Source organism: Pseudonaja textilis, chromosome Z, assembly GCF_049901715.1.
Source record: "Pseudonaja textilis isolate UNSWEBS1 chromosome Z, rPseTex1.2, whole genome shotgun sequence".
In the NCBI taxonomy this organism is placed as follows: Eukaryota; Metazoa; Chordata; class Lepidosauria; order Squamata; family Elapidae; genus Pseudonaja; species Pseudonaja textilis.
In genome coordinates, this window is record NC_142008.1 from 135,548,874 (window position 1) to 135,825,881 (window position 277,008).

Here is a 277,008-nt window from a genome sequence, read left to right on the forward strand (position 1 = left end):
GTAAGATATGGAATAGAATATAAAAATGAGCATGAACCTGAATTTGTGTCTGTACGAAGAAATGTAACCCGGGATTATGCTGCTTTCAAAAAAGATGTTTTATTTGTATTTTTTTTCTCTTTGTGAAAACTCAAATAAAATTTACAAAAAGAAAAAGAAACAGGCTGATGGAATGACTGCAAAGCAGAGTTGTTCTGACAGCAGCATCTCTACTTTTTCAGCTTCTTTTTCTGTGAATGTGCAAGTAATTAATTGGGCTCAGGAGGGAGGTGGGCAAAGATCCAGCAACCTCCCACCCTGTGCCTCCAATTCCAAGGCCATTAGAAATTTTCATTGCATCTTTTTTTTAACTCAAGGAAAATGCATAAGTGGCTTATATATCTTGTGTGAGATTGTGTTCTGCAGGAATAGTTAATTTGATTACCTCTGCATCGATCAGGATCTTAGTTCCCCAATCATGCTTCAGGGTGACTTAAATTCAACAGATCATACAGGCATAGGCTTATCTAATATACTGTAAGGGAGACTCTAGAAAGGAGATTTTCATTTCATACTTTGCTTGTATGCATTTAGGTCAAGCAAAATATGAAAAAAAAACAACTTTGATACCTTTTCTTAGCACCTAATAGCATACTGATTTGTGCTAGCTTTTCCCAACCTGATGTCTCCTCAGGTGTTAAGTAAAAATTCCAAGCCAGAAGAGCCATGCTGAAAGGATTTACTTAAGCATATAGCTTTACCTTGTGCCTCTGATTTATCTAAATTGGCCAAGAAATTGGCCAGTTCTTTAATTAATCCCACACTAAATGCAAAACTTTTTCTCTGAGCAACTAGAATTGTACATGGAGCATCTTGGATATCCCACCTTTAGGCCATTCTCCATACGGTAAATATAGTATTTTTAAAAATCTTCTCTGCATCTAATGACAATAATTATGAACTTTTAAGTACAAGATTCGATCTGTTCTGAATCATCTGGCAATCTTTAGATATACCACAAGATTTTCCTTTATGGGAACAAGAGGAGAAAATACCAGTGTTCTACTAAAGTCAGAGAACAAGAAGGGCACACCGAACCCTGTTGCTAACTACTCTTTCCTGATTCATACATATAATTTTATCCTAAATTCAGTGGTGGATGGTCTACCTTGAACTGCAACTCCTTTGTTCTTGGGCTGCTGAAGTTAAACAAATCTACAGGAACATCTTTGTGACCTAAAGCAAGATTTGCCTGGTACCTTCCCCTAACCCGATGATACATTTGGACTACAACTCCCATTCTGACTGGGGATCCTAGGAATTGAAGTCCCCTATTAAGGATTTCTGGTCTCTTAAAAATGTAGCAATGGAGCTCTTTTATTACAGAGGGAGTCCTTCTCTGCAAGAACTGAATACACCTTTTTGTACTCAGGGGCCATCACGTTAATTTTAAAAATTAATAATTTTTAAAACTACTGTTATCTCTTCCAAAGCTTCCAGTCCTGAAGAAAACTAGAAACCCACCACTGGTTGGGACTAAAAAAAAAAAGTGACCGAGATGCCTTGTGCCAAGTAGATCCTACTTTGTCTTACTCAAGGCGGATTCTGGGCTATTATCCCCCCCTTTCCCCCATCCATCTTTCCTGTACCCACTTTCCCCGTGCGACTGCCTGGCAAAACCCAAATGCAGGTTCAGAAGATGCGTTTGAGCCTCTTCTCTTTTCTCTCCTCCGGAGAAATCGACGTCTAGGTTTCTCCAGGACGAGAAGCGTGTTTCTAAGAAAGCCCCTCTCTTCCCTTCGGCGAACAGCCCACCCACAGCCCTCTCCATGGCGCATGAGGCGCCCATTCATTTCTTCCCTCAAGGACCCAGGTATTCTTCTCCTGGCGCCGATCCAGCCTCCTTCCTCTCCGCCTCCTTTCTAACGGACCCGGCAGGACTAGCCCTGTTTCCCGGGGTGTAGGGGAGAGGATGGGGGCTCCTCGCCGCCGCCCTCCTTCCACCCCGAAGAACTGCTGAAGTTCTGATCCCGGGCTCCGAGTCCCGTCCCTCGCGGAACCGCCTTGGAGCTCGGGCTCCCTCGCCTGCCCTAACGGACCCGCGCCAGTCTGGAGAAGCGCCGAGTCCGCGTGCGAAGCTCCCAGATTCCCCTCCGGCTCAGCCACCCGCCCGCCCGCCTAAAGCCCGGGAGTCCCGGCTCCAACTACTTCTCCGCTCCCCCTTTGTTTCCTCCGCCCGCCCGCCCGCCTTTCTTCGCCCGCCTTGGCGCGCCCCGGGCCCGGCTGCGCTACCTGGGCCGGGGCGCCTCCAGCGCGGCTCTCTTTTAGGGCTCTTGTGGCGGCGGCAGCAGCGGTAGCAGCGGCAGCAGGAGAAGCAGCGGTGGCGGTGGCTCCGCCTTGAGTTCCGCGGCACCCATCATACCCTGGCCGGCTCGGCCCGCCCCAGCCCGTGGCCTCGCCCGCTGCGCCGCGCAAGCCCTCCTCGCCTTGCCCTGCCCTGGAGGTGACCACCAGGTTGGTTCCCGGGCTGCGCCGGAGAGGCTGGGGTTAGTCCCCCCTCCACAGGGCAGGCAGTGGCTGCGATCCCTGTCAGTCAGCGCCGAAAGGAAGGGGAAGCCGGCTTGGGACAGCCCCTCGCCCAAAGGGGGAGGGGGAGGCTGGGGAGGGTTGCCTTGCCACGATTGCTCCATGGAGGAGTCGCCGAGCCGGGCCCTTCGCTGGACGATTTCCCTCCGCCCGCTGGGATGCGCCGGGGCCCAATGGCGCGCATCTGGGCCCGCTGCTCCTTCTCCTTGCCCTCCCGGGCCCCTTTTCTCTTTCTCAAAAAGGGCTGGAAGGTATCCAATTAGCAGCATGCTTGGAGATGAGTTTGTGTGTGTGTGTGTGTGCGCGCGCGCGCATGGCTTCTGAGTATGTGCAAAGTGTTCCTCCTCCGAGGGAAAGGAATGACCATCACTAGCGAAGAAAGATGGTAGAGGTAGAAAGAGATAGAAAGATGAAAGGGGAATTTCTGGGTTTCTATGGCCCAATGGAAAGCAGTGCTGAACACGAATTTGGAAAAAAAATAGGTGGCATCAACCTGGACAAGCCAAGATGAGTTTCAGGATTTCATTGCAGACCAAGAACTGCGGGACTGGGTTAGATGGATCAGTACTTGATAACAGACTTGGGTCTTTTCAGGTGGGATTTTAATCTTGCACTTACTTACTGGCACACTTACTCTCTTATTACTTAATTTTCACTAGGGTTCCAAGTGATGTTGTGGTCCTTTGTTAACCTCCAGTATTTGCCATTTACTACTTTTCTTTTTAAAAAAATGATTCAATAAAAAAGACTCACTGAGGAGAAAGAGGTGGACTAAGCCTTGTCCAAAAAAAAAACAAAAAACCCCTAGCCCTTAACTCTTGTGGTTTAAGATAGCATGAGACAATGCCTTTTAAAAGGAGCACGATATGACATGACATCTTGTGGCACAAGAGATTACTTACTAAAGTTAAGTTAGGAACATTAAACTTTGCCTGCACTTAGGAATGGGTTTACCAAGCAAAGAAATATTTTCTACCTACCGTCCAATCAATATGTATAATTCATAGTGACTGGCTTAAATTTGAAAACCTCCAAAATAAATTTTTTTTTTTGAAAAAATAGCATTTACAAGTAGCAGACTGAAGAACTAACGAATTATTTCTTAACCAGAGATCTCAAGGAATCCTTACCCATGCCTGGTGAACCTTTTTGTCAGAGTTTTCAATTGACAGGATCACTGCAGAAGAAGTCAATCAGAACTTGATCAAAATAGAGCTGGAAAAGATCTTGTAGATCTTCTAGTAGTCCAACCCCCTGTTTAAACAGGAGACCCTATACCATTTCAGACAAGGGACTGTCTGGTCTCTTCTTAAATACCTCCAGTGATGAAACACCCACAATTTCTGAAGGCAAGCTGTTCCACTGGTTAATTGTTCTCACTGTTAGGGAGTCTCTCCTTAATTCTGGAAGACTGAATCCTGGAAAACTGCCCAAACTTCTGAATGATGAAGCATACTGACCTTGTACTATCCTTCTTAATGCCTTATATGCATACATCGGCTGTGATAGAACATCCATATGCTCTGCACTGTGATTTAATGTGGGTTAAGGAGCTGTCTAAGATCAGGCAGGCTCATCCTTGAACCCAGAAGCTCATTGAATTATTTGAGGCTCTCTGCCTCACAGGGTTGAGAAGAAATAGGATCTAGGACTATAGATGTCAAAATTCTTCAAGGGAAAACGGGATATAAATTAATCAATAGCACTACTGGTAAAAATAGTAAAAAAACCCGAGGTCTTAATTCTTGCTTTGGTGGTTGGATAGAAAATATGGTCATTTGGTAATCTTATTAGCAACTCAATATTTTGATAAGCATGAAGGGTCAGAAATGTGTAGAACTATTGTTATTTTTTAAATTTTTAATTCAAATTTTTTCATTCTGCCTTTGTTTTATAAGTAACTCAAGATGGCAAACATACCTAATACACCTTCCTTTTGCTATTTTCCCCACAACAACCCTGTGAGGTGGGTTGGGCTGAGAGGGAGAGCTTTAATGCCTAAGGTAGGATTGCAATTCACAGTTTCCTGTTTCTAGCATAGTTCTAGCCTTAACCACTAGACCAAGCTTGTGAAAAAGACCCTGGGGAAGTCGGTAGGGCAGCTTTCCAAGAAGTGATATCTGAGCTGGAAATCTAGGTCTTTTAATCCCAAAACTGGTTATGTGATGGGATAGCAAGATTCATTGCACTTTGCAGAGTGCAATTACCTGAGGAGAGAAAAATTTCCCTACAAATGGTCTCACAACAACAGTTTAATATTTTGTTTGGCCTCCGGGCCATTCATAACGAAGAGTGCTCCCAAACCATTGAATACATACCTACTTGGTTCCCTCCACCTTTTCCCCCTAATAACACAGAAGTTTCATCTTTACAGGGCAGGGGGAGGTGTGAATACTTTTTTTAACAATTAAAGGTGACTTGATCATGTCCAGTTTTCCCTACAGTTATGGTGCAGGAAGCAGTGGCAAGTTGTGATAAAGAATTCAGATAGTCCTTGATTTATGGCCAGTTGGTTAAGCACCATTCAGAGTTACAGTGAACAGTCTCAGAAAGAGTACTTTACAGTCCTTCCAGATGTTGTAAAATGTCATGCTTCACCCATCCGCCCTGTGGTCATATGGCCATATTTTGGACATTTGACAACTAGCTCATACTTACAACAGGTTGCACCACCAACAGTTACATGACTGTGATTATTTTTGGCAAAAACTGCCCATTTATCAAATGAGTTTGCACTTAGGATGATAGGATTTGAATAATGCCTGCTGTAAAACCAGTTTTGAAATCAGGTCCAGTCACATGCGGGCCTCAACTTTCAACTGTCACAGATTACAACCAAAATTTCAGGCCCAATTGCAGTCTTATAGGTACCTATAAGAAAATCAGTGGATGAGGATAACAGAATAACAGAGTTGGAAGGAATCTTGAAGGTCTTTTATTCCAACCCCTCTGCTCAATTATTCTGTTCGTTGAAATGAATATTAGAGTCTGCTTGATTGGGTATTAACTCCAATGATATGAAGTCATGGAGCTATCATTTCCATCATCATCATCATCATCACTTCCCCTCCCTCTCTTCCTCCTTCCTCCATCCCATCCAGAGGTGGTATTCAGCAGGTTCTGACCAGATCTGGAGAAACGGTAGTGGAAATTTTGAGTAGTTCAGAGAACTGGCAAATACCAGCTCTGACTGGAGATTTTAAGTATCCTTCCCCTATTCACGCCCACCAAGCCAAGCCCACAGAATCGGTGTTAAAAAAATTTGAATCCCACCACTGATCCCATCTATATTTGGTAGAACAAAAACACCAAAATCAAGTAGCGGTATGAAAGAGGAATTCTTGTTATTCTGTGTAGGGAGTCATTATTAGTGAAAGACAACAGACATGAACTCACATCTATGATATTTCTTCTCTCACACTTTTTGGTTCTATTCCCGAAGCTGAATGTGGGTTGCAAATAAACCTGGTAACTTTTCAATGTCCATACTGAATCTTACTTTTTGGCACATCAGATAAAAATCGATGCTGTGCTCTCTCTAAGTTGGAGCTGAGCCATAAGTTCAACTGGGTTAATTGTTTCTCAAAAGAAAACTGGGAATATGGGGGGGGAATGAATAAAATCTCCTATTAGAGCTCTCTAACTTTCTCATACACTTTAACAGAATTCCTTAGAGATTGAAGGAAGTCTAACTGGTCAAAACAAGTAGCATTTCTGGCAAACCAAGAATTGGCTTTTTTAAAGGATACTCCCGTGAATGACGTTCCTGAAAAAACCACTAGATGGCAAACCGAGCATTAGACAAGAAAGAGGCTTTTATTCCCATCAAAGATAATGAATAGTTTTTCTCCTCATCACTCAAAACTGGTTCTTGCCTTGCAAAGCTGTGAAAGAAAGGCCTGCCTGGCTTTTGGCATACCAGGTGTTTTGCTCAAAAATGCTGTTTGGAGAAATTCTGGAAAACTTAACACACGGGGCAAAGAAATGCTGAGCGTATTAAGGAAGCTGTTGGTGCTTAGCTGCCCTCCAGGTTGGAACCAAGCAAAGGCAGACAAAATATGAGGTGATTAAGGATACCACTGTCTCTACAGTGACCTTGGGAGGAAACTAACTTAGTGGGAATTATATCATTGGGGAAGAGAACCCCAACAACTCAGATTTGATATTTTGAGTTAGATCGAATATAGTGATATCAGTTGTACCTTTTCAACTTGTCAGAAGAAAAGAACATGGATGCCAGTAGGAGAAAATTGTAAAATTTATCAGTAAACTTCACACCTTTAACATTTACTTATTTGATTTATATCCCACATTTTCAATCAGCAGTATACACAGCACTCCCTTGTCTATTTTTCCCCAGAGCAACAATAGGTAGACTGGATTAGGAGAGAGTAGCTGGCCTAAAGTTACCCCGTGGAGCAAGGCTCAGGGTAGACTAGAACCCAGAGTCTACTGATTCTTACATAATAATACTTAACGATTGGCTCATTTGGGAGTTTTACACATTTGAGATGCGGCTGCTCAACTCCAATGGTTGTCAAGTTAGGAATGTAAAATTTAGCAGAATTAAAACTGAGCACTTCGTGCAAGTTTATTAACCTCTTATATAAAGCAACTATTGAATGAAAAGATGGTTGGAGGATCAGTGCTTTTACTACCATAGGTAAATACTATTGCCTCACGTGAACTATAATTTCTAGGAGCTAATTGCCAGCATCCCGATCTCAGTTTCAGATCTCTGCTGTCCTACTAACAATATTTATTTATTTGTTAAATTTGTTGCCTTATTGTTGATGACATATCAGGAATGTCCTTAAGAGGTAGCCTTCAATTTGTTTAATGGCAGCTTTGAAAAGAGTGCTTTTCAGACATTTCTAGTCCTTGTAAAATGTGCATCCCCTCCATAGTCACCTGACCACATTTTGGGCACTTGGCAACCAGCTTACAACTGCATGGGGCAGTAAACACAGTTCTCCAATTTGCTATTTCTTGCAAAAAGACCCCACCCATTTGGGAGAAGGGAAACACTCTTATGACTGTGATTTTATTTACTTGTTTGTTTGTATCCTGCCTTTTTATTTTTAGAAATAACTCAAGGTAGTGAACACAGTCAACGCACCCTTTTCCTCCTATTTTTCTTCACAACCCACCTGTGAGGTAGGTTGGGTTGAGATAGAGTGACTTGCCCAAAATCCCTATTTAATGACTAAGGTGAAACTTTTTTTTTGTAAATTTTATTAGTTTTTAAAGACAAACATAAACAAACAAAACATAAAAACATCAAACTTTCTTCCATAGATATACAGACAGTGTGCCGGTTGGTTTACAAATCATTTTGTGCATCCATTTTGTAATCTTCAATTACAGTTACATTACATAAGAGCTCATATTATCAAACAAAAATTAAATACCCTAATATCATTATTAATCATTTGACTATAATTTTATTCATTCATATTTTACGAGATAACCACAATTTACTTAGTTTATTTTATAACATTTCATATTATCCTCCCAAATCTATCCTAAAGACATTTTGTAGATACAATAAAAAAGAAATACATCTTTTATATATTATTTTCAAAAATCTACATATTTCATTACTGTATTTTATTATCTAACCATTGATAGAAAAGTTCCCAAATTTTATAAAATTGTTTATCCTCTTGTTCTCTAATTTCAAATGTCAATCTGCTCATTTCAGCACATTCTAATATTTTCTTAATGATTTCCTCCTGTGGTGGTATTTTCTCATTTTTCCAGTTTTTAGCAAATGCAATCCTAGCCGCTGTTAATACATTTACAATCAGGTATTTCAAATCTTTGCTATATGCTTCAGGTAAAATTTCCAATAAAAATATATCTAGTTTCAAGTCTATATGTTTTTTTGTCATTTTTTCCAACCACATGTGGATTTTAGTCCAGTATTTTTTAGCGTCCACACAAGTCCACCACATATGGTAATATGAGCCAGGTGTCTGATGACATTTCCAACATTTTTCGGATTTGTTCTTGAACATTCTTGCTATTCTTGTCCGGGGAAAATGCCACCTGTAAAACATCTTTTACAAATTTTCTTTATAAGCTGTTGACATTGTCATTTTATAATTTTGAGATCACAATTTTTGCCATTTCTCTAAATCAATCCCATATCCAAAGTTCTTCCCCCAAGCATTCATAGTTTCTTTAACTTGTTCTTCTTCTAGTTTAATTTCTAATAAATATCCATGCAATTTTTTAATCACCATTTCATCAGTACCTGTCAAAATCTTATCTAGATCAGTCAATTTATCATAGAAACCTGTTTTAAAATCTTTATCATACCTTGAATGTATTTGCGCCTATGAAAACCAATTCATCTTTATACCTTGTTCCTCTAGTTTTTGCATCGTTTTAAGTTCACCCTTTTCATTAAATATTTCCCCATATCTAACTGTTCCTTTTTATATATTATAGGATAAGAAATGCTTCAATAGTCGATAACCAGACTGGAATTTTCAAATAACATTGTCTTTTAATGTTCTCGCAATTTAACCACAAAGACTTCCGTATATGATTGTCTTCTAAAATACCCCTGAATTTTAGTTCCCTTGTACCATAAAAAAGCATGCCACCCCAACAACAAATTGTGTCCTTCTAATGTCAACAGTCTAGTATTTCTTAATGTTATTCATTCCTTGACCCACATCAAGTTTGTAGCTTGGTAGTACAACTCCCAATTAGGCAAACCAAATCCTCCTCTAATTCTAGCATCTTGCAAAAGCTTTAACTTTATTCTCGCTTTCTTACCTTGCCATATATATTTCAACACAATTTTATTTAAATTTTCAAAATAGTCTTTTCCAAGCCTAATTGGAATTGTTTGGAACAAATATAAAATTTTGGGTAATATATTCATCTTGATTGTTGAAATTCTCCCTATTAGTGACAGTTGTAGATTTTCCCAATTCGCCAAGTCTAGCGCTATCTGCTGTTTAAGTTTGATATAACTATTCTCTTTTAATGTGCTACATCTTGCTGTCAAATGTATCCCCAAAAGCTTGATCTTATTCGTGACTTGAATTTTCAACAGATCTGCCAATTCTTCCTTTTGTCTTGATAACATATTCTTTGTCAAAATCTTTGTCTTGTCTTTGTTTATTTTCAAACCAGCCACCTTGCCTCTATCTTTTCCAATAGTTTTGGTGCTGTTTCTAAGGGGTCTTCTAAGATGAAAACCAAATCATCCACAAAGGCTTGCAGCTTAAATTCTTCCTTTTTAATTTTCATTCCTTTTATACTCTTTTCAGCTCTAATATTTCTGTTTAACACTTCCAAAGTTAACACGAATAGCAAAGGTGATCGTGGGCACCCTTGCCTTGTTCCTTTTCTTATGTTAATGGAGTTTGTCAATTCTCCCTCTATCATTACCTTTGCCGTTTGTTTGTAGTATATCGCTTCTATTGCTTAAATAAATTTTCTAGCAAACCCCATCTGTTCCAACAATAACATAAATCGCCAATTCACATTATCAAATGCCTTTTGTGCATCTAGAAATATCAAAGCCATTTGTTTTTCAGGATGTGCCTCATAGTATTCCAAGGTATCCAAAATTACTCTCATATTATCTTTAATTTGTCTCTTTGGCAGAAATCCATTTTGATCAGAATGAATAAAGTTATTTAAATATTTTTTAAGTCTTTCTGCCAATATTGAAGCATAAATTTTATAATCTGCATTTAGTAGAGAGATAGGTCTATAGTTCTTAATTTGCAATGGATCATCTTCTGGAATAAGTGTGGATCATCTTTTGGAATAAGTGTGATATAGGCTTCTGACCATGATTTGGGTATCTTCTTCTTTAGCATAACTTCATTCATAACTTCTAGTAATGGGAGATTCAACGATTCTTGTAATGTTTTATAAAATTCTGCCGGGAGTCCATCTGGGCCTGGTGCCTTTCCATTATTTTGCTTCTTAAGTTCAGTTAACTCCATCATAGTTATATTGCTTTCTAACATTTTTTCAGTCTCATTCGGTATCTTGGGTAAATTAGCATTCTGTAAGTACTGCTGAACTCTATCCTCATCAATATTCTCTTGCTTATGTAGTTTCCCATAAAAGTCTTGAATGATTTTCTTCTTCTCTTTACTGCTATGGCAAACTTGGCCTTGATCATCTATTAACTGCAATATTTTCCTTGATTCTTTCTCCTTTCTCAGTTTATATGCTAACCATCTACTTGGTTTATTTGAATCTTCAAAATAGTTCTGTTTAGCACCTCTAATTTTCTGTGCTAATTCCTCTTTCTCTTTTTGACCCTTTTTGTGTTTAATTATATCCATTTTTAGCTTAATGTCCTTTTTCTGTGACATTTTCTGTCTTTTTCAAGTCTTTTATACTCTAGAACCTTAGAGGCTTGCCTTTTCCAAGTATTCCTTTTCCTTGTATAATCTATTATCAAGCGTCTAGCATATGCCTTCATTGTATCCCATACATTCTGAACTGATGTATCTTTTTTATTTTCTCTAAAGAAAAAGGCCAATTCTTTCTCCATCCACTGTGTGAAATCTTTTTCCTTTAAAATAGTATTATTTAACGTCCATCTCGATCTTATTTTTTGTCCTTTCCATTTAATTGTCATTGGATTGTGGTCTGCCCAGGTACTTGTTTCAATATTTATTTCTTGAATATTAGATATTAATTCTGTTGACATCTATATCATATCTATTCTGGACCATGATAAATGTCTGTTTGAATAGAAGGTATATTGTTTAGTTTTAGCATTTTTTTTCTCCCCATGTATCTTTTAAATTTAATATATCAACCATTTTAAAAAAGGATTTTGGGAAAGTCTTTCTGTTTTGCTTTATTGTTGTTGCTGTATAGTCCAATTTATTGTCTACAATTCCATTAAAATCTCCCATTATAACTATATTGGCATAGTCCAGTTCAATTATTTTCATATGCAATTTTTTGTAAAATTCTTGTTTATCATTCGGAGCATAGATTGCAATCAGGAGTGTTTTCATATTATTGTCCATTATTGCCACCATTAGTACTCTTCCATCTTCATCAGTATAAATCAATTTTGCTGGGGTGGTCTCTTTAATATATAAAACCACTCCTCTTTTCTTACATTGGGTCAAAGAGGTAAATATTTTCCCTAATTTTGGCTGTATCAACAATTGTTCATATTAATTTTTAATATGTACTTCTTGTAGACAAATTATATCAAATTTTAATTTCTCTAATTTATGAAAAGTTTTCCTTCTTTTGGCGGCTGAGTTAAGTCCATTTATATTAATTGTTATCAAAAAAATTTCTTCCATGGTTATATTTTATAATTGGGTTTAGCAGCTCTCATAGATCTTGGTTGTTCTTTGGCTCCCTCCTTTCCACCTACTGCGCCTTCTTCTTTTTCAGTCTCCATTTGACAGTCCTCTTGGAATTCAATTAGTGAGATCTCTTTTTCTGCCTCTTCCTCTTTCCTTCAAAAAAATTCTGTATAAAATAATTCTGCTTTCTCAATTGAATCAATTCTATGTCTCTGTTCTTGCCATGTGAACATTAACCCTTCTGGAATCAACCATCTATAATTCACCTCTTTTTAAGTAGCATTTTAGCCAGGAATCGGTATTCTCTTGTCATCTCTCTCACTCTTCTGGGTATTTGTTTTAAGACCACAATCTCCTTGCCTTTGTATTTCAATGTTTTCTCTCTTGCCACTTGTAATATTTGCGTTTTAATGGCTTTCTTTGTAAATCTAATATGAGCTTCTCTTGGTAGGCTATTTCTCATTGCATATCTTGTAAATAAACCTCATCTATTCCGATAAACCTCATCTATTCCATCCATCATCTTCTCTTCAGTTATTTCCGAAGCTTTGGCCAATATTTCTATCATTATCTCAGCTAGATTTTGCCCTTTTTCTTCCTCTATGTTTTGAAATCTAAGATAAAATTCTCATCTGTCCATCTCCCATCTCAGCATACCACTTTTATCTTGTTCAACCACAGTTAGTCTGCTATCAATGTCTCCAATCTTCCTGTCTCTTTGTTTATCTTCTTCTTCAATTTTTTGGAATCTCTCATCATACTTCGACATCATTTGTTGAATGTTCTCCACTTTTTCATTGGTTTTCCCTGTTCTTTGTTCATTGTTCTCTATTCTCTTTTCAATAGTCTCTGATCTTGTTTTAATATCTTGAATTCCTTGCATAATCATCTGTTTTCTTGTTCTTTTTTTGCTTTAACATTGTCTGTATTGTTGTCCTCCAGTTGGTGGAGAGGCAGAAGTGGAAGTTGAGGATCCAGGAGCTGTGAGTTTCCTACTCATTTTAAACAATTCAAAATCTTCAGTTTCTTCTAAACCTTAATCCAATTGTGAAGTAGCCAATTATAACTCAGAGTAAAAAATAAAAATGGTAAAGAGGAAAAAAGCCTAATAATAATAATATAAAAGGGGGAGACAAAATTTCTTCAGGTTCTTGTAAACCTTAATCCAATCAGTCATTAAATAAAGAAAAAGACTTTAAAAAAAACAAGAGAAAGGGAAAAATTCTTCAGGTTCTTCAACACCTTAATCCAATTGAAGGGTCTCAAATATAAAAAAGTGCATAAAAATAAACCAAAAAAGTAGATTAAAAAAAAATGCCAGGGAAGAAAAGGCTTTTAAGGCTTTCTCTTTAAAATAAAAAGTAAACGTGGAGATTGGACTTCCAAAAAAAAGAAAAGAAAAACAAGCTCCAACCAGGCCAAAAACCCAAATAGTTATTACAAGAATAAAGATTTTTTTAAAAAATACAATAAAACTGGTAAGGAGGGGTAGCACAGCTTAGAAAAAATAAAAAGAACACACTGCACTTTGTTTAATTATCCAAGGCTCTTATTATGACTCTCTTCTCCAAAAACTTATTACCTTTTCTTTTCGTAAGCTTCAATGCCAGGCTCCAGCTGTTGATAGAAATCCAGAAGAGCACCTGCAATAACTCTCTCCCATGCTCTTCCCTCTATCTTATCTCAGCAGTGTCCTTGAAAGGGAGTCTCAGTTCGTTCTTTCTCAGCTTTCTCAGCTTCGTCTGGTCACAGGAAATAAAGCATTTTCAAGCTTCTAGTTGGCAGTGTTACAAAATTTCTTTACTCTCATTTTCCCCCTCCTTTCCCAAGCAAAACGTAATAAAGATTACCAAAAAAAAAAAAGGAAAGAAATATAAAAAGTAACTAAGTAACTAAAGGGAGCCTCCAGCCTAAAATATTACAAAATCAAAAAGGAGAAGAAAAGATAGGTATAAATAAGAAAAGAACCAGTCCAGTTTTAAAAATGCAAAATCGCATATAGAAATCCAGGAATAAGAAGAAAAACAAAACACCTTATCTTTGACACTTCTGTTTAAAATCGCTGCTTAATCAGTTCTGTCAAAACTTTTACAGATTTTTTCTTTTCCTTAGGGTGTCCTTTCAAATCTTAGAATAAAAAAGTTCTCACCAAACCAGCACACTTTCTCTTTCTGCTCTCTTCCGTTTTGGAGCTGTCCCAACTTCACAAGCTTTAATGGCTGCCTCTTTGCCGCTGGCAAGAAGAGCTTCTCCTGGATCTACCAGGGACTTTGCGGTGTCCCTGGGATCAGCAGGATGCGCTCTTCACTTTCGCCATCTCTTCAGGATGGTTTAGATCCGTTTGGACCGTCCAGGGGCAAAGATATCGACTGCGATCTCAGACCTCCGAGATCTCATGCTGTATCATCGCGACGCCAGCTCCGCCTCCCCTGACTAAGGTGAAACTTGAATTCATGGTCTCCTGCTTTCTAACTTAGTGCCTGAACCACTAGACCAAACCGATTTACTTAATAACCATATGATTTGGACTTACAGCCATGTGATTCTCTTAATGGCCACCATAAAAACAATTGTAAAATTGGGTTTGATCCGGGGATGCCTCAAGTTAATGACTGATGAAACCTATGAATGAAGTTCTGGTCCCAATTGCGATTGTGAATTGACGACTAGCTGTTTAAAAAAAAAAGTCATTTGATGTTCCTTTTCATTAGTTCTGAGAAATACATCTTCCCCTCCTTGTTAAACTATTGTAATTTGGTATGCTGCACCATTTATCATACATCAGCCTGAAGCTTTCCAGATGTGTTAGGATCTAAAGGATACTTGCCTGAAGAAGGCTATCATTGGACACAATACAAAGAACAGGAGGCACCAAACAAGGAAAATAAACTTCATTTCATGCTAAGCATTTTATAAACTGTCCCTTTATCAACTATCTGTCTGCGCTCTAGTTTTATGGTACTAATTAAGGCTGATAACTTAAGCAATCAAGCAATTATATTAATTAACCTAATCCACAATTTTCAATCAGTGTTGAATTATGAAAAGTTGAATTAGCTAGATTAATACACCTTTATTTTTAGTACACATACTTAAGAAAACAATGATTGGCTGCCTCCGTCTTACAACAGGCATTTCTTGTCACATGTAGAGAAAAGATGGCTAACTTGTGTAAGGCCCCACTATCTTAAATCCCATAAAATGAAAGATGATCTAGTTTTTATGTAAAGCTACAGGTAGTCCTTGTTTAGCAATGTTCACAGTTAGGACAGAAAAACTTTGTGACCAGTTCTCTATGACCTCCACAGCTTTGTAAAGCTGAAGTAAGACCATAAAGTACAGTTGTGGTTCCACTTAACGACTACTTTGCTTAGTGACCAAGGGGCCAGTCCCACTTATAGTCATTAAATGAGGACTACCTGCATTCCGATTCTCAGCAAATCTCACATTTCCAAAGAAATTCCCATTGACTTGACTTAAGCACAAGTAACTGCACAAAAGATTACGCCGTTAATTCATCAACTGATTGCAGATCACATAATTAATAAATTTAAACCAGTGGAACCTCAAGGGAATGTTTTTCTAACTCTCTGCAATTCAGGCTCCTTTAGGTTTCAACACCTCTGTTTCCTCGCTCTGGCCGATTTTGTTCTGCTGAAGGTTTCTGCGAAACTCAAAAGTGTGCATTCTGGCCATAACATGTTTTAAGTAAAATATGGATAGATATATCATGACTGCATTTGTTATCCCTAAAGATCTGGAATGATATCTGCCTGCATTAAGATGGCAAGTTTCACTCCTGACCCGAGGACTTTTCTTTTAGCCCCCCCCCTCTTACCAAACTCAGGTGTCCCCTGCCTTTGCTTTCCCTTTTCCTCAGGCTTTTGTCATTCACACTTTCTCATTAAGCTGCTGTCTCTCTCCTGCCAATTCCAGCAGGCTGGGGCAGACTAACCGGTTCCTTTGCCAGGAGGAGAGGAGCAGCGAGGGAAGGAGGGGGTGCCTTTGTCCTGACAGGGTTCCCCCACACCTGTCAGCCCACCCACTCATTAATCTGCTGAGTGCATGCAACACCCCCCCCCCCACACACACATCTCTTGCTTAGGCTGTCCCCCTTGCATCTTTTGTCATGTACCCCAATATTTTATAGCCTGACCTCTATTCTTAGACTCCTAGACACAGGTCTGGCTGTCAAGGGGCTGTGACTAATTTATGTGGGGAAGATTTCTGCTTCTCCAAGCAGCTGCCAGGGGAAGACAGCGGCAAGAGGGGTTTTTGCATAATGGTAGTAATTGAAAGCGAGTAGCAAACACCCCATTTCTAAAGGAATCTACGCTGCATTAAAATGCCAAAGTTAGCATGTGTAAAATCCCTGTCCGGGTTGCTAGAAATGGAAGAATATTGGGATTAATCTTATATTCAGTTAGGTACTCTTTATTAAGCCCATTTTGAGAAGCATTGCAAAAATCTACTCTCCCCACATAAATCTGGTGGAATAATAAACCGGGAGTTAATTTTTATATGTGATGTCCTTGCAGCAAGAAGAGAATTGAAATTGTCACTTGATTTCATGATATTAAAAGCTCCTCTGTAACTACCATGCAGGACATAAAACTTTCTGAAAATCCATCTTGTTTTACCCACCCCAGCAGTAAATCTGAAATTCTGAACATTAGGAGGCTGTTAATTATATATCTGAAGCTACTGTCAAAGAGTCCAAAATTTTATCTATTTCTTGCCTAAGTAAGGGGTTTAAAAAGGGAGGGAGGGGTTAGGGTTGGATAATAAACTTCCCATTCCTCCATTCACTCTGAAATCTCATTTATAAGGGTAAACTGATCAGATCTGACTGCAAAAATAATTAATAAGTGTTAGTCATATTGAGTAAACTTGTTTTTTTCTGTCTTCCAAAATGATTGCCAGATTTTTATAGCCCAGGTTTGATTGTTCTGAAATGGGAAAAGATTGAGTAAAGAGGTTTATTTATTGTAGTCAAATCCCACTTTGTACTATCTCATTTAGGATTGGTTTAAATGACTTGTGTGATCCTTTCCCATTTCCAGAATCTGGGATATTGATACAAGTATCTGTTCCTTGGTGATTTACAACAATGAGCAATTGCTGGTTTGCCAAGGGATATCACAAGTCTACCATCCCTGAGAGGGCCCCTTGGATCATCTCAGCTCACAACCACAATGCTTTTCTAGCAAGGTCAAATCAATATTTGACTGCCAGTTCAGTTAGACGAACCCAGTCATACATGCAGGCGAACCCAGTCACATATGCAGGCATACATCTTTCCTTTGTAGATCTAAAATTCCTGGGGGTTTTTTGTTTTCGTTTTTTGCACAAAACACACACTAAAGGATAGGGAAAGTTAATTTGTTTATTGCTCCTTAGCAAGCCTGATTAATTAAGTGCCAGGTTAGTTAACAGGAATGTAGAGTTGCTGATTGCATTGAAAAAATTAATTTAAAACATGTATTATAAATCAACCTTACCTTACCTGGGAGTGACAATTGTTATCACCCCATTCTTCTTGGAACTTATAACCTAACATGGGTAGAGACCAGGAAGACAGCTAGGGATGGGAGTTGTAGTCCACCACAAGGTGCTTGATTGGGAAGGAATGGAGATATATAAAGTCCATTGCACTTTTTACCAGTACAGAGTTACATGCTAGATAAGAAAAAAAAAAACACTATATTTTCTTCCCTCTGCTAGTCTTACTTTGTCTTTTTTTTCCAGTCATGTTTACAGATAGGTGATTTTTAATCAGTTTTGGGTTCTGGGGCAGGAGGGGGCACTGTTGTAAGTATGTCGAGGGTGCTGAAAGTCTGTCTAAAATAAAGGATTTGCATTCTGAGGAAAGCCCAACTCTCCCTCTGAAACATGGGATAAAGCCAAGTGCAGCTCTCCCTCAACACTGCCTCCCTGTCACAAGGCCAGCTGGTGGCTTCTGGCCTGCTACACACCGAAGTGGAGCCCACAGCTTCTGGGTTCTCTGGCTTCTCCCATATGGCTATGTGCCCTTCCTGCGGCCCAGCCCCTGGATTGCCTTCCCTCATTCGGCAGTAATGTCAAACAGTTGTCTGTGGTTGGAAAATAATGTTTTTAACTGACAATTTGGAAACTTGTGAGAGTGTTCAGCGTGTGATGGAATGGAGGGAGCAACTGGGAGGTTCCCAGGCTGTGGAAAGGGACATAGGAACACGTACACACAATGCTGGATGATGCCCCTACGCTTAATGCCTTCTCTTTGTCTTTCGAAATGGACAGGACCATTTTTATTTTTAATTGACAAGGAAGTTGGTTTTATAGCACACTGAGTTTCTGCTTTTGACAAGCTAAAATTGGCTATGGTACGTAGTTAATGATTCAGAAATGTTGTTTGAGGCTACCAGAATTCAGCTTCTGGATTACCACCAGATGTGCCAATTGAGATAAAGAAAGTGTAAGATTTGGAGTTTTGCAGTGTAACATCTGTAGCCTTGGTGTGGGAATCCAGCTCTCATTTGGAGACAATCCATCACATTAAGTCACAATATTGTTTACTTGCTTAGGGACAACATGCTGTAAGACTACAATTACATTTTGTGAATTTTCTGTATTTTAAGGTTTAGTAGGTGGTAGATAAACACTACTGTGCTTATTAGAAACCCACTGCAATTACAGGTGGTCCTTGTTTAGCAATCACAATAGGGACCAGCAATTCAGTCATTAACTGAAGCAGTTATTAAATGAAACTGAAACAATTTTATTTCAGCTTTCCTCAGCCCTAACGGATGTTTGAACATCATAAATGTGAAGATTGGTCATAAAGTTATTTTTGTTTGTATTTTTGCTTTGCTGTTGTAATTGTGAACAGCCACTAAGTGAGGGATTCTACTAGGCCTTGTTCTTTGATATTTACTGCATATCTCAGAAAAGCCAACTCTTCATTGGCCCAAATATTTATATGGCTAACTTGAAGCCACAATTGCCTCAGTGCCACCCTGAGCCCTGCACAGGTAGAGAAGTTGGCCATATAAGGCAAACCTTTTCTCTTTCCCTCCTGTTGCCCATTCTGATAGGGCTGCCATTCCACTATAACTCCCTGCATCCTGCAGCCCCTTTCCCCAGCCTTGAGCTTCCAGATATGTTATTTGCTGCCAGTGTTGATTAGGGATGATGGGATTACAGCCCAACCAAATTGTAAACACTGCATTTGGGAAGGCTGTTTTAAGTAGCCATGAGGAAAGCAGGACCCTTATGCAGAACAGAGGGGAACACAATGCAGAAACCCAATCTGATTGTTATAATCTAGAGACTCTAGAGCAGGGGTGTCAAACTCAAGGCCTGGGGGCCGGATCCAACCCGGGAGGTTGCCCTGGAAACAGCAAGGGACCATTGCAGCCAAAAAGGGAGCTCAGGAGCTCGTTTTTCACTGGCAGGGTACTCGGGCTGCCACAGGAGCCCCTGACACAAGTGATGTCCAGCTGGCCATGCCTGCCCCCCACCGCCCCCCCCAAGGTCAAATACAACCCTGATGCGGCCCTCAATGAAATCGAGTCTGACACCCCTATTCTAGAGAAAGAAGGCTTTGTCTAGCTAACCATTGGTTGATTCATAGGCTGACAGTTGGTCATTTCACTTTCATTGCCCCTTTGCTTTGCTGATCGGTCCAAACGATATTGCTGTTCCAAAGAAGAGAGGAATTTAAAGAGCACCATTAATTTGGTTTGCTTGGAGATGATACTTAAAATAGTAGATAAATCCAGGGAATGGTGGAATTAGGAATGACACTATAAGGGAATGGATTTATGAAAGTCTCACTGATGTTACTCTATCTTTCTTCATATAATCCTATCATCGTGGCAAGAGAGTGAGTTGGCTTAAGTGTAGTGGTTAAAGACCTCAAAGTAGAAATCAGGAAACTAATTTTTAATCTTAATTTAAGCCTGAAACCAACTTGGTGACCTTGGGCTACTCAATCCTTCTCAGCACTAAGAGGACAAACTACTTCCGAAAATGCTGCCAATAAAATTCCAGGGACTTGTCCAGGCAATGGCTGGGCAGGTTGGCTAAGTTGAAGGCACAAATATATCTCATCATGATAATTAGTATGTGGATTGAGGTTGTTAACTTTACAGTGTTTCTTAGAGATCCATTGGGTACGCTTGTCCTAGGGCAGTGTTTCCCAGCCCCTTGGCAGCTTTAAATGGGTGGACTTCAATTCCCAATGCCAAGCTAGGAGAACACTCCACTAGGGATTTCTTGTTTAACAAAGCCAAGCTACAGATTTCTCCCTCTCTAGAAGATTATCTCCAAGTCTGGCCCAACTTTTTACAAAATGCCTTGTTTTCTTTATGTGAAAGCAGTTGATCTCACTTCCTTTGGTTTCATTCCTGGTCACGCTTGAGAGTGTGTTCACCGAATGCCAAGAACCGGACATTTGTGGTCTTCAATGCAAATGAGAACTCATGAGCCGTGTATGGAACAGCAATGGAAACAACATTGTCTGCCTTTCTGTCTGGATTCAGCTTCTCAGTTCTACTGTCAAGCTGAAATTACACAGTAAAGACCAACCCCAAAGGGAATAATATCTGTCCTACTTATTATACGTGATGGGACTTATAAGAGGCTTAGTTTACCATTTCCCTTTTCTGAGGGACTGGGAAGGAAGAAAAGTTGATCGCTAGCAACTCTGATTATTTCCTGAGACGAAGAGGATGTTTGTCTAAGGAAACCTATCGGGGTATCTGGCACTTTGTCTTTAAAAAATTGTTTTGGGGGGGTGAAGATTTGCAAATGGATAGAAATCTATTCTAGTGCCATTAAGGAAACTGAGGGCTACAGATGGGACTGATTGAGACTGAGACCTGTTTTTGATTTTTAAAAACATTTAGTGAGATAAGTAAAGGGCAGCATGGCTCAAAGAACTATATTTGCCAATTGCCACATGTCAAATACTACATCAACATGTCTGCATTTATAGTGACTCACAAGCCATAGTAAGAGGCTGCATACACAGACCGCCCTGGTGTGTTCTTTAATAGCATTGGCACATCCACGTATTATGCAGAATTTAACTCACGGATAGGAAGTTGCATTCAAAACATAACACACAAAATGTTGACAAACCTTTGCTTCAGGCAAAATTGTTAGTGTTGTGTCCCCAAACTTTCCTTATTCATCTCTACCAATCTTGGTTTAGCATTTTAAAAAACAACAGTATGTACAGCTATGAACAAAGTAGAAGGTTTTAAAGAGAAAAATACCACACTCAAGTATTAAATCATACAGTATATATATTCTCTCTCTCTCTCCCACTCCCATCCTCCCTCCCTCTCTCCCTCTCTCTCACATACGCACACACTCAGTTGCTTTTTCCAAACCAGTCTTCCCTCCCTCTGCAAACTTCAACAGCTGCCCAAATTGCCTCCGGCACAAAAGCTTCTGTTCTTTTACATATACATATATTATATCACACACGAACGTATTAAGTTTCTTTCTCACACACACACAACTACTGTCCATTTTTAATGAATAAGTAGTGCTGCTCTCACACATGTTAGCCATTATACTTTATACTTTATATTTTTGATTATTTCATTTCATTCATTCATTATTCATCACATTTATGTAGCGCCAAATCTTTTGACTTTCATGTCTGCTTTAAAACTCTCTGAAGCCAGTTTATGTGCTAACTATAGCACAAAACCCACAGTTAATTAGCATTAGTAATAATAAAGGCCATCAGTTGTTAAAATGGAACTTCCACATTCAGGAGCAGTGTGCCAGTGGATCCTAGTTGCTAGAAAATGAGCAATAGTGAGGTGGCTTGTAAGCATCAAATGAGGCTTTGGGACTGATCATCCATAAGCTGCTGGATGAGATAGATTTCTGTGGGATCAAACAAAACTTAAAAAGGAAAACTCTTTATCACTTTATCAATCAGTGTGCCCATTCCTAACACTTAACTTGCATGCATTATTCTCTGTTTGCTGACAGGGGGCACTTAACAAATTTGCCCAACTGCAAGAAACACCAAATAAGCAGATGTCTCCATTGTGGCACATCAATAACTCCTGCTTCGTGCCACTAGTACACGGATGCAGAGAGACGCACATGCTTGACAACGTTTACTGTCTCCGCCTCTGTGAGTGACACATGGGGATGTTTGATACACATCTGGCAAAAGGGTTATGTTACCCCATCTGGAGGGTTGTGTAATGCAGATTCCTCAGACTGAACTAGCTGTTCCCACACCCACCTCTGCTGGAGAGGTACTTGTGCTGATACTTATAGGGATGTGACTGCACAGAAAAGACAAGGCTAAAGCCGTTCCTTTGGATCCCCCTCCATACATGGTGGATAGGGCCCAGAGGGGCATGCAAGAGTGTGAGGTAAAGGCAGAGGAGTTATAGGCCTGTGGTATGAAATAACTGAGGCAACATTTTTACATAGCGGATGTGCAGGATCTGGAGCCTGGTGACCACATCCTAACCTCCGGGGACCTCAGCGCTATTGATAATTTATTGCAGTCACCAGTCCCCAAAAATATTTTCTAATCAAAAGCAACAAGAATGCCTACAGATTGAAATAAAACACATTAAACCAATAAAATGTATGCCAATAAATACAGAAAACCTAGGTTGTGTGTCTTGGGAAAACATTTGGTCTATGATAAGTTGCCTTCACAGGTCTTCGTAGCAAAAAACCAAAAGCAGCAGCTGCTGCTTTCATCAAACTCCATTGCAAAGATCCAACAAGTGACAATTCATTTAACGAGCATTCAAAGTTCATTTAGTGATCATTCATTTAGTAACCACTCAAAAGTTACAACGGCACTGGAGAAAGTGACATATGACTGTTTTTCACAGTTACAACCTTTGCAACATCCCCATAATCATGTGATCAATATTCAGATTCTTGGCCACTGGTTCATACTTATGACCGTTGCAAAGTCAATGGGAAAACCAGATTCGCTTAACAACCAGGTTACTAATTTATCAACTGCAGTGATTTACTTAATAACTGTGGTAAGAAATGTCATTAAAAAGGGGCAAACCTCACTTCACAAATGTCTCACTTTAACAACAAATTTTGGGCTCAGTTGTGCTCATAAGTCACCTGTACCTTCATAGGCAATGCAAAACTCACCAACCGATCTTTCTAACATCAGGAAAGGGCTGAACTGAATTGCCCTGTTAGCGTAACTTAATTACCATTCAAGTTATGAACTGCTTGTAAATGTTCATGAAATAAAAGAAGAACCGACTTGAGGTCTGTCTCCCTCCCATCCACCACTTTCTTGAGGAAACGCCACTCAAAGAGGTACCGTTGGCTAAATGGCACACTGTCATACAGCAACACTATAGTGGCAGGGGGCTAAGAATGCCCCCTGGTGACTTCCGGTTTGCAAGGCTTCGGCGGCGGCAGGAATCCGCGATTGTGCGCAGTTTCTGCTGCGCTCGCTAGAGTGCCCCCGATCCAGTCGGATTTGGAGGCTATAGTTACCCTGTAGGGGTAGCTGAAGATAGGGGAGAACCAGGCAGGGGTCCAAGGGAATCGCAATCCCCCATCTCAGTCAGCTTAACTCCCTTCTCCGAAGGCGGTAGAGCGGCGGTCAGCAATGGCCATCACAAAGAAGCCTTCAGCCGGATAAGAATCGTGCAGGAGGAAGTTTGAAGTGAAAGTTACTGGCTGACCCAGGACAATAAGGAACATCTAAATACCCTGGAATTTAAATTTTATTAAGATACATCGCTCCCAAAGAAGATGGAAAAAGCGGCGAACGAAAGTAAAAGGGAAAGTTTGTTTTTTCTCACTCTCTTTCCTTACGGTGATAGCAGATGGAAATCGGAAAAACCTGCTTTGGCATCAACAGGTAAAGCCAAGGGGACAATAAAGATTTCTAAACACAGGGGGGGATTAAAAAAAAACCTTTTATTGCTATAAGTGGGAAGGGAGAGGAAAAGAATTAATATTAAGATTCTGCTGGAGGAGGCTGCTTGGAACTTATAAGACCAGAGCTAAATTGTAACAAGACTTCTAAAAGATATATTTCAACTGGAACTTTGCAACTGGAACTCCAGGAAGAGAAAGTATAAAAAGAAGAAAGTGTTTAAATGAAACAGTTTGAGTGTATTTGGATTGCTTGGGGACTTGGGGACTTTGGAAATTATTATTTGAAAGACTAAAAACATTTGGGTTGTTTTAAAAAATTTTTCACAATGCTACTACTTGTTGATGATCTGAAAATGAAATTTAAAAAGCTAAAAGAAGAGGAACAAGAAGGGAAGGGCTGTTCTGGAACTGTTTTTCATTTCTTAGAAATGGCGATTTCTACCTATCAGAAACTTCAAGAACAAAGAGATTGGGATGAAGAAGAAGCCATCTTTAATGAACAAGCACTTCTAATTGGGGAAGAAAATAAAAAGAGGGGAAAGAGAAAGGAGAAATTAAGACTTAAAAAAACAACCCAAAAAGGGAAAAATAGGATGAAAAATTGTTACAATGTCAGAAAGCAACAGAAAAGAGGAATACAGAAGAGGGTGGAGATTAAGAGGGTGGAGATTAAACAAGGGGGTAAAAAGACTGGAAAAGAAAGAAAGGGAAAAAGGGAAGAGAAGTTGCAAAGGCTTGAAACAAGATGTAAAGAAACAGGATTCATTCAGAGATAATGGGCAAAAATAAAATCTAAAAAGAGATTCTGCAAAAGTACATAAGATTGTATTGTATTTGTATTTGAAATAATGTTAGAAAATTGGAACATTATATGATTATAAAATGGGATAAAATATTAAAAGGAATGTGTAAAATGTTTAAGATTTAACGATAGAGTTTAATTTGTTATGGATTATTGTTTTAACTACATTATAAATTTATTATTCCTTCTTATTTTAAAATATAGTAGTTTTAGAGTGTACTAAGCAGAATCAGAATGAAAATTATATATTATTTTAAGTGTTATTTAGGGGAAAGATATAAAGGCGTCATACTTCAATCAGTGATTACAGGAGAAATTTTGTGTCAATGAGAAAAGATAATAGATAATTGAAACAGAACAGACAAAAAATAGAAGCATAATGATTTAAATTGAGATGAAATAAATAAAATAGAATTAAGAGAGTGAAAAGAGGGGAGAAGCTATATAGAAAATGTAGAATGGTAAATAAGATATGAAATGGTATATAAAGTGAGCATGAATTTGAATTTATGTCTGCACAAAAAGATGTAACCTGGGACTAAGCCGCTTTCCCAAAAAAAGTTTTATGTTCTTATGTTCTGTGTTTTGTATGTGTATGTTTGTTTATTGAAAATTAATAAAATTCTTATAAAAAAAAAAAAAGAATGCCCCCTGGCTCCCCCAGTGGTTCTTTGGAGAATTGCCCCAAGAGGGACCCAACTGCAATATTTCCAACCTCCCACATACACATGGTATGCTTCACACACACACCCCTCTGGTCACCCCTAACCGATCCCCAAGCATCCATCCACTCCTCTTGACACACTTGTTGCAATTCCCTTTGGTAGCCGGATGCCAAGAGCAGGAGACAGAAATAGCTGTGCTTGGTAGACTATAGGATGAGAGGAACAAAAGGCAGCATGCATGCCTGGAATCTCAGGCACCCTGCTTCAAACAGGAGCCGGATCAGAGCAGGCTCAACATTTGCCAGGTGCAGCTGGAGGCAGATCTGAGCGCAGAGGGGGTGGCGGGAAGAAAGCCATTCCTGGCTGATGCGCTTGGAGGATTCGGTTACTCGGAAGCTGTGGAGGGGGGCACTGGAGAGGGTAAGGAAGGAGCAGCAGAGACTCCCATGGGGCAGAGAGATCCTAATCCCAAGGCATTAACTGAACAATTTGCAAAATCTCTGTTTTCGGATCATCCCAGGATTTTTTTTTTCAGGTTGTAGATTTCAGAAAGGCTCTGCTACCGCTGATGTTGCCAAAGAGGTACAGGTAGTCCTCAACTTTTCAACCACATTTGACCCCCAAAGTGTTTGTTGCTAAGTGAGAAATTGGTTCAGTGAGTTTTGCCCCATTTCACGACTTTGTTTGCCACGTTTGTTAAGTGAACTGCAGTTGTTCAGTTAGCAACACGCCTGCGAAGGGAATCTGGCTTCCCTGTTGCCTTTGCGTGTCAGGAGTTTGCAAAAGGGGATCACATGACCCTGGGACACTGCAACCGTCATAAATATGAACCACTTGACAAGCATCTGAATGTAAATCCCAGGACCATGGGGATGCTGCAACAGTCGTAAGTGTGAAAAATGGCCATAAGTCACTTTTTTCAGTACCGTTATAACTTTGAACAGTCATTAAACAAACTGTTGTAAGTCGAGGACTACCTGTACTAAAAAAAGATCCTTGAAAGTCATTTATGAAGACCTGAACACTAGCTCTGGAGAACGTCAGAAGTAGAGCCATGGGTGGAAGGCCATATTACTGGTGTTTTGGGATTTGCCTGTACACCTGTGTGTGCATATGGCACATTGAGACTAGCGAAAGAGGGGGCTCTGCATTCAGAGGTGACATTCAGCAGGTTCTGACCAGTTCTGGAGAACCGATAGCAGAGATTTTGAGTAGTTCAGAGAATCGGCAAATACCGCCTCTGACTGGCCCCGCCCCCATCTATTCTCTGCCTCCCAAGTCCCAGCTAATCGGCTGGGTCTTCTTTGGTTGCCCTGCACAGGAGAACGGAGCTGGAAAGCAGGTTAGTGGGATGGAGAGGGAATGGGAATTTTGCAGTATCCTTCCCTGCCACGCCCACCAAACCACACCCTACAGAACTGGTAGTAAAAAATTTTGAATCCCATCAGTGCTCTGCGTGCCTAAGGACTCTGATACAAACAGCAGGTCATCACTATTCAAGCTAAGCATTCCTGTTTAGAAACTGATGTGAAAAATGTGTGTCTGATGTTTTGTCTGCTTTCTCTACTTCTGAATGGGTGAATATGACCTGCTGTGTTAAGATAACAGTTTGAGTGAAAAGGGAGAAAGGCTGGCATGACCTTCTGCTTTATGGCAAGTGGACTATAGTTCCTTGTTGAGGAATAGTTGAAAGCATGTCTGTGGTGAAATGATTATTTTAGCCATTATCTACCCACTGCAGGTTGAAGGCCTCTTCTGCATGTTTCCAACCAATACAGTCCTGAGCCTTTTTTCTTTTTCTTTTTGCCAATTGGGCCCACAATACTTGCTGAGATCTTCGATCCATCTTGTTTTAGATCTCTTTCACAGACACTTTTTATCAAGTGGGATCCCTTCTCTGACTGCTTTGGTCCACATGCCATCTGTTCTTTTTGCCCATTTCCATTATTTTTCTCTCTTGATATCGTATGCTTTCGCTTGTTCTCTAATCTACATTCGGGTATCTTTCTGTTTTGTCTTGTAATGCCAAGCATGTATCTTTCCATGGCTCTTTGCGTCACTCAGAGCTTTTGTATCATAAATATATCCTATAAACAGCTTCTTCTATGAGAAGCGAAATGCCTTCAAGGAAAACAGTTGCCTTTTGAAAAAGCAGCTTTGGGGCAACTATGACCTGGATGACTGACAATCTCCATGGCCATATAGGAAGCCTTACCCAATCTGGTGCCCACAAAGTGTTGCAACTGCAACATCCAGAATTCCACAGCTGCCCTGCTGTATGTTCCATCATGCAAGGCAATCTTCCAGCTGTAGAATTCTGGGAGTTGTAGTCCCAACATAACTGGAGGATGCCAGACTAGAGAAGATGGATACTTACAGAGGCACTGGATTTATCATTACTGTGCTTGAGTAACTCTAGCTTCAGTTTTTCTTTAATTTCCACATTGGGGTGGCCTTCAGCAATGGGAGAGGAAGGGGGGGGGGTCCCTCTGCTGCAGCATCAATTCTGGGACTCATCAGGGCCAAATTAAAAGAAAAGGGATGTGGCATTGAGTGGGTAGGAAGTGGAGATTTTTGAGGCCGGTTTTTCAGCTGGAGGCCAGATGAAGATGAGGCCTGTCACATTGTCACCATTTGATTTGCATTCTACTTAATCCTTAATTAATGGACAGGAAGAGGCAGAAATTGCCACCCGCTCCGCACCCCGCACTTGTCCTCCCCTCTGGAACCACCTGTTTGAGTAGGAGGGAACTTCCCCAGGATAGAGTCCTGTGTCCCACATGAGTTAGGAAACAATCTCGCATGGAATTGCCCTCTGCTTGGGTTGCACAAAGGCTAGCCCAGAATAGCTCCAGTTCCCAGCTCACAAGATAAGGCTGGATATGTTTTGATCTTCAGTTCCCACAGTCGTTTGACATTGACCAGGCTGGCTGGAACAGATGGGAGCTGGAATCCTGGACCCTATCGGGTTCTTCTTCCCACTGTGTACAAGTAGTCCTCGGTATACGACCCCAATTGAATACAACATTCCTGTTCCTGATTGAGACAAGTGAATTTTATCCCATTTTACGACCTTTCCTGCCCCAGTTGTCGCATGAATTACTGCAGTTGTTAAGTTAGTAATAGGGTTGTTAAGTCAATCTGACTTCCCTTTTGGCTTTGCTTCTCAGAAGGTCACAAAAGGGGATTGCCTGACCCTGCAACCGTCATGAATATGAGTCAGTTGCCAAGCTTCTGAATTTTGATCACGTGACCGTGAAGATGCCGCAATAGTTGTAAGTGAAAAATTGTCACTTTTTTTTCCAGTGCCATTATAACTTCGAATGGTCACAAATGAACTGCTGTAAGCCAACGACTACCTTCGCTAGGGCAGGAAGGCTTGGGATGATCAAAAATCCATCTCCTCCTGGATTGGTTATGTTGTGTCAACACAACCACAGAACCTAACCTGATTTCCATTCACTTCTGCTCCCAAACACTTTTCCCCACCTGGTATCCTGAGCGTGATTTGGGGCTGCAACTGCCAGTATTTCAGCTTCCCTGGACATTTAGGAGGATTATCTTGACACATCTATAGGGCACTAGCATGAGAAAGCCCACTTGTACCCTGGTTGTGTTCACACAATATTTGAAAGTTAGCTCACGGTTCAGCCAATGGTTTATTTATAGAAGACTGAACCATAAAACCACCACTGGATGGATTCATACAACTCTGAGACATAAACTGGCAAGCCATAGTGGTGGAGTGTGTTGCGGGAGGACAGCCAAAGCTTTTCAGAGTTCTCCCTGTCTGCAGATGGTTAGAGGCCTTTCATACACAAGGCATATATTATCTATCCTTAGGCCACAACTTTTCGGCAAAAAGTTACAATTCTCTCCTCAACATTTGGAGGGGTAGTGAATCTGAACCACAGGGAAAATATATAGTTATCATGTAGTTTGCCTCTGTGGATTTGTCTTATTCCCTTTTAAAGGCCTCCAAACTAATGACCACCACCACATCCTGTGGTAGCAAATTCCACAAATTAATGACGCGTTGTGTGGGAAGATTCTTTTTTCCTTTTTCTTTTGTCTGTCCTATGTTTCCTGCCAAACTATTCGACTGGATGACCCCAAATTCTAACTTTATGAGGAAGGGTAAAATAAAATGTATCATTTGGGTCATTTTGCCCACATCTAACACTCTCTCCCCACACACAAACACATGTGCACACACATACACACACATGCCTCCCAGAGACATCTGCAGAAAAAAAAAAAACTCAAAATGGCAGCCTCAACATTGCAACTGAACCCTGTTTCTTTTTATGTGCATATAAAAAGCTGTGTGGCTTCAATCACACAGTCGCAACTGCTATTTTGACCTTTTGTTTTTTAAGCTGCTCCCCATCCCAACCCACCGTCAACCATGGCCCCACCTTTATAGCCTTAATAGCTGTTGCATTAATGTCAGTCTTTTATAGGACAATCTTTCCACACGTACTGGATAGATTCCAAGACTATGTTCAATCTTAAATCCAACCAAAACAAATAATTGTTGAGCTCTCATAAACATGTTATTTCTCTCCCTCCCCTACCAAACAACTCATTTAACATGGTGGCCTGCTTCAGAAAATATGCTAAGATATTGTCTGGATTCCCACAACTCAGAGAACCACAAACTACCCAGCTCTAATTAGCCTCATCTAGGATACTGTGAGAACTCTGCCAATGTGTAATTAACTGATGGGATTCATTGCTGAAACAGCCTTTAAGAGGATAGGACTAAACCAGATACCCACAGACTCATTATGGTGTTTGCTGGGCTAGCAAAATAAATCCTTCACAGCCACAGAATGAGAAGATGGGCCCCACCAGTGTTTAGGGTGGGGGGAAGGATGGGGGGCAAATGTATGGAGGGAAATCTAGCTGGTTTTCTTCCCAATATTATCTCATCTGGGTTGGTGTTCCAGGTGTTGCCGCTACTGTGTTGTTGTCTGGAGCTCTGCTTAAGGCTATGTGGCTAAGCAGTGGGGGGAGCTGCATGCCCCTAAAATTTTCCTCCCATTAAAAGGATCTGGCTTTCAGGTGAACATCCAGTGGGCCCAATCCTTGCCTTTGGCAGTTTTATTGCTGAAAGTGACTTGTTCTGTTTTTCCTTTAAAAAAAAAAAAAAAAAGCTCCAGCCCATCCCCTGAAAGGCTGATTTGGATTTTTGCAGTACCAATTTGGGAGTTATTCTAGAGTCAGCAAGTGAATGAAAGGAGAAGGAAGAGGCTTGGCTTCTTGCCATCCATCCATCAACTGGATGCCAGCAGAATCCAGTTGCCGATTACTATTGTATGAGTCTCGGGGACGATGTGAAATTTCCTGCGTGTTGGGTCCTGGGGCAATGGTGAACTACTCTGCAGTCCTCATATATTAAAAAATAAGAAAACAAGCTTGTCTCATGTGAGTCTCTTACTCCAGGTCTCTCACTCATAAAAGGAAAAACGATCCTTGGATGCTAGAGGACTAACTTTCCAGTGGTTTGGCAAAGCATGGCAAAGCCCTCACTCATTCTTGTATGCATAAAAAATAGTCTTTTCCTCCCCCTGCCCCAAATAGGCTCTTGCCAACCCTCTTTTCCCACATATCTAACTCTACTTCCAAGATGCTAATTGCTGGAAGGGGCACAAAAGATGAAGGGGAGCCACGATCACATGTTCCATGATCTGGAAGAAGAGAAATTTGAGAATAGAATTCTGTTTTGGACAACTTGAACGTTGAGGTTGGTTGGTTGGTTGACTGGCTGGCTGGCTGGGTCTCTTTTCAGTCCACATTCCTACAAACCTAGCTTTGAAATCTATTGCTAATTATCAGCAGTGGGTTTCAAGAAGCCTTGTTCATCATTTTTCAGAGCCCTGCAAAGCAGACATAATGGCTAGGAATGCTGCTTTTTTAAAAAAATGCCTAAAACCTGGTCAGATCAGTCAGTCTTTCCTAATTTTTTGCTTTGGGGACCTGTTCCCATTTTTTTAAAAAAAATAATGTGTAGAATTCCGAAAGAGGTTTTGTCTGCATGGGATAGATAGATAGATGGTGTCAATACTGAGCTCTGGATTTAATGGACCAGCAGTTCCATCTGATAGCAAGCAGCATCCACTGAGCTCCTGAGTACTGACAAAGGTAGAAACTGTAAATGTAAATGACCTGGGTGCTGACAAATGTAGACGCTGTTTGTTGGCTAACTGTTTGGAGGGGTTATCTGTAGGCTTCGGGTATAGCAACTACAGGGGAGAGTATTTATTTGGTGATAATGTTTGCCCTCCCTGGTTGATTCCTCTATGGAGAAATGGAGAAACACCAGCGTCCAGGCTCTACCCTGTCATCTCAGTAGCTCGCCATTCCAGGCTGCGCTGACTCAATGCAGCAGAAGGCATGCATTCTGCAATGCTCAGGGGTACCCTTGCAAACGGGATTCAGGACTCAAATCTGGTAGGGTTGCTTGCTCCTCAGCAACACTAAGCAGGAAGATCTTCAGATGCAACATTTTGAAGTGTTGGTTCTGTGTAACAAGGCAAGCAGCCTGGACTGGTCATATCACTTCTGGGAAATCCCCTTTTTTCACTGGGGCCTCATTTCACCCTGGGGAGCATGAGGAACAGTAGGATAACAGGCGGTGAAGGGGGGCAGTGACTGCTTGCAGTTTACTGCCCCAGGGGCACTTACTAATTACAGGTATACTGCTTCCAAATGGACAGCCAAAGTAACTAACACAGAAGTGCTAAATCATATGAAACCAGACACATCGTGGAAGCCAAAATCACAAAGCTATGTTTCAGAAAAAACCATCCTGTAATCTGAAACTCTTACACTGCAAAAACATATGGACTACACAACTCGATCAGGGCAAAGCAATAGACGCAATCTACATAGACTTCTGTAAAGCCTTTGATTCAGTGGTACACGACAAACTACTCCTAAAACTAAAATCTTATGGTATCTCTGGACAATTGCATAACTGGATAGAAGCATTGCTGTCAAACAGACAACAAATGGTCAAAATTGGGAGTGTCCTATCAAATTCTGTACCTGTCAATAGTGGTGTCCCACAAGGCAGTGTTCTAGGACCAATTCTCTTCATACTCTACATAAATGACCTCTGTGATCATATTAAGAGCAACTGATGATGTAAAGTTGTTCAATACCACAGACAATACTGCTACCCTTCAAAAAGATCTTGACTATGTATCAGAATGGTCAAACAAATGGCAACTTCAAATCTCAACAAATAAATGCTCTGTCTTACATATTGGCAAAAAAAATCAGAAAATAAAATACAAGCTGAATAGTCAAGACCTTGTTGATGATCCGAGCTCTGTAAAGGACCTTGGAATACTTGTCTCTAATGATCTAAGTGCTGGAGCCCACTGTAACTACATAGCTAAAAAGGTATTAAAAGTTAACCTAATCCTATGTAGCCTTTTCTCTGTTAATATCACACTACTAACTAGAGCATACAAAGCATTTGCTAGACCAATACTCGAATACAGCTTATCAGTCTGGAACCCACATTACATATCTGATATTAGCACAGTTGAGAAAGTCCAGAAATATTTCACAAGAAAACTCCACTCCTCTACTCGTTGTAGAATACCTTATGCCACCAGACTTGAAATTCTAGACCTAGAAAACCTTGAATTACACCGTCTTCGGTCTGATCTAAATATGGTATATAAAATCATATATTGCAACGACTTACCTGTCAATGAATACTTCAGCTTCAACCATAACAACACAAGAACACACATTAGGTACAAACTCAAGGTTAACCACACCAAACTTGACTGCAGAAAATACGACTTCAGCAACAGAGTGGTCAATGTCTGGAATACTCTACCTGACTGTGGTTTCTTCCCCAAACCCCAAAAACTTTACCCTTAGACTGTCTACTATTGACCTCACCCCTTTCCTAAGAGGTCTGAAGGGGGGCGTGCATAAGCGCACCAATGTGCCTACCATCCCTGTCCTGTTGTTTCTTTTATTTTTCTTATATGTACCCATTTCATGTATTTATAACTATGTATATACAGTACTTATACTATTATCTTGTAAGCAATTGACAAATCAAAATAAATAAATATGTCCGGTTTGCTCTGGTCATGGCATACGTGCAAATTCATTGGAGAAGTCAATGATGCTCGGAATGGATAGTGGAAAGAGATGAAGGAGCAAGCAAAAAACACACTGGCTTGATAACATCAAATCTGACACACAAAATGAACATCCAACAATTGAAATAAGTTGTGTTTGACACAGTACAATGGAGACCACTTGCCTAAGAAAGTTGCCAAGAGTAGGAACAATGGAAAGATTAAACAACAACAACAACCTTCCAAATATGGAGGTTCTATGTCCAGAACTTGAGGTTGGGTTTCTTTTAGTAATAGTAACTGCTTCTGATGGTACATACTGATGGGGTTTTGTGTGTGCGTGTGTGTGTGTTTCATCATCTGTTAAAAGGCAGAGCTGCATGTTCCCATCTTGCCATCTTGCACCACAAAGAATGTTCTTCCTGTGTCAATTTAAAAAGTGCAGACAGCCTAAGGAGCTACTAATACACATCTATAGAAGAATTATTGAATATAATTTGTACTTCTATAAGTGTCTGGTTTGATACAGTAACCAAACAGAACAGATTTCATTGGATGGTTAGGACTGCAGAAACAACTATTGCAATCAGCCTATCTTCCATTGAGGACCTGTATACTGCATGGGTCAGAAAGAGGGCTGTGAAAATATCTACAAACCCCCCACATCCTGGACACAAACTGTTTCAACTTCTCCCCTCTGGACGCTGCTATTGAATATCGCATACCAAAACAACTAGACATAGAGACAGGGTTTTTTTTGGGTGACATCCCTATGCTTAACACCAATTCCCACAGTACTGTCTTATGTCTAAGTATATTTACCATGTAGTATGGCAGTATCACTTTTAATCTTCTCATCTATTACCTTCTCTTATTAGTATCATGATTATGATTATTATTACTTTGATATATGATTATTATTATTTTGTTGGTTTTGCATATACTCTAAGAGCTTATGCACCTTTTTATCTAATCATATGATCAAATAAACCTGTTCTGATTCTATTCTGTTCCTACTCTACTCTATCCTGATGCCTTTAAATTGTAGCTGAGGAAAATGTTCCCTGTTGCCAAAATTGAAGTAAGATTAGCTTGCCAGCCTGTTCAAGTGCTTTGTATGAACTGGAATCAGAACCTCTCAAAATCAAACCTTTATTATAGCCACAAGCAGGCATAAAGAAGGTGTACAGTCATGAAAACAATATAATGGAGACATCAGTAGTAAAAATAAAAGTCTGATGAAAGAATGATGAACAACTAAAAGATACAAAGAGTATGAATTTAAAATGAAAAGTATACAGGTAATCTTTGTCTTAAAGCTATTCATTTAGTGACCATTGAAGTTACAACAGTGCTGAAAAAAATGACTTCTAACAGGCTCTTTCACTTACGACCGTCACAGCATGCCATGTGATCAAAATTGGATGCTTGGCAACTGTCAGTTATTTGCAATGGTTTCAGCCTCTTTGGAATGATATGGTCACCATTTGCAACCTTCCCAGCTGGTTTCCAGCAACCAAAGTCAATAGACAGAGATGGATTTGCTTAAGGACCACATGATCTACTTAACAACTGCAGTGATTATTTTAATAACCACAGAAAAAAAAGACTAAATATGAGGCAGGACTCATTTAAACCATCACCTTGCTTAACCAAAAAAAATTCTGCTCTCAACCTTGATCATAAATTGAGAACTAAAGATAAAGCTAAAGGTTCCCTTTGCACAAATGTGCTAGTCAGGGTGTTGCTCATCTCCATTACAAAGCCGAAGAGCCAGTGCTGTCCGAAGACATCTCCATGGTCATGTGGCTGGCATGACTAAACACAGAAGGCGCACAAAACACTGGTTACCTTCCCACCGAAGTGGTCCCTGTTTTTCTACTTGCATTTTTACATGCTTTCAAACTGCTAGGTTGACAGAAGCTGGGACAAGTAACGGGAGTTCACTGTCTTATGCAGTGCTAAGGATTCGAACTGCCAAACTGCCGACCTTTCTGATTGACAAGCTCAGTGTCTTAGCCACTGAGCCACTGTGTCCCCTAAAAAACTGAGGATTACCTGCATACAAAAGTCAAGAATCTAAAACAAAAGGTAGCAGCAGTAAACTCGTATAGCGAGCATAAAAACTTAGTGTGTAGAAGACTGTGGCAAGTTACAAAACACTCTAATGAAGGAACTCAATGCTCATTAAATCTATTTATATAGCACAACTCATCAACAGATAAATTTTGAGCACTGTTGCACCAAACCTGGCAATGTTGTTGTATGTCACTACAGGTTTGGTATGGGAAGCACAGACTGGTATAAAATTGTCCTGTCTGTCCTGGGTATTGAAGCAGTATTGATGAGATGAGACAAGTTAGAGCATCCATCTTGTTATCTCAGACAACAAAATTTCTCGGGCCAAGGTTCAAGCCATTAGGGCATCCGAGGGACAAAATCCAAATAGCAGACCTGCCTATCGTTTTAACACCAATTCTGGCATTAATTACTCAACAGTTTGAAAAGGAAGTGGTCTGCTTTTCTTGACTGAAGCTTTCAGGTTCACAAGTCCTGTCCTGCTTGCATTCTTGATCTATGGCCCCAGAGAGGTGGCCTCTCAGCCTGCCTAGCCAGGCTTGTGAACAACACCAGCCTCACCCTACCATTGAGAAAGGACTTCCTCTACCCTCTCCCCAGCCTTAGTCATGTGATTTACACTCAGGGTGTTGTATATGCCCAAATATGGCCAAGGAATGGAGACTCCACTCATTGGCCCATCCACTGGTGGGAAAAACTAAGTCCCAGAATAGCCCGGATGAAAGCCCTAGCCGGAAGCTATGTATGGTGGCCAGGGATGGACAAGGAGATAGAAACCTGGATTGCCACTTGTACATCTTGCCAAGAATCCAGGCCAGTGCCCCCTGCTGCAAGATCCAGAAAATGGGAAACACCCACCACACTATGGGCCTGAATACATGTCAATTTCACAAGGCCCTGCCAGGGACAGACATTCCTGATAGTCGTCAACACTTATTCAAAGTGGCTGGAGGTAAACCTAATGCAACCCACCACATCAGAGGTGACAATAAAGGCACTCAGGTGCCTGTTCACCACTCATGGACTACCAGGTGTCCTCGTCTCATACAATGGCCCAGAGTTCACCTCGAAGCCGTTTGAGGCGTTTCTAGCTGAACTGGGGATTCAGCATGCACTATCAGCACCGGCTCACCCAGCCATGAACAGTCAAGCAGAGATAATGGTCCGGGCCACTAAGGAAACACTACAGCATATGGGCTGGGGGGACTAGCAGGAGAGGGTCAACAAAATGCTCCTCGCTCAGCACATCACACCCCACACTACAATACACCGCAGCCCGGCAGAATTTTTAATGGGTCGACAGCTGTGGACTGTACTAGACTGGGTCAATCCCAACTACATCACAGAAACACCGCAGACTCCACGGGGAAATGCAGACAATTCACAATAGGGGACCCGGTCTACGCACATAGCTACACCAGAGGACCAACGTGGGTGCTAGTGAGGGATCGTCGAAAACACAGGGCCATGGTCCTATAGAGTAGAGACAGAGGAAGGAAAGCTATGGGAGTCACACATCAATCAGTTACGGGGCCGGGTCCCCAGCACAGACAACTGGCCAATCACCCGACACGCAACAACTGAACAACATAGGCTGCAAACACCAACGCCGCAGGCACAAATCCCTGAACAACAACAACAAAGACACTTATCTTAAGAAGAGGAAGTCCCGCGAGGTCCTTCTGAGGCCTCAGGCTCGACGGTCCCTACCGTGCCAGTAACAAGCTTCGAGACGATTTCACTGGCAGGGACCAGAGCAGTGGCGGACCTGTCCGCTTGGGCCGCCATTCTAGGAACAAGTGAGGTGCGCAGGTCTAGTCGCACCCCTTGGAGCCCCGCCTACTTACATGATTATGTATGATAGGCGGGTGCTGATTGGAGGAACACTAACTAGGAGGGGAGGGGTGCTGTATATGTCCAAATATGGCCAAGGAGTGGAGTCAGCTAATAGACTCCTCTCATTGGCTCAGCCGCTGGCAGGAAAAATGAAATCCCATCAGTTTTGGGCAGCACCGGCTATAAGAAGCTGGTGCTTGCCACGGCTGAGTGACTTTTTCCTTGACTAAGGTTGCTTTACCAGTTCCCACGTCCTGCCTCTCCTTTACTGTGCGGACCCATTGAACACAGAGGCTTGGCAACTGACTCATATTTATGATGGTTGGAGTATCCCAGGGTCATGTGATCCACTTTTGTGACCTTCTGGCAATGTCAGTGGGGAAAACGGATTTACCTAACAAATGTGTTACTAATTTAAGAACTGCAGTGATTCACTTAACAAACGTGATGAGAAAAGTCATAAAGTGGGCAAAACTCACTTAACAAATGTTTCACTTAGCAACATAAATTTGGGGCTCAATTCTGGTCATACATTGAAGACTACCTGTATATATCTCTTTGTTAAATTTCTTTAGAATTTAATAATCTTACATTTTCAAACTAGTGTGCACTGAAATGTTTCAAAAGCGGCTGTTTAGTTTAGTTTAGTTTATTGTCATCGCACCTTGTACAATGAAATTAAATACCATCTTCAATGTACATTATGACCATGAAAATAAACATGCATCCTTCACATTCTATACATTGAATTGAAAACGCCTGATACTACATTAATATTGCACTATACAGCAGAATTCAAAAGAGTTACTGCCCTGGGATAGAAGCTGTTTTTCAGCCTATTTATTCCTGTTTTTATTACCCTCTATCATCTGCCAGATGGTAATAGTTCAAAAAAAAGGTGCCCAGTTCTCCAAATTCTGCAGTTTAGTTTGGTAATAGTTTAAAATAAATTGTGGAGGAAGAGCATATTAGAGAAAAGTCTGTTCAAAAATGCAAATATTGAATTCAAATAATGTACCAAAGATGTTTTCTAGTGAACATTTATTTCATTGTACTAACTATTGCAAAGAAATGAGGGTTATGGTATTCAAAGAAATGTGCACCAAAATAAAACTGGCATTAGCCAGTTTTGTTTGTCTGAATCAAACTGTTTGTATTAAGGAGAAACCTATAATAAATGAAACTGACAGACTAACTCCTTTAAACTGGGTATTAATGCTCCTTACTCACATTCAGAATCCTGAGTATATTGATTCCAATACAGGTAGTTCTTGTTTAATGACTGTTAAGTAATTATTCTAAATTCTAATGGATCCACCAAAAACTATTTATAACCTAGTTATAGAGTTCCAATGATAGCACATAATCCCACAGTCACATGGCTGTATTTTGGATAATTAGCAATTGCCCAAACTTTTTGAAAAGTTGCTGTATTCTGTAGTCATGTAACCACAATTTTTGCCAGTTTCTAGCCTTCGGGTTGATTTTTGTCAAAAAATGCTCATAAGAATACATTGATTCATTTAATGACTGCTATCTTCAATGAATGATCACCACAAAAAATGTTGTAAAACCAGGCCTGGTTGTGTGGGCACCTCAACTTACAACTGTCATGACTCATTTCAGAAATTCCAGGCTCCATTATGGCCACATATCAAAAACTACCCGAGGAAGAGATTGTCACGCAAAAGTCTTACTATTTCTTCCACAGAAATGAATAAAGGTGGAAAGAATATTAACAAGGGCCACATTTGTCTTTAATGGTCATTTTTAAGAGCCTCCCTCTAAAAGTGGGCGGGAATGAGAGGGAAGTTTTACAGAAAGGTTTTATGATTATATCGTGTTTTTTATACAGGTAGTCTTTAGCAACTGCCTTGTTTAGCAGCCATTCATACTTCTGACGGTGATGAAATTGTAACTTTATGATCAATCCTCACATTTACGACTTTTGCAGCAAAGCAAAGCTGATGTAAAGTCATAAGCACAGTTTCAGTTTAATGACTGTTAAATTCAGTTTTCAGTTTCAGTTTTACTTAACTACAGCAGTAGCACTTACACTTATATACCACTTCACAGTTTTACAACACTTTCTAAGCAGTTTACAGAGACAGTATATTGCCTTCAACAACCTGGGTCATTTTATTGACCTTGAAAGGATGGAAAGCTGAACCTTGAGCCAGTCAGGATCAAACTCTGGCTGTGGGCAGAATTCACCTGCAATACTGAATTCTGACCACTGAGTCACTACAGCACACCATGGCATTCACCACCCAGTCCTTAGCAGCCACTTTGCTTTTTGACTCAATTGCCAGTCCCAATTATGGTCACCATATGAGGACTGCCTGACATTTTCCCCTTCAATCGCGCTGTCAAAAGTGGATGACAATTTCTGAGGGAAGTCTCAAATTCCCATTCCAGATTTTGTGGGCTGCAGCCTTGGACAGGGTTCATACGACTTGAAGCCTCTTCCCATGCACCTTGATATTTGAAATCACACACACTTTGTCATCTGAAATGGCTGAATGTAATATATAGTTAAAGTCTGTAGGTATTTGAATTTGATTGTCCTTTTCACTCAGTTGGAGCAGGTTCTGACCGGTTCTGGAGAACCAGTAGTGGAAATTTTGAATAGTTCAGAGAACCAGCAAAGACCACCTCTGACTGGCCCTGCCCCATCTATTCTCAGCCTCCCGAGTCCCAGCTAATCGGCTGGGTCTTCTTTTGTTGCACCGCACAGGAGAATGGAGCTGGAAAGCAGGTTAATGGGGTGAAGAGGGAATGGAGATTTTGCAGTATCCTTCCCCTGCCATGGCCACCAAGCCACGCCCACAGAATCAGTAGTAAAATATTTTTAATTCCACCACTGCTACAATCCTTTTATGAAGTAACCTAGTTCAATCACTGCTTGGCTTCTCTGCAAGTGAAACTGATGGATTATCACCCTTCCCTATCTAACTTTCCTTAGTATAATTTATTGAGAATGTTTTGAAAATATTGGGCTGCGTCTGGTGGAAAAAGGATGCTGAATGAAAGGACAGATGGAATGAACGCGTATTTGATTTTTACAGGTAGTTTTCAGTTTAGAACAGTTTGTTTAGTAACCATTCAAAGTTACAATGGCACTGAAAAAAGTGACTTAATTTTTTACGGTTACAATCTTTGCAGCATTCTCATGGTCACATGGTCAAAATTCAGACGCTTGGCAACTGACTCACATTTATGACGGCCGCAGTGTCCTAACTTCATGTGATCCCCCTTTGCAATCTTCTGACAAGCAAAGTCAATGGGGAAGCCAGATTCACTTAACAATTGTGTTACTAACTTAAAAACTGCAGTGATTCACTTACCTTTGGCAAGAAAGGTTGTAAAGTGAGACAAAACTCACAGTCTCCTTTATCAAAAAATAAATTTTGGGCAATTTGTGTTTGTAAGTTGAGGATTACCTGCACTTCCTATTAAATATAAAATGCCTGAGAAATACAAGATACTCCATCCCTGGGCCTTTGACTGTGACCTCCAGAGCCAAGGAAGCTCCCACCTGTGGGATGAGATGGGAGGTGGTTTGGAGCAACCATGTGGGTGGGCCTTCATCTGTCTGGGGCCTCATCACAGACCAGTACTGGGACTCTGATGTGTCTTACAACCATCTTGCGAAAACCGAGTTTTCTGGCCTTAAAGATATTGTAAGTTTAAGTTAGTTGGCAAGAGAAATTTAATGGTGAAGGGAATGCACTCATCATTAATGATTGGGGGTGAGCTCTTCTCATCTGTCCAGGAAAATGGCTGACTGTTCAAAGAGATGCTAGCAGACTCCATGCTCCGTAACTCTCCGACTCCCACCGGCCCCAGCCAGCTTGAAGAAGAGAGTGGGGAAGAGAGTGGGAGTTGCAGTCCTTTCCAGGGTCATGGATTATCTGCCTTTGCTCTCTCCGCCCCCTCCCCTTTGTGAATGCCTGTATGCACTTGTACACTCTTCCATGTGGCTACCTGCGTGCTGCGCTACTGGCAAGGAATGTGTGTGTGTGGTTGCAAGGGGAACATTTTGGAGCTTGCCTCAGCATTTGAGGGACTTGGTTGCATTTCAAAGTCTGGATTTTTCTATGCTTGAGTGTTCACAGAAGCTTTTGTAGTCGAGGTATGATTGATGCCTCCACAGCCTCCTTCTCATCCCCCTCCCCAATTTGCACCGCTATTGCAGCTTACCACCTGGGGCCACTCCCTGCCCCCCCTTCTCCAACCCTGGGGGGGGGAATTCCAAGCCCCCTTCAAAGGGGGCAGGTTTCTGCAGGCCCCAAATCTTAGCTGGCTTCTTCTCCCTGCACGGAAACCCCCTCAGCCTGCAAGGGGAGCTGCCAAGAGACACCAAAGCAACCCACATCACACCTAATCCCCCCCTTGATCCCCATGAAATTGCTTCCCCCCTCCCCTCCCCCTTGATAGCTTTGAACCTGAAAGAAAACAGCAGATGAAAAGGAGGAGAAGAAAAAAGGTGTTGTGTTCTGGGACTGATAAGCCACACTGCCAATCCACAAGAACCCATTCTGACACAGTTTTGCCCCCTCCGCCCACAGCTGGCTAATCCTGGCATCCTTCTCTGCTATCTCATTGTTCCTCTACACTTAGCCTTCCTAGGAAACTCCACCTGGAACAATGCCCTTCCATCTCTTCACATCTATCTTACCAGAAATTGGCTTAATTTTTATATAGGTTAGGGTCAATGTAGAAAGGTCACTAGTAATCCTTATTTGAGAAGCAGAGTAGAACAAAAACCCTCTCTCACACACAGTGTAACACCCTCAGAGAGTTAACACTCTCAGGCAGTGTTAAGATTTGTGGACTTCAACTCCCAGAATTCTGGGGAATTCATGGCTGGTTGGGGAATTCTGGAAGTTGAAGTCCTCATGTCTTAAAATTGTTAAGATTGAAAAATGCTGTTTTAAGGCAATTTTTGGTGTTGGTCCACACATCTTAAAGTTTCTGAGATTGAGAAACACTGCTTTAAATTATACTTTTTTGCTGTAGCGTCTGCCCTCAACCCACACCCCCAGAGATTAGATTAGCCACAACCTTACTACCTTTCAAAATATCCTGTAAACATTGTTTGGCTAAAAGATAGGAGGACCAGGGAACATCATATAGCCAGCACAGTGACTGTGCTGAGTGTTAGATGCGAGTACCTCATGCTATGTGTTTTTATGTCACAATAACCCTGTGAGAGCAATTAGGCTTATGATTGTGAGTTTTTTGCACAGATCTAGCTTTTTAGGGGGGAAAGAATTGTTTAGAGGTAGTCTTCCACTTATCCCCCGTGATCATGGGATTGCATTTTGGGTGTTTGGCAGCCAGCCCACATTTACGGCCATTTGCAACACTCTGCAGTATTGTGACCGCAAATTATGATAACCTTGTTGGAAACGGGCATTTATTTCCTGTTTCTGGCAAAAAAAAAAAAAAAAAAAAACCACAGAGACCAATGCGTTTAACAACTATAGCATTTAAAAAACTATAGCATTTTCTTAACAACTGCTGCATTCGTTTAAAGGCTTCCATGAAAAAGTTGTAAAATAGGCTCCAGGCATGTGGCAACCCAGTTTATGACCATCCTGACTTACAACCGTGATTGCCAGGCTCAGTTATGGTCATAAATTGAGAATTACCAGTAATATATTTGTTTAGCTAGCAAGTAGTTTGAATTTTATAAGATAGTGATGATGAGACTGAGGTTAATAATAGTATTTATTTATTTAATTAATTTTATTTATTAAATTTGTTTATTTATTTATTAAATTTGTAACCCATCTGGCTACAAGGTGACTGTGGGTGGCTTTCATCATCAAATAATACTTCCATGTATGTCCTTAGAGTGTTCAAAACATTTATGTTTATTATCCTTTGTTGCTCCAGCATTCTAGATAGTGAGCTGATATTGAACCCGAAGGAGAGTAGAAGGCATTTTTTCCTGGCTACAAGTGCATTTCCTTAAAGTCTTCGTGTTGGGAGTGGTTGGAGTATTGGTTGGAGGCCTAAGTTTGCATGTCTTCCTTCTTAAAAGCACATACACATACACATACACACACACACACACACATCCCCAAAGCCTGACTGAAAATATTCAATGCTTCCTTTGCATCTTAGCATTAACTACATGGCCTTTGGTGGCCCTCCAGAATAACAGCTGAGTCGTGGCCTACAGCTCTGTAGAAAATACTTGTCCCTGACTTGATCCCTAGCATGGGTTCTCAGCATTAATCTTACCCAAATTGCTAAATGCTTTGTGGCAGAGCAGGATTCTGTTAGTCCCTTTTATAATCTGCTCAAGCTCTCCAATATTTTGCAACTGAACATGCTGGCTCCATCCAAGGAATTGGAATTACCAACTCTTGAGTATGTCTACTCTGGCACTCTCTAGAAGTGTTAGATGATGATTTCCATAATCCCTGATCATCACTGCCATTGGATCATTAGAATCGTACCACACATTTGGGAATGACAAGTGTTCCTGAGACACCCTCAGGAAGGGGTGGGATTCAAAATTTTTAACATCTGGTTCTGTGGGTGTGGCTTGGTGGTTATGTGACTAGGTAGACATGGCTTGGTGGTCATGTTATTGGTTGGGTGTAGCCAACTCAACATCACTCACATCGAGGCACACATCTCCTCATCTGGCCTGTCATGACTGTGGGGATGCTGCAACAGTTGTAAGTGTGAAAAATGGTCATAAGTCACTTTTTTCCATGCCATTGTAACTTTGAATGGTCACTCCACACAAGCAAAGTACCAGCAAAGGAGGGGAAAAATAACTCCAGAGACGTTCCAGAGACAGGAAGTCTAGTCCTGCCACGAACATAATAAGGGTTAATGGACAGGCAGTTTCTGTAAGCAACAGCAGAATGTTTCCTTTCTGCCTTCCTTACAGGATTAGGCCAGTAATTTCTTCTAATAACCGGTTCTCCGAACTGCTTAGAATGTTAACAACCGGTACTAGCAAATAGGTGCGAACTGGTAGAATCCCACCCCTGTCCTCAGGGATGATCATGGTGCCCAACCTCTATACTGCAATGTGCTTTGGGTCAACTTGATTCTTGTGAACTTCCCAACAAATAATCCTGGGAAGTTTAAGGCTTCAAAAGTGTTTTTAATTTGACAAATTGTTTTACAGTTCCTAAGAATCTTTGAAGGAAATCCACAGTTGCTAAATCAGTTTCCTATACCAACTGAATGTTGCAAGTGTCAACTTTCTTCAATCCAGGGATGGACAGACTTAGGTTTTCTGAATTGACTGTCTTTGCTAGAAACTCCAAATCCGTCTACCAGGAGGGTAGGTGGCAAACAGTGGTTTAGGAGATGAATCGGGATGGGAGTGCTGGAAATTAAGAAGCAGAAGTATCTCTGGATGTAGTTTTTAGTGCTCAAATGACAGTCCTTTCACATGAAACCCCAATTCTGACTTTTTTGTTTCATTTTCTTAGATTTCAGCAACATTGTTCTTAGGGGGAACAAAATTTGATCTTGTTGCTTTTGCTAAATACCTGGGAGTCAGAAATGCATTTCGATCAGTAGAATATTATTAAGAGAATGGTTTAGGTGGAAATGAAAGGAGATGAATCTGCTACACTCAGAGGAAGAGGGCATTTTGGAGAGGATTGCTCTAACCATTAACTAAGTACGGGCTCATCTCTTCCACCTTGGACTGTCTTCCACCTTGGAGTAATTTTATCCCCAAGATTATTGCAAGGAGATGAAGCAGGTTACCATACAAAGTCAACCTTGGATCACACTTCAAATCTCTTTTTACAGCCAAAATATCAGATTTAATAACACGCATCAGTCTAGTGAATTAGGTGACATACACATTGCTATAATTAAAAAAGCATTTGAATATGAACAGACAATATTTCTACTTAAATTAATAACAAGGGAGATCAGGCTTTTACTGTGAATTTCTATCGTATTGAGCCATGGAAACACTCTGTAGAAAATTCTCTTGGATAGTCCCTAAGCTTAGCTCTTTCTGCCTTTCAAAGTAGGGTCCACAACAACCTGTAAAATCAGAGAAACATTTTATCTGGGTTTTTTTGTGACATTGTTTGAAACTACTAGGTGAGATTTGGAGTGTCATCAACATATCGATCACCCTGAGGAAATGGTTGATAGCTTGGATTGTCACTTGGGTTGGTTTAGTTTTGGGCTGAACGAGTGTGAACAAGCAGAGCTAATTTGGAGCTGCTATTGATGAAGAGATAGCTTGGCCCAGGTTTTGATTTCATATTGTTCCAGAAAGAGTTACAGGTTTCTTCTTGGAAATGCTTCTTTGTTCTATTTGGCTTACAGATTTTTGAGTGGCAGCAGTAGAACGAAATTGTCCCACAGTTAAGAGGAGTGCATGAACTGTAAAGTTTTCTTTTAACATTATTCCTCCATACTTTATCCACCGCGATTGGACTTCTGCGGTGAGCTCTAATGTAGGGCTATCCTTGAAGAGTATCCAGAAGGTTCTATTGGTGTGAAAAGTTGCAGTTAGGAGTATCGATTGGGGCAGGATACCTCGATTATATTCTTTCACTGAAATATCTCTGCTAGGTGCCATTGCTTTTCCAGCAGAGTTTAATTTATTAACCTGTAAAAGCTTCCATAGTTGATCCCGGCTATCTAGACTGATCGCTCGCCCATATTCTATGACCTTGTCTGTTATTCATTCCAGACAATCTTGTTTTCTAGGTGCCCATTGACCCAGCTTATGAGAAACGGCATTCTGGCAGATGAATGCCGATCCACCCACCCGCTCTGCTTCTGGGACGATTGCCAGAGCCCGTTTTAAAATTACGTGTTTTTTTTTTAATTGCGGGTCTGTATTTGTTAAAAGGGCTGATTCATTGATTCTGTTGTTTAATGTAGTATTCGTGGTGTTATTTTTGTTCTTTCTAGGTGATCGTTTGGTATCTCATCTGTGATCTTCATCTGCATGGCTTTCTCTTGCTGACGCAGGGCGGGTGTTGAACAAAAGCTGTCGGGCGGGGTGCAATCCACAGCTCCTGTCCTGGCCATCCAGCAACTTCCATCGCGTCCCGCCCGCGTCCCCAAAACTCCGTTTTCTTGTTACGAACCGCCTCCTCTTTCCTTGGCTCCGCCCCGTCTCGGATTTCAAGGCTGCGCGGAACGCTGAGAAAAGGCAGCGACTCGCTTGCAAAGCCGACGCCGCCGAAGAACGGCTTCTCTCTCCCCTCCCTCGGCCCTCCCTCTCCGGGATGGGACGTCCCAGGGGCGGCCGCCGACCAGGGCGGGGAGATCTGTTGGGAGTGGGGTGGGGATGGCGGGGGAGCCGCCTTCTCTTCTGCCTCCGGCTGCCAGGGGAGCGGGCTGGGGGAACGGAACGCGGCGGCAGCGGTCGCGGCAGCTGCAGAGCCGGAGAAGAGAGCCGACTGTCCAAGCGACGTCGAGCCGGGGCGCGCGGCTGCGACAGGTGGTCGTCTTGCTTTAGGACGGCTGCTGGAGGATCCGACCTCTCCCTCACCCAGGCGAGAGGACCACGACTCGGGCTGCCTGAACTGCGTCACCCGACCGATGTAAACAAGCGCCACGGTTCGACTCCCCTCGAATTTGGTCCTTCGGGGATTGGCCGGCTCCGCAGGCGACGGTGGCTGGCAGGATTGCTCTGGACGCCACCATCCAGTAGACGCCGAGCGAGATTCCTCCAGGGATAGAAGAAACTCACCTGAGGATGACACCTGGCGGGGACTGAGCTTGACCCGCCGACCGGTCGGAAGAGGGAAGGATCCGGAAATATCCGGATTCATTCCAGGAGCGAGAGGGGAGCAGAAGGGATTGGTTGGAAGCCAAGAGAGGCGGGGAAAGGAGGCGGAGAGACAAGAGACCGGGATCAATCCCTAAGCATCCTGCTTCTGGCAGGAGATCCAGCCGATTCGAGATCAGAAGTTTGGGAGCGAAGCCGAGAAGGGCGAGGTGCAATCCCGTCTCCGCGGCGCGTCTTCAATCCCGCCGCCGGGATGATTTCCGACCCGGAGGAATCCTAATGTCTCCGGGAAGACGATCCTAATCTGCGGCTGCGTTGGGAGGGCGCTTATTAGGTTCCTGACTCCCGAGTAAAGACTCCAGATGCGCGTCCTTCAAATCGGGAGAAGGCAGCCTCCGTCGCGCTGCCCTTCGGAAACCCAGAGGAGAAAAAGCACAGTTCCCACGATAGACAGAACCACCCTGGACAGTGAAATCAGGTCTGGTACCGTGACAGTTCAGAGAGAGTTTGCAGCTCCAACTGCTAGCTCTAGCTGTCAGTTGGGATCCTGGCGGTTCCTACACACCCCAGCTGTGGGGCAGCCTTGATGCCCAGAGCAGGAGTGACACTGTCCAGAGATGCCCTGGGAAGTCGTTGGTTTCCTGCTGGTGCTCCTTCAACGGTCATGGACTCTGCAGAAAGCAGGTAAGTGAACTGGGAAGACAAGTTTGGGAATGGGGCCCATAAGACCCATATCCTAAAACCTGGGAGGTGGGACAAAAAGTCTGTATTGGCCAGTGATGAGGACCAGACATCCTGACTTGGCCATCTCTGCTTTCCTGAACTAGTGTTACCCAGGCAATTCAGACTACAATGCCCATCACAGTGGCCATTGTCTATTTCGACCCTTTCTATGCACTCCCCAGCAGCATCATGGGAGTTCTAGATCAGAAGATTGAGTAACAGGTTTGATGGAGAGCTAAGCAAACATGCCTTCCATCTCAACGTGCAGGCAGCATTCATACATCACTATATCAATTAAAGATTTACCAGCAGCCTTTCTAATTGTGCCCAGCTGGTTTAGTTTTGAGTTTGGTTTGTCTGCTCATGGCTTACAGGGTTGTGGGAACATTGCTGTGCTAATACGGTACAACCCCGCCCCAAATGGGATCATTCCAAAACCAAGTTGTTGTGTGAACATGTATCTATTTATTCCAGGTGTGTCTGCGGAGGTTGTTGTGAAAGTGTTAGCCACATAAGATTGTTGAGATGCAGAAAGAGGCGGCTGGAAACGCAGCCATAGCCCTCAGCATGGACATGCCAGAGATTGCAAAGAGAAGAAGGAGATCCACTTAAGTGGTGTTGGTATACTTGTCCTCTGCCTTTGGCCTGGAAGGACCCTTTCACTTGGTGCCTCTGCTTGGCCCGAGGAGCCCTCAGCCTCAAAAGCCCCCCATCTTGACCACCTGTCCTGCCATGACTGCAGACAGATGAGTGTCACCAATTTCTCCCTCACCCTGGCAGACCAGACAGCTGCTGGACCACAGCCTGAATGGTGGTGGGATGGGAGGAGAATACCCTGGCAGAGATCTTGCCCTCTTCCCCCCCGCCAGCCCTTCTGAGCCAAAGCATCCTCTGCCTCTCCAGATGTGCTTGACTGGAGTCCAGAATACCTGTGAAATGAGAATCCCAAATGACTGGAGAATGTTGCGCTGGAAGTATTATTGAGAAAAGACTGTGATGGCAGGAGGGGATGAGCCTCACCCACACACCCCAAAACACTCCCGTGCCACTATAATGATAGCAGCTTCAGTGACGGGTTTTCCCAGTTCTTCTTTTTTCTCCTCTCCAAACAAGCTGACCCCTTTTTCAGTTATTTGCAAAGATGGTTACATGAGGTACAGCAAAGCTTAGGGGGGGGGGGCAGCCGTAAGAGTAGAAATGGGAATTGCTTGCTGTTTGTGGAACCTTGGTGTTATTAAGCAAGGAGAAACTGGGGGATTTACGATCTTGATGAGGCATCAGGGTTTTGCTTTCAGCACTCGCAGCACTGAAAAGAATGAAGGGATAGGATGCTGCCCCAAAAGGGCTGTAAGAAAGAAAAACTGGAAAGAGCCAGAGAACTAAAGTACAGCGGTGAGAAAACAGCTCCATATTATCAGGTTTAGAAAGGGCTGCTTTACACAAGCAGGTGTCTTTTGAGATATGTTGTGTTACAGTCCCCATTAGTCTCAAGCAATTGACACACTGGCTTGGGGTGATGGGGGTTGTAGTCTTAAATTCTCAAGAAAAACTCCAGTTTGGGGAAAGCTGGAATTGGATGCGAGGAACCGTAGAGAGTTCCAGAGGTATGGTGGATTAATTAAAGTAATTAAATGGGAGGAAGAGCCTAGTGAAAGGTGTGTTTGCATCCATCATCACTAGAGTCGGTTTGGTATAGTGGTTAAGGCTCCAGGCTAGAAACCAGAAGACTGAACTGGGTGTCTTCTAGACATTCTCTCTCAGAGTTGCTGCTGTTATTTTGGAGAAAATAGGAGAAGGAAGGTATATTCCCCACCTTGAGTTATTTATAAAAATTATAAAGACAGGATGTAAACAAATAAAACAAAATCACTACCACTGTGCCATTTGAGTGGGAAATCAGACCCTTGATGTTTGAAAGGACCCGACCAGGATTGCGATCCCTCCCCAGTGTGCTGATACATTTTTGTACATATTCTTTCCTTTTGGAGTGTTCTTGCACACATTCCAGAGTGAACTTCTCCTTGGGAAGGGATTGTGGCAGCGTGCTAAAGTACCTGCTTGGCATGCTAGAGGTTGGATTCCATTGGAAAAATCCAATTATAGCAGGTGAAGGAAAACATCTCTATTTTACCCTCCGGAGATGGCCTTCTGGCAGAGCAGGCTAACGCAGCCTCAGAGGACCAGTTCATCTCCGCATGAGACGGCTTCATATAATTCACAACCCAGCCAATATAGTTACGTTCTGGGCTAAAGACCAAATAACAAATGCTGTCCAGGTATGCAGGAAGAAGACATTTTTATTCCACACCTCCTTTCATTGTATCTCCCAGGGAGAGGGAAAGATGTCTGGCTACTTTCCCAGCCAGGCAAGGACTTATATCATGGAGCTGGATATTAATCCTTGAGATCTGACAGTTACTAGGGCTGCCAATATTTCCCCCCTTCTCCCCCCTCCCCAAACGCATCTTGGCTGTCCTTCAGTGCCTTTAATGTAATACTTTCCTGAAGTCATCCTACATCTCTATTTATTCCTCTGTTTGGAGACTCTTTGTTCTCTAGCTCTTTCATGGACAAGTGGTGTGGAAACTCTTGGGTGGTATGGTTGATCCATGCATGGATATGCTTGGTGGTGCCACTATTCAGAGGGGTTCAGTATAGGGCTTCTAAGATTGTGGAGGAAGGGAAGACTCATCCAAGAAGATGAACAAATCTTCCATTTTTCTTCTCCCTATTTTGGGCCTCCTTCAGAGTGACAAGATGTCACTTGGATAAGGAAATGTGTGTCTTGAGAAGCATGGAGATAGCCAAAGAGAGATGCCAAAATCAGAATAGCAGTGAAAAGGATGAGGTGACGCAAAGAAGAGAAGTGAGATTCAATCTTCCAGTTTTGCAAACTCCACTCACTGGCTCCACCCACTGTTTGTTTTGGGCTCCACCTACTCTTTTTTGGGCCCTCCCCACCAACCCACTTTAATTTTGCTCTCCCCACCCCCACCTCACCATCAATATTTCTCCATCCATTAGTCATTGTTCAGTTCAGCATGTCATATGAATGGAGCTACCACAGCTTTTTCATTGACTTGCTTAAATCTGGAGCACATTCACTAAGTGACTTGGGAAGATTCATTCATTCTTTTTGAGCTTCTCTTAATCTGTGGTTAGAAGAAAATGATGGGGAGTAAAGAAAGACCATTCAACTTGTTCTTGAGAAAGAGTGGGATTAGGAATATTATGGATAAGGGAATGATTTGGGGGGGGGTACATTTAATTTACCCAGAATTTACCAGTTGGAGAAGGAAAGTTTTACCTATCATGTGATCCAACTTTTCCTGAAACAACCTCTGCAGTTTATGCTCTCTTAGGTTGATCTATTCAGGATGAAACATCAATTCAGCAGATGAAATATGAATACTTGCAGTGAAGCTGTAATGGATCGTGTAAGATTCACCTGTTGAACCTCTGCCCTTTAATGCAGTTAGCAAAGGTGGGGTTATTAGTGTTGACAACTCTTGTGGCTGCAGATCATGAAATACTCCATTTTCTCTTTGTTGTTTTACTTGAATCAATTATAATTTCTTTCTATTTCTTTTGTAACAGGAAATGCCAGTTAGTCTCTTTCAAAGTAACTTTTTGTTTTTCTATGTTCTGAACAATAAGAGAAGAAAAAGCCAGTTTTAAAGCTTCGGGCTCCATAAGGGGGCACTGTGGTCACAGAGGCAGTTAGACCCGTTTGTTTCCTTTTGTTCCAGATAATTTTCAGAATGTCCCTACGCTATTTTGATTTATTTATTTTTAATCTCCGGGTATGATCTTTAATAATGCCTCTGCAATTCTCACTGTCCCTGAAAACATAGTTGCTTTAATTACCTGCTGAATTTCATTTTGGAAACCTGTTCAAAGATGAGACTCAGAAAGAGAGACACAAAAGAAAACAATAAAGCAATTTTCCAGTTTTGTGGAATGTGGAGTAGTTAAGAGTGTAGAACGCAGAGGCGTGACCTTAATATATAATCCGTGCTCCAAAATTAAAGAGTTATCTGAATTAGCGGCATTGTCACATCTTGCTGAAGGAATACCCAGTCATTTCATTATGCTGTTGTGTGGATTTTGGCTAAGCCAGGATTTATTAATTTATGTGCAAGAACTCACATAAGGCTTAAGCCTGCCAAAAGGCTTAAGCCAAAGGGCTTGTATCAAAAGTGCACGCCTTTCAGTTTCTCACAAGTAAACTAGAGACATCCCTATACTTGTAAAACCCATCATTCTGACGCCAGAGCTGCAGTCTACCCTACGCAATAGACCGAAGCTGTCAGTCTTCCCAAGTTCAGTTTCTTCCTCCAGTCAGTTAAAAATTAGGTCTCAGCAAGGGGTTGTATGTCTTTGTTTCCATACACAAATGCACAAACACGAGGGAACATGTAGCCCCTGTCCTGCAAATACAGTTGCTGGGGAGGCCTACTCTGAATTAGGTTTTCCAAGGAACTCTTCAACTGGAAAAAAAAAAAAGTGCACTCTGTTTAAATCAGGGGCAGACAGACTACAGTATTGCAAGCTAAATGAAGACCAGGCAGGACAGAAAATTCAGCAATGTGTAACAGATGTGTTCAAGCATTGGTTCCTGGTAGGCAAACTTGAGTTTTGTTTTTATCCCACCTTTTCTCAGAGAAGTTCAAGGCAGCAAATATAATTTTCCTCCCTGCCATCTCCCCCCACCACAATTCCTCTTGCAGGCAAGTCAATCAGAGAGACAGTAATTAACACACAAGGTCATTTGGTGTGTAATTTAGCTGATTGTGGAAATGTGCCTGGATCTCCTCTGATCACTGACTGCATCAACCTGCTGACAGGTTTCTGGGTCCATTTGCGATATGTTGAAAAGGATATTAAAAAAAATAGGGTTCCAAAGCTAGAAGGGACTTCAGCTACTGAACCTGAAGCCCTCCAGATGTGATGTACTACAGTATGACATCAACTCCAGGCAATAGCTGCTCCAAGCCCTACAGCAGAAGAAACCACCAAGGCCACTGTGAATAGCTCACAATCATCAGGAAATGATTTCTAAGAAGTTAGCTAGAAGCACACATTTCCTTGCATTTTTCTTTTCCTACCCATGGCTTTCAGTCCAGGTCTCCAAATTGCAACTGGGAACTTAGCTCCACTTTATATGTGACAACCCTTCAGGAATTTAAGACCATTGTCATACTTTTGCTTGACCTTATCTTCTTAGGGTTAAATATGCTGAGCTTTTTCTTTCTTCCTTCAAAGGACTTACTTTCCAAACTGGTGACTCTTCTGTGTTTCTCAATTTTGTTCTTGATTTTAAAACATTGAACGCTTTAACTGAATTTTTATGGAACTTGTACATTCCCTTTTTAAACAGGTCCTGTTTTTCTTCAGCTTTTCAGTTTAATTAGTTAATCACTCCCACACCCCTAAAATAGGATAGGATGATGGGATATTAGATTTTTAACCCTGCTGGAGAGCATTAGATTAAGGAACATTGCTGCTTGATATATTTATTTAATTTGCAGCAATAAATGGTTTTGCATTCATGCTGCATTTTGTTGGCTGCAAGCAAAGAGGGCATGTGGTTAGTGAAAAAAATAGGAGGAAAAAGCAATTTTTAAAAAGTGATCTTCATTTTATGGCTGCCTGAGCTATAGCAGCCCAGATAGTATATGCTGCCAATAACATGCATATAAATGGCATGTGGTAGAAATCCAAAAATCATCTTTTTATCTCTTCCATGCTTTTATGGATCACTTGGTAATGGTTTCAAAACTATGCAACAGGAATTATTGTCCTGAAATGTTTAGAAAAACATCACTTAATGTCGTTGAACAGAGACATGGTAGCACCAATTTATCAGTAATGACATTATGGCAAATGTTGAACTGCAGCTTACTCAGATGATATTTGTATGAGTGCGTGTAAGTCATCTATATCACCATCATTGTTGTTGTCATCACCATCATTTTAGCCATTGTCTACTCACTGCAGGATGAACGCCTCTTCCACAATCAATACAGTTCTGAGCTTTCTTTTGCCAACTGGGCCCACAATACTTGCCAAAATCTTCAATCCATTTTGTTTTAGATCTCTTTCATGAACGCTTTTTATCAAGTGAGATCCATTCTATGCCTGCCTTGATCCACATGCCATCAGATCTTACATGTATTTATATATGCATACCGATACTTAAATATATGCAGGGGTTTCTTAACACTTGTCATACAATTAAAGAAAACAAAAACTGAGGAAAACTCCTTTCTCTGAAGAGTCTGATTTATACTGATGTTTTGGGAGGTGGGAAGATGGAAAATTAAAGAGGAATGGGATGGGATATCCTGGAAGAGTTATAAATGGCTAGCCAGAAAACTGTTCCTTCTTTCCTCCTCATACCCTTATTCTTTCCTTAACCACCTCTCATTTGAGCATTTTAATTTTCACATTGTACATGAAGCATCAAAAAGTGCATCACTTTTATTTGTATTACGTTTTTTATTCTCTCAGGTTTCTCAGAATTCAAATTGTTTCCAAATCTCCCATAGCATTCTTGTTGACCTATAGGCCCTGAAGGCCAAACTGGATGTGGCAGTAATAAGAAACCCAGATCCCTTCACGATTTTGTCTACTGACATGTGAAATGAGCAGAGAATGTAGATAGTTTCACTTAACTACTGGTATATAAAATGGTACTGAAGAAGGGGAACCCCAAGCCCTTCAGGATTTCTGGGGTCTTACTATTTCTTTAGTCTGTCACAGTGTTTCTCTGTTCCTTTTCCAGCTCACTTTCACTTTGTTTGAACTAAAAAGAGAACGATGCAGCTAGAAAAACATAGACTGAAATCCAAAGCAATGGTGCTTCTCTAACATGCTCCCTTTACGCTTGGCCACTTCTATATGAACTGTGTGAACATGTGAATGATGACCCTGGTCAGTCTGGCTTGGCCCCAAAACACCTCAGGTCTTCCCTCGGCCTGCTTGATGGGGAAGGAGAAGATCCGTGGGGGTGGAGCAGCTGTCGCAAATGATGGGCCATTTGCTGTAGAGCCATTTGCTATAAAAATGCAGTTATGGCATGAACTCAGAAGGAAGGGAGGGGATGGGTATTTGTGAAGCTTGCATAACAAAAAAAAATTGGAAGAGGGGGTTGTGGACAGGTGGGGCCTCTTTCAATGTAGAAAACAAGAGCTGTCTACCAGGCGTATAGCAATAGCACTTAGACTTATATACCGCTTTATAGTGCTTTACAGCACTCTCAAAGCAATTTACAGAGCCGGCATATTGCCCTCAACAATTTGGATCCTCATTTTACCCACCTCAGAAGGATGGAAGGATGGCTGAGTCAACCTTGAGCCTGGATTCGATCTGCCAAATTGCAGTAGGAGTAGCTTGAAGTACTGCACTCTAACCATTGTGTAACCGAGGCTCTATTATACAAAGACATATTGCTAAGATAAGGAATAGGGCTAAAATAGCCAATAGATCAGGGCTCCCCAATCTGTATAGACCTCTGCCACTACTAGGCCACGGGCTATTCGTATGTGAGTGGATGGTGGTGTGTGCAAGTGCACAACCCCACTCACATGAGCATCACCAGCGCCCAGGGTGTCACTCGTGCAAACATCGCAGGCATTCGGCGTGCCACTCATGCTAGCTTCATGAGCGTTTGCGGTTCCACTTGCACTAGCTTTGTGGACACTTGTGGCCCCACTTGTGTGAGTACCATAGATGTTCCTGGCCCCATTCAAGTGAGGGTCAGGCACACTCTCACCCCACACACATGAGCAATGGGTGCTTGTGCACATGCACACATCATGGTTCTGCCCCTCCCACAAAACCATCCTGTCTTTTCTCCCTCCCCCTTTATTCCAGGCCGCCAATCTGAAAGGGTTGGGGAATTCTGCAATAGAAGCCTTGCTAAAAATCTTATAGGAGGCCTATTAATTAACTTTTAGGAATAGGGTTGAAGTAGAGCCAATAGAATACTTGTTAGATAGCTTTTGAAGTGTTTGTTAGTTAAGACTTAGAAATAGAGATGGCATGGAACCAATATATGACCCTTTAGATAATTTTCAAAAAGCCTATTAAACAATGTTTCTTGAACAACTTGTTTTCTATAAAAGCTTGTTGAATTGTTTGTTCTGGCTCCTGGCATTTTGCTGGCTGGGACCCCTTTTGCTGAAGTACTTCAGCAAAAGGAAATCAACCCTGCACCTTGTGTTTGGATATCTTCATTGGTTTTGGTGCCAGGCTAAGACCCGAATTTGGGGACAACACCCAAAGCAGCTCATCTAATATGACTGCTATTCTCACTAAAGGGGCCTGGTAAGTCTTCAAGGATCTCCAGAGTATCTGGAACAGAGATGCAAGCCCCAGAGATACAGAATACAGGTGTGAATATACCTTTGATTTCTTTTTAAAGAAAGGCATTACAGAAATTTTTGACATTCTTGCCTGTCCTATTTGTCATCCTTTCTCCACAGCCTGTTGGTCTTTCGACAGCTGCAACCTCAGCAGGAGGAAGCTTTCCACAATGGTACCAAAATAGCTAATCCCACGTTTGTTGAAACAGAGCTATGAGCCTCCTGGCCCGCCTGTATGCGTTCCATTACATTCATGTCACAGTTCTTCAGCAATTCGAACAGTGCGGTAACACCAAGGCCTCCTGTACCATTTGTCTAATGCCTCACCCTGATTTTTACTCCCCTCCCTCACCTCCCCAGGGCCATCTCACATTCATGCCCCCCAGATAGGACTCCACTGGTCCTAAGCATCTTCTAAAGGACCAGCTGCCAACACCCACCACCTGCTAGACATCCAGTCTCCGGCCTCTGTAGGCTTCCCTATCCTCCCACGAAGAGCTCTCTTTGCTACCCTCCCCTTCCTAGTCTAGTCTAGTCCTCTTGCTTCATATCGACCACCTGTTTATTATGTTCTCAGCTATTTCCATCTCCAACAACAGGTGGGTCCCATCCCCCTGGGGCTCATGTCTGCTAGGTTTGAAAGGCATCTGGTTACACCAGGAGAGGATTGAACTTGGAAGGTGGGTGGTTGGATGGATTGATGGCAGGAGGCAAGTGAAGGAAGCACAAGTCATGGGTTATTCCCAGCTGTGGAAGGACATTACTATGTCTGGGATAAAACAAGGCAGGCTGGGGGCCAACCCTCTCAAGTTCTTGGCGGGGGCGAGGGGGCAGCCTCTGGATGTCTGATCTCCTTGCCAGCCCAGAACGCAGCTTCCCTTCCCCTTTTGTTTACCCTTGTGAGTTCTACCACCGGCATTCGGCATTATTTAGACTTGCTGAATCTGTGCCATTTTTCCAGAATTAAAAAAGAAGAAGGGAGAGCTACAGATTGGATTCTGCAAGGAAAATGGCCTGCTGCCACTTCTGCAACCTACTTCATGCAGTGCCAAGTTGCACACACGAATGTTTCTGTTCCTTTTTTTTTTTTTTCAGCAGATCTACACGCTTGTGCAAATTGCCCTAATGGCTGGCTGTGATCCTTTTGCTTCCTCAAAGTGTTATTCTATGCCAGCATTCTTCCTTTGCACCCCTTGCAGGGCAGTTCGATGCCAGGACAATCTTCAAAATGGCACAGGGCCACTGGGCTTAGTCTTCTGTCACAGACATCTCTTCAGATCCAGAATGCTATTTTCTTTGCCTAAAGCTGTAATGGAAATCAGTGGCAGGGTTCCAATATTTGTACAAAGCATATACTTCAGACTCTGGATGACAGAACTAACTTGTGAAGGTTCTTGCTATGTAGACACATAGGAATGCAGTGAGGAACATGCTTGTATGACTTTGAAAGAGAATACAAGCAAAGCTAGGGGTTGGGCTAGAACTTTTTTCCTTGATATGTCAGTTTTTACTTGGGTGAAAGGGAATATAGGTTTTGTATGTTTTGTTTATATGCAGGGACATTTAGAAATGACATAGTAACTTGTAACCTGATGTGATGCATTCCTTCGGCCATTTTCATATTTCTACCACTTCAATCAGCTGCCTAGAGTAGTAATTCTCAACCTTGGTCCTTTTAAGATGTGTGAACTTCAACTCCCAGAACTCTCTAGTTTGCATTCTGAGAATTGAAGTCCACACATTTTAAAAGGGCCAGGGTTGAGAACCACGGGGCCTAGAGAGATAAGACTTTTCCCTGGGATTAGTGCTTATGATCTGTGGAGAAAACACTGTAAAAATGGGATTTCTGGGAGAATCAAATCTTGATATTGCAGATGCAAACGGATGGCACTCCACAGTGGGACAAGATACTTAGTAAGGGGCCCTATCAGGGATGGGATCTGACCGGTATAACTACTGGTTCTGTTGCTCTGTGTTGCATGTGCAATTTATGACCTGCTGAGCTGCCTGGACAGCTGAGGAGCGCTGCATACAAGTGTGTAGCGGTTGGAAAAGCCCCTTTTTCCTGCTTTTTCAACCATAGTTGTGTCGCGCAAAGCCGCTGTGGTTGAAAAAACAGGAAATAAAGGTCAGGTAAGAGCCCGGGCAGGCAGGTTCAAAATAGCAGCAGACATAAAACAGGTTCTATGTATGTTCTCTTTCTGCTGCTCTTCAGAACTACTGGTTCTCCAGAGGTGGACAGAACCGGGAGAATCCCATACCTGGTCCCTATGATCACCCCATCAACCCTAAAAGCCTTGGTTGAAATACTTGGAGCCCTTCTACAATTTTTAATTCTTAATGAATTAATATATGTAGTCCTTTAAAAAGTCCTCATGCTTATGATTGTTGTAGCATTCCCGTGGTTATATGATTGTGATTTGGATACTTGGCAACTTGCAAATTTATGGTGGATGCAGTATCCTGCATTTGTAATCACCATTTCTAACCTTCCAAACCGGTTTTGGACAAGCAAAGTCAATGGAGAAGCCCTCAGCAAAAGTCATAAGTTGCAGACAAGTGATGTCTGGCTTAATGACCATAGCTAAAAAGTTAAAATCAGGTGATTTAAACATGTGATATCTCACTTAATGATTGCACTGTTTAACACATTTTCTGGTTCTTATGATGGTTGTAAATCCAATCAACAAATAAGCATAAATAAGCATAAACAGGAAAATTAAATATATGGGAATAATCCTATCATCTTCATGTAAATAAATCAATTCCATTTTAATCCAACTGAATTTAATTCCGTCTTGGTTTTGCCAAGTTCATTATGTCGTCTCTCCCACCTTTGGGGAATTTATCCCTACCTGTAACTCTACTCAAAGACCAAATGTGACTCCCCACCCCAAATATTGCTCATCCTTGGTTTACAAGGACTCATTTTTGACCTTGGTAGAGGTCAGAGATTTAGCAGAGGCTCTGCCCATCTCACTGTCCCCCCATATTCTTTCTTTGTGTTCTGCCTGCACTTGACTGTCTTGGCATGGGTGATTAAATGTGTCTTTGAACTCTTTGATCCTCCTCCAATCCTTCCTCTTCCCCAAATGTGAGATCTAAAAGGGTCTCCTGTGTTTCTCTTGCCTCCAGCCAAATCTCACAGGACACCCTCCACCATTTCCCTTTGAATCTTCAAAGCCCTTGCATGCTTTAACTGATTACACATTTAGCATCTCTAATCTTGGTTTGGCCCCCACCCTGGAGGCAGCCTTGAGAGGAGCCCCTCTTCTTCCAAGCTTGTCTTGTCACGCCTGCTCTGATGTTTCTCCAGCTCCACATTTCAGGATTGGGAGGGGGAGGAAAGAAGGGGCAGCTGGAGGTCTCCTGTGAATTTCCCAGAAAACCTCAAAACCTCTTCTCCAGCTGCAGGTCTTCAAGCATGTACTTCCCTCCAACTTTTTGACCAAAGCGAATTCCCCAATTATGGGTAAAAGAGAAGCAGGATTATCTTTTCCAATTTTCTGCCCCCAAATTATAACTTGTTTTGACAGAAGCTCTTTCTGTGGAGGAACAGAGGGACTTTCCTTCACCAATAAGAAATCAAGGGCTGAATTCAGCCCTTCAGGGTTCCTCTAGGACTGAGAGATTAGCTTTAAGATTGTTTGAAAATTTGAGATCTCTTCCTCATCTAGAAATGAAGTTCTACAAGTCGTAATTATATAGGATGTCACAGCTATCCTGCACAATTTATGCCTGATTGAATATTTGAATCAAGTACCGGTGATAGTCCTAGTTTAACAATCACATATGGGATAGACAATTCGGTCATTAATTGTAACTAAATGACTTACATGAGCTTTGCTAAATAGACCTAAATATGAGGAATGGTCATTAAGTTACTTTTTCATCAACATTGTTAACTGTGAACGGTCACTAAATGAGACAGTGACTAAACAAGGATTAGTATCCTACTGTGCCAGTCTTATAAATGCCACAGCGCTCTCTCTCTCTCTCTCTCTCTCTCTTTCTCTCTCTCTCTCTCTCTCTTTTTCTCTCTCTCTCTCTCCCTCCCTCTCTCTCTGAAAATACATTCAGTGGGATTTCCTGATTATAATTGCGAAGTTCACTGTCTTGTTGACCTGACCCAATTGGGAGCATCGGCTGCATTCACACAACTTAACCTACATGGATTTTCCTGGTTTACACAATACACTGAATCATGCATTAATCAAAGAAGTTGAATTCATCCCATACACCAACTCACAAATACTGACTGAGATTAAAACTAAAACATTTAGTAACTTGTATGTGAATGTGCTATATTTTAATTGACTGACTGAAACTTGTAGTATAGATAGGCACTGATCTCTGAACAAGTACAAATTCACTAGACCAGAAGCCTTAGGTTTTAAAATTGAAAGCTCTTTATTTCTTGATTATATAATTTGTATCCGTACATTTATTTGTGGGTGTATATATGTCTCTTACCAGGAACTGGTAGCCTTCTTGATGTTGCTGAACTATAACTCCTAGGAGTCCCAGCAGATATGGCCAATGGCTGGGAATTAGAGTTTCAGTAATACCAGGAGAGCCACAAGTTCTTCATTGATGAGGAACTGTGGATTGTTTTCTGGGCAGGCTACCATAAGTTCCTTGGATGACCTGGAGCTGGTTACTATATCTCAGTTTAACCAAGCTCTCTGGGTTGTTGTGAGGACAAATTTGTTTGTGTATAACAGCTTCCCGAGGGATAGCTGTGTTACTCTTCTGCAGCAAAATCAAAACAGACTCTTATGACGCTTCAAAGGCTAATTTATCTTTACTTTTTGTGCATTGCGATCCAATTTATCACTTGCATGTGATACAGAGAGAATTGTTGTGACGATCAAGAGAGAAAAAGGAAAGGGGAATTGTTGATCAGAGATATGTCTTGGGTTGGAAGTGATAAAACACTTAGATTTCGTCATAAAGCAGCAATCAAATATGGCTCTGTTGTGAAGATAAGGCTGACTTTGCTAAGAGTTGGGTCTGATAAGTTGAAGTACATCCATGCAATCTTCAAGAGTTGATGATTTATCTCAAAATAATTACTTTGTATGACTTTGTTCTTTAGTGAATGTGGAGGAAATGCACAATAACAACCACCAGTATTCATTTGGAAATGAAATATGCAGGAATAAACATGGAGAAGAAACCTGTCTCTTACCATCTCTTTTTCCCTCTAATTATTCCCCAGAATTATCTGAATGTTTTATGGTGAATGGAGCTGATTATCGGGGACTGCAGAACAGAACTGCTCCTGGATCCACTGGGAAGCCTTGTCTCTACTGGAACCAGACACGAGAACATGCCTATAACACAGCCAAATATCCCAATGGCGAGTGGGGGCTGGGCAGTCACAATTACTGCCGAAATCCAGATGGTGATGTACAACCCTGGTGCTACATCTCGGAGAACGAAGAAGGGATCTACTGGAAGTACTGTGATATCCCAACCTGTCACAGTAAGTGCTGGATTTGCATCGGGGTGGAGGGATCAGCCAGAATTGGATGAAAAAGTTTGGTCCATGCTATAGGAAAGTTAATAACTGGTGGACCTTCTCTGAAAGTTGAACATCCTTTTCTCAATTGTTTGCTGGTTCCGCTTGAAGTCTGTAACCCAGCTTTTCCTAAATTGGTGTCATCCTACTGTTCCTCTTCAAATTGACAAGCATCCATTCTGATAGATAACCAGCTCAGAAAAAAGATTGCTTGCTTTGAAATTTATTTCAAAGGAGAAGAACATTTTAACAAATTTTCAGAGATGGCATGTTATGATTTTGTCTTTACTATGGGACAGCCAAGAAATATGGATGAAAATCCACTCTTGGTCTTTGCTTCACTCAAAGGCAGTCATCCAAAGGGTAGACAGGTCCCTTCTATTGGCCCTTTTCAGATTTTGAAGTTTGATCAGCCAGGGCATTTTTGAAATGAAAGGAACAAAATACAGTGGTAGCACCCTTGTAAGTTTCAAAAGGAATGTACTGTAAACCCAATACATCAAGAAGAGAAATTTGAATAAATTTTGAAGCATTCTGAAAAAAATACAAGAGAACACAAATAATACAGGGGCAAAACATTTCAAAGAAAGCATAAGGCAAAGGTTGACATTAAATCTGTTGAATCTGACAAGCACTATTTTGAGACAGCTGCCTGTGCCTTTCACTTAAAACAATAAGGCAGTGTTTTTCAACCTTGGCAATGTCAAGGGTAGAATACAGCTCCCAGAATTCCCCACAACTGGCTGCTAAGAATCATGTGGCCAGTTTGCATCACAGATAGCCATCACTTATTGACTGCCTTGTTTAGTGATTATTTGAATTGAAAAAGAAAAACAGCTTTGCAACCAATCTTTGAATTTACAGCCACACAGTTTCCCATGGTTAAGTGACTGCCATTTGTGAGCTTCCAATCAGCTTCAAACAGGCAAAATTAATGGAGAATGTGAAAGGGAAATCCCAGTCATGTGATGTTTCACTTAACGACCGTGGTGATTTGTGTAATGACGGAAGCAGAAGATAACATCATAGGTCTAGTGCAATCACGTGACTTTTTTTTGCTTAATGACTGTAGTACTTAACTACAGAGTTGCAAGTCCCAACTGTGGTTGGTAAATGAAGGCTATTTGTAAAGTCCTAAAGTTGTGTAGTGTTGTGATACCTTCGTGCATAAACATTCAAAATTTCTACCCACATTCTTCATTGTTTCTTTCAGTGCCCGGCTATGTTGGCTGCTTCCTGGACTCGGGCACTCCCCCAACATTAAGTGGGAGCAGTGGCACATCCACCAAACTCACAGTACAAGTTTGCCTCAGTTTCTGCCGCAAACGAGGCTATAAGGTATAACCGTCTCTTTGTTATGTGGAACTCGGGAGGCCTTTCTCAGTCCATTGAGAGGTTGCTTCAAAAAGCCTTCCCAACCTGGGGCTGTCTATGTGTGTTAATACTACATCTCCCAGAATTCCCAGATAACAAGCTAGTTACAAATTCTGGGCTTGACTAAGAATTCATGAATTGAGTTCTTGAATGGTCCGGATACAATTAGATGACATTGGTTGAGAAAAAGAGAGCTTATAGATTAATATAAAATAATAAACAAAAGTCAGGGAATGATTCCACTCAATTCCCACATTCTTCTCTCCAGCCTAGGAAAAAAAGCACCAGTAAGAAGGATTTCATTCTTTCTAACCTGCCACACTGGAGTTGTGTGATGCAGCTCTGGGCTTGTTTTTAATATAAACATAGAATCCTGACATTGTTTCAAATACTGTATGCTTTTAGATTCATCTTCTCTAATCTGACTTGGTTTGCAACGCTTGAGAAGGCTAATTTAATGACATTTAACATTGGTATATATAAGGATGTAGCCTGGTTCAAAGAGATACAAAGCAGTGCTCTGACACAGCTAATAAAATTTGCCTGTGTGGGACTGGAGATTATTAAGAGATTTTAATTAAAAAAACTGATGAACTTATGTATTGATTTATAATTATTGGTGAATTAATTTTTTTTGAACACAACAGAGTTTAGTGACTACAGAGTAAGAGAGTTGGAAGCGATCTTGGAGGTCTTCATGTCAAGACCCCTGCTCCTTTATACCATTTCAGACAAATGATTGTCCAATCTCTTCTTAAAATTTCCAGTGTTGGAACATTCACAATTTCTGGAGGCAAGTCCTTCCACTTGTTTGATTAATTGTTCTGTCAGGAAATTTCTCCTTGGTTCTAGGTTGCTTCTCTCCTTGATTAGTTTCCACTCCATTGCTTCTTGTCCTGCCCTCAGGTGCTTTGGAGAATGGCTTGACTCCCGCTTCGTAGTCGCAGCCCCTGAGATATTGGAAGACAGCTATCATGTCTCTCCTAGTCCTTCTTTTCATTAGACTAAACATACCCAGCTCCAGCAATCATTTTTTAAATATGTTTTAGCCTTCAGTTCCCTAATCATCTTTGTTGCTCTTCTCTGCACTCTTTCTAGAGTCTCAACATCTTTTTTACATTGTGGCGACCAAAGCTGGATGCAGTACTCCACGTGTGGCTTTAACCAAGGCATTATAAGGTGATATTAACACTTCACATGATTTTGATTCTATCTCTCTGTTAATGCAGCTTAGAATTGTGTTGGCTTTTTTGTCAGCTGCAGCACATTCATATTTATGTGATTGTCCAAGTGATTCACTATTTCTGTGCCTGGGAACCAAAAAGTTCTAGTTCCCTGAATAAAAAATATCTGATAGAAAGCTCCATTTGTAATTTCAACCTCTTTTTCATTTGTACTCTTTAAACTACTATTCCCATTAAGAACAGTATGATCATTCTTTTTTTCTATTAATGGGTAGCCAAGATGGCTCACCTCTCATATTTCAACAAATACCATCAAAGCAGCAATAGAGGTGCTGCTGGCCACTGATCCATGGTTTTCAATAAAGAGCTATCTATTTAATATTGATATATAGATAGTTTATTTGCCAGCTTTTCTGAACTGTCTTAACTACTGGGCCTTGAGCAGCTGCTGCTTGATTTGATGGGCAACAGTGCATATCTCCATACCATAAAAAGCTTCCCAGTTGATTTGTTTGCTGATCACAGCACCATCAGCACTTTGTAGGCAACTAGCTCTCCACCCTTCATTTGAAATTCAAATTAATTTAAAAAGCAAATCAAATGATGACCAACATCTAACACCCCAGAAGACAAATTCAGGATCCAAAAAGATCTTGACAGACTTAAACAATGGGCCCCATCCAACAACATGAAATTTGATGTGGAAAAAAGCAAGGTTTTACACTTAAGGCAGGCAAAACCAAAGGTATAGATTAGGTGAAACCTGGCTCAAACACAGTAATTGTGAGAAGGACCTTGGAGTCCTAGTGGACGATCACTTAAACATGAGCCAGCAGTGTGTGGCAGTCAACTAAAAATGCTAATAGAATCCTTGGTTATATAAACAAAGGCATAGAATCAAAATCATGTGAAGTGTTAGTACTCTTTTATAAAGCCTTAGAAAGGCCACACCTGGAATGCTGCATCCAGTGTTGGTCACCACATTAAATAAAAGATATTGAGACTTTGGAAAAAGTGCAAAGAAGGGCAAATAGGATAATTAAAGGCCTGAAGACTAAAACATATGAAGAATGGCTGCAGGATTTGGGTTTGGCTAGTCAAGATAAAAGAAGGGCTGGGGGGGACATGATAGCAGTATTCCAGTATTTGAGAGGCTGCCACAAAGAGGAGGGGGTCAACTTATTTTCCAAAGCACCAGAAGGCAAGGCAAGAAGCAATGGATGGAAACTAATCAAGGGAAGAAGCAATCTAGAATTAAGGAGAAACTTCCTAAAAGAGAGAATAATTAACCAGTGAAACAGTTTGCTGTCAGAAGTTGTGGGTGCTTCATCACTGGATGTTTTTAAGAAGAGACTGGACAGTCCCTTGTCTGAAATGGTACAGATCTCCTGCTGGTGAAGGGGGTTCGACTAAAAGACTTCCAAGGTCCTTTCCATATCTATTCCGATTGATTGAACCTCAGAATAAGGCAGAGTTAGCTTATATGGAAGGCCTGAATCCTGATTTTCTTCACTTGCTCTTGGCATGTGTCCTCACTGATCTATTTTTTCCCCTTTTTTGGATTGGTCTTTCTAATCTTCTCAGACAACTGATGGGAGTAGAGTAGACACATATTATTTCCCTTCTCTATTTTCATCCCATCAGCCCAATTCTTGGCACCCCGTGAAACAGAGCTCAGCCATCAAACAGCATTTGTTTTGTCGTTCCAGGCTATCAGTTTTTATTAGCGCAACAAATGCACAGTTGTTATCCATTTGTCACACTTGGTTGAGACGGCTGCCCTCATGGTTATGCTTCTGTTCTGGAGATACTGAATTTGAAGATTAGTCTATTTTTTTTAATACCTGGGAAAGCATTATTCAATCTGGTGGCTTGATTATGGCCCCTGTTTAAGCTTTCCCATTTGAAAATAGCAAGAATTTGGGGTTATCGCAAATAATTTTGGCTCTTTTCCTGTAATCTTCCATAGTCACCACCCCGTTTTATTTTATGGAAACACAAATCTGCTGGTATTACTCCACATAATTGCTCCATAGAAAGTAAACTATTTCTTCTGGCCCTAAAATGGACAACTGGTTCTACAGTTTATCATGCAAATACAGTCCTTAAGATCTGTAAACCATGATTTATGGCCTAGCACATTGAGAGAACCTAATTTGTCTTATTCAGTAAACTATGATTAAATCAGACACAATATGTCACAGGAAGTCTTGAATTTCCTTCAAGACAACTGCTTGTCCTATCTTTGCTTCCTTGTAAAATTTCATATTTCACCATTTTAGCCATGCAGTTAAAAAAATAGTGCCATCTTAAATCGTCTCTTATTTTCCTCTCCCGTTTTGGAAAAGTTTGCTGGCGTGGAAGCTGGTTATGCCTGTTTCTGTGGGCATGAAGGGGATATCCGCCACAGCCAGCAAGTGAGTGCTGTGGAATGTGATCAAGTCTGTTTTGGCAAGTCCAGTGAACTGTGTGGAGGAGATGGCCGGATTGGCATATACAATGGTAAGTGTGAGAATGTGCACGCTCATCTTGGATAAAAGAATGTTAAACGTTGAAGGCCATCCAGCGAGGTTGACGCGGTTTAGAAACAACTTCAGTACACTTTTAGAAAGACAACATTCAAGTTATCTTCTTATTCAAGGATTTGGAATCCAAGGCATCAGAGGTCCCCAACCCCCAGGCCATGTCCCTCCACTGGTCCTTGAGTGGCTCAGAACGGGGCTTTGGAAGTGGGGAGCCCATTGTGTGCATCCCCACTTGAATGAGCAAATGGAGCTGTGTGTGCGTACTTGCCCACTGTTCATGCCGAACCATCCCCTCTCCCCTGCCAGTCTTCAAACCCGAAAAGACTGGGGAACTCTGCCCTAAGTCGCATATTGAACTGCCTCAGACCGTAGGGGTTTCTCAGAAGTTTCCTATTGTTTATACCTGTGTTTCTCGGCAGCTTGAAAATGTACAGATTTTGACTTCCAGAATTCCCTAGAATTCCCCAGCCAGCATTTGGGAGTTGAAGTCCATCCATCTTCAAGCTGCCATGGTTGAGAAACCCTGTTCTATACACATACTGAGGCCATGTTCACATATACAGTAAGTTAGGGGCTGAGATTGTCATTGGCCCTCCCTGTTCCCCATGGACCCTGTGAATTCTCTGTGCGGCTTTGAAAAGTGATCTAATTAATTGCTGGCTCATTTCCTTCTCCAGAGAAAATATTTCTCCTTTTTTCACTTCCTAGATGCTAGAATTTCCCTCTTCTTGCCTCGCCGCCATTTGTTTATCTTCTATACTTGCACCATGCAATGGCTGGTCACGATTGGCTTTTTTTTTTGGTTAATTCTTCTCACAAAAGTGTGAAAAAGAAACAATAGTAAATAGCACTTAGACTTATATACTGCTTCATAATGCTTTACAGTCCTCTTTAAGCAGTTTACAGAGTCAGCATATTGCCCCCAACAATTTGGATCCTCATTTTACCAAACTTTGGAAGGATGAAAGGCTGAATCCACCTTGAGCCTGGTGAGATTCAAACTACCAAATTGCAGGTAGCTGACAGTCAGCAGAAGTAGCCTGCAGTACTGCACTCTAATCTCTGCGCCACAAGGTTCAAACAAGAAAGGTAGAAGAGTGCCAGCTTGCTGCCCTTTTTCAATCTCTTTCATTGGATTGGATCACTTTTCAAAGCCTCAAAGAGAGTTCAAAGTATCATGGGGACATAGGGAGGGCAATGACAATTGGTTGGAAGAAGTGCCAGACAGCTTACAAGATAGAAGGTAAAATCCTTGCTGAATCCATCACGCTGGCATAAGATAAGTTTTAAGATGAACACTGGCATGGAAATGCTGCTTACATTTGGAAGGGTAAATTGCTGGCTATGGAGAAGAGGATAAAGTTCCATGAAATTGGGTGGGATGAAATCCTAAGAAGAGGCATTCATAGATTCAAAGGCATCTGAGGCAAGAGGGATAGGCAGGGTGAAAAAAATGACAAAAACAGTGTCATGCTATCATGATGAACTCTGGTGTGTGTACCATGTGACTTTGCACACATGTGCAGAAGGAGATGAGCTTGCATTGTTGAAGATGCAACTTTGTTTTCCTCATTTAAGATGACAGCCTCCAATCCTGCAGACTCTTCTGCGTAAATTGTGTTTTCTTTTGTGGAAATGTATGCTGCAGCACAACACTATTTTTTAACCTGGGCTTAGAAACTTCCACTGTTAATGATTCAGGGATGTGCTTGAGTTCATATTTTACTATAGCAGAGAGTGTATTTGCAAGTTTTATTTGCAAGTGCCATAACCCTTATTATAAATATAGGAAGGACGCTTTAGGAACGAACTGTTGCACATTTTTTTTTGTATAGGAGAGAAGGATGGTATTTACTTTGGCCGTTGGCTGTAATTTGCTCCCATCCTGCTAGTTTTATGTTCTCAACATCTGGAATGCAGTTATTTATTTATTTTAACTAGTGTTAGTTTTCAGGAATTTTGTTTTGTCTTCCTGTTTATCTAAGATGCAGCTGGACTCTTTCGTGATTTTGACTGTGACAACAGCTTAGTATTATTTCCATTTTAATTTGTTTTTAATAACCATAGCAAGTTAGGACCTACCACTATGTAAGAGCTCTTTAACGTGTGAGGCGGTGCACTGACATTTTTCCATAATACAATTGCAACTTAGAAGGCACATAATAAACACAACAAGGCAGTGTTTGCATTGTTCAGAATATGTGCATGAGATGCACACTGAGTAATTGTGGAAGAAGTGGGAGGTGCTAAAAAAGGTTGTGTGTTTTTTATGACTAATAGTTCTGTAATTGCGAGCTCCAGCCTGGCCTTTTCTATCTGTTTTTCTCTTTTGAATTGTTCTTTGCTCCTTTAAATTTAATAGTTTTATTTTAAAAAGGAAAAGAAAAAAAATTCTTCCAGCTCACCAGTATCTTCTAGAGGCAATGTGATGAGGACTGCTCCTATCTATCATTTCCAGAGTCCTTCCAGCTTGTTCTGCTATGGTATCCGTTTTATATCCTCACCCTAGTCTAGTCAATTTCATATGCCTTTGTCAATTTCACTATACTAACTAGGCAAAGACATATGAAATTGACTCCGCTTTATACCTAAAAGTAAAATCAATAGTACTGCTTTGAAATATATATCACATAAAAACTTGGAAAACAAAAACTAGCCAGAATGGTAGGGAGAACAGTTTTGTTTAAAGAATTAACCAGACAGTTGGTTCCTTCTTTGCATGGTTCATCAAATTAAGCAGCTGAATCCACCTTGCTACTCCCTTCCTTTACCTTTTAAAGTTGGTAGGAAAACTTTTCCCCATAAAGGAGAAAGAAAAACCGAGTGTTTCTGCAAGGCGGGGGGAGAAATAAATCCACCCCTTGCTTTTCTAATTTTGCCACTTCCCTGTTTCCCGTTTGCCAGCACCTCCCTGGGGATTATTTTCTGGTGGTGGGCTGAGTTGGGTCCATGTCCCATTGCCTGGGGTGACTTGTTCTGCACCCACCTGGCCATGCCCACTTGGCCACACCCACATGGTTGCATTCACCTGGCCACACCCACCCAGCTACCCTGAGTCATCTGCACTGAGCTGGCTGCACCTAATTCTCTGCATTCACCTGGCCACACCCACTCAGCCACACCCACAAGATGGCACTCAGATGGCCGCGCCCACCCAGTCATGCCCACCTGGCTGTTGTGAGTCGTCCCATTCCATGTACAGATAGTCTTTGATTTAAAACTATAATTAGGACCAGCATTTCGGTTGCTAAGCGAGGCAGGTGTTAAGTGACTCACACTTCATTTTATGACCATTTTTGCCACGGTTAAGCAAATCATAGCAGGTTTTACATCAGCTTTGACTTGGTATTTCAGCTGGAAAAGTCACAAATGACCTCAGGATAATTCAACCATTTTAAATATATGCCAGTTGCCAACTCCTGAATTTTGGTCACATGACTATAGACATGCTGGATGTTGTATGTGTGAGGACTGGTCATAAGTCAATTTTTCAGTACCATCAAGGACTACTTGTCTGTCTCAAGAGCTGGTATATATTGGCATAAATATTGGGGGAGGGGGAGAATTTCAGGAATGTCAAAGTTAATGACATTGAGGGCCGCATCAGGGCTGTAGTTGACCTGGGGGCTGGGTGGGTGTGGCTGACTGGGTGGGTGTGGCTGACTGGGTGGGTGTAGTCAGCTTGATGCCACTCATTCGGCATGGCCAACTGGGTGTGCATGGCCAATTTGACACCACTCCCCAAACTGCTGGCATGTTTCCTCTTCGCACTGGGTAGACCAGGCCAAAACGATCACTTGAGACTTTCAAGAAGAGATTGGACTCACACCTGTCGGAAATGGTGTAGGGTCTCCTGCTTGGGCAGGGGGTTGGACTAGATGACCTACAAGGTCCCTTCCAACTCTGATTATCTGTTACATCTGATGTGGGCTATCCCCTTACATTTTCCGAGATGGCCCCATTGGCCGGATCTGACCACATTATGGGCCAGATCTGGCCCACGGGCCTTATGTTTTACACCCCTGACATATTTGATCAATCCCTTTGGCTGGTTATAGTTGCTTACTATGTGAATAGGAAATGTAGCTTAAGGTGATCCAGATATTTCACATCTTGTTTTAAACAATTCCAGATTTAATTAGGATTAGATTAAATTAAATTATCTTTTCCTGGACAGTTGCAACTAGATTCAGGAGGAATTAATGGCCAATTCTGAGATCTAGGTGACATCCTAAAGAAGAATAGATTTTCTTTAGCGTCATCTGCATTCTGATTTTCACACAAATATACCTGTGACTACATGGGGTGATTAAAAAGGCCAAAAGGGATGTGAGTGAGTAAAACATACCCTTGTCCACAGGGGTAGGATTCTACTGGTTCTGTCCAGCTCTGGAGAACCAGTAGCGCTGAAGAGCAGCAGACATAGAACCGGTTCTATGTCTGCTGCTGTTTTGGCGCACCTGCCTGCCCGGGCTCTTACCTGACCTTTTATTTCCTGCTTTTTCAACCTCAGCTGCCATGCGAGGCACAGCTGCGGTTGAAAAAGCAGGAAAAAAGTGCTTTTTCAAACGCTGCTTCCCTGCACACAGCACTGCTCAGCTGTCCAGACAGCAAGCTGACAAAGATTTACACACACGCAGAACGAACTGGTAGTTAACCCTGTCAGATCCCACCCCTGCTTGTCCAGCTTCTCCACAATCAGACAATCTAGTTGTGCCTTCTTTGCAATGGCTGCAGATATTTTGCCATGTTTAAACTCATTCTGCCAGTCACTGAGTTCAACAAATCAATTGCCTGGGAGAGAATGGCTTCAGTTGTCAAGAACTTCAGCTTTGGTGCTACCGGAAATCCCTTCTCCTTACAAACATTTGTTAAAGGTAGCTCCAGGTAGCCATTCTCTGACTGAGCATGCTGGTTGAGGAATTCTGGGAGTTGAAGTCCACACATCTTAAAGTTGCCAAAGTTGAGAAACACTGCTCTAAACAGCTGAGTGTCTTCCTAACGTGGACTCCAGTGATCATCTTTTTTCTGCCTTCCAAATTCATGGCCAACTAAGGAGCTCTTCAGCAATTGACATCATGGCAATAATTTCCCACAACTGATTTGCAGTGCTGGAGCACCATGGAGGTTCGGATGGACAGTTTTTCTATACCAAGGACTCTTACTTCTCCACTTGGCATTTGCTTGGAGGTTTCCGCCCCCTTTCTTCTATTCAATCCCACTTGATTTTTAGAGATTGCCTGGACAAGTCGCTACAATTTTCTTGGCAAGATTTTTGGGAAGTGATTTGCCATTGCCTTCTTCCCAGGGCTGAGAAAGAGTGATTGGTACAAGATCATCCACTTGGATTGGTGGCTAAGGTGGGACTAAAACTCATGGTCTCTCAGTTTCTACCCTGATGCCTTGATCACAACGCCAAACTGGTGCTAAGATAGCAATCCTCAAATTAGCCTCCTTTGTGTATTAAATTCCATCTATCAGAGAACCTGGTTTTGGACAGCATCTGGATGAATTGGCAAGAAGGGTCAGATTGACAGAAACTGGGTGAGTGTATCATGATGTAAGTCTTACCTCTTTCCAGGCTCAATTACACTATAAGTCACGGACTACCTATAGCTGACCCTTTTTTCCCTAGCCCAAACCTTTTAGAGGTTACTCTAGTCCTGGATTTTCAGGACTGTTAACATGCCTGCCTCATCTTAACTAGAGCCTGGTTGTTTTGCACTTTTTTTTTTTGGCATCCTTGACTTTATCTTTTAGGCTGTTTCTCAACTTGGGGAGGAGAATTGCATTCCACGTTGACTGCTTCAGCATGCCACCATTATTATACGTCCTTCTGGTTGAGAAACCTCAAAATCTAATGGATTTTGCAACCCTATCAGGGAACCCAATCTTATTTCTCCTAGCAAGTTTCACCATACCGCAAAACTGCCCTGCAATATTTTTCCACCTTCTTTAAACAAGTTTCCACAGAAGGGCAGGTAGCACCCTACAGGATTATGCTGACTTTGAGAATTTACATGCAGGAAAAAAAAAGCATGTACAGGCAGTCCTCGACTTACACTAGTTCATTTAGTGACCATTCAAAGTTACAACGGCCCTGAAAAAAAGTGACTTATGGCCATTTTCCATAGTTATGACCATTATAGCCTCCTCATGGTCACATGATCTACATTAAGGTGCTTGACAACTGATTCACATTTATGATAGTTGCAGTGTCCTGGGGTCATATGAGCCTGTTTTGTGACCTTCTGACAAGCAAAGTCAAGTTTAAGATTCACTTAAAAATGTGTTATTAATTTAACAACTGCAGTGATTCACTTAACAACTGTGGAAAGAAAAGTCATAAAATGGACCAAAACTTATCAACATTTTTTTCACTTAGCAACATAAATTTTGAGGTCAACAATGGTCATAAGTTGAGGAATACCTGTAAAAGAAATTTTCCCTAGTACCAGTAGTTTAGGGATGTTTTTACACAATGCACAACAACAACAACAACAAAAAAGACTGTGTATTTTTTTGTGCTCACCTTTCGGTTAGCTTGAGGGGTTGGCTTATGGTATTCTTGCCTGTCCTCAGAGTTCCAGGCAGTCCCAACAATCTCAGGTCTGTTTCCAAATTTAGTGGGGGTGGGAGAATGGGACTGGGAAGTAGAATAGGTGCTCTGCAAAAGTTCTGTAAAATTGAGAATAGTTTAATCAACGCTTGTACATCCCGTCAAAGGGAGCTACCTACCTATGCAGAGTATTATATTATGCATATAGTTCTTCTAAACAGCTGCATTCCTGGGTTCCACCTTCCTCTTATCTCAGGTTGCATACAGAAATGGATGAGCTGATGAGGCATAATTGTTAAATCTGAGCCAGCTGCAAGATATAAGAATATTGCTTGCATAGGAAAAGATCCAACTGTTTATGTAGGTGAATCTTACCTTTGGCCAGGTTATAACAGTTCCATGATAGTTGGATGCAATGTTTAATACTCCCTGTTAATTGTCTTTAACATTATGATGTGGGATGTAGTACTGTAGCTGTTGACAAGCTTGGTTCAGCCAAGTGCTTACTGCTTAGCCTTAGGCAAGTTGTTCCCATTCAGTTTTCACCAGCCCTCTCTAATCATAAAGGCTATGCAGCAATCCAGGTTCAGAGGTCTACACTGAATTTTGAGCATACTTAGGCATGCACATAGCGCTTGCTGTGAACACCTTTTCCTGGAATTGTATGTGAGTAAAATAGGGTATAAATCTAATAAGTAAGAAGAAGGATATGTCAGGGCAAGAATATAGGTTATATACTAGCGGGAGATGGGATACATTTAAAAATGAGAGGAACCCCTTTCTCCAGTTTTATGAGAATTCAACAGAGTTATTAAGAGAGGTTTAGCAGAAACATGGAAATGTTGGAAATCTCGTCTCTTCTAGGATACTCATATCTGGACCTTACCTCTTGCTACTTATAGTGGCTGGGCAATTCTCACTGGTTCCCAGGCAATACTTTATGGACATCTTCACAGTCCTGTTGTATATGTGAAAGAGTTTTTTCATCACCTATCTTGTCTTGCTGGCAATAGCAATCGGGGGAAAAATTAAATTTTATAATGCAACCTGCTGGTCATGGGGGAAGAGGAAATGACCTTAAGGGATAGGAGGAAGAGGCATAGCAGATAAAACGGGCCTCAGCCCAGAGCAAGAATGTAGTATGTGTAAATACCTCAGGCAGGCCCCCTCCCTGGTTTTCAAGAAGATAAAAAGAGGGAGGGTGTGCTTTCCAGCCAGTGTATGGGGGTTGGATAGTTAGGTAGCAATTGTGAACTGTTTCCTTAAGCAAATGCATCATATGCAAATGCAATGTAGTTAAGGTATCCTGGGAAATGTAGTCCATGTCACGTGATCACATCTGTAATCCCAATTGGTCACTAAATTGACCCTCGATGGGTTGGGGAGTTTTCCTCACTCTTGGCTGAACTCATGGACTCATGGTAACTGTTCTACTTCTATCGTTACAAGATGGGAGAAAAAGGATAGGAGGTCAACCATTTTTTTACCTACAAGTTATGCAAAGGATTGGTCATTAAAGAAGAACTTTGTCACAAATGTGAGTTATGAGGATACCTGATGAACCAATAAAAGTACTTTGTTATGGATGTTTTGTGGAGTTAATCTATCTGCATCTGTACAGGATACAGAGTAGTAAAAATATGGTTATTTGAAGTCCTGAAGCCCATCAGTATAAAGACAGTTAATTTGGATTTGTGATAAAGCAAAGTAATGTTGAAGCCAGGAGAGAATGTGGAATGCTAAGTTCTGTGCCTCAGTTTGAATTGCAGGGAGGGGCAAGAATACCCCCCTTCCCCTTTTATGCAAGAGACTTTTCAAATATCCTATGCTTTGGCTTTCAAAAGCAATCAAATTTGCCTCCTTCGATCCTTTTTTCCCCCTCTTCCTTTACTGAGGCAGGATTCCTTTGTCTTTGTATCAAGCCAGGAAGGGGCGAAAGAAGTGCTGTGTCTCAAATTACAACTCCTAACTCAGAAAGAACCAATTTGTAAAAGAAAGGGAGGGGCCAAGTATATCATATCCATCCCTGTATTCATCCAATTACAAACCCTTTCCAAATCCAATGAGAAAGTTTCAGAAATCTTGCTGGCATTTCTAGAAAGGAAAACTAACTTTGCCCTGCTCATTTCAGCTGAAAGTCTTTGCATTTTTCCAGCTCAGAGGCAATAAGAGAAGCCTCTCCAGCTATTTTTACAACTGCTCTGGCTGTTTTATTGGGGGTCATAATTCATTACTGACAGACCATCTTCAAAGCAAAGAAGGCTAATCCTAGCAACGTTTTAAAAAGGAACAATTTCTCTTTCTGCTCAAAACCTTAAAATTTCTTCATGTTCCCCTATCTTTATTAAACAATTAAAAAAATACATATAACACTGCAAGCAAACCCTTGGAGTGTTGTATTCGATTGATTGGTTTTTCTTCCAGCAAGGAAACAATAAATTCCTCTGGAGTTCACCCCCCCCCCATAGACTCAAGCAAAGCATCCCACAGCACTATCTCATGGTCAAGAAGAAATTTCCCAGAGTTTACCAATACGTGCTTGCAATGATAATCCCTTTTTGCAATTATTGTGGACAATTTAATCAATTTAATTCAAATGTTCCAAGATTAACTGCAACCTAACAAACCTAAGCAAAGCAGCCCAGAGCTACATCTGGTGCTCAAGGAGAAATTTCCCAGAGTTTGATTTTTTTTTTTTACACAGTTTCTCAAATTTGACCAGAGTGTTTATCAAATGATAATTCCTTTTTGCAATTATTGTGGACAATTTATCAGTTTAATTCAAGGTTCCAGGATTAACTGCAACCTAACATGGGCGTAGCAACAGCGTCTTCCATGCATATTTCTGCGTTTAGCCATCCAGTCTTCTGACTTCGCTATGCAACCTCTACTGCCACCTTGTGGAGCAAGGCATATAACAGGCATATTTTTGCGTTTAGCTTCCAAGTCTTCAGACTTCGCTACGCATATTTCTGCATTTAGCCCTCGAAGTCTCAGACTTTGCTATGCATCCTCTAGTGCCCCCTTGTGTAGCAAGCACATATCGCACCCTACAAACTGCTATACTGTGTGCTGTGCTAGCATTGCCCAGACTCTGCAACGCCACCTACATGCTCAAGTATTAAATCCAGCAGCAATTCTACTTTCTGCTACCTGCTTTCAGCGCACCCTACAAAAAAAGGGAATTACATGGAAAATCACTAAATTTTCCAAAAGTCACCTTTTACCAATTTGAAACATGGCAACTGCTTCAGCCTTGACGGATGTCCCTGAAGTACCAGAGGACTTGAACCCTCCACCCACCCTTGCTGTAAATATGGAGCCTGTTCCAGAAACCCAGTTTCAGATGTCCAAATCTCTATGGAAGCGGCAATACCTCCGAAAGCCTACGCCCTCAGAAAGAGTAAGAAGCTTACGAAACCCATGGAAGAACACTTGAGGAACTGTTATTAAGCCTGGTTTCACTTAGTCTTTTATTTAAGTATTAAATGCACAAAACATTAAACAACTTTTTGGTAGATATCCTTTTTTAGATAATTAGGACAAAGAAGTGGCGTTGAGTTGGCCATACCCGCCCAGTCACATGACCACCTAGCTGTGCCCACACAATCACATGACCATCCAGCTATGCCCACCCAGCCAGTCATTAGGGCAGAGATCCCCTTGCTAAAAATTTGAAGCCCACCCCTGAATGAAGGTGTATATCGACCTGCATGACCTTAGTTTCTTAGTCTAATTCAGTGGCCCCCAACCTTTTTTGTGCCACGGCCTGGTACCGGCATCACAAAATGATCTGCGGCCCAGTACCAGCATCAGCATGCATGACAAGGCAAGCCGAGCCGAGCAACCGGCCAGCCAGCCGTCCCCCGCTTCTCCCCGCCACCTTCAACTCCTCCTTTGTACCTTTGTCAATGGGCTTCGCTTCGGGACGGCTTCGGGATGGTCGCTCGGCTCACCTTGCCTTGGGTGCTGAAAGAATCCTTGCGCCTTAGGTTCGTTCGAAGCCCCCCCCCCCCTTCGATGAAACTAAGGCGCGAGGATTCCTTCAGGACCCAAACACCGCTTTCCAACCAGAAAAGCTCACCCGGAAGCACTTTCTCATCAAAAAAGATGGCGGCGCCCAGCAAACCGGTGGCCCGGTAGGAAATGTTCCATGGACTGGTACCAGTCTGCGGCCTGGTGGTTGGGGACCCCTGGTCTAATCCACCTTGAAAGGCTGAGACTGACCTAGGAGCATGGACTCAAGGAATTTCAGCCTTTCTTTCCTCCTTTTGACAAATAGTCCAATTTCACAAGAGATGAACAATAAAAGTTTACTGACAAGACATCAGCTAAGATGATAGGTAGCCCTTGTTTAAAAAATATTCATTCAAACATTCAAAGTTATGATGGGACTGAATAAGGAGGACCACCTCACATGTCACAATATACTGCAGTCACATGATTGCTACTTGTGACCTTTGCTGTTGATTTCCGACAAGCAAAGTCAATGCGGAAGCCAGCAGGAAGTCTCACATTATGAGTACATGGCCATGGGACATTGTAACCTTTGCAAGATTCATCAAACAACTGGGACTGTGAGAATTGCTGTCATAAGTTCAGCGTGGTCATGTAATGTCACACTTTAAATGCAGTCACTTAGCAACAGAGTTTCCAATTCTAATTACTGTTGGTAATTGAAGACTACTGGTGTACAAACCTCTATTTACTCTAAAAAGACTACAGGTAGTCCTCAACTTCCAATCACAATTGAGCTCAAAATTGATGTTGCTAAGTGAGAAATTGGTTGTGAGTGTTGTCCCATTTTACGTCTTCTCTTGCCATGTTTGTAAATAGAATCACTGCAGTTGTTAAGTTAGTAATGCGGTTGTTAAGTAAATCCAGCTTTCCCATTGGCTCTGCTTGTCAGAAGGTCTCAAAAGGGGAATCACCTGACCCTGGGAATTCTGCAACCGCCATAAATGTGAGTTAATTGTCAAGCATCTGAATCTAAATCATGTGACCATGAGATGCTGCAATGGTCATAAGGGTGAAAATTGATTGTAAGTCGCTTTTTTATTGCCATTGTAACTTCGACCAGTCACTAATCTAATTAGACATTTTTGATTGATCAAAATCCTTCAATATTAATTAGTTTAAGAGATATTCTCTGAAGTCACAAATTACATTAAATCATTGTGTGGATTTCTCTCTAAACATATTTGGAAGGTAGGTAAGTGTTTATGTTTTGACGCAAAATCACATAGGAAACTAATGCTGAATTATCCAAATTTGAAAATAGAGAAGAGGATCTTCAGCTTGAATATCTGGACCAAACAAAGGATAAATACCTTAAGTTAGTTGATTTTTAGTAGTTGTTTTAAATATTTTGAGGGATTGTATTCTGAATATGATTTACCCCTAACATCTGTTTGGCAGTATATATTGTTGAAACATGTACTGACAAAACAGCACAATCCAGATGCTTTTAGCAGTTTTAGAAGTACCTGGAGTCTTGAGATCCTTAAAAGATGCAGCACTTAAAATGAACCCAACAATTCAGTTTTATATGAATTTAAAAAATAGAAGGATGACTAGCTTTAATTACATATCTGTATTGTGGAATGAAGGATTGGAATATTCAATTTTGGAAAAATCAAGGTGCAGCTTTTTTAAAAAAATAATAATCATAATTTTTAATAAACATAATTATTTTTAAGAATTTAAGAAATTCAACATAACATTATTTGATGTCTACCAGACTTCTCAAAGTTTTAAAAATGTTGGACATTAGATTTTTTGTACTGGCATTATAAATACTTTTAAAATCATTTTGAAAAGAAATGGAGTGTAAATGAAATATTTATTATATTCCTAAAACAAGGAATTTGGTGTTTTATGAAGAGGTTTGGCTGTATTCTAAACCTAGGTTTTGGTAAAGTGTATAATTTAAATAAAGTTTATCTTCCTGATATGAGTCCGCATATTGATTCAGCATATGAGTTCTCTTGTCTATCTTTGAAATCTTTTTATTCCAAAAATAAGAAGGTGAAGCAATAGGTTTCTATATGGTCTAGATTTAATCATAAGAACTGAAATAATCTCGTTTCAACATAGAATGGATTTTACATGCATTTGGATCTTTTAAAATTAACTTTTTATTTTCTGTTCTGTTACATTTAGATTATTTTCATCATTATATATTAACTACTAAGTACCCTTTTATGTTGATGTTGCACTTCTCTGTATTTCAGCATTTTTAAAAATTTAAAAATATTTAAATTTCATAACCTGAAAATGAACTCGATTCATCAGATGGTTTTCCTTTAATATTGATTTCAATTCTATTCTGATTTTTCTCCTCCCGTTCCAGTCTCCATGGGGGCCTGTCAGGGGAACTTCAGTGATCTGTCTGGAGTGATCTACTCTCCTCAGTTCCCAGATGACTATGAAGCCAACAGCAACTGCAGCTGGGTCCTTTATCCTGCAGGTTGTGATTCTATAGAGCTCAGCTTCCGGATCTTTGACGTACGTGATCCAAACGACCACCTAGAGGTCCGCGATGGACATAGCAATCTTTTACTGGCCCAGTTTGATGGGCGCCGAAGGCCAGCTGTACCTCTGCTGTTCCCCACGGACTGTCTTTCTCTCTCCTTCCAATCAGACCAGTTTCTGCAAGCCCAAGGCTTTGCCATCTTGTATCGAGGTAGGCACGGAACTTTGGCTTCCTGGATGATGCTGTCACCTGACTAAAATGTTAGAGGAAAGTTCTAAAACTTACCTGATGATGTTCCATAGGAGCTCTTTCTCTCTCCCCCTCCCCTTCTGTCTCCCAAGTGGCCCTGCTTACAGAGGGGGACAGGGGCAACCATCTTAGTAAGGGAAATGAAGTCAACTTTTCAGGCAATGTAACCATAGATACCTATGACCTGCGTGGTAAATTGTACTCACTTGTACTAGTGACGTCTTATCCTTGCATTCTGGGCTCAGTCCAATGCCTTTTTTCCTTGTGCTTGTTTCCCAAATTAGTAGATCCTAGATCCACATGTATTAGGAATACAGATGTTCTGCCTTGGAAAATATTTCAGGATTCCTTGAGAAACTCCAGAAATCTATTACCCAGATCTATTGCTGTCTGGCCTATATGAAACATGTTTCTTCCTAAATCAATCAATCAATCAATCAATCAATCAATCAATCAGGATAGAGCTGGAAGGTACCTTTGAGGTCTTCTAGTCCAATCCTCTTCTCAAGCAGGAGACTCTATACCATTTCAGACAAATGACTTTTCAGTCTCTCCTTACAAACCTCCAGTGATGAAGCATCTACAACTTCTGAATGCAAGCCATTCCACTGGTTAATTGTTCTCACTGTTATGAAGTTTCTCCTTAATTCCAGGTTTTTTCTCTCCTTGATTAGTTTCCATCCATTGTTTATTGTCCTGCCCTCCAGTGCTTTGGAAAATAAGTTGACCCCTTCCTCTTTGTGCCAGCCTCTCAAATACTGTTATCATGTCACCCCTAGTCTTTCTTTTCTCCAGACTAGCCATACCAATTCCTGCACCCATTCTTCATCTGTTTTAGTGTCCAGGCCTCTAATCATCCTAGCTACTACTATTCTCTGCACTTTTTCCAAAGTCTCAACATCTTTTTTGTAATGTCCCCAATTTTTTAAATTACATTTTTTCTAATTACATTTTTACATGTAGTGTAAGTAATTTTTGTAATATCCCCAAAGGTTAATGTAGGCCAGTTTCTCTTGACATCCCTTTGAATCTTTCTGTAGCCCGTGATCAGTAATCTGGCTGTGTCACCAGAGATCTCTTTTAATAGAGATGGCAGAGCTGAATTTGCAAGGTTGTGGGGACACAATTGTCCCAGGCTTTCACAAGGTATGGTTTGGTAATTGAAATGAGTGGTTTTCATCAGTAGTTGTCATCTCAGTAATAAGAAGAAAAGCTAAATTGATATATTGTGCATTGTGAAGGAAAGGTCAAATGGACATTTTGCTTTTGAGCGTCTCCAAATCTTAAAGATGCTTTGAACTGGCTCCTTTTGCAGTGAAGTTTTTGTTTGGCTGGCTGATTTAAATTCTTGTATTTTATTCAATCTTTTTCTAAAGCAGCAGTCCATAACTTCCACTAATTGAAAAATGGTCTCCGTATGGGGAAGACTCTAGGCCAGTTCCAAAAAGTTACTAATGAGCTGCATTTCTTGCATTTGTGCAACCTGCTCTTGCTACAGCTCTCATCATGGCAAAATTGGTGAGGCTGGTGTTACTGTTTAACATATGACGAAAGCCTGAGATTTAGATAAGAAGTTAAGTTGAAAATCCACTGTAAAGTCCTTTGTGATTCATGATTCTGATTTCCTTCCAGGATTGAAAGCTTCCTCTGTCAATTTACGGACCTTTCCAGGGGATGGATCCCGTCTGACTCCTACGTCTTCTGATTGGCTGAATTCAACATGGACCTACAGTGCCAATGACTCTGCCATTGGGGTAGGAGGTAAAGGACTAGATTGGATGGGATGTATTATACTATGAAGCTGTTATATGTTATATAAACAGATTCTTTGACACTGTAGATTTGCCTTGGACCAAGGAACCCTTTGAGCCGTTCTACTTATACCCTTAAATTTACAATATTTGAAAGAGAGGAATTCGAAGCAGATAATTCATTTGCAAGATGAAATGTACTTAATTCTTTTTCCTATCTATTTCTTTCATCTGAATCTAGGGTGAGCCAATTGTATGTACCACTGTTTGGCATACATCTTCAGACTCAGTGTTTTTTAGAATCACCAGATCACAGTGCTTAAAACTGCCGTTGTCTGATTTTGCTCTCAAAATATGCTTAAAAGATGAGGCATACCAAGGTTTAATCCACTTTTTTTTTTGCATTTTAAATCCTTTCTAAAGCCTTCCAGATGTGGAAAAATGTAAAGCTAAAAATGTTGCCTGCCCATCTTCTTCCTGTTATAATTTTATTTTTAGTTAAAATTATCTCCCCCCCAAAAAAATCCAAAAAAGGACAAAAACACAAAACACAAAACCACCAAGGCATTTTAAAAGCCCATTAAAAAGAATTTTTAACCCCCCCAACACATATACACATATTATTCCCCCTTCTGAATACTGATTAATACATTAATATATTCTATCCATCTTCTAAATCATTGTTTCTCAATCTCACGACCTTGGAGATTTGTGGACCTTAATGACCAGAATTCCCCAGTCAACAGCATTGGCTGGAGAATTCTCGGTGTTGAAGTCCATACACCTTCAAGTTGCTGAAATTCAGAAGTACTGTTCTAAGCAGAGCACTCTTTCAGCATTTTCTCCCACAGATGATGATGCTTGGATATTTTCAAGGCTTATAATTTGGAACGGATCAATAAGTATGGATGGAAAGCAGATCCCCAACCTTGTATCCTACCTATTGATTCTTTGCAGAATTTTTCTTTCTCATAAATAATTCCTGGCTGAAACAAAGAAACAAAAACCCACTGGGGTGCTCTAAAACTTATTCCAAAAGTATCTAAAACATATTTTTCAAATGGAAAATAAGAGTAATTGAGGAATGGGTTCTCTTCACATTTTTACATGAACTATTCCTTCTTCCTCAGATTATGAATTGCAGCAAGGCTATCTACAGGTAGTTCTCGATTTATGACCACAATTGAGCCCCAAAATTGTGCTTGTTAAGTGAGACATTTGTTAAGTGAGACTTTTGTTAAGTGAGACATTTGTTAAGTGAGTTTGCCCCATTTTACAACCTTTCTTGCCACAGTTGTTAAGTGAATCACTGTGGTTGTTTAGTTAGTAACATGGTTGTTAAGTGAATCTGACTTTCCTGTTGCCAAAAGGTTGCAAAAAGTGATCGTGTGAACTTGGAACACGGCAACAGTCATAAGTATGAAACAGCTGCTAAGAATCTGAATTTTGATCACATCTTCATGGGGATACTACAAAGTTTTAAGTGTGAAAAACAATCATAAGTCACTTTTTTCAATGCCTTTAGAACTTTGAACTGTCATAAATGAACTGTTGTAAGTCGAGGACTACCTGTATTCTTTCATTGCCACACATTTGGAGTGTGTATTTTTCTAAACAAGTTCATACGAGATAGTCCTCAACTTACGATCTGTGGCTTAGCAACAGTTTGAAGTTATAATAGACCTCCTGGAGGGGGCTACTTCTGACCAGATTCAAAGTTCTGATGATTGTGCTCCCCGTAGTCATGTGATCCAACTTTGGGTGCTCACGAACCAGGTCCCGTTTATGGTTTTTGCAATGTCCCGTGGTTGTACAACTGCAACTTTGCCAAAACCCAACATTTACCTTTGGGTTTTGGCCAATTACACCCACAGTAAATCATTGCTTCACTAAATGACTGTGGTGTTTCATTTAATGACTAGAGCAAAAAAAGATCAATTTTGTGACAGATCCCTTTTTATGATCGTCATGACTTCTGACCATCATGGGCAGCTCCATTATGGTCATAAATGAAGAACTGCCTGTAAAGAAATATTAGAAAGACAATAGGTAATTATTTAAATATATCTAGTGCTCTGTAAAATTAGACACAGGATAAACAAACAAACAAAAAACACTGAAAAGGGATACAGTCATTGTAAACAGGTAATAGTGGTTATGGAGAAGAAACAGATTGATGTGCAGCTCAGCTTTTCCTAATATGGTCTCGCTCCAGATGTGCCAGCGTAGCAACTCTTCTAATTCTGAGACTGTCTGGTCAAACTGGGGCATCGCAGTCTTGCAATGGACCACTGCAGCAGTGTTTATCACCCGTGGCAACTTGAAAATATGTGGACTTCAACTCCTAGAACTCCCCAGCCCCAATTCTGGGAGTTGAAGTCCACACATCTTCAAATTGCCACGATTGAGAATCATTGATGGCCTCTTCCTCTCATTTTGATATTTGTTTCATTTTATTTTATTTCTATTCTGCCTTTATATATAACTCAGGGTGGCAATCATATTCAACACACCTTCCTCCTGCTTTTTCTCACAAGAACAATCCTGTGAGGTGGGTTGGGCTGAGAGAGAGGGCCCAAAGTCATCCAGCTGACTTTCATGGCTAAAGTGTTACTTGAAGTCACGATTTCTTGCTTTCTATCCTTGTGTCTTAACCAGTGGTGGGATTCAACCAGTGTAACCACCAGTTTAGTGCGCGTGCTCTTCGCCTGCACAGAGTTTTAAAAACAGCCATTTCTAGCTAAAACTTACTTCTGCTGCAGACCGGAGAGTGAAACAGCTGAGGCGTGGTAATCTGCTGTGCCGCGTGAATCAGCTGGGCTTCAAAAGAAGGAAATAAAGGATAGACTAGGGCAGGGGCAGGTGGGCGGGGCCAACGGATCGCCAGAACTACCAGTTCACCCAAACTGGTCCGTACTGCAGAATTCCACCCCTGGTCTTAACCATTGAACCAAACTGATTCTCTTTGCATTTATATACACATATATACTTTATATATGTATTATGTACTTTAGATCAGTCTCTTTTTGATCAAAATTGGGTGAATGAACACACCCAGGATCTAGCAAATAACCTCTTATTTGGGAGAAGACTTTGAATCTATTGCATGGGAAAATAACAAAAGCAAGATAAATCAGAACTTTATGCAGGAAAACAGATCACAGTGATGCACATAGAATGCAAAGTTAGCAACTTTGTAGATATATGCTTATTTGGCATTATCTTTTCTGCTGCCTTTATGGGAAAGGGAAAAGTAGTTTGGAAAACTCCCTTTTTGGCTTCTGTTCAGCCTCTGCCTTACCTGACTTCAGTTCTACTAAGTGTTGCTCTGCCAGTTCAAATCTGTCTGTTAAGCCAGAGGGACTAATAAGAGCACACCAAGCCAGAGCCAAAATTTCTCAGCTTGGCATATACTTCCATGACGCAGTCAAAGAAGAATGGAATGCACGCTGTCAATAGAAGGGGCCTTCCTTTGGCTATGTTCCTTTTTTGGCTTGTGTTCATGCAAACCTGAATGTGTGTATATATACATACATAGAAGTATACTGGGCCACACGTATTTTCATGGCAAGTATCTCTATTTTTGAGGTTTGTGCCACATTCTTAGGAAGATTGGCATCAGTAAATCACTCCTCTTGTCCATCAGGCTATCTGGGATTTAATATAATTAGTCATCTTCTAGCTTTCTGTCTCCTCCAGAATAATGAGGTTGCTGCTCTGCATTACCCATCCCATCTGGAAGACATTGGCACCATTCAGTATATTAAATTTGGCACCACCTAGTGGCAGAGGCTTTGCAATTATAGAGAAGTCGATGGGGGCTTTAAAACTGCCCCAGTTAGGCCAAAGGTAACCTGGCTTGGAGTTCTGTGATCACTTCTTAATTTATTTTAGTGGCAGGAAATTAAGGCACTTGAATTCTAATACATTTGGAAGGCACCAGGTTGAGGAGGCTGTTGTATTTAGCATGATGTTGAATTAATGGTTCAACGTTTGTTGAAGCCTCCCCATTGATTTCTTCTGTTCTTTTGTGTCACAGCTTGGGTGATGTACACGGCCACAGGGACCTTCATCTTAGCCATCATCATTGTCTCATACCATTTGCGCAAGAGGTAGGTTCAACTTGACTGGGAGATGTTGTGTAATTTGTTGTTCCAATTTCTTGGAGGAATGGAAGTCCAGGCATCCCTGCTGGGAACAAGGAGTGGTGACTTCCCTTCCTGTTTTGCAGGATGAAAGAGAATAAATTTTGGGAAAAGTAAGTTAAGGCCCAGAGATTGAAAAGAAGGTGTGTGGAGGCCGCATGGGTACAGGCAAATTCCCTGAGCCCCATGAAAGAAAAGTTGTCACCAAGCACAAGTACAGGCGGCCCCCAACCACTTATGACTCTGTGTGATGTATTCATGCAAGTTTCTGTGGATACTTGATACTTTTGCTACCGTTAAGTTAAGCCCAAGTTTAGCATTTTCAGAACAATCATTTCAGTTACACAATCATTTTGCCTCATTCATGGAACTTTAGGTATGTAGAAATTGTTTCTTCTATTTGTAATCTTCAAATATTTTGTCATGTACCTAAAACGAACAAAATGAAAAAAGAGACTTGCTAAAAAGAAAAGGACTGAATGCAGGTAGTCCTCAACTTATGACCACAACTGAGCCCAAAATTTGTGTTGCTAAGTGAAACATTTATTAAATGAGCTTTGCCCCATTTTACGACCTTTCTTGCCACAGTTGTTAAGTGAATCACTATAGTTGTTAAGTTAATAACACAATTGTTAAGTGAGTCTGGATTCCGCCGTTGACTTTGCTTTCAGAAGCTGGCTGAGAAGTTTACAAATGGTGATCATGCGACCCCAGGACAGTGCATCTGTCATAAATATAGGCCAGATGCCAAGGGCCTAAATTCTGATCACATGGCCATCGTGACAGCAATAGCACTTAGCACCACTTTACTGTGCTTTACAGCCCTCTCCAAGGACTTTACAGAGTCAGCACATTGCCCCCAACAACCTGGCTCCTCATTTTACTCACCTCAGAAGAAGGGAAGACTGAGCCAACCTTGAGTCTGGTGGGATTCGAACTGCCAAATTGCAGGCAGCTGGCAGGCAGCAGAAGTAGCCTGCAGTACCTCATTCTAACCACTGTGTTACACGGCTCATCACCATGATGCTGCAATGGTATTAAATGTGACAAACGGTTAAATCACTTTTTCGGTGCCATTGTAACTTCAAATGATCACTAAACAAATAAGTCAAGGGCTATCTGTAACTACGTGATATATTTGATTGGCGGAATTTGGGACCCTCAGTTTAGAAGCATACTTTATCAACTACAGCAAAAAATGTGAAAACCAATGGCTTTCACGGTTTTAATTTAGCTTCCTTTGAATTGGTCCATTATCCTTCTCATCTTGGTCTATATTGTCCTTGATTAGCCTAATGGAAGTGGTAGGAGGAAGCTTATGTTAAAGTTTGAATAGTATGCCTTTAATGGCAATCAACATAGCCACAGGACCTTTCCCCATTTCTGGGTTAAAGTGCTACCCACCCACTTTTTCCCTGAATCAACACAGAGGGAGAAGTAGTGGAGGGAATGGCCCTGAGGGGGCCAACATTTACTGCCCCCACCCCTAGGGGCCATGACCTCAACTACTTTTGGTATCTATTGCCTTGGTTGCATCTGTGTCCAGAGCCACTGCTGAATAGCCTTGTTTTGATTTGTGAATGGGGCAATTGTTACAGGCAAAACTATAGACCGTCTCCATTTGAATAAGTGATTAGAGGTCTAGGAAATCATCTAGCAAGATGGTGGGTACAGCCGTGCAGTCGAACTCCATCCCTTTTTCTATGTGGCATTGATGAATGTATAAAAGTGGGGAAGCTTTGACTGTGAGGAGCCATGGTGGTGTAGTGGTAGAATGAAGTATTGCAGGTTAATTCAGCTCACTGCTAGGAGTTCAATCCTGACTGGCTCAAGGTTGACTCAGCCTTCGGTAAAATGAGGATGCAGATTGTTGGGGCAATATGCTAACTCTGTAAACCGCTTAGAGAGTGCTACAAAGCACTATAAAGTGGTATAGTGCTATTACTAAGTGCTATTGTGAGGCCATCTTGCTTCTTTTGGCCCTGTCTTGCAGAAGTTGTGTGTAAGATTTGAGCTGTCTTCTGTAAGCTGGTATTTATGCCCTATTCTATTTGGCACCTCTTGAATTAAAATAATGTAAAATAAATGATTGGAAGAAAGAAAGAAAGAAAGAAAGGAAGGAAGGAAGGAAGGAAGGAAGGAAGGAAAGAAAGAAAGAAAGAAAGAAAGAAAGAAAGAAAGAAAGAAAGAAAGAAAGAAAGAAAGAAAGAAAGAAAGAAAGAAAGAAAGAAAGAAAGAAAGAAAGAAAGAAAGAAAAGAAAAGAAAAAGATATTAGGACAGAAATGGTCTCAGGGATGAAACTGCAGGTAGCGATGTCCGCTAGAGAAAATATCTGATAGACTAATTATTCAGCAACCTCCAGAAGAGAAGAGAAATGATTAAAACTGACAAAGACAAGGGAAATTAGCAAATAAGCACAGAAGCCAGTTCAGCCTCCTTCCTTCTCTGCATGAAGAAAAGCAAGACTTCTGCACACTAAAATAAAGATATGTTTCAGAATGCAGCTAAAGCAAGCAGGGATAAATATATCCTCACCTTCTCTTTCCTAGAAAATTTTGGAATGTGGCTGTCCTGTGATCTCCATTTTTGAGGTCAGCCACAGAAAGGGCTACAGGAAGTAATGGGTATGAAAGAAGTTTAGAATAACAGAGTTGGAAGGGATCTTGGAGGTTTCCTAGTCTAACCACCTGCTCAAGCAGGAGATCTTATACCATTTCAGACAAATGGTTGTCCAATATCTTCTTTAAAACCTCCAATGTTGGAGCACCCATAATTTTCGAAGGTAAGTTGTTCCAGTGATGAATTGTTCTTATCGTCACCACAAGCCAAAGAGGCCTCTTTGGTTCATGGTGAATGAAAGAAGACCCACCTATCCAAAGATGACCCAACAGATGCCATCTCCTCCCCCCAGGCCTAAGTTATAGCCAAACTCACTTAGTTCAAGGAACTAAACATTAATGAAGAAGGCTGAGCATTAAAGGCTGAGATGTAGGATGATAAATAATCAGAGGACAGGAGGCACACTAACATCTCCCCAAACTCTTCTGCAACCGGTCAGTTGACCTTATCTCAGGGGTGGGATTCAAAATTTTTAACAACCGGTTCTGTAGGCGTGGCTTAGTTGGTGGGCGTGGCCAACTCAATATCACTCACATCGAGGCACGCATCTCCTTGCCTGGCCTCTCATGATCATGGGGATGCTGCAACAGTTATAAGCGTGAAAAATGGTCATGTCACTTTTTTCAATGCCATTCTAACTTTGAATTGTCCCTCCACACAAGCAGAATACCAGCAAAGGAGGGAAAAAAAACTCCAGAGAAGTTTCAGAGACAGGAAGTCTAGTCCTGCCAAGAATGTCATGAGGGTTAATGGAGAGGCAGTTTCTGTAAGCAACACCTGAATGTTTCCTTCCTGCCTTTCTTACAGGATTAGGCCAGTAATTTCTTCTAAAAACCGGTTCTCCAAACTGCTTAGAATATTAACAACTGGTTCTAGCGAATAGATGCGAACTGGTAGAATCCCACCCCTGCCTTAATCTCCAAAGCAATTGCAGTACATTTTACACATTTTGAAGCTGGCTGGTTTGTAGGGAAAAAGACAGCTAAAGGCAATTTAGAAAAGTACAGGTAGTCTGTGTTTAGTTACTGCAATTGGAACCCACAATTCAGTTGTTAAACTAAGTAGTCTCTAACTAAAATCACCACTATGTTTATAATCATATTCCAGTTCTCCTTTGCTTTATAGACCTGTAAAGGTCAAAAATGCTAAGGCTGGTGCCAAAGTTATTTTTTTCATCATCATCACAACCGTGAATGATTGCTAAACATGATAGTTGTTAAACGAATCTACCTGTATCACCAACTGCCTAGGGAGGTGATGAAAACTGATATTCATGATTGTGCTCTGTGAGCGGCATTGGGCATGATTGTGTGGCTACTTGCTGACGTCTTGCTATCAGAGTTCGGTGACCATGTCACCTGTTTCTCCCTCTTTTCCAGGACTTGCCTTTTTGTGCAGAAGAAGACGGGGAATTCTTTAGCCCCATTTGCCTCCAAAGGGCCACGGAACCGCTGCCAGTGTCTTGGGGGTGAGGCGTGGGCTGTAGCCTACCGACATACCCGTGTGGTGATCTGCACGACGCGTGGGGCCCCCCATCACCGTCCCCTGCACAATGGGAGTGGAGTTGCCGGAGGAGATGACGAGACATCCTCCGATTGCTCATGCCTGTGCCACAGCTATGAGAACCTTTCTTCCACCAATCAGTCCTCTCTCAAATCTCTCATCTCTACCATCTGAGGAGCTCAAATCCTGCAGTTTGTGACTTTTACTGCCAGACAGTTTAAGCAGACCTTCTTTGGTTCATTATGGACAAAAAGACTGGGGCTTTACAGTGTTTAGCCACTCAAGATGGACGGCTGTGGCTCTATGACATAGTGGAAGTTGAAGCTTTTAGGATGAGAACCACATTCCCAAAAGCCAAAGGTCATTGGGTAACAGGACTCCATAACAATATCCCCCACATCACAGCTTTCTTTGAGGCAGGAAAAGCCTGAGGGAGTGGAGACACTCTCATCATGTCTCCTTAGGGAAGACATGTTGGCCTAATTTAATCTTTATGGCACTGGGATCTTGTAAAAAGATCCTTTTGGACAAAGAGGACTGGTAGAAATCCCCATCATACCAGAAGTATTTCCCAATGGCATTCTGGTGTAATGACAACACACCTGTTCCTTAAAACCGATAGAAGGGGGAAAACTTTGGAAGGAATGGAGGCCTGGGTATAGTACGCTTGACGAATTTTTGGACACTGACTAGGGAAAACTGGTTCTCATGTTGTGGTTGTATCATCGGTGAGACATTTAGCTTCAAACACTCCGAAGACCACAAGACCCACAGAAACATCATTTACTGAAATTTTGTAGACACACCAAAGAATGAGAAAAAGGAAAACTTGGCTGTCCTTTGTTCCACAGGTACAGGACAAATTTTGGAACTTGAAGCCTTCATTAAATTATTTTCATATTGGCAAGGATGCTTCTGTGTTATAAGCCATCAGCTCTGTTGGGTTGTGGTTCAGAAATTGATAGATTTTCTGCTTTCTTGGACTGAGTAGGAGATACACTGGATTGTCCATTTTTCATTGAACATGGCTCATTTCTGTGAGTATTTTGCCTTTAGCAATGGGGAACCAAGAGATCTTAAATAAGAGGACAGGTTCTGGAAAAAGGTGAGGGACATTGGTACTTTCTCCTGACTTTTGCTAATCTGGTTTCAGATTCCTGGTTTCCTACTGGACCTGCAGTGTGTTTGGGAGGTAAGGTATGGTGGGGCTGTCCCTAAGGCTCTGTAAGCCCTGCAGCTGTAGCCAAGGCTTGGATGGCTATGCATCTATACTGTTCTTTACAAATTAAAAAAAGGTACAGAATATAGGGTGGCAACCAAAATCCTTAGGAGCCTTGAGCAATTCCCCAATTTTTTTTTTTTACAATATTGGGATGAATTTCATGAGGAGGAGAAGGTGAGCAGGACAGGCAATGACTGTATACAATTATGCAGAATGGATAATCAGCAATAGTAGAAGATGAGTACATGCAGTGAAGCTGAACTGATAGAGAAAATACCAGCGTTCTTCATGTCACATAGCAAATCCTAACTAATGGGACAAAATGTGCTGCATACAAATAGTGTGTTATTTTATTGAATCATAGACTAGATTTGTGGTGATGAAGATGTTAGCAGATCCCTATGCCAAATTCTTTCAGTGTTCCTTCCCTAGTCATAATGGTTGCCAACACAGATTTGTTTAAAAGAAGGGGGCAAAGTAATCTCCTATTGTTTTCATTTCCTGTTTGGAGTACCCAGTAGCATCTGGTTAGCCACAATGTGAAACAGGATCCAGAACAACTATGACATTGATTTAATGCAGGGCGTTTCAAACTTGGCAATTTTAAGATGAATGGGCTTCAACTCCCATGCTGGCTAGGGGATCCTGGGAGTTGAAGCCCACATATCTTAAAATTACCAAGTTTGAAAAATCTATAATTATCAGGTTTTTAAATAATGTACTATAATGTGATCCATTAGCTCTTGTAATTCCTCAGCTGAGAATGGAGTTTGTGTGTGGTGGTGGGGATTCCTGCTCCGGCTATTAACTTCAAAACAATATCCCATAGATTAGGGGTGTCAAACTTGATTTCATTGAGGGCCGCATCAGGGTTGTGTTTGACCTGGGGGAGTCGGGGGATGGCATCCCTCATATGAGGGGTCACTCATGTGTTGGTCCAAGCACTCTGCCAGCAAAAATGGAGCTCAGGGGGGCTGCCCTCCCAAGCTCTTGTTTTCACTGGCAGAGGCACCGTGGGCTGGTCCTTTGTTGTTTCCAGAGCGGCCCTGCAGGCCAGATCTAAGCACCGCGCAGGTTGCACCTGGTCCTTGGGTCTTGAGTTTGACACCCCTGCCCTAGATTTCCCCAATCTGGTGCCCTCCAACTGAGGGCCTCGTTATGCTTTTCCCAAGGTCTAGTATAAATCAGACCAACACAACAATTACAGAAATATATTATTATAAAATTAGTTGATAATTTAATAGCCAAACCTGTAAACAAAGTTTAAGGGAAACTGGGAATTACAGTCCTAGTACTTCTAGAGTATCCCAGCTTGTAAAGGATTTGTTTGAATGGGCATCCTTTGTGTGAACAGTGGGAACAGTGCTAATTAGGGAACACTTGTGTGTGTGTGTGTGTGTTTTGTGTGTGTGTGTGTGTGTGTGTGTGTGTGTGTAATTCATGAACAGAATGTAGAGAATGTTTCAGTTCCAATCATTTTAATTTCAGGATCTTCGACCTTGTTTACACACGTGCCTTTTGTCAATATTAGGTACCAGAGACCAGTCTTTGGAACTCTTCAGTGACTTGTAAGAAGATGAGTCCAGACATTTTTAAGACTGAAAGAGAACAAGATTAAATCTAAACCTAAGACCATGACTCCGGGAGCTGTGGGTTCAGCCCTCAAGTATGTGAAAGAATAAAGAGTACCTCTGAACATCAGTAAAGTGTTTTCCCTCAACAATTAGTAACTACCTTAAGTGCCTAGGGCAGCATTGTAAAATGAGGGCTGATAGATTTGTCTCTTGATGGGCCGCACCCATTGTTGGTTAGCTCTCAGTTTTAGAATCATTTTGTGACAACTGGAAATGATTACAAGCCACAATTTCCAATTTCCTGGAAGGATGCTGAAATGGTATTCTAAGAAGTGTGGATAGCAGCCCATTGGACAGTTTTAAATACCAAACCGTGCATGGAATGGGGCCCTTTTCCACAAAAAGGGACCTGGGTTAATGCCTCATTCCTTCTCCACTTTTTTTTAGGTTTGCTGAATCTCCAGGGCCTTATTTTAGAATCATTTACTACAGAGTATACATTCAAATATATTTGGTATTTGTTCAGTCCTTTCAATGAATTGAATCCATATCAGAAACTTTATCAGGCCGACTCCTCTTGTCATCCTATTGTATAGAATTGAAATTTGTTTAATTATTTAACTTATTATGAAATAATTGTGCTGCATGTATATTAAGAAAAACATAATAAAGCAGGTAGCCATTAAACTCAATTGTGTGATCTGATTATGGGCCTGGTGTGAAAATACAGATTTGTTTATTTAAGGAAACATCTTTGTATTCAGAAGTCAGTTTTGTATACAACAGTAAATCTTTTAAAAAATGTTCCTACTTTAATTTTTAAAAATGTCTTCTTTCCTGGAAGACAACAGAATCTACCATACACAGGGAAAGCAATCGTCTTGCTGATATCAGCATTCTGGTGATGGTGTAACACAATCAGCTGAAGAACCCAGCTGCTCTGCAAGCTTCATAAAAGCATGTTTCTGCTTGCATCAGGGGGAAGAGACATTTGGTTTTCCTTGACCTTCAGCCAGAAAAGCTGACGCCCCCTCTGCATCCCTGCCTCCTACCTAGCAAGTTTCTGAAAACAGTTTGTAAATCCAATTTGTGTGATCAGTAGAGAGAAAGAGGAGTTGACTTACCCTCCACTGAGAACAGCTTGCAAAACTGCCAAAATCCGGTATGGCAAGTTTCATATCCTGCCAACTTTCCAATTCCATATTATACACGTACATCTTACATCAATGTACCAGAATTGCATACACTGATAGATAACCTTTATTGTCATTTTTTTATTGTGGCCACACTGGCACGTATTAAAAATGAAATTTTGTTGCCTGCTCTCAAAAGTGTACACATACACCCACCCACCCACACACACATATAATATACCATATTAATATATAAGTATGAATGTATGTATAGGATGCACACACACACACACACACACACACATATTGCTAAAAATATCTATTGCAGGGAAGTTCTTCTGTTATCTTAGACTTTCTCAGTAAATCAACACCTTGAAACAGGTTGTATCTGAAGTACACCTTTCCTCTATTCACTTTGCATTTAGAAAGACCCCAAAGCCTATTTTATTTCAGTGAGCCTTAGGACTATATTGATTGTAGTCAATCACAGATGATTTTCATGGCTATTTTTAAATGTTATAAGTAAATCTTGCTTAATGATTATTCATTTAGTGACTGTTTGTAAGTATGACAGCACTGAAAAACCAGACCTATGACTGATCCTCGCACTTATGACCATCACAACTTCCTGCAGTCACATGATCACCATTTGTGATCTTCCCAGACAGCTTCCCACAAGCAAAGTCAATGCGGAAGTCAATACGGAAGGTTGCAAGTTGCACTCATATGATGTCTCACTTAATGACTACAGTGATTTGCATATTGGCCAGGACAAAAAAAGGCTATAAAATTGGGTGTAGTCATGTGATGACTCATTTAATGGCTATTTAATGATGGATTTTCTTGTTCCCTTTGCATTTTGTATCAACTACACATTGTACACTTTGATGTGTGCTATCTAGAACATAAACATCCATGGGGGATGGGGAGTGAAATAGGGAACAAATTATATATATTGCAACATTGTGATGCAAGCCCCATTACTTGTGTATTTGGGTTAGACGCTAAGATACAACTGAGCAGATTCTGTACATTGGCCTAGATATGGCTGGAGTATATTGGGCAAGATTCAAAATTGACACAATAAAGAATAAAACAATACAACTTTTTCACATGGCTAGAACTAATATACCGTATTTCCCCATGTATAAGCACCCCCTTTGTATAAGCCACCCCCCCAATTTTTGGACTGTGAAGTTTTGAGAAAAATATTTTATTAGAGAAACAAGTTATGAAGAAAGAAAATTTACAGAGAAACAAAATTCGACGTCTAGATCTACAACTTCGGTCATGACGCCGAAAGCGGTGCGGGCGACGCTAGCAATCTACGCATCGGAACAAGAGTAGGAACGAAGCATTCAGGCCGATGCCTAGCGTATGCATTTCTATCGCGTACTCGCACTCGTAATCATATCATCACTTACAATTTTTACAAAAAGTATAGCATACTGCTGGAAAACCAGTTTATTCCTACTTTATTATTTTATGCATTTTTCACGTATAAAAAGTGTACCTGCTTTGTATATGCCACCCCCCTACTTTTTGGGCTTGAAAATTTTGGAAAAAAGGGGTGGCTTATACATGGGGAAATACAGTAGTTGATTTCTTATGAATGTCGGCATTTTATGGGTGAATGGTCAAAACAACCCAGACCTTGATTCATAAATTATTACCAATCAAAAATATGTGAAGGAGTGCACTTCCAAACTGTATCAATTTTGTATCTTTCTTTTATATAAGGAGAATCTTCTACTACTACAGTGTATTACTTGAATTTTCTCCTTTCACAATGGCAGAATGATTTACAGACTAGGTCAGGGGTATCAAATTCAAGGCCTTGGGGTCTGGATCTGGCCATGGGGTGCTTAGATCTGGCCCGTGGGGCCACCTTGGAAACAGTGAAGGACCGGCCTGCAGTGTCTCTGCCAGCAAAAATGAATGCCCTCCCTCCCCCACATCCATTTTCACTGGCAGAAGGTTGCAGGAGGCCATCACAGCTGGGAGCCCGTTTTTGCTGGCAGACCTCTTGGGCCACCCCAAGCGTCCCATGACCCGAGTGACATCATACTGGTCATGCCCATCCCGGCCCCCCATTGGTCAAACACAACCCTGATGCAACCCTCAATGAAACCAAATTTGACACCCCTAGATTAGGTATTTCTTCTTCAAAGTCTATTTCTGCCAAATTTCTGCCACTCTGATCTCAGACAAATCACTATCAACAGTCAGCAATTTGAGAGAAATGATGAATTAGACTACCATACAGGGCTGTTGGGAGTATTATTGAACCCTGACCTTTTCTGAACTTGATAGTCAGATCTGGTTAGTATTTGGAATTTCAGGCCTAGGTGTTCATCACAAAGCAAATGAGAAGAAAGCCTTATCAAACCAATTCTGTCTTGCTGAAAAGCCTGTAAAATGCTTTGGCATTTTTAAAAGCACAAATAACCCTCCTAAATAAGGGGGAAAGTTCTATTAACCCGTACTGAAGAAATCTTATGGAGTCACTCAATCCCAAAATAGTCTGCACGCTTCCAAGCTCAAAGCAGTTCCCTCAGACTTTTATTTATGACGGAAACCTGCACATGCTTTTTTAGTGCTGAATTGGCTTGTTTGTGGAATTGTTTTAAAATGGGGATAATCTTCAGGAGAAAAAGTATTCTACGAATAATTTAAAAATTAAATACATCTTACAACACCAAACACCAAGAAGAGTAGTCATAGAATCATAGGGCTGGAAAGGACCTTTGAGGCCTTTTAATCCAACCCGCTGCCCAAGACATGAATCCTGGTTTAATAATAATAATGCACCTCATATATTGTAATATTGCAGAGGTAGTCCTTGACATAGTTCATTTAATGTCTGTTCAATGTTACAATAATGCAGAAAAAAGTGACTTATGACTGTTTTTTTTTTTGCACTTAACGACCATTGCAGTATCCCCATGGTCATATGATCAAAATTTGGATGCTTGGCAACTGGTTCATATTTATAATAGTTGCCATGTCCTGGGATCATATGACCAGCTTTTGCAAATTTCTGACAAGCAAAGTCAATGGAGAAACCAAATTCACTTAACAATTGCGTTAGTAATTTAACAACTACAGTGATTCATTTAACAATGGTGACAAGATCATAAAATGGGGCAAAGCTCACTTAACAAATGTCTCCCTTAACGACATACATTTTTGGCCCAAATGTGGTTTTGAGACGAGGACTACCTGTATATATACAAACTGAATGTTAACCGCTCCAAACTCGATTGCAGAAAGTACGACTTCAGCAACAGAGTGGTCAATGTCTGGAATGCTCTGACTCTGTTGTTACGTCCTCTAACCCCCACTCCTTTAACCTCAAACTAACCACTACTGACCTCACCCCATTCCTAAGAGGTCTGTAAGAGGCGTGCATAAGTGAACAATCGTGCCTCCCGTCCCTGTCCTATTGTCTCCCATTTATTAGTACTTATTTCCTGTATATTCTTACTCACGCTTATACTTAAACCTATTATCTTGTAAGCCATTGACAAATCAGATAAATAAATATATATATATATATATATAAATAAATAAATAAATAAATATTGTAATAGAAATATGATATAAAACAGATTATTATTAAGACTCTATAATATAGTCCTCCTCCAAGAAGATGTAGGGTTGTTGAGGCGCTTAGGCTTAACAGATTACCGTACAGTAGTTTCCGATTAATTAGGATTTAGAATCATGTGGCGTTAACCTTACACACCCTTCTGCCTACGAAGGGGCATCTTTTGCCTGTTTCGGGCTACCTTCCGCGCGCGCTGCTCTACCCAATCACAGTCCTCCCTGGGAGGAGACTGAGGGCGTGTCTCAATGCTTAAGCAAAAAGCTGACGCTTATTAACAGCGGGCACTGATGCGAGGAGGGCCTTCGGTTATGCTAATAATAGAACGCTGTAGTTTTCTCCCGGACAGTTGATAGGCTCTCAAAATAGAATAGGTGTGGTCTGCATCTCTACATCCTATAGTATTACGGAACGCAGAGAATCCTGGTTTGGACAGCCGTGCGTACCGAACTGCGGTGCAGGGATTATGCAAACGAGACGAGGGACAGTGGGCGCGGCTTGCATAAGAGGATGCAAATACAGAAGGGCAGGGCGCGTTGCCTGCGAGAATCGCGGGCAAAGGCGGCGGGCGAAGCCCGCATCTATTATGTTAATAAGATAGGTGGGCGGGGCAGAATTGTGAGCTCAGGCTGCGGAGAGGAAAAGGAGCGGGGGGAAGCCTAAAGAAGAGTGCCCGCCTGCAGCGGCCCCATCAGCAACGGCAGAAGCAGGAGGAAGCAGAGCTAGAAGGATGCAGTACCCGGGTAATAGCTGACCCTGGGAGGGGGAAGCTCGGCCATGGCTTTCCTGGGGGAGCCCGGCTCCTGGACTGGGCCAGCTCCCCCCCTCATTTGCAATTCAACCGCTTCGTGCTAACGGGCTACCGGCCGGTTAGCTCCGGGTCCGGCTGTCTCCGCAGCCTCTTCTACTTGCACAACGAGCTGGGCAACATCTATACCCACGGTGAGATGCGGCAGATTGTCCTCCAACCCTATGCTTGCTTCCCCTACCTTCTCACTCCTCCGCTTCCGGGCTCCGATGCCCTCCGATTTCCGTGCCCTCCCTGCAGGGCCGTCCCCGCGATTGCCCTGGCCTCCATTCGCGCTTCTGCCCACCCACAGAACTAGGGAATTGCGTGGGCCATCGGGAGGCTTCCCCGCCCGTCCCGCAGCTTTAGCCGGTCTCGTGTCCTTGCATGGCTCCTGTATTTCACAGGATGAGAAAATAAGTGGCAGCAGTGATTTCCGGACGCTGGCCATCCCACAGAGCCGGTATCCCGATCTCACTCTTCCAGGGCCTGGATATGTTATTTCCCACCCGTAAAAGACTTGGAACCAACCCCTTTTGCTTTTTCCCGCCCTAAATCTAGTTCAGGCCAGTTAAATATTGAAATATTGAAGCTCACTATACTGCAACCCAGTGCAGTTTAGTAGTAATACCCATGGAATCACTAGTCTGCTGGAAGCTTTCCTGCACAGCATCTTCAGACACAAAACAACCCCAATTGCCAGACAGCCCTCCTTCAGAAGTTAAGGTACCTGCTTCTTCTTTGCACACAGATGTTTTTATCTAGACTTTTTAAATTTTGGATTATGCCCCCTTTCCTCTGGCTGACTAGTGAGGGATTACTCCTACAAAATGGCAAAGAATGCAAGTTTGCCAGACTTGCGGCAAAGTTGTGCAGGGAAGCGTGGCCATAGAGTGGTTTGATTGTAGCAGTGCCTTGCCTTCTCCCAGCAAGTTTGCTATGGGAGCCTTAGTTTGGATTTCATGGGCTTCAGTGAGCAAACATCTGAGAGGGACCAAGTTTGTACTTGCATGCTTAAGACCTCGGGTTCAAGCCCTGGCATCTTTGTGTGGATTTGTTATCGGCTCTTGTGCCTTCCTGACCCTTGGTCTGTGGCATTTTAGTATGCATCCTGTCCTGGACTTAATAATGTAGTTTGCATCCGACGAATGAGCCTGTGAGGATTTAAATTTGCTAAACCACAATTCTGATTAATGACAGGAGTTATACTTAAGAAGTATTTAGAGGTTGCAGTATGCCCATTTATCAAAAAGTGAATAGAAATGGGTTGCTTTAGAATTCTCTTAGATTCAAGGAAGCAAAGAAAGCGACTAGTCCTCATCATTTCCCCCCTATACTACATAGCTATGTGAATAATTTTGTGACATGTTGATGATATTGAAGCAAAACTTGGCCTGGCTAAGCTCGGAAAGTCAGATAAATAAATAAAGACTGCCAATGAAAAATTCTGACTTTGCAAAACATGACATATATTCAATATTCTGCACTACTTTGCAATCTGATGTAAGCAAAAAATACTGCAATTAAAATCCATGGAGAGGGAAAGAATGCAAATGGAAATAGGTTTTATTTCATTTATTTCAAATTGATGAAGCAGATCTACTATACGGAACTCTCCTCCTGGTTCTTCACTTGAGTAGAGACTGTGTTTCTACCCTTCTAGCAGGATAGCTTGTATCACTTTCCTGTACTTGCTGCCAAGTTGCAATCATAAAAGCAGGGATCCTTGTGAACATAGATTTGTGTTGGTGGATCACAAATCAAGGAAATCTGTTTTGGGCTGTTGATTGGAAGAAAAATAGGCATAAGTATCTAAAGCATTCTTTCTCCTTTGAGAATTCAAAGGATATTGTGATAAAAGTTTCATTAATTCTTACAACATCTTTGTAAACTAGTTTCATCCCCACATCCCTGATGTTTATGAAAATTCTGTGGTGAGTATTGGCTGTGGTGATATTTGAAGTGTTGCTCATATTTTAGTTGTTCTGTTGCATTAATTTATTGTTGAAGAAAAAACATGGTTTATAACATATAATTTATCCTAGGGCTTTCTCAAGTGCTGAAGTCTTTGCTGTGTTCAAGGAAACACAGGTACCTGTTCCTGAAAGTATATATTGTACTATAAAGCCTTTATTTTATGAACCAATTGGGAAGAGGGTGTCTGTATGAATATATGTAACTACATGAATTATACATATTTTAATGTAATTTATGTAACACACACACACACACATACACACAAAAGAGTGGACTTCATTGTTTAAGGAAGCAACATATATTCAGATTTTGTTTGCTGTGCCCAAAGAACACTGAATGGAATGGTATGTTTTACTCTTTCATTTTTAAAAAGGTTCTAATGTTAGAAAGGAAACCATGCAGGTAGAAAAGTCTACAGCTAATTCTGTAAAAACTAAAATCAATGTATCTTAAAAGATTTGTGTAAGCTATTTTTAGTTGTATTCTCATATTATCCTCAAATATTTGGCCCTTCTTACTACAAAAGTTGTAGTATGTCGATGCAATTTCAAAATCTAGCTTTTCACTTGAGCATGTAAAGAAATAATACCTGTATTCCTAATGGATGCATTCACCATCCTTTAGGAATTGTTTGGGGATATTTGTTTTTGCTTTCCGTTATGGAAAAGAGGCAGACTGTCAATATGCCACATTTATACAGGGCAGTATTTAAGCTACTGGAATTGTGAGATCAGGTTCTAGTCCTCTTCAAAGACAAAAGTTCCCCAGATCACTTAACATCAGTCATTTTCTCTCAGCCCAATCTATTTCCCCTAGTCTGTAGTGAGAAACATTGGATGTTTGCATACCTACCCTAAATTTATTGGGAAAAGGCAGAGAGTTAGATATATTTGTTAAACAGAAATCTAATCAATGAATAAAATAAAATAAACAAATTAAGACAGGTGCCTTCAAGAACTGAACTTCTGCAGTCTTCTTTAAACAGCAGCCAGTAAGTTAAGATATACAGGAAACAAATGCCTTTTAGTTTGTTTCATTATTTCCTGTGAGAAAATGAGAAGAGCTGTGTTTCTGCTCTGGCAAGTGCATTAGTTTGGAATAATAAAGGAGCGAAAAGGGAATAAGACTGGTTGTAACAAATTGTCTTAGGACCTTGCAAATTTCCTTTTGCTACTGTTCTTGTAATTCGATGAGGCCAGCCCTTCCTGACCTCTTATGCCTAACCAACCAAGGTGCTCAGGGAAGTTGTGCAAAGCTGCTGCTTATTGTTGCTCCTTATGGGGAAAGAATGAAGTAGAATGTTTCCTTTCTTAAACAGTTTTCTTGTGCAAATAGCTTTCCCCATTCTGGCTTCCTTCCAACATGGAAACTGTAGTTCCTTTGTCCTCCTCACCCTACCAGATCACTTGGAGCAAAACAGTATTTCTCAACTTCAGAAGCTTTAAGGTGGGTGGACTTCAATTCTGGGATTTCAAGTCCATGCATCGTAAAGTTGCTGAGGTTGAGATACATTGATTTAGACAATTCTACTTTGGGAAAAGTTGGCTTAGAGGTTCTCCATCTTTGTAAGGATAGTATGGGTTCATTCGTTTGTTGAATTAATTGAGAGTTATTTTTCATGGATTAAGAGATGTTTGTCTTCTGTGGTCACCTCAATTCCTCTTAGGTGTTTTACAAGATTGGGATTGCAAAAGCTTCCCATCTACTTGTGTCAAAGAAATCAAGAATGTAATAGGAACTTTTCCACCTTACAAAATATACTAAGAAGCATAAGCATTTGTGAGCTGCAATACATACTTTAAAATGTGTGTTCTGCCAAGCTCCCAATTTTATGGCCACCTTAGACTAACCAGCTCTCCTTCTATCATATCTATAACATAGATGGTGCATATTATTTTGCACCAAGCAAGAATCTGTGGGTTGAGACTGAATCCTCCCTGAAACTCTTCCAAAGTGTTCCTTTCTTCCCTATGTACACTTTATTCAAATGGACCTATTTCAATTTACTCGAGTCCATGCTCTCCTCCCCACTAATCCCAAAGTGCTTTTTCTAGTATATCTTGGTCATCAGAAATGTTCAACAAAACAGAATGTAGGAAGCTGGTCAGCCTGCAGTCTTTTGGAAAAATGGCATATCAATTGTCTAAAAGCATCCTCCTTGAATAGTAAGCTTTTCCTTGATGTTCCTGAGCTGGTCAAAAAGAGCATCATAATGACAAAGAGCATTGTTCTCAGTCCATTGATGTCAAATGAGGGCAAGGAAGAAGAACAGAGGAGCAGTTGTAGTTGCCTAAGCATGTTGAATGGCATTAGTAGAAACACAGCAGAAAGCATTTGCTGGCTAGATAACTTTGAACAATGAATGGTAGCAACTTCCAAAGTTCTCAGAAAACACCCTGGGCAGTGTCCTCTGGAGCAGTATTTCTCAACCTTAGCTACTTTTAGAGGGATGAACTTCAACACCCAGAGGGGAGGGACTTCTGGGAGCTGAAGTCCATTCCTCTTAAAGCAGCTAAGGTTGAGAAACTCTGTTCTGGAGATATGGAGCCCTGAGGGTGTTGCTGCATGTTTTTTTAATGAATCACTGTCCCACAGAGAAGACAGGCATTTAGTTTTCTTCCCTCTAATAAGAAAAAAAAAACACCTGTTCTGGCTTAGCGCATTAGAGTCCATGTTCCTAAATGGAGATACTTCCTTCTACATTGTTTCTTTGTCAAAGTAATGCCAGCCCATCTGCTAAGGAATCTGTGTATATTGCAAAGGATTCTGGGAAGGAGGAATATCTCAGGCATGCTGGATAAGGGTGGATGTGCAGTCTTCTCATCTGGCTTATTCCATCCTTTAGAAACAATTTGCATCTCCGTATTGCTTGGGGAATGGCCTAAATTTTAGAATTTTAGCCAGCATGGCCAAAAGAAGTCTGAAAGTTCTGGGAGTTGTAGTCCCTCACGAGTGGATGGTTTCAAGTTAGAAAAGATGATCCTAAAGGAGGGGAGGGAGGAGAGAGAGGAAGGAGCAATGGCAATGCTAAGGTAGAAATCCAGTAACTGGAAGTTAATTGCAGCAATATCTTTTGAAAATCTAGTTCTTCCAGTTGAAAGCTAAGGTTCAGATAGATCCCTGAGCCATGACAGCTGTTGAGTCAAGTGGAACTAAGAATCTGTGTTTGCATGCTTGCCTATACTCACTTCCCAGGAAAATTGACTTATGGATGCTAATTATTTTAGCGTTACAAGGGTGGAGATCTCCAGGAAATGGCCTGTATCAGATACTTGGAATTGGTTTGGCAGTGTCACTTCTTAGGGTTGTGGCCCAAGAATGCAAAAGGAAGAAACAAGGGTGCAGTAAAAACAGAATTCAGGTTAAGTGTTGATCTGATCTAGCATTCTTTTTCTAGTGATGACTAACCCAAATCTCCTGAGAAGCTTAGAAGTAGAACATGTAAATGTTATTCATCTATTATTTGTCCTTCAGTGATTATCTAAGCTACGCTGCCTTTGCACGTGGGGGACTTTTGCTTGATTTTGACCAGCACTGTGCCCTGCACAACTGTAATTTCGGGGTTAAAGAATATCATCTAATGAGCAGGAGTAGATTCTATTTGATGCTTTATAAAGCCACTGGCAGTTGGAATAAGCCATGCTATTCTTAGATCATTGTGGTTTATTTTGATTTAGGTTTTTTTCCTCCTATGCTGCACTATAGATCCTACCCAAGGAGCAAATTGGACTAGATGACCTCTGGACCGTTCTTGTTCCAGTTATCAAGTTTCCTAATTGGCTTGTTGTGCAGCTCAATATATAGGAGTTTAATCTGTCCTAGGAGAGCTTTCTTTCCAGTTCAGTCTAGCTTAGTGTTCATCTCTTATAGAATTGAGGAGTCCTGCTGGGAGGTGAGAAGGAATTGTGGTTTATAGATATAGAAGGGCCTGATTTTGAATTGGAGAATAAATCTTGTTTAAATAGTCCATATTCTTTACCCAATACTGAAGGATAAGGCAGGATTTGATTACCATATTTGATCTGCAAAAATCCCATTGAGCAGATTACAGCAAAGAGACAGCACTTCCTGTATCACTTTACTCTTGTCTAGAGGTCATTCTAATTTCTACAGGTCATATACTGTATGATAGCCATGACAGGTGTCATATGCTGCAGATTCTTCAGCAAAGAGGCATAGATACTCTTCTTGTTTTGCTAAAAGTTTTAAATTCTACAATTTGTGAAACAAAGGACTGTAGCACAGGTAAGGATCAGGGAGTATGTGTGTGTGGCAGATGTGATTTCTATATTATGAAGTTAGTTATATAATATACCCAGTAACCACCTTAACTGGTAGCTGTTCCAGAAAATCCAGAGCCCAAAATGCCAGATCATGTTTTGCACATTAAAATGCCCAGAATTAATCCTTTGCTTCTTTAGGCGGGAACAGCAAAATCTCTGGTCAAACTACAGGACGATTGCTTATCTTGGGCTCTGTTTGGATGAGTGGGCTATGTCCCAGAACTCCACAGGCAGTGCGTTGGCTTGGGGACATGAAAGGCAGCCTATAGCATTGTTAAGAATTCTGGAAATGGAAATACACACATCTGGAGACATCAAGTTTGGAAAGATTGATGTAAAGATTCTATAGAGCAAGGTGGCTGCAGGATCTAATTCTGTAAACCTTTATCTATTGCAGAGGTGGGGAACTATGGTCCCTTTATGACTTGTGGACTTCAATTTCCAGAATTCCTGAACCAGCCATGCTGGTGTTGATCTATCATACTAATCATGTCAGTTTTTAATGAGTTCATGCTGTTTTTTGAAGTCCGAGATCAGAGGCTGGATGTGCCTCATGATCTGATGAGTCCATGCTTGGAGAAATTAAGTGATATTGTGTGGCTATGAGGTAGGAGGAGGAATTGACCTGGACTTCCCCCTCATTTAAATGCTACACGTGGCTAAAAGAAGATTGTATGTACTACTCATCCTTCCTTCCTATTGGCTTGGATGATTCTATCTAAATAGGGTAAGAGAACCAACATATACATTGCAGTCTGCTGCAATTCTGAATTCTTTGCAGAGCGAAGAAAATTTGACTCTCCTTTGACAGATAGAGAACTGAGGCAGATGGCTTGGGATTCAGCTAGGATTTTATGAAGGTGGGAGTGGAAAACCTGAATTCATTACTATTTAGAAGTTTTAAATCTGCTTTTTGATGGCTCACAAACATTTGAAAAATACCCCGATTGAAAAAGATGGATTCACTAAGCCTAGAAAATTAAATAATACATTCTAAGAACAAATACAGTAAATGGGTCAACAGTAGCTAAAAAAAAAAAGATCAATATTAATGGCTGTTTAAGGTTGAAGAGAACAGGATAAACTGCGCCTGATATCTGAAAGGTGATTGTGCCAGGCAAATATGCTTACAAATGGAGTTTCATAATTGTGTTGCTGTCACAGAGAAGGCCTTCTCAGGAAAAGTTACTCACTGGCTACCAGAAATAGGAGACTGCAAAAAGCAGACTCTAAATTATCTTATTCCATGTAACCAAAATTCTGCAATTTGCGTGGGACAAATTCTGCAATTTGCGTGGGTCTTCAGAGTTGGCAGGAGCTGCTTGAAAAAAGAGTGGAGGGAGAAGACATCCATTTCTATTTGGAGCGCAGTGTAGAGATCTTGGTTCATAATAAGGTGTTTAGGGTGCTCCAGATCTGTTGCATTGGAATTCCCTTACAAATTAAGAGAATTGTGGTTTTGGAGGACACCAGTCTGGGGTTAGCTAAAACCATTGATAGATTTATTCAGTGTAGATTTTGTGCAATATCCTTTTAAAAAAATAATTAAATTGGGGACAGAGAATCCTTTTTTCTTACACCACCCCCCCTTTCAGCTTGCAGAAACAGCTCATCAGATTACATTGTCAAGACTCTAAATCTTTTGAGAACCCTAAATTATGACAATTATTATCAATTCTTTTGTGACTTTGGAACCATAATTACTCTTAACTTTGTCCTGCCACATGGAAGGTTTAACACTAAGCCTGCACTCTTTTCCTGAGCTCATCTTTAAATGTTCCAGATATGAAACAATTATCCACCTTCTATTTATCTTCCTATCTCTTTCTTTCCAAATAGCTAATGGTGATCCTATTATAGGCTCAGTTCTTTTCTCTCTTCCTCCCTCCTGCTTCTTTCCAGCCAGAGGACCCATGTCACAGGTCTCTTGGGAAGGAAGATACATCCTATCCCATAGATATGCTGAAATAGTGGTTTCTGAACTGAGTGGTTTACACTTTAGCAGCTGGCCGTGCAGGTGCAAGTAGCCTATATGAACTCTTGCAAAGATATTTTGGGTGTTTCAGCACAAAATTGTTGGCCTTGCATAATGTCTTTTGCACTTGTTTATATAGGTACTGTATATGCCTTTATATAGGTACTGCATTTACATTCACACACAGCCCATTTATTGTTGCTTTCATTATTGACTCTTCTTTCTGCAGCTCCTTCAGTGAGAATCTAATCATCATCAGCTCGTAACAGAGTCCTGTGTATCCTACGCATAGACCTGAGTTGCTCAGCCTCCATTCTAAACTATATTGTGGCACAGCCACAATGTTTTCCCTTACCTTTGGGAAATCTAATTTTGCTTACAAGTTGGAAGTTTATTCTAGTGCTCATTAGAGTGGTTAGCTTTCTGTTTAGCCGCAGAAGAGTTTTTTAAGTGACTTATGTATGCCTCATCTATCTCAGCAAGCATGCTCAGCATGGTCCTCTGTGCTGTATGTGTTACATATGTAAATGACAACCCATAGAAACAAGTGAGGTTTGTCTTCTTGTCAGGAAAAGATTTGGTGTAAAGAGCAATGGGAGGGTGTATTGATTCATGAGAGTGGGTGATGGTGGGTGGAAAGCAGGGGAATCCTCCCCATCCCTCTTCCAGGGAATCTCAAATGGTATAGCATGGTGCAGCATATTTTCCCTTGCCCAAAACTGTATGGCTTGGGGAGTATCATTATTATTGATTAGTATTATATTGCCATGATGCCTCTGAATCCAAAGTCCCATCTGTGACGCAACCTTGAGAAAAGCAGGATGTGTGCAGTAAGAGAAATGTCAAGAGAGGCATTGAATGGAAAGATAAGATACAATTGGAAAACTCGTTAGCTTCCTTTTCTTGAGCCTGGAGATTGAATGGTGTTGAAGGCCACTTGCTTCCTAGCCTCTAACATTCTGTACAGTTCTTCAAGTTGTTAGATTTACTTATACCTTGTGCCCCTCAAGAAAGAGATCTTGCAGGAAAGCCTAATACACGATGACTTCCAAGGCCGTCACTGTGTTTTATGGTTAACTGTAGATTTGATCCTTGCCTCTCCCACATCTGATACAGAACTGAAATTTAAGACTACAGCAAAGAGCTAGATCCTTCCCATTTAAGTGCACTGAATTTTGCATCCTCAGCCTAAATCTATGGTGTTAAGATATTCACATACAATTTCAACTATTATCCTGCACAGACCCACCCAATTTCTAAAAGCTATTTTCAGCTGCTTTCAAGTTTCTTAGCATCTTTTTGGATGCTTCAATTCAGGTGTTGATAGCTTTCTTCTCTAGGTTAGAAATCAAGTTCCTCAGTGGTTTGAGGGTAGGGATGTGAGAAAAATAACAGCAACTTGATATATTTTCTTCTAAAGTAAAAACAACCTCCTCTAGGAACAAAGTTGCTGCTTATCTTGTTTAATTGGTTTGGCTGCATTTTGGAGGCATTTGCTACTGTAGTTAGAGCTTGGTACCAAATTTCTGCTGTCAGCAAAATGTAGTTGCAATTTATCTGCTGGCACACCATCCCTATTGTCCTTGAGGCTGTCATCCCATCTGAGGGAGTTTCTAGGGACCAGTGAGAACTAAGGTGAAAAAACACTTAGGCATCTCTTCATTAAAATACCTGGTATTTTCTTCAGTGGCTTGGTTATATAATCATCATTATTTATTTGATCCTTATACACAAAGTTTTAGATTCCAAGTCCATAATCCTCCCTATCAGTGGGAACATCCTTAAAGGCAACGGAACCCATAGTTTGGAAGGAAGGGTAGTCTACAATTGAGGCAAAAATTTCTGTTGCTAAGTGAAACATTTATTAAATAAGTTTTGCCCCATTTTATGACCTTCCTTTAACAGAGTTGTTAAGTGAATTACTGTGGTTAGCAATGTGATTGTGAAGTAAATGTGGCTTTCCCGTTGACTTTGCTTGTCAGAAGGTTGTAAAAATGGATCACATGACCCTAGGACACTGCAACCATCATAAATACGAGCCATTTGCCAAGTGACTAAATTTTGACCATGTGGATACTGCTATGGTCGTAAGTGTGGAAAATGGCCATAAGTCAAATTTTTTCGGTGCCATTATAATTTTGAATGATCACTAAATAAATTGTTGTAAGTTGAGGACTACCTGTACATGCTTTAGATGTAAAATATCCAAATTCCAGTATTTACGTCAGGCAGGAAAAGTTATGTCAAATTTCCTTAACCTTAACCTAGAAGATATAGTTGCCTCTGATTGTCACAGTCAGAGATGTGCTGATTTGTATTATGGGGGTTGTAGGAGAGCCACGGGTTGGGGAACTGTTAGCTTAGGCCAGTGGTTCTCAATCTTTTCTTCACCACAGAGCATTAAATACTTATTAAATTAAACACAGATGAAGGCCACCGGCCCAAGATTTAAATCATGTTTTTTCAAACTCCTCTGATGACATTGCAGCCCTCCAGGGTTCTGTGGACCACAGGCCGAGAACCACTGGTTTAGGCAATGTTGAGGAATGCTTGGAATAAAACTTTGCCTGTCCTTTTCTGGATGGAGCTTTGGCCAGATTAAAAAGTGGAGTTTTCTCTTTGCGTAATCAAGATAAAGTAACCTGCTCTATCAAGAATGTTTGTTCTTGCTGAGCCTTTCATGATGGAAGTAGCACTCTTGGGATTTTTTTAAGACACTCAAGGTTTTCTTCCTAAATATTACTCTCCCCTTTGCTCCCTGCCTCTATCAATTTTAATTTAACTGAATTTTAAAATTAAATTTAAGATCCTTATTTATTCTTTTGAATTTTTTATACCGCCTTTTAATTGAGTGACTATAAATTGCCTAGCATTGCTTATGGCGAGATGGGCAGCATTAAGTTAAATAAATCAATTCCCACCATTTTTTTGTATTTTTATCTCCCGACTACTGCCCAGTGCTCTTGATATATGTCGGACAAAACTTAAAGAAGTCTCTCTCTCTCTCTCCCCTCTCCTCCTCTCCCTTCCTTTCTCTCTCTTTACAGGGATTTGAATAATTTGGAAGGGGAGGAATGATTTATCAGTTAAGTTTTTATACTGTTGTTAAAGTCACAGAAATCCTGTTAACAAAACATGTTTGGCCACAAACTTTCTGCATGTGAGGCATGATGCCTCAATTTGTGACACTACCTCTAGTCTAGTGCAAGCCTCCTGAGTTTTACTTGTTGACACCATCACTTGTAGAATCTTCTCTTGGGCCTGACACAGGTAGAATGGCTGGCCCTTAATGAACTTCAAGATGGGGGGAGAGGTGTTTATCATCTTCCTAATTGAGATCTGGCTTCAGGCAGCCTCAATTAACATAGTAATTGGGCTCAAGGAGACCTAATCTGTTTGTGTAAAGCTTCAACCGCTGGGGAAACAGGAGATGAGAAAAGGGAGGATAAGGTCAAGCTAGGCAGCAGGATGTGCAAATCAGAAATGGATTAAATTCATTGGATTTGGAGTGGAAAGGAAATCTACTCCAGATCATAGTAATAGGAATATACCATATTTTTTTTCCTCAGAATAAATTTTAGGAATCATCAGGGCTGGATGACAGATTACAACATATGATATCCTTGAGAGTGATGAGTTGGTATCAAACAAGTGTGAAGATTCCTTATATTTGTGAGTTTTTTTCTTTGAAGGAAAAAAATCAAAGAATGCCACATGAGTTTTAATAGTTACATTGGACACCAAAAAGCACTGTATGAACAGTTCTATCCTTATTGAGATAGGAAGATGCTACTCTGTAGGATTCAAAGCCTCTACCAACAATTTAACTCGTGGACATTTGCACCTTAGTGCAAGTCAGTGCAGTGCATTAACTTCAGCAGCTATTCAGGTCCCAGCACTTGTTGATTGCAGGAAGAAATATGGGGAAGTGGTTTCAGAATGGGCAAGTTGTGTAAAATTCTGAACAGAGGGACATGAAGTAATGTGACGCCTGTATCTCTCTGCTTTGAGTTTAAAGAAAAGTAGACTGCATATGCCATTCTGATAGCACTTCTAGAGATCCTTCTCTGCAACCAATAAATGCCAGAACCTGGAGAGCTGGATAGCTAATGCACAGAGTAAATCCTCAACTTACAACCATTTGTTTGGTAACCATTCAACATTACAGTGGCACTGAAAAAAGGTGACTTATGTTTTTTACTTACCATCCTTGCGGTAAGGATGTGGTGGTCACATGATCAACATTCAGACACTTGGCAATTGGCATTTATTTATGACAGTTGCAGTACCCTGGGGTCATGTGTTCACTTTTTGTGACTTTCTGACTTTCTTCACTGGGGAACCAGATTCAGTTTAACAACTGTATTACTAACTTAACAACAGTGGCAAGAAAGGTTGTAAAATGAACCAGAACTCACTTAACAACTGTTTTGGTTAGTAACAGAAATGTTAGGGTCAATTGTCATAAGTAGACAATTTATGGTGTCCCCTCTTCCCAAAAGGAGGTTTGGAAATCATGTAAAAGCCCAGACAGGGGTGGGATTCCACAGGTTCAGCCCGGTTCAGTCGAACTGTAGCTCTGAGGATCATCTGTGATGATCATCTTCCGATGATCAGCTGTTGCTCCCCCTTGCTCTGTTCTGACCTTTATTTCCTGGTTTAAGCTCAGCTGCTTTGCGCGGCACAGTGGATTGCTGCGCATCAGCTGTTTAACACAGAGATTGCTGGATTGCAGGATAAGGTCAGTAGCTAACCCTCTGTGTGCGTGCAAAGCTCACTGTTACAGCAATTGAATCACACCCCTGCCCAAAGAGCTATGACAGTGTTTCTCAACATCAGCAAGTTTAAACTGCAAATCTGGCTGGGGGATTCTGGGAGTTGAAGTCCACGCATCTTAAACTTGCCGATGTTGAGAAACACTGAGATATAATGGTTGCATCTATACCTCTCTGCTCAGAGAACCTAAGAGCAGTTTTATTAGTGTAGATTAAGTAGATCACAAACTTGGAGATCTGCAAGTGGATCTCTTTGCATTTGTGCTTTCTTCTGAGAAATCTCCAGTATATATCATTCACAAAAACGACTGGAACAAAGATGCCACTTCTTTCATCCCCCACCCTCTTTTTTTTTTGAGTGTTGCTGAAAGCTTCCTCACATGAAGTAAACAAGAAACCAATAAACCAGCTTCCTCCAGTCTGGTATTTTTCAAATATGTTGGAATTTCAGCTGTCAGAATTCCCAACCTGCATGTAATCCCAATAAATTAGGAAGACACCAAGCTGTGGAAAGAATAGAAAACTCTAATAAAGCAAAAGTTATCTCTTAAAAATAGGTTGAGTGTCCCTATACAAAAATGCTTTGGTGCAATTTCTGGGTTTATGACATTTCTTTCATCGTTGCTTTGTGACAGCTGATGAACAAAAAATGCTACTTAGGCCAAAAACACATTATGGATGGAATAAGATGCAGGAAATGCTGAAAGGATTGCAAAAAGAGGCAGGGATCCTCTCTCAGTTCTTTCTTTCATCTTCTTTCAGGTATCCCTCTGCTGGGGTTTCTCTTCGTGCTGCCGCTGACCATTCCATGGGGTCGACTTTCAGAATCATGGCTGGGAGTCGTGCACTATTTGGCTTGCATTTTTCCACAACTGGGCAGCGTGCTTTACCATCTCTTCATGAATCATGAGGGAGGCCCTGCTGTTTACCATACCTTGCTCACCCTGGATATGTGTGGGGTTTGCATGGTCAACACTTTGGGTGAGTTAAAGTGCTCCCTTGTTATCCATGGATGGCTTACTGGATTGGAGCAGCAAAAAAGGGACAAAGTTGCAATCCGTGCTGAGAACACAGCAGGGCTGAAAATGATATTTTTTGAGCTGGGAGCAAGTTGCCTAGAGGTTATATGAGCCAAATTGTGTTGGGTAAAAGCTCAGAATGAAGAAAATGTAAGAGGGGTGTAAAATTGAGCAGTTTTGGTTATGTTTGGAAAATACTCGTGCTGACTTAAAAGAAATTGAATTTAAAACAATGAAAAACATTGTCTGTGAATGATTCTTGCATTGTAAAGATTATTTGGGGAAAAGGGGACTTTCTATTGTTGTAAATACATGACTGTTCTGAGAGAATCTGGAGGACAGCTGAAATATTTCAAGTGTTACATGTAGTCCTTGCTTCACAACTGTTTACAATAGACTTCAAAAAAAAAAAAGTTATGGCCCATTATCAAATTTATGACTCCTGCACGCATTCTTCTGAGGTCATATGATCGTATTTTAGCCTCTTGGCAACCAAGCATTTGTGACTGGTTGCAATATCCCGCTGTCATGTGATCACAATTTGCAACTTTTTTGCCATTTTCCAGCAGAAAATAGCAAACAATGCCCACTGCATATGCTGGATTTGTTTAATGATCGTGTGGTTCAACCAAGTGATTCACTTAACTTTTATATTGACTTGCTTTATAATTGCTATAAAAAGATTGTAAAATTGAATCTGATCACATGCCTTGATTTAGGCCACAATGACTTACAAAATTCCAGGCTCCATTGTGGTTGGAGACTACCTGTAGTGCCTGGACATGTAAGCTGATTGCCATTGTTTTTATCCTTAATTTCTTGGTGGACTGACTGTCTCTTTCCACACAGGTGCTCTACCAATCATCTACTGCACGCTGGCCTGCTCCCCACTTCTTCGTTCTATTGCCCTGCTAGCCTACACAGGCTTGTCAAGCTATGGTATCTTTTGTGCAGTGACTGCTCGTTCCAGTGTCCGGCGCTTACGAGCCTTTGCCTGGCAGGCTCTGTTCCGCTTCTTCTTCTTCTATTTGCGGTGGGTGGGATTAGGCACCGGCCACCCCACTTCTCTGCGTTCATACCTCATTATGGACGGTCTGGCCTTTCTTGGGGGCGTCATCAACATCTCACGAGTGCCTGAGCGCTGGAAGCCAGGCAGTTTTGACTATTGGTTCAACAGCCATCAGATTATGCACGTGCTGGTGGTGGTCAGTATACTCTATCTTCACTGGGGAGTAGTGGCTGATCTTCATTGGATTGCCAACTATGCCTGTCCAAAGGAATGACCACATCATGTTTGGATTCACCCCTTCCACAGAAAATCTGCTGACCGAGAAGTGGGTTATGTATAAGGTGTGAGCCACTAATCTCATAGTTCAAGGCCTTCTACAAGGGTTGAAGTACATAAGAAAGGACATCTTCTGGATGTGATTTATTTAAAAGAGGCTGCATTTTTTCCCTGTGGGGTTAATACAGTAGTTTCCTATTGGTTGATTATTCATGGATCAACTTGTCTAGGATTTATATACTTCTCAGTCTAAAGTAATGAATTTCCACCACTTGAAGTTCTTAGATCATTGTGCAGTTCCAAATTACAACAGGCAAACATAATTTGGTTAAAAACAATCTTTATCACTAATAAGATAGAATCAGAGAAATAATCCACTAGTGAAGATTCCCATCCCATCCCCAACTCTTTTGTTTGCTGTAGGACTTTTTGTCATCAGAGCTGTTCTTGAGGTAGCTTTAATAGTAAGAACAAGATTAGTTGCTTCTCTTTTTTTAATTTGCATTGAAAATGAAATGGGCACTGGGAAAAGAGGTGTCCTTAGTAGAAGATGTTGGAGCTGCGTGCAACTTCTCTGCTTTTTAGAGGCAGTTACTTAAATACTTTTTATCCAGTGTCTTTGAGACACCATGCAATACTTTCTGATTTTTAAAAGGGCTTATCAGAGACCAGAATATTAAACTCTGCTGCATAATTTGGTTTTTCTTTATCTGCCAGAAGGATAACCAGGAGTCTTGAAACTGGATTTGGATTGAAGTTGGAAGAGTCCTGATTTCAATTTTTGGGTAATGTCATCAACTTTAGGGCCATGACTCTTTTGCAGCATACATCAGTTTCCTGTCTCTCTCTTGGCAGTGTACAATGTTTATGGTCAGATTGGAATTCTTTTTTCTGTTACCACATTCCAATTTTACCCTGACCAGAGCAATGCTTTTCAAAGCTTTATAGTTTTGTATGAATTTGGAAGAACTTTCTACTACATTGATATGGCTGCTGCAATTGCAGTAATCAATAGGCAAGCACTGCTATCTTTCGCTTTGTTATTGTCGTGACATTAACTACAGCTTCTACATTTTGCTTCCCTTCTTTCAGTGGTTTCTTGAATTGATCCATTCTGAGGATTTTGCTTTTCAATTTGATCTGTTTTTGATACAAATAGAATCCTGAGATTGATTCTTCCTCTGAAGAATTAAGTTTTTAACTACTGGTCCGTGGTCATAATTTTGGGGGGAGAGGGCAATTTTTGAGAACCTAATCAAAAGTGGCAGGTTGAGGATCAAAACAGCATTCTTGCAAACATTTTACAATCCCTTTGAAGTCTTTTGGCTTAAAATTAGGAACTGGGAGAGTTAGCATTTCTTTTAGGTGCTTAAATTTGGCTCATAGTCCTTAGTCTGCTGAATTATACTAGATCCTGATGCATGTAAGACTATTGTCTAAATAGAGGTAAAGTATGTGAGATCTTATAGGCCCTGATAATCTTCTACATCTGAACATTCAAATAATTGTGCATAATGCTACTTTCAATGTAAAATGGATTTTCAAGTGGAATTTGTTTTAGTGTTTTATGGCAATCTTGAAATTATTTTTTTTGTTTAGCCTCAAAATACACCTAAATCAAGCAACTCATTCAATATTTGGTAGCCCTTCATATTTTGCATTTTATGTAGATCACTGTAATTTGGCTTTTAAAAAGCTATGTGTAGGGGTTCTCCTTGAAATGGGGAATATTCTTATTTTCTATGCAGCACAAGTTACTTATTGTTTTAGTGAGCGAGGCACAGAATATTTAAGAAAATGGTTAAAGTATTTTATGTGACCATTACTGTAAACCAGTTTTCAATGTATAGTAAGCCAACCTATTTTGATTTTAGTTTAATTTATGGTCAAATAAGAAAAAAAATCTACTTGTATCTTTCTAAGAATATAAGTGGCAATGAAAACTCCTTTCTCCAAGGAAAGAAATTTGGAAACGGAAGAGGATGGATGATATTGTGTCTCAGCATATCAACTAAAATAAGTAAATTTCTGATTCCTTTAAAAATCAAAATTGTCTCCTGCAGCACCTGTAAATCCACCTTGTTAAAACCAGCCAGACTGAAAAACAACTTATAGAGACCAATTTTGATTTTTAAAAGAATCAGAAAAAAAACACCTTATATTAATCTATACAATATGTCAGTTTGGATGTATCATCTTTCGAAAAGGTAATTAGGATAAAACATGAACGTGTCTGATGTAACTTAAGCTGAAAAGTAAGTCAAATGAGTTCTTGAAGGAATAGAATTAAGGTTAAATTCTTTGTTCTAGGTTGCAAGTAGATCTGTGTTATGAAAAGGGAAGCATTGACCTAAACCTTCTATGTTAGAATGTGAATTTTGTGTCATACAGTTATTTTGGGAGAGGGTTTAATCTGCTGCTAATCAAGTCTTGTCTCTTGTTATCTCAGGGTAGATGGACATTGCTGATGTTCACAGCTTCTAAAGTTGAAGTATCACATATCTTTAAAATAAAAGAGCAAGGCATTACATCAAAAAATGCACTTCATATGGGAGGGAGGGAGGGAGAGCTGGGAATTTTAAATAAGATCCAGAACTTTTTTTAAAAGGCTGAAAAAAAGTTGGATGTTTTATAAAAATTACAAAAAATGTTTAGCGAGACAGATCAGCTCAGTGCTAATAACCTGCTTATTGAGAATTTAATTTTCAGTTAAATCACTACATTCTAAAAATTTCATCGTATTCAGCTGAAAGAGAGTAAGACTTTGTACCCTGTATTTGCCTGATGTTTTAGAAATTTTACTTCTGGTTTTCAACTAGAATTACATATTTTTATATTTTAAAAGTGTCTACATATATTTGAGTTGAATTTCAGACCCTGGAATTCAATGCCCGGTCAAAAATTTAACAGCTCATTCCTGTTACAATCTAGGCTAAGAGAATAAGAATTAAATCTGTTATGAAACAGTTATATTGGCTAAAAGAAAAAAATGTAGAAGGAACTTTATTAGATCAACTTAAATTTTAGAAAATGAGATGCTAGTTTTGGAATTTTTAAGATTTCTTCATTAGGTAATAGATTAACATAACACAGTGACACAAAATCAGCTCCTGAACATATTAGTTGAAAGAGTTGTGACTGGTATTTAAGGTATTTTTGCTTTAAATTTTGTATCCTGGAACTTATTACTGGAATTTAAAATCAGCACTGGAAAACTCCATCTGTATATTCCGATAAATGGACACATTCATTTTGTCTATGTAAAATAGAGATTTCCCAATAGGAGCCACAAAGTTATGCTTTGCCACTTATTATTAGAGGTTAAATCAGCTTGTCAGTACTGATGTAAACAAAAAGATGCTTATTGCCCATTTCATGCTATTTAGGCATGTCCTGTTCCTTCTTTTCTGGTTATTCCTGCTGACCTTTTCTGTTATCTCTCTAAAAAGCAGGATATAGCAGTACTTGCTGGTGGTTTGTCAGAATTATATAGCAGAACTAAGCTAGACTGCTTAGCTAGCAATGCTGTAACCTTATCATTTTTACCAAGTTAATGTCAGGCAGAAATCATCTAGTAACAGAATGATGGCGTCAGCGTACTTTTTTGTTCCTTTGCTGATTAAATAGCATAGGGCAATCTGAAAGTTCACATATATTGCCTATTTAAGGGAAAAGAAGTAAAGAAAAAAGTAATTCATTCAGTGACTTTTTAACTTCCATTTGGGTTACAATATAATATAGAGTCAGCCTACAGATGAGAAACACTGCCTGCAACCAGATTGTCCCTCTCTTCTTCCTGTAGTGCCTTGGTTGGCTGCTATTTTTCCTACTAGCAGATATGCAGAAGGGAAAATACAGCCAGAAAAATAATCTGCTTTGGTTGTGAGGTATTGCATACATAAAATCAAAGTAGTGCCATTCTGCTATTTTTCCTACTAGCAGATATGCAGAAGGGAAAATGCACCAGAAAAATCATCTGCTGTGGTTGTGAGGTATTGCATACATAAAACCAAACTATTCTGTGAGCCAGAATAGGTACCACAAAAACAGGACAGGTATTGGAAACTGGTGGTAAATTTCATGCTGATATTGTAATTTTTTTGCTAAATGAATGATGTACATACATTCATCAGTAGGAGCCTACATGAGTCTACAATTGGATATTCTAAAATAAGTATACATGCATCCTAATTATATCCTAATAGGAGCTCACTAAAGTAAAATGAATAAGCTTCCAGGAAAGCACATTTTTTAATCAATCACCAGTCACTTTTTTCTCTACCCAGTAAGAGTAGGCATCTCATGTAACCTGATTGGAAAATCCCAAAACCAAGAGAGGGAGCTAATAATACTGTGCAGGGAGCTAATAATACTATGGGGAGCTAATAATACTGTGCAGAGTTTACAGTCACTTCTCTAAAGTTCTGTATTTTCAAGATTTCTTCCATTAAACAAGAAACTCAAATAGCTTCCCTCATCATCTATTACACTTGGCTTTAAATAACATCTCCTTTAAGTTTTTTTTTTCCGTAAAGGAGTTTTACTTTATAGTCATATTTTTTAAAAAGGAAACAGACCAGTTAGTGAAAATTCTGAATGCTTTTATTATCATGACTTAAACTACCACATTTGTAAATCCCCAGAATGAAAGGGTAGTCCAATTTCACAAATGACAAAAAATCTTTGGGATACAAACAAAAACTTATAAATGTATGCAGAAGGTATTCAATCCTTAAATTTGTATGAAAGTAGGATGCCTTTTCTATTAAATAGTAACAGAGTCATCTGCTTTCTACTGATTGCCAGCAAAATATTCTTAAATTATAAAGAAAAAAATTATCTCAAAAACAGCCTTATAGATAAAATCTATACACAGTAAAGCATCTGTGAAAACTTGCCTTTCCTTTGCTAGTCTGAACTCAGTCAAAATTCGGTACCGCTCAGCATATTGACCTCTAGCATAATGCTAATGACAAGAGCTTCTTCCTGTTCCAAAAAAAGGGCCTAAGCGAACCAGCAAATAAATATAATTTCCCCATCAGCTCTGACATTTTTGTTCAGATGCCAGAGAATCCTCAAATAAGCTTAGCAAATTTTTTGGCTCAAAAGTGGAGCATTGATGTAAAACAGATTCCCATTCATCTTCATCATGTGTTGGTGTATGTTGCAATGTATTCACAGGTAACATATTTGATGAAGTAGGGCTGCTGCATGAGGACTTTAGACTAATGCAACTAAGGTTGGGACTTCCCTGGAGTGTAAAAGACCTGTGAATGGTTAAAAAAAAAGTTAAAAAAAGAAATTATGGAAACCTAATAACTTGGTAAAAAACAAACTAACAAATTTGGCCTCTCCAGTCTCAAACTTCAAAATACCGTACTTTTATCTTTTACTGAAGAGCTGAACATGCAACTAAAGTATTAGGCCTGGCTAAGTCATCAAGCATTAATATTATTTTGTATCTTCAGTTTGCAGGTGACTGCAAAAATCTTCAGACATTTACTGACTGGTTTTAGACAAAATAAGTCTTGGTTTAAATAATAGGACTTTTACACAATCCTGTAAATCAAAACAAACCAGATTATATTTGGTTATACATATATGAAAACAAATATTTTTTATAGTCATTGCTTCAATAAATCTCACCTGCTTTTCCTGAAACTAGTCTGTTGGGGTGAGGGATGCCGCGGTGTAGAGGTGCTTCTTGCACATGGGGATATGGTAAGGAGGGGGGAAACAGGTTGTCTGGAAGAAAATAGGAGCTTTTACCACCAGGCTTAGCAGAATTCTGACAAAGATAATGTTGGGGAATGGGTGGGGAATTCAGACTAACACATAATAAATGATGCACAACACGTTTGAACAAGTAAGCTATATTAGTCATTTGCTCCCTCTTCCTTTCATTCATCATTCAAGCTCTAGGTGTATAACAGCTGTTTTGTCCTTCAAGAAAAAAGCAAGTAATTTCCCCCAAAAGGTGAATTTTTAGCCAGAAATAATTAGAATTATCGGGGATAATTATTTTTTCATAGGACAGTTAGCTATCCTTAGCAATTAAAGATGAAATTTTGTTGAAAAGCTGGATGAGTACTTTCAATGATTTTTTAATGCTTAAACAATAATTAATGACAGCATTTCATAAGCTAAAAGTATTTCCTAATAATTAGAGAAAATATCAAAAGAGCTATATATTCTCATATGAAAAACAGAATTGGGTAAGTTTACTAATGTCGTAAGTTGCCTTCAGGCTTGGGTTGGTGTTATGGAAAAATCATGACAACTAAAGCATTGGAAGATACTGCTACTTGGAATAGTAAGGCAGTTTCTCAAAGACTTGGTGCTATCAATTTGAAGCTCTTCCTTGTCAGTTATGCTCCAGGCAATAAATTGGGTAAGGCTCTTTACAAAATGCTTCTTCAAATGCTTTTCACAAGCCTAATTGCTGTCCTCTATTTTGGATTTCAGAGATTGCTAAAACCAAAGATAAGGTTACTGCATGCAGTTGAAGCGTTAGGGAATTAAGAAGTTCTAAAAAAGATGAGTGAATGGAATTTACTTCATGTTATTAATTCATCAATTCCAGTATCAGAAAAGATTTTTGCCAATGGATTTTTGAGATTTGACCTTATTTGTTTTTCAAATTAGGCAAGCACTTCACTGACCTTAAACATTAGGATTCGTCTACCACTATTTATAATATATTCTGATGCAGGCCACTTGTTCATGTTCACTTTCTACTTCTGCCACATTTTGAGATAGGTAGAAAAGCCTCTCTTTAACTTACTTATCCAAGGACTGCAGCTTCACAGGGCAAGTGTGATTATGTCGTTCACTTATCTCTGAAAGCTCAAGCACATCCTCACCAAGGCTCTCTTCATCACCCTCATTTTCTCTACCCCACTCACTGCTGCTTTCCAGGGGAAGAGGATATGGTGAATGTGGTGGTGTAACTGGAACAGTTGGATGCCAAAAGAGCAACCACTGAGTTGGACTGCACACAGTTCTCCAGAGCCATTGCATGAACCTGAGGAGAGTCTGGAGTAAGCAAAAAGAACAGATCAAACACTGAGAAAGAGATCAGCAGACACACTATGCAGAAAAAAAATCATGAAATGTAGCATATCTTAAATTTGACATTAAAACTGAATATAGGAAAGGGTTCTAGTATTAAATAATATTTAATATAAATCAGTGAATTTTGTACTAATATGTGCCAAAGAAATCAAAGAATTCAAGGAAAAATAGAACCAGTTCAGTTTCAATCACAGGTAAAAGTAGCAAGTTAGTAGCAGTACTAAAGTAACAAGTACAGAACAGAAGTCACGATACAGTTATAAGGAAAAGAGTGCTCTGGCAGCCCTATGGAGTACTTATTTATTTATTTTTAAAATTTTGTTTAACCAATTTTGAAGCAAACATACATAAAAATGAACAGTCATCAAAGAGTATGTGGTTAAAGGTTGCTGTAGAATTTGGACCATAACAATATCTAGTTAAATTCATGCTACCTTGTACATGGAGACACACTGCTGGATCCCAGATTGTGCTAATAGCGCAAGTTTTCGTCGCTTCTGAGTTTTCTGCATGAGACTAGAATTAAGCAACATCTCCACCGAGGGCCGGAGAAGATGATCAGGTTCCAACATGGCAACTAGAAGTTTCTGCAGTTTAATTGAGAGACCTGAAATGGATAGGAAGATTCAGTCACCTATCTTTAATTGGGTGGCATAGTGAATTTTTCATTTCAGCAGCTTCTTCACTTGATTGTTCTGCTGTTCAGTTTGCCTGCTTAAGAAGATTGCCAGCAGAATTCTTGCACTGTAGATTTTACACACAGATGTCCTCTTTGCCACGGCTTACCTGCAGTGAATTCAGGAGGCAAATAACCTTGTCGAAGTTGCTGCCAACCTTCACCTCCATTGGGGAGCTCCATATTACAGGCAATTTCTAGGATAGTTATGCCAAGACTGAGAAGACAGAAAGACATAGATCAAGTAACTGAAGTAGGCAGCGCTATTAAGCCATATCACTGATTTTTAATACTCATTGTTACCAAAATTTGAGGCAAACACTATGCAAGAGTGGCCATTTCCTAGTACCAGAAAATCTAGCTCCCATCTTCTCATCACATCCCGCACCTGAAGACATCAGCAGCCTTGGTATATTCTCCACGGAGCAATTCTGGGGCCATGTAGCGTGGATCCCCTTCTTGAGCATCTCTCAGATCCCCAGAGTCCAACTCCAGCATTAGCCCAAAGTCGCCCAGCTTGCAGACATTGGTTGATGATACAAAGATGTTAGCTGGCTTGATATCCATGTGTAGAAGATTACGATCATGTAAATGGCGCAGTCCTTGAAGCATATCCCAAAGAAAGGCCTGAACTTGCCATTCAGACAGAGGGCCATATTCCTCACAGTACTGCAACAGGGTGCCCGGGCATAACTCTGTCTGGATGTACAGCTGACCACGCTCCTCCCAAGCCTGTACAAAGTTCACACAGTTGGGATGGTGCCCCACACGCTCATGCTTGCGCACCTCAGCCAGTTTGCGCTGCCTGTCACGCTCACTCCGGAAAGGCTCCACAGAACGCTTCACTGCATACAACTGACCATCTTCATGAGACCGTACCTATAAGAGAAGAGTGAGGAACTTGGCCAATCCACAGAAATGCTTTAAATTACGAACCCTACCTGATAATCCCAACAACCAAGTGAGGAGTGTTACAATTTTGTGCCAAGAACATTAAGTTTCTCTGACAGGGAGTAATCTTTATATTATGTAATTAGACAGCAAATCTTCTATTTGGTCTAATGCTAAGCCAGCCAAAATTAAATCACAAATATTTAAAATACCATCATCTGAAATGCAAAAATTTCTACAAGTACTTTCAAAAAAGCTATTACACAAATTACACTTATAGGATAATTATCTGCTGCCTAAACAAAAGTTCATTTTGTTTCTTTGTCTGCCACATGCTTCAAAGGTTTGCAAGTAGAATATGATCCCAATAGTTTTCTTCCAGACACTACGTAGGCCTGCAGAATGTAGAATTTCCATGTAGCTGTCCCAACTACAATCCATTAATATATTTCCATTAATTTATGTAATCATATTTTCAGTCACTAATCATTACTTTATTATTCCTTACCTTATATACTTCTCCAAAAGATCCTCCTCCCAAATAGCTGAGTTTCTGAAAACATTGCCTGAAAAACAACTCTCTTTTAGAGGCATCATACAGATGACTATGTAGAGGCAATTTCTGCTTGTACAAGCCATGGAAGGAAACACTACGTGGCTGGAGCTTTGTCCAAGATTGCAGACGGCGATCAGAGAAAATTCGACTCACAGTTAATGTGTTCTTGTGGCGTGGCCGTGGAGGAAGGGTATAGCTCAGTGGTTGGCGGGTCTTTTTGATGGAAAAACTGCATTCTGCTTCCTTGAAGTAGGCAGGCACTGGCAAAGGAGTATGGCTCAACTGAGACTCAGCACCTGAACAGTCAAGAGGTACTGGCATGTCTGAAAGTAGAAAGTGCAATGGTTAAGATTATACAATATTTTCCTTTATAGCCTAAACCAGAAAGCATCAAGTTTTGGTGCTAGGCTATTGAGGTTCATCACTCATAAAAACTGAATGTAGGCATGGTCATAAAGTATTCCTCATATTTAACCTAACTGGAATAATATAGATCATGACATATATTGAATTTAAACTATCTTTTCAATATTTAGTAATAACATACTAAAAAGAGAGAGATTGTTACAGCCAGTGATCTAAGTTAAAAAACAAAAACAAAAAACCAATAAAATGTAACAAGCATTCTTAAGTTCTTTACATTAACTTGTATGAAAGTAAATATATTTAACAAAACTATGAAAGTCATAGAGCTAATATAAATAACCAAACCTATAAAGTATTAGCTATGCATTTGTCTGCTTTGTTTACCTCTTCCTTAGTTAGATGCACTTAAAAGGCTAAAAAGAAGGAATAAAGTAAGTAGTAGCATATTTAAAAACATTACAGGATGAAAGACTTCTAATGATATTATGGGCCAAACAAATACTTGTTTATTTCTAGTTTACAATTCTGGAAACAACCTTTATTTTGATATTACTCATTTCTATGCTTTCAGTTCTTTTTTGTAGTAAGATTCTCTTTATTTTGTTCTTTAAAAAATCCTTATCAACTAAAAGCTTTAGTAACAATCATGCTTTTCAATCAGTACTAGATTTCCATCTGAGAATGCCCTGTTATCTCCAAATCCTGCCCATTTAAACAGTATTTCAGATAAGATGGATTTCATCTATCTGCTGCAGGTACCCAGGATCCATCAATAACACTCATGAAATTTCTTAGTGATTCTTGATAAGACATGTGACATTCAAATGAAACTAACAAATATGATTTGTTAGTTTCTAGAGGCACTCAAAGCACAACTGTCAGCAGAAACATAAATTGAACAAACAATAAATGGAATACAAGTTGGAGAATATAAAAACTTTCAGATATTGATTTATTCCACCAGTTCTTTGCTTACCTAATCCATCATAAGTTACTTAAATTAAAAAAAATAAGTAATCATATATGCTTTTTTGCAATTTGTTGTATGGAAAATAATGGGGATTCCTTTAAGGTAGGTTGGAGACGACCAGTGCTCTAGCCCACATGACTAATTCACTTATAGATAATGGGGTATGGGCTATAGATTTTTCCAGAACCGTAACTTACCCTATGACCATGGGTCACTTTTTAAAGTGAATTGTTTTACAAAATTCTAATGCACATAAAACTGAATTCCTATGCACAAGAACTGTGTACTCTATTTTTTAAAAGAGTTAAATAAAGGCAGAATGAGGAAATCATTCACTCAATAAATTATTTATTCCCCTTGAAAAAACCCAAAAATTTATCCAACGCACCCACAAACAGCCCACATTTTCATTGATAACACATCAAATGAAAAAGGAACATTTGTTTCTCCAATCTTAATACATCAGTCCTAAGCTTTTGAAATTATTCTGCTTTCTTGCACAATTCTTACCCATCAGCATTAATGCTAATATACTTGGGATTAATTCTTCCCAATACCTCTTGCTATATTCACAAAATATACTATCCCATTACTGATTCTGATTTACTTAACAAATTCTATTTGTATTGTGGGTTTTCAAAAATAAAACCAAAACATTGGCTTGATTAAAATGTTTGGCTAATGTATTATGTGAATATACATTGTCTCACCTTTTTCTTTAAGTCCATTTTCAAAGCTGTGTTCCATGAAATCTTAATTTCCTTTAATCCCAACCTCTAATGTGATTAAAGGTAAATAAGCAAAACTGAAATATGTGTATTTTCCATTAGCCATTCTTAATTTGCATTCTCTTCCTCTAAAATTCCTACTATTCAGGGACTTCCAGGTTGAGCCCTCCTCGCTGACAGACAGTAGATCGCGACTGTCCGCAGCTATGGTCCATGCTCTTTCGTCGGAGAGTCCCAATCATTGCGATTAGGGGCTGAAGCTGCCTTGGAGGGGCGGTGGAGTAAGGGGAAGCCGCAAGCCAGGTTGAGGGGAGCCGCATCTCCGCTCCTGGGCTTGGTCTTTTTCCCCACAAAGACGACTGAAGCGGTGGTCCAAAATGGCCACCCCGAAGAGGAGGACTCAGCTGGACTAAGATTTGTGCAGGAGGGAAGAAAGAGGTGGATAACATCTGAACCGGGACAATTGGGTGAAACAACTAAACAAAAAGTACCCCGGGATTAAGGTAACATTGAACTTTTAAGAAAAGAAAAGTAAGCGGCGGAAATACAAAGGGACAGGAAAGAAAAAAAAAAAAAGAAAATAATTTTGACAGCTAAGCGGGGCTTCAAACCGGGAAAGGAAGAAGCCGGAACTAAAGACTTAATTAAATTGGACTAAAATATTTCAGCAATAAACAGACATAAAATAAAGCTGGGCTTAAGATTGTCAAAAAATAATAATAATAAAATTTACAAATTGGAGAGTGGATTGTGCTGGAATATTGAGGTTCGAAAAACCCTAAATAAAAAAATAGGGGGAAAAGGTAAGGACTTTGTATAACGGAGAGTGCCATCTTCTGACAAAAACTTGAACTCAAACAAAAGGGAAAGCATCCTGTTTCTGTATGTTGCGTTGAAAAAAATGTTAAAGAAATATTGAAACAAAGTAAGAATCTTAGAAAGTGAAAGCTGAACCAGAATAAAGAAAGAAGCAAGGAAAGACTGATTGTGGGATTGATTGACGTTTTTGGTATAGACCCTGGGCTGGAACAACTGAGAACTTTAGAAAACTGGAAGAAGAAAGAAGGAAAGTAAAAGTATTTTTTGTGGACTTCAACGATTATAAAATATAAGAGTGTGTAATAATATCTCTTCACGAATTAAAAATGGAACTTAAAAATATGAGAGAACTACTACAGGAAAGAGGCGAATTACTTTGCTCTGTGTTAGAAGAAATGGAAATGGCGATTGAAGAACAAGAAGAAAGAACTTTAGAGGAGGAGGAGTTGATTCAAGGAGAAACCATCTTAAATAGACAATTAACACAAAGAACACTACAAAGAGGGGGGAAAGAAGGAAGGCTAAAAAGTTGAGATTTAAGAAGGTAATCAAAAAGAGGAATACCTGTGAAATTAGGAGAGGTAGAAAGTTCCAGCAGAAAAGGGGAAAGGAAGATATCAAGAGAGGGATAGAAACCGGAATAAGAAAAGATATGGGGAAAAGAAGGGGAGGAGAGGCAGTAAGAAACAGGTGCCTGAAATAAAGAACTATGGAAATAGTAAAATAATGAAAAAAATAGCTTTTTCAGAGATAATGGTTGATGTATTAAAAGGGGGATTCTGCAGGGTGACAAGGGGTAACAAGAATATATCTGCAATTTAAAAAATACTTAGAAAATAGGGTAATATAGATTATTAAAGGAAGGATAGATACTAATAACTTCTATTAGTTAGTTTTGATTATTCTCAAAATAAATTATTAGTTTTGATTATTCTCAAAATAAAAGTTAAGGTTTATTGAAGATATTGTAATAATTGAAATGGATGTGAAGATGTTTAAAAATGAGGTTAACATCAGTGACCAGAAATAGAATTGTCAATTTTTTCCCTTTTACTTCTTTTGAAATTAGAAATAAAATTAAGGGGGGGAAAATATGTTGTGGAATCCAAATGAAAAGATGTAAGGATTATTATTGTAACTATTTAAAAATAATGGTTTATTGGGAATTAAGATGAGGGAATAAAGGTATATTTTAATCACTGAGGTGTCACACTCAAAGTAGTAAAAGGAGGGAAGCCTATACTTATTTCTTTTTTTGTGTGTTAAAACTTGTATTAACCTAGAATCTATAGAAAGAATGTGTGATGGAAAGAAAATATGACAGATTAAAGAACTACTTAAATTAATAAGCTAATACAGACTATTAAACGGAAGGAGAGACATTGGTAACTTTTTTTTAATTAGGCAAACATATATTGTTACTTTTATTTTTAAAATAAATATTAAAGGATTATATTTGAAATAATTGAAATGGAACAAAAAGATGTTTTGATAGAGATTAATGTAAGAGACTAGGATTAATTTGCTTCTTTCTCTCCTTTCAGAAAGTTTGAAATGGAAAAGGCAATAATAGAATTAAGTATGCATAACTATTGTCATATTTGTATGTAAAAGCGATGGCCCAGAAATATGTTGTCCACTAAAAAGAGCTTTTTGTTTTTATGTGAAAAATTGAATAAAATTTATTTTTAAAAAAATTTCTATTATTCTAAATCTTGATTATAAATTTCTTTGGGAAGATAAATGGACTTACAATTTGTGACAGTACACAAAAGCAAAATTACCTTTGCGTTGAGCTTCTCTTGATGACTACAGAACATGAACCCTTGCAGTATTTTTAGTAATAGTTCCAAAATGGTTGGCCATTGCCTTTTTCAAAAAGGATTTTCCAATTTAACCAACAACTCTAGTACTATTTAGTAGCTTCCCATACAAATACTAACTAGAACAACCACAGATCAGCTTCCAAGTCTTCACAAAGTCAAGCAAACACTGACATCTGCTAACTAAAACATAAGAAATTCTGCTAGGTACAATATTCCAATTGTAACTTTCAACAGTCTGACTTCCTTTTGTTGGAAGTATTGGACAAACATCACTTCATCCTAGCCATTTGGCAATTAACTGGGAATGGTGAAAGCTGTCGTCTAGCAGTCTGAATGACATCAAATTGAAAAGGTCTAATATATAAGGGAAAACATAGATAATATAACTTATGTAACACAGCTGAATTCCTAAAGCTGGAGTAAGCCTCCAGTTCCTGTCATCTGCAGCCAACCTGATTGTGGCTGTATTTGAAAGAGACAATGGGAATGGAACACACACCTTATTAGAGTAGCATTATTTACATGTGTAGATAAGCTGTGGGCCCATTTATCTTGTCCTTTTTTCCTCTAGGACATGTATCGCATGTGGCTCCTTGTGCCCTGTGCTATGGCTCCCTGTCCCATCAGTGGCTGGAGTTACAAAGAGAAAGAGAGGGGGGGAGAGAGAGGGGGCAGAGAGATACAGAGACATAGAGCAAGAGAAGGGTTTTGTGGCTGAGTAGGTGTGGCTATGGAGTCATGTGACTGGGCAAGATTGAGTCACATCAAGTTGGCCACGCCCACCCAGGTTTTATGGCTCCTAGTGGTTTATTTCCAGGTCCAAATGGTTCTTGAGTGTTTACGGTTGCAGGCTCCTGCTCTAGGAGTTCAAGGGTATACCAAGAATTTCCACCAATTTTTATCTCACAGCAACCCTGAGAGAAAGGTTGGAATGAGGCAATGATTGGCCCATGTATTTCCTTGACCAAGGGGAGAATTGCAGGTGGGTGTTGTCTCAAAATTCACAAATCTAAGTGTGCGTGTACCTGAATTTGGGAGAGAACCTGGCAGCAAGTCTTTTTATAGAATATAGAAACAAATGATACATATATTCAGTATATGAGATATGTTGATAAATAAACGATCAATCAGTAAAATACACTGACTGCCTGGGAAGTTTGAGTAATGGGAAACATTGATTCTGGAAAACATTTCACAAGTGACAAATTTATGGATTAGATTACTTTTCCTCAGCTAGGTTAATATCGTTCTTTGAAAGTTGCAAGTGTATTCAAGAATTTTGAGAATGAGAATATGCTTTCTATTTGTAGCTGCTGAAAAGGCAAATTCTCCCATGCCAAAAGAAATGACCTTGTCTAAAAGGAAAAACATGCTTTCTTACACATTGAGGAGGCCCAGACTGTCATATTAAATAAGATAAGGTAACTATTATTGTCACTTTTTTCTGTGAACACAATGGCACACATTACACACACACCAGATGTACCAATATCGCCTTTTAAAATGCTAACAAAGAAGCCTAAAATTTGAGGCAGCAGGGTCGTCCCAATAATTTAATCACAGCCACCACCCTTCGCCAACCTGCCGAATTCCCCTTCACAACCACAGCGACCCACTATATCTTCTTCAAAGAGCCTCCGGCAGGGTGTTTGCACCCTTTCCTCAACAGCATAGTCGATTCCACCAACCACTTCCCTTCCCTCTCAGAAAAACGTCGGGGAGTCTCCTACCTCCTAAATTCGGAGTCGCGAAAGGAGAAAAGCTCGGATTCTCCGTGGGCTCCCAGACGCAGCAATCCCGGTTTTTTTCCGCTCAGTGCCCCCCACCACACACCTCCTCCTCTCCCTTCTCTGAGGAGCGCGCCAAACTTTGAGAAGGGAACCCAACGCTCCGCGCTCGCGCCAAAATTTCAAACGGCCTCACCCATTTCCGACTTTTCATCATAAACGCGACGCGTATGCGCATGGGCAGACGTCCTCTCTCTCGCGCGCGCGCTCTCTCTCTCTCTCTCACCCCCCCCCCGCACCCCCCGCCCCCGCAAAACCCTCCACCAAAGAGACTTGATGTCCGCACGCTTGGCAACTGAATCTCTCTGTCATAATGCCGCTTGCGGTGGCCCTGAGATTCGCTTGTTCCTTGTTTCGTTTGTCTCGCGCATCTTCTTAAAAGACAGCTATTTATTTATTTCGGGCGCCATCGTTCTGTGTTTATATTGTTTTTATCGTCTGCTGCAAAACTCAGGACCATCACAGGGTGGCGGCAAAGAGCCAAACGTTATGTGTTTTACATAAATATAGTAGCCTTAGTTAAAAGAAAAATGTTTGCTATGCTCAGTTGTCTGTGGTGAAACTTTAATAGAATGGTTTGATTTCTTGATGCGCTGGCTCTGTAATTGTTTCAGTAGAGCCTTATTTCGTTATTATTTTATTTATTTGATCTGTCAATTGCTTACAAGATAATAGGTATAAGTATTAACATAGTTCTGAATACATGGATACATATAAGAAAAAAAAGGAATAGGACAGGGACAGTAGGCACGTTTGTACGCTTATGCACGTCCCCTACAGACCTCTTAGGAAAGGGGTGAGGTCAATAGTAGACAGTCTAAGGTTAAAGTTTTTCGGGTTTGGGGAAGAAACCACAGAGTCAAGTAGAGTATTCCAGGCATTGACCACTCTGTTGCTGAAGTTGTATTTCATGCAATCAAGTTTGGTGCAGTTTACCTTGAGTTTGTATCTATTGTGTGCTCTTGTATTGTTATGGTTAAAACTGAAGTATTCATTGACAGGTAGGACATTGCAATATATAATTGTATGTACTATACTTAGATCAGACCGAAGGTGGCGTAGTTCTAGGCTTTCTAGGTCTAGAATTTCAAGTCTGGTGGCATAAGGCAGGGGTCCCCAACCACCAGGCCGCGGACCGGTACCAGTCCGTGGATCATTTGGTACCGGGCCGCAAAGAAAATAAAAATAAAATAAAAATGGCGGCTTTCTTCCCCTTCCGTGAATGCTGCTGGGATCAGGGATCAAGGGCACAAATGAAAGAAGGGGAGGGAGGAAGCAACCAAAGCCTGTCCTGCTCTCCGGCTCAGTGGCTTCAGTTTCTGGACTTTCTCAACTGTGTTAATATTAGATATGTAATGCGGGTTCCAGATTGTTGAGCTGTATTAAAGTATTGATCTAGGAAATGTTTTGTATGCTCTAGTTCAGGGGTCGCCAACCTTTTGGACCTCAGGGACCACCAAACTCATAATTTTAAATCCCAGGGACCACTAACCGGTTCTGTGGGCATGGCCTAATTTGTGGGTGTTGCTTGGTGGTCATGTGACTGGCTGGGCATGGCTTGTCTGTAAATATTATAAATATATAAATATTGGGGTTTTTTTTAATAAAGAAACAACTTTTACCCCAAATCAGGCAAAGCAGGAAGGCAGATTGAGTTGCTCACAGAATCACAGATTCATTCAGAGATCTATCTGCCATTGGCTAGCTCAGTCTCTCAAATTTGCTTGCCGTGAGTCAGCACTGAATTTGCTTACAAGCAAACCTTCATTCCTAAGGGAGGAGCCGAAGATCTAAAGACTAGCTAGAAAACAAGAAATCCAACCATTTCCTGCTTCCTAGTTAATCTAAATCTCCTGGCACAACAGAACAGATGATGGTTGGAAAAAGGAAAATAGCAATTTTAACAGGCAAGTTTGCCAGATAAGGAGTGAGTGGGCGGGGAGGGTTCCTATTGACCATGTGGGCGGAGCAGCCTTGTGTTTCTGCACAGCCTGGATTAATTGCTTTGGGGGGGGTACTCTGGGGATGAGATTTCTCTGCAGCCCACCAGAATTTTCTCAAGGCCCACCAGGGGTCCATGGCCCCACCGGTGGGCAACCGCTGCTCTAGTTAGTAGTATGTTTTGGTTGACAACTGTTGATGCCTTTTTGGCTATGTAGTTACAGTGGGCTCTAGCACTTAGATCATTTGAGATGAGTACTCCACAGTCCTTGATAGAGTTTGGATCATCAACAAGGTCTTGACTATTCAGCTTGTATTTTACTTTCTGATTTTTTTGCCAATATGTAACACAGCATTTATTTGTTGAGATTTGAAGTTGCTATTTGTTTGACCATTCTGATACAGAGTCGAGGTCTTTTTGAAGGGTAATAGAATTATCTGTGGTGTTGAATAGCGTTACATCATCAGCGAAGAGAATGCAATTGCTCTTAATATGATCACAGAGGTCATTTATGTTAAATATTAATACCATGAAAAAAATATCTAAAAGTCTTTGCAATATTTATGCAATGACTTGTCTCTGGGGAAAAATAGATCCGTTTGTATCAGTAGGGTTTAGGATTGTACTATCAATTTTTTAAATTGCAGATATTTATTTCTAAAATATATTATCTGCAGTATAGATCTTAGACTGATAACAGCTTACGTGGATGAAAAAGAAATACAGCAATTGACAATTGCTAAGTAGTTGGAACCAGATTGAGAGCCAGTGTTGTATAGTGGTTCTGGCATTAGGGCAGAAACCTGGAGATGTCTTAAACACATTGCCAGCTGGTTGACTTGGGCCAGTCATTTTTTTCCTTAGCCCTAGGAAGGAGGCAGTTGCAAACCTTTTCTGAAAAACCTTGCCAGGAAAACCAGAGACTTGCCAAGTAGTCTCTGAGAATCAACCTGATTAAACATGGTTAAAGAGAAGAAGAAAAAAAGAGCATCTGATAAAAAATTAACATATTAGAGTTTAGGGTATAAATCCTAAGAATAATTTTAAAAAATAGAGCATACCCTATGCTCTTTTGGCAGTTTTAAGATAGTTTGCAAATTATGAGAAGTTTGAAAGAGCCACTTCAGTGTACTTGTTAAGGTGCTGGATTAGAAATAGTGAGTTCAAATTCTCTCTTCAATATGAAATCTAGCTGGGTGATTTTGGGTTAGTCACTCTCTGTCTCATCCCAATCCACTTCCAGTTTGTTGTATGGAAACTAGGCAGGAACATTATATAAGGCCCTTTGAGTTATATATAATAATACTGTATAATATAAATACCATTTGTCCCAGGTTAGGCAATTAAGACATGCTTTTTTGTCATCTATTTTTTGCTTTTCAGAAATCGCTTGGGTTTATACTAAGATCTGAACACTTATTCCGAAAGTTAAACTAGTAAGATTGTCCTATACCAATAATTCTGGGGAAAAAATCTGAAATGATATTTCAGAACAATCAGAATATTTTACAGTGTCTTCCGGCTTGCTCAACTGGTGTTTGATATCATAAAACACTGTCTGCAAAAAGTCCTTAAAAACTTTTGAAAAACATTAACAGTTTGCAACATAGTGGGATAACATAGCTGAAAACATTTACTATACTATGGGTATTTATTACACTTCAAAATTATAATTTTATAGATTGTACTTTTCCAAAATTATCTTACTTGTTAATTGTCCATTGACTGCAAAATGTTTCCTTTTGTGTGGGATGGCTGCCTAGTGGTAAACTGAGTTGGTATATAAACAATATAAGTGTGTGTGTGTGAGAGAGAGAGTGTGTGCGCGCACGCGTGCTAATGTATATATAAAGGTATCCTTCCAGTTTTGAATGATGTCTCAGCAATAAGAAAGGCACGAGATATGTTTTCAGACATCTATTGCCATATAACAGGTATATTGATCAAAATAATATAATTGTATGAAAGTTAAATTCTGTCTCAGGCACAAATTCATCTGTAATGACTTATTCCCAAACTAAAAATTTTAGAACATTGGAAAAGCCTATTTTAATGAAGCATTTCATCTCTGCCATGATGATTTACTTATTCCTGTTCTGTACAAATGCAGTGAGGGAAATACATATGAAATGTTTCTGTAATTGTTTATAAATAGGACTTCAGGAAAAACAATTACTACCAACCTGCCTTCAATCGTGGACCTGTGTACTGCATGAGTCAAAAAGAGGGCTGTGAAAATATTTACAGACCTCCTCACGTCCCGGACATAAACTGTTTCAACTCCTACTCTCAAAACAACGCTATAGAGCATGCACATCAGAACAACTAGCTACAAGGGCAGTTTTTTCCCGAATGCTGTCACCCTGTTAAACAAATATTTCCCTCAACGCTGCCCAACTATTTACAAATTCTGCACTACTATTACCGTGTTTCTCATAAAATAAGGCCGGGCCTTATTTTTTTTTGAGCCCTGAAAAAACGGCTAGGCCGTCTTTTCGGGGGTGACTTAATTCCCCCCCTTTCATCCTCATCTTGAAGAGTGCCCTCTGCGGCAGCCTCGCGCACACCAGCCGCATTTAGCGGGTGATCATGGTGAGCGCAGAGATAAGCTCTCCTACTCCCACCAAACACCTTTGCTGCAGACCCAAGACCTTTGGCACCTGCCGCTGTTGCTTTCCCTTCTGCCCATTCCGCCGCCACCTTTGGAGCTGCCGCTTCTGTGTTTGGAGCTGCCGCTGCCATTTGGAGTGTTGCCACCATTTGGAGTACCGCTGCCATGTTTGGAGCTGCCACTTCCGTGTTTGGAGCCGCTGCCGCTGTTTGGAGTGCCGTCGCCATTTGGAACACCGCCGCCACGTTTGGAGATGCCGTTTCTGTGTTTGGAGCTGCCGTCGTGTTTGGAGCTGCCCCTTCCATGTTTAGAGCTGCCACCGTGTTTGGAGCTGCCGCTTCTGCTTTTGGAGCACTGCCGCTGTTTGGAGCAGCACCGCCATTTGGAGCACCGCCACCGGTCCAAACACGGCGGCAGCTCCAAACAGGGAAGCAGGATCTCCAAACGTGGCAGCGGTGCTCCAAATGGCGGCAGCACTCCAAATGGCGGCGGCAGCTCCAAACATGGAAGCGGCAGCTCCAAACATGGCGGTGCTCCAAATGGCGGCAGCACTCCAAATGGCGGTGGCAGCTCCAAACACAGAAGCGGCAGCTCCAAATGTGGCAGCGGTGCTCCAAATGGTGGTGGCACTCCAAACGGCGGTGGTAGCTCCAAACATGGAAGCAGCAGCTCCAAACGTGGCGGCAGAATGAGCGGAAGGGAAAGCAACAGCAGCAGGTGTCTTGGGTCTTCAGCAAAGGTGTTTGGTGGGAGTAGGGAGCTCTCTGCGCTTCGCCATGATCATCCGTTAGGAGCGGCTGGTGGTGAGGAATTGCTGCCCACGGGGCGCTCTTAACGGCAAGTCCCCCCACCCTTCCCCCCATTTTGCATGTTTTAAACTAGGCCTACATTTGGGGGGAGGGGCTTAGTTTGATTTTATGCCTAGAAAACATGCTGGGTCTTCCTATTGGTGGAGGCCGTATTATTGGAGAAACAGGGTACTATTCTGTCCTCTATAATTACTGACTGAATGTATAAAGGCAGATAGATAACTCCACAAAGTCTTTTTATTGGTTTAATCAGGCATCCTCAAGATAACTCACAGTTATGATGAGATTCTTCTCAATGTCCAATACTTTGCATATCTGTCTTTCTGGGTAAAAAGATGGTTATCTCTCATCCCGATAATGAAGGAGCAAGGGATGAAGCACCAGCATGCTGGTCCAAGCAAGAGTGAGTAAACCTCCCCCAACCTACCAAGGGTCAATTCAGTGTCCAATCAGGGTTACAGATGTGGCCACATGACATGAACTACATTTCCCAGGATACCTTAATTGCATTTATCATGATGCATTCACTTAAGGGGACAGCTCCCAATTACTAACTATACCAATTCCCATTAACTATAACTGGCTAGACAGTACACTCCCCACCTGGAATTATAAATTCCACTCCTAACTAAAGAGCAAATAACTGTATAACAAAGATAAACAGTAAAGAGTATTACTAACTGAATAGCAGTTAACTATATAACTAAGATAAACAGTTAACTATATAACTAAGAGAAACAGTAAATAGTAATATACTTTCAAAGCAAAGCATGCAAAGCTTGAGGTTCAATCTTCAAGTTCAGCTTTTCTCCGCAGCAACACTAGGTTGGTGATCAGTCTGGTGTAGAGCGACTTTGTGAAAGTCTTCTGGTCGCTTCTGGCAGCCGTTTAGAGTAGACAGGTACTCTTGCTCCCAACGATTCTAAGGGGTGTTGACAAGTGGTTGAAATGGATGTTGCGAAGACATCTGCCCATGTAGAGCATCTTAGTGAAAGTCTGTTGGTCACTGGTGGCTGTTTAGTGTTTCTTAGTGAAAGTCTGCTGGTTGCCAGTGGCCTTTTAGGGTGGACCTGTATTCTTGTTTCCAATGGTGCCAAAGAGCATTGGAAGGCTGTCGGGATGGATGGTGCGAAGGCATCTGCCTGGGCTGGGGCTTGCATCTGATTGACACAGACTATTCCTGAGATTCTCCATCCCAGTTCTGTCTTTAAGGCAAAGGGGGTGCCTATAGGGCCTCTTACTACTTCAATGTAAGCTAAAGCATCAGGGGCATCTACTCCTAACAAGAGCAAAATCTTGGCTTCAGGATCTAAAGCAAGAATGTGACAAGCCACGTGCTGCAGGTGAGGTATGCTGCTTGCTACCTCTGGCATTGCAATCTTGCTGCAGTTGTCTGGTATCCCATCCCATTTTAACACAGGCATCAGTGGGAATCGGTAACTCCCATCTAATGACTCTATGCAGAGTCCAGTAGCTCTCTTCCCCGCCATGCTTCCTGGTGCAGTGCACATTGATATTGTGAAGTGTACCTCTTCCTTCTGAACATCAAAGAGGTCGAAGAATGCAGACCTAGCCAGCGAGCGATCTCTGAGGATCCAGTATTACATACATCTTCATTGCTTCTTCTGGGCGTCCCTCAGGGTTGATGTTGGCTAAGCAGATCTGACGACAGGAGCGAGGGGATGGTGTGTTATCACACACCACCGTGCAATTGACATTCATCACTGGCTCCGGGTGTGCTTCTGTAGCACATTGAGGCTCCTTGGCTGGAGGAGGGTTATGTGTTGTCTGTTGTGGTGGCTCTGAGTCTGGATGCAGAGCGGCTGGGTGCTGGTTGCTGTTGCATAGATGACATTGCACCTTGGCTGTGCAGTCTTTGGCTGGGTGTTTGGACTCGCAACACTTATAGCAAAATTGGGACTTCCCTTATCAAATCTTTCCTTTGGGCCAGGGATTTCACTGCAAACCCCTGGCACCTGTTCAGGGAGTTTCGACAGTTGTGCAATGGGCAAAACTGGCCTCTCTTTGGAGTTGGAGGCTTAAATTGGGTTGCTTCTGATGAATCCTCTCCCAAACTCTTTATGGAGGAGGTCGTGACCCCTGTTTCATATGTTGTCATGTGGTTGTGATCTCTAATGATTTGCAGTATACTCTTGAGAGGTGTAGAGTTCAGTTGTGTTCTTTGTTAGTTGGGAGGAATCTGCGCCTGAGGCAGAGGTTTCTCAAGCTGTTGCAGGACTCTGTTTGCCAAACAACAAATTCTTGGAGAAGGGCACAAGGTGGTTCTCTTTTGCGGTTTGCAGCCAGAAAGGCATCAGACAAAACAGTCCATTGTTGCAAAATTTCTTTTGGGAGTTTGCTAATGATTGCTTCTTGCATTATGAAGAGATCAAGGCAAGCCAGTCCTGGTAAGTCAGAACATTCTTTGTCTGTTCGCAGCTTCGTAAGGATGTTGGAAAAATCCTCCAGTCTTTGGGTTTTGTGGATGGTGAAAAATGGGGAAACGGTCAAGTCGTTCTAGAAGTGAGTATTCCATCAATGTGTCATCGCCATATTTTTGGTCCAAAGCATCCCACGCTCGTTTTAGAGCAGTGCCTGGGTTGTTGAGTATGCCTGTGTAAATGTGTTTCACCATGTAACTAGACCATGGTCCTAGCCATGCTAACAGAAATTTAAGTTCTTCACTGGGAAGCAGCCGTTCCGGTTGAATGGTACTTGTGAAAATGTTCTTCCACAGTAGGTATTCTCTGCCTGCCTTGTTGTTGAATTTGTACACACTGTTAGCTGCTAAGTCCAACTTTCTCCATCTTAGTGACAGTTCTCTGTTACTTCTCTGTGAGGGCAGGTCATCTCTTGGTATAATGCATAGCATTCTGATTTGAGGGCATGTGTTGTGGACAGTACATGGTTCTCCTCAGTGTACTTTATGAGGAGGTCATTATCCGTCACCACATATCCAGGTAGTACTTCTTGAAGTCGGGTATGGTGAGATCCAGCAGCAGAGAATTGGTGCGAGACACTGGAACCTGCTTGCAATCTAGCCAGTTTGGGATGGAGAGAGGAGACTTTCTTAGAATAGTGGGAGGAAGACACATGTGATCGAGGAGCTATGTAGGGTGTGCCCCGCTCCCTTGACACTTCTTCCAGCCATAGCGTGTGATTGAACACTGCCTGGAGGGCATTTTTGCCTTTCATAACGCAGTCTTCATGTTCCTTGTGAAACTCCTTGAAGCATTGGACATGTGCTTGGAGTTTTGGGTCACCCAGTCTTGACTGGATGGACTTGAGTTTATCTTCGCTGTTTCTCCACTGTGCAAGAAGGGCATCTAGATCATCTAGCAATGTGCGGATTCTCTAGGGGGACAACTTGCATTTGGGAGGTTCGTAGATCTCCTCTAGCTCCAACCATGACTCTGTGTAGCAGCGATATTGCCTCTCCCAATCCTCCCTCAAGTGTGGTTCTATGGGTTCGGTAAGCTTGCTAATCTGAGGTCGTAGGCTTCCTGAGGTTGCCTCTTCATAATTGTCGACCACCAATTCTGGGTTTTGGAAACCAAGCTCCATGGTTACATCAAGGGTGGGTGGAGGATTCTAGTCCTCTGATACATCAGAGACATCTGTCATGGATGAAGAAGTTGTCATGCTTCAAATTAGCAAAAGGTGAATTTTGGAAAGTTTAGTGGTTTTTCGTAACTAACTATACCCAATTCCCATTAACTATAACTGGCTGGACACAATTACTATTAATCTTCTCATCACTCCTTATCACCCATCCTCTCCCACTTGTGACTGAATGACTGTAATTATGTCGCTTGTATCCTTATGATTTATATTGACATTTCCTAGTATGATTTGATTTGATTGCTTATTGTACTCTATGACTATTTTTAAGTGTTGCACCTTATTATTCTTGACTCTTGATGAACGTATCTTTTCTTTTATCTTCACTGAGAGCATTTGCACCAAGACAAATTCCTTGTGTGTCCAATCATACTTGGCCAATAAAGAATTCTATAAAGAATGCTAAATATTTTGTAAATTGAGATCTACCGTATTGACAATTTTGATATAAAGACAGTTTCCTATTGTTTAAATAAAATAGGAGTCTGCATTTCCTTCTAAAATGTGCGTATCAAAATGATTAATTAATAAACAGTATGTATAAAGACTAATTATGGGCTAATAAGATTTAATCATCTCTTCTAATCATTTAAGTATCTCTGAAGTTGAAAATGCTAATAGTCCAAATTAAGATGGCAATAGACACATTTATATATTTATATAAATATTTATATATTTGGAGTGGTGCAGTGGCCTAGAGGTGAAGCTCTCACCTCATAATCAGGAGATTGTGAGTTCGATCCTAGATAGAGGCAGATATTTCTCTCTCGGCACACTGAGAATATTAGGGGTGGGGTGGACCTTGAGTCTTTTAGTTTGTTGTTTACAAAATTGTAGAAAGCACAGGTGGAATTGGTGCATAGAAGGTTTTCCTCTTGTTTAATGTGATAATTGGTGCATTCAGTCTGGTGGCATAAATTTTTGTATCGGCTTTTGAAGTTGGCAATGTGACCAGATTTGTTTTTCCACCAAAGTGATTTCTTTTGGGATTGAAGCTTCCTTATTGTTATGGGTAATTTGTTTTTGTTTTGTTTTGGGAGTTGTTATTGGTCCATATAGTTTGATGTCTCTTTTGACTTCAAGTAAAAGTATGTTGTAATGGTCTTCAACAATATTACATCCAGTGAATAGAAATTGCCAATCAAGAGATGAGAGATTGTTGTCTATAAGATCATAGTTGCCTTTCTGGAAGTTATAATTGGGGATCCCATCATTATGATGATTTTTGTGTGGACGTATGTTGAGACAAAAGTCAATCATGTTGTAGTCACTGTTGGAAAAGGGTTCTTTCATTTGTATTCCGTAAATTGAAATCCCACTATTGCAGAAGATGAGATTGAGGCAGTTGTTAAGCCTAGTATTGTTGGTTACTAGTTGTTCCAGTCCCAGATTTGTTACAGCATTGTAGAAGGTTGCATGTATGGGTTCAGTTTTACATTCATTTAGGGTCCAGTTAATATGTGGTAGATTGAAATCACCAAGAAAGATAAAAGCATGTGGGCAGGATGTTGCCCATGTTAGTAGTGAATTTAACTTTTTTACATTGTCGATGTCATAATCAGGGGTTCTGTAACATAGTAAGAATCTAAATGTGATATTTAAGAACAGTTCACAGACAATGGTCTCAGGAAGAGCAAGCTCTTGGGTAACTTTGGATGTTTTTTAGGACTTTTTATAGAAGATAGCAACACCACCTCCTCTACAGATTTCGCAATCTGATCGGTAAACATGAGTCTCTTACTGTGGTAATGGAGTCAGGGTGAGATGCGTTGAACCATGTTTTACAGACACATATAATGTTGAATTTAGCCGTATTTAGTAAGAGGAGATATTCAGGTATTTTATTTACAAGGCTTCTTGCATTGAGTAGCTTGCATTTAAGGCCAGTTGTAGTTGGAATTGAGGTAGTTACGCATTGGTGACAGAAAGGTCATCTAGCCATTACAACACTCTGCTAGCTCCATTCAGTTGCCCAGACTCCAGGTACCCAAGTTGTTAAAAGGAGTCGTTATACCCAGGTCATTAAAAGGAGGTGATAAATATTTATATAAATATTTATCCTTTAGTGTAAGCAAATAATATTTATCCTTATTGTAAGAAATGATAACGATTTATCATCCAATAATTGAACTGAAGATGCCAACATTCATCCATATTTTCAACTTATTTTAAAAATCAATTTCTAAATACCATAGTATCCATTTTTGCATGAGAAAAGGATCAGCATACCTTGTTGAGAAATAATATAATACATTTATCTAGCATCCAGAAAATGTTGAAGAAACTAAGCAGTAAACTTTTAGTTTGCTGCATAATCAGTGGTGGTATTGTACCGGTTCAGCCCAGTTCCGCCGAGCCGGTAGTGGAGATGAGTAGCAGAGACTGAACCTTTTCTCTCCACTGCTCTGCTGTTGGGCCCATCCGCTTGCCCGGGCTCCCATACTCATCTTTATCCTCTGCTTTTGAAGCACAGCTGTTGTGCTGTGCAGCAGCTGCTGAAGTGATGGGGAGAGTGCAGGCTTGCAGGAGGTGAGTTGGAATGCCTCTGTGCCTGCGCAAAGTGTGCATTTGATGTGTGTGCACACACGAAGTGTGTTCATGCGTGCAAAACATGCCCACCAGGTCACGCCCATTGAACCATGCCTATCGTAAAACTTTTTGAATCCCACCACTGTGCATAATATAATTAGTTTATGGAAACCGCAGCAATGGAAGATATTCAGTGGGGGTTTTGAAAAATATACACAAATAATATACACAAGCTTGTTTTTGTGAAGAAGGACACCACAAGTATGCAAGACATTGAGAATGGTGGATTTATTCTTATGCAAAAAGACATTGGTGTCTGGGCCTCCAGACACGTAATTAGATGAAAAACATCTCTAGACTGCCTCCTAATCTGTGGAATTCACGGGGTATGTCTTGGGGTGGGGTGGGATGGAGGGAAAGCAGTCTCTAGCTTCTCAAACTCTTCGTGTAATATGGTCACAAACATAATATTATTCCTTGGAAAATATTGTTGACCAAAGCTTTAAAAACTAACATGCAATGTTTTTCACTCTTTTTTTTAAAAAATGAAACACGTCTAATTACAAAATAAAACATACAGAAGGAAAAAGACACAGCCATTTATATTGGAAACGCAATTGTTGGTCTTTAAACTTAGCACCAAAGATTGCCGAGATGTCAGATCTTGCTGTAGGAAGTTCTGCAGAGCAGTATTGTCTTTCAGCATTTTCCAGAAGAGCAGCGGCCTAGAGAAAAGTGAAGACAAAGGCAACCATTATTTTATTTTCTAGCATTGCCATTTACAGAGACTGATTGTGGAACATCATGAGATGATTTTGGAAATGTCTGTCCTATTCCCCACATAATTAGCTAGGAAGCCATTTTCCCAACATTCAGAGTTATTCACGTTCCTTGCATAAATTCCCATAACCCAGTACAGTTTTTTTAAACAAATTAAAATAGTCAAAAACAAAAATATTGTTTTAAACAGGTAATAATATTTTGTCATTATTTTCTTCAAATGATACTGAAATACATAACGAAATACATAACTAATTTCTGTTAGCAATCCCTAATACTTTTCAACTAAACTGAAATCCCAAAGCCTTCAAGAAAGGCAGTGACTGGGTTAACATGTTTTGCAATTCATAATAGCTGGGTTCACCCGCAAGATAAATAAACAAACCACTTTATGACTTGGGAATCTAACAAATATTTAAATATAACTATTGATGATTGTGTGGAACTTTTAATTTTACATAAATGCCTAGAAATGAGGACAGAATGCATGTTTTGACTGATGGTGGGTATGAAGCAGAGGTGGTATTCAGCAGGGTCTGACCATTTCTGGAGAACCGATAGCGGAAATTTTGAGTAGTTCAATACCGCCTCTGACTGAAGATTTTACAGTATCCTTCCCCTGCCACACCCTCCAAGCCACGCCCACAGAACCGGTAGAATTTTTTTTTGAATCCCACTGCTGGTATGAAGGTGAAATGAAAATCAACGTAACAGGAAATATACAAATTGCACCTTAAATCTTACCTCTATAGCCATTTCCCAGGTATCCATTCATTCTGTACTTTGATTCCTTTCCTCCTAAACCAAAAGAAAAAATATATCAAAAATGTTAACATCATATTCTGGATTGACAATATTTCTTTATATAATTCTAAGCAATAAGTTTACTATTTAGTAACTCTTTTAGTAACTGTTTAGTGAACTGTTTCATATCTGTGTGCTAAAGAACCCTTTTCCAACAGTGACCACAATATGATTGACTTTTGTCTCAACATATGCCCACACAAAAATCACAATGATGTAAGCTCCAATTATAACTTCAAAAAAGGCAACTATGATCTTATAGACAACGATCTCTCATCCCTTGATTGGCAATCTCTATTCACTGGATGCAATACTGTTGAAGACCATTACAGCATACTTTTACTTGAAGTCAAAAGAGTCATCAAACTATATGTACCAATAACAACTCCCAAAACAAAAACAAAAAAACCAGATTACCCATAACAATAAGGAAACTTCAATCCAGAAAGACATCGCTCTGGTGGAAAAACAAATCTGGTCATGTTGCCAATTTTAAAAGCCGATACCAACATTTATGCCACCAGATAAAAACTGAATGCACCAATTATCACATTAAACAAGAGGAAAACCTTCTACGCACCAATTCCACCCGCACTTTTTACATTTTTGTAAACAACAAACTAAAAGACTCAAGGTTCATCCCACCCCTGATAGGACCTAATGGGAAAGACTGCAACGACGACACCATTAAAGCCAACATCTTTAACACATTCTTTGGCTCAGTATTTGTAAACAGAAATGGATCATGCCCAGTATTTCCTAGTGGAACCACAGACAACTACAATGATCTAATACATATTGATTTTACAGAAGACAATGTTGAAAAAGCACTACGCAATCTAAAACCATCTCTATCTATTTGGCCAGACAGAATATGTGCCTACACCTTAAAAAAGCTATCCACTGCCATAACAGAACCTCTAAGCATAATCTTTGAAAAATCTTTCAGGACCAGCTCCTTGCCTAACCTATGGTCACAAGCCATGGTCATCCCCATCTTCAAAAAGGGAGACCCCAGTCTCATTGAAAATTACAGACCAATCTCTTTATGCTGCATCACCTGTAAAGTCATGGAATCAATTATTAACCAATCCATTATCCTCCACTTAGAGACAATCAACCTACTCTCTAATAAACAATTTGGTTTCAGAAAAAAACTATCCTGTAATCTGCAACTCTTACACTGCAAAAACATATGGACTACACAATTCGACCAGGGCAAAACAATAGACACAATCTACATAGACTCCTGTAAAGCCTTTGATTCAGTGGTACATGACAAATTACTCCTAAAACTAAAATCTTATGGTATCTCTGGACAACTGCATAACTGGATAGAAGCATTCCTGTCAAACAGATAACAAAGGGTCAAAATTGGGAATGTCCTATCAAATTCTGTACCTGTCAATAGTGGTGTCCCCCAAGGCAGTGTTCTAGGACCAACTTTCTTCATACTCTACATAAATGACCTCTGTGATCACATGAAGAGCAATTGCATTCTCTTCGCTGATGATGTAAAGCTATTCAATACCACAGACAATACTGCTACCCTCAAAAAGATGTACCAGAATGGTCAAACAAATGGCAACTTCAAATCTCAACAAATAAATGCTCTGTCTTACATATTGGCAAAAAAAATCAGAAAATAAAATACAAGCTGAATAATCAAGATCTTGTTGATGATCCAAGCTCTGTAAAGGACCTTGGAGTACTCATTTCTAATGATCTAAGTGCTAGAGCCCGCTGTAACTACATAGCCAAAAAGGCATTAAGAGTTGTTAACCTAATCCTATGTAGCTTTTTCTCTGGTAATATCACACTACTAACTAGAGCATACAAAACATTTGCTAGACCAATACTTGAATACAGCTCAACAGTCTGGAACCCACATTATGTATCTGATATTAGCACAGTTGAGAAAGTCCAGAAATATTTCACAAGAAGAGTTCTCCACTCTCTACTCATTGTAGAATACCTGATGCCACCAGACTTGAAATTCTAGACCTAGAAAACCTTGAATTATGCTGTCTTTGGTCTGATCTAAGTATGGTGTATAAAATCATACATTGCAATGACTTACTTGTCAATGAATATTTCAGCTTCAACCATAACAATACAAGAGCAAACAATAGATACAAACTCATGGTTAACAGCACCAAACTTGATTGCAGGAAATATGACTTCAGCAACAGAGTGGTCAATATCTGGAATACTCTCCCTGACTCTGTGGTTTCTTCCCCAAACCTCAAACACTTTAACCTTAGACTGCCTACTATTGACCTCACCCCTTTCCTAAGTGCTCTGTAGGGGACGTGCATAAGCGCACAAACGTGCCTACTGTCCCTGTCCTATTCTTTTTTTTCTTATATGTATCCATGTATTCATAACTATGTATATACTTATACCTATTATCTTGTAAGTGATTGACAAATCAAAATAAATAAAAACTGCAGCACTCCAAAAGATGATTCCAGATAACTTAATCATACTTTCTCAATGTCCATCCAATCATAGCATAAACATGTCCTGGAAGCATTGAATGGGGATGTGAGGCTATACTAGCATTTTCTTTTCTTTTCTTTCTCTTTTGTATGGAATGATGAAGGATTTTATTGCTGCAGGCTGGTCTTTCTTCTATCCCATAGGCAAACTTCAGTGATCTGTTCATGCTGCCTATCAGCAGGCATTGTTTTCCTTCCCAACAGATGTATCTCTAGCAATGTGCACCCATAAAAACAGATGCTGAGGGAAATAGCTAATGTGCTATTTTCTCATCATTACAATATGATTTTCACTGCAATAGAAATGGTGTAGGGAGTTCTAGGACCCATAGTAAACTGGGGCAGGGCCCTGATTGGCTCATGTATTCTAAAGTCTGAATTTATGAAGACAATTTGAACAGCAAATTTCAAAGCAATTTGGTGGGAATGCAGAATGGAAACAGTGCTATTTAGAAATACCCTAGATATCCTGTTATATAGGTAGTCCTTGACTTATGACCACGATTGAGCCCAAAATTTCCATCACTAAGAAAAACAGTTTTAAATGAGTTTTGCTCCATTTTACAACCAATCTTGCTACAGATGTTAAGTGAGTGATCGCATTCTATTCTATTCTGAGTTTAAGGTGGTTGTTTTACTGTGCTAAGGGAGGGCTAAGTCACTATGATTCTTGAAATCATATTTTTGTTCAGTTAAAAATAATATCTTAAAGGGAAAAAAGAATACATATAGCAATTAAAACTATCTAAAACTGCTTGTAAGTTGGAATCATATCATCTTCGGAAGGCAACATAGTAGTAAGAAAACTTTCAGGGAAGAGAACCTGCCTTCAGAAAACTGTTCTTTCTGGATTTGCCTTCCAAAAATGCCCAGGAAGTCTGCAGAGATGTCTGGCCCATATTCAGGATAACACAAGATGTAAATAGGGTTCAATATTCTGGCCATATAGATCTCCAATGACATGCCAAGTACATTTTCAAATCTTTCCCAGTCATAGGAGGCTGAAGTGCTTTTAATGGAAGCTTGTCTACCATCAGATTGGGGTCCTATCATTCATGCTTTGGTAACATCCAGATTCATGACATCCTCTATTTAGCAATGTATTTGAAAAAGTGTTTGTAAATTGATTATTTTTGAACTATGTTCCTATATGGGTGGTGATGGCAAATAAGAGCATGATGCTCTGATTTCCACTGCTTCACTGGCTATATAGTTGGTTGCAGAATGCTGATGGATAGAGGGACTTATTTATTATGCCTTAATCTGTAGGGTTTAATTATTCCATCTTTATTACTTTAGAAGTAACTCAGGGAGGTGAATGTACAGTACACAATATGTGCATAAGCGCACCAACGTGCATACCATCCCCGTCCTATTGTTTCTTTTATTTTTCTTATTTTTCTTATATGTATCCATGTATTCATAACTATGTTTTTACTTATACCTATTATCTTGTAAGCAATTGACAAACTAAATAAATAAATAAATCTTCCTACTTTTCCCTACAACCATAATCCTGTGAAGTGAGTTGGGCTGAGAGAGTGAGTGGCCCAAAGTCACTCAGCTGGCTCTTATGCCTCAAGCCAGATTAAAACTCAGTCTCCTGATTTCTAGCCTGGTGCCTTACACTAGACCATGAACTCAGGTAAACACTAAAAGGCGTCCAAAATGCTAAAGGTAACTATATAAAACAAGCCTTCTTAACAACAGTTCTTAGATTAGGAAGTTGCTGTTGTTAGTTGAAAAGTCGTGTCCAACCCATTCTCTGTTGTCCCCTTCTTCTACTGCCCTCAATCTTTCCCAACATTAGGCTCTTCTCCAGTGAGTCCTTCCTTCTCATTAGGTGGCCAAAGTATTTGAGTTTCATGTTCAGGATCTGGCCTTCTAAAGAGCAGTTAAGGTTGATCTCTTCTAGAACTGACCAGTTTGTAAAAATTTAGTAAGTTTCTATTTAAGTGACGAACACTTGCTTTCTCCAAAGAGAATTCCTACTGATCACCATAAAGCTTCCTTTGTTATTACACTAAAACTTTTAAAGCACAATGCTTTGTTTAATATCATTATTGATTATTATGAATTCATGTTTATTAAATTGATTGATGATTCCTTTCACTTCAGGTAGTTAGACATACAAATGTTAAAGAATAAAGTTCTTAAGGATCTTACATTGAAAGACACTAGAATTACCCAGACACACAGTTTAAATAATAATTGCTCACTCCAAAAATCTGGAAGTTCTTTATTTTAGGCCAATCAGTGTTAGGATATTATCAAACAAGTAAAAAAGATGGGAAAACAGACTTTTGGTGCCACTTACGATATCCTCCTAGTGGCTGTCCAGGGCCTAGCAGACTGCCATATCCTCCTGGGGCTTGGCCTGCAGCAAGGGGGCCATACGCAGCTGCCAGACAAAAGAAGAGGCAAAATTTAAACACAATGAAAAGACAAGATAATCTTTGATAGTATTATGAACCTTTCCTCCCTGCTGATCGCAAAAACAAAAACACTTAGACTTATATACTGCTCCACAATGTTTTACAGCCCTCTCTAAGTGGTTTACAGAGTCAGGATATTGCCCCTAACAAACGATCTTCTTTTTACCAACCTCAGAAGGATGTGAGGCTGAGCCAACCTTGAGCTGGTGAGACTCGAACTGCCAATCTGCAGGCAGCCAGGAGTTTGCAGAATTAGCCTCAGTCCTGCATTCTATCTATTGCACCACCACGGCTTCTTAACTTAGCTCAGCCAATGCTCTTTTTATATTGATGTCCTGTTGAGGTACTGATGTGCTATTTTGGTTCTTATTAGCACTCTGATTGGCTACAGAAATGTCCTTATTGATAGTAGCGAGGATATTTGCTGACTGGCTGATGAATAGTTAATAGTATCTCACCTAAAATACAGGGACTTTTCCAGGATCCATTGATCAAAGCTGTTCTGGTCAAATAAATATACCCATTTAAAAGGGGCTGGGTAGTGCAGAAAAGGCCCATTGCCCATCATGATTCTGTGTTGGCTTTAGCAGAGTTAGTGTTAAAATCAGCATAAGACTGCTTAAATCATGGGCTAGGATGAGATAAAGCTAGTATCATGTGACAAAGGGAGAAGATTACAATTAGGAGTGTCAGAACACTCTAATGCTAATTACATAACTAGCAGCAGGATAAAGAGTCTTTTCTGGGGGTGGAGTAAACCTTACCTGCCCCCAGTCCATTAGCTTGAAGGTCTCTACTGTTCAAATATCCTAGTCCATTTCCGTTGGCTGCAAAGGATGGAGAAACAGAAAGGGAAAGGGGACAATGTGAAACATAGAAAATCACATCAAATGCCCTATCACTATGCTTCCTTCCCATAAATTTGGATGGTTGGAATGGGAATCTTAGGTAGTATTATTGACCACTGCTTACCAGGGGTGGGATTCAACCGGTGTAACAACTGGTTCAGTGAGCGTGTGCTTTGCGCATGCATGCAGCATTTGCAACTCACCTTCTGCTGTGTGTAAAACAGCTGACACATGGCAATCCGCTTTGCTGCGTGAAGCAGCTGAGCTGGAAAACCCAGAAATAAAGCATGGACTAGAGCCAGTGCGGGCAGGTGGGCCCAACAGCTGATCGTTGGAGAACCGGTTCTCTCCCATCTGAACCTCGGAGCTACTGGTTCACCTGAACCGGGCCGAACTGGTAGAATCCCACCCCTGCTACTTACCGATAATGACCTTCAATCACCTATATAAGACCTGTATGTTTTCCATTTAAAATAGGATCATTGAAAATCAATGAAAGTGAGTTCCGGTTTGTCAGGCTTCGGCGGCGGCAGGAATCCGCGATTGTGCCTGGTTCCTGCTGCGCTCGCCGCTGGAGTGCCTCCAATCCAGTTGGATTTGGAGGCTATAGTTATCCTGTAGAGATAACTGAAGACAGGTGAGATCCGGGCAGGGGTCTGGGGGCATCGCAACACCCTTCCTCAGCCAGCTTAACTCCCTTTTCCAAAGGCGGTGGAGCGGCAGTCAGCAATGGCCGCCACAAAGAACCTTTCAGCCGGACAAGATAGTGTAGGAGGAAGTTGAGAAAGTGAAAGTTTTGGGCTGAACCGGGACAACAAGTAACATCTGAATACCCTGGAAATTTAGCTTTCTAAATGATACATTGTTTCCCAAGAAGATTGTAAAAAGCTGCGGATGAAAATGAAAACAGAAAGTTTTTTCTCACTCTCCTTCCCTACGGAGATAGCAGATGGAAATCGGAAAAACCCGCTTTGGCAACAGAAGGTAACTAATTTGAAAATTAAAGCGAAGGGGACATTAAAGATTTCTGAACACTGGCATTTAAAAATTAAAATCTTTTTGCTACAAGTGGGAAGGGAGAGGTAAATGATTTATACTAAGATTTTGCTGGAGGAGACTGCTTGGAGCTTATAAGATCAAAGACTAAACTGCAATAAGACTTCTAAAAAATTATTTTGGAACTGTGTAATTGAATTCTACGTCAGGAAGAGAAAGTACTAAAAGGACAAAGTGCTAAATGAAACAGTTTGTGTTGATTTTGATTGCTTGATGACTTTGAGACTTTTGCAAATTATCTTTTGAAAGACTAAAAACATTTGGATTGTTTAAAAAAAATCTCACAATGGCATTATCTGTTGAAGAATTGAAAATGGAATTTAAAAAGCTAAAAGAAGAGGAACAAGAAGGCAAGGGCTCTTCTGGATCTGTTTTTCACTTCTTAGAAATGGTGATTTCTCCTTATCAGGAAATACAGCAACAAGAAAGCTGGGATGAAGAAGAAGAAGCCATCTTTAATGGACAAATAACTTTAGTTGATGAAGAAAAGAGAAAAAGGGGAAAGAAAATGGAGGATTCAAGATCTAAAAAAACAACCAAGAAAGGGAAAAATAAGGTGAAAAATCGATATAATGTCAGAAAGCAACAGAAAAGAGGAATACAACAGAGAGGGGAGACTAAGAAGGTGGAGATTGAGAGATGGTGGTGGTGGGGGGTAAAAGGCTAGATTTGACAAGAAAGGAAGGGGAAAAGGGAAGAGAAGTTATAAAGGCTTAAAACAAGATGTTAAAAAACAGGATTTTTTTAGAGATAAAGGGTAAAACACAAGTTAAAAAGAGATTCTGCAAAAGTACATAAGATTGTATTGTAGTATCTGTATTTGAAATAGAGTTAGAAAATTGGAATATTATATGTGTTAATAGAATATTATAGGGAATGTGTAAAATGTCTAAGATTTAATAATAGAGTTTAATTAATTAATTTGTTATGGAACATTGTTTTTACTATACTATAAGCTTATTATGTTTTTATTTTAAAATGTTATGTAGAATGTACTAAGCAGAATCAGAATGGAAATTATGTATTAAGTGTTAAATTTGGGGGAAAGATAGAAAGGCGTCATACTTCAACCAGTGATTACAGGAAAAAATTTGTATTAAAGAGAAAAGATAAATAGATAATTGAAAAAGAACGGACAAAAGATACAAGTATAATGATTTAAATTGAGATGAAGTAAATAAAATAGAATTAAGAGAGTGAAAAGAGGGGAGAAGACATACAGAATATATAGAATGTTAAATAAGATATGAAATAGTATATAAGGTGAGCATGAATTTGATTTATGTCTGTACAAAAAGATGCAACCAGGGGTCGCTTTCTAAAAAGAAGTTTTATGTTTTCATGTTACGTGTTTTGTTTGTTTATGTTTGTTTATTGAGAATTAATAAAATTTTGGAAGAATGTTGGATGAGAACATATGAAATTGTAAATAAGACAGATGAAAGTATAAGTTTAATGAATAAAATTTGAATAGAAGTAAAGGAAGAAATAGTGAGAAGTTGGAAAAAGAGTAATAAGATATGTAGTTGAATACATAAGATGATGCATATTAAATTGTGTTTCTATGGAAATGTGATAATTTGGAACTATGATGTACTTAAACAAGATGTTTTATTTGTTTTGGTAAAACTCAATAAGCAGTTTTTAGAAAAGATGTTTTATGTTCTTACATTTTATGTTTTGTTTGTTTGTGTATTGTCTTTGAAAATTATTAAAATTTGTTTAAAAAAGAAAAGAAAATCAATGAAAGTATATTTCAGTCTCCTGGAATACTTTGCTGGCAATCTGAGAACTATTCTTCAACAGTATCCAGTACAATATATTTCCATAACTAATACAACGCTTAAGGAGCACTGAGCAGGCCATCCTCTCTGAACGGTCCAGTTGTGCTGTCACTAGCAACTAGTTATCTAAAGATATGACACAATTGTATGCAGAGTGGAAGCTTTATGTAGACAGTCATGTATGTGTCTGTTTATTTCTGATTTTCAAGATCTGCATTGGAGTGGAATAGGGAAATGACAGTTTATAGTTCTTTTGGGTGGGAAAGTTTATTTCTTTTGAGACAAAATAGGTACATTAAGCCTAACCATTTTGCTATTTAAATTGTATTTTAACAAAGGGGATGTCAAAAGTTGTACATCTGCAACCAGAAGTTACATTCTGTCAGCTAGGGATTCCCCCTGGCTTAATATACTCAACCACTTTAGTTTGCAAATCAAGATTTATAGCATGTATCATGTAAATTTAGGTGATTGCAGTTTATTCAAGAAAACATAATTGAACCATATCTTAGTACAACACATCATTCATTTAATAATCTCTCTTTCTGGACTTGTTTTAACAGGCTAGCCTAATAGCTCCTCAGAAATTTGAGAATGTTGCTCTGGGATATGAAAGGAAAAAAAAGAGGAAACAGAGGAACAGTAAAATTGGTAATTCTTTATTATGTCAATCATAAGTGTTTTCTAACTTGATCACTCACACTTTGAGATTCTCGGGAAGACATGAATAATGAATACTTTTGCCTTTTCGAGATATTGCTAAATTCATATTTCCATCCTAACTTGTAAAGATTCAATTTCTTACCATCCAACCCTATCGCCTGGGCAGGCTGGGATTCATATCCTACTTGTGGCCCACCTGGATGAAAGAGATCAAAAAGCAGGAAAGTGAATTTTTAGTTCCACAGATACAAGAAATTTTCATATTACACAGGACTCTCCAGATGTAATCCAGGGATGTTGAGGTTGGTGTCATATCTACAGAGGTTTCTTGCAACATAGCGGACTTGGCCTGCAGCATTATCTCTCTACTAAGTAGGAAGAGGAGCTTTTTCCTTCCAAAGCCCATATTGGCAAAGAATAATCATATGGCCTGATCCTGGAGGGAAGGGGGCTGCAACACAGTCTCCCAACTTTGGGGGCCATTACAGGAAACCTTATGCTATTTTTTTTTCTGCTTTTTAACGCAGCAGGTGAGAAAAGGAGCCCCAAGGGGACAAATTAATCCTATTTAAGGGAGGGGTGTCCTTTTAAAAAAAAAACCCTGCTTCAGATTGTCATCTGGAGACTCCTTTCATGTGTTTTGGAGGAATTTAAGGAGCAGTTCGCCTCCTAAAACCTGCTGTTCCCATTCCCTTATTTAATTTTAGAACATAGAAAAAAAGAAGAAAAGAAAACGAAGTGATTCTAGGGGGGAGACGCTGGATGTGCCCTGATCACTCTTGTACTAATCAATTTTACTAGCATAGAAAAGGAAGTTGCTATGTCCCACCATGCCACACTGAAAGCATTAAACCGTAAGTTGATTCAGGTCTCTGAAACAAAATTTATATCAAGGGCAGGAGATCCATCAAAGATAATTTAGAACTCTGGAAAACAATCACAAAACAACTAGAAAAAAATTCCCTAAGTCTTACCAAATGGTCCTGGTTTACCCTCTACTCCAAGACCAGCAGGTTGAGCACCATATGGCAGCTGGCTGGGGTCTCCTAAAAGGAAATATTTAGTGCAAGAGATGTGGTTTACAAAGAAATGGATGTTCTACACCAGGCAATCTACTCCTGAATTTCAGTTCAGCTTTCCAAGAAGACAACTCTTTAATGCATCTTCTAGAAATGCCACTCTATTGTTATTTTCTTTGAGCAGAAGAAGAATTCAAAATGGTATAATCCTTTTCATCCATGCATATTGAACTTCTTCCCCCTATTGATGAAAAAGTATAGCTCTACTCGCATATATGACATATTTAGATATGTCATATATGGATATGGATAATCATTTCTGTTCTTCAAAGTGTTACCTAGTAGGGGAAAAATCGCTTTGTCTACAAATGTTCTAATCTGTTTACAGGCAGAACACCTTTTAAAATTGGAATCTTTAAAAAGACTAAATGTTGAGTTATTTAGCATTAGTTTTAAATCTATGTTATTTTTCTATTTTTGTATAGTGTATAAATAACCCCACTACAATCGATTTCTGTTTTACACACACCATATCTGCCAGCACCATAATCTCCCAGGCCAGTAGCTTCTGGTTGCTGTGGTTGTCCTCTGTATGGAAGTTGCCCGGCCCCTGTAACAGAGATGGTAGTCAGAAGATTAACGTTGCCCCTTCCCTCCATAGCCACCGCACTCTTCCCATGTCTTGAAGCAAGTGCCCTCACACGACACCTTGATTTCCAATTAAATGGAAGAGGCATTCTCTCTCTCCAAGGATCTGAAGCTCTAAGACAACTTTCCCCAATGTGGTACTTTGCTAATAGAACAGAAGTTCCACCATCCACAGTGACTTTCAGTCTAGTACCTTGGAAGGACATCACTTTTAAGAAAGAAGCTTGAGGAAACGTGTGGTTCTTCAACAAAAAAATTCTCTTTGCCTTCCTCAAAGGATATGATTATTTTTAGAGGAAACCATTACAGAAGTTTTTGTAAAACCAGAACAACATTCAAGGTAGTTCTGCTCAGGCAATTCCGAGGCTGTATTTTTGGTGCTCAGAGCTTGCTAAGCACATGGCAAAGTCCACTTCTCTAACTTCAAGCTGCACAAAGATTTGTTGAGTTGCCTATGAGTAGTGGAGGAATACTGCTCTTCATTCTGTCATAGCTTGGAGACTCACCTCCATACTTGGTGGAGGCAGCAGCAGCGGCAGCTGGACCGCCTAGTTGACCGCCATATGGAACCTGGGCACCTGTGAATGAAACAGGTCTAAAGATTGTGTTCACATGACACACTTAAGCCAACATAATAACTATCGTTTGTTCAATTAACATATTTTTTTTGAATTTGCATAACAGCCTGGAATTTAATAGCAAAAGCACTTACACTTCTATACCCCTTTACAGCGCTTTACAGCCCTCTCTAAGCTGTTTACAGAGTTAGCATATTGCCCCCAACCTCAGAAGGATGGAAGGCTGAGTCAACCTTGAGCCAGTGAGACTCAAACTGCCGAACTGAGCTCAGTCAACAATCAGCAGAATTAGCTTGCAGTACTGCATTCTAGCTATTGGTCACTATGGCTTTAAACAAACCACATGGGCTGAATTTGCACAAAAGTGAGGCTAAAACATCAGCCTGCATCTCAGCACTGATTCAATTATTCAAGATCAATTGTGATTAATTTCTTACAAATATACATATTTCCTAAAATTTACTTTCTTCAAACTGAAGAAAGTATTCACTCCTCAAATCCAGAGTTGTAAATGGTAGGAGAAAGTGGGAATATTAGTTGTGAGAGTAACAATAAACAAGTCCCTAGTTGTTGCTGAATATAGGGGGTGATGCTCATCTCCATCTCAAATCCATTGAGCCAAAGCTGTCTGAAGACATTTCCATGTCATGTGGCCAATGGGGTATTATAGAGTGCTGTTACTTTCCCACCAAAGTGGTACTTGTTTATCTACTCTCATTTGCATGCTTTCAAACTCCTAGGTTGGCATGAGCCTGGGGCAGGGTTGGGAGCCGCCACGTCATGTGATGCTTGGGTCTTGAACCTGGACTGTCAGCTTTCCAGCTCATAAGCCCAGGAATTTAATTGTTGAGCCATTGCAACACGCTAGTTGCGAAAGAACTGGGATAAGATCTGCATTTTAAAGCCAATATATCTACAGGGAAAGAGGCTTGTTTCAACCTGAAACCACAGTGATGGCATAAGAATCCCTTTGATGCTAAAAATTCAAATACATAAAACATAATAATAATTTTTGATAGGTGGAAAACATGGAAAAAATGCCAAATTCAGTCTGAACATCTGGTTGAGTATTTGACTAACCATAATTTATGTCATTATTTGATCCAATTTTCTCCTTTTGGAGCTATTCAATGCCTCATAAAACAGAGAGGGTCTATATGATACTGGGATAATTTCAAACTAGAAATTGGTACAATAAAGAAATGGCTATATTCCCATTATAGCCTTGATTAAAATTCACAAATTGACTGGCTGGATCTGCAAAGCATTTTAAGCCATAATCAAGTTGATTTAGAGGTAGTTTGCATTCATCTAGTATAGTACAGCACAGGGTGTCAAACTGGATTTCATTGAGGGCCGTGTCAGGTTGCATTTGACCATGGGGTGGATGTGGCCAAAGGGGGCATGACCAGCTCAAAGTCACTCGTGTTGGAGGTGCCTGTGGTGCAGTGCTGGGATTCAATTTTTTTTACTCCTGGTCCTGTGGGCGTGGCTTGGTGGGCATGGCAGGGGAAGGATACTGTTAAATCTCCAGTCAGAGGTGGTATTTGCCGGTTCTCCAAACTACTCAAAATTTCCACTACCGGTTCTCCAGAACTGGTCAGAACCTGCTGAATACCATCTCTGCTGTGGTGGCTCAAGCGCTCTTCAAGTGAAAATGGGCTCCTGAGCTTCATCTCAGCTGCAACAGCTTTATACAGCCCTCTGCCAGCAAAAACAAAACTTGGGAGAGCTCCCCATGGCCCTCCTAATCTCTGTTTTCTCTGACAGAGATATTATGAGCTGGTCCTTCTCTGTTTCCAGGGTGGCCCTGGAGGCCAGATCTAAGCATTCTGCGGGCCAAAGTCGGGCCCGGGTCTTGAGTTTGATACCTCTGGTATAGCAGATCATATTTAATCACTTAGTCTGAGGTAAATGCCACAGACATTTGGAACCAGTGGTTTATGACTTAGCCCAATGTGGCTTGTTCAAAAATGATGATTGAAAGGAATCATGGCTTAGCATAATGTGTGAAATTGACACATTTGCTGTTGCAAAAGGCTGATCCATCTAATTATAAATCTCACTGGAACAAAGAAAGCATTGCAGCGCAGTAGGCCATCTCTTTTAGCTGAATATTAGATATTCCTTCCTTCTGCCTTCTAAATAGGCTGGGACTACAATTGCAAGAATTGCAAGACAACATGGGAAACTAGTATACTACTCGATCCTATACTTATAGCAGTATAAGTGACTGGGCCTGGGACTCCAACCATGAGCCATACTCAGAAGAGCATGTCTATTACCATGAACCTTGAACTACACTGAAGGGAATTGGTATATTTGTCTGGTTCTCAAATAAATTGCCTTGCAACTGCAACTAATGTTCCTTACATTTTCACCAGCTCAAATGAATTGCTCCCTGACATACTTTCTTGGCTGAAACAATAACCCAAAATAAGTTCTCACCCTGACTGATAATAACTTCTGTATCTCACTTCTTTCTTACTCTTTGGTTTCTTCATACTATCTTAGTCCCAAGTGAATTTTCCCATGCACCAATATAGTGCAGTGGCAGAAGCCGCTGAATTTGAACATGAGCAACCAATGTTCAAATACAACCTTTGTCATCAACTTGACCAGAGGGCTTACGCAGATTGCCATCTGGTTAGCCTACCCTCCCTTATCAGTTGTTAAGTTAAAACGGTTCTCTAAATTCTTTGGAGGAAAGGAGGAAAACAAATGTGAGAAATTAATGTCACCCATCCTCATTTCCACCTGGCTGAGCTCCAACGAGAGGAAATCCATTGCCTCCAGGTCCAGCTCCATAGCCTGGAAAAGTAAAAGAAGATGTGATATTTCTAGCCAGCTAGAAAATCAAGCTATCAACCTTGAATTTATCTGCTGTGTATTTTAAAGCAACTGAATTCAGAAAAAGAAGACAGCTTTATTTATTTTTAATACATTGGTCAACAGCTCCACATTCTGGACATACCTATGTATTGCAGCAAGTGATCTGCAACAATGTTTTTGGCCTTCTTCACTTATGCAGCTGTCTATGTTTCTGAATTAGTGATACCACAGAGAACTGGGAACAATTTGCACAAAATAGATATGCAGCCATGATTTTTATCTGCTTTGTGAAAAACCTGTATACAGATTATCCTTAACTTACAACCATTTGTTTAGTGACTATTCAAAGTTATGATGCTGCTGAAAAATATCCAGACTTCACTCTTATGACTGGTCCTTGCACTTATGACTGTCACTCACCCGGAGGTGATATTCAGCAGGTTCTGACCAGTTCTGGAGAACCGGAAGTGGAAATTTTGAGTAGTTGGGAGAACTGGCAAATACCACCTCTGACTGGTCCCACCCCCATCTGTTCTCTGCCTCCTGAGTCCCAGCTGATCGGCTGAGTCTCCTTTTGTTGCCCTGCACAGGAGAACGGAACTGGAAAGCAGGTTAGTAGGGTGGGGAGAGAAAGGGGATTTTACAATATCCTTCCCCTGGAGTGGGTTGGGAATGGAGATTTTATAGTTTCCTTCCCCTGCCATGCCCACCAAGCCACACTATGACCACAGAACCGGTAGGAAAAAAATTTGAATCCCATCACTGCACACACCCCAATACTCACATGACTGCAACTCAGGTGTTTGGCGACTGACTCACATTTTGATTGCAGCATCCTGCAGTGTTGATTTATGGCAAAACCCCGCCCATTTGGAGGAATGAATTTGCACTTACAACTGTGATGTTTGCCTAGTGAACCTGGATTCACTTAATGACTGTGGTGATTCACTTAAAAATGGTTGTAAAATTGAGTCTGACTTTATGATCGCAATGACTTAACGATGGCAATTCTGGTCCCAATTATGGACATTAGTCGAGGACTACCAGTGTCTCAAGCATCCCAAAAGAAGATGGCAGAAATGGGAACAAAGAGGAAACTGAAAGGGAAATCTGTACATAATAGTATGTCCAAAGAAGCTGCTTTATAACATGTTTATTGCCCCACTAGTTTAGTAGTCACTCTGACTCACCTCTTACCAGGTGTTCCGTGATTAGATGTTGACACATGCTGAATTTTTGCATACAAGTCCACAAACAACAGAGTATCATTAGTGCAACTCTATGAAGGAGCATAGTACCTACTATTTGCATAGTACCTACATGCCACAATCCTGTGTGACAACATGTGTAGCTTTCTTACCATTGCCATATCCATTCTGCATCCCACTGCTTGGGAAGCTTCCGGCTCCAACACCACCCATATATCCTGTTGAAGAAAATATACTGTAAAAACCAAGACACAAATAGAGGGAGGCACTTTTTTCCCTTTCTTGGAAAGAGAGACACTCTTTCCTACTAAGAGCCATGGTGGTTCAGTGGTATATTCAGTGGTGGTTCAGTGGGTTCAGTATTGCAGGCTAATTCTGCTGACTCACCGGCTCAAGGTTAACTCAGCCTTCCATCCTTCTGAGGTCAGTAAAATGAGGACCAGTTTGTTGGGGGCAATATGCTGGCTCTATAAACCACTTAGGGAGGGCTATAAAGCACTGTGAAGCAGTATATAAGTCTAAGTGCTATTGCTATTTTTCCTTATCATTCGCTTAAAGCTCAGATAGCAGGGTTGACATGGAAAACTGGAAACAATTACTTCCAAACATGTGTACAATACTTCTCTTGTTCAGATAAGGAGGGACAGAGAATAGCTAAAAGGTATGTTTTAAAAAAGAAAAGTGAGCCTAAACATCTCCCTTTAGAGAGAGAAATCTTTAAAAAAAACCTCCCACTGACTGTACAGTTTCGCAGCTAAACCCCCTGTGGATTAATTCCTAGGTTATCAAGCTGTGTTCAGAAATAAGCCCTGTTTGTAACTCGCTCACGGTAATCAGAAGCTAAGAATGTTCTGAATGCTTCCCTTGATAATCTTCTCAGATCCTGCTTTGTTGCCACCTTTGTTCTTTATTTCCCTGGCACTAGTAACAATATGAATATCTGGCTGAATCAATCCCTAAAAGCAATCTTTTGCTCCTTTCTTAATCCTTTGAGTAATAATACAACAGCAATGTGTCATACTGTTATCCTAGAGAACTTAGCACACAGAATGCGATTTCCCAGGACTCCCTTGTCTTTATGACAAACATGGATACATTAGCATTTCAAGCTCAAGAACACTGCATTGTGGCTTTCCCTGATGTTATATCCTACAGGTAGTCCTTGACTTATGACTGCAGCTGAGTCCAGAATTTTAGTTGTAAGTGGTTGCAATTATTTAAACTTGGTTTTAAAACCATTTTTACAACTCTCACAAAGCAAATCACTGTGGTCATTAAGAAAATCATGTGGTCGTTAAGTGAACCATGTGGTCATTAAGTGAACCCAGCATGTCTAATGGACATTTTTTGCTGCTTTTTGCACAATTTTAAAATTTAATCGGAGCAAGATCAAAGAGTGAAGCTTCTGAGCACCAGTGGTGGTATTCGACCGGTTCCCTCCGGTTCTGGAGAGACGGTAGAGGCGATGAGCAGTAGAGATTGAACTGGTTCTCTTCGCTGCTCTGTGTTTGGCCCACCCACCTGCCCGGGCTCCCATACTCAATTTTATGGCCAGAATTCAAAGCGCAGCTGCTTTGTGTGGCGCAAAATAGCGCCGTGCGGCAGCTGCTGCAGCAACCAGCATTGTGCAGTCTTGCAGGAGGCAAGTTAGAACACCTCTCCACCTGCGCAAAGTCTGTGTCTGGTGCGCGTGTGCACATAAAGTGTGCAGGTGCGCAAAGCGCAGCCAACACGCCACGCCCACTGAGCCGGTGGCAACTTTATTTGAATACCACCACTGCTGATCACCTATTTAAATATGTGGCATTTAAAGAGATTATGTACTTATTCATTATGTTCATGTTTGGAAAATTCATATTTATAAGTAAGGAGAAGGAAATGTCAAAGTGGAGAATATCTGTGGAGATATGTGACACAGAAGAAAAAAAATAATCCTTCTTTAGGAAGATCTTTGCAAAGATGAATCAAAAGTAAAAATTAGAAAACAGATTAAGAAATCCTGCCTCCCCACTTCTCATCCTACTCCCTCCCTCCCCATCTTTTAATTTTCTCTCAGTAATTAGATATTTACAATATTTTATTTGCCTTTTAGGTTTTGTATAGTTTTTATCTTTTTAAGATTGTAAGTTGCCCCATGGTAATATGGGCAGCCAATAAATTTTACAAACAAACAAACAGGAAGTCAGCCTGCAACAAATGTGGCTTAGAGAAGAGCAAGGGGATGTTATGAAACGGAAGGCCAAATGTAGCAGATGAAAATCCTAAACTAGGAAGAACAACTTAATTATGCAACTATAGTCCCTGGTCGATTGTGAATACATACGGACAGATTCTGCATCTGGGCTTAACCTATTCAGAATTTTCTCACACCTTAGCATTGGTTTGAAGCTTTACCTTCTCTTGTTTTGCATAGCTTATAATGATGGGACTTCCACTATTCCCTCACTTCCAAAGGTCAACTACAAGACATGGTACATTATTTTTGGATCCAAGTTGTTCTATATTAGCATTCTCCAAACACTGAATTCTGATTGGTCCACACGGACCGCAACCCGATTAGCCAACTGAATGGCCGTGATTGGCCGAGCCGATCGCGGAAGATTCAAAGTGCTGTCATTGGCCGCCAAGCCGCGAGCAATCCCTATATGAAGGGCTGCCGTGGCTCCAAGATCTTGTACAGGTCTTAACACTTAACACTGAAATAAAGAGCTGAATGTACACTTGGTCTCGCGTCTCTGTGGGAACCGATCTAACACTGTAGACGAGGGTGAGATCGTGAGACAAGAGACCAACTGAGCATGTGGCGAAGCAGCACAGAACGGCTGATAAGATGGCCAGCAGCACCTCGCCACCCGCACCCTTCAACCAGGCTGCCGAGGATTGGGAATCATACATTGACCGATTCCTAATGTTCCTCAAGATTAGCAACCTAAAAGATGGCAACGGACAGAAAAAAAGGGCTGTGTTCCTGACACACTGCGGGCCCGCAGTGTTCAAAATGGCTAAAGCTCTAGCCAAACCCGCCAACGTGAAGGAGATGGACTGGGCCGACCTCGAACCGTTGCTGCGGCACCACTATGCCCCCGCTGTGCCCAATCTCATCAGAAGGCACGAGTTCTATTGGCGGGACCAGAAAGAGGGCGAGAGCATCAGCAATTTCGTGGCCATGCTGAGGGACCTTGGAGGCATGTGCGGCTTCACCGACATGGACGAGGCCCTATGAGACCACGTGGTCCTTGGACTCAGAGACCCCATCCTGCAGAGCCGGCTGATGGCGAGGGCAGACATCTCCGTTACCGAGGCCATCGCCGAAGCGACTGCAGCCGAAGCAGCCAAACATTCAGCGGCTCAGATGCGGCAGATGAACATGGCGGACTGGCCAGCACCCATCGAAGCGACCCCGGCACCGAAGAAACACCCGGAAGCAAGCCCAAGGATGACCGCCACCACCCACCATGGAGACGTCGACTCCTTCTCCGAAACCGAGGATGATGAGGCGGAGATCCATCGATTACAGACAGAATGCGACCGGCGAGAACGGAGAGGCCATAAGTCAGGGTTCCAGTGTGCTTGCTGCAGTGGCGACCACCCCCGCTCAGAATGCCAATTTCTCGACACCATCTGTCGGCATTGTGATAAGTGGGGGCACATCACCAAGGTGTGCCGGAACAAGAGGAACCACAGCCCCCAGCGATGAGATGGCAGCCCCCGGCGACGAGATGGCATCCCCCCCAGGACTAGAGACCACCATGCTGAGAGCTGGGGGAGCCGGGACGGCCAGAGCAAGCGACTCAGTGAGATGCGGCGGAGAGAAGAGACCCATCAGATGGTCATCATTGGCCATTCCTCGACCATCGACGCCCGGAAGGTGCACGTGGAGGTAGGCATCGAGGATCAACCATGTGAGATGGAGGTGGATTCCGGATCCTACCTCTCCATGGTTTCCTGGCACACAATCAAGTGCCTGGTGCCTACCATCCACCGACGTGAGTTAGAAAGTCAGAAGTTGACCCTAAAGGACTATCAGGGAAACTGCATCCCTGTAGTCAGAATTGGGCACTTTAAAATAACCTTCAAGGGGCACACCGAGGTGCTTCCACTCACAATCGTTGACAAGAACTGGCCAAGCCTGCTGGGACTGCAATGGTTCGCACTGCTGGGGATCGAGGAGACGGGCGTCAACCACGTCACTGAGGAGGACTGGGAAGCAACACTCATGCGGGACTTCCAAGAGGTCTTCAACGGCGACCTAGGCAAGTACCGTGGGTCCCCAATCTCTTTTAATCTAAACCCAAACATTGCCCCCATCCAACTTAAACCGTGGCAGGTGCCTTTTGCGCTCAAACCCAAAATGGATGAGCAATTGGACAAGCTCATCATGCAAGAGGTCTTAGAGCCAATTGACCATGCCCGGTGGGAGACCCCCATAGTCACCCCGATCAAGCCGGATGGGTCAATAAGGATCTGTGGTGACTACAAGGCCACCCTCAACCTTGCGCTGCAGCAGAGTGCCTACCCCATCCCAGTGGTACAGCACCTCCTGCACTCACTGGGGGAAGAGGCCCCTAAAAGAAGCCACTAGACCAAGGAATAAGACAGAACTGCAGGCATTTCTTGGACTTATTAATTTTTATAATGTTTTCCTGCCCCAAAAGGCAACTGCGGCGGAACCCTTGCATAGGCTGTTGGACAAAACAGCCATCTGGACCTGGGGGAAGCAGGAGGAAAATGCCTTCAAACAAACAAAAGACCTGCTAACATCAGATGCAGTCCTCATCCAATACAGCGAGATCCTACCGCTGACAGTAACATGCAACGCGTCACCCTTCAGCGTCGGGGCCATCCTCAGCCACACGCTTCCAGACAGAAAAGAAGCACCCATCGCCTTCTTTTCAAGAACACTATCCAAACTGGAAAGGAACTACAGCCAACTGGACAAGGAGGCCCTTGCAGTCATTGCCGGCGTGAAGAGGTTCCACGAGTACCTCTACGGTAGGACCTTTATAATTATTACCAACCACAAGCCGCTGTTAGGGATACTGGCAGGGAACAAGGCCACTCCGAACATACTGTCACCTAGCATGACAAGGTGGTCCGAGTTCCTTGCCGCCTACAGTTACCTGCTAACACATCGACCCGGCAAGAACTTCTCGCATGCAGACGCGTTGAGCCGCTCCCCGCTGCCTGACCTGGAGGATGACCCGGCACCCACAACATCAACCCTACACATAGAGACATTACCCAACCCACCCCTGACCGCGTCAGACATTGCCACAGAGACTAATAAAGACAAACGGCTGGCGCGAGTCTTGAGCTGGGTGGGAAAAGGGTGGCCGGAAAGTGACGGCGGCGAACTATTCAAACCCTTTCGCAACTGGCAAACTGAACTCTTTACACAAAAAGGTTGCATACTTTTGGGGGACGGTTGTAATTCCAGAAACTCTACAAAAAAGGGTATTGTCTATGCTGCATGAGGGGCACCCAGGCATAGTTAAAATGAAAGCCCTGGCCAGGAGTTACACCTGGTGGCCAGGAATAGACAAACAGATCGAGACTTGGGTAGCCGCATGCAAAAAATGTCAGGAAACCAGACCAAGCCCGCCCGCCATCCCAATCCTGGAATGGGAGACTCCCAGGGGCCCCTGGTCTAGAATCCATATAGACTTCGCTGGGCCAACCAAGGGACACACATTCCTGATTACAGTCGATGCTTACTCCAACTGGCTGGAGGTAAGCACTATGAAAACCACAACCACAGAGTCCGTCATCAAGAAACTAAACAAACTATTTACCACCCATGGGTTACCAGACGTGCTAGTGTCGGACAACGACCCACAATTTACTGCACTACCCTTTGAAAAATTCCTGGTGGAATGGGGAATACAGCATGCGTTGACAGCGCCCACTCATCTGGCGGTGAACGGGCGGGCGGAACGCATGGTTCGTTACACAAAAAACACCATACAGAAAATCGAAACCGGGGACATACAAGAAAAAATAAATAAAATGCTTTTAATACAATGCATAACACCTAACACAACGACAAATAAAAGCCCAGCAGAATTACTCATGGGCAGGAAACTAAGATCCCCATTAGACAGGCTACACCCCACATACAACCCCGAGAAACCCCCAGACTCATCCAGCAAACACCGAGCATTCAACATTGGAGATGCCGTCTATGCCAAAAATTTTACAGGGGACCCGCTCTGGGTACCGGCGAAAATAACCCAGGTAATGGGATCCCGGTCATACCGGCTACAAACCAAAGACGGACACAGCTGGAAGTGACATATCGACCAGCTAAGATCAAGAACAGCCACCAACGACACCAACAGCACGCAAACACCACAAACAACCACTAATAAAGAAACCAGAGGGGGGGGGGAAACCTCAAACAATAAAGGAGAAGAAAATCCTAAAGCGCAAACAGAACACCCCCAAGCCAAAATAAACCAGCAATACTCACCGGTAAACAACGAAACCACAACAGAAGAACAACCGGGAGCTTCACCTGGAAGGAGCAGCCAAGCCAGTTCAACCAGCCCGGAAAGACCAGGTGGGAACAGCAGAATCGGCAGTTCAACCGACCCGGGTAGACCGGGTGAGAGCTACCACAGTAGGCCCGGCTCACCCTTCCAGGCGGTTCCATCCAAGAGAACCGGAGTGACGAGAGTCCATCCAAACCGGTCGAGAACCAGGCAGCAACTGAGCTACGCAGGTCAAATAGGCAGGTACGAAGCCCCGCCTACCTGCGCGACTACGTAACCACGCTCCGTCGGACCGAACCAAGAGGGGAGGGGTGTTCTATATTAGCATTCTCCAAACACTGAATTCTGATTGGTCCACACGGACCACAACCCAATTGGCCAACTGAACGGCTGTGATTGGCGTGCTAAGAATCAACCGCGATTGGCCGAACCGATCGCAGGAGATTCAAAGCGCTGTCATTGGCCGCCGAGCCACAAGCAATCCTTATATGAAGGGCTGCCGTGGCTCCAAGATCTTGTACAAGTCTTAACACTGAAATAAAGAGCTGAATGTACACTTGGTCTCGCGTCTCTGTGGGAACCGATCTACCCGATCTAACACAAGTGACAAGGACAGGTTGGTTTGGTAAATTCAAAGATAATCAAGGAACGAATCAGTGAACACCTAGAGGCAAACAAAGTCATAACCAAAAGCCAACATGGGTTTGTCAAAAACAGATCATGCCAAACAACTCTTATTGTACTCTTTGACTTTGATTAGTGGATCAGAGAAATATTGTGCATATAATTTATTGGACTTCAGTAAAGTAGACCACATTTGATCAAGTAGACCACAACTTACTACTTGATAAGATAGAAAAATGTGGGTCAGACACGGGTGAAATTCAACCACCTCGCACCACTTCGGGAGAGGTGGTAGGGATAACTTGAATCGGTTCGGAGAGGTGGTAGGGATGAAATAGTTGGCCCCACCTTCTTCCTTTTAGAGACTAAATCCTACCCCCATGCCCACCCACCTTCTTCCTTTTAGAGACTGAGTCCTACCAAGCCACACCCACAGAGCCGGTAGGGAAAAATTTTGAATTTCACCCCTGGTTAGTTAGCATCACCATTAGAAGGATTCGTGACTGGCTGACCAATCGCACTCAACATGTAGTCCTCAATGGAACTGCATCTGCATAGAGGGAAGTATGCAGCGGGGTAGCCCAAGACTCTATCTTAGGCCCAGTACTCTTCAACAACTTCATCAATAATTTGGATGAGGAGATAAATGGGGAACTCATCAAATTTGCAGATGACACTAAGTTGGCAGGAATAGCGAACACTTCAGAAGATAGGCTTAAGATACAGAAAGGTCTTGACAGACAACATTGGGCACTATTTAACAAAATGAAATTCAGTGGTGGAAAAAGTAAGGCTCTACATTTAGGCAAGAAAAACCAAATACATAGGTATGGTACTTTGCTCAATAATAGAAACTGGGAGAGGGATCTTGGAATCCTAGTGGACAATTATTTAAATGTGAGATGGTAGTGTGCTGCAGTTGCCAAAAAAGCCAATACAGTTCTAGGCTGCATTAACAGAAGGAGAGAATCAAAATCATGTGAAGTGTTAATACCACTTTATAATGCCTTGATAAGGCCACACTTGGAATACTGCAACCAGTTTTGGTCGCCATGATATAAAAAAGATGTTGAGATTCCAGAAAGAGTGCAGAGAAGAGCAACGAAGATGATTAGGGGACTGGAGGCTAAAATCTATAAAGAATGGTTTCTGGGATTGGGTATGTCTAGTTTAATGAAAAAAAGGACTGGGATGACATGATAGCTGTAAAATGGGTGCACTGAATTGAAGAGGCAGGACAGGAGATTGCAGGAAAAGTCTTTATTCAAGTCCGGAAGAAAAAGTGGGCTGCAATAGGCATCGGCTTTTATAGCCAGTGCTGTCCAACACTTCAGCCACTGATGGCACTTTATTTCTTCCACCAATGGTTGGACCAATGAATGGAATCTGACAGCAGACTCCACTTACGTACACAACATTTATACATATTTAAGAATAGCAATGTTCCAATATCTCAGGGGTTGTCACAAAGAAGAGGGAGTCAAGCTATTCTCCGGAAGGCAGGACAAGAAGCAATGAATGGAAATTAATCAAGGAGAGAAGCAATCTAGAACTAAGGAGAAATTTCCTGAGAGTTAGAATAATTAATCAATGGAACAAACTTGCCTCCAGGAGTTATGGATGCTCCACACTGGAGATTTTTAAGAGATTGGACAACCATTTGTCTGAAATGGTATAGAGGGTTTTCATAGCTATGGGTGAGTAGCCAGTTCTTCATCATGGACTACGTGATTCAATACATACAGGAGAGTCATATGTTACCATACCTAAAGATGTGCAAAAGATCAAGAAAGGATAAGACTGGCTTGTCAAAAGCTTACTGAGACCAAGGGTGCAATTTGTAATGTCTGATGAACTGGAAAAGTGCAACCACATGGCAGATTACAAGATAAAAAAAAATACAACTCGGAGAAAAGGCTGCTGCTGAAGCTAAGGTATGTCTCTCATCGAATGATTGTGTACTCTGATATGATGTGGGTTTCTAGCCAAATCATAATGAAGTGTAATTGTTACTGTGACCAACTTGCAAGAGCTTAGGATGGTAAATGGGTGCCTTTCCATAAGTCCATAATAATTGCACATCTTTCTTAAAGGAAACTAATGAGGAAAAAAGAGAGAAAACATTCAGTGGCTGCTATCTATTTACTTTGTTTATTTATTGTGTTTATTCCTGTTGGGAGTCTTGCAGTTGCAGCAATGGATGGATGGATAAATGAATAAAAATAAACTGCCCACTGAACACGAAGTGCCAGATAAAGTCCACTAAAAGTGGTCCTTGAATTTATGAAAAAGATGAGGAGGTATACCTCACAGAGCAAAGGGAAGGCAGAGGCTGCAATTGTCAGGAAACAATGAAGGATGACTTGTCCTATGGAAAGGTAATAAAGCTAATGTCAACCTGAAATACTAAGTTTGCTGGCACTTCTGGATAGTCTAATAAGAACTAAACAGGTGTCATGCAAGAAATAATAGGAGAAGATAGCAACAGGCTCTGAGATGCCCTGAGCTAAGAACCCTAGTTCTTATAGGCATGTAAAGACAAGGCTTCTTTTGCTGCCACCTTTCTGGCATTCCCTTGAAACAGGAGATGCTACTTCTGTAGAGTTTAGAAGAGAACAAAGAAAGGTGTAAACAAAGAGCCCCAACTTTACATACCGTGAAGGTTCTGGTTTTTCAAGCTGGATGTTCAAAATAGCTCTGGAATATTCTGTACAGACTTAACCAGTGTAAAAAATTTGCTCTTGGTTTTAACCAGACAGCATCAATTTGAGCAATGTAAGTATGTGAGCTGCTGTATGCAAGTTAGCTTAGTCTTTTTGGGTTGGAATGTAATACAGTGTAGGACAGGGCTGTCAAACTTGCGGTCTGCGGGCCAGACGTGTCACACGTTGCCCATGCCTACACCTGGTTTAGCGAAGGGGAAAAAAGTCATGATATGGCACATGGCAACGAAAGTTTGACACCCCTGGCATAGGAGATGACCAGACTAAGCCTAAGGGAGGGGTCACACGTGTCATAAGTCCCTGCGTGCCCACAATACATCTAAGTTCAGCCCACCTTGAATGCCTTTTTAATTCCTGCTCATTTCCCTTGACTGTTAGGAGCTCAAGATTCCTGTAGAGAGCTTAAGCTTGCAATAAAGCTTTATATTCATTTACATTGCCTGAATCACCTGATTTTCTTGGTGCTTGACATACAGGTTATTCTCGTTATACAACCATTTCTTTAGAGACCATTGGGAGTTACAACAGTATTGAAAAACATTACTCACAATCTTGCACTTATGACCACTGCAGCATCCTCAGAGTCACGTGATCAAAATTCAGGCATTTGGCAACTTACATGTATTTTCAATGATTGTGGTGTCCTGGGATCATGTCATTGCCATTGGCAACTTTCCCAGCTGGCTTTCAACAAGCGAAGTCAATGGGAGAAGCTGGATTCACTTAACAACCATATAATTCATTTAACTGCAGCAATCCACTTAACAACCATAGCAAAAAAAAAAAGTCAGTAAATTGGGTGGGACTCACTGGACATCCATCTTGCTTAGCAAAAGAAATTCTGGTCTCAGTTGCAGTCACAAGCTGAAGACTACCCTGTATATATTTCCCAAAAGGAATCTACTGGGGAAGCTGAGATCCTATTACCTGCTTTGGAAGGCTTGCCTCTTGCTCCAAGACCTGTGGGATGACAGAGTGAGAAGTCAGACCTCTATATATTCTGCAGATGAACCTTTTTGGATGGAATGAAATGGGAAAGGGGAAGGAAAAGGGATAGGGATAGGGTAGAACAGAACAGGAACGAGAGTAGAATAGAACTGGAATAGAATAGAATCTTTATTGACACTTTAAATGTATGCTAATCAGCATACATTAAAATGAAATTTCATTGCATTTAGCTCTCAAAAGATAACCATTATGCATATACCCATACACACACACATATATGACACAGAGAAACATTACAGTCTAGTTGAAATGTGTACATATATATGATGGGGGGAAAAAGAATACTGCGAGTTTACAAGATGGATGACATAAGGAACAAAGCTGTTATGGAATCTAGTGGTCCTGCTATAGAGTCTTCAAAACCTCCTCCTAGAGGGGAGCAACAGAAACAGACTGAAGTGGGTGTGTGGGATCTCTAACAATGCTTTGAGCTCTAAGCTCATAGCACTTACAAACAGTATCCTGAATAACAGGAAGTGAGCTTCCTATAATCTTCTCAGCTGTCCTTACCACTCTCTGTAGGAACTTTCTATCTGAGGTACTGCGGCTACCAAACCAAGCAGTGATGCAGTTTGTTAAAACGCTCTCAATTGTGCCTTTATAAAAAGTGGCCAGGACAGAAGGAGAAAGATGTACTCTCCTTATCCAACACAGGAAATGCAGACACTGGTCTGCATGCTTCATTAAGGATGATGTGTGGAGAGACCAGTTCAAATAGTTAATTATCTGCACCCCCAGATACTTATTAATATTGACCATCTCTGCAACTGGAACCTTAGTACAAAGTGTAGTATGACTACGCTGGCTCTTTCTAAGATCAACAACGACTTTTTTTTGTTAATAATACATGCATATCTGGCATTGTTCATCTTTTTTTTTTAGTAACAAGCTGAAATTCTAAACAATGACATTCTGAGCATTCACACTAATAACAGCCAGATTATTATAGTCATGTATACATGTATACACTCACACACAGAGAGACTCCAAAAGAAGAAACTGAAAACATGATTTGCATAAGAAAAACACTTAAAAAAGAATCTGACACAATACATAGAAATAATTGGCTAATTAGGCTGACTGCTGCCAAGTGTTACGAATAAAAATCAAAATATTCAGATGGACCCAACAAGAGCTATCAATTAAGCAAACAATCTAAGATCTCACATAAAAGGAAAGAAAAATCAGCAAACTAATCATTACAAGACTTGATCCTTAAGAATCTTAAAATGAAAGAGGCACCCAACTGTTTCCAGAAAGTTAACACAGGCAAAAGAATGGTTGTTTTTAACCAGGAAATGTAATTAAATCACCTGGCCTCTAAGCTTGTAAAATGGCATGCTTTGAGCAAGATGTGTTTTGCACTGAAAGGTTAAGAGATTAAAAAAAAAAATGTAGAAACACTTTGTCAGTCCAAAGTCAACTTCAGTTTAAACTATTTATGGAGCATAACTCTGTATGTGATTTGCTGCCTTATCTGAGGTTTGGGCTCTCTTAAAATAACAGTTGTTGACGATGATTGCTTAGTTTTACTGTATAGATCACTCAGCTAATCTGAAATTTTATTTTTATAGTTAAGCATAACAGTTTTGAAAATGCTAAGGTGTTAAACTGTCAATTTTACACTTGTTTTAATTCAGTTGGATTTATTAGTGCGAGAGATGATTCTTCTAGTAATTTGTATCATCTTCTAATGTTACATTATTTTGCAAAAATTTTCCGTGTAATATCTGTATTTTCTAATGTGTATGTATCTTATTTTTTATTTCCCCAACATTTTAGAAAATAAGTGCCTCTTCAGTTGGGAAGAAGAGTCATAAAATGAAGAAGAAATATCCAAGCCAGGATTCTTACCTCCCAAGGGGAGACCTTGATGTGGATAACCAACACCTCTGAAGCCTGGAAAGCAAAGATGCACCATGAGCTAATTCCTAGTTTGGACGATGCTTATTTCTTTTGAATCCAATTTAAATTAATAACGGTCATATTTCATTTCTAGTTGAACAATGCATTTTTAGATAATCAGCTTTCCCTAATCTGATTCCATCTAGATATTCTTATAGGCTAGAGCAGTGGTGGCTAACCTTTTTCATCTCCTACGCCGATAATTGTGTGCCAGCACCCAGAAGGCAATGCGTGCCAGATACCTGATAATCAGCCATTGGGTGGCAGCATGTATGCATACACAGTGGGGCTCTTCCGGGCAACCTCTCACGTGCCGGGGGAAATGGCTCTGTGTGCCACTTGCGGCACACGTGGCATAGGTTCGCCAACATGGGGCTAGAGCATCATAAGAGCCCTGGGCTGTGAAAGTGATGCTGGTCCAATGTTAAAGATGTCAGATGACTTCCCAAATTCATAGCCAGTTATCAGTCTATGCTAAATTTGTTTTTGAACAGATTAAGTGTTGGAAGGAACATTATAGGTCATCTAGTCCAACCCTCTCCCCCACCCAAGCAGGAGACCCTACAGCATTTCTGACAGATCTAAGTCAAATAAGTTTCAGAGTATTTCAGATTTTTTTAAAATTCCAGACAGTAGATGCATTTGCTTAAGACAACCTGTTTGGCCAAAATATTTCACAACTATCTTTCAAATCATTGGGAAATAGTTCCTGATGTGTTTCTCTGCACTTAAGCAACTTAGTGCCTAATTTTGCAAAATGATTTAAAAAGGGGATCTGTGTACTTCTTCAAAACACAGATCAGGTGGCTTCCTTCCCATATCTGTAAAGATGGGCAGAGCTCTGGTTTTAGGCCATATCTCTTCATGTTTTTATTAGAAATATTGCTGTAATCAAACGTGATCAGCAAATTGACCATGGCTGGTCTGTCCTACCATTAGATAAACAGAGCCAGCTGGCTCCCACTCCTGGCATGGAATATCATAAAATTCATGCAAATCTCTGGTTTTGAAGATAATGTTTTAAAATGCCAACCACCTCTCATCTTTGTGCAGGCAAATATATATTAATTTTCCTTTATCTTATCTTCCTCCATCAAAGGTCTAGAGAGGGCATCAATACCATTGTTCTTTCAGCTTCCGGTGGTGTTTCTGTTGTGGACAGATCGATTGTCCGCAGCTTTGATCTGTGCTCTCCTGTTGGAGGGCTCCAAATGGGGCCAGAGCCACTTGAAGGGGTGATGAAGAAGCGGAGATCTCCTGTCAGGTTGAGGGGAGCCGCATCTCCCCTCCCTGGCTAGGAATACTCCCTCTGAAGATGGACTGTAGTGTGGCCACTCTGAAGGTGGAAGGTTATCCAAGACAAAGATTGTGCAGGAAGGGTGAAGTAGTGGACAGTGTGGAGACCAGGCAAACCAGGCGCAACATATGGATATAAAGGTATCCCAGAATTAAGATCTAAAGAAATTTTTAAGAAAGATTTTAAAAGCGGCAACTGGAGAGAATGAAAAGAAAAATTGGATACAAATGAAAGTGGCTTTGAACTTCAAACAATAGAAGGAGGAAGCCAGAAGAAAAATATTTGTTTAAATTGAATAAATATAGGATTTTGGCACTAAACAGGCACAATTAAAAGCTGAACTTGAATGTGTCAAAAGAAATAATAAGTGATAATTGGACTTAATTGGATTATTGAAGCTTAAAAGCCCTAAATAGAGAAAAGAAAATGAAAAGTAAGGGTGGACTTGGATATAGCAAGAGAATGCCACCTAATGGTAAAGGAAAAATTTCAGTGGCTCTTTAAAAAGTGTTTGGTTCTTTTAAAATTGGAATTTGACACAAAATAAGAAAACTTTGTTACAATATAACAGAAACTCTGAAAAGTGAAACTAGAAAATCATAAAGGAAGAAGAAAGAAGGCTGAAACCTGGGATTAATTGGTGACTTTGGGAAAATTTAAGAATTTAATAGAAGGAATTTAAAAACCTTATGGACATTGGATTATTTGGTGACCTTGGAAAAAACTCAAAAAGGAATTAACAGAAATTGATTGTTAGAAGCTGATTGAAGTAAGCTAATGGTTAATTGGATTTGACTTAAATACTGAAGAAAGGAATAAATAAAAATTAAAAGAGGTGCACAAAAAGGACAGAACTTTACTTGGAATAAAACTGGATTTAAGAACTATAAAGGAAATTATACACGAAGGAGTGGAACTGTGCAGTATTGCTTCAAAAGAACTAAAAATGGTGATGTTGGAGAACAAAGAAGGACAGAAAGACCCAGAAGGGGAGGAGCTGATCAAAGAAGAAGCCAGTCTTAATGATCAAATGGAACAATGAACAACAAACCAAGGGAAAAAAGATTGAAAATTAAAATCTGGAGGTTTGAGGGAATAATTAAAGAGGGAATGGCTTGGAAAGTCCAACAAAGAGAAAGGAAAGGCAATTACAGAAGAAAGCTCAAGAGAGGGAGGGGGATAAAAACTAGAGTAAGAAATGGAGGGAAAAAATAAAGGAAAAGGGGAATAAGAGAAAGGACCAGAAAAGAAGGGGATATAGAAAGGGAATAAAAATAAAAAAAACTATACAGTTAGGAGACTTAGAGATAATGGATAGATAAGGAATAGTGAAGGGGATTCTGCAAGGTAATGGGTAGTGATGTATAAAAATATAGATCTTTAAAATGAAAAGACTGACTGTTGTTTTCTGTTTTATATTTGACTATTTTTAAGGATCATTATTAAACTAAATTATATATAGATATAATTGAAATAAATGCGAAAATGGGAAAGTATGAGAAAAACATTAATTATATTCAACAAAATTAAGAATATAGTTAAATGCTATGAGAATTGTAATAAAAAGATTAATATCAGTCTTTATAATTAATTGAATAATATAATGTAATTGAAACAAAAAATGATTTAGAATTTAATCAAGAGAAAGAATACCATGTGCAATCTGGCATAAAATATATGTGTGATATATATAGTAGTTAGGAGATTATTGTCATTAACCTAGAAAGTGAAAATTAAAAAGGCGGTTGCAGCGGTGGTCAAAAATGGCCACCTCAAAGAAGAACCTGACAGGACAAAATTGTGCAGGAGGAAGTTTAAAGGAGAAAGTTTGACTGACCGGGTTGAATGGAGAACATCTATTTAAGGTACCTGGAACCTGAATTGTAAAGACTAATACTATTCCTAGAAAAGATTTTAAGCTGCGAAAGAGAAAGGGAAAGGAAACGGAATTGGCTTTTTTCCTCTAACATCAACAGCTTTAACTGACTTGGAACATTAAGAAGAAGAGATTCGAATAAGAAATTGATACTAATCCACTTTAACATTAATAGGCTATTTCTAGCTGAAAATAAAGTGTCAAAGGGATAAAGATTCTTGGATAATTTAAAAACTTTCTTTAAAAAAAAGAAAGAAAGCAGCGGAGGGAAAAAGGAAAAAAGAGGGGGGAATCTGGAAAATGGAGGAGACCACCTGGAACTTTAAAAAAATTGATAGTGGAATTTTAACAAGGCTTTCAAAAGATACATTGTAGCTGAAACTTTGTTACAAGATAACAAAGCCCCTGGAAAGAGAAAGTGAGAAAAGAAGCAAGAAACAGTTTCGGATTATTGGATGATTCCTGGAACTTTGGATGGAGGATCCTAATGAAACAAAATAAAATCAATTGGAGGTTATTTAAAAATTTTTTAAAATGGCATCACTCCTTGAAGAGTTAAAAATGAGACTTAAAAAACAAAAAGAAGAAGCACAAGACCGAAGAGGATCTTTTGGCTTCATATTTCAATTGTTAGAAATGGAGATCTTGAACTATGAAAAACAACAAGAAATGCTGGCAGAAACAAGAAGGGCAGGACAACGAAGAAGACATCTTTAATGACCAAGCAATTTTAAGCAGGGTAAAAAAGGGAAAGTGGGGAAAGGGAATTAAAAACTTAAGCATTGAAGCAACAACCAAAAAAAAAGAGTAATTTGAAAAGTAATCATAATATCAAGAAGAAGCAGAAGGAAGGATCACAGAAGGGAGAATCAGATAGAAAAGGGAATAAAAAGGGAGGGAGAAGAAGAGAGGGAAGAGGGAAAGGAAAAGAGGCTACAAAGGACAGAAACAAGATATAGAGGTACAAGAAAAATGTACAAGAATTAAAGGTATAAACCTATTTAAAAGACACAGAGACAATGGTTAAAATTTAACTTAAGGAGAAGATTCTGCAAGGGTGCATGGGATAGCATTGTTATATTAGAAATAGAAAAGAGATAGAAAATATGTTAGATGATTAAAATGACAGAAAAAAATTCTATTGATGTGTAGTGGAATATTTGTAAAGAGAATAAGGCTCTCAATGATTTAAAAAGAACGTTAAAAAATTGAAAAGAAACACAGAAAAATTTATGACAAGATGAACTTGAATAAGAATAATAACTTTACTGACTACTCTTAATAACTATTGTTTGGTTTTTTATTTAAAGACAGTAATAAGTAAAATATGAAATATAGATGATTAAAGTGAAAGACAACTGACATTACTAGGTAATGTTTGTTAAAAGAAATAGAAATGTAAAAGATTGTTATTAATATTAATGGCAGAGCTGTACTTGAATAGAATAATTATTCCATTTACTATTGTTATACATATATACACAGATATATATACATATATACTTTTTTCTTTTAAGAATTTAGTGTGTATTTTAAGGGAATGTACCAAGCAGAATTCGATTGAAAATAGGTATGTGTTATAAAATAGAGGTTAGAAAATGAATGTTATAACTGTAAAGATGTAACTTAAATTTTTAAATAAGATTTGAAAAAAGATACAAACACTCCAGTCTAGTAATTACAGGGGAAAATTTGTTTTATGAGAAAAGATAATATGAAATTGTAAACAGGACAGACAAAAATATAAAAACATTGATTAGAAAGATTTTAAAAATTAGAAAAAGATATGTAGTTGAATTAAGAAAGGAATGAAATAATTTAAAATAAGGCTCTAGGAAGTAAAGAAAGGGAAAAGCTATTGAAAAAATTGCAAAAATAGTTATAAGATATGGATTAGAATGTATAAGATAAATATATATTGAGCTTATGTCTGTATGGAGAAGTGATAACCTGGGGCCACGCTGTTCTCAAAAAAAAAATTTTTTTTTTTTGTATTTGTATGTTTTGTGAAAGCTTAAATAAAACTTTTATTTAAAAAAGTAATTAATCATTATTATGAATTAAAGGGGAGTAAACTGAGTGATGTATAAGAAAAAGGGGTGGTAACTCAAATTGGTAATTATAGGGGGAAATCTTTGGAATTGTTAGAACTAAGATAAAGCTTACTGAATAATGAAATAAGAGTATGCGATGAAATTGCAAATGTGACATATAAAAGTATAAAAGTTAACGAATATAGAATAAGAAACAAGAATTTTAGATATTATATAAAGAAAACATGAGAAAATTTAAAGAAAAATAAAACAAGCCAAGATATGAATTGAATATTAGAGAAAACTTAGAGAAAGTGGGAAATGTAATGATATATATGAAACTGAATATGAAAGAATATGTAACAAAGTTCAAGTTTGCTCTTTCAACAGTCTTCTCAGTTTACAGCAGGGGTCCCTAACTTGTGGGCCATGGCCTATTCACAATTGGGCCATGTGAGCAGCCAGCTGGTGAGCATCCATGCATGCATGCGCATGGCCCCTTGTATGAGCATCGTAGGGGCTCACAATCCCACTTGCATAAGGTCACAGGTGCTCTCAGATCCATTTGTGCAAGCAGCAGATGCTCATGCACACACACTTGCCCCTCCCACAAAATTATTTCCTCTTTCCCCCCATTCCCTCAGTTCTGGGCCGCTAACCAGGAAAGGTTGGGAAACTCTAGTTTACAGAGTCCCAACAGATAACTGGTCCTCCTCTATCACCAGCCCTTTCTCTGGATGGGCCTATTATCTTGATGATTCACTCTGCTTTTTCCAGTTCACTTTCCTTTCCATCTGTTTTAACTCTTCTCTTTCCAAAGGAACATGTCAAGTCTGAAAACATAGTTTTTCTTATTTGTGCATACAGTCCAATTATTTGGGGCACAAAAATCCGTATAATTGCATTAAGTAATAATGCAAAAGTAGTTAGGCTTAATAAACTAGTTCACCACTTATTTTTCCTACAGTTCTGTTCCCTTGTTAACAAAGTATGAAAAGGAAAGACACTTGTTTTGTGCAAAAGCTGCCAATAACCAAATTAATTTCTATGGGCTTTGTCTCACATACATTTAACTACAGCCCCAAAACATATTAAAAACATCTTTTTCTTATTTTATCCTCTTGTTAACAAGCGAGACAGACTTAAGTCATTCCAGTCTTAAAGTAGGGGTTTTCCCTCCTTATCTGGACAGTATCTAAGGACAGCCTTATGATATAGAAAATTTGTTACATTTCATCCCTCATTATCTTGAAGAGAAATCAATTGATTTCAGTAACTGAAAACAAAGCCATTTGAAGCAGAACAGGAATCATCAGTAGACTAGCAAATTGTATGTGCATATAATCCTCTGTTGACTCAAGGATGAAGTAGAGCATGAGGGAAACCTACACTTGTTTTTTTTGTGTGTGTGTGTGTTAAAATTTGTATTAATCTAGAATTTATAAAAAGAATGTGTAATGCAAAGGAAATATGACAGACTAAAGAACGAACTAAATTAATAAGTTAATATAGACTATTAAAAGCAAGGAGAGACATTGGTAACTTTATTATTATTATTATTAGGCAAACACATATTGTTTATCTGTATTTTTAAAGTAAATATTAAAGGATTATATTTGAAATAATTGAAATGAAACAAAAAGAAGTTTCAATTGAGATTAATGAAAGAGGCTAGAATTAATGTGTTTGTTTCTCTCCTTACTGAAAATTTGGAATGGAAAAGGTAATTATAGAATTAAATATGCATATATGAATGTATAATTGCTGATATATTTGTATGTAAAGGTGATGACCTGGAAATACGTTGTCCACTAAAAAGAGATTCTTATTTTTAATGTGAAAAACTGAATAAAATTTGTTAAAAAAAAAAAAAGGATGAAGTAGAGCAGCGGTCACCAACTGGTGGGCCACGGCCCACCGGTGGTCCATGAGAAAATTTTGGTGGGCCACAGAGAAATCTCACCCTCAGAGCACCCCCCACAAAGCAATTAATCCAGGCTGCACAGAAACACAAGGCTACGCCGCCTATATGGCCCGCAGGAACCCTACCCGCTCACTCACTCCTTACATGGCAAACTTGCCTGCTAAATTGCTATTTTTCCTTTTTCCGGCCATCAGCTGTTCTGCTGTGCTGGGAGATTTAGATTAGCTAGGAAGCAGGAAATGGTCTTTAGATCTTTGGCTCTGCTTTTAAGCACAGCCGAACCTCCCTTAGGACTGAAGGTTCTATTATTCAGTGCAGATTCAGATAGCCAATGGCAGAAACACAGATCTTTAAGTGATTCTGTGATTCTGTGAGCAACTCAATCTGCCTCCCTGCTTTGTCTGATTTTGAGTAAAAGTTGCTCGTTTTTATAAAAAAATCAATATTTATATCAATATTTATAATATTTACATATAAACCATGCCCAGCCAATCACGTGACCACCAAGCCACCCCACAAATTAGGCCATGCCCACCTAATCGGTTAGTGGTCCTTGGGATTTAAAATTATGAGTTTGGTGGTCCCTGAGATCCAAAAGGTTGGTGACCCCTGAAGTAAAGAACTTCAACTTAGTGGTGAGAGGACTTCGAAAATCCAATCCTTATCTCTTAACCTTCCCATGATATTGAGTTCAACATTTGAGTTTTAAATAGGTGTGTGTAAAATGTGCCATCACAGAACATTGTGACCTTGGCTGCTTTAGATGTTCCAAAAGTAATACAATGTGTGTAATCATGGTATGTGGGAATGGCATTGGGAGGATTGAGGGGAGAGGTACTCCCTAGGGAATGATCAAATAAGAGAAAATACAGCCTGCAGCTGCATAATGGGCAGAGGAAGAACCTTAGAAAGGAACTTCAGTCATTTCTGAGTCTGTAAAACGGGTGAGAGATTTGTACTTTCAGATTCATAGGATTCTGTTAATAAAATATTAAACGGCAATCTTTTGCTATAAAGTAGAATTAACTCAGCTAGTCATACCTCCTGTCTGGTCTGGTCTGCCTAGGAAGACTGACAATGTGAAATGTTCAGAATATGCCTGTTTTTATGTTGGGCTACTGAACTTGGAGAACTCTGGATGTCTATTTTGAACATGGGACAATGCATGAATTGAAACTAAACAAGAAACGCCCATCCTACCGGTTCCATATCCAGGTGGCATTCTGTAACCTGTGGAGAGGTAGAAAGATTCAGATAGAAAAGCATTAGATAGTAACTTCAATCACTTCAGAAAAAAATAGAAAAGAGGGATTGCCAAAATCTAAAACCCGAGCTAGAAGTATTTTCTATTATTTCAAAGAGGAATTGCTGTTGAAGTCCTGCAGTAATTGTTGTTCACACAGTATGTAAATCTGTGTTCTCAGGACCACAAGCTCCTCCAAGTTTGTTCCAAGTTCCTTCCTAAGCTGTCACAAAAGAAAACTATGATTAAATAAATGGGTAGTAATCTCCTAGCCCTGTCCCCTTTTTGGCCTGAAGCCACTGAAAAGGCAGTGGAGGTCCTCAGCTCCAAAAAGAACTGTGCATCTCTGCTAAGTCTTTTTAAAATCCCCTTATGGCAAATATCTGGTTAAGAGCCTGATTGTTAAAGGATGCAGTGGCCTAGTGAATAAGACAGTGGCTTGTCAACTGGAAGGTTGGCAGTTCAAGACCCAAGGACTGCATGATGGGGTAAGCTCCTACCAACTTAGCCGCTCAAAATCATGCAAATACATAAATAGGTACCACTTCAGTGGGAAGATAATAGCATTCTGTGCGTCTTGGCATATACTCATGCTGGCTACATGACCACAGAAGCATTTTGAGACAATGCTGGCTCCCTCAGCTAAGAAAAGAGATGAGCATGAGAGTTGGACACGAGAAACCTTTACCTTTTCAACCATCTTGGAGTAGGTATGCTCAGAGTTGGGTGCATTATGCTGAGTAAAAGGAATCAAGTACTCCGTTTATCCTAAGTAGGCATCATAGTCTCTGATGTATATTTAGCACACAAACTGTTAGTATAGGATTTTGTACAGACAGATTGGAATCCAGCTGTCAGCAAAGGCATTGCTCACCTGGCTTCCCTGGTTTGCTCCCAAAACCGTGTGCAGTCCCAAATCCATTTTGAACTCCTGCAAGGATAGAGAAGGAAAGCTAAAACTTGTGTATGACTGCAGGCAGACTTAAGGTGATTTTCCTCAAACCATACATTTTGTTTGTATTGGCAAAGTAGAGGAGTCCAAATTTTCCATCAGTTCTTTCAGACTTAGATTAGCTGTGATGAATGCATCAGCAGAGAAATAAAATGGTCTTATCAATCACTGTTACTGTGCTGGTCTAGAAATCCTAGCCGTGTTGCTATTAAGATAAAAGTATTGAACGAGAGAGAACAAGTCACTCTTTAACTGATGGAAAAATGGGATGAAAAAAAAATGAAACAATTACTTTAAAATCAAGAGGTCCACATTGTGAACTTGTTAGTAGGCATAATGCAAAATGTTTGAAGATTGCAGTGGGTTGTTTGGAATGGTCCATAAATGGCTTGAACCTTCCAACCTAATCTGAGCGTTAAAAGCATTTTGGAAATGGTCTGTACCCAAATAGTCCTTCTTATGTTACTCAGAACCCTCAGAATGAATCAAAATGGAAAATTCTAACTTCAAACGTTCTCAGGGGGGAGGGGGGAATCTGATACACCCCCCCCCCGAGTGCTAGAAATGCTTGGCACTACATTCAATCTAAATACCAAGATGGAGTAGACTTCAATTTTTTTTAATACCAGTTCTGTGGGCATGGCTTGGTGGGTGTGGCAGGGGAGGATACTGTAAAATCCCCAGTCAGAGGCGGTATTTGCTGGTTCTCTGAACTACTCAAAATTTCCGCTCACCGGTTCTCTGAACTACTCAAAATTTCCACTACCGGTTCTCTGAACTACTCAAAATTTCCGCCACCGGTTCTCTGAACTACTCAAAATTTCCGCTACCGGTTCTCTGAACTACTCAAAATTTCCACTACCAGATCTCCAGAACTGGTCAGAGCTTGCTGAACCATCTCTGTTCTGCAGGGAGGATCAAAATCTGCAAGGTAGAGGATGCTGAATAACAATAGAAGCCCCTCTTCTTTTGCACGTATAGGTATCTACAAGCATACCTACACATGTACCAGCAAAACACCATACCAGCCATCTTGAATATTACTGTATTGCTGACTACTTAACATCAGTAGAACATATTTTGAAAACTTCGTAACTATATTAATACATAAATATCTATCTGCAAACAACTAACATGTACAGGTAATCCTTGACTTATGACTGAGTTGCTTAATGACTGTTCAAAGTTACAATAGACACCCCACCCCATCCAAAAAGTACTTGTGACCCAGTTCTGAATTCCAATGGCTGCACCACCACCCCCAGTTTATGTGTCCAAATGCTGGATGTTTGGCAACTGGCTTGCATTTATGGCTGCCTGCAATGTTCTGAGCATGTTGTATGCTGTTTTTGTTCAAAACAGGCATTCACTTCTGTTTTGGCAACAACAGCCCACAGTGAACAATGGGTTCACTTTATGACAGCTGCATTTGTTTAACAACCATTGCGGGGGTGGGTAGGTCATGAAATGGATCTGGTCATGCAGAAAAAGTCATTAAAATGGGCCAGTGGTGGGATTAAAAATTTTTTTACTAGTGGTTCTGTGGGCATGGCTTGGTGGGCATATCAAGGGAAGGATACTCTAAAATCTCCAGTCAGAGATGGTATTTGCCAGTTTACCAAACTACTCAAAATTTCTGCTATTGGTTCTCCAGAATACTACCTCTGGTTTGATCATATGGTGACCTGCTTTACAATCATCACAACTATAATGGGCAGGTTCCATTGCAATTGTAGTGTAAGTCAAGGGCTACTTGTGTTCAGGCACATCAGGAGAATGTAGCATTTTCCATTCCCTTTTTAGCTTTCTGCTTCTATGGTGTTTGTCATATATTCAAGAGCTGAATTCAAGAGCTGACTCTGTCAACAAATTTACCAAACTCTTTTCAAGTTTTTAGAAGGCAAATACAAGTTTGCCTGTTTCAGTCATCAAACTCTAGCCCACAAATACCAAAAAAAATAAATAAATCACCCAAAAAGTTTTATGCTTCTAAGGTTTATTTCATTTATCCATCTAAACTTACCTAGTCCTGCAGAAAGCCCTTGGGTCCCAAAGGTGGAGTATTTTCCTATGATGATAAAAGACAAAAATGTAAAATGTAAACAGAAGGATGATTACAGGTTAGTGTATACTACAAATTATGACCGATACTGCTTTTTAACTTTTACCATATGTTAAATATAATATGACCCAGGAGAAAAAAAAACCTGGGTTTGTGCCTTTTCATCTATGAAACCCACTGGTTTTACAGATCAGTTTACAACTTTGCTTCAATTTAATTTAAAGTGCTGTTACGGGGATAATTTTGGTGAGATCACCCTGCTTAATCCTTTCAACTCCTTAATAGTAGGATAATATGGAATGGAATGGAATGGAACGGAAGGGAAGGGAAGGGAAGGGAGGGGAGATAATTCTTTATTGGCTAAGTGTGATTTATCTCCGGCGCATAAGCTTTCAGTATACATACAAACAATGAAGTGACAAGTCATAGATCATAAATTGTAAGATACAATCATCAATTATCATTAATATCAAATAAGAAAGCCAGTTTGAGGCAGAGGTTACAGAGACTGAGCTAGAAACTGGGAGACCAAGTCCTGCTTTATCCGTAAAACCAATTCTCTCTATTTTTGGCCCTAAGAAGAAAGCAAAGGCAAATCATTTCCAAAAATGCTGTCAATAAAATGGCAAGGACTAAACTAAGAATTCTGGGACTTATTAGAGAGACAAAAAGAGAGAACATTTGTAGTTAAAAGATCATCATGCCATCGTTGAAATTGAAGAGGTATTCATCCTATCCCCTTCCCATCTATGGTTCTGATAGATGAACCTTGACCTAAACACATTTCAGAGCAACTTAACACCTCAAGCTGCAGTTCCCTAATATTCCAGTGTCTTTATACAAAGAGACAAAATGTATTTGATACTAGATGAAAGACAATGCATAATAACTGAATAGAGACAGAATGGATAATAATTTCATTTTATTCCTCTTTTGAAATACAGGTACATTTGTTAAGAGAGTTTTGCCCCATTTTTATGACCTTTCTTGCCCCAGATGTTAAGTGAATCACTGCAGTTTTTAATTTAGTAACACTGTTGTTAAGTGAATCTGGCTTCCACACTGACTTTGCTTGTCAGAAGGTCATAAAAGGTGATCACATGACCCTGGGACAATGCAACCATCAGGAAAATGTCTGAATTTTGATCACGTGGTCCATGCAACTATTAAAAGAGTGAAAAAGAGCAAATAAGCCACTTTTTTCAGTGCTGTTGTAATTTTGAATGGTCACTAAATGAACTGTTGTAAGTTGAGGACTACCTGTAAAGAGAACCTCTTCCCCAATTTGCTGTTGTTATCCAACTTACCAGCTTTGGCTCCAGCTGGTCCCATTCCAGCTCCTGGCTGTATGGCTCCTGCACCTGAAAGTCAGGATATAAACAAGGGAAGCTGAAGTCAGGGACACCCATGAGTCCAGAATGGCAGCTGCAACTCTATGACTGAACCCCCATCACTTTTTATATGCATCATGTGCACAATTCATATAAAGGGGGGCATTTTTCAGTCATGCACTGATAGCCATTCTTTGGACATTTTTGACCCATCCACAGACCAAGTGGTGGATTCAGCCAGTTTGCACCAGTTTGAGAGAACTGGTTGTTAACTTTCTGAGGAGTTTGGTGAACTGGTGGAAGAAATCATTAAGGCAGAGAACCGGTTGTTAAATTATTTGAATGCCACCACTGCACAGACCTCTCTTCCTCCTTAAGTTAAGTTTCAGAGTTCAGCTGAGCTATAAACCAAGCTGATTAAAAGGAATGAATTCCTTGAAACAGGAAGAACAAATAGTGGATGATTGTCGCCATATTATTACTTCTTCCAAAAGAACCACATTGTGCTATGAATGCATGGAAATTAGTTCAATTTCTATGTACAAAATTTTAAATCACTCATTGGAATAGGTTTTGGCAATAAGGGACCTCTATCAATTTAATAACATTCCATTATTCCTTTCTAAGAAGGCTGAGGGAGGCAAAGACCCAAAATATTTACCTCTTATTAGAGATGAAAAGTAACCTCCTCCATGGCCACTTACTTGAGGTTTCACTCCTAAAATAAGTTGGGGAAAAATTGAGAATGAGACTGGAGTCATATCAGGTTAAATCACAATTTGTTAGCTAGCCCAGCTAGGTGGCAAGACTTAGCCTGTTTTCACAGATCTAAAGTAACTAAAATAACTAAGCAGTGTAGAAACTAGTAGGGTTGAAGTGATAAATTTGAAAGAAAGGGGGAAAAAATCATGTAGGACAAGAAATGGAAAACTTTTTTTTATATTCCTAAGAAAACTATATAGACATATTCACAAATTACCAGGGGCCAAATTCTTTTTGGTACTGCTATGATCTGAACCAAAACAGCTGGGTTTATACGTTTCAGTTCATGGTAATTGGATATTCATGCCTTGCTTAAAGTGCAAGGAGAAAAATAGCAATAGCAATAGTACTTAGAGTTATATACCTTTTCATGGTGCTTTTTTTTACAGCCCTGTCAGCAATTTACAGAGTCAGTCTATTGCCCCCAACAATCTGAGACCTCATTTGACTGACAGAAGGCTGAGTCAATATTGAGCCAGTGGGTATTGAACTGCCAAATTGCTGGGGGTCGGCAGTCAGCAGAACTAGCTTGCAGTATTGCATTCTAAACACTGTGCCACCAGAGCTCTTAATGATGTCATGGAAATTGTGTGAACAGCTTTTATATGTCAGGGGTGTCAAACTAACAGCCCATGGGCTGAATGTGTCATGTGCAGGCCAAGCTCACCCCAGCTCCATGAAGGAAAAACGTATTATGATACGTCACGTGACAACAACGCAACGCAGCGAGTTTGACACCCGTGCTATACATCATGGCCTTTCTGCCTTATTTCAACTGGATTACAATTATCATTTGCAGTTCTAAAATGGCTATCTGTCTGAAAACATCACTGAAAGAACTTCCCAATCCATTCAGGTTTAAAGGCAGAAAGTTTTAAGCAGTGGTTGCCAGAAGCTATCAAGTTTAGCATCTGGTTAGCATATGAAAAATAATAATAATCACATTCTCTGGTTCCCAGTCTTTTCTCAGAAGAATTTCTAAGTAGAAATAATTTTAGCAATTATACATTTGCTTTGCTTTTATTCATATAAATTACTATATGTAAAAGTTATGCAAACTACTATCTCCCTTGTCTTCTTTGAGGGGTGGGGAGAGAGGAGATATAGCACCTCATCAAGAAATGCATATGCTCCTCCTAGATTTGAGTTTAGATTCAGAGAAAGATAAATCAATGAACTGTAAGTGAGGTTAGTTTAATCTGCCTTTTTTGTGTTCTAAGTTCCAGTATGTCTTTTGGGTAGCAATTTTAGTAGTTCCCTCTTCAGTAATTCTGTAATATATCAAATCAGGGGTGGGATTCTACAGGTTCGCACCTATTCGCTGGAACCAGTTGTTAACATTCTAAGCAGTTTGGAGAACCAGTTATTAGAAAAAATTACTGGCCTAATCCTGTAAGGAAGGCAGGAAGGAAACATTCTGGTGTTGCTTATGGAAATTGCCTCTCGGTTAACCCTTATTACATTCTTGGCAGGATTAGACTTCCTGTCTCTGGAACTTCTCTGGAGTTTTTTTCCCTCCTTTGCTGGTACTTTGCTTGTGTGGAGTAACCATTCAAAGTTACAATGGCACTGAAAAAAATGACTTATGACTGTTTTTCACACATACGACTATTGCAGCATCCCCACAGTCATGAGAGGCCAGACAAGGAGATGCGTGCCTCGATGTGAGTGACGTTGAGTTGGCCACGCCCAGCCAGTCACATGACCACCAAGCCATGCCCACCAACTAAGCCATGCCCACAGAACCGATTGTTAAAAAATTTGAATCCCATCCCTGTATCAGATGGTTAAATTAATCATCATTATCATCCAACCTCACAGTCACACAATATCCTTTCTTATTCAGGTCCTCCAAGTTGGTGAATTACCATTCCCATCGTCCCAGACCGTGGACCCTGCTCCCTGGACGTGATGGAATAGTAGTGTGCACCACATGTATACTTATCCTCAACTGATGCTGTGTGCTGTAGCATTTCAAGTTGCTATAACACTTGGCTGTTTTGGTTTCTGAGAGAGCAATTTTCCTGTTGCATCTGGTGGAAACCATCCATCGTTATTTTCATGACAAATCTGATCGGGTCAAGTCTGGGCCTTTTCATAAAGCTGCTTTCAGAGCCTGAATCTTTGATGCCAAAGGATTATTTAATCACTGTGGGGAAGCATTTCGAATTTCTAAGCCACCTAGAACTGCAGTGTCTCCTGGCATAGGGAGTTGGCTGGCCTCCCTTTATGGCTTTGCAAGAGTGTTTCAATGTTTTCCCCCCTACTGAGGGCACTAAGGAGGCCTTTGTGTGCAGAAGGTGGACAAGAGAAGTAGAGGAATTTGGCAACTTTAGGCCAGATAGCTATGTGGCATAGGATGTAGTGTGGAAATTCCTACTCTCACACAGAGTGGTCCTTTTGGACAGATCTGGGGCAAAGAAAGTTTGGCTGGGAAGTGGGAAGTTTGATTGGGAAATTTGGAAGGCCAGATGGGTTGTAACACTCTACAGGTAGTCCTTTACTTATAACCATTCTTTCAGCAACAGTTCAATGTTACAGTGGCGCTAAATAAAGTGACTTATGGCTAGTCCTTACACTTACATCTATCACAGCATCTCCATGGCCAAGTGGTTGCAATCTGGGTGCATGTTTTTGATATCAGTTAATACTAGAATTTGAAAAGATGACACAAACATTATAACATAGAAACTGTTAAAGCAGATATTTGAAAAATAGAGCCAAAAATGAGTAAGAACATCATCAAATAGTAATAACAACAGCACTTATACTGCTTTACAGTGATTTACAGCCTCTAAGAGGTTTTACAGAGTCAGCATATTGCCCTCAATAATCTGGGTCCTCATTTTATCCATCTCGGAAGGATGGAAGGCTGAGTCATCCTTGAGCCTGGTGAGATTCGATCTGCCAAATTGCAATTGGCTGGCAGTCAGCAGAAGTAACCTGCAGTACTGCACTCTAACTACTGTGCCACCATGGCTCATCAAAGCTGTAATGATATCTGCTTCAATGGATAGACTATACGTAAAATATGTTAATGAAGGAATGACAGATGTGGAGCTGACAAAACAGAAAGTACAGAATATGAACCTACAAATAATAGGCCAAGAGAATGGTTTGTGAAAAAGACTCTTTATTGGATATTTAAAAGAAACTGAAGTTTTGAAAATTAAAATTATAAACCAAGAAAATGATCTGGAAAATGTTTTCTATGTTGATCTACAAGAAAAGCTTGTTAAAGCCTTGAAGAAATTTGTGTGATGGGATAAGGAAGAGCTGAAGAGAAATAAAATCCTACGAAGATATTTGATTGTATTATAGATTAGGACTGTTAGAAGTAAAAGGAAGGAATATAAAGTACATTTATTTGATCAAGGTTAAATTAAAACTTTTTTTGCAATATTATGGCAAATGTTTATAGACTGTTAACACTAAGATTGAAAAATTGATGTTTTATGGATTTGCTTATAGATAAGGGATAGAATATTGAATGAAGAGATATCTGTTTAACCTTATAGGGAGTGAAGAATTATTAAATGTATTTATTTGTGATGTGGTTAGAGGTAACTTTTTATAAATTTTTCCTTTTCTTTATTGCATTCTTTCTTTTTTTCTTTTTCTTTTTTTCCTAAAGTCTTTATTCTTTCAATTCTCTTTCTCTAAGTTTAGTTTGTATTAGTTTTTACTATTGTAATTAAAATTCTTCATAAAATTCTATTGAGAAGGAATAAACATATATTTTAAAATAAATTAATAAAACAAAGCAACATATTAAAATTAAATATAAAAAAGTATGACAGCCCTTCAAGCCACATCACCTTATCACAATCTATCATATTGAATTTTGTAAATCCATACTAGGGAAATGGAATCTTCTTGATATTTTAGGATTTTAATTATTACTGATTAGAGGCTGGTTAACAAGATTTGGAGGCCTTATGTTCTTTGCCATTCCTAAAAAATCTTAGGTCTGGTGTGAAAAAAATGCTTTTTAAAAATCTGCCTGAAATCTCTTGTCATTTAGACTGAAGGCATATCCTTGGAATTCTAGAATAACAAAACAGAGGATAAGCTTGCAAGATACAAAATCTGAGCAAAAAAAATCTTTTGTAAGCCAAAATGTTAATTGCGTCAGTATTGAATCTGCAAGATAAAATATAACAGTTTCTCCAAATATGCTGGCAATGAAACTCCTAGAAATACCAACACAGTTGGCTGTTGGCTATATTTGCTGAATATTCTGGGCATTATAGTCTCAATGTATTCAGAGAAAGAGTCTGCTGATTGAAATTGCTTTATTAAATTTTAATCTGCAGGCTAAATATTTTTTTAAAATAATTCTCAACAAATGCCCTTTGTTTCCCTTGACATTTGAATTCATTTACTCTTGGCCTGATTTAGAGTGAAAGAATCTTAAAAAGAACCTTTATTTAATTGGCATTAAGAAAAGTGTTGTTATAATGCTATTTTGGATTTTTTTCTAATATGTAACAGTAGCATCTGCTATTTTTGTTTGGTCACCTTCAGCCAATGAAAATAGGACTTTTATTTCTTTTTTGCCTGCTACAAAATCTTTCTGGATATAAAATTTTCTCATTAAGGTGGGGAAATAAGGAATAAGGGCTGAAAATAGTGTAATACATTCAAATAGTAATCTGTATTTATCATAAAAGAAAAAAAGTGGGGGAAGAACTTCTATAATCATTCTCTCCCTGTCTTCATATATTAATATGAAGCCTAATGCATTTTGGAATTTGTCTTCTTCAAAACCTCTTATTGTTTTCAATTCTTTTATTAAAAGCACCTCTAGCAAACTGTAGTCACTTTCCTTTGTGAGAGACTTTATAAATATTTTTTAAGAGCCCAGCTAGGAACACACTGAGTTTCATCTTAAAAACATGTTTTCAACAGTAATTGGAGGATTTCCCTTTTTGGTTCTTGGTGCTTTTCTTCTTCATTGAATTTATTAAAATAACATTGTGATAAAATTAAGGCCATGAGGTTTGAAGGTAGACTCTAAGGAACTTTGTTCTGTTGAACCCCATTGGAAATAAATATACAGCACACAAAATCCTCAAAATGTGTAATCTTAAGAAAGATTTAATCTGGAGGCATAAGCAGATTTGGAATGAAACTAATCCTATGATCAAAATATATGGCATGCCTTGGTAAATTTTGCAACAGCTAAACAATTCTATTAAGACTTTATAGGTCCACTTAGTGCTGTGTTTAGATGATTTTACATTCCAAATAAAAATTTAAGCAAGTCCTTCTCCTGCCAGGCTTTTGTTGGCAAGGTGGATTAACCTAATCTCTTCCGTTAGATAACCCAGCTCTGCTTTGTTTGGAGGCAACAATTTGTTGAATAGAATCTCAAATTCTGCCTTCCCCAAACTACCAACTACTTTCCCTGACTCCCTGACACACTATGAAGAACTTATCACCCATTTCATATCTATTACCTTAACCACTTCCATTTCTTCCTTTTTCCTGAAGCATTTAGTGGAAATGAACACAGGTTGAAATTTACTAGCAAACTTGCACTGATCATGCACAAATCCAATGATAAATGAGGGACAAGCCATTCATTTTGATCACCTGGATCCTGCAGGCTTTCGAGCCACCTCACTGAGTTCCCCAAACCAAAATATGTTGTATTGCTATATATAAGGCCTTACTGTTTCATTAAAAAAAAAAAATCTAACGAAGTATGTCAGTTACATGACTTTGCAGTGGATGAAACTACTGCTGAACAAAAATCACACCAGATGAACAGGTCAGAAACAGATGAACAAGTCATCTGATGTGATTTTTGTTTGCAGTAGTTTCACCCACTGCAAAGTCATGTAGCTGATATACTTTGTTGGATTTGTTTTAATTTAAAGTAACAGTAAGGCCTTGTATATAACAAAACTAACTGTCTGTCTGTCTGTCTGTCTATCTATCTATCTATCTATCTATCTATCTATCTATCTATCTATCTATCTATCTATCTATCCATGACAACCATGAATTCTGATTCTCTTTGTAACTTTATAAAGTTGCATTGTACTTACTGCATTTTTTAAAATTTACTTTTAAATTCCAATGTTGTCCTATTTTGCTCATGTAAACGGGCCCGTACTTGTGATAAAAAAAAGATCAGATTCTCCATTCATTCCTACATGTTACATAAATTTCCTTTTCGTGCACAATGGTCTGACTTACCTCCCTGCAGGCTGCACCTGGTCAAACACAAGAGCAGAAGCATAAGACAGAGATTCAGCCTGGCCATTGTGAAATGCTGCAGTCCCTTTGCAAAGCCTCTAGGTGCCACACAATGTTGAGTGGGGAAAGGGATGGCTGCTTTTATCCCCTCTTCTCACTCCACCCACCTCACACCTTCTTTACTCATTCACTATTCAGACGATCCTTCCTTTACTGGACCCAGTTGATTTTGAACAGAATTCCAAAAAAAGTGTTATAGGCTACAATAGTCTAACCCACCTTGTTCAGCTATCCCAGATTGATTTGCAACAAATGCTGCCAAACAAAAAACATGACAGTTTTGTCTGTACAATCTGCAGGGACCATGCTCCCAGAAATACGAATATCGCTGTTGCATTATATTTTGGAATTATTAAGTATACTGAGTTTATTGCTGTTTTTGCAGAATAGAAATAATGTATGCCTTTTGGATGTAGAAATGATCTGAACCTTTTTTAGACAGTGCATTTAATTGCTGTAATTTGTTGGTAATGGTTCAATCATAATTTGATAGATTTTTAATTGTAAACATCTACTGTATAAACACCTTAAATATCTATACATAAACATACAATGCTTTACAATCCCACAGGCTGAGCAAAATATCTGTCCGTCTTTCTTTCTGTCTGTTCCTGGAACAGTGTGTTGTACACATTTCTGGACATCAGATTTTCAGAAGGATACTGATGTTAGAATAGATTCAGAAAAAGGTAACAAAACTGAAGTGTGCCCTGTAAGGACAGGCTGGAGGAACTTGAGCAATTCAATCTGAAGAAAAGAAGACTAAGAGAATATATACGAAGTATTCAGGAGCATAATAGGATACAAAAAAGATGGTCAGGAATCATTTTTCACTGTCACAGAAATTAGAACCAGAAATAATGGGTAATAAGTTATAGCTACCTAGATTTAAACATAAAGAAAAACTTCCTGATAAAAAAGAAGTTCTCCACTAAACTGTCTACCTATGGAGATTATAGCTTCTCCATCTTGAGAGGTTTTTAAAGAAAAGATTAAAGTCACTTCTCAAGGATGGTTTAAGTGGTTTTTCCAAACTATGCTGAAGAATAGATTACATGATCCTTGTGGTCCTTTCGCACGCCACAATTCTATAAAAGTATGAAAATGAAATTTCTTGGTTCCATATACAGAAGTCATCTGAGCTAGAATTTGGCTATTTGTTACTGCTGACTGAATCTTCCACTGTACTAAGTCAGCAGGCTATCTTAGCAGAAACAGGGAAGATTGTGTGGAACAGATGTCTTTTAAGGCAGAGGGGGATGGTTTGGTAGGTGGAGGAAAAGTTCAGAAGCAATAACAAGGGAAACTACTCTCTCCCCTCCTGAAATGCACCTTCTTACTTGGAATGCTACATCTGCTGAAGGGCACAGACCCTCTCTGGCTTTTAAAAAAGGGAATCTAGGATGAGCTCTACCTGTTCTTTCTTCTTCAGAACAACTCTGTTAACCAGTTGCAAAATCAGCCTTCCTCATCCAACATAAATACTTGGGTTGGCTTCTCTCCCTGAATTTATTACATATCCTCCAGGATGTTTCATAAACTTTTGTATCCAGCCAGCTGTGTAATGTTCCCTCTCCCAGTTCCCCCTTTTTTCTTCCTCCTCATTTCTCCCCGCTAGCCCGTGTTTAAACTGTCTGGGATAGACACAGTCTCGGCTGTTGAACATTAGGTTTCCTGCCAGGTCTTGTTCCCAAAGATGCCTCCAGCTCTCGTGCTGAAAGTTCGGGGGGGTGCAGCCTTTGAAAAAATGTTTAATGTGGACTAATATTACTTAGCAGCATATTAGCTGATGATCTTTTCTGAGTGTCATTTCCACTTGGTTGCATTATGAGTCATGTTCTTGCTAAATAGTTGTTAATGATCTGGAAACTTATAGCTGCAACATGGGGAGAATAATACTGGCCAATTATACAAGGTTGTATGTGCCATTGAAAGATAGGGATGTGCATGAAATGTATGAATACCTTTGGGATATGCTATATCACTGATCATCAGGTTTAAGATTCAGCTAGAGGAACCTGGAGTTGGCTCTGTTCCCATTCTGCTCATTTGGGATCTTTCTGATGTTTGCTAACTCTCAGCTGTGACCCACGAAGCATCCTGCCACAGTGTGTACACACACACCTTGTATAAGAATTACCTTCCTATTGATTTGGGGGCCAACAAATACATAGCCTTTTCCTGCTTTCTTAACACTTGGAAAACGCATCTGCATTCTTAGCCCATGACTTGTTCTATCTTCAGAGTAACTGCAGGGGATTTGATCCAAAAGATCTTGATGTATGGAAAGAGGAACAATTGCCACAAGAATGGAGTGCTTTACCGCAAACATACATGGCAAATTAGGGCTGGAAGGTCTGTTGGTTAGGTGTATACACAAATCTACTTCTCCTCTTGCAGTGTTTAAGTTCCAGAAATCATTGTCTGGGAATGCTTGCGGTGGCAGGAGAGGATGGGAGAGGAGAGGGAGGGAGGGAGAGAGAGGGAGAGAGAAGAAATGCTTCCCATACTCCTCTATTCAATCCAATTGTATTGGGAAAAAACTAAACCAGCTTTCTAGAAAGACACAACTGAGACACAAAAGTTATTAACCAAGTTAGACAGATTTTGCAAGACAGTAACATCCCAACTTTGTAGCCTACCAGACCAGACCAAGAAATCAACTCCAAGGGAAGACTAAAACTACTTTTGGGGGAATTGGCTACAATAACAGAATCTTGCAATCTGACTGTGGTGTATTTTTGTGAATAAGGGAGGTATCTCTCTGAGGTATTCATGAACATTATATGGCTGATTATGGACTTAAGATATTTTTTCCCCCTTGTTGCCTTGGTAACAAAACTTGCATATCTCCATCAAAGTCATCATCTTTACTCTACACCATTCTACTTATACTGACCTTGGATGACCTTGGATGATGGGAATTTCAGTCCATGAGATCTAGAAACCTCAGGTGATCAAGGCTATGAGAGCCATTCCAAAAGCTGAGGCCTGTGAGAAAAGTTAATGGATTCATTTATATAGAGTATAGTACATACACTGCAACTGCACAAAAGGCAAGATGACTTTGGTGAAAGGAAGGCAGTTCCATAACAAGCCACATGCTCTGCATGCAAAAACGGTGCTACATTTGGGATCCCACTATGCACACAATCTGCAAGAAAATATAAAGGACAACTTACGATTAAGGAAGGAATACAGTTGAACAGTTTGGAACTGTTAACATAATGTCCAGTTTTTAAAACTATACTTTTGGATAGTTTGTAGTTGGCTATCTTGTCTGTTTCAATCCCCACAATTTCAATTAGAGCAGGGAAAAACACATCTTCCGTGAAATCAGACAATTGCTAAGTTGCTATGGAGGATGTACTGAACTAGTTGACTTAGTAAATGGGGTTTGCTACAAGGCATGGAAATGTGTTTCCCCCAGGGGGATACTGGGACTTGCATTCCAACACTTTAGTTTAGTTTAGTTTATTGTCATTGCACCTCGTACAACGAAATCAAACACCATCTTCAGTGCACATCATGACCATGACCATGAAAATAAACACAAACACACATCCTTCACCCTTTGAATCGGAAACCCCTGACACCACACTAACACTGCACTATACAGCAGTATTCAAAAAGCTACTGCCCTGGGATAGAAGCTGTTTTTCAGCCTATTTGTCCTTGTTTTTATAATTCTGTACCCTCTACTAGATGGTAATAGTTCAAAAAAAGGGTTCCCAGGATGAGATGGATCTTTGAGAATGTTTTGAACTTTCTTAAGGCAGCGGGAGCTATAAAGCTCTTCCAAAGAGGGGAGAGGACAACCAGTGATCTTCTGGGCAATGACATTAACCCTCTGGAGTGCTTTCCTATCTGCCACTGTGCAATTGACAAACCATACAGAGGTGCAGTATGTTAAAATGCTCTTTATGGTGCAGCGGTAGAAGGTCACCAGCAGTTTTTCATTCAGTTGTTGTTTTCTGAGAAGTCTCAGGTAGTAAAATACCTGCTGGGCCCTTTTGACCAGGGCACCCCAGGTCAGGTCCTCTTTTAGGGTAACACCCAGAAACTTAAAACTGGCCACTTGCTCCACTCGGTCTCCATTGATAAGCAAGGGTTGGATGTCTGATCTGTTCCTTCTATAATCCACTATAAGCTCCTTGGTCTTATTGGTGTTGAGGACCAAGTTATTGTCTCCACACTACAAAAGCAACCGGTCCACCTCATCTCAGTAGGCAGACTCATCCGCGCCCCCCGGAGATAAGTTCCACCACTGTTGTATCATTTGCAAATTTAGCAATAGTATCACTAGCCTGAGTGGGAATGCAGTTATGCACATAAAGAGTATAGAGTAAGGGACTCAACACACAACCCTATGGCGTACCAGTGTTAAGAATAAGGGCTGAAGAGGTATGATTACCTAATCTGACCCTCTGTGAGCGGCCAGACAGGAAATTCATAATCCAAAGGCAGATTGAATAAGAAAGCCCAAGGTCCAGAAGTTTAGACACTAGTCTATGTGGAAGAATTGTGTTAAATGCAGAACTAAAATCCACAAAAAGCATCTTCACATAGCCCCCCCCGCCCCCCATTCTAGATGAGTCAGAGCAGTGTGAAGAGTGATGGCTATAGCGTCCTCTGTAGATCTATTTTAGAAAGATAAATTAGATTGTGAGTACATTACAGTATCAACCAAGACAAGTTGTACTACCGTATAAAGTCTGAATTAGAGGGCATTCACAAATGTTAAAAGTACTAATTTGGAATGAAGCTTCAAAGTCCATTCCATTTTGATCTAGAAATATTACAGGTCTCAGGTCAGATGTGGAGAAAACTTTGCATCTATTGCTAGGCATACTTTAACATTCTCATGATCCTTCCTGAAACATTAATGGCCCAACATGATCAACCCAACTTTCTCTGGATAAAAGCTATTTATATCCCATACAGTAAGCTCCCATTATTCAGGAATTTCTTCCTTCTAATAGATTTATATGAATATTATATAATCTTTTTACAACAAAGATGAAATAAAAAGTATAACTTGGTAATTTAATTTCAAGATTTTGAATACTCTGAAGGATACTGCACAATTTTGGTAGTCAGTAATGGGGTTTGGATACTTTTTAATTGTCCAGCTAAAGATAAACCTAAACATTTTATCAAAAAAAAATTGTTTACTGGTAGATCAAATAATAGCAAACAGGAATTATATTTTAATTTTGGATTCACCTGTAGATCAACATAGATGGCCTCTTTGACTCCTATTTCAAACCAGTGGTCCTTTGTCCAAAATGTGGACTTTTCAAAAGAATGGCCTTCGTCTTTTAAATGAAGATGGACTGCTGAATCTTGCCCTGATGGGGTTGTTTTCCTACTTGTGCCATGTGTTTGTGAAGTGGTTGTTTTGTTTCCCCAATGTACAGACCTGCATTGTCTTCAAAGAAAAAACAAGAAAATCCAGTAGCCTCTTGAAAAAGCATCTTTGGGACAACCATAACCTGGATGACTGAGAATCTCCATAGACATTTTTAGAGTGGTATTTATATGAGCTCCATTCAAATATTTTAAATAGATTAACAAGTTAATGGCTAACTTTTTATGGAAGGAACAAATGCAAAGGATTTCTTTTTTTAAAAAAAATATCATATGATAATGGTATTAATGATCATATCAATGATATCATTTAACATGATATTGATATTGATAATTCTCCTAAAATCTGTTATTACTGTGAGAAATAGAGAATCAGTACTGGTATTTGTGTCTTGTTTCATTACGATTCCATTATACACTCACACACATAGTTGCAATGGAAATTCTGCAGTTTACTAAATGTCAAGGAGATAACAGCAAGCAAGGAATGTAAACTAAAAGAAACTTGCTTGAGTGGTTTTATTGTTAACAGGAATATGCATAAAAATACTCAAAATTCAGTCCCAAGTTCCAAGAGACAGGTCAGGGCTGTCAGCCAGTCCAAGGATCAGAATTTCATAAGAAACATTTATACAAATGTCATACAAGAGCCAGAAATCATTCCCTTGCTTTGCTCTGTTCTTCACTCTGATAAGTTAAGGATTTTAGAGATGTTATTGTACATCATCATCATCTGACTAGTCCAGCTATTCAGATGGCACCTGTATTTAACCAAATTCTGGTGACTTTTGGTTTTGGGTCTCTTGAGGCTGGTATTCCATAGTTCTGCTAGAACAGTTTCTTCAAATTCAGCGTCAGCACCTGAGTCATGACATTTTGTAGAGGAATAGCATTTCCAATGTTGTACTATAAATTCCCAGTCAGCTTGGAAGTCCGCTTAATGACTGTACTTCATTCATTCTCTCTCAGCCTAATCTATTTTGGAATGTTGAGCAGGATAAAATGCAGGCAGAAAGAACACTGAATAAATGCCACCTCATGGGAAAGGCTGGATATATAGAAGGAATAATTAATACACCTGCAAATTGTCTAATTAGAGTTTGAGGGATTGGCTACAAATAGTTGAGCTCCATCAATGTTTTCATTTTGGCTAACAGTAAGGTTAGAAAAAAGATACAGGGCCTAGAATACTGCAGAGAAATGGGTCTGCTGTGCAGGGATGTTTTTATTCTATGTTCCCCTGCTGAAATATATTCATGTGAATACTCTCATTGTCAACGGCTACAATTTGGATTCCTTTTTTCTCCCTTTTTTTCAGCAAAGAGCTAAAAATAAATTCCTATGTTTGTAGACGTTCTGATGCCAGGACATATTAGGCCCCAATCCCATTTTTTGCTGCCCTGACTAGAAGTGTTGAAATCCCAGCATGATTTCCTGCGTGATTTTAAATAACAAATAGGATAAAATATCTTACCATAAGGTATTTTTTTTAACAATGAAAACATCACCATATGATTACTGTTCCTGGTTTATAAAGCAGAATAAAATATGTTTAAGTCTGTAAGCTTAGCATGGGAATGTATCACACATCTGTTTTTTCCTAATTTTCTAGTCAGCTCTGCTATTGTTCTCTACTTCCCAATTCTGTTTCTACTGTTGTCTTTCCCAGTCTCAGTTACAGTTGGCTCTGATTTTGCACTTCTCACTATACTGGAGTCTATTTGATCAAATGAATGGAAAACCAGTCTGTTGTTGCTTCTTGGTCATTTACTGTACTTCTTCCAGCATTTATTCTGTGACTGTTCTGGTTAACTGCTGTGGAGAATTTATCTTGCTTAAAATATCTGTACTCCAAAAATCAAAAGTGAGGTGATTCCAGGATAGATTTGAAAGACAGATTATCCCGAAAAGAGAAAAGTGCCAGAAACCAGCAATAAATCTAATTTCTAGTCCATCTGAGGACCAGAATGGAAAGGTACAGAAGAATTGGCACCCAACCAGAAAGTGAACTGAAGGAGATGAAGATCCTTTGATAACTCTGAATTTTGTCTGCATGTTGTAAAATGGAGCTGAAATGCTCAGAGAGGAAAAAGAATATCTAGGTCTTGGGAGCCAGTTTTGTCAGATATTTTGAGAAACATTGACAAGTTATCCAGTGCAAAATGATAGTTAAGGTTTCTGGATTCTCTGAAAGAGAACAAAATAAAATCTCTGGTGATTTGTCCAGAAAACTTCGCCTCACACCTTATCTGTTTTCATAAATGAAAGAGGACATTTTAGAGCATTACATATAATGACTTAAATGAACAGCCTCCCCCAATTTAGTGCATTTCAAAAGCACTGCAACTCCCATTATCGCATATCAGGATAACTATTGGATTAATTATTGCCTCATAGTATTCTCAACCTCAGTGTACATATCTGGTCAACAGTGGATATTCTGCATCTGTTTTAACTAATGCTCCTGAAATGAGTACAAATGTTTACAAGTCCTCTTTAAATTAAAATTAAGAGAATCCCTACTAAATTTTTAGGGATTGGTGGGCCACAAAATGGGCACTTTTGTGCTTAGAAGTGTCATTTTCTGAATGCAAATCATGGTTGCTTCTCATGGATTTTATGGATTGTTCAGAAATCAATCCCACTAGTTTCCAATGTCTTTAGAACTAAATAAGCAAAGGAGTGATCATCTCATCCTTTATGCTGCCAGAAAGAATCCATAAACCTCTTATAAAATTTAATTGTTCAGCTTATCAAATATTTGTGTGTGTCCGTGTGTGTGTGTATGTGTGCACTTTCTCTACCCAGGCTTGTGAGAGAAAAACTTTGAATTATCAAGATGGGTGGGATCAGCTGTCACCCTAATACATGCAGTTCCTCTGAAGCGCCATCAGAACCTGACTATTCTCGTGGGAAAGTCAAACAGCAGGTACATTCCAGGAAAGGCATGTAGCAAACAGATAAAATGTTTGGAAATCTGGGGAAGGGAGTGTAGGCCACGACAAGTGATATGGATGGACAAGCATGCAAAAAGAGTGGGATCTTTCCACAGGAGGACAACAAAGGTTCTTTTGAGGCTGGACAACATCAAGTAAGATAACCTATTGGAGAGACCGAAAGAATGCTGATATAGTTCTACAGAGGAATTATTGAGTCTATCATCTGCACCTCTATAACTGTCTAGTTTGGTTCTGAAAGCCAACAGGACAGATACAGACTTCAGAGGATAATTAGGACTGCAAAAAAAAACAATTACTACCCACCTGCCTTCCATCGAGGACCTGTACACTGCACGAGTCAAAAAGAGGGCTGTGAAAATATTTACAGACCCCTCACATCCCGGACATAAACTGTTTCAACTCCTTCCCTCAAAACGATGCTATATACCACAGCACACTAGAACAACTAGACACAAGAACAGTTTTTCCCCGAAAGCTATCACTCTGCTAAACAAATAATTCCCTCAACATTGTTCAACTATTTACAAACTGTACACTACTATTACTGTTAATCTTCTCACCACTCCTTATCACCCCTCCCCTCCCACTTGACTGTTTCCTAGTATTTATGATTTGATTGTTGATTGTATCCTATGATTATCATTAAGTGTTGTATGTTATGATTCTTGATTCTTAACGAATGTACCTTTCTGAGGTACATTCTTAATGAATGTACATTTCTATACCTATACTGAGAGTATTTACACCAAGACAAATTCCTTATGTGTCAATCACACTTGGCCAATAAACTATTCTATTCTATTCTAAAAAAAAGAACTGACCACAAGGCAGTCTTTAGAATGTGCGAGTGAAATTAAGCATTTCCAGGTTTGAGAAGGAATCTGTTTCTGGGTGATGGCATTGTAGCGGCTCTTGCAATTTCCAAGTTGTCCTGGTCTTGTTAGTTGATGCAGTGACCTAGGATCATGTTTGTTTGTTTTGCTATCATTGCTTTTTGTCTTCTCTTTCCTGTTACTCCTGAGGTGTGAGACCACCAGTAACAAGAGACACAAAGAGCATCATTCTCAGCTCCCTACTTGGTGTCCGACTCTAGATTTTGGGTCCATTGTTATGTTAACAAGTCTTGGGAAATTTGGGGCTTGAAATATTTATCTATTTGATTTATACCTTGCCTTTATTTAGTATGACATTTAATACAGGAAAAAGAAAAAAATAAGAGTTAAAAAGAACAGATGTGAGCCAGTGCAAACGCATTTTGTTCTGGCATCCTGGGAGGCTCCAGTAAAATACAGCAAGGGCTTATTCAACAAAAGCGTGCCCTATCTTGGAATGAAAAATGTATCACAAAGTAGAAAAAGGAGGAAAGAAGTCTGTGTAAATATGCACTTGCACGTTTAAAAATAATGATTCTACAGGCATACCTTGCTTGTTTATGCTGTTTTACAAGACCCTCCACAGCAAAAAAGATTCTGACTAACTGAATGCTTAAATGAAGATCAGCATTTTAGCAATAAAGTATTTTTAATTAAGCTACTACATTGGGGTGTTTTAGAAAAAATGCTATTGTATACTTAATAGACTACAGTATGGTGTCAATGTAACTTTCATATCCACTGGGAAACAAAAAAAAAAAATGTGTAACTTGCTTTATTGCAATTTTTGCTTTATATCAGTGGTTTGGGACAGAACCCTTAATATCTCTTTTATGCTTTTATGAGAACTTTTCATAATGTAGAAACTGTCAATAGGTTATTTCTGTTCCTGCTAAGTATGCTACCTATATTCCATATACTAATGGGCATCTTGAAGTTTCCTTTCTTAAGAATGTGTGTGTGTGTGTGTGTGTGTGTGTGTGTGTGTGTGTGTGTGTGTGTTCAACTTGGACAGTCATTCAAACTGAGAAAAAAAATTCAGAACAGAATTGACTTCTGTCAGCTCTTCAAATAAGACAACTGTCTAGGAACATTATCAAAGGAAGGAATAAATATCAAGATGGCTGCATGATTGATTTCCTCCCCCTTTTTATATGTGTGAAACATGCAACACATGCTTAAAAATGGGGGCAGGATTTAGCTGAATGGCTGCAATTGCTGTAATTTACTTTCCCCACAAAAGCTCCTATAACTAATTTCTGTAAAATAGTATGGGTGACTATTGTTGGAAGAAAAATCCAGTTCAGTTCCAAGACAGGAGGGGAAAAAAATCAATGGAGGCTGGCTACAAGGAAAAATGGTATCTGTTTATTTGGTTTCCAGAAACTTCAGTGACAGCAGCAATGTTTCTGGGATAGCTGACAAAATGGCTGAGTGAGTGGGATGGATCTTTATAGGGTTCTGGGGTTTTGTGATTGAGATGCTCCAGGGGGTTGTGCAATGTAGTGAGCCTTTGTGTCTTTTAATACTTCAATGGTGGTGGGCTAATCCTATTATGTCCTAAAGGTCATTCATAATCCTGTCCTGTCCTGTCCTTAGAATTTGGGTGTGGAAATGTAAATTCTTGATCCCATCAACTTCAGTCTGGCTGAAGGACTAGGGTGGCCTAGTCCCATGATGGTGAATCTATGGCACGCATGCCAGAATTGGCACACAGAGCCACTTCTGCTGGCATGTGACAGGTTACCTGGAAGAGCCCCAATGTGCATGCGAGTTGCATGCACATGCGCATATGGGGGGGTCTTGCACACATGCACAGAGACATGCGACGTGCACAGGGGGCTCATAAGCACATGCGCAGGGGGACGTGGCGAGGGCCGTGCGCATTGCCTTCGGGGTGCTGGCATGCACAATTTTTGGCACGGGAGCCCAAAAAATTTAGCCACCATTGGCCTAGTCTTTCTAAATGGATACAAAATCATTCCTAAAGAGCAGCGTCTTCCAGCTTCTTATTTTGAAGCTGTTTTGCTATGGCAGGAAGACTGGGGCTACTTTCTGCCTTTGTTAAAAATTTTCTCCATTTCTCCTTTGGGGAAATATTCTATCCTGCCTCTTTTTAATATTAAGAATGAAGAATATTTTAATCTGGGAAGGCGGAGGGCTTCCTACAGTATCAAAACGAACCTAGATGACTAATGTATGATGAGTAGACACAAAGAGTCTGCTATGCTAATTAACAACAAACACTTGATCAAGGCAATAGAATAAGAAAGGGAGTAACCCAGCAATCCAGACAGATGTCCCAAACAGGATAATTGTGGGATGACGAATAAATCTAGCCAGGAGAGAATTCTTTAGTGCTAGCATAAAGTAACCCTTGATCTAGACTTATATTCTCCAACATGGTTTCTACAACAAGGTACCTTAGCCTTCCCTGCTTGCTAATCAGTATTGAAAATGAAAGTATGGAAATTGTAGTTCAATGCAAATAGAGGATACTTTAATAGGGAAAGCTGCCCCTACAGGAACATTTTGAAAGTGCTGAAATTTATTTTTTCAAAGCTGCCCCATATAGGTTTATCTAACCTTTTGAAATTGTCTCCCACATTTGCTCAAATATATGCAGGAAGATGTGCAATTGCATTCACCGAATTTTACTCAGAAATTACAATTTCTTCTTCTACTTTCACCCCTCCCCCTCCTTTAAAATTTTGTTTGGATGTACATTAGTAGGTGGAAGAACAGGAAAGGTATAGATGGGACCAACATACATTTTTCTGTTTCTCTCCTTCAGTTGTTCAATAACACATGCAAAGAAAATTCAGAAGATAACTGTGAATCATAATTATGATAACATTATATATGTTTTTTACTTTTTTTCTTAGTGATAATTCTAAACTCAATCAAAAAATGACATTCTAACCTCAATCAAAAAATAAATAATTCTAGAGAAATGTAAGAATAGAGAAAGGTAGAGAAATTTCAAGGGCAACTTTAGGTCAATGGAATAAATCGGCCCTATTGTTCAAAGAAACATGGTTGTGTTTGTGCTGCTAAATGAGTCCTTATGCTCCGTCTTGTGAGTCAAGGGAATAAATAGCAAAACGTCCCCACACTCAACACTTTATGAATGCAACCACACATGCACACCTTGCATTCTTTCTTGTTGGCCATCAACATTAAGTTCTGGGATTTCAGATATGCCTCCTGTTGAAAACCACTGCTTGGTCTTGGAGAAAGTACAACAACCAATAGTGTTGGCATTTAAAATCCAGAGCATGGAATAGCTCTTCCCCAGACTGTAATTCCCCAGTTGTACTGGCTGGGAATTCTTGGATTTGTACCCCCATCACATCTGGAAGATGCCAAGTTGGCAGAAAATGCTAAACAGCAGAACTGCTTTCAAGTAGAGGGGATGCTGAGAGGGATGGCTTTGGTCCCGAATATCTTACCTCTATAATGTGCCTATTTATGCATTGCCCATAAGTGGAAAAACACCACTCTTCTCCTCTTCCAAAAAATGATGCTATAAAACGTGCATTGGCAAACCTTTAAATGATTTCAATAGTCCTTGGCTTATAACCATTCATTTAGCAAGCATTTAATGCTACAAGGGAAGATGAAAAAGTGACTTATGATTGGTCCTCGCATTTATGACTGTTGCAATATTCCCGCAGTCACGGGATAAAACCAGGCACCAAGCAGGTACAATGTATCTGTGATGTTGCAACGTCCTGGTGTCATGTTATCGCCATTTGCAACCTTCCTAGCTAGCCTTCAACAAGTGAAATCAAAAAGTGGTATTTGCTTAATGGCTATATAATTCATTTAACAACTACAATGATTCACTTAACAACTGTAGCCAAAAGGCCATAAAATTGGGTGTGACTCATTTAATAACCATCTTGATTACAAATGAAAATTTTGGTCCCAATTGTGGTCATAAGTTGAGGACTATATGTAGATAGTCAATCATATGGTGATCAGATAATTTCGGATAGCTGTTGATAGGCACTTCAACATCCCTTCTTAAAGCTCTTAGTACTGATATTAGGTTTAGAGTATAACATTTTTTGAAAATAGATGATATGGCTTATCAGATAAGTATTCTTATTTATATAGTAAGAGGCATGTCATCACTAACTAAAAATATCTCAGGTTGCTAATATATTCTTCAAAACAATATTGTCAGACTAAAGGCAGTATAGTTAAAAATTACGCTGATCAAAGTAAAAAAAAAGGAGGATCAAAAAAAAAACCTCAGGTTCACATTCTATACCAATCCCTAATTTTCTTAACTTTGTTTTTTGGTAGCTAAGTTCACACAAAGTCATACAAATAATAACAACTGACATAATCCAATATTGTAAGCCATAAGCTACATCATGGCTTGATGCATGTGTGAGTTCCATAAAAGAGATCTTATTGGTTTGTTGTACAAAATTATTGATTGCACAATGAACCACATAAATCCAGGACTGTAAAATTGTCAACATATACACACTATCATGTTTTCATGTTTCATATGCTGTATAAAGCAGGTAGTTAGAAACATCAACATATAGGGAACAGGAATCTTAAAAAACAAAGGGACTTTAATCAGCCTTTTAGTTTTTAAGCAGCATTGTTATGGGAAGAAAAAGTGAAGCCTGTGCCACAAATTTTCTCCGGGCAAGAGAAATAATATTTGTCTTCACAGTTATGTTTTTCAGAGCCATTGGTAAGTTGGATCAGCTGCCTATAATTGCCATTTGTTTTACATAATCCATTTGTCACAAAATAGAAATTAGGAATTCAGACATGACTTTATATTTCAGATGTCTACATGATTACAACCCGCTCATACTGTACATATAAGAAGTGCAAAGTGTTTTTAAGCTCTCCCTTTAATGCATCAACCAGTCCACGAATTCAGATTATGAAAAAATAAGGTGGCTTCTATATAAATACAAGTTCTCTGGCTTTCAAAAGTGATATTGAAATATGGGAGACAGCTCATGAAAAGTCACTGGCCTGTGTCAAAATAAGATCGGATGGAGATGATCTGCAGACGGTTCAGGTTGATAGGAATTGATAAGTTTGAATCAGTAAAAAGTATTGGGAAGGGGTGGAAATGTTCAACTAGACATGCTGGTTAGGGACACAGGCAATTGTAGCCTCCAAACCATGGAAGGAAATGATAGAGTAGACACTTTTCCATGTATAGCAAATGGGGGTTCACATTTTAAATTTATCATAATGTTAAATATAGACATATTGTTTTGCCTAAAAATAAATATTCTCCTCAAAATACTTTTTGATAACAGAACCAATTTTTTAATAGACAAACATCATTTGAGGATGGAGGGAAACATCATCTTAAGTGAAACATATATGGATACATTTAGTTTCAGTAGTAGCTGCCTTGGGCTGATCTGGACTGATCCTAACTATTTAAATCCTGCAACTATAATCTAGGGTAGATGTGAAACCCCATCCTGCACTGATGTGTCCAGTGGAACTTTAAGATTCTCTTACATTTATCTGAATTTGGAAACTAGGCTCTCAGAGAAAAAATCCAGTTTAGGATTTCCCTATTGTGATTGTTTTCTGCTTATTGGTCTTTGGGAAAAGGAAGAAAGGAAGGAAGGAAAAGGAAGGAAGGAATTCATATTATACATAAGGATATATATTTCAGTTGATCATCTACTGCATGGATGAAAAGATAGTCAATTCAATCTCTTAAGAATTATTTCATAAGAAATAATAGTTCTGTTACTTTATTCCAAATTAGACCTCCATTTAGCTAGCCTCTTTTTTTTGCCTACCTAGAGATTACTAGATATTAGAGATTCTATGTGGAATCTTTGAAAACAAAAGCTAATTCTATGAGGCCAAAGCTAGAATACTAATTATGAATCTACTATTACCCCTCATCTATAGGTCTACTCTAAGAACTGTTATTTTCTCATAAATCTCACTACTATAGATTTATACAGGAAACTCACCAGATGGCAGCAAAGATGGGTCTTTTTCTGTCTTGGCTGCCATCTAGTTACTGACTTTATTTTTGCAGTCCACATCTGGTAGCTTTGCTACCTCTCTCATTATAAGACAAGTCCTAGCTCATGGGTTTGCATGCAGGCCTTAGTTTCTACATAGCTACAGCTGGTAGAACTTCTGTCTAAAACTCAGGGAGATACTGTCAATCAGTGCTGAAAATGTTGAGCTGGGTGCACAAATGGCCTGGCTTTGGCTTAGACAGCTTCTTATAGATGTTTCACAGTACCTGTTGGAGATTATAGTCAAATGAATTCATGTTTTTTAAAGGAGATGCTGCAGAATTCAGATCAAAATTCTGACATGGAAGTAAAAGATCCTCTACAGAAGACCTAATCAGATTTAACTTGGGAGTTACAAGAGTGCAGAGTTTGAAATTAAATTGCCTGAAAACTCCCACGAACATTAGGTGGATTTTTCGTCCTGGTATAATTAGAGTTATAGCAAGGAAGAGGGGAAAAATCCCCTTAATGTTACTCTTACTACAAAGTCCTAGTTTGAACCCTTCTTTAAGGCCAATTTGCTCATTATTATTATTATTATTTTTAGAATCTATTCATGCAAGTGTAAATTGCAAAAATGGTGTAATGTCTCGTTTGCCCCACATCCCATGGTTGCAGTTCCTGCTTTCCAGGTTCTGAATCATCTAGGCTTTTAGGAATGTTGGAGGGGAATTTACCTTGAAAGGAAAAATAAAAATGGCGCTTTCTGGCAGGAAAAAAAATTGTGATAGGAGTTTGTTTCCTAACCCCCTCTAAGTTCTTTTCTTCCCTTGCCAAAATGTGTCTCCTAAACTGTCTCTTCCACAGCACTCCCTGCATCATACATTTTCTCCTCTTATTTTTGGCTGAACTTCTTTAACTTCCTGGCCTCTCTAAGCACATTTCTAGTTTCATTGGAAATATATAATTATTATTACACAGCCCCATTAGCTGCAGTTGCCTTTTTACAATTCCTAATCATCAGACACTGGGGGAAGGAGGTTAGAGGCTACTACAAAGGGATTAATGATCAATGATCCAAAAAGAGCCTGCAGAATTTTAGGCCACTTTCCTCTTAACTCAGATCTAACTTTATTTATTAATTGATCATATTAATATGGCTGCTCGCCTTGTAAAATGTGTCTCTGAATGATGTGCAAACTACAAAAATAAATTAAAAGAACAGTCAATAACTACAAAAATTAATATTATTAAAAAGCTAAGAGAAGGCATCTGATATGACAAACAATGGAGTCACCGCCCAACTCAGTGCCATTCAGCTGCAATCCTCAGGCCTGTTGAGGGATTTGAGGGATTTCTGAAAGGCTGGTAGACTTTCACCTCAGGGTGATGGGAAGATGTTCCAAAGGATGGTTACTATGAAAAAAAGGGCTTATATCCTAGTTCCACCAGGTGTAGCTCCTTAGCAGACAGCACCTGCAACATACCTCTTCTATCCAGTGGTGGTATTCTCTTTTTTTTTTTACTACCAGTTCTATGGATGTGGCTTGGGGGGTATAGCATGGTTTGGGGGGCATGGCTTGGGGGGCATGGCAGGGCAAGGATATACTGCAAAATCTCCATTTCCACCCCACTCCAGGAGAAGGATATTATAAAATCCCCATTCCCTCTCCACCCCACCAACCTGCTTTCCAGCTCCGTTCTCCTGTACAGGGCAACAAAAGAAGACCCAGGCAATCAGCTGGGACTTGGAAGGCGGAGAATAGATAGGGGCAGGGCCAACCAGAGGTGGTATTTATCAGTTGTCCGAACTACAAGTTCTTTAGAAACTATCAGAACTGGCTGGATACCACCTCTGCTTCTATCAGACCTGATAGGATGGGTAGATGTAATCAAAGTGAGGCAGCCCCTCAAGTAACCCAGCTTCATGCTATTTAGAGCTGACAGCCAAGCTGCTTAGAGAGGACTGACTGTAAAGTAATACATAAGTCTGAATGCTATTACTATTACTACAGGACAAAACCAACACTTCAAATTGAACCCAGAAGCAAACTTAGGCAGCTCACAGAGCAGAGATGTAACATGTGCTTTCTAAGAACCTATATAATTGCCCCTTGACACTATATTCTGCACCAGCTAAAGCAGGGCTGTCAAACTTCTGGCCCATGGGCCGGAGGTGTCATGCACTGCCACACCCATGCCCAGTTTAGCAAAGGGGAAAAAAGTCCCAATACATCACGTGACGCCACCGGAATGACACGAGTTTGACACCCCTGAGTTAAAACGTCTAGGTACTCTCCAGCCCTAGGTACAGCATTAGCAATAACTACAGTGTTCATTTCCAAATATTATATTAATAACATTGTCTTACTTGCCAGTGGAAACATTTAATGGTGAAAAGGCCTTTAAAATACATTAAACATAATTAAAATAAATAAATGTCTCCTCTGAAGCAGGTCACTATAGTTATTTCAATAAAACATGACTAGGCATACCACAGATATATTGTGTGAACAAAGATGGCCAGAGAATGACAATTGAAGCAATTCCCAGTAATAGAATGTTAACAAGACATCCCAACATATTTCATTTCATATTTATCAGATTTTCTATTCTGTACAGTATGGATTTAGTTTTAGTGCATTGTATGGACATAAGCACAGACAAAACAAGTCTCAAATTGCTTGCAATAAATGAGTTCATACAATATACTAGAATAGATTATAATGGGTTTGGGTAATTTGTATTTAACATGTTGGTTGGAATGTAGACAGCTTTTGGCTTATTCTTCATCTCTATTCCCCTCCTCCTGTGAGACCCGACAGAGGCTCTGTTTTTTACCCCCATACCTTGCTTCTCTGTCTATAGATGTCGACTTCTATCCAGGCTAAACTCTAGAGCACTGGCTGATGCTATGTGTTAATATTTAGGTTAAGTAATATATGATCTCATGAATTTGGGGGTGGCTGATGTAATTGCTGCCTTGTGCCTGGGACAATGTTTTCCCTTTGCACAATGGTTGCACCCGGTTAGCCTTCCCACAGATGTTTTCCCTTGAGCTCAAGAAGAGTGAGCCAGTAAGAAAAGAATATGTGTGGGCAGGAAAGGGTTGATGTGACATGAAAGGGTGTGAACCATTTTATTTTTTGCCTTCCTCTTTGATGTCTTACCGTCCTCTTTTGTTTTCAGTCTGGGAAAGGCAAAGCAAAGGAATTTCACATGAGAAGTGAAGGGGAACAAGGAAGGGGCAAGGGGAAGGGAGAAGGTAGGAGTACAAAATGCAAGGTATAGTGGTAAACACCAATTCCTCAAATATATATATAAACAACTGAAAGGTTAGTGCAGACTAAGTTCTGCGTTGGTGTAGCTGGAGAATTTTGTAACTCTCATTTAAGCATTTAGAAAACAGTCTCCAAAAGATGTTTCAGAACATGGGAATGCATGAAAATAGCATCGGTCATAACACGGTAAATTATTTATTTTATTTTATTTATTTATTGAATTTATATTGCTGCTTATTCACCCATGGCAACTTGAGGGGGCTTACAGAATGTAAAACCATATTTAAAACAAAAAACCAATAAAAACTAACAAAAAGAATAAAATAAATTAATAAAGTACAATAGAACAATATCTGGGGAAAATAAATAAATAAATTGCCCCCCCATCTCCCATCACCCCCCCACCCAATGACAGCAGATCACACGAGCCGTTTGATGGGCTCCATCCTGCTCTGGGTTCCCCAGGCCCGCTGGCAGAACCAGGTCTTCAGTGCCTTCCTGAAGAATATTAGAGAGGGGGGCATTCTAATCTCTAGGGGAATGAAGCCTCATTTGGAGATCAAAACCAAAGCACTGCAGATCTCTAGTAAATTATTATAAATCCTGAAAATCCTTTTTTTTAAATAAATCATGATTAAGTAGGGATGTTAATATTTTTTATCAGGTTATTGCCAATCAAATGTTAAACTGTCTGAGTTACAGAGGGATTTGAATGGCCTAAAACATATGGAATTAAATTAAAAGAGGTCCTGATTTCACAATTTGGCCCCAGGTGCTTTTAGCCATGACTAAAATGTTCAGGTTCAATTGTAATGCACTAAGTGTACAGCAGGGGTGTCAAACTCATGTCATCATAGTGGTGTCACATGACATATAGGGACTTCCCCCCCCCCTTTGCTAAACCAGGCCTGGGAGTGGCCAGCATGTGACTCATCCTGCTAGGGGTTTGGCAGTCCAGGTGTACAGTATTCCTTAATAAATAACTAGATTATTTATAATTTGGATTTACAAGAATAATGGAATAAAGAATATTCCACACTGTAATTAGGGTCTTATTTTAGATTTGTTTCATGAGAGGTTTCATAAGAGATATATTGATATTAAGAAAACAACCTGGTGTGATCCAGATTCAACTTCCCTATCAACCTCATTTGCCCACACTGGAGCAGCCACTATTTTTCTAGCCTGTGTCAAGAGATGTCACATCCATATGTGCTTTGAATTTCTTAGTAGGAATTGCAGAATTAAAATCTAGCAAATAAATCAATACTATCATCTCCCATGTGTGGATCAGCTAGGACTGTTTCTTGATTGATGAAACTTTAGTTAATGACGCTGAACTTTTACCAGTTCACTAATTTCTTTTTCAGATTTAAAAACTTATATTTAAATCATTGGGATAAATCCCACTGAAATGGATCTGACAAGAGACAGAGCACTGTGATATAAAGTGGCATATTTATGAAAGAGAAAGTAAGAGGAAAAATATTGTATTGAATGTTGGGAAGATCAAGTGGTTGACTATGTGTTTTTTGCTTCAGATAAGGTAGAGGTGAGTTGGTGCAAAGAATATTTGTATGAGATGGAATTTCCTGTTTTCAATTCTGCGGAAACTATTAATTGTGGCAAAAGAGAAGTTGGGAAAAGATAGCTGATAATTTTATAACATAGAAGCAATGTTATAGCTCTCATGGCATATGGAAAGTGGAGATTTAAATTAGGCAAATAAACAAGTGGGAAAATATTAAGATCCCTCCTTTTCCCACAATTGCTTTTAAAGAAAGAGCTCTTTCTGAATCTCTCTCATCATTTAGAATTGGACAGCCAATGTTCTTGAAAATGCAATACAAGATACTACCACTAGAGAGAAGGCAGGGACTGTCATTGCATCTGCCAGCCCACAACTACAAAATGGGTTTTTTTTTTAGTTTTTTATTGTTTTTTGACATACAAACAAACAGACAAAACATAAAAACATCAGCTCCCCCATATTTATATACAAACAGTGAGTCGGTTGGTTCATCAGATTTGTGCACTCCTCTCATAGTCACAATTACAATTACCTTGTATAATAACTCTTATTGTCAATACAAACTTATAAATCATAATATCACTATTAAAAAAAGAAATTTGACTAAACTTTTGTTCGATCATGCCTTTGTGAGATAACTATATTTTAAGTAATTTATTCTAAAACAAATCATATAATTGTGCCAATTCTATCCTAAATAAGAGAAAAAAAAGGAAACAGAAAACTATTATATAAATATAATATCCAGTACCAAAAAAGAGAAAAGAAAAATAAAATCAATATTATTCCTTATTGTCTAACATTTCTATTTTTTTGTTTTTTTGAGCTAACAATAACATTTTAAAGTAAGTGGAAATGCTATAACACACCTGGAATAATCTCTAATTTTGGCTAGGATAGCCATTCAATTCTTTTCCTCAACCTGAGATTCTTATTTTTCTCCCAGTGAGTTTATTTTTTATTGGGGGGCTTCTTTTATAATATTATAATTTTACAATATTAACTTGGGGGTAAACATTATACAAACACAACAAATCAATAACTAACTAGACAGATTCTCTCTCTCTCTCTCCATCTGTCTCTCTCTCTCTACCTACCTACCTATCTACTATCTCTCTCTCTCTACCTACCTACCTACCTACCTACCTATCTTAATTCTAGGTAGTGGATCATCTTTTCATGAGGGCTATCTATCCTCCAGATGTTTTCCCATTAGTGGCACAAGAGGATGGCCATTCTAATAAAGATAGTAAATAAAAATAATAATAATTTATCATTTTCAACTAGCATAAATTTTAATGCTCATTCTGGTCATATCAGACTGCATTACTTTTGTCTCAAAGGGCAATCCAACAGGTTATAGGTTGTCCTAATATTTTATGTTTTGGCAACAACATCACAAATCATGTTAATGTGTTTATTGCAAATGGCCATAAATATGGGCTGATTGTAGAGTGCCTGAAATTTGATCACACGGCTCTGAGGGGATATCAGAACTTTGAAACTAGGTTATAAGTCCTGTTTTCAGTGTCTATTGTAATTTTGAACAGTTGCTAGGCATAAGTTGAGGCCTACCTGTAGTACTTACCATCTTCAGTTTTACAAGGAAAATAGATGAGAGTGGGTAACCGATCAAATTTCTGGCAGATTAATTAACTGACTACTGAGCATTTTAATGTTTTGTATATAATGGACATATGTCTACCTTCTACATCTAACTGTAGTTAATATTCTTGTCAATGTGAAATGTGTGCAGTTTATTTTTGCAAGACTGAATGGGCCATTGAGCTGTGCTATGTTTATTGAACAGTTGATAACTCATTGTAAGATAGTGACATTTTTTTGCTAGTTTATTTTTAACACAAACCTCTTTCCTGCTTTTAAAAGCAGATGGAAGACTGCTTTGAGGTAGGGTGTAAGCTAAGATAGGCCCATTTTATTTAAGGACTGTTGCAGACTTTCCATAGCATGGGCAAAGAAAGCCCTTCCCATTTTGAGAATGCTTGACATATGGAAAATTACCCCTGAATCCCTCTCCAAAACAAATTCAAAGATTTTTTAAAAAAAGAGATAACAAAAAATGTTGACCCAAATCACTGGAATCACCCAACATTTGCTATCAAACTCCATATGCCTCTCCCAGCCTCATTATTTGTATCCTTGGTTTAAACAGTGGAGTTTCTGTTACAATAACTGGGAGGTCAATTGAATGTCAAAAATCTTAAAATGGCATCAAAGCCGCACTTTAAAAAGGGGGCAGGAGTGAAGGATGGCAGTTTCCATATTGACTTTTTATGAACATTCTGCCCCGCAATAGAGGCTCATCGGTAGCATTCCCAAACACAGCAAGAGATCTGTTGAATTCTTACTTTAGAACTGAATTAAACCTAAAACTAATTTACTCCTCAGAACAAACTGTCTAAATAGCAAAAGATGGGGGAAAACAAAAGCACCCGGGTACATCAAGGATTCTCTCTGGGAGAAATAAAGGGTTAGAAACACCATTCTATTTCTGTCTGTGAAATACTGGAAGGCATAGAATAAATTTTTGTCCAGTGGATTAGATGCTCGGCCCAATGGGGAGGGCAGAACAAGTGAACATGAGCTCATCTTGGCTTCTGAACAGGTTTTTACATGTTTCCTACAATTATTGTTAATGGCTGATCTAGTGCCAGAACCATCCATCTCAACCCTTCCTTGCCCTATTTCTTCCTTTTCTTTGTTTATGAGTCTGATTTAATCCAAGACGCACCTTGTTCTCAGATCTGGAAGTTTGGCCAAGACACAAAGAAGGCAAGGCAAAGCAAAGTTTTAGGTGGTTGGGTCCCAAACTAAATATTATATCTCTGTCTAGTTACATCACAGCTGGAACAAGGAACAGTCCCTACCTTCCTCCTTACAGGTATTGGGTTCAACCAGTTGGCCAAACATGTACTGGCTTCCCATTTTTATTGGCATCGAACTTGATCCTTCAACGGCTCGTCAGAATTCCTTTCCTTATACAAATGAATATCCTTGTGTGCTCTGAACTGGTTTGTTAAGATTGCTGATTTCCATTGAGAAATATGTCACCATCGTGTCAAGATGGATAAATTAAGTTCTTTGATTATAGACTGCTTACAGAGACTCCTCGATTACAACCATTAGTGTAGTGGCAATTAAATTATGACCAGTCCTCGCACTATGACCATTGCAGTTACCACCCAATCACCTGATTAAAATTCAGGCGGTTGGCAACTAGCATATTTATAATAGTTACAGCACCCCAGAATGATGTGATTGCCATTTGCAACCTAGCCAAACATCTTCGAACAAGCAAAATCAATGGGGGAAGGCGGATTCACTTAATTGACTGTATGATTCACTTAATAACTATTAAGTAACTATTGCAAAAAAGGTTGTGAAATCAGGCATCATTCACTTAACAACTGCCTTGCTTAAAATCAGAAATTTTGAACCCAATTGCGGTTAAGTTGAGGATTATCTGTATTGGTGATTAGAAATCTCTTATGGACCTTTTATGTAGAAATAAAAAAAATGAACATGTGCTTTATGTCTTCTTTAATCAACAAATGATAGATTCCTGTAAAGAAAGAATGGTTTTATAATGTAATTTTTGAATGATATTAAATATAATTGTACTGTATTTATCATTGTTGTGAAGAATATCAAAAGCCACTTTTTTGTATATTTTTTCATTTTTCTTCAACTTTTTTCTTTTTTTGTACTTTTTTCTTCCTTTATTCTTACTTTGTATTAGTTTACATCTTTTTTAAAAGTTTCAATAAAAACTTGTTGAGAAATATGTCATCTTTTCAGTGTGGTTTTCTGGTGACATCTTTTCACCTGTTTAATTTTTAAAAAGTCAATGGCATACAAATGATCTTTTGTTGTGACTTTTTCATTTGGGTTGGTTCCAAATTTAACAGTATGTTTGAATAAGCCTACTGTAATCAGGATTAAAATACTCATAAGTAAATTAAAAACAATTGATTTCAATGGACCTATTAAAAATATTGCTAAATCTGAAACCCACTGTTTGTTTTCAGTTATGTTAGCAATAATCTGAGTAATAACATTAGCAGACTTAAATATTTCAAGGGGTAGCAAAAACATGGAAAGAAATAGAGTAGACACATTGGAGAAGAAGGAAACTTGAAGCAAGTTTATTTCTATCAAACTCTGCTGCCAGATATTAGCAAGATTCCAAACATAATCTAGTTTAGCAGTTGTCAAACATTTTGGTCTGGGGAAAAAAGCAATTTACCTTTCCAGCTAAAAAAGACTATAGAGACGGCATTGATAGCCCTATTTAACTAAGCGGAGAGTTTACAGATCAGCTGCTGTGCCTAAAATTTCCATTTGCAAAATCTGCCTAGCTTTCAACCACTTCAGCTCAACCATGCTGGCTCTCAGCCCAAATCACGGCCAGCCCATCATCATGTCTTGAAGGTTTGCCCTCTTTTGTATCAGGGTGGGAGGTCCTTTGATAGCCTTCCTATTTATGTAAAAATCCTCATGTTTTGCTCCCCTCTGGAGCTTTCTATATACCAAGCAATTTCATCTGTGGTGGGTAGTAAAAGTTGGTGGGTGAGTACTAATGGCAGAAGGAATCCACTGTTGCTGTTGTTGGAAGAATTATCCCTCTGGTTTCAGTTCCAAGTGGGGAAAAAGACACTGGAAACATGGAGGCTGTTTGGAAAGATGGTTTAATGATGGACCGGATCACATGGCTTGGAGCTCCAAAGAAGGAAGGGCTGAGATGCTGAAAATGCCTGGGTTTTATACCCTCTGTTGGGATTTGAATTTGAGCTTATACTCTGATTGGTTGCCAGATTCCTATGGGGTCAGGCAGGGGCAACTCTGTAGGCTGTCCTTAGTCCCAGGCTTGGTTGAGCCTTGCTGGATGATGATGTAACGAAAGGGCTTTGGGCAATTCTTATAGCTCTACCTGGAGATCTTTGTTATGTAAAATAGGCTGGCCTTAACCAGAGTAATGGCCCATTAGCAAAGGTGGGGGAGCTGAGTTGAGTTTCTGCTTCTGAGTTTCTACTCTTTTTAGGCGAAATATTCTGCCTTTTTAATATTTCCTAGGATATTTCAATTTTCTAGGAGAGGGGTGGGTGATAACTTCCTACACCCTGTTGAGTCTAGGATAATTTGCCATGACCAACTTGCCACAGCTAAGTCACCGCAGTCCCCTTGCTGTGGGACAATTTGCTGTGGGACAACCTGTCACAGATAATTCCATGCTGGATAACTCAATGTGATAAATTATTACATTTTTGTCAAAGAATTGAGGGACGTTTTATAGTCTGCGCAGATTCTCACGCTGCCATCTTTTTTAAGGGGGATGACTATGGGTGTCTCCCATTTTGCAAAATCTACTTGCTCTAGTACCCCTTGCTTAATTAGCTTATCCAATTTAGGGCGAATGGCAAAAGGGACTCTGCGAGGTTTTAAACGAATGGGGGTGGCTTGTGGGCCTACATCAAATGAGATAGGGGTACCAGAGTAACATCCCAGCTCATCACTAAAAACATCAGCATAGTCCCTAAATAGGATGTCTACTTTGGTATTCACCACAGAGTGAATCCCAGTTACACTAAGGCCAAGAGCAGGGAACCAATCTAGCCCAAGCAAGCTGAGAAGGGCACCATCTACAACCACCAGAGGCAAGTGGCCTCTAAAGTTCTGGAATTGAATTAGGAACTTGCCTTTCCCCAGGACTGTCTTAGGAACGATCTTTCCCTGATAGTCTCGAAGTGCCAGGTGGCAGTTGAGCAGCTTCTTCTTGGACAGTGTAGGGAGCAGCTTCTTCAGGGTGGCCCACGAGATGATGGAGAGGGCTGACCTGGTGTCCACCTCCATCCGGCAGGGCTTACCTTCTAAAAAGCTATTTTGTTAGACCCAGGGGTGGTATTGTCTGAGTGGTAACAGGTGTAGCAATCTTCAACTTGCCTTTGGAAGGAGGAAGTGGCTTGAGGTCTTTCTGGGAAGGTTTTTTCAGCTTGGCAAACCCTAGTTATGTGGCCTTTTTTCTGGCAGTTTAGGCAGATGACATTTCTGAATCTGCCTGTTGACCTGAGATGTGCCACCCCCACAGCTCAGACAATTGGCTTGCTGTCTGGTTGTTGGGTTGGTGTTTTTCTTTGGCATCTCTGGAGGGGGTCTTGGTTGTCTGAGACGGTTTACGTCAAGTGGTTCCTCCTCTAGGGAAACCTCATCGAAATGAATGGTAGAGCTTCCTTGCTTTATGGGGTTCCCCTGAATCTCAGCTGCTGACAGCTCAGACAGCTCAGCAGCCTGGGCTTCTTCTATGGCCAAGGCTAGGGTTAAATCCTTTTTTGCTAGTAAACGCCTCTGTAGCTTTAGGTCTCTAACCCCTCCTACAATTTGGTCAAGCAGCACGTCTTCCAGGTAATCTCTAAAACCGCAGTGTATGGCAACTGATCTTAAGGCTGCCATATACTGACTAATGGTTTCCCCCTCAGCCTGAACTCTCCTTCTAAAAGCCAGTCTCCTGGCTATTTGAGAGGGCTTGGGGGAGTAGTGGTTAGACAGGATTCCCTGCAACTCCTCCCAGGGAATAGCCTTCACAGAGCGCGGGGATACTAGTGCGGAGACTGTATCAAAAACAGCAGCTCCACAGAAGCTCAGAAAATAGGATCTTTTTCTCAGGTCGGTGGCTTCTGTCAGGTCAATCGCGTTTAGGAAACACTTGAACCAGTTCATATACGACTCGCACATCTCGCCCATCAGCTGGAATGGAGGGAATGTCAGGTTTGAACCCATCGTGAAGCGGCAGCGTCGGTCTCCTCAGCTGAGGGAGCTTTAAATTCGCACTTTTAGAAAAGCGCTTGCGGCTGCGCCTGTCAGGCAGCGTCTGACTCCTCAGCTGGGGAGTTTTGAACTTCGTGCTCGTGGAGAGCGTCAGCGGCAGTGACGTTATTCAGCTCTCAGCGGCTTTGGCTCTTTTTGACTCTTTTGACTGTGACTGTGCTCAGCTGTCTTCGCCTGGTTATCTCTTATTGCATCCCGCCCTTGTCACCAGTGTTGTGGAGTGGCGGTAGAGACTGAGATGGACACAGGCTTGACTTTTTACAGGCTTTATTCAAACGAATAAAGGGTTGCTGCGGCTGCCGGGGCTAACTGGCAGTCAGCTGGCAGCAACAGCTGATGCCGTTTGACAGCTCCTTTTATAGCCGGCTGTCAAACGGCATCAGCCAATGGAAGCGGTCAGCACTCCCGCGCAGGCGGTGGACCGGAGTGAGGACCGCCATCAGTCTTTAAAGACAGCAAATGTATTTGTTTATCTTGGCTTACTCTAGTGTTTTATGTCAGGGCCATTCCGCTCTGATAGCTGCTGAGTGTCAACGGGTTAATCAATGTTTAACATTGGATGGATTTCAACTCTTAAATCTTTCTCATTTGTCACTAACTGGACTGTTCCAATTTTGGCATTATCCCCTGGGTAAAACACACATGTGCAGCATCTTAAACCAAAGCCATTAGCTTTGGCTTAAATTATAAACCAGAGCAGAGGTAAACAGTAACAGGAGATCACTCTCAGATATTTTCCCTCGGTGTTTACCAGCCTTTGGGTGGTTTTGAAAGAGATTTTAAAGTAAAAGGGAATAAACAGGAAAATGCTAAGTTGTGAATGCAAAGTATTGATTTCTGGTCTATCTTGGGTTGTATTCACTTTCTGGTTAATACGTATTTTGTGACTGACTGTGCCCACTGCCACAGTCACTTTTAGAATAAGCAAGTGTTCCCTGACATCCATTTTGTGAATGAACTCAGCACATCCTGTCAAAATGCAAAAGCTCCAAGTTAAAAATGCTTACTATCATGGCAGAGCTTTGTACCATCTCAATGGTAGCTAATATATTGTAAGAACTGTTTTTTAATTAGAAGAATTAACCTTTCTTGGATTTTACATGGGCGAAAAACAGCTAACTATAAATAAAAAATAGAAGAAAAAGAAAATGTAGCGAAGGAAAGCGAGCTCCAAGCAGCATGACGTAATGGCAAAAGAGGTAGAAAGCAATTTTTGGCCCTAGAATCGCGGCGCGGCAAAGCAATGGCCCCTTCCTTCGGGTTGCCTGTTGGTGAACATATGTGATTCTCAACCTGCCTTTGTACAAACCGGAGTTACCCGGCTGAATACAGTACGGATCTCCGCAAAAAAGGACACTGGAAGCTACAAACCGATTGCGCGCATAGCAAAGCGAAAAGAACCGAAGCGGGGAAGGAAACACCTGCTCATTTGCGTTTGACGGTTCACTCTTGAGATCGACTCTTTTGTCCTAAGAAGTGAAAAGTATTTTCCACTTAAAGCACGCGCTCAACTCTCACAATCATCTTTTTGTTCAAACCGGCCAACCAGCGCTCCTGAGTGAGGGCTGAGTGGGTGGAAGGAAGCGAGAGGCAATTTGGGAAGGAGCGCTCTTTCTTCATTGGCCGCCAGGTGGCGCCCCTGAAGTCTGAATGGCGGGGAAACAAGATGGTTGGACATTTGATCTCTCCCAGGTGAGCTGGCCCTGGTCGTCTTTCACTGCCTGCCTTTGTTCCCCGGGCCAGTTCGTCTCCCTTGGCAACGCGATCCTATCTTCTGCAAAACGGGAACATGTGGGCACTATTGCACGCAGCAATGACCTAGAAAGCAGCTTCACCCCTTGCCTCCCAGCAACCTCCTTCTTTCGCCCCTTTCAGTCAGGGGTGGTTTCAAGTAACTTCCCTCTGGGAACTGACCCAGGTTACCCCAGTCAACCTGGGCAACTCATTCAGGACTACTATCTTGGTTTGGCGAGGCTTCAGTTATGCTGTGCAGAGCAGCTGGGCTGGAGTGTTGGACTCAGAAGATTTTCTCAATGGAGCTCCAAAGTGAAATGAATTGGAGCAGTAGCTACACTTTTTTTCTAGATCACCTACCTTACAGGATTGTTGTGAGGACAAGTGAAAGGATGGAAAGACTTTATGCTTTTCCATGAGCACTTTGGAGAATATTAATGAAGATCTTTACTCTTATTGCTCTGATTATAATTTCAAACATAGTCCAGCAAATTTACAAAAGTAAGAGTGAGATGTAAATATAAATAGTCCTCGATTTACAACTGTTTCTTTAGTGACTGAAGTTACAATGGCACTGAAAAAAGTGATTTGTGACCATTGTAGCATCCCTATGGTGATGTGATCAAAATTCAAACGCTTTTCAATTAATTCACATTTATGACTGTTGCAGTGTCCTCAGCTCATGTGATCACCTTTTGCGATCTCCTGACTAGCAAAGAAATAGAGAAGCCAGATTTACAACCATGTTATAGTAACTTAACAACTGCAATGATTCATTTAACAACTGTGAAAAGTCATAAAATGGGGCAAAGCTCACTTAACTGTCTCGCTTAGCAATATAAATTTAGCACTCAATTGTGTTTGTAAATCAAGGACTGCTTGTACTGAAATTGCATTCAATTCATGTTTTATATGACCAGTGTTTGAGGGTTTTTCTGGAAAAATATTGTATTATTTATTTGTTGATTTATATTCTGCATTGTTTCTAGGCCCTCAAGGTAATGCACATAGTGTATTCTCATTGTTGTTCCCCATAAAAGCAACTCTGTGACGTTGCTTGGATTGAGAAATAGTAACCCAAATACTAACTTAAATCAGTGCATTTATAAACCAGGTTATCTCCCTGCAGAACAACTGTTGTACAGGGATAATGAGAACATCTGGAATTTTGAGAGCATGTTGTGGACATGGTCACAAAATGGCTGCTATAAACAAAATGGCTGCAGAAAATAACATGGTTGGTGACAAGACATCAATTTATGGAAAAACAATAAATGAATTTAAATCAGAAACACAATTGTTATGTTTGTACAGTAAGCTTTATTCAATGAAATAGAATTATAATCATTTAACAAAATGTTCTCTCTCACACATCATACAAAAATAGCTAGATTGGTGCAACATTTAAGTCATAAAAATATACAACTGTATTCCATAGTAGCTGCACATGTTATATAAACCCAACTACTGAATCTCAAAAGTTATTTGATGGATTTTAGTGTGCTAAGTTAATATGCGAATGGCTCATTTGTGATTCATTATACTATATAAATCCAAACATTGTCTGCATTGCCATTTTTGTGAAGATGAAGTGCTATAATACATACACATTCTGAAAGACTACATGTACAAAGTACTGTGACTGTAAAGACAAAATGTCTTGAGAATGCAGAAGTTTGAAAAATGAAGCAAATAGCCTTGAAAACATGTTTAAAGGGAAAATCAGCAGTGGCTAAGGAAGAAACAAGATTTGTTGAAAGAGACATAATTTTGTTCAGCATCTTCATTAGCTAGCTTAAGTTTGTAATTGTGTCAATTGCAAAGAAAAACATGCATAACATAAAAATAGGCAAAATTTTGTGAGCTTTTTTATTTTTGGAGGACTTTGTTCATTTGAATTGTATGAAGCCTGTTTAGTTTACATGGTGTTTTTGTACTTTTTAATCTAAAAATGGTAGAAGTTGCACTGTTGAGTTTCAGCAAGAGGGGGCTCCATGATCCATAAAAAGGGGCTTGTAACTGGAAAATGCCAACTCCAGTTAAACTATATAAAAAATGACATTTCCTTCACACTAGGGAAGGAGCTCTAGGATTGAATCCTATATAACTGGATTAGCAGATCATAGAGCATGTCCTCTATTCTAATATATATAAACAGCTTTCATAGGTTAAACTGGCAAGCCATCTAGTCTGCTAGATCACATCGTGCTCAGCTGGGTACTTCCTGAAGAATATAAAAACAGCAATAATCTCTTGCTGTTTCTCCTTGACCAGCAACTGCTATTCAGCACTAGAGCACTTTTGGTGTTATCTCCAAAAATCTAGATTTTTTTTTCTTACAAGCTCCAAAACACCTTTTGAGATAAAATCCAATGTACTACGCAGCACTGTACTGCCTGTGCATTTGCAGAATGTATTTAATAGCTCCCAATAGGCTTAAGGTGAAGGCACCGTTTTTTTTAAACTGAGAAAATAAGCATCCGAATAGTGATGACAAGTCACTCATGTTTAAACCTTAATAGAGAAAGCACCCCAGCCTGATGGAAGACTGCTACTGCTTTGGAAAAAAAAACTGCAATATTCCATTGCCAGAATGACAGTTTTTCTCCTACTACAAGTAGCAGGTGAGAAAGCCCTGATCCAGATGTTCCACTGGATTATAATTTTAGTAGCTCTGATAAATGGCATTTCGATTCTTCAAATTGTAAGACGAGATGAAAAGAGGATTTATTAGAGAGAGAGTACCAGACAATCAGGTAATCAATATTTTGCTAGTGCTCTAAAACTTTGCAGTAGAAATGCAGAATAGCTTGCTGCTGTGAATAATGAGAGAGCAAGATATTTTCAATAGTAATTTATGCTTAGAATACTTCTGTAACCTGGTGCTATCCAGATGTAATGTTGGATAACTCTGTGCTATAATCTTCCAGCCAATATGGGATTTTGGGAGTTAGCAAATTGTGAAGGCTATACTGCAATAGTCAGCTTTGGAAGGCAAGTCAAAATTAAAATCCCATCAAGTGCACAAAAGACTTCAGATTGTCACTTTCTCCAGTCTAAGCTATCTCACAAGGTGGTAATGAGTGATTATTGGAATGATTGAGCCAAGTATATCATCTCAAATTTAGTGAACAAAAAGAATACAGATAAGAATAATAATGAGGATGATAATAATTAAGGATTTTAGGTGTTAAAATTTTACAAAAATATTTATTGTTTTCATGCTTGAAATACTGAACTTTTTTCCCCCTTGAGATTTCCTCCGTTACTTTGATAGCTGTTGAATTTTCCAGTTGAAAATCCAGATGCTGCTTTGAATAGTACATGCAAGTACTGTGGGTTAACTGGAGGGAGCCCCATTTTTTTTTCAGTTCTGCAAGGAAAAAGAAAGGCCATCCAGGGGTTAGGAGGCAACTCCTTTTACAGCTATGCCTGGCAAACAATAATCTCCTTCTTTATCAACTGCGGTTGCCACCTTATCAACTCTTTTCAGAGTTATGTGTGCTCAGTGTCTTATCAGTCTTGGGCAACATACCTCATTTTCAACTGGAGATAGAAAACTCCTGTTAGACTAGCCAATTACTTTATTTGACTGTCTTAGACTTGCCTTATAAGAGGCATATCCAGGGATGTGACAGTTTACATACCACACAGTCTGGTGCATGCTTAACTCAGAAATTAGCTCTTTGTGTTCAGTGAGATTGAGGATTAGGGTTGATCTGTGTGACCAGTCGCCCCTGAAAGGACAGGAGTGCTTGGTGCCATCCTGTTTTCCCCACAACCCACAACCCACCCCTACAACCCACCCCCACAACCTACTGGGGAGGCAACCTCTGTCAGCTCTTTTTGCTACATATGAAAAGTTTTATCTGCTTGTTCCAAGATAAGTGGCACTTCCCATGTTGCCTGCCACATTTTGTTTCATTTTTTCCTCTCGATCTAGTACTGTGTGCTGGCTGTGGCAAGGATAACCACTCCCTCTGGTCACTGGTTGTTGTTTTCCTCAGCCATCATGTCCTGGCCTGCTAGGCTCTGCTCTCTTCTGAAAGGATTTTGATCAGTGAAATGCAGAAACGTTTTTTTTTTTAACATTCACTAGCATTCCTTTCCTCCCCTCTCTCCCTTGCCAGGTTCATTGATTAAATAGTGGGTTTTAACAAGGTGAAATGGACAAGAATTCTGCCAGACTACTACAGGTTCTTACAGCTCACAGCTGAAAATATTCAAATGCATCCTTAATAAGCTACAATCCATATTAGATAATGACACTGCACTTTTTCAGGCACCAGTTGGCATTCAGACAACCATCCAGTCCGAAGCAGATTCTCACAAAGAACAACAAATAGTGATGCAAACAACAAGAATGGGGATGCTAATATGGAATTTGGAATTTGCCACAGACCCAGATGTCTACTTTGTCCCCATATCAGTATCAACAGCAGGTTCCAACACATACATAAGTTGAGAAGTGCCTTCACATGCTTTTCTTTTAATGTGATATATATTACCATTGCTTGCCCATTCTGATCCTCCAGATTCTATGTAAAACAAATGGGACACACTTTGCAAAAGAATGAATGGATACAATTTTGACATCAGGAGTTCAAAACATGGAAAAAGTAATATCACAGCTTTTCAACCTCTGTGACAGACCTTACAATGATCATCTTGGGGGGGGATGGGGGAGAGACCAACAGCATGTCAGCAAAAGACTGCTAACTCAAAGGCTTGAGACAATCTCAGAAGATTTCAACAAACACAAAGGGTTTTTTAACACATTATAAGTGTTAGTTGATAAGATATGTGTGTTCTGTCTCACAGATAAACTGCATCTACATAGGTAACCTGTTGTCCCCTCACTTCCACCCCTCCCCCCATGCCTTATCCCAGTTTAAATCTTACATCAATCTAATGCTCAATGCATCTGATAAAATGAGTTGCTGCTCTTGAAAGTTAGTGCCTTTCAATTAAATTGGTTGGTTGGAAAAGATGCTATTGGGATTTTTATTTGAAAAATATATTGCCAATTTCTTGTAGCTGAAGCCCAAGAACATTGCCAGTTTCTTAAAGTCCAAGAGACAGGAAGAATAGAAAAATGGTGGTCTAGTCTGTTTTTTTTTTTAACCAATAGATTCACTGGATAGAAAAGTGTCATGTATGAGAGGAAGTCAACAGAAGGAGATGTGGATTAAAGTCTATGTGTCCTGAGAGACCTACCTACAAAAAGGAAAGTAATTAACACTTGTTTTCCCAGCATAGATAGAAGAGGTAAAGAGCCAGGGGAGTCCCTTTGTAGGGATACAATATCAGGCCAAAGAGAAGAAAGGGGTTGGCATGTGGAAATTGTCTTTTAAGTTAGTTTCTGTTCTAGTCAATTTAGGGTGGGGAATCTAACAGCTAATGGCTGCACTGCTGACTATTACTACCTAGAAGTAATAGGAAAGTATACATATAATTTAATCTCCATTTATCCTATTAGTGGCCGTCTTTTTTGCTCTCTGGGTATTTCTGGGGAAGGGGAAAAAAAGGCAGAAGCAACAGAGATTATATGGGTGGAGTGACATCATTTTGAGACCAGTCTAGTGTCTTAGCTTTACGTCCTGAGGCTAGGAAAAAGCAGTTAAAATAGATACTTGTTCCATCTTCCTTCTCTTTCACACACATGCACACTTGAACTTCACAATTCACAGAATTCTCAACTGACTAAAATGGGTAAAGTTGAGAAACATTGTGCCAAAACAGGATTTAGATCAATTGCAATTCTAAAATGGCAACCCTTTAACTGGGCTTGAGGGTTAAAGTAACCCTAATCACAATATGGATAGGCACATCAGTAAGTCAAGTCCCAATGACTGGATTACCACATAAAATTTATTAAGTTAACAAAAATTCACTGAGCTCTCCCAAAGCGCTGAACCAAAAGTGACTCAAACTCATACCGTTAACAACAGGACTGAAACCACTAAAATACATATAATCAGAACAATTAATTCTGTCTTCTGGTTTGAATTAGGAGTAGATTGTGGGAGTTTTTAATAATATTATGCGCATTAAAGTAGAATATTAATGTCAGATTATGCTGACATCCCAACAAATGTTTTGTTAACAATAGTGGTGCTGTCCTTTCTTTCAATGCAACTCAGAATAATATTTTACCTTGTGAAATGAACTTCACAAAAGCTTCTGTTATTATGCATTTATTAGAGAGAGTTGCATTTGTGTAATGAAAATTACAGGATGTTTGTGTGGGGGTTGTGTGCGCATGCATGCATGGGGCCCCTTGTGAAAGCTTTCAGGTAATTTATATAGTAGATGTGACACTTCTATGTAACTCTGGCGTTACGCCTGGTTGGTATAATGAATATCTAATAGTTTCAATTCTTTAAAAAATTCTCTTCAAGAAGAATTTGACCACAATAACTCCCTCTATATCGCTCTGTCTTTCCTCCTCCCTCTCTCCCTTTCCACCCTTGCTTGTTTTTCTCGGCCTCTTCCTCTCCCCCCTCTTTCTCCTCTGGAATGGGCAGCTTCCCAACTAGCCAGCAGAAAATAAAGAAATATTCAAACTCTCTCCATAACACTACCACCCAGGCCTTGGTTACCATGGATCCCCCAATGTCCTTCTCAGATTGATCTGATGCCCCTCCCAGCCACCTGTTGGGGGTTCATATAACCCGCCCCTCGCTGTCCCTAAGCTCAGGCTCCCTTGGGATCCTTTTAGACAACAGGTACCTGTGAAGGAGAACAATGCAATAACAAGCAGGTTGTCGGAGCTACAGAGAAAAGATAGCACTGGATTTATCCTTATTTCCCCTTTAGGGGTTCTTCACCTTTCAGACTTTGGTCTACCCTTCTCCAACCCAGCTCCTAAAGTGACACCTCACAGACAGTTATTTCTGGATGACCCTACATCAAAAACAGACTCTCAGAAGCTATAGATTGCCATCTTCAAGGCTGCTTTCCATATGCAGGTAACCTAAGAAGGCCTCTTCTGTAACAGTTCTGCTCACTAATCTACTAGAGAGACTTAATTTTGCCAGAAAGCTCCATAGGTTTCTTTGTCGTGGACAGCCATTCAGTGCAATATTCTTTTAGGATTTATTTATTAGGAGTTTGCTTTCAGGGCGAAAACATAGACTTCTGAAGTTGCGTACCACCATTTAGAGGGTGCATTTTTTGAATTCGTGTCTTCATTGATTTCTACCCAGAACAACTTGTCTTTTGATATAGCTGCCCATAAACCACCATCTTTGGCCCTCCTGGAGGGCAGCAGAAGAAAAAAAAAACAACGAGGTGTGCATTTTATAGCCGAGGTGAAGGATATCCATAATGGCATCTGCAGGGCTAGAGATCATGGCAATGGGCCTATGTATCTTTGGCTGGTTGGGGACTATCCTTTCATGTGCATTGCCCATGTGGAAGGTTTCAGCATTCATCGGAAATAACATTGTTGTGGCGCAGATAATCTGGGAGGGACTGTGGATGAATTGTGTTGTACAGAGTACTGGACAGATGCAGTGCAAGATCTATGATTCCATGCTAGCCCTGCCTCAAGATATCCAAGCTGCCCGGGCCCTCATGGTTATCTCTGTCGTGCTTGCTGTCCTGGCATTGTTGGTGAGTATTGTTGGAGCCAAATGTACCAACTGCGTTGAGGAAGAAGGTGCCAAGGCACGTATTGTTATTACCTCAGGTGCCTTCTTTATCGTCTCAGGACTTCTCGCTCTTATTCCTGTCTGCTGGTCTGCCAACTCCATCATCCGTGACTTTTACAATCCAATTGTGGCTGAACCTCTCAAAAGGGAATTGGGGGCTGCTCTATATATTGGTTGGGCAGCTTCTGCCTTACTACTCCTTGGAGGATCACTCCTGTGCTGCTCCTGCCCACCACGAGACAACCGTTACCCAGGCCGTATTGCATATTCTGTTCCAGCCAGATCTACTGCTCCACCAGGCAGTACAATTGACAAGCGGGATTATGTATGAGCAGTCGTAGTGGTGAGGTAGTGATGAAATTTGTCAGATACTGCAAGACCCAAACTAGGATAGGCATTATTGGCCCAAGGACTTCTGGAACAAGAAGATAGGACAACCTCATCAGTTTGGGTTCAGCTATGATATCTGGCAATTCTGGCGTGTTGGTGCATGTATATATATGTGCGTGTATGTGTGGGTATACAAGTATAATGAGTGATATGAGTGACTGAGGAAATGTGAACAAATAAAGGGATATGTGAGAGAATGAACAAATCTTTTTAAATGAGATGAATACATCAGCAAACTCAAGGGAAATGCAGGAACAATTAGGGAAGCTGAACAAACAAGGGCAGGTTTAGGACAAGTATAGAGATAAGTTAACAGTGCATAACATGTTTGTGGAGGTGAGAAATAAAGAAGTAGATGAAGAAGAATAGAAACACCATGGTAGCTATGGCTTTGCCACCTGGAGAATCAAGTACTGCTGCTATCCCTAGCCAAAGTAGTGGTCTTCTCCTTTTTCCTGTTGTCCCTTCAAAGAGTTCAGGCTGTTCCTTCTCTTGGAAGACTGCATTGTGAGACACAAGGTGTGCCTTGGGCTTCTAAATCAGCTGGATGTCCTCATAAGGGGGCCTATCAGGAACGATGAAGTATGAGTTAAATTTCCAACCAGTTAACTTTTGAATAGAATGTTCCATAATGAAAATTGATTAGGAACTGCAGCAGAGGATCTTGAAGGAAAGAGATTATTTAGATCCATTTAAGTTAGGTTTCAGGCTGTATAGTATAGTACAGTAGAGTAGAGTACAGTACAGAACAATATACAGAAGAGATGGGATTGGTGGTGCCTGCTGATGATTTTTGGGGAAGCTGGGATGAGAGAAGTTCTCTTGAACTTCAGTACTTTTCAATACCAATGATTGCAGTATCCTCCTGGACCAGCTGCAGGGTTTGGGGATGGGAGGCATGATTTTATAGTGGTTATCCTCTTTCCCAGTGGTCAGCTCCAGTCAGTGTTTGTGAAGGGGATGTTGCATCCAGAGCTCCTTGTTTCTAAAGTGTGTCAGAGCTTGATGCTTTTCCCCGCTTGTTCAGCAACTACCTGAAATAGTAACATGAGGTCAGTATCATCAGTATCAGATGATACTCATCTTGATCCCATACCCTTCAGATGATGCTGTCGATGTCCTATTAACAGTGGTTGTTCAGGTCTCAATGGGGAGGAACAAATCCTGACAAGACCAAATGGCCTATATATATTCCCTCCCACCCTTGATCTAGGGACTTTCCATCTTTAGTTTTATATGAGATAGTCTTTCCCCACTTTAGACTATAGACAACTTGAGGATCATCCTGGATCCATAGCTCTTATTCAAAGAGAGGTAGCAAGCTTTGGCCAGGAGGGTCTTTGTGCACAGATTCATCTGTTGAACAAATTGCTGCTATACCTAGATTGGAAAGCCCTTTAGATGTTCACCTATTCCTTAGACAGCCCATGAACTGTCTACTCCAATATGATGCACACCACTCTGCCTTTGAAGACCACTTGAAAGTTACAACTGTTCCAGAATGCAGCAGTGCAGGTAGTGATGTTCATGCTATGATTTACTCATTTATCATTGTTGTTATGTGAGCTGCACTGGTTCCCAGTCTGTTTCTAGGTATAATTCTAGGTGTAATGCTGATTATTACCTATAAAGGCTTTCATTACCCTACTTATTTGATGAATTGCCTGTTCTGATAATTTTTACCTACCTGGTAAGATTAGGCAGAGAGGATATATTTCCAATTTAATTAAGCAGTGTGGAAACCTAAGAAGTACCATATTTTTGGGACTATAAGACGCACCAGACCATAAGACGCACCTTGGTTTAGAGGAGGAAAACAAGAAAAAGTATTTTTTTTGCCTTGGTGCGGCCCATTTTTGCCCTCCTCGGCACCCGGAAGTACTCTGCAGGCCAAAAACAGGGCCATTTTTCACCTCTGGAGGCTTGTTTTTGCTCTCTGGGACCCGTGGAGGCCTCCAGAGGCCAAAAATGGGCTTGTTTTTTGTCTGCAGAGTGCTTCTGGACACCAGGGAGGGCAAAAATGGGACCCCCAGAGGCCTCTGGAGGCCAAATGCAGGCCCATTTTTGGCCTGCAGAATGCTTCTGGATACCAGGGAGGGCAAAAATGGAACCCACGGAGGCTTTGGGAGGCCAAAAATGCCCCAGCTTTTGGTCTCCAGAGTGCTTCTGGATGCTGGGGAGGGAAAAACCAGGGCACATGGAGGCTTTGAGAGGCCAAAGATGGGCTGTATTTTCTCTATAAGATGGAAAGACATTTCTACCCACTTTTCTGGGGGGGAAGTGTGTTTTATAGTCCGAAAAATACGGTATATCTTCTCTATTGCAATACCTATCCTCTGGAACTGCATCCCATCCAGAAATCTCTGAGGGAGGGATGTCAAACTCAAGCCTGGGAGCTGGATCGGGCCCATGGAGTTCTTAGATGTGGCCCTTAGGGCCATCCTGGAAACAGCAGAGAACTGGCCCGTGGTGCCTCTGCCAATGAAAACAGAGCTCACAGCCCTCCCGAGCTCCATTTTCACTGGCAGAGGGTTGCAGGAGGCCATTGCAGCCAAAAATGGAGATCGGGAGGGCTGCATGCAGATCTCCCGAGCTCCATTTTTGCTGACAGAGGGTTGCAGGAGGCTGTCACAGCTGAAAACAGAGCCCGCAAGGACCAAGGGCAGCCCTCCTGAGCTCCATTTTTGCTGACAGAAGGTTGCAAGAGGTCGTCATAGCCAGAAACGGAGCCCGAGAGCCTATTTTCCCTGCCAGAATGCTCGGGCCACCACAGGTGACCCCCAACATGAGTGATGTCAAGCAGACCACACCCACCCTGGCCACAGCCCCAAGGTCTGATGTGGCCCTCAGTGAAATTGAGCTTGACACCCTTGCCCTAAGGCTCTGATTCCAAAATATTTTGAAGACTTTGAGGTAATGTGGATGTAGATCCTTTGACAGTTGTTTCTTTAATATATTTTTTCCCTTGAATGTACATATTTTTCCCCTTGTTATATGGTTTTCTTATTTTTTAAAATGTAAGTTGCTCAAAGTCACTTGGATGTCTTCCTTTTAAATACACAAATAAATAAATACATATAGCTCTGGGTATGTGTAGGCAGATGTACAAAGACCATGAGGCTATGAGAATAGATCAAGAAGCAGACGAATTAAATAATGAGAGGAGCAAAAATGGCACTAAGAACTGGCTGTTGTATAAACTCTTTTGGCTACTCTGATACAAAAGCCATTTTTTTGGTCAAAATCTGTACTTAGAGAATAAAGAGAGACAGAGTTGAAGAAAAATGGTGAATTTAATTCTGAAACACAAGAGGAATGAATGCATGTCTGGCTGAAAGAATCAGAACTTAATGAATGCATGAAGACTTGGGAAGAAAAAAGATAACCAACCCAAACCTGCATATATAACGAATGATTCATGAAAGATGTAAACGTTGGACAAAGGCCAGAATTCCCCGCAAAGATGATGCAGGAAAAAGAAGATTGAAGTTGGGAGCAAAGAAATTAGTTTGGATTTAGTAAAAAAAGTTGTTTTGAGCAGATGGGGGTGGGTGGGAAAGAACCCTGACCCTAAAATTGCTTTGGACTGACGCTATTTGCTTTTTGGTTAATAATTAGTGGAGGATTTGGCTATTCTCAGGGGCCTGGGTAAACAAAGGGGTCTGTTTCCTCCCTGACCATTGATCTTTACCTATTACAACCACCTGCTTCAGACCTGGATAGAAAAAAATTCATCAGAAAGAAATAGGACTTTGAACGAATGCATTAAGCTCCATTCCTTTTACAGAGATATTCCGCCTTGCAAATCTGTTGGACTTTTCCTGGAAAAAGATTCTTATTTCTCTCTTGTTTTGCTTTATGTACTTTGTTTTTTTTCAAAGATGTTCTCAAATAAGGCAATTATCTTAAGCTGGAAGACATCATGGGGATCCTTTTCATGGGTTCTGTATAAGTGTTAACCGACAACCATATTATTATATTATTCAGATTAATTAAACAAAATTGTAACCTAATTGTGCCTGACTTTTTTTGAAGAAGGGAAGGGGAGTAAAGGATTTGGTATCAATGGAAAAGTCTGTCAAAGGATGGAGGGCAGGCTTTGCAGAATACACTTAATTTTGCTTACTTACGTTAGCTCATATTTAACAGTGACACAGGACACTGAATCAAATGGACCAGTCTGCACAAGACAGCCACAACAGAACAAAATAAAACAAGATTAAACTTAGCCAAGTATGGCATGTTGGGCAAATGCATGCCCTTAAGACTATATTTGGCCTATGTATGTCATGGGCATGCAGGGTGCCATCCAATGTTAAGTGTTTCTCCCAGTATTTCATTTTGCACAGAACTGATGCTGAATATTAAGAATACAATAATATTTCATGGCAATTTTTGTTTGACTTAGTAGTTCCTGATCTTGAGTATTTATAGTGGATCTACAATTAAGCTCTTCTACGGTTTCAACCTCAAATATTTCAAATCAAAACAGGGATGTACAGTAAGGCTAATGCAATTGCACAATTGAATCGGAAGTAAAAATCATTTAATTGTTTAAAAAACAACAAAGATACAGGAGTTTGGTCTGGTTTTGAAACTGGTTCTACTCTTAATCCTGAATCTGTTGAAACTGTTCAGTAGAATTGAATGCAGTCTGGACATACTCAGAAGCACTTTCTTTTCAGCCAAGTTGAATGTATTTTAAAAAGGAGAAAAATGTTCCTTGATCACGACGGAGAGAGAGAATGCAACAAGCCTCAAATTAAGCACCATAATGAGAGGATATCAAATTGCCAAGACCATTGATTGTACTCTGTGGTGTAGAAAAATATGCCAGCAATTTATCCAAACCAGAGCATGCAAATGTAGTGATATTTTACTTGTTGATTGGCATATAGGAGGAAAAGTACAGAGCAGGAACTTGGAGAATCTTGGTACCTGAAAACTAATGGATTTCTTCCCAGCATGTGCTTTGGGAGCCTAAGGTTCCAGGTGCAAAGGGAGACAGACATATTGCACTCCACAGAGAGAAGGTGAGGCTGGTAGTTTGGGGAAAAATTCAGGTATAATTTCAAGCATACTTAGGCACACTTCATTCCTTTTGATTCTTTGCATATTTCAGGCAAAGCCCTGCTATCAAAGGAAAAGGGTGGTAGAGCTGATCAAATATCAAACTTTTGAAGCTGATCTCCAGATTAAGTTACATTTGTGTTCAAGGTATAAAATACAGGCAAAAGATATACAATATGAAGTGTGTGATGTTCCCAGTTGGTTCTTCAGAAGAGCACCTCAATAAGTCATGGATGGCATCAGCATAACCATACTGGAATAGATCAGATCAGGAAGTCCCCACTGGCACTTGCACGACATCTGCCCAATAACAGACATAGGAAGACATATAAATGACCCCACAAAAAAGGTGCCAGGCTTTGAACTACTATACCAGCAATGGATAATCCTGAATAGGATTTTCACCTCACATAGTGCCTGCTGGGACTCTGTATATAAAGGAGGCATAGTATCCTCCCCTCAGTGTGACTGAAGAGTCCTATGTCAAACTTGATCACATTATGACCAGCTATAAGTTGAGGGCATATACAGGTCCAGTACCTGATTGCAAAGCCTTAGTAAGGCCACACCCGGAATACTGTATCCAGTTTTGGTCACCACATTACGAAAAAGATATTGAGGCTTTGGAAAAAGTGCAAAGAGATTATTAAAGGCCTGGAGATTAAAGCATACGAAGAATGATTGCACGATTTGGGTTTGGCTAGTTTAGAGAATAGAAGAACTAGGGGGGACAAGATAGCAGTATTCCAGTATTTGAGAGGCTGCCACAAAGAAAAGTAGGGGGTCAATTTATTTTCCAAAGTACCAGAGGGCAGGACAAGAAATAACAGGTGGAAAATAATCAAGGAGAGAAGCAACCTGGAATTAGGGAGAAACTTCCTAACAGTGAAAACAATTAATCAGCGGAACAGCTTGCCGTTCTGGATACTTCATCACTGGAGGTTTTTAAGAAGAGATTGGACAGTCACTTGTCTGAAATGGTATAGGGTCTCCTGCTTAAGGAATGGGTTGGATTAGAAGATCTCCAAGGTCACTTCCAGCTGTACTGATTGTTTTTAATATAAATAATGATGTGTTTCAATGGTTAGATGGCCTAGCCCTAGACCAGGGGTTCCCCAATGTTAAGTTCGGATAATGAGAGGCTGAACCAGGGCATGGGTGCAACGAATACTTTATTAGAATAATAAAGGACTGAACGTGCTTGCCAAGCCTGGAACTGGCTCGCAGCGATCAGCGACTGGTCGGACCCCGCAGCCTGCTTTTATAGCTGGCTGCTGGGGTGAACCAGCCAATGAGAGGGAGGGCAACCGCCCCCGCAGCGCGGACGGACCTGGGTGGGAACTTCTTTAAGTTCCAGGGACATAACACCCAACTTGGCAGCTTTAAGACTTATGGACTTCAACTCCCAGCTGGCTGGAGAATTATGGGAGTTGAAGTCCACAAGTCTTAAAGATGCAAAGTTTGGAGACCTCTGGCCCAGACATTAATATTTGAACATAAATCTTTTAAAAATTTATAATTTATTATGTTTTACAAATCTAGGTGAAATGTTAATATATGCTGCAAGTCCATGTATGATATACCATAAATAATAACTGGAATAGCTGTCAGTCACCCCTCACACAAGATTGGCCATTAATATTTACATAGGAGTTTCACTTTCTTTGCCATCTCTTTAAGTTCCCCACAATTCTGAAAAGAGAGTTATTATAGAATTATATAATTATGTTATATAATTAATTATTATATGATTATAGAAAATTGCAATTGAGTATATATGTGTGTGCGTGCATAGGTACTTACCAAAGAGCCCCAGGCCACTGTGTAGACCACAACTGCTGCTTGCCACATTGCTAGCACAGGTTAACAGAGGAAAGAGCTCGCCAAAGAGGCATTTTGCTCAAATTTGAAGTTGGTTCTAAGGCACAGCAATTAAGATCAAAGCATTTATCTTGCCATTTCCTACTTTCATAAAGATAATCTGCAAGTTACAGATGTAATGGAGTCAGGGATTTCCATTGTAACTCATGACAGTTGTAAATCAAGCCACCCACATGACCAAATACCATTTTATGACTTTTTTTTGTAACGTTCATTAAGTGAATCATTGTATTCCCTTTGTTTTTTTAGGGTTTTTTTTTGTTGAAAACTGGCTGAAAAGGCCAGAAATTGGCAAAAAAAATGTTATAAATCATGGACAGGTGATCGTGGAAAGATGAACTGGTTGCTGAGAGCTCACAGTACATTCATGAGACTGGGATAATGCAGTCATTAGAACTCCAGAACTGGACCTAAGTAGCTTTTGGCAAGTTCCATTGTAATTTTGAATGGTTGCTAAGCAACCAATCACTAAGCAAGGACTGCCTGTAGATGATTACTGACCTCTTCCCCCTTCCACAGATTCCCAAGGGGCACAAAGCCTCTTGGTCTCTACCTGGCTTTCTCATACATTCAACAGCCAGGGCATAACCATCAATGACACCTATTCTTTTGTATCACACTCCTGGGGAATTCCAGGGATTTTCTTGATATGTGGCAGAGGGAAGATAATCCAGCTATAGCTTTTCCCATGGAGAGAAAATTCAGTTCCTGTGTTCTTCATAGAAGAATGATTTAAATCTAGAATCTGAAATTAAATGAGCATAAAAGAATGCAACGTTTCCTTTAAAAGGAGTGGCCAGGTTTTCTATCACCCTTCACCGTGGTTTGTTTAATCCTAGTTGGATGACTAACATGAAGCTGGTTCATATGCCCTAAAACCAAACCAAACAAGTTGGTTTATAGAGCACACAACATGAGAACCTAAATGTAATATGAGCTAAATCTTGTCAGCCTCATATGCTGGAGGGAAAGTTATAGGAACATTATAGGAACATTTGCATTTCCCACAAATCAAGACCAGAGGTGGGATTCAATTTTTTTTACTACCGGTTCTGTGGGTGTGGCTTGGTGGGCCTGACAGGGAAAGGATACTGTAAAATCTCCAGTCAGAGGTGGTATTTGCCGGTTCTCCAAACTACTCAATATTTCCGCTACTGGTTCTCCAGAACTGATCAGAACCTGCTGAATAGCACCTCTGATCAGGACTAATTTTTTTCTTCAGCTTCCACTGTTAGGACTGAGAAATAAGACTTATCCCTTAAAACAGTGTTTCTCAGCTTCAGCAGTTTTGAGATGTGTGGACTTCAATTCCCAGAATTCCTCAGCCTTCCACATCATCTTTTTCTTTTTCTTTGTAAATTAGGACATAGCATCAAACAAATAGCAAATCAGGTTATGGTTCCTGAAATAAATAAGTATGGGTAGTCCTTGACTTATAACCATTTATTTAGTGACTGTTCAAAGTCACAATTGGCATTTAAAAGTGACATGACTGTTTTTCAACATGTGACCATTACGGCATCCCCATCAGGGGTGGGATTAAAATTTTTCTACTACTGGTTCTGTAGGCATGACTTAGCGGGCATGGTGTGGCTTGGTGGGCATGGCAGGGGAAGGATACTGCAAAATCCCCATTCCCTCTCCATCCCACTAACCTGCTTTCCAGCTCTGTTCTCTTGTGCAGGGAAACACAAGAAGACCCAGCCGATCAGCTGGGACTCAATGGGAGGCAGAGAATAGATGGGGGTGGGGCCAGTCGTAGGTGGGATTTTCTGTTTCTCTGAACTACTCAAAATTTCCACTACTCGTTGTCCAGAACTAGTCAGAACCTGCTGAATACCACCTCTTATCCCCATGGTCACCAATTCAGGCACTTGGCAACTAGAATGCATTCATGACAGTTGCACTGTCCTGGGGTCACGTGATCACCACTTGTAACATTCCCAAATGGCTTCCAACAAGCAAAGTCAATGAGGGAGGCCAGATCTGCTTGACAACTGCATGATTCACTTAGCAATTGCAGTGATTCATGTAATAATCATGGCAAAAAAGTTGTAAAATGGGGCAAAACTCACTTAACAGCTGCCTTGCTTAGCAAGAGAAATTTTAGGTTCCGTAAGTGAATCATCAGTTACAGCCACAATTGAACCTAAATTTTCTGTTGTTAAGCAAGGCAGCTGTTAAGTCAGTTTTGCCCCAAGGGCTACCTATAAAGTTTGATCCTTTTCCTCCTCCACTGCATTGCCAAAGAGAAAAAAAAGCTAATCTACCAAAATTAATAGAAATATACAAGGAAGAACCTGATCCAATCATGCCATAATTCAGGTGACTGCTTCTTTTCTACCAAACTTCCTTCTGCTCAAAACATCCTGTTCCCCAGGATGGGGAGTTGGATTAGAAGTATTTCTCTGGAAGAAACTCAAATGCTAGGAATCTGGGCCAGGAGGAGAAAACCTGGCTGACTGGCTTCCCTTTCCTTTAAGCAGAATGTAGAAGTACAAGACCTATAGTATTGCTCCCCCCACCCACTCTCCCCCGTGCAGAATACTTCAGGTTTCTTGGATGTGGGCCCAGAAGTCGACCCTTGTAAGACGAGATCCCTGCCTGGCTTCTTGGAGAGGTACCAGTACATTCCAGTGCCAGGCTGAGCCTTCCACAGTCAGGCGCATAGGGACAAGCCAGCCCCCCTGGCATAGAGTACAGTTTCCTCCATCTACGTTGGTTTGTGAGGCACAAGATACTGCCAAGGGAGGAACTCTAGCAGGAAACAATTGAGGGGGGTGGCACTGAGGAGGGGTGGAATGCCAGTCCCATGTCATCTTAGTTGTTTACATCCAATACACCAATGGTTGGGTTACTGCCTCTAATTCCATCTTCTGCTTCTGCTACGCTGAGTCCTGCACGTAGCAGTAGTAGGTTGAAAACATCCTATGCTTGCCAAATCCCAAGAGTAGTCCTCAACATACAACAGTTCACTTAGTGACTGTTCATTTAATGAGTTACAACAACGTTGAAAAAGTGAGTTATGACCATTTTTCACACTTACATCCATTGCAGCATCCCCATGGTCATGTGATCAAAATTTGGATGCTTGGCAACAGATTCATATTTATGACGGTTGCAATGTCCCAGAGTCATGCAATCACCTTTTGCAACCTTCTCCCAAGCAAAGTCAATGGAGAAGCCAGATTCACTTAACAACACTAAACTTAATAACTGTTCACTTAACAACTGTGTTACTAATTTAACAAGTGCAGTGATTCATTTAACAACCATAGCAAGAAAGGTCATAAAATGAAGAAATATTTCACTTAGCAGCAGAAATTTGGGACGAATTGTGATCCTAAGTTGAGGACTACCAGTAGTTGCATATTCCCAGCCATGAATTATTCTGCGAGTTGAAGTCCCCTTTCTGGAGTGCTGAGGTTGGGGGTGCTGGGCTAAGACCTTTGACACATTTACATTTAAATTTACCTGCTGAAATCCAAAAATTTTTCTCATGATGGCCAATGTCAACAATGCCCAATGTTCATAAAAAGTCATGGTAATATAATAGACTAGATAATTTTGTGATATAAATTTAATAGATTGATATAAAACATAATAGAGACATATATAACCACTGGTTGAAAGTTTAACATAAATTTTAAGATAAAACTTGGAACATCTCATATAAAATGATGGAATAAATAGTTTAGTCATGGATGGTTAATAACTGATAAATATATAAGCATATGTTAGTTTGACAATGTGAAAACTGATATAAATTGTGAGTAAGTTACTACAAAAGATTCGCAACCAACTGACACACTGTATGTATATAAAATGGAAGATGGTTTTATGTTTTTATGTTTTGTATGTGTATGTTTGTTTTTAAAAATAAAAATTCTTTATTAAAAAAAAAAACCAATGCTCAATGTTATCATGAGAGCCGGTTTAGTGCAGTGGTTAAGGTACCAGGCTAGAAACTGGGAGATTGTGAGTTCTAGTCCCACCTTAGGCATGAAACCAGATGGGTGATTTGAGCTGGTTGCTCTCTCCCATCCCAAGGAAGGAGGCAATGGCAAACCGCTTCTGAAATCTTGCCAAGAAAACAGTAGGGAGTTGTCCAGGCATTTGCCAGGTGTCAGACTGACTCGAAAGTGCAACAACAATGAAATATTTGAAAATCCCAAGCCTGAATCTCCACCCAACCTACTGGGCAATCTGGCAAGATCTCTTTTTCATCCTTGTCTACTTTATAACATTTCCTTGAAGATAAAATGAGAGGCACCGAACCTCATGTTTTTTGGCAAAAGAGAAGGTTAACATCAAAACTAAAAGCCATTATATTCTCTAATTCCAAAGCATGGGGTTAGACCGAGCCATTTTATTGCTTGAAGCAGACTAGAAAATTCAATCTCTGCTAATTCAAGTGTGTAGTGCTTGTGGCATTGTGGAATTTGAGGCAACAAATCTTTAAGTGCTTCACTTCCCTGGCAGTAAAAACACAACCACTAGTTAAACAGTTAACCATGTGCTGCCCTTTCTTGGCATCTAAAATCAGTTGCTGCTTTAGTGGTAGATTTAGCGTGACTTAAAATCCCTGCCCCCTCAACTCTTCAGCTCTGAACTATATTTTCATTATATGGGTATTTAGTCTTTCTCTCGTCTTCTCCCAGCAATCACCCAGTTCTGTGATACCTGTATGAAGAACTCCAGTCTTCAACATTTATTTAAGTTCCTGCTTCAACCCCATTACCAACTTGTTTCCTTCAAGTTGTTTCTGGTGTATTCCTTTCTGTCTATACTCAGCTTTAGCCAATTCCTAGTTCTCCAGCTTGACTTTGCTGCTTGAATTTGCTCAATAGTTTCCTGTGAATCAAACTATTTTGTGCATACTAGCTCTATTGTTATTTGTGCTTATCATCACTTTATTCTGGTATCTCTGCTTGGTCAGTAATATGACCTTAGTGAAAATATGTTGGGTAAAAACCTAAATTCTTCCAAAAACTAGCCTTGCCTCAAGGCTTTGCATTCCTGTAGTTTTGCTACATACTGTACTCTAGTATCTTCATCAGGAATATACATATTTCCTTGGGGCAATGTGATTGCTTATCTTCTTTTGCTCCTGCTTCCTCTAAACAACAGTTTTGAAGCCATAATTGGTAAGAGTATCACTTGGAGAAAGGCTTGTTGGATGAAACATCTGGTTGAGATTCCATGTACAGATACATTTGAACCCAAGCCTACATCAGCAATCTTATTGGAACTTCTGAATATGTGTAGAGAACTTTACTATCCCTATCCCCACATACTGAAAATTTAAAGAGTAAGGCCTTCTTCTATAGAACAATATCTCTTGGGATATTGATGCTATCGGATTATTTTGCTGATAATTTAAAGAATAAGGCCTTCTTCTACAGAAGTAAGGATATCTCCTCGGTTAGTCTAGCATTAATATTATGAGCAAGATAAAGGAAAGACCTGTAACTTGGTGATTTGTCTGTGGATTTGAAAGAAAAGGTTTAGAAGTTATGGAATGGAAAATAAAATATTGGGCCAAGTGATTTCATGTTGACTGTGTACGCAAATGCAACTATTATATATCCTTTCCCAAATTTGTCCTTCTATTATTCCCTTGTGTGAAGACCTTGTTTAGTACTTCAGAAATTGTGCTCCAAATTCTTAGCCTGGGGCCCATGAGGGGGGAAATGGAATCATTACCATAAACTTGAATGTTTCAAGCCTGATAAAGTTCTTTTCATGTAACCCATCCATGACTCCTTGGTGCCAAAAGCTTGTACACAGTGATTGGGTTAACATTTTTTTTGTTAATTTGTGCCTTCAAGGCAGTGTTGATTCCTACTGACTGCCTGGACTGGTTCCTGCTGCTTTCATGTCAAGATTTTTCAGAGGTGATTTGACATTGCCTTCTTCCTAGAGCTGAGAGAGAGTGACTATCTCATGGTCATCCAGTTGGCTTCGTGTCTATGGTAGAACTAGAACTCACACTCTCCTGTTTCTAATCTGTGGCCATAACCATTATACCTCACTCTTGGGTTAGCATCCTGTCCTACTATACAAACTATTTAATCATGATTTATTAATTAATTAAACCACAATTATCTAGGGAATTGATTGTGGCCAATTCCCAGCCCTAGGATCCATTCTAATAATTTGCAAGCTTCTTCCATTAAAAGAAATGGAAAAAAAAATACTTAATGCAACCTCTGGTAACATGATGATCTTCAAATATCCTAAGCTATACAGCAGACATGTCCAAACCATGGCCCATGCCGCATGTGGCCTTGAACAGATTGTAATGCAGCTCCACAAGATTGTAAACCTTTAACATTTCTATGTGATTTTTAGATATATTTTCGTACATTATGCTCTTCACCTAATGCAGCCCAGACAAGCCAAAAGGTTGGGCATCCTTGCTATATAGTGTAATACAGATTTTTGCTCAATCCATTTCTCTTGCAGAGAGATGAATCTTGGAATTGAGAGAACTTTCCCTCATTTGGAAACTCAATTAGCCTTCTTTATCCTGAATTTCTCCAGATGCCCTTGATAGATAATATTTAGTTATTTTGGAAGGTATTCTCCAAAAAGTTCTGAAAACCCAATATTACTTTGATATGGACAGTATAAAAAATGGGTGATGTATGAAAAAAGAGGGTGTGATGGCTCAGCAATTAAGACACCTGGCTTGTTGGTTGGAAAGTTCATCGCCCAGGTTTGAGACCTGTGCACTGCATGATGGTCCCAGCTCCTATATACCTAACAGCTGAAAAGCATGCAAATGTGAGTAGATAAATATGTACCACTTTGGTGGGAAAATAACAGCATTTCAACATGTAGTCATAATGGCCACATAACCAGAAAATGTTGGCTCCCCCAGCTAAGAAATGGAGATGCCCACTGCCCACTAAAGTCTGAAATGACTGGACAGGGAAAACCTTTACTTTTACAAAAAATTACATCTTTCAGTGAGGGCTCCTGATGTAACCTACAAATGTCTTTACCTAACATAGCGGTCTCTATAATATACTTTCCATCACCTCCAGACTTTGCCCAATGATTGTACTGGATGAGTAGAGCTGTAGCCATAGGCAAACTGGTAGAAGATATGATGATGCCATTACATCATAATGCCACTCCACAAATTATATAATTTGAATTGTTTGGGTGACAACACTTTGTAGACATCCATGGTCATGCATGACTCCAAGGGAATAAAGAAGGTTAAATAACTTATGTAATATCTAATGTAAATATGTAATCGGAAGCATATTCACAATATCATTACACGTTGATTTTTTGGCATCATGGTAATTTATTATGAATGTTTCTATAAGGTTTATTTGTTTTTGTGGCAATATGTTGTGCAAATTCAGCCATAGAGCATAGCAGGTATGAACCTAGGCAATTGTAGTTTATTGAGTAAACAAACCATGGATTAACATGTAAACAGATTCAAACTGGGCTCATATGTGATACTAACAGCTTGCCTACTCATGATATACTGCAGCCATCTCTCATCTGATCATCCTCCATATTATTCCCATAATTCTCAGCAGTATTGCCTAGGAAGTTCTGGGAGTTCAAGTTATCATTTCTGGGTAACCCCAGATTGAGGAAGACTAGGCACATATAAGTACTGTAAGGCTATATTAGTCTGAGGTTGGGTGCTTTCATACACAACCAGTTCTTTTCTTGACCATAGTTCATTCCAATCTAATGAAGGCTCTACTGATCAGAATCAATCTCATTTAGCTCTTTGAGCTATGTCAAAGTTGGTTGGGTGCTGCACCTAACTGGGCTGGAATGGCTAGTGAATAAGCTTCAAATATCTAAGGCCATACAACATTCTAGATCAGTGTTTCTCAACCTTGGCAACTTTAAGATAAGTGGATTTCAACTGGCAGAATTTCCTAGTCAGCCATGGCAACCTACGTTGAAATCCTGTAAATCACATTATGACTTATCTGTGAACCCAGCAATAACAACCAACACAACACAGTATGTTTGTAGGGGTGTCCCCATTCAACCATTCATCATCATGGTTCTCTGCCTTCTGTTGGGCAAAGAAATGTAATTGGTATGAGTGTAATCCTCCCACACAAGTCATTCTTTCTCTTCTGCCCTCTTGCCATGCAAGCCTTTCTACTTTGGGAATGTCCTATTGTGTGAAACCATCCACCCTCCTCTTCAGATTCAATAAAATGGAAGGAATCCTATTAATGTTTTGGGCCCATGACCCTGAAAAAAAGAAAGAAGACTTTTTCCCCCCAGTAGTAGATTCTCAGGTTAGCATCAGAGTTACAGACAAACGCACAGAAAAGACGAAGGCAAACTGCTATATACAAAAGCATTAATTTTATTCAGGTTATATATTTTTTTAAAAAAAAGAGGAAAAAACTGGCTTTTGGTATGAAATGCATGCAACAGCAATTGCAAAAAAATTAAAAACAACAGGTCTAAAAGGCCACATCCCCTTTCTTCATAAAATACTGTACAACATGTCACAGCTTCAAAAACATAGATATAGAGTAACCATTTTTGCCCCCCACCCCACCCCATCCTATTGAACAGGATATGACTCTGAGCCATTACAGGCTATTTGGGATTGTGTAATGGAGGGGAGGGGGCAAGAACACCCAAAGGCATTTATCACAAACTACTTGAAAATAGGACATCGATTCAATACCTATCTACCTATACTGAATTCTTCTATCACAAATCAAGGATTCTCTTCAAAAGAAGAGCTGAAACACGTGGAAATAAATCTAGTTAGTGGTAACAGTGAGAGAGAAAAAATACTGATGGGCCAGAAATGTTGAGAAATTGTGGAGCAGGTCGCTCTGTTCTCCATAGGGATGTTCATTACGTAGTTCTGCTACTCTCAAGGAATCCACCAGTAATGAGCTTTCAGGATGGCAACTGACTGCATCAACACAATGACACGACTCTCTTAAACGTAGTTCTTGCTGGGGTAATCGCTGCGGGGTTGAGAGACAGCAGCTGTGTAGCGAGCACTGTAGTTGTTGCTCTCTTTCTTGGGGCAATTACAGCACAGCAATCCTCCTCCGAGGATCAGCAAAGCAGCCGCTGCCCAGCCAATGTAGAGGGATGAGCCCAACTCTCTCTTCTGAGCCTCCACAATTAATGGACTGTAGAACTCCCGGATTATAGTATTGGCTGACCAACAGACTGGGATGAGGCAAAGGATTCCAGATGCCACAAAGATGGCACCGGAGACAATGATGATACGTGCCTTGACGTCTTCCTCCTCCACACAGTTGGTGCATTTGGCACCCACGATGCCAACCATCAGGCCAAAGAGGGCCACAAGCACACATATGACCATGAGAGCCCGGGCGGTTTGCATATCCTGAGGTAGAGCCAGCATGGAGTCATAAACCTTGCATTGCATCTGGCCAGTGCTCTGTACTACACAGCTCATCCACAGTCCCTCCCAAGTGGTCTGGGCTGTCACAATGTTGGGACCAATGAAAGCTGTCACTTTCCACATAGGCAAGGCACACGTGATGATGGCCCCAATCCAGCCCACTACAGACAGGGCCATGCCCATGATCTGAAAAGCAGCTGACACCATGATTCAAGGTAGGCAGTCCTGAAGAAAAATAACAATTATATACCATAAGAATTTTGTGAAATGTTACCCTAATATAACAGTGCAACGTATCACTACATTTAATATTTGCCAAGGATGCTGCCTTAACTATCAACTGATTTCCCACCACTTTGAAACCAGAAACACATAAAGCCCTTAACAGGAATCTAAAATAATCTTATGCAAACAAAGAAAAAAAGACAGGAAAATTCATTCAAATTTATTTTCAGGATGTAACCTACCTTCTTTGCATCTAGTGCAAGGGTTGTGCGGGGTCCTTGGTGCTCTCTGAGCTTGCTTGTTTTCTTGCAGATGTTTCATTACCCTAACTAGGTAACATCATCAGTGCAAGGGTTGTGCCTTTCAGTTGGCCAGTCAAATGTCATTTTGATGTCTCTCCCACCCCACAAATGCTGCTATTTGCAATCACTGCCTCTTAGTTTGTCAAGTGATACCCCACATAAAAAGTAGTTCAGTTCTGCTGTAGGGACCAAGACATGCGTCCTTTGGCACCCACAGTTTTCTCTATACAGCATCTGATCTAGTAAAAAATCCTGGATTTGCTGGTGGGTACTAATTTAGCTACTGATTTAGAGGGAGATTATGCCAAATGATCCTGTAAAAGACATTACTAGGGCATAATGCACATTACTATACTTCCCAGGTCAAAGGTCAGAATATTGAATGTTGGCATGCATTCATCTGAGGATCCAGGACAAGATAAGTCCACAACTACTGTGAACCAGAAGAGGTAAGACCAAAACTTTGGGTTCAGCAGGACAGTTCCCTTTTTCTGTTACTAAGGAGAAATGGGGATTTGTAAAGCTTTTGGCTCTTGTCTTTGGCTTCTAGAGGGTATCAGGTTGGGGAGGCAGGTCTAAATCCAGGTTTTAAAAAAATCCCTTGGTCTAAACCAATAAAATTTCTTTGTGGCAAACCTTTGAGAAGCTAAACAGTGTTTCTCAATCATAGCAACTTTAAGACAGGTGGACAATCTCCCAGGATTCCCTAGGTAGCATGCTGGGTGTGTGGGGAGAAGTAATTCTTGGAGTTGAAGTCCACCTATCTTAAAATTGCTAAGGTTGAAAAACATTGCTCTAGGCAAACATGATTAAACTGAAGACTAAAACTTCAGACAAACAAAATGGTAATGATGAGATCATAAGAGCCAATATTCATGAAAGTTACAGATCCCATTATGCTAATGTTACAGACTCCCTCTTGTAGAGCCGGTTTTCCCTGGCCAACCCCCCCTCTCCCCCCCAGTAGTAAGGATTAGCTGTGTGTTTGTTTCTCAGCAAACTAAGAATCTCTCACTCATCCTAGGGAAGGGACTCTTTAAAAATAGCATTTATTCTCCAAATTCCAGGCTGCTTTTCCCTCCCATGGAATAAAGCGTCTATATAAGTGCACCATCGTGCTTCCCGCCCCTGTCCTATTGTCCCTATTTAATCATACTTATTTTCTGTATTCTTACTCATGTTTATACTAATACCTATTATTTTGTAAGCAATTGACAAACCAGATAAATAAAATAAATAAAAATAAATAAGAAATTGGAGGGCTCTTTCCTTGTCCTTTGGAGATCAACTCTAGATCCAGTCAGTTCTGGTTAAAAGTTGGATAGCTGGTAGGTATTTTGCAAGTCTAGAAAATATATTTGATAAACTTTTCTGTGGCAACCGAACCATTAAAGAAATTTTTCTGAACATTGGCATAAGTAGTTCCATTCTGATAATATGCCCTTGAGACAGGAACCATTGTTCCTTCACAAGGAGGACATTTTATATGTAAAAGATGCAGTTTCAGGCATCTTTGACTTAAAAAAAGATGTTATGTTAGAGGAGACAAAGTTGGAATAGCCAGAAGCTTCATTCAACTCCCAATTTCTTAGGTGTGTGTGCATGTGTTTTATCATTGTTTCTGGGTATTTATTTATGTTAATTGTGTTATTGGGACTTGGAGGTAGTTAAGCCATGTACAGTAGGCCACCTGGAGCCGCCTGGATTGCAAGTATAAATAAATAGTCTTAGCCATGTAAAGCCACAGTGGTATTTGCAAATAATGGAAGTCCCAGTTTCAAGTCCTCTCAGCTCAACATGGGAATTCACTAGGACACTCAATCATTCAGCCCAACTTGCCTCACTGGGTTGTTGTTATGGAAGTAATTGGAGGACAGCACACAATGTATAATGTTGCTTGAGCTCCCAAAGAAAAGGACCAATATCAGCAGTGGTGTGCGATTGGCTCAGTGGGCTCCATGGCCACCAGGAGGCTGCAAATCACCAAATAGCTGACTGGCATTTTAGACACTGCGCTCACAAGTCCTGCTCTCAAAATCCCTGAACATTTAACAATCACCTTCTCTGGCCCTGTGCAAGCTGGCTCCAGTGCATAAGGTGATTCAAAAGTAAATCTAACAATGACGGAGATTAATGGCTGAGTCAAGTGGGATTTGAACTTAATTTTCCCAGGTAAAGGGCAACATCTTAACCATTTCCAATTAAAGTGTAGACATTTCTCTGTAAGACTGTAACTTGAAAAATTTGGGATTTTTATCACATGCCATGCAAAGTCATTCATTGTTCTACCATTCTTTGAGCAAATCCTGTGCTCCAATTCAACCATTTGCCTGCTCTTTAATTTGCAAATGAATCTGTAATTGCATCCTAGCCACAAATGATGCTTTTAAAATTCTCCCATAACCCAGCCAAGCCAAAAATTTAAATCAGGTTTATAATTCTCCTTCAGAAATGCAGAATAAATCAGAATCTGTTACTTCAGATGCAATTACAAAGTAACTTTTAAAAGTCAGATTATGAAATAAAGTTAGGGTACATGTGAATATAAGGGTTTCCATCACATCATTCTCATTTCTCTAAATTTGCATTATGTCCCACAGCTGATGATTTAAAAAGCTAATTTCGTCAATTTGCCAAGTACCTGCTAAATTCTTCAAGGCTATGCTCATACTTTCCCCATGGTGAATCATACTGTCACAGAATCATGTCCAATTTACCAAAAAGCTGTAAGTATACTTTTGAGAGTTTATAATCTCTGTGGTTATGTGACCCATCTCCTGATTTTCAAAACATCCTACTTGATTAATTCTTTTGGAAAAGTAAAATATCTTTTGCGTAAGCCTTATACACTTTCTTTTGCTCATTTTGATTGAACTTAATAATCATTTTTTGCTGGTTTTTTGCTAGTCTTTTAAGTCCATCCACCACCTGATGACTTTTTCTTGGCCAAGAAGTGGTTTCCAATGATCTTACAAGAACTCAGAAGAGTGACTGGCTCAAAGTCACACAATTAGTTTCATTCCTATGGGAGAATTTGAACTCAGGTTTTCCTGCTCCTGGTCCAGCATCTTTATTAATTGTAATTCTTTAGCTATAAGAAATTGGAAAAGTATTATTATGTAAGCAAAATGATCCAGACAGTAAGCAATTCACAAATCATTTATGTATGTAAAGAGAAAATATATAAATAAACTGTAAAAAAAGAATTTCAAAATTCTAGATCATGGTCAATTTAAATTCAGAAAGGAATGGTTTTTTTTTTCACTACAGTATTAGGATCTCAAATTATGTAGGTCATAGATTTGCTACAAATGGAGAATTAAAGATTTGAGATTAAAGATATGATATTTGGATATTTTACTATCGCGGCTTTTACTATCATCACTGACCAAGTGGGAAATAGTAATTAACACTTGCTGCAATTGTTAAAAAAAGAAAATGGAGAAATCACTAGGTTTTTACACAAATCGTGACTTCTGTGAAGTTTATGATATAAACCACCATGGCAGGGGATCATGTGTAATAGCAATAGCGGTTAAGACATAAACTGCTAAGTGGTTTTACAAAGTCAGCATATTGCCACCAACAATCTGGGTCCTCATTTTATTGATGCCAGAAGGATGGAAGGCTGAGTCAATCTTGAGGTGGTGAGAATCAAACTGTAGAACTACTGACAGCCAGCAAAAAACAGAAGTAGCTTGCAGGACTGCATTCTAACCACTGCACCACTATCCATACTCATGGATAGCCACACACTAGAATTTTTCAGTATAAATGTAGTAAGTTAGAAGGTTATTGCTTTAGTTTGGCAAGATTCTGTTTATTAGCTGTAAGCAAATACGGATTTGGACCAGATTGGATTTCACTAGGTGGTCTTGGGCCTGACAGTAATAAACTCTTTTACTTCTGTTGATCTGAACTGCTATCTGCCAGTGTTGACTTGGAAGAAAACTGAATCAGCATGAAGCTTGCTTTGCCTGGTGCTCAATCTCTATCCTCCTTAGTTGCTTTTGTTTCATCTCATACCCATCCATAGTAGATTTATAGGAAGAGAGTCAGGTTAACCTTTAATGGCAAAAAAATCTACTTTGCTTCTTCACTTATAACACTGGATGTGAAGTCTAGTGGATCACCAAAGTGCAGGATCAGAAAAACATTTTAGATGCCATTTTAAATGGATAGGGATATCCTGCCACTCCTGCCACTTGGAGCAAACAATTTCACTCCAATATAATTTTATGACAATTAAGAATGAAGTGTTTGAGTGGGAAAACACATTCAGAAAATAAAGTGGATATAGAAAGGAATAGGAAGCAAAACCAAACAAATTTGGAATCATTTATTTAAATCGGTAGGGAAGGTAGTCAGGCAGCTAAATCTTTCTTTTTCCTGTAGGAGGAAAATTTGTTTTTTTTAAAAAAAAAATGATGTTGACATTTGACTCAGGAAAATCAGCCTAAGTCTGACTCAGCCTAAAGGTGGAGGCGGAAAAATGTGTTTTGGCTTCAAATACAAAGTTTTCCCCAACTCATCACTCAAACATTTGTTCCAAGACCAGCTCAGGCACTTGGTTTATTTTTTCTCTCTTTATCTCATCTTGAGTAGGAGCTTTTTAACTCTTCCTCCAATTAGTCATATACCTAGAATATAAATGGCTCTTGTGCAATTAGCTTTCCTCCCCCCGCCACTTTCATTGCAACAGGTCAAAGATAGTTGCATTGTAAGTTGTCTCAGTAGCTGCATCATCCCTTGCCCTCAGGGCTGTATGGGAGTCATCTGGAGTTGGTTGGCAACATTAAGCAGAGGAAATAGCAGGTATCTGTTAACTGTTGACCTGGCTATTAGACATGAGATACATACCCAGCCAGAGGCTTTCTCCTTTTCCTTTCTTAAAAATAGTCAGTCCTGCTTAAGTTTGGTCCTTGACTTCCAAATTGGTCCCTCAACCATAAAACCTCTCACCCAGTGACCTAATATACATAATTGGCCTGGTTTGGGCTTAATGTACTATGTGAACTCAACCATTGGCTAAATATGTTCTAGCCAAGCATCTTCAAGGCATGTTTTGGTGTAATTCTTAAGATCAGTCGGCTGATGATATTTGTAGGATGACACTAAGTGAAGGAAAACCTGATTAAGGCTGAGCCTGTTCTCAAAACCCTTTTGTTCTGCATCTCCATGTTGGCTGTTGTGAGTTTTGTTTTGCTTTTGATATCAGTATCAAGTTGTCACAGCTGAGGGATGTAGAGAAAAAAGAAGAGATCCTGTGGGCCAAAAGCCTTTCCCTATGCTACTATGCAAGAAAGACTCACCCAAAAATTTATAAAAACAATATACCACGATAAATAATATTGGATGAAAGCCATGCTTTGGATGAACTTTCTGGGATCAAGGGTGGATAACAAGCAAATTCTTCTGGTAATCTATGCAAATGACACTCCTAGAATAGTATAGTACAAATATCCAAAATGAATGGTGCTGAGAGTGGACCTTTGGAGACTTTTATTTGACTTTAAAGCTGCCATATTGTACCGTATCCTGTTTAGTATACTCTTCATATGCTTAAAATAATAAAACTGCAGAAGAATCAGGATGGGGCTAGTATCTAGAAGTTCTACACCCCCATCCAAATAAGAAAACCTTGGACTTGAAACACTTTTCAAATATAAAATATAAGACCAACTACAAAAAATAGTTCTCATATTTCATTTGGCAGTACAATTAATTTCAGGTGAGATGGTGAAAACAGAAAAAAAGATTTAGGCTGGGGGGAAAATAACTCCACCTTAAAATGTCCACCTTTGTTTTTTTACAGAACTGATCACTCAAAAAAAAAAAAAAAAAAACGCACCAACCCCAACTCCTGGAGGATGAGCACAAATGTACATATTTAAACAAGCCTATGGATAAGATATCCTTGAACCCTGAAATGTTAAAACTAACAAATGTCTACAAATATTATCCTTTATTAGCAACCAATGTCTACAATGACAATTTCATTTGTTGTATCCCATTATGGCAGGCTATTTGCAATGTCTAATTAAAGCAAAATCACATTTTCTTTTTTTAGTTTGACTGATTGTCCTACTTGTTTTCTTTGTTTCAAAACTTTGCAAACCACAGGCAGGACAAACCGCATCCCCAAGATCAGGTTGCCCCAAATCAATGGGTGGAATGACTTTTAAAAAAAGGAATGACCCTGGATTTTAATTATTTTTCTTTGACACTGAGATTGGAAACGGACACCAAGGGAGTCTCTGAAGTGAATGATTTCTGCTGCTGCTTTTTTTATCACTTTTAGTGCCCTTGACAAAGATTTGCAATCAGACTACTTTATCAATGAAAATCACTGGTGCACAAAACAAGGTTTGTTTGTTTTTTGAGGTGACATGTCTCATTAAAGGCTCATGCTCCCACTGAAGCTTTTAGTCCTTGGGAGATGTGGGGGAAAGACCAATAACATTGCAGTTTTGTTTCAATGGTACTGCTATCTTCTACCAGACAAACATTTCTCAATCTTGGCGGCTTAAAGATATATATGGATGTCAACTCCAAAATTCATGGCTGCCTGAAGGATTCTGAAAGTTGAAGTCCACACAATGTCAAACCGCCAAAGTTGAAAAACACTGTGCTAGACAGTGTCTTGCATCTCATCAGAAGTGGTGCTGAGTTTTCCTTCAATTTCTGCATACTTTGGTCTGATTTCAACATTATCTAAAGTGTTTATAGACACCCATATACGTAAGCAGTCCTTAAAATCTGTAAAATAATCTAGTTATTTGTCTCAGTTTTCTTCCAGGAATTTTTTCTGTTTTCTCAATAGCTTCATCCAAATCCTAAGCAGAGCTAATACTGCTGCTTCACTTCCAAGAACAGCTAAAGTCCACTATGGGTTGTTATCTGTTCAGGCTGTTTATATACAGAAGTGGTTCCTTTTAGTGATTATATATTTGTGTATTCCTGTGCAGGTAAACCTCAACTTACAACCATTCAAAGTTATGACAGCACTAGAACTTACTTACAACTGGTCCTCACATTTATGACCATCCCAGCGAACCCATAATCATGTCATTGCCATTTGTGACTTACCTGGGGGCTTCTGACACATAAAGTCTATTGGGGAATGCCAGATCTGCTAAATGACTGCAAAAAAAAGGGTAGCAAAATTTGCTGCAACTCACTTAGCAATGGAAGTTCTGGTTCCAACTGTGGTTGTAAGTGGAGGACTACCTGTATTTGTGGGGTCTCTGTCATCGCTACATAATTGATTTTTTGTTTTGTTTTATTCTGGGCTGTGCGTTTATGTGTGTTTTGTTTTTCTGAATTTTGTAAGCTACTCAGAATATACAGTCACATGTAGGTGACTATAAAGCACTCTTATCATCACTCAGAAGCATTCTGTGTCCATATGGCTTGTCTCCCACAGGTTCAGCAATGAAATTATATTATTATATTCTCCATCTCTCCATGCCCAGGTCACTTATAGTTGTCCTCAAGAAATAACTTCAACAAAGTTGTTTCATGGCAAATGAAACTCCTTAAAAATTGCAGTTCAAGCTGTGGAAAGTAGATGTGTTTGGACAGAAAAGATAGACGCTTATTTACAATCTTCCCGCTTTCCCCTCTCCTACGCTGAGATACACCAGTCTTCCTCCAGGTAGGTGGCCAATTTGTTCCAATCGTTGTGTGAGGAGAGCTATGTTAGACCATCGTAGCACAAAGTCAGGAATCTGGAAGCACTTTTTTTTGACTAATATGTTTCTTCCAGAGATTTTTTCCAAGAAGGAAAATGAGAGAAATATAAAGGCAAGCAGACATCAAGTTATAGAGCTCAAAATGGTTCCCTGTTTTTAATATGAGAAGAAACTGAATGCTGTCTACCCAGAAGATGACAGCTTTCCCACTGGCTGTGTTCCTACAACATGCTTATACCTACAGTTAACTGAATAATGGTTTTATGCATGGGTGTCAAACTCACGGGGTCATGTTGCCATCATGTGACATTTCTCCCATTCGTGGAGCTGGAGTGGGCGTGGCCTGCATGTGATGCATCTGGCCTGCAGGCTGCCAGTTTGACATCCTTGGTTTTATGCAATTAATCTCATTTCTAGACTCATGAACTGTACCATGAACATGGGTTTCAATTTGCACATGTATGTTACAAACTGGTTGGCTAACTTGTGCCTCATTGTGTCATGTCAACACAACCACTGCTTTTACCACTGTATTCTGTTTATACCCAACCTTATTTTTGGGAGCTCAATGAGATATACTCAGATATTTTTTTCTCTTAACAATAACTCTGTATTGTAAGTAGGTAAGCTAGAGTTAGCTATACTGGTTATTCAGTGCTTAGTATTTAAATGGAGACTTGAACCATGGACCAAGCCCAGTCTCTTAATCACTGTTTCATATTGTCTCTCAAGTTCAAGTTCTTAATAGTCAATGCAAAATTCAATTAAGGCTACAAGATTGTATCATTTTACATCATGGTGGCAAGATCAGTTCCACGTCATCTCTTTTTGTTTGTAACTAGAATGGCATCCCATTCTACTTATTCAATCTATGAGCAAGGTCAATTGTTAAAAAAATCAAAAGACAAATTCAAAACTAGAATGGGAGCCAGTAATATCATCTTTGCAACCATTGCTTGTAACAAAGAGAGATGGTCACCATCCTTTGTTCAAGAAGAAAGTGCAGTTCATTTAAGAGAAGCTATGTTATTTCTGATGGGAAGATCTTTACTGCTATACAGAGGCATTGGGCCAAGTCTTTCATCTAGTTTAGGATTCAGAGGAAGGATTGTTATTCAGACAGGTGTGCCCTTGCTTAAAGCTACAAGTGTAAAGGAATTCACCTGTTGTAATACCTCTGTATAATACTTAATATAAGAGCTTATGCCTGGTTCTTTTTAAATCCCAGCTAACATCATTTCTAGGAAACAGAGAAGCTGCAAAACAGAAAAAGAGGGTTTACTAATCCAGATGAAATCTTAATATATCTTGCTAGTCCATGTATGATATGTCATATGCTAAATAAATAACTGCAGAACAGAACTTGGGATTTCTTCCTTAGGACTCTGAAATATTTCAGAAGAATCAAAGCATTTGTTCCCTGGAGGTTTACTTTTTGAAACCATCTCTACAGTCTCTACAGTCCATTACAAACAGGCACAAGGAGCGCAGTTGCAAAATGCACTTAGCCAGAATTCAGTTTACTCAATTAAATCCATTTAAAACAAAATAACCTGACATAGTTTTCACTACAGGTTGTCAAATACAAGAGAAGTTCCTTGAAAAATGGGCTCCAGCATGAGTCTGGAAGCTCAAAAGACTAAATCTCCAGTCCCGGTGACCGATCCAAATTCGATTTATCCTGGGACACCTATATTTGCCTTCATTTGTGCGAATACAGCAGGTAGGGATTGACCCTGGCCTTTGTTTTCCCCGACTTATTCAGAATAGGTTATTTATTGCCGCTGCCTGTTTGTGCCTGTGTGTTAGAGGCAACTAAAGAAACTCAAGATTTCATCCTTAGCTTTAGGCATCATTTTCTTAGGGCGGAAAATAAATAATTATTTACAGAGAGTTTAGGGAACCTTCGCCAACGGTCACCTCGATCTCACTAGTTCATCTACCCAACTTTCAAGGCAAAAGGGACACGCGGTCATCGAGTGGCTACGCTCCAGAGAACAAAGGTTCCCCCCAGTGATTCACGCATGATTTCGGGCGGGACTCAGGTGGGGCGAAGACAAGAGGGCGGGGACGCCCTGCAGGCTTTTCCTTGCCCTTCAACCGAAACTCGCCCCCTCCCCCCCATCTCGAGGGCGAAAGGGTTTCTTTTTTTCCTGCAAAACTAGCGCGCGCCATCAAAACTTCAGGGCACCACCCAACCCTAGCCCGGATCAAGAAAGGGAAGGACGGCTGTCTCTTCCATGGGAGAAAGAGAAGAACGCGGTGAGCCAGAGTTTTACGCAGTTGCCCGCCGCACGATCCCCCATACACCTGTCGTTTCTTACTCCTCAGGAAAGGAAAGGAAATTCTCCTCCTCCTTCTACCTAGCGTTATTCCTGCTTTATGGCAGGATCCGCTTAAAAGAAAAGGGAAGAAAAAAGAAAGAGAAAATAAAAGAAACCCAAGGACAGGAGGGAATATATTTAGGATCTATTGTCCGAAAGTCACTAGTTGGGATTAAAGCCCGTTTTTGTCCTATAGAAGGAAGATCACTTGAGTTTCAATTCCTGAATCTCGGCGGCCTCGTGTTTTTTTCGGGATACTTTTTATTATCTTGAATATTGCTAGCCGCCCAGAGTCACGAATTAGAGGTGAGAGGCAATATAAATCCAATAGACATATGAAGGAAATAAATAAATGAAGATCAACGATGACTTTATCCAACACAGCTGGTTAGGTTAACTCTCTCTCCCACAAAGTACATTTGGAAACCAACCCAGGCACATTAGGCACGGTCGCGCTTGAGCGCTACCTGACTTTCAAAACAGCAGGTTGTCCCAAACGCTCCGCTAGTAACTCGAGGCTCTTTTGAGCTGGAAAAAAGCAGGTGTCGGGTTCGAGTATATATTTTACTTATATATGTATATGTGTGTGTGTGTGTATATACATATATACATATATACATATATACATATATACATATATACATATATTCCATAAAAGCCAAGTATTCCGTCTTCCTCATCAAGACCCGACTCTTACCTGTTCAGTTAGAGGTAAAGTTTCAAGTTCGTTTCCACAGCTGGATAGGACGCTGCAAAGGATAAATGCACGCACCTTTCTATATGGGGCTGGCTATATATCCCTCTCTTTCCCCTCATCCCTCCCCAGACCACACCCCTACCATCCCGTGATGACGTCACCGACAGGTGAAACTGGCGACTTGGGACAGGAAGCGAGAGGAGAAACAAGACCCTAAAGCGAACGAGGGAGGCGCGCGGGGGGGCGGGGGGTGTCGGCTGTTTGGATGCAACATGCTTGGACTCGTATCGCGGTTCCTCACGATGACTGTGGCCGAAGGACGAATCCAGGGCTTCAGCGGGGCTTGCCAAAACTTTACAGGAAGAGATTAAAAGGGACCAGTGAATCGTTAGCAGGGATGTTTCTAGGAACTAGTTTCGCGCTGAATCAGAACGTCCTCTGTTTTCTTTACAGGAACACAGCGAGTCTCTTTACTTATAAGCGAGGTTAAGCAAGCCACGACTGGACTCACTAGGTTAATATGGCCATTCTGAAACTTATAAATTCTGATGACCCTCATTTACAAATTTTTTTGGGGGCTCCTCTTCCTTTGAGACGACTTCTGTTCTTTATTTGTGTGTGTGTGTGTGTGTCTGTGTCTGTGTCTGTCTGTCTGTCTGTCTGTCTACCCAGCCACCCTTTTCCATCCATCTATCCATCCATCCATCCATCCACCCACCTTGGAAGTTAAAACCCACCCCTCTCCTAGAATAATGAAATATTTCAGGAAGCACTAAAAAGGCAGAATATTTCCCCTAAAACAGAAGTAGAAACTCAGGCAGAAACTCACCCCCACTTCTTTGATAATGGGCATTAAGGCCTGGGGCAGTCTATTCTACATAACAAAGATCTACCTCCATAAGACAGAGGCATTTAATTGCCCTTCATTGCATCACCCACCAAGTTTCAACCAAACGTAGCACACAATCTACAAAGCTAGCTATGACCTTTGACAGCAACCAATCAGGATACTCTTCCTGTTCCCCAGGAAGTTCAAAGCGCAGAGAGGGCATAAAACTCAGGGACTCTTAGCGTCTCTCCCCTTTTTCTTCGCCCAAGAGCTCCAAGGAATGTGATCCTGTCTACCATTAAACTATCTTTCCAAACAGCCTCCATGTTTCCAGTGTCTTTTTCCCTAATTGGAACTCAACCCAGAAGGATATTTCTTCCAACACTATCTATCTATCTGTCATCCACCCAAAGTTTCCATAAAATCAGAAGTCTAGCCGCACTTTTTCCAACTAGCATTTGTTAATAAAAGGTAATTTAATGAAGTTTATTAGCCGGAAAAGGTGCCATAGGAACTTCCTGATTTTTGGGGGGTCACTATAGACTAACATGGCTCTCATCCTACTCATTCCATAAATGGCACTTCGGGACTTTGTCCTGTTATTTCATTGATTTATTTGCAAAGCTTTCTATCCATCCCAGCTACAAAGAGACCTTCAGTCAGAAAACCTTGGATTGAGTTTTGGTAAACTGCCTTGTATAGATGATGAGAGAAGGACCTCTGCCCCCTCGCCTAAGGCTTCAGATTAGGGCTCCTGAATGTACAGACAACAAGCAAGTCACTGTTCCAGCCTCAGTTTCTCCAATCTGCGGCATGAATGTACTTGTATTGTTCTGTTTTACAGGATGGTTGTGGGGGAAAAAAAGTCCCTTGATCATGCAGATAGAACGTTTGGAAAGAAGTACTATAGAAAAGGAGAAGGAGTTATAGAAAAAGTAGAAGTACTACAGAAGTACTTCTATAGAAGTACTTTTATAGAAGTACTATAGAAAAGGAGTTTGAGTTGAGTAGTTAAGACATCAGGATATAAAGACTGGGAGACTGAGTTCAAGTTATGCCTTAAGTACAAAGCCAGTGGGATGACTTTGGGCCAGTCAATCTCTCAGATTTAGGAAGGGGCCAATTAAAAAAAGCCTGGCCAAAAAATCTGCAGGGAATTGTCCAGACAGTTGCCCAGTCTCAAAAACAAACTCCACCACCTCCCTCCCAGAAATGTCCCTATATTACTGCTATTGCCATATTTCAGGTTAACTGATGGCACAGAAAAGATTTGGAACTCAGCAGTTCTAGTGCTTCCTGTCCTCTTCATGTGCTCAGAGGAACTGTTATTCAGACATGGTAGAATTGAGCAGAGGTATAAATAAGAGTTTGGAGATTCAAATCTATGGATTTATGTTTCAAATTAACTCTCTATAGTAATGATGTTTGAAGGTGAAGAATTGTTCTCTGAACTTGTGGGTTGGTTTCCAAACATTTATTTATCAGACTAGGTAACATCTCCAGCAAAGTTGGGGGCATGTCAGTGTTCTTCTGTTCATAAGGGCTTCAGGTGTGTCAAGTGAGGGTCTTGTGATGGGTTAGGTTATAGTCGTAAGTATTTCAGTAACAATATTGGTTTGAGAGTCATCAGGTCCAGCCTTATCATTAGGCAAAATGGGACAGTTTTTTACTGTTCGATACAGTAGTCCTTAACTTACGACCACAACTGAATCCAACATTCGTCTTGTTAAGGGAGACATTTGTTAAGTGAGTTTTGCCGCATTTTACGACTTTTCTTGCCACCGTTGTTAAGTTAATCATTGCAGTTGATAAGCTAGTTAGTAACCTGGTTGTTAAAATGAACCTGGCTTCTCCAATTGAATTTGCTTGTGAGAAGATCACAAAAGGTGATCCCATGACCTTGGGACACAGCAACGGTTGTAAGTATGAACCAGTTGCAGAGCATCTGAATTTTTCAGTGCCGTCGTGACTTTGAATGTTCACTAAATGAATTGTTGTAAGATGAAGACTACCTGTAGTGGGGTCCAGGGATCAAGAATAAGAAATTGGGGGAAAAAGCAAGGTAGCCTGTCCTGTGCCCACTAAATTGCCCCTAAGGTAGCTGGCTGATTTCTCATGGGCATCCCACTTGTTATGGTCAAAGTAAGATTCGACTGTTGGTATCAACTTTTATGCATGAGCTGGGTGGGTGGGTGGGTGCTTTGTTTTTGCTTCAGGCAGCAAAATATCTTGTGCAGGTCTTGAGGGGGGGGAGGGAGGAGAGAGAGAGAGAGAGAGAGAGAGAGAGTTGAAATATGAAGGTGTAAGTGAATTGTGTGTGTCAGTAACTCCTCCCTACCATTGGTATGCCATTATCCGTGGGTTTGCACAAAGGAATGCAAACCCCTGGAATAAAAGAAGTTTCTCTTCCTACTTCTTTTAAAAATAACCTTTGTCAAACCAGACAAAAATCCATCTGATTCAACATCTACAGCCAATCAAACCCTTCCAGAAGGCTCAGTGGTTCCTAGAAGACTCCTGCTTAGAGGTTCTCATTCTACCTCCAAACACGAAGTTTTTCTTTAAATAGCTGGAAGCCATCCCCTCCCTTTAAAAGTCATCAAAGCAGGTAAAGCCTTCATTTGAGGCTGGGGATTCTGAAAATAAGAGAGCAGTCCTAAAGATGTGTCCCCAGCACTTTGCTCTTTTGAACTGCAAAGGGACTTCATTCTTCAAGTGTGCTTAGGAACACAAAGAAGAGTTAACTTGGAGACCACTGGAGATCTACATTCCTGAGTTTCTGGGACAACAAGGAAGTAAATAAGAAGGTTGGGGGCTGGGAGTCCAAATCCTTTTCAGGGAGGAACAAACAAGGGATCTTAGAGCTATATGCAGGTTAAAACACTTGATACTTGGTGACCCAGTATAGCTCCTTTTTCTTTACTGGGGAGTCACATTAGATATCCCTCCTTTGAGATGAGGCTAAGGACTTTAGGGGTACCAAATTGTTATTGTGTTTCCTCGTTCGGTTGAACCATAACGTGGTTGGTTCGGGTTTAGCATGGAATGAATGTGCAAATCCTGCCTTAGTGAAATATTGATTTAACACTGGATCCTTTATTTATGAATTTTGTATTTGTGATAAGCTTAGGTTAGATAAAGGTAGCACTGTGGCTTTGATCAGGATGCAAGCCAATGTGTCAGTTTCTTGGGGTTCTAAAGAACAAGAAAGTGTGTGTGTGTGTGTGTGTGTGTGTGTGTATATAGTTTCTTGGGGTTCTGAAGAACAAGAAAGTGTGTGTGTTTGTGTGTGTGTGTGCATGTGCGCACATACATACACAAGAGCATGCATGCACACACAGGAGTTGAATAACCCCCTGGTGGGTGTGAAACTGTCCCCTTTGGGGCATGACAATGAATGTTGCAAATGTATACAGCTAAGAGATCCGGCCCTTTCATTTCTGGGAAAGGAGGAGGAGGAGGAGGAGGAACAGAAAAGTGGAAGCTGTTCAGAGAATGAGCTGTGGGATGTCTGGTGGTTTAACAACAGCATCCTAGAGAAAATCAACAAAAGGAGATTTCCTAAGACCCACAGTATGTTTAACCAATGGTAAAAACCAACTAAACTGCCTCAGAATAGTGAAATAGCTTGCAATTTTTCCATAGTTCACCATCAAGACTAATGAAATATGACACGAGGTTATGTTCTTTTGTAACATTTTGTTAGTCCTAAATCTACACTTTACACTTCGTTTTTCTCACAAATATGATTTTGCTACAGAATCTTGCTACAAAACAGAAAATAAAAATTGATCTCAGGAAAAATATAAAAGTTAACATTAGCTTTTATATTTTTCCCGGGACCAAGTTTTATTTTCTGTTTTGTAACAAGAATTTAAGAACACCAGATTTTGTTTGTGAAGAAAAGATCATGGAATGTGGCTGTATTAATCGCCATAGCAAAAATAATACCCCTAAGTTTGCATCACAAATAAAGCCATAATGATCCCTTCAGAGGCAATTCCAGGAAGACTGACCAGGGCTGTTGATCATGAAATGCTGACCAAGATTCTTTTTTCAGAATGACTTTCTACCCCAGGGTTTTTCAAACTGGTTTTTGCAGAACTGAAAATAAACTTGATGGGTTCTGTGAGAGAATAAGGGGGGGAAAAAAAGTTCACTCAAAGACAAACAATTTTTTATCCCTAGAGAGGTGGTATTTTTTTAACCTTGGCAACTTGAAGATAGGTGGACTTCAGCTCCCAGAATCCCTCAGCCAGCATGAAGTTGGAAGTCCACCCACCTTCAAATTGCTAAAGTTGAGGAAAAACTGCTCTAGAATTTTGCCTCTTGATCAAGGGATCTGTTTTTTTTTAAAAAAAACACCTTATAGGTAGTCCTCGACTTACAACCAGTTGTTTAGCGATCGTTAGAAATTACAACAGACCCGAAAATCTATTTAAGACCCCGTTCTAAAGTCCTAATGTACTCTCCCCTGCTTCTCCACAGTCATGTGGTTGCATTTTGGGTGCTTGGCAAATGGCCGGCATTTATGGCAATTTGTAGTGCCCCATGGTCATATGATTACAATTTATGACTTTTTTTGCTGGAAACTGGCACTTATTTTTAATTGGTGGCAAAATTGCCCCATAGGAAACAATGGGTTCTCTTAATGACTATTGCAAATGATGTACAATTTTGAAACTCTTATGTGGCCCCGGTGCTGAATAGGCCACAGCCTAGTAGTGGCCTGTGGCCTGAGGATTGGGGACCCCTGTCCTAAAGCACAATAGGAAACCACCAGCCATCAATTAATTCCTATTCTCATTAATATAGAAAATCATCTATGCAACTATTTTAGCACTTTCATTCATAATGAAACATACAGCTTCACTTTCAAGCCTGCATCCATCTATTTTTTTCTTCACAGAAGCAGACTATCTTCATATACACCAATTATGTCCTTCCTCCTCTTCATTGCACAGATACACAATATAGTTTACATTTTCTCTCTTTCATTTCACATGGAATTTGTGTCCTTTAGTACAGGTAGCCCTCGACTTAGAAGAGTTCATTTAGTGACCAAAGGTACAACAACACTGAAAAAAGTAACATATGACCAGTTTTCACACTCATGATTGTTGCAGCATCCCCATAATCACATGATCAAAATTCAGACGCTTGGCAATTGACTCATATTTATGATGGTTGGTACGTCCTGGGGGTTTACCTTTTGGCAAACAAAGTCAATGGGGAAACCAGATTCACTTAACACCTGTTCTACTAATTTAACAACTGCAGTGATTCACTTAATAAAGGTAACAAAAAAGGTTGTAAAATGCAAAACTGACTTAACAAATGCTTCACTTAGCAACAGAAATGTTGGGCTCAATTGTGGTCTAAATCAAAGACTACCTATAACAGAATCCTATACAAGACCACTTGAGAAGAAGAGCAGACATGAGAAATTTGCCCCTGCTCCAGAGTAAATCCAGCCTTTAAGACAAATTTTAAACCAAGAACTGGGTAGATCATGCTAGTTGAGTAATTCTGGAAGTCAAGGATTATCTGTATTTCTTCATCTTGGATATTCCAAGTTACAGTCTCTTTTATACCTTCTCCAGAGGGATCTCCAGATATTGTCTATAGTTGACCTTCATGAACTTGGTTCCTCAAGAGTTGACATCATGGTAAACACTCAGGCTGGTTGGGATGAACTTACATACAGTTTGTTTCATTCATTAATTATGGTTGGTGGCAAACTGCTCTTTTATGACCTGGTAACACACCTACAATTAAATCAATTGCAAATCACTATGGTGGCTATTGCACAACATGCTAAATCAGACTTAAGCAACCATATAAAATATAGGGTAACTTCACAAAACGTCTTAAGCAATGATGTCCTTTGTTTCCTTAAATATGTGGAGTGAATCCAGTTACCCTAAAACATGCTGAAGAATTGGCAAGTTGTATTATAGCGTATGATGAGAACCTGACAAAGAGAAGTAGACGTATACGCAAAACTTCCACAGGGATACGGCACTGTCTCATAACTGGATGTCCAATTCTGCTATCCATGCTGTTGCTTCTGGCATTGATTCATAAGGAACCCATGTTATGCCCAGGCTTGCACAATATGTTAAATAGTCAGTTATAAGAATCCTACTCATTTTCAGCTTATTTAATACATTAAACAAACTGTAGTTTCTCTGAATTGGATCAGATTACTGGAAGCAACATGAATGGGTATGTGTGAATCAGAGCAAAGTGGATTACACAATAACATGGCACATTAATTATTTTACTAAACTATTCACCACAAGATATTTTTACTTCAGATTCCCATTAATATGTGTCCTGGGACAAGTGATTGGAGTTGAAATGCAAGACAACGGAGGGGAGTAGGTTGTAGGAAAAATAAATTTTGAAATGCTGGTCTACCTCCTCTATTCATGAGTATTTCTGATTGGATTCTCAAAATTCAAACTTTGGAGCATAGTCTGTCCTAGCATTTGTGGATGATCAACCTGCTTATCTTTTTTTCATGAAAAGATTGACTTTAAAAATACCAAAACTATCACCAAAATCGAACACTTCAACAACAAAATAATCAGAGAAGCCATAGAGATAGAAAAATGCCCACACAGCATGAATAAATGAGATGATACCTCCCACCTACCAGCCATTTGGAAACCCGCCCTCATTAACAAACGAGTACTGAACATGAAGAATGACACCAGACCCACCCCCACGAGGGCCACACAAGATGCTACCACCACACTTCCATGTAGAAAGCAGACTCACACCCACACAGAAGATGAGACACGACCACGGACCAGAAGCCATACCGCAACTGCATCACTACCCGCTTCAAACACCTCCGACCCATACATGAAGTGAACTGACTCCCATCATGAAGATGTGGCACAACCACGAACGTGAAGCCAAACAACAGGATCACAGCTCACCAGCTCAAATCCCCTGGCAACTAAAACTAACCTGAGCACAACCAAGCCCCCACCTGAACAGAACACACCCCCAGCCAATCAGAACACAGCCAAGCCCCCACCCAATCAAGTCACATCCTCACTAGCAGTTAAAAGGAAGAAGCAGCTACAAGCTCACATTACTCCAAGAAGCACAAAGCCAAAGACACAAGCCTGAAGATGAGACCATAAAAACGTCGCCTAGATACTTCCAATTTTATGCGGGAGAAAACCCAAATAACCAAAGATCCACGTACAAATACCCGTGAAGACCTCAGAAACACACACACACACACACACACACACACACACACACACATATATATAATTCAGCTTTGTTTTGGTATTTTCCCACGTCATTGTGGTTGTGCTTTTAAAGTTGTAGCAATGTTTGGCAGAATCTCATCTGCCATCATCAGGCTTCTGTATTACTTCTGTATTACAATACAGAAGCCTGATGATGGCAAATGAGATTCTGCTGAAACGTCGCTAAAACTTTAAAGCACAACTACAATGCGATGGAAATACCGAACAAAGCTGAATACCATACATGTAAGTACCCTGAAAACTTAAGAATATATATATATATATATATATATATATATATATATATATATATATATATATATATATATATATGTGTGTGTGTGTGTATTTTCTAAGTTTTCAGGGTACTTACATGTATGGCATTCGGCTTTGCTCGGGTATTTTCCCATGTCATAGTAGTTGTGCTTTTAAAGTTGTAGCGACGTTTCAGCAGAATCTCATCTGCCATCATCAGGCCTGATATGTTCTTTTAAGGATGCGTTTGGTGGCTGCTGTGTTGGTGTGGAATTTCAATTGGAAGCTTGTGGGAATTAAATTTTGATCTCGGCAGTTGCATAGGAATGCAAGGAGAACAGAAAGAACAGAACTGGCCCTAATTAGAAATGAACTTCACACGAAAAGGTTTCTCCTAGACCAAATCAACAAAGATCTCCTCACACTCCACCTCAGACTCAGCAACAAGATTCACCCTCTACTTTGGGACAAATCCAAACAACTCGCTGTCTGGAGAGCCGAAACACAGACCACCCTCAAGACAGACACACACACCAACAAACTCAGGAAACTACAACAATGCCAGAAACCAACTCCCCCTCCCCCACAGCCACACATGAAACAAACATTGCACAACATCTCAGACAAGATCCTCACTGAAGCTGAAACCAAGGTCCTTTCAAAAGGATTCAACTTTGCTGTCGCTCCCAAACACATCCCCACAGAAACCATCATATGCGGAGTTGAAACCAGCCTGACCAAAACCAACCCTGATGATGCTAACAAAATCAGACTCGAAATCACCAACATCCTCTGCACTAGCAAACCACCCAAAAGCAACTTATCCAAAGAAGAACAAACTGCACTACTTAACCTGAAAGAAGACACCAGCATAATAATCCTACCAGCAGACAAGGGCAAGCGACAGTGGTTATGAACACATCTGATTACCAAACCAAGCTAACCAACCTACTCCAAGACCCCACATACAAACCCCTAAAGACAGACCCCACCACCTACCTAGAAAAAACTACCAAATCCAAAATAAAAGCCTCCCCCATCAGTGAAGAAATTCAGCAAGGAATCATACCCAGAGAAAAATCATCCAGATGCCCCAAGCTTTATGGTCTCCCAAAATACACAAAGAAGGAACCCCACTCAGACCAATAGTCAGCTCCATAGGCTCACCTCTACAAAACCTAGCCAAATTTCTCGCCAAACAACTACAACCCTATGCAGAATCCATCAACTCACACGTAAGAAACTCATTCCAGTTCATCGAGATCATAAAGAAACAAAACTTACAACCTAGTGACCTACTAGTGAGCTTCGATGTCATATCCCTCTTCACCCAAGTGCCAATAAAAGAAGCCTTGACAGCCATCCAAAACAAATACAACCCCCAAGCACATCCTAGATCTAACCAACCACTGCCTATCCAATACATACTTCACCTACAATGGACAAAAATACAAACAAATAGAAGGAGCACCCATGGGATCACCCTCTCACCTGTCATCGCAAACCTCTACATGGAACACTTTGAAACACAAGCTCTAGAAAAATACGACCACAAACCCAAACTCTGGCTCAGATACGTAGATGACACCTTCATAATCTGGCCACACGGGAAAGAAAAACTGAACAACTTCCTCACACACCTCAACAGCCTACACCCCAAAATACAATTCACCATGGAAACAGAAGCCAACAACCAACTTCCCTTCCTAGATGTCTTGGTATACAAAAAATCCAATGGCTCCCTAGGACACACCATCTACCAGAAGAAAACACATACTAACCGCTATCTACATGCACTCTCACACCACCACCCAGCACAGATCAATTCAGTAGCCAAGACACTCATCTCCAGAACAAAATGCTTAGCCAATGAACAACACCAAAAAACCGAACTACACACTCTCACCAACGTTTACAGCCAATGGATTCCAAAGAAAGAAGATTACCCACCTAATCCAAAAAGAAACCCCAACCAAAATCCAAGACAGAGAACAAGAAAACGGCAAAGCCCTCCTCCCATATATAAAAGGCACTACAGACAAAATTAGCAAGATCCTCCAAAAACACAACATCAAAACAGCATTCTGCACAAACAGAAAAATATCCACCATCCTAAGAAACCCCAAAGACAAAATCGAATTAGAAAACCAAGGAGTATACGAAATCCCCTGCACTGCCTGCCCTACCACATACATTGGACAAACTAACAGAAGAATAAGTGCACGCATTGAAGAACATAAGAACTCAATCAAAAAAGAAGAAACGACCTCTTCCCTGGTCCAACACCTCAAAGCCACAGGACATGAAATTGATTTTAAAAATACCAGAACTATCGCCAAAACCGAACACTTCAACAGCAGAATAATCAGAGAAGCCATAGAGATAGAAAAAAGCCCACACAGCATGAACAAACGAGACGACACCTCCCGCCTTCCAGCCATTTGGAAACCCGCCCTCATGAACAGACAGTACCTAATATGAAGAAGGACACCAGACCCACACCCATGAGAGCCACACAAGATGCCACCACCACACTTCCATGTAGAAAACAGACTCCCACCCACCCAGAAGATGAGACACGACCCTGGACCAGAAGCTTCACTGCAGCTGCATCACTACCCACTTTAAACCCCTCCGAGCCATACATGAAGCAAACCGACACCCACTATGAAGATGCAGAAGGACCACGAACTAGAAGCCAAACAGCAAGATCACAACTCACCAGCTCAAATCCCCAGCAACTAAGACTAACCTGAACACAACCAAGCCCCCACCTGAACAGAACACGCCTCCAACCAATCAGAACATGGCTAACCCCCAACCAATCAGAACACAGCCAAACCCCTACCAATGAGAACACACCCCCACCCAATCAGAACACAGCCAAGCCCCCACTGAATCAAGTCCCACCCCACTGGCAGTTAAAAGGAGGAAGCAGCTGCAATCTCACATTACTCTGAGAAGCACAGAGCCGGAGACAAAAGCCTGAAGATGATGAATGAGACTTCATCGAAACGTTGCCTAGATACTTGAATCTTACGCGGAGAAAACCCGAACAACCAAAGATCCATATATATATATATATATATATATATATATATATATATATATATATGTATGTATGTATGTATGTATGTATGTATATATGTATATATGTATATATGTATATATGTATATATGTATATGTATATGTAAATGTATGTATTTGTTTTCTTAAGTTTTCGTGGGTACTTACATGTATGGCATTCAGCTTTGTTGTTTGGAGAGGGGGGAAAGATGATATAGAGAACATGTGTACATGCATGCACACACATGAGAAAGAGAAAAAAAAAGCTTGTATACAAGGATCTTTACAAGGATCTTGTTGTTAAACATAAAATCAAGTATTTCCCACCATTTGCTTCCTTATCGTTAGAATTACTTCCTTCTCTGTCATGTTTGGATTGGATCCTGCAAATCATACCCCTAATTTTGACTGATGAAAGGAGAACATATTTGCTATACTTTAATTTTAGTAGAAGAGCATAGAGGCAGTGCCTTCTTAACAGCATTATGAGTCCTGGGCAAAGCAGTGTACTGGGGCCCCTATGACAACTATTCATAGGAATAAAAATGTAAATAGTTGATAAAATTAAACATATTTATTTTATTGACACTTCCAAGAAAATTGGTGATGAAACATTAAAAACATGCTGTGCAGCAATAACTAATCAATATGATAAACATTTGAACAATACACGAGGCTTGAAAAACACAATAAAACTCAGTAAGCCATACAGTTTCTGTATTTATATGATACAAGGTGCATTGAAGGGTTAACATACACAGATTAGTATAGGGCTTCTATGCTCATGGGGCCCTTGGGCAAATGTCCATCAGGCCCATGCATTAAGACAGCTGTGTATAGAGTTAGCTCAGTTCTGAACTGTGGAAGCATTGCTTGCTCCCTGAGCTTGGTTGTTTGCTTGCAGACATTTAATGATCCAACTTGGTAATATCAACATAGTGGATATAAGATTCACTCCTTGTTTATGTACAGTAACTTGCCCGCCAGTGTTGGTGGGGATGTCTTTTCTCCATGGTAGTTCCTTGACTAAGGTATTGTTTTTTGCTTGATTGTTCATCTGGTGTTAATCATTGCTTATCTGGATGAAGACTGCTGGATGGGATGTGTTCTGGTCTGCTTGTTTCTTTTTTAACCTTTTTATTTTCTCTTTTAAATGGAGCATAAACATTGTTTATCTCTGTTCGTCTATTGACGGCTGATTTGTCTGAACACCAAGCAACTTCCTGGAAAGTGCAGGAAAGAGAATTGAGAGAAAATTATTACAAGAAACTTTCTCACTGTTTTCATACAAGATCAGAGAGCCTCAAGAATTGTTGGATGTTTCTTTTCTGGAAGTATTGAGGTAGAGATTGAAGGACTATCTGTCAGGTATACTGTAGTTTCATTCACTAGATTATATATATTCTAAGATTCCTTTCTATAACTTAAATTTGGCAACCTGAGCAGCTGAAAAGGAGAGCATGACATTTTCCCCTTTCTGTTATGTTTTTTTGCCCATAGGAAAATCCATTTTTCTGCTCTGACAGGGTTCTTTGCTTTACTGTAGCTGCTAAGTATTTTTTAAAAAATTGGATCTAGGTTTCTTTTCACTGATACATCTTTTTGTGTTTCTTGTTTCAAATTTATTTTTAATCTTTTCTTTTTATTTAGACAGAGATTTTATATTTATTCAGATTCCAGTAAGACCATTTGCTCCTGTTTCTGACAAAAAGGTGACATCTACACCATAAATAAATTGGCAAACCCATGTAATTGCTCTGAGATGTTTTTTTAAACCTGAAAGGAGAGAAAAATACAACTCAACTAAATCATTGCCAACTGAGAACAGTGTGTGAGTCAGTATTTGGAGCTGAGTCAAACCTAAGAATTGAGGAACCAAATTTGTCTGAGCACATGTTTGTTCTCAGTGTCATCAAAAGCTTGAGAAATTATGGAAATGGCTGACTAACATGTATCATGGATACCTATTTTGTCTGTTCAACGAGGAATGTCATCGAAACAGAAATAGTCATAGACTGAGGAAAGAAGTGATGGTCTTAATCTCAGGTACCTTTGAACAGAATGTGTGATGGCAAAATATTGCTTAAACAAGGGGTCTCCAACCTTGGCAACTTTAAGACTTGTGGATTTCAATTTGCAGAGTTCAACTCTGGGAGTTGAAGTTCACAAGTCTTAAAGTTGCCAAGGTTGGAGACCCCTGGCTTAAACCAATGATCTTGGCAATTTCACAATATAATACTGTTGGAAGTTATAACCCACTCCTCTCCTAGAAAATGAAAGATCCTAGGAAATATAAAAAGGCAGAAACTCAGCCCTCCCTTTGTCAATGGGCCATTAAGGCCTGAGCAGTCAATTCTACATAGCAAAGGTAGGATTAGCCCTCTACCCATCTCACCATATGGCACCTGGGAAGATTACATTAGCCAGCACTCAAACAAGCCTGGGACACAGACAAAGCCTACAAAGTTAGCTAAAAACCCCTGCCCCTGGGACTCTGACAGCCAATGGGATACATTTCTTACACAGGAACAGGAAACAGTAAGGTGGGGCCCAACAGATGGTATAAAACTCAAGCACTTTCAGCATCTTGGACCTTTTTTCTTCACCCAACATCTTGAAGCATGTGATTGCCTTTTTCACCCAGGAGCTCCCAGGAATACGATCCTGTCCACCAGGGGTGGAATCTGACTGGTGTAACTACCGATTCAGTGATTTTACATTTCAATGATGTGGTCCACTCCCCTTCCCTGTCACTCTTGGAGCTGCTAGTAGGAATACATTAGCAGCCAGTCAACACCTCAATCTTTGAAAGCTGCCTTTAATTTTTGCAAGAAAGATTAAATTTTTGCATACTTATTAAATTATAAGATAGGATAATCTTTATTGTCACTTTTTACTATAAGCACACTGGCCCACAATAAAAATGAAATTAATCTCCAGAGGAAAGGGGAAACATGAGAGTTTACAAAATAGATGCTATATAGAACAAAACTGTGACTGAAACTGGATGTTTTGCTTTGGATACCATGAAGTCCCCTCCCAGAAGATAATGAGGGAAATAGGTCATGAAGCATCCTAGACAATCCTGTGGACCCTGTTCAAGCATCACTTATATGCTATGTAAATTATACAAAATTATGGCTTGGTGAAATTGGGGGGTATAATGGGAAGATGGCAATGCACTGTGGCATTGTTGACTACAGGAAAAGAAAGAACCCAAGATCAAACATCTCACAACTGTAGAAGAAATGCTGTAAAACTGTCTGTGGTCTCTTGGGAGAAAGAATTCAGGCCATAGTCACAGCTAACTGTGCTGCACACAGAATTCATAGTATAGAAGGAATGTAGATTTCTGCAATGATCAGGGTTTTCATTCTCCGTGTAAAGGACCTGGTTAGGGCTTTCTAAATTGTAAACCCTCTCAATGACACTTTGCAACTTAGCTATAAATATGTTGTAGCAAACCCAGCCAATAGCAACTGGGCTACAGAATACTATGACATGTGAACTCAGTGCAAACATGTGTAAAAGGAAAATCTACTCAAACATCACTTGGCCTTCAGCCGTTGCTCTGGTTTATCTTGCAATGTCTAACGTCTGACCCTGGACTCTTGTGATTATAGGATTGATTGATAGGTGGCTGACCAGTACTAATTAATGTTTGTTCAGAGTCATTCCTCTGGAGGAGGGGGAGGATATGGAGACTACTTGGTTAGAACTAGTTATCCCAAAAGTAGATGCATCTCTTATAAGAACAAGGTTCAGTTGGCCACTGGTTCTCCTTCTGTCCCAGTGAGAACTCCAGTCTATCTGCAGTGGGCAAAACCAGAACAAAACAAAAGCCCACAAGATCTGAACCTTATTTCTAGTATATATCGGATCTGCATGTTGATAGTTGCTAACTCTAACTCTAACCCTACCAGATCGCTGTGTCTTTGAAACACAGCTTATAGCTCTGGAATCAGTATTAACTGAGTAAAGTCTAATGGGATGCACTCTGGGTATTAAGGATTCCAATAACGAGGCACCAAGGCAAACTCCTGAACCAAAACGTGAATCAGTGTGTGTTGAAGTATTCCCTGTTAGGAGAATGAGTGCACTCAGGGAAACGTAGCGAGAGTGGTGATGAATAACATCAACCAGCACACAGATACACTGAATAGCAAAATGTAGATTTTACTTCTTGTAAATGGGTAAACAAAGTCCAACAAACAGTCCAAATCATACATGGTTAAAGCAGTTAGTATTTAAAACAATCAGTCCAGGGATAATCCAAAAACAAAGTCCAGTATCATAAACAAAGTTCAGTAAAAGGAGTTTGCAAACAGTTGCAAGACTCACAGTAATCCAAGCAGAATGATGATCAGGCAAAAGGCAATAGGGAAAAAGCAAGAAGAGAACAAATCAGGTTTCTGGCTCCATCTTATGGCTGTTGGAAGAACCTCAGCCAATTACAATTACAGCATTCTCTTAAAGATACAACAGTATTAAATGATTATCCTGGTTTATATATTGCCAACTCAACTGTTAGGTGACTATCATTCATAACAGTGTGCCTCAGCAATTCCATAGGCTGGATACTGATGCAAGATGTTCCAGGTTTTTTGCATGAAAAGGATAGGTTGTGTTTGCAAAATTGATAAAAAAGTCATGTAGTGGGACTCATAAGATGTACATAGCCCAATTTTATTCAATGGGATTCCAGCCCTCCAAAGATAGACCTCCATACAATTGGGATCATCAATTCTGTTGCTAGGCAAACTTACAACCTCACTTCCACCACAATTGTTAAGCAATCACCCATGGTTGTTAAGTGAGATATTATGTGACTGTGAATTTTACTGTAGTTTCTCCATTGACTCCGCTTGTGGGAAATGTGCAATTGGTGATTACATGACGATAGGATTTTGAAGTGGTGCTAAACACCCATCAGTTGTGAAGGGTGTCAGGCCCAAATCTCAATCATATGGCTGCGGGATGCCATAACAGTCACAAACACCTGCTAGTTGTGAAGCACCTGAATCTTGACCATGTGACCATGAGGGCACTGTAATGGCCTTGAATGTGAGAACCAGTCATAAAGCAACTTTTTCAATGCAGTTGTAACGTTGATGGTTGCTAAACAGGACCGTTGTTAAGCAAGGACTACCTGCATTGGAAAATAAATTCATGGATCATGGCACGTTCCTATATACATAGAGGAAGGAATCTATCGTATAGCATTTAGCAGAATTGTATGGACAGTCCATCCTTGCCTTAGACTGTCAGAGAAAGAGATATACAGGTAGTCCTCAAGTTACAATCATAACTGGACCTGGCAACTGCAGTTGTAAGTCATGACAGTTGTAAAGTGGGTCTCTGCATGACCAGTCTTGATTTTATAACTTTTTTCTGAAGTTGTCAAAAAAAAGCCCATTGCTCATTATGAGTTGTTTTTTTTGGGCCACAAACTGGAAGCACATATTTGTTTTTGCTAAAAACCTGACATACATGATGGTTTCTGGCAAAGCTATCATATATCATGATAATATGACCACTGATAACATCTGTAAATGTGAGCCAACTGCTGAACACCCAGTATGCAGTCATGTGCACTGGTGGGATTCAAATAATGTAACAACCGGTTTTCTGCCCTAATGATTTCTTCCAACAACCAGTTCACCAAACTGCTCAAAAAGTTAACAACCAGTTCTCCCGAAGTGGTGCGAGCTGGCTGAATCCCACCACTGGTTATGTGACAGAGAGAAACTGGGCAAGTCAGAGGGAAGGAGTGAAGTGGTAAATTAGTCTAGAATCTCTATGTAGGCACAAGAGTGCAAGATCTGACTTAGGTGCAAACTACCAGTCTGGAAAGATTTCTGTGTTATAGGCATGAGCAGTAAAATAGCTAATTGAACTCTTTACTTGTGGATCTAATTGTTTATGCCTGACATCATGTAACCACCTGGGAGGTGGGGGCTGATGTTGTAACTGGGTTATTAATATCTTTTGGGGTTTCATCTTAAGTTTGAACATGTTGCTAAGTGTAAATGTACCTGTATAAAATATATGCTACAGATATGTAAAAATCTCATATCTCAGGACATTACTTAATACAATCTCTCCCTCTCTCCCTCTCCCTCCCCCCCCCTCTCTCTCTCACACACACACCAGCTTAAGGAAAAATGAAGAGATAGGTATAACATGATCTGTGTTAATTCAGCTATTGTGACTTGTGTACCACAATTTAACATGACACAGTATGTTAAGTGAAACAGCCAACTGCCCTTTAATAAACAATGGTTAGTACAATATGGAAATTCAGTAGTAGCTTGCCTTCTTTAAGGCACTCAATAAGTTACTTGAATCCTTTAGCTGAGATTTACTGTTCTGGAGAGACCGTGGTATGTGTTCATGGATGCTTGATCTATACTAATTTTTCCACTGAAGCATGTTATCTTGGAATGGAATCTGCATCCAGGGACTGCTTGTTCCTTGGCTGGAGTCCTTCGGAGAATCTCAGTGTAGCTTTGTGTTTGGTCAGCAGTGCTGACAAGCAAGTGTTTGCAGCCTCCTCACCCCAGTGGCTTCTTCCGTTGCATTTCTGAGTGCTTGAAAGCATAGATGGCCCCTCTTCTGAAGAGGAGTGCCTGAGTGAGAAACCCAGTCTATCTCCTCCGAGAAGGAGGGCTTGCTAGTGCTACAGTTGCGGTGGAAAAAAGCTGTCACTCCCTTTTCTCCTTTTTCACACAAAGAAAACAGTGTGAGTTCTGTGCAAACATCTTAGCGTTGTTGTTGATGTGGCACCAGAGAACAATAGTGTTGGCATTCCTCCTCCTCCTCCTCCATATATTTGGAGGATACAGAGACTATTTTTTCTTTCTAAAAAGAGGTAACCAAAAGAAAAGTAGTTTTATTAGCCTGTCACTGATAAAAGAAAAATCAAATCAAAACAAAAGGATTTTGTTGCACCTTAAAAACCAACAATGCTGTCATAGTGGAAACTTTTGTAGACTAGTTGCCCTGAATGGCTGGATTCACTCACATCACACTATGAATAAACCATATTATGGCTTAGGCCTTAGAACAGTGGTTCCCAACCTTTTTTTCGCCCCGCACCACTAAAGAAATTTCACTCGAACCTCGCACCCCCTGAAATAAATAATAAATAAAAATGCCAACATATAGCCAATATCCTATTATTTACCTGGACTTTTCTTGCACCCCCTGGAATATTGTCTCGCACCCCCAGGGGGTGCGAGCTCCCCAGGTTGGGAAACCCTGCCTTAGAACAATATCAGAAACCAGCTTGAGTGGGGGGTGTATGTGTGAGAACCTGGATGAAGAAGTGCAAGAGAGAATGGAATAAGCAACTCCTTGTTTGTTTGTTTTCCTGCATATCTATCTTATCTTATTTTATCTTATCTTATCTTATCTTATTTTTCCTTTCTATCTATCATCCATCCATCCATCCATCCATCCATCCATCTATCTACCTATATCATTTGCCACCCATCTCTCTATGGGGCTACTCTGGGAGGCTTACAATAGTATAATGCAACTTTTTTTTTACAAAAAAAATGTAAATATAACAATAGTAAAAAAACTAATAAAAATAAAAAACAACAAAAATCATATACCCTAGTTATGCTGGACTTCAACTTTGATCTGCCTTTCATGAATATTCAGCACTGGCTATGCAGAGTGGGAGTTTATTGAAGATAAATTCCAGCACAAAGGCCCCAGATTGAGTGAGATGAAATAGGTTGCATCTTTGAATGAAACAAGACTGACGCGCTAGCTAGCAGGTACTTGGAAAAGCTGCACCCGGTATGCCAGGATTTTGTTGCAGATGTCATTTGCTTTGTAACATGGACATGTTTACCCACACAGCATTTATTTATTTTATTTTTATTTATTTATTTTGTCAAGCGATTATAAGATAACATGTATAAGTATAAACATAGTTATGAAAACACGAAATGGATACATATAAGAAAAATAAAAAGAAACAATAGGACAGGGGTGGTAGGCACGCTGGTGCGCTTATGCATGCCCCCTAATTTAATATTTAGCAATAGTTTACTCCAGAAGCAGGCAAACTTGGGGGTGTGGGGTTAAAAGGGACAGACCCCCAAAAGCTACAGTGTGAAGCTAGGATATCAAAGAGAGGCAGGGGTGAAATTCAAAAATTTTCCCTACTGGCTCTGTGGGCGTGTCTGTGGGCATGGCTTGGTATAATAGTAATAGCAACCGGGGGCGATTTTTTTACTGATTCAAATCATCCCTACCACCTCTCTCGAGCAGGGCCAAGGTGGTTGAATTTAACCTCTGAAGAGAGGGCACAGATGTTTGGTTTGGTTGAGGGGTAGGGGTTTTTATTTTATCAAGTGTGCTTTATTGTCTAAATTTTATGTTATTCAGCTATAGTACATTTCTTGTCTCAGAATGATGAGTCGTCATGCCATTGATTTCTTGTAATGCTGGCTGAGGGGCTCTTGGGGGTAGGCAGCACAAACGGGGCTTCTGGCAACTCATCCCTGGGTTAATCAACCTAGCTTTTAGTGTTGTACCATACCAGCTGAAAAATCAGCTGGTAAAGCACAATAGTTGGATATAGACAGTCCTCGACTTACAATAGTTCATTTAGTAACCGTCCAAAGTTACATCACTGAAAAAGGTGACTTATGACCGTTTTTCACATTTACAACCATTACAGCATAGGTGTCAAACTCGCCACATCATGTTGCTGTGACGTGACGTTTTGTGATGTTTTCCACATTCACGGAGCTGGGGCGGGTGTGGCTGGCACATGATGCATCTGGCCCACAGGCCACCAGTTTCGACAACCCTAATATTACAGCATTCCCATGGTCATGTGATCAAAATTCAGACTGTGCTGTCCAGCCAGTGTATGGGAATTGGATAGTTAGGTAGCAATTGTGAGCTGTCCCCTTAAAGGAATGCATCATGGTAAATGTAGTTAAGTTATCCTAGGAAATGTAGTCCATGTCATGTGACCACATCTGTAATCCTAATTGGTCACTAAATTGACCCTCGATGGGTCTGGCGAGTTTTCCTCACTCTTGGCTGAACTCATGGACTTGTGGTAACTGTTCTACTTCTATCGTTACAAGATGGGAGAAAAAGTATAGGAGATAAACCATCTTTTTACCTACAAGACAGATATGCAAAGGATTTGTCATTAAAGAAGAACTTTGTAACAAATGTGAGTTATGAGGATACCTGATGAACCAATAAAACCAATCCATAAACATTGTTATGGATGTTTTGTGGAGTTTATCTATCTGCATCTGTGCAGGATACAGCGTGACGCTCAACCATTGTCCCCAGTATGGGAGAACAACATCCTCCGTAAGTACTGGGAGAAAGACTACAAACTGTCTTTGACTTACAACCTGAACTCACCCAACGAGAATCCAGGGGGAGAACCCTCTACGTCAATACCTCCCCACAACTCAGCAAATGCTGAAGATTACTGGAGAAACTTGACTTTACAGAGAGGAAAGCTAAATTTGCATGTCAATGGAGTTCGCATATTCTCTGACAAGCCAGGCGGTGAGTATCTAGTATGGAAGAAACATTTCCTGCACCCCTTCAGGCAGCACACCTGAACCCTGATGAAATAATCAGACACTTGATAGTATGGCTAGGGCCACAGTCTGCTGACATACCGAGGGCATTTTATGCATCCCACTTAGATGATCTGGCTGCTGCTCTATGGTTATCATGGGAAAGGCTTGACGAACTGTATGGAGCCTCCGAGGACGTAGAAGCAACACTCTTGGATAGCCTCAATAGTTTTCCTAAAATTCCTATCAACAAGCCTCGCCGGATCATAGATCTCACTAACATACTTGTCCAGCTGAGAATGGCACAACGGGATCCCAACTTAATGGGACTCACCTGTCTCGATCATGTTGACATGCAGAACAAAATTGTTTGAAAACTTCTGCAGGTGCTACTTGAAAAGTGATTCCAGCTGTCTGACACCTTCATGGCCAAGGATCGCCACCACTTTATACCCTTCACACTTCTTGAAGAATTCGTGTCCCACCAGGTGACAGTGTGCAACACACACTGGGCCCGTGGACTCAGAGCTGTTAGTCCTCCTAATGACAGAAGATACAACAGCAACCATATATCAGCCTCGGGCCCTATGGACACTACCAGGGAAAGACCCTTCATGGTTTTCCATAAAACTGAGATCGACTCCTCATCCACACACAGTTGGGGAGAGGACTCATCAGATACAACCCAATTTAGATCTCCAAATACAAGGAGAATACAGTTTTGTCCTATGCACAACACTCGTCACTCACTGAACAGGTGCACTGGATTTGCAGCGAAATCACTGACCCAATGAAAAGAATTGCTAAGGGAGTATCAATACTGCTACAAGTATTGCAAATCCAAACACCTGTCCAAGTACTGCACAGCCAAGGTGCAATGTGACTTATGCCATAGTGACCAGCACCCGACCGCGCTGCATCCAGACTCCGAGCTGCCACCGCAGATATCTCTCTCATAGCCCTCCTTTGGACAAGGAGCCTCAGCGTGACACAGAAGCATACAGGGCTCCTCGGCAGATTGCCACACCACAACCAAAACCAAGGATGAGTGTCAACTGCATAGCACTGTGCGCCAACTCACCATGCCCTCGTTCGTGTCTTCCCATCTGTTTATCCAAAGTGTATCCTGAAGGATGCCCTGAAGATGCCGTGAAAATGTACGTGTGGATAGACACTCAAAGCACCTGCACTCTGGCCAGACCTGCATTCTTCGACCTCTTTGCGGTGCAACAGGACGAACTTCCCTTCACTGTATCAACGTGCCATGGACCAAGAAGCACAGCGGG

The 277,008-nt window shown here is 40.2% G+C and overlaps 7 protein-coding genes and 3 long non-coding RNA genes across 21 annotated transcripts in view; 5 read left to right on the top strand and 5 right to left on the bottom strand.

Moving 5' to 3' along the window:
• Window positions 1-2,524, bottom strand: part of LOC113443479 (uncharacterized) — an 18,893-nt gene extending 16,369 nt beyond the window's left edge. The window contains 1 exon segment of the mRNA XM_026711728.2: window positions 2,272-2,524. The gene's annotated coding sequence lies outside the window, so the exon portion shown is untranslated.
• A 43,998-nt stretch (window positions 2,525-46,522) lies between these two features.
• KREMEN2 (kringle containing transmembrane protein 2) lies at window positions 46,523-93,567 on the top strand. Of its 9 annotated transcripts, none has more exons than XR_015740293.1 (10): window positions 46,523-47,705; window positions 61,335-61,601; window positions 62,851-62,975; window positions 66,544-66,697; window positions 79,632-79,964; window positions 81,636-81,764; window positions 85,794-85,866; window positions 89,899-91,059; window positions 91,176-91,214; window positions 92,733-93,567. XR_015740293.1 is itself a non-coding variant. In XM_026711842.2 (8 exons), exons 1-8 carry the CDS (start codon window positions 47,639-47,641, stop codon window positions 90,194-90,196), a joined length of 1,446 nt encoding a protein of 481 aa, XP_026567627.1. In that variant the 5' UTR covers window positions 46,523-47,638; the 3' UTR covers window positions 90,197-93,567. The 9 variants fall into 9 exon arrangements, 1 of the variants encoding a protein (XP_026567627.1); XR_015740294.1 differs by having other exon boundaries at window positions 92,776-93,567; XR_015740295.1 differs by having other exon boundaries at window positions 46,550-47,705; window positions 89,899-90,873.
• Window positions 93,568-98,171: 4,604 nt separating this feature from the next.
• Window positions 98,172-114,860, top strand: PAQR4 (progestin and adipoQ receptor family member 4). Its single transcript, XM_026711958.2, has 3 exons — window positions 98,172-98,500; window positions 112,118-112,336; window positions 113,224-114,860. The coding sequence occupies exons 2-3, from the start codon at window positions 112,255-112,257 to the stop codon at window positions 113,655-113,657; spliced, it is 516 nt and encodes a 171-aa protein (XP_026567743.2). The 5' UTR covers window positions 98,172-98,500; window positions 112,118-112,254; the 3' UTR covers window positions 113,658-114,860.
• Window positions 114,861-117,858: 2,998 nt separating this feature from the next.
• Window positions 117,859-118,149, bottom strand: LOC148124429 (uncharacterized). The gene is made up of 2 exons (XR_015740142.1): window positions 118,033-118,149; window positions 117,859-118,001 (listed from the first exon to the last, which is right to left on the bottom strand). It is a non-coding gene; the product is annotated as an uncharacterized LOC148124429 (long non-coding RNA).
• A 94-nt stretch (window positions 118,150-118,243) lies between these two features.
• PKMYT1 (protein kinase, membrane associated tyrosine/threonine 1) lies at window positions 118,244-129,509 on the bottom strand. Of its 2 annotated transcripts, none has more exons than XM_087916614.1 (8): window positions 129,296-129,509; window positions 122,809-123,179; window positions 121,798-122,288; window positions 121,520-121,626; window positions 121,168-121,340; window positions 120,444-120,694; window positions 119,306-119,404; window positions 118,244-118,926 (listed from the first exon to the last, which is right to left on the bottom strand). In XM_087916614.1, exons 2-8 carry the CDS (start codon window positions 123,175-123,177, stop codon window positions 118,698-118,700), a joined length of 1,719 nt encoding a protein of 572 aa, XP_087772740.1. In that variant the 5' UTR covers window positions 123,178-123,179; window positions 129,296-129,509; the 3' UTR covers window positions 118,244-118,697. The 2 variants fall into 2 exon arrangements, with proteins under 2 accessions (XP_087772740.1, XP_087772741.1); XM_087916615.1 differs by having other exon boundaries at window positions 123,010-123,179; window positions 129,296-129,504.
• Window positions 129,510-137,089: 7,580 nt separating this feature from the next.
• On the top strand, window positions 137,090-172,874 carry LOC148124430 (uncharacterized). The gene is made up of 3 exons (XR_015740141.1): window positions 137,090-137,237; window positions 151,636-151,723; window positions 170,649-172,874. It is a non-coding gene; the product is annotated as an uncharacterized LOC148124430 (long non-coding RNA).
• GREP1 (glycine rich extracellular protein 1) lies at window positions 141,138-190,740 on the bottom strand. 2 transcript variants are annotated; one of them, XM_026711957.2, is made up of 18 exons: window positions 190,459-190,740; window positions 184,151-184,207; window positions 183,466-183,519; window positions 182,120-182,164; window positions 180,019-180,075; window positions 179,102-179,131; window positions 170,721-170,765; window positions 168,786-168,818; window positions 158,173-158,238; window positions 156,738-156,791; window positions 153,909-153,980; window positions 153,284-153,364; window positions 152,710-152,781; window positions 151,878-151,931; window positions 148,149-148,211; window positions 147,267-147,350; window positions 142,389-142,442; window positions 141,138-141,589 (listed from the first exon to the last, which is right to left on the bottom strand). In XM_026711957.2, the coding sequence occupies exons 1-18, from the start codon at window positions 190,523-190,525 to the stop codon at window positions 141,564-141,566; spliced, it is 1,014 nt and encodes a 337-aa protein (XP_026567742.1). In that variant the 5' UTR covers window positions 190,526-190,740; the 3' UTR covers window positions 141,138-141,563. The 2 variants fall into 2 exon arrangements, with proteins under 2 accessions (XP_026567742.1, XP_087772742.1); XM_087916616.1 differs by lacking the exon at window positions 156,738-156,791 and having other exon boundaries at window positions 190,459-190,735.
• A 35,048-nt stretch (window positions 190,741-225,788) lies between these two features.
• Window positions 225,789-231,148, top strand: LOC113443712 (claudin-9-like). The gene has a single exon (XM_026712130.2). It carries the CDS (start codon window positions 226,420-226,422, stop codon window positions 227,074-227,076), a length of 657 nt encoding a protein of 218 aa, XP_026567915.1. The 5' UTR covers window positions 225,789-226,419; the 3' UTR covers window positions 227,077-231,148.
• On the top strand, window positions 225,789-275,535 carry LOC148124431 (uncharacterized). Its single transcript, XR_015740199.1, has 5 exons — window positions 225,789-226,061; window positions 244,373-244,459; window positions 246,611-246,736; window positions 249,826-253,966; window positions 275,452-275,535. It is a non-coding gene; the product is annotated as an uncharacterized LOC148124431 (long non-coding RNA).
• On the bottom strand, window positions 242,432-254,794 carry LOC113443714 (claudin-4-like). Of its 2 annotated transcripts, XM_026712132.2 has the most exons (3): window positions 254,726-254,794; window positions 251,100-251,153; window positions 242,432-243,708 (listed from the first exon to the last, which is right to left on the bottom strand). In XM_026712132.2, the coding sequence occupies exon 3, from the start codon at window positions 243,688-243,690 to the stop codon at window positions 243,046-243,048; it is 645 nt and encodes a 214-aa protein (XP_026567917.1). In that variant the 5' UTR covers window positions 243,691-243,708; window positions 251,100-251,153; window positions 254,726-254,794; the 3' UTR covers window positions 242,432-243,045. The 2 variants fall into 2 exon arrangements, with proteins under 2 accessions (XP_026567917.1, XP_026567916.1); XM_026712131.2 differs by lacking the exon at window positions 251,100-251,153.
• Window positions 275,536-277,008: the final 1,473 nt, after the last annotated feature.

Excerpts from the sequence above, each read along its gene's own strand:
- LOC113443714 (XM_026712131.2), bottom strand. The coding sequence starts at position 243,690 with ATGGTGTCAGCTGCTTTTCAGATCATGGGCATGGCCCTGTCTGTAGTG.
- PAQR4 (XM_026711958.2), top strand. The coding sequence starts at position 112,255 with ATGAATCATGAGGGAGGCCCTGCTGTTTACCATACCTTGCTCACCCTG. Across the intron at positions 112,337-113,223 it reads TTGCATGGTCAACACTTTGG|GTGCTCTACCAATCATCTAC; the intron begins GTGAGTTAAAGT and ends CTTTCCACACAG.
- LOC113443712 (XM_026712130.2), top strand. The coding sequence starts at position 226,420 with ATGGCATCTGCAGGGCTAGAGATCATGGCAATGGGCCTATGTATCTTT.
- GREP1 (XM_026711957.2), bottom strand. The coding sequence starts at position 190,525 with ATGGCCAGGCTGAATCTCTGTCTTATGCTTCTGCTCTTGTGTTTGACC. Across the intron at positions 183,520-184,150 it reads CTTTTCATCTCTAATAAGAG|GTGCAGGAGCCATACAGCCA; the intron begins GTAAATATTTTG and ends CCTGACTTTCAG. Across the intron at positions 153,365-153,908 it reads TGCCTCCACCAAGTATGGAG|GGGCCGGGCAACTTCCATAC; the intron begins GTGAGTCTCCAA and ends TCTCTGTTACAG.
- PKMYT1 (XM_087916614.1), bottom strand. The coding sequence starts at position 123,177 with ATGCCAGTACCTCTTGACTGTTCAGGTGCTGAGTCTCAGTTGAGCCAT. Across the intron at positions 122,289-122,808 it reads CTTTTGGAGAAGTATATAAG|GTACGGTCTCATGAAGATGG; the intron begins GTAAGGAATAAT and ends CTTCTCTTATAG. Across the intron at positions 119,405-120,443 it reads AAGCTGCAGTCCTTGGATAA|ACAACCTGTTTCCCCCCTCC; the intron begins GTAAGTTAAAGA and ends ATTTTCTTCCAG.
- KREMEN2 (XM_026711842.2), top strand. The coding sequence starts at position 47,639 with ATGCCCTGGGAAGTCGTTGGTTTCCTGCTGGTGCTCCTTCAACGGTCA. Across the intron at positions 61,602-62,850 it reads TGATATCCCAACCTGTCACA|TGCCCGGCTATGTTGGCTGC; the intron begins GTAAGTGCTGGA and ends TGTTTCTTTCAG. Across the intron at positions 81,765-85,793 it reads CTCTGCCATTGGGGTAGGAG|CTTGGGTGATGTACACGGCC; the intron begins GTAAAGGACTAG and ends TTTGTGTCACAG.